This window comes from Vidua macroura, chromosome 4 (assembly GCF_024509145.1).
Source record: "Vidua macroura isolate BioBank_ID:100142 chromosome 4, ASM2450914v1, whole genome shotgun sequence".
Taxonomy (NCBI): Eukaryota; Metazoa; Chordata; class Aves; order Passeriformes; family Viduidae; genus Vidua; species Vidua macroura.
In genome coordinates, this window is record NC_071574.1 from 48,408,298 (window position 1) to 48,629,602 (window position 221,305).

Here is a 221,305-nt window from a genome sequence, read left to right on the forward strand (position 1 = left end):
AACAAAGGATCCTTTCTTTTTAAACCTAGTCTTTTTTAGATATTGTCATGTTGGATGTTGGCTCTTCTAAAACGTTCACTGCAGCTGTAAGGAGAGGTTGCAGTATCTCTTCACCACTGGATCAGCTGGGCTTAATTACTTACCTGAGGTCTGTCTGTGAATATTTTTGGGAAACCAGGTAATGCAAAACATGAATCACTGATGGTTGTTATATTTTACACTACAGCTCTTGGGAATGCATTACTTTCTTTGAATTATGTTCTTTGAATTAATTTTTGTCTAAGTACAAAGCAGCAAATTCAATGGCTCATGGACTTAGTCTGTTAAGTCTCATGCCAGTTCAAAGAATTCAAAACTACTTAATGGGATATGTGTCCTAAATCACCTCAAGTTGTACTTAGTGGCTGATTAATCTTGTAAGACTGTGCAACTCTGTAGTAGACTGGAGGTTAAAGGTTGTAACAGCAGAGAGAAGACATCTGAGAAGACCACCATGGTGTTCCGCTGAACTTGGGACGAGACTGGGGCCCACAGAAAAATGGATAATTTCAAAGACTCCCTTAGATTAGCAATGCCAAATGCCTGGTTTGCAGCCTTATAACTTTTGTAGAGAGTAAATTAAACCTATTCCCTTTCTTGTTTGGTGATTCTATGATTCTACCTCATTCTGCAGAAGCCCGCTGTGCAAACAAAGGGAAGGGGCTGCAGGCCCTGGTCTGTGAGAAGGTTCAATTTGCACAATGTGACAAACTGTAACATGTAGGAGGGTTTAATTTATTATTATGTTCTGATTAAAGAGATTGCAATGTCACTTGCCAATAAGCTGTCTTTACTGCCAGGCAACGAAGAACTACTGAAGAAGTTTTCCACATCGCTTTTTTATTTGTATCCTGACCAATGTTTCTTTCTGTACCAGCTTCCATTGATAATACCACTTCAGTACCTACATAGACTCTGTTGGCTTGTATATCTTGACTCTCCTAAAGTATGAAACACTTGCAATACAAAAAAAATGTAACCGATAATCGTTTCAATAAAATGCTATGTTAGGCAATGTAGTGTCAGTGCTGTTAGGAAACAATTGGAAATAGAGAAGGAAAATTGATTTAATATAGATAGAAGATGACTGACCTATTGCTTCTCAGTTGCATAGACGTTGCTAGCCCTTTGCCTGTGCCTCCTTGGCTGGAATTGTGTCAGGCATTAGGCAGCCAGGTAAGAAAAGGCAGCTCCTCAAGAGGAGTGCACCCAGCATTGCCAGTGTGCCATAAGACTCAGCTGCATCTCCTGGTTCTCAGTAGAATAGAGAAATCTGAAGGAAACTGTGTGCAGAAATTTCCTCAGATCTCTTCCCAGAGATCTACCAACTTTTGGGAGAATGTTGCAATTACCAGCCACACAAAACCTGGGCATTAAGAAAAATCTTGGCCTGGGGTATCCCACAGAGTTGCTTCAAGGAAACAACATTTGTTTGTTTTCTACTTTTTAATACAAAATTACGTATGGCACAACTGTTCTCATAAATATCAACTTTGCTACTTTGTGGAAATAACAGAATTCCATTGAGATGAAATCAGCTGATTCCTTGCTTGGATACTCAGTGGGATTTCCCTCTGCTACCCTTTCTTTCTTTTGAAGATGTCTGTCTATGAAAATATTATTTGACCTCTCCTTGAGTGATACTTCTCAAACACACTATGGAAATACTTCCCAGTAAAGCTATTAGGTTTGAAGGGAAGCATGGTGCAATAGTTATAATCCTTTAAACTGTAATTTCTTCAGATTTCTCTACACACTAAATGGTGAAAGACAGTGACATAGATACTACTAGTAGTTTGACTGTGTTGTTTGGAAGCATGCTGCTGTGAGCTGCCAATATGTGATAAGAAATACAGTGGGACAAATTTCCACTTAAAAAAAAATTTGTCATAGAAATGTCATGGGTGATGCATAAACTTCGTAAAAAGCAAGGTAGAACAATTTTTCTCAAGATGCTCCTTAAGAGCTGATCTGTACTGTTTTCATCTAAATGTTGCGACCCTGGATTTGTGTTGGGTTGTTTGTTTTTAAAAGCTTAAATCTAGAAGTGTTCCATGGCGGAGTATCTTATGTTGAACATGGAACATTATAGCTACTGCAGTTCCTCAGAATTAATGAAATTGAGAAGGAAAAGAAACAAGTCTTATTATGTTAGTCTGTGGTAACATTATTGCATAACTTAGTGGACATAATACAGCCAGTAAACAACATTAAAAAGAATAAACATGATGGGAAAGACCATTCTGGACCACTTGTCTATTAGGTTAACATCAGTCAAATCAGGGATTTTGACTTTGATCTGGGATGCCCTCCTGCGTAAGCGTCCTTTTTGATGGAGCCTGTGCCTGTCCAGAGCGCTCCTGTTGTAGAGATCTCTGCTGGAAATGGCTCTTCTGCACTGCAGGTTGGCACTGTCGTACGTGTACGTGGTGGCTTGGGGGTCATGGAGGCTCGTGAGCACCTCTGAGCCGCAAATGTTATTTCGTAGTTCAAGTGGTCCCAGAAGCACGTTTCCATGGGCATCCACCTGTGTCAAGGAAGGAATGGGGATTAGACAAGCTCCTCAGTCAGCCCAAGGTGTTTCCCAGATGGCCCTTTTGGCTCTAGTGCTGGGCTGCTGCAGTGACAGTCCTGTCTGGTACAGCATTCACAAAAGTGAAAAGATACTGAATACGCTTTCCTGACTAGTGTGAAATTTGCTATTCAACATGTAAGCACCTTCCATCCTTACTTGGCTCCTTGGTCTTATAATTCAGTTAATTGTCTCATCCTCTGTGAAGTAAGACTTTTGTAATTTTATCTTTTACTTGGACCATGGCCTTTATGAAATACTGATTTTTTAAAGTCTGGTGACTGGCACCTGAAGCTTTCACATACTCAAGATGAAAAGAAAATGTTGCTGTCACTGCCCATTTTAAACAGTTTTCGACTGTTTTAGTGCTGCAGGTTATTTTCTAAAAGTTTTGTAACAATGGGTTCATCATATGAAGAGCATGTAGATACACATGTATTTTATCAGTTATTCTAAAATACTCGTGGTGAGAATTGAATTTGGGCAATTACTATATTACAGGGATGAAATCATAGTACATGAACTTGTTCATATGCAGATAGAATAATCCATTTTATTCAATGAAAACTTGCATTCAGTTGCCTTTTTATGTGTTAGTACCAGAAGCAGCTGTTTCAAATATGTTTGTCCCTTTATTTGTGCTATTAGTCAGAGCACTCTTTTAAATAATTAAGCAAAGAACTGGAAACTGCGACCAGTATGTACATGTCTGGCACAAACAATTATATATATATAAATAATAAATATTTTTGTATCGTCTTCTCATGTATGAGTGTAATTAACCATTAATTGCTGCATTGCTGTGAAGTGTTCTCCTTTTCAAAAATCTTTAGTTTTCTATACGTTTGTAGTAAAACCTCTTTTGAAAAGTTTTTGTGGTAATTCCAGGTTAACTTCTGATTTCTCCCCAAATACTTAATAGATGTTTCAAATTCACAGATATTTAAACATCCACTGTAGCTCATATTAGAGAAATATCCATCTGAAGACTGGCCTCTTAAATGAAACTGCAAGGTCTTCACATCAAGGCTTGAATATTAATGTTGTTTTTGGTAAACTGTGATATTGGACCTATCCCAAATTTGTAACAAACTTGATCATGCCTGTGGATGCCTTTGTATCAGTGAATAATGCATTAATTATAGACAATATCTAGTTTTGTGAAGCACCATTGATATGCAGTGCTTTATTTGTACTCTCAGCTTTACATTTTTAGTAAGACATAGCCGAGCTAGGAAATGATATAATCTACAGCAGATTTGAAGTATGTTCAAGAAAAAAAATTCAAACAAAACACACAGGGAAACCTAGTTTTTGTGGGTTGCTGCAAAGGAAAGATGGGACCAAATAAAGTTTCAGTTCCACCTGGCAATGGGGAAGCTGTTCCTTCCCATCATCAAGAGAAATCTTTACATCATTAATCACAGCATATTTGCACTGTGCCAGACTAAGCACTTACTAAGTGAAAGAAAAGCGATGAAGGGACTATTTGCACAAAAGCCACACAAGAGAACTGTGGGGTAAAAAAGCTTTCTAAGTGAAGTAATAAGTCATCACAGATAGAAAATGCCCTATTCTGGTTTAGGAATTGATTCTGTATGTGCTGAAATGAGCATTCAGTGGTAACACCCCAATTGCCACCACTGTTTTGGTGGGAAAAGCTCACATGTTCTGGGTTAGAAAGGTCAGCTTGTCACAAATCAGCATGGTGTTTCAAATGTTTGCTTGAGATATGGGTTAGCCAGTTCATACTTTTTAGGTCAGTTCTTCAAATTTAAGAAGAAGGAAGATTTAAACTAGGGTCTCCTACTCTCCGGAGGACTGCCATAACTATGGGACTATTCATTTACTCTGAAGATCTGACATGCTTTCTGTGGAAAAAACCCAGTAATCTCAGAGTTGTCTCTGTGTAAAAAGAGATTTTTTTTTTAATTCTCAGAAGTTTTGATAGGTCAATATTTTCTTTTCAGTTTTATGAAATAGCTCTTTGAGCTGTCTTTGATTACATAATCTAATGTGGAAGTTAATTGACTTCAGTGTTATAATAATAGTAACAATAATGCAAGCATTATTAAGCAGTTATTATGACTTTTCTTTTGGTAAGAAAGCTTGTAGCTGCCTACATCTGAAGTAATTCAGAGGGATCGTTCTTAAACTAATATATCCTGACAATTTGTTATGAGCCAAGCAGTGCCTGAATTCGTGCTCTAAGTTCTGAATGAACCTGTTATTTTTTAAATGAATTTAATTTAAACCATTTTAGGCAAGATGATTTGTATGTCATGAAGCAAGTTGGTCTTTGAATTGCAATCTTTGCAATTCAGAGCCAAGAGCCTTACACTGATCTTGACTAAATTAACTCCTGGAAGTATAAAAGATTTTCTTATGTACCTGGTCAAAAGCTCTGTGCAATTTCCCACATCATTATAAACCCTTTCAGTATATTTTGAAGCTTGTGATCTCCTGCTGCTGAGCCAACAACTGTGCTGAAATCGTTCTCCTCTGATGAACTTGGTTCATTTTAATCTAACTGTAATACTGACTTCTTACCTTTACTAATTCCCACACTAACTCACAGCTCCAGCCAAGGTACGACCACCCCTCACTGGGCATGGGCTCCATATTTTATTGACTCTGAGAGTGAAGTGAGAGAATTCTACACCAATCAGTAACAAAGGTGTGTATGACTAGAGTCACTCAAGTTCCACGTAAATGTAAAGGAACAGGATACAAATAAGTTGAGAATGGGGAGAAGTCAGGGAAGACTCCATTGTAACTACTGGCATCGGTTGATGGGCTGAACCTGTCTTCTACCCCATAGGGATGCCTATTGGGTAAGAATCTCTCTGTGTGGGCTGAATACTTTCACTAGGGATTAGAGTTTGTCTGTGTATTGCCTTAAATGTGGTCTTGCAGTCAGATACTATCACGGACAATCCTTGAACCTTAACCTGTCACCATTTTTTATTAATAAATAGTGATATTCCATAAGCTGTTAGTGTGAGTCCTTCCCAGGTGCTGGCTGTTGCTGGCAGTGGGTAACATCAATAAAGACAAAGACCCACTAAGGGGTCATAAACCTGCTGAGGGGTCTTCCTTAGGCTGTCCCTGACTAAGTCAGTCAAATCAGCCTGACCAGCAGGCAGCTCAGTGAAGGATCCCCCTAACAGGACACTGACAGACTGAGCTCAGCTTTCCCGAGCCACTGACAAACAATAAGGGTTGAATGAATGTCCCCAAACGAAGGGGGATGAAACCTCCTTTTTTCATGTGACACTTAGAAAATGAGTTTCCTGCTTAGGATGATCCAACGATATTGTAACTCTAAAATAGTTAAAGTAATAAAAACAACCCAAAGCAACAGGTCTGTATTGGCTGCATAAAATGTAGTCAGACAGTTCTAGGAGAAGTGCATATTAGCCTTCCTTGGCAGAGAATGGGTCTCAAATGCTGTCTGACTCAAATGCTGCTGCTCAATGGCTGGCTGGCTGGAACGAATTTTTTTTTTTTTTTTTTTTTTTTTTTTTTTTTTTTTTTTTTGTTTTGTTTTGTTTTGTTTTTCTTTTCTTTTTTTATTTTTTTTTACCTTAACTGTTGGGAAATAAAAGGTAAGGATGTCTGTTTTATCTCAATACAAACCCATTGTTTCTTCCTCTTAAGGTGAAAGACTCGGCCATGTTACCCACACAGGTTGTCTTATTGGAACAAATGCTGTAGTGTTACTACAAGCTGATCTGCAAAAAACCAGCTTATGCTCACCAGGGCTATACTAATTCACAAGGAGATTTATTTGAAGGTTAAGATATTTGTGTGGTTATGTGCTTCCCTTCTTTTTCTTTTTCCAGTAGCCACTGTGTTGGAAAATCGTAAGTTTTCCTTGAAGCCTGTGTCTGGTCTCTGGCTTTCTATCTCAAGTGTTTAGCATTTCACAGGATATTTAGAAGGAAAGTGTGATGCTGTGCAGAACTGGGGAGACAATCTATCACTTGACTTGTGTTGATAAACCTTTATAAACCTTTTGATGGTGTAACCCTTTCCCACTCACATTATGATTGCATCCTACCTTTTCTTCATACTTAAGAGATAGCTTCTGTGTAATTACTATTCATGCTATAATTGTCTGGGGAAAGAGAAGCAGTAGCATGCATGGACTATCTAAATATTTTCTTGCTGTGTGGTTTTTCCTATTTATCCATAATTACGGTGATGTCAGTGACATCTAGCTTTAACAAATGAACAAGGAGATATAAACAGTCTTTATACTTTATTCAGAGAAACAGAAATATTGTTTGCTACAAATTAATTGTCTTTGTATATTAAAAATAAAAATGGCATAAATTGTGAAGCTGGAGAGACTTTATTTCTATCTTCTTCAGTCTGTGGAGCATGGAACAGCCACCTATGAAATAGCAGTTCTGTTTCATTTTTCATCTGGTCTTCTCTATACTGTTAATATCGTAGTCAGTTTGCTGAGTGTTGCTCACACATTTAAAGCTTGTGTTATCTGGTGGAGGAATTTGAACTCTTTTAGTCTTTGGAGTTGTATGTCACATGGGAATGATCGATCTCTTCACCTGGCACAAAGAGATGAAGCACTGTCACATATCTTCTAATAGTTACAGGTCCCTATATGGACAAGTGGTGTGGGTCAAGAGTAAAAGGGAAAAAATGTCCTATAGCTATACATACTTACAACTGTACTTCTTTTATGCTCAAAAAATGACTTTCCCCTGCTCTGGTGCAGGCATCATAATACCAGTGAAAAATCTCAAAAAATGATGGAGAGGGGCTGGGAGCTGTTTCACTGGAGGTCACATAACCTTGCTGTGTCCCACTGCTCTGGTCATGTGTACTCTTCCTGCCAAAGACAGAAATACAACTGTTGGAAATCAGCATTTCTATGCTGAGTAAAATTAATGTTCACAATCTCTCACATCAGTGTGTGGAACACAAAATTCACCGATATCCATTCACATGTATGTTTATGTATACGTGTGCATATATATGTATTTACAATCACAAACCTGCACTGTACAGGCAGAAAGCAGTCTGTTCACTTAAAGCACTCTCAGTCTCAGAATGGGATTGCTGTCTGAAGTGTGAGCACCTAGAAATCCTGGTACAAAGCATGTATGACTTCCTTTTTCTATCATAAAAATTATGGTGTATGCAATGTAGTGCTTTAAAAACTTTCTGTCCCATTCTGATTACTAATCTCAGTATAATCTTTGCTGCATAACATTTAGACAAAAGCTTTTAGTTATGAGTTACAGCATTTTGTTAGTTAAACAAACTCTCCAAATATGTAGGAGAAGAACTTACCTGCACTCTTATCCTTTACTCAGTTCACTGCACTGGGGCACATGTAGCCAAGGCTGACCTCTGAAGAAGTCTTGATTTCCTCTTTGTCATGAATCCTTGCTGTGCTGCTTCTCACCTAGGCTGGGTTATCTCAGGAGCTGTTGAGGTAGCTGGTCAGAATTTGTGAGTTATGTTGATTTTTCCCTTCCTTATTTTCCATAGAAATGGATAGACAATGTCTGTGCATGACAATCCATACTGGGGTGGCTTATCTCCTCTGCTCTGTGGAAGACAGTACTTTGCGGGGTCTTGGAGACTGCTGATTGCCTGAACTGAATTTGTGCCCTCGCTGTAATAAAGCATCTCCTACACAATGGATCAGAAGGCAAATGTAAGTAAAAACTTTTAATGGGCTCATGAATTTACTGAGACTGAGGATATGATGGCTTTGTTAATGATGCATAGCTGTAGTGGTGGGACCAAACACACAGCTCTAGAATTAATAAGATATTACAGAGTTTCTGAAATGCACTTCCTGATGTGTATGTGACACTGTAGCCATCTCTCAGGATGAAGTCTTCTTAGAGTTTTATGTGTTGGTCTTGAATACAGTTTTGTCCAAATGTTGTCACCTCAGGCCACAACAGTAAAGAAGTTTATAGGACAGCCTGGGCAAGATCTCATTAATACTTGGATGTAATATATTATAAGTAAAGCACAGGAAGGAAGAAAATTTTTGGCTTGTTAGGATATATATTTTCCTCTGAGTCAGACTGGGCCAAATACACCTGAGGCTTCAAAGGATTTGTTTCTGAAAAACTGGGAAAAAGTGCAATAGGTTTATACATGTTTGCAAGTGCTCAGTGATGTATTGCAAAATTAAACTCACCCTCATTAAAAATATGTCCACAGTATTACTTCCTGAAAGTTTTCTGCTTGTTTTTGAAAGAGGGGATAGTGGTGTGTGCCTGAATTTAGCTGAGGGAAAAATCCCGACATCTATGAAAGCTGTTATAACCTAGCAGCAGCATCCTTGTGTCCCTCGAAGGTCAGTGCTACAGGCTTCATTCAGGGCTCACTGAAGCAACAGAGCTTGTCTATGCTTTTTATTTTTGGTGAAGTTTCTGTATGTAAAGAGGAACTTTATTATAAACATTTCTTCCATACCACCTTCTAAAGCAAAAACAAAAATACAGTTGAAGTGGTAAATATTTAACTTCCTTGTACACCTTGTATTTCTTCTGCAAGAAATACAAAGAAGAAAGAAATATGTGTCCTGAATATTCCATGTGCATTTTCTGTATTTTCTTACTCTGTTTTCAGTTGAAGATGGGACAGACCATACATTGCTGTAATCTCCTTAAAATACACTTTTTCTCTAGGCAATCTTAAATGCTTTTGCACATGTGTTCCACCTGTATTTATCTCTATCATCATATAAATGAACATTTTCACAGTAAAAGTAATGTTTGAAAAGATAGCTTGAACATTTTACCTGGACTCTGTTTGTTTCCAGTCTGCTTTTCTCTCCTGTAACATGTCCTGCTCTGCCTGCTGTCTTTTTTTGACGTTGAGGTCCTTTCCCAAAGAATATGTAGTTTACAAAGGCATATTCCAGCAAGGCCAGGAACACAAACACAAAGCATCCCATCAGGTAAATATCTATTGCCTTGACATAGGGAATCTTTGGCAAGGTCTCCCTGAGGTGGGTGCTGATGGTGGTCATGGTCAGCACTGTTGTGATTCCTGCAAAGGGAAAAAACAGATATTGACTAATAAGACAAGGAAGGAGATTTGAGCACAAAAGGCATAATGGCAGCATTGCACTTCTCATGCAGATGGTGTAATTATGTGATCAGGTTCTTAGCAGCCAAAGGAATGTGTTTTGCAGAATTGGAAGGGAACATATCCTTGCAAGCCTGCTGATAGCACCTTCCTTGGCTTTTTATACAGTGGTGGGTGAATGAAATAACCTCCAGTAGAAGTTCGTGTTGGAACTTCTTGCCTTAATTTTTGCAATAACTGTGCTAGAGAATGTGGTGTTGGCTGACCTGGATAGCAAAAGTTGATTGCTGTTCTTTCTATGTGAGAAAATGCTTCTTATTTCATTTACAGCAGTAGCTCTGCTTGACCCTATAGGTGACTTGCATTGTGGGGATCTGCAGTAAGTATCTAGCTTTTGATTTAAAATGGAGGATTGAAAGGAGAAAGGGAAGCCTTTTGATAAAGTGATGGTCTTTGATGAAGAGAAGGTCATATATACATGCTTGTACCAAAACAACTTCTCCTGTTAACTAGGTGCTTGCAAGTAAAACATTTCATCTCATTATGTTGTCCACCACTGAATGTGTGTTTTTTCCTCATCTGTGTTTTTTCTTTTAGCTGGCTGAAATTGCTTTTTAGTCTGCTTTAATCACAGGTCATTAGTGCATGTAGATAATAGCTCTAGGCACAGGTGTAACAAGTTTAATTTGCAGGGAGATGGGACAAAATGGCTTTTTGGCAATTGAGTTGAACAACATATATGCCTTAAAGCACAGACAATGCAGAAGAGCTTCATTCTTATGGTAAGTTGTAGGAAGGAATGTGGTATGGGAAAGAACCGACTATAGGTAAACCAGATTTATTTGGTGTAAGCTGGTATATCTCCACTGAGGTCAGTAGGATCTTGTGTATTCCTTCCAGTCACAGATCTGGCCTGAGAGAAAACTTTTTAACATCAACAGGGATTGTTCATGCAGCACACTGTAGATACCTTAGACACCTGAATTAGACTTTTACGCTCCAGTTTGGAAGCAAGATGCTTTTGGCCTGATCCAAAGACCATTATGACAACAGGAAGTCAGTCAGAATCCCAGCCCAAGTGCAGAGCAAGAGCTTCAGATGTAGGCAAGGTCACACCTGCCTGCCTTCCTGACAACCAAGGCCCTGTGCTGCCTGTGTAAGATCACAGTTAATGATGCTACAACCAGCAGAATGGATTGGGTGCCACTGTTTTCAAAGGCAGCAAGTGTCCACATAGTTCAGTCTTTTTTTTTTTTTTGAGAAGAACTTACCTAGAGCAACTCTGGCTGCAGAGGCATCGTAATTGATCCAAAAAGACACCCATGACAGAATTGTGATCAGTGTGGAAGGCATATAGGTTTGCAATATGAAGTATCCAATATTTCTTTTAAGCCGGAAGCTAAGTGATAGTCGAGGATATGCCCCTGAAAGAAAGAAGTCATATAATGACAGATGCCTCACAAAAGGTAGGCACTGATATTTCTGGGTTGGAAAAAGAGGGGACAACTTTTTTTAACTTGTCAGTGCTTACCTGTTGTAAATTCCACTCTCTTTGATACCATCTTGTAATCCACAATAGAAAATTGTGGGAGCTCGATGTTACTCACTCCTGTTACTGCTGACTCTCCTCCATTCCAGTAAAATTCAATATCATCAGTAGTGTATCCATCTGAAACACAGGCACAATTTGATTATTGACTTTTCTTTTCATTTTATTACTTTGTTTAAATAGTTGCAGTTCAAGGGGAAGGAGCTGCTGTTAATCAGGCATTCAGCCTTCTGTTGTGTGACATTCCTGTTACAGAGAAACCTTCTCTATGCCCCGAGGAAACTTCTAGATGTAGAAGAGAAGACAGAAAACAAGGACAGAATTCATTATTAAAGTTTGTTTTTAGCTAGCTCTAATGCAACTACTTTTCAGTCAGGCTGGAGCTTCTCAGTTTGCCAAAAGACAGATACATCATCTGCAAAACTTTTAAACTCTCTTTGGAGGAGCTCTGACAGTAAAACCAGGTTCCATTCCCACATTTTAATCTGATTTCCTATGCAGGATGTGACAAAATACAGAGTTGGGAGCCAGTGGAGACAAAGATGATTCTAGAAGAATTAAGGTGCCTGTAGTATCACCTGACTATGTCTGTCAGAGCTGTAGGTAACCCTTTGATATTCATGAAGCATTTTATATTTTAATTAGACCATGCCATCTTTGATCTTCTGTTATCACAGAACTATTTCTTTTTTACTCCAAAACTAGCACCTTTCTTCTGTTTCCTTTTAACAGTGATGTTGATTATTTATAACATAATCAAAAATTAATTTGCTATTATATCACTGGAAATGTTAACATTATTGTTACCATTTTCAGAAATATTTTGATTGAACTCAGAAGTGACTGAGTTTCAAAAAAATCTCACAATTGACAACATTTTTGAACTAATATTTAAACTGGTTCCACTTTATTGCATTTTTCTACTTTCTCCGGATAGCTACCAGAGGAGAGAACATCTCATGTATTTTAAAATTTTTCCTTCAGGTGTTAGATTTAATCAGGTTTAAATCATATAACATGGATCAAATAAAAACATGTGTTTGAACTCAAAGCTTTAGAAAACTTGACAGTACTTTTGCCAATTGAACCAACTGTAGCCTTAGAATCCTCCACAGAGTTAGGAACCTATCCTTTCATATGCACAAGTAATGCAATATCAAGCTAAGGAAATTATTCTTGAGATGTCTTTTCCTACGATGGTGCTGGGTAATAGCCTCATCCCTGGAAGGCTGACCACATGCAGAACAGATCCATGGTTTCCCTGGTGACAGTCAGAGAAGCTCTTATGCCTTTCTGCCGGGCTCCAGAGTTTGCTTGGGAAGTCTGCAGCTATTGAACAGCTGTCTTTTGATGCAAACACACAGTGATGGGCTGAACAAGTTTAAATGTTCACAAATTTTATTTCTGAACTGCTCAGTGCCATGGTGCTTGCCCTTTCAAACCAGAACAGTGTTCTAACTATCAGAATTGCTCTGAAAATCACACTAACCTATGTAATTTGGATTGCTGCTGCAAGCTTAAAACTGGGTTTCCTATTACTTATGCTATTTTCTTCTTTCTTTTTTTTTTTTTTCAAATGAACCATCCCAGGGCTGTGACACTGTCGGGATCTGTGATATTTAAATGATCCTGAGACTGTAGAAAGTTTCTGTCTTCCAGCCCCACTGCCAAAGAAGAAGTTGTAATTCGTCTGTGCTGGTTTTCAAGGTTGTTTATTTCTTCTTATCTAAAATATTTTCTCTCTGACCTGCAGCAGGTCTGTCTTGCAGGACAGCGTGCGGGGCTCTGCCCCTCAGTGGGATGTTACAGACATTCTATACTAGAAACTACGTGTGCTATATTTACAATAACGTGCCAATATCCATCACCCATGTTGAACAGTGTGTCCCCAGCCTAAACCAACAGAAAAATGCCAACACCACAGTGAAACATGGAGGGCATGAAGAAGAAGAAAAAGGACAAGGCACACCCAATTTCCTCCATGTTGCCCCCTTTGAACCCCTTATCTAGAATCCTAAAATTCTACTTTTGCACCCATGCCACACTAATTACTACTTATATCAAACACTCAGAGCTTGTAATTCATCCTGTAAGATTGAAAACTCTTTTCCATGGACAGAGATCAGAGACAGTGTCTCTCAGGGCTCTGTACAGGGAGGCTCCTGACCCCCTGCCAGGGTCCCAGACCTTCCAGGACAGCCAGAGGAATGCCCTGGATTCACACATGACACAGAGCTCTGCAAGACTGGTTTTCATTCCTTTTCACTACAAAAGGTCATTCTAGCTGCTTGGTAGTGAGACTTCAGCAGCTGCTTTAAAGGCTTTGCACACAAACCCCAGGGCTGACATGAGCTACATGTAGGGTGTGATACAGAATGGTTGAAAGTGAATGAAGACTGCTAAGACTGTTTAAAAGACCAAGACTGAGACTGGCAGGGAAGTGCCAACTTCACTTTCTTGCAAATCTGTTTTATAAAAACCTTCTCTTGAAGGATTTCTCTTCTCAGAAAAGGTGGTGCAAAACAAATGGCATTGGAACTGTCATCTCATACTGAAAGGGCATTGATTATGTGTAGACTTTGTACCACACAGATAACCTCTACATGAGGTAATACCCATCCTTTGTCTTTAGGGGACAGAATAAAACCAAAAGGGCCATCACTACCTAGATGTTGAGCAGCTACCTGCTGCAAAGTCACAGGTGAAGGTTTAGATGTAAGAATCCTGAACTCTGCCTCAGAGTTTGGAAAAAAACATGACAATGATTCTTCTGTTCTGTGCTGTCATCATCTGTTGCCCTTTTCACATCCTGACCTCCAATTTTGCTCTGATTGTTCCGTTTGCTTGGACAGCACAGGCTGGGACCCAGGGCAGTGAGAGGAGCTACCTCCAGTCCTCAGGAGCCCCTGACTTTACTTGCAGCTTCTTAAGGCAGCCACAGCCAGCCTCTCTGCAGCTTCTCTGATGTTTTGAGAAAAGAAGCAATCATTTGGCACCATAGCATGGCTGAAGTTCCCTTCCCTGAAGGTGAATTATTAGTGATTTAGTTGTTAAAATCCACAAAGGTGCCAAATAAACACCTGGGATATCAGAAGGCAGATGTCAAAAAGAAAACAGGGACAACCTCCTACAAAAAGATTGCACCATGTTATTGATACACTGTGTGGTCATGTTGGATTTTTGCAAAAGGAAATTATGTGAGTTTTGTAATGTAGACAATGTGCTCTCCCCTAGTCTTGCTTTCTATGACTTTGGCTACTAAGCAAAAAGTAGAACTAGTAGGTTATAAAGTCAACTAACCAAAAGCAAGAATCTTGCATGTAAGGTATCAGCTGGTGACAAGCTGTCACTGCTGACAGGCCATGTTTTTAATCCCTACAAACTTCCAAATACAACAAAAAGTTGAATGTGAGCGACTACTTTTTCTGAATGTATAGATTTTTTTTTTCTTGAATTAAAGCTTCCCTAAAGTTGAAGTTATGAGAAAGGGATAGTGATGTTTTTCATTCAGGAGCATTCACATTTTTTAGGTCCCTTCAGTAGTTGAGCTCCCTTTAGTAGTTGTGGTTTTAGGTACAGTGAACTTCAGTACATTCATTATTTCCCTGGCAGTCATTGTAATATCTCTGCTAGACACTAACAAGGTGTAAATTCTGCCTGGGCAGTCCATTCCCTGACAGGATTGTCACTGTGTGATGCCCTTTCCTTATGTGCTTTGCACATTGTTCTAGGTGTATGAGAGGCATTGTTTTTCCCAGGTGCAGGAATGTCACAGGTGCTCGTGTTTCATTGCAGTGGCCAGTGTTAATGCTGGTTTGTTCACTGAACTTATCAGTACTGCCCAGGTATTCCCTCGGCAGCTCTTTTGCCATGTAATCCTTTTCCCTCTGCGTACGTATCCGTGACACCAATTTAAATGCACACCTCTGCTTTTGTGACAGGGAGAGCAGCACTCGCAGCTGGACCGTGATGTGCGAACACGAATTTCATAAAAGCCAGCGACACCGCGGGCCCGCAGTGTTTCAGCGGTGCTGACGGGCGCTGTCACGGGAGAACGAACGGGAGAACGCCGGAGTCCCCGGCGGGCGGCTGCGGCAGCGCGCCCCGGCACCGCGCGGGGGCGCCCGCGCTCCGCCTTGCGGCCGGGATGCCGCGGCCGGGCGGGACCGCGCGGGGATTGCGCGGGCATTGCGCCGGGATTGCGCGGGGGTTGCGCGGGGATTGCGCGGGGATTGCGCGGGGACCCGCACGCGTTTGCTCCCACCTGCTGCAGCGAGCATGGCCTCATTGCTGTGCTGGCATCCCTAGCAGTCTAGCTCGCTTAATCTAGCAGTTTTCCCAGGAATTCTCCGTGTGGTTTTGTTGACCTAAATAATAAGTGACCGCTAAAATTTTATTTATTTGTTGTATAATTAATAATGGTCCCTGCAAAATATTTGTTCTACTTAAGCCTTTTTTTTTTTGCTTGCTAGATTCTTTTCCATCTTCAAAACCACTAAAAAACACATTCAATTGCCCAGCTCAAGATTTAAAACTTCTACTTCCTAGAAAATATTGTCTAGAAATTAAAATACAGCACTTAATCGCTTTTTTTTTTTTTTTTTTTTTTTTTTTTTTTTTTTTTTTTTTTATTCTCAGCATCTGAGTGTTTAAGAAGTACCACAGATCTAAAAAGTAACTATATATACACATGGCAAGAAATAGGTTATGTATAAATCTCCCTGTTCACAGAAAAAAATACTTTAGAAATGTTGCTGACATTGTGATATAGCCAAGTTTAACAGTGTATGGGATGTCACCAGGCTGTTCTATTTTACACTGCAGCACTTCTCAAATATCTCTGGGATAATTGAGTATGTGTGTTATACATTCACAAATGCAAGTAATGGTGAATCCCTTTTCCGGGGATTCTGATTCTCTGGGGCAGGTAGCTCTGAAACCCGCAGCAGCCGGGTGTCTTCCTTCGGATCTAAACAGGGCTTTTCAAAAGGCTACAGCAATTCCATGTGCACAAGTTAGTTGGCCCTGGGTAAGGACAGGGTCCTTAGGCTGAGGCTGTATCCCAATGACCTCAATCCTCTTCCATTCCTCTTGGGTTGTGTCTTTTGTAACAACTTAGTCTTTGTTGCTAAATGTCATCTTTTTTTTTTTTCTTTTTTTTTTGTTATTGTTCCTATTCAAACAGGAAGATAATGCATTTCTTCCACAGGCCACCAAGGTGGTCCATACAGTGGTAAGTATATTGTACTATTTAATCTTAAATCTGACATGAATGGGGCACCACACATCTGAAGATGTGTTTTGGAAATCAGTGTAACTAGTTAACATTAAGGTAATAGAAAAGATTTTCCTGCCACTTGTGTTTGAGTGTGTATTTGCATGTATAAGGTATTTTTTTTTTCACTGAGAAATACTTTTGGTTTTCCTTGGGGATATGGGTTAGCCTTAGCAACACTGGCTCAAATGAAAACTTGGTTGGACTGCTGGAGTACTAAACATTGTCAGTTATTTAAAAAGATTTTTCAAATAAAAATGAATTTTATGTATGCAGCAAACTGTTCCGTCCCAGTTGGAGACATAACTTCCTATCCATTAGAAGAGGAAAATAAACATTATTACAGCATAAAGTCACTCTTGCAAGATCCTAATCTAGTTCAAAAATGAATTATAACCTTGCCTTAATTCGCAGGTACATTTAATGTTGGTTCAGTTTTACTTGTTATCATTTTTTGCCAGTGAGACTTGACACAAACCTGAAAGAGCTGTGGGAGAGACATTATTTGGTTTTGCTTAATATCTGCTTAATGGCTAACACAGCAGGACTTGTCTGTATCACTGCATCTCAACAGAGGGAAATGAAGGATTCTGGATAAGTAGTCAAACTTGAATTAAAAATGCCTTCCAGTTAATTTGGCTCCTTCTACTGGATTATGCCAGTGATGGCAAAGGCTAAAATAAATATAATGCAAGGAACAATCAGAAACACACATCAGTATGTTTTAGCACATGGTTTTCATGTGCAAGAGTACTTCCTGTAAGGCATACTGGTATTTTTTTGTCCTGCTCACTAGTAAGAATTTAATTCTCATTCTCAATTCTCAACTATTAAAAAAAAAAAAACAAACTAAGGAATTATTAGGAAAGGGAAGCAAATGCACAATTCTTTGTTTGCATTTCCATATTCGTGCCATTCACGTTGTGCTATTTCATGGAGTTTCCTTTCTTTGCCCAAAATAGCAATCCTAAATTGACTAGAATGAAGGACACATTTGAGTCCAGTGAAGAAAGGACCTGCCTGAGTCATGATTCTTTAGCCTGGAGGCAAGGTGGCTGATAAAAAAAAGTCTGTAAGATCCTAAGTTAGCATGGTGAGCTTGAAGAGCACATGATTATTCACAGACCAACAGACTTTCAGACCAAGAAAGTAACAAATCATGTCTCGTGGCTAGTTTGAAAGAAATAAAGGGAAATTCAGCATATAGATAAACTGGAGAAATCACACATTGACATGAGCGTCCTTAGTTTCTGCTTGTTCAAAAGCTGCTGTAGAATCACAGAATAAAAATCTATCCAGGTTGTTAAGTATGATACTATTTCCGACTGGATGCAGCGAAGTGCAGAACACTTACTGGAGGTGTTTGGTGAGGAAATATCAGCACATGTGTCCTAGGCTCTGTTCTACCTTCATTGATATGTTCTGCTGGCCACTCTCCAAGACAAGATGATGGGCAAGACGGACATTTGATCTAAGACAGTACAATTAGGGGTCTGACATGTTCCAATGCAGCCTAATTTACCCATCGCACTTCTTTCACCTTTACAACACATTCGTTTCATCACTGGAGTGATGACTTTTAACCTGATGTCAAGAGCCTTTGACTCTACATGTCTCTGTGTAATTCCTGTAAATATAACTGTGATTAAAAAGTCTTGTTCATGCCCACACATTTTGTGTAGTAATAAGCAGCGTGCCCATAGTAGCTTAGAGGCTGTCATTGAAAGTTCCTTATATGCAAATGTTTAGTGAGCAGTGCCAGTGATTCAAATTTGGACTTGAATAATTTTGATGACCTATTGTCTAAAAAATTCCCATCAATAATATATTGATTTTTAAATTTTTTTTCAGAAAGCAGGCAAGCAGTATGTGTTCATGACTGGTGTTCTCTTGTGCAGCCCAGACATTTGTGTAATGTAATATGTACAAAGTGCACAACTGCTGTCAACAGGTCAGCCCTGATACACACATCATACATCAGTTTCTACAGACTTTTAGCAAGTTTCTCATCTTACAAGTTACTTTGAATGGCTCTGAAGCATGAAGTTTTAAGATGGCACTTTAGTTACTTTGGTAGTTACATATGCTGAGGAACACCTGGATCCTCTTCTCTTGTGGGGTTGAAACCACCAAAGTTCTCGAGTCACACTGTCATGTTCTTGTCTAAAGACTAGTCAGCAATGACTAGTGCAGCAACTATGCATGAGGAGATTAACCCAAACAGTCTCCTTGCCTTGCATGCCATTTCACTTGCTGGTGATACCAGAGCATCCTTGAGAGCTTGGAGCTGGAAAGAGAATATTTGTTTATTTCCAGTAGCAAGTGTCAGAAATCCCAGCCATCTTCTCTTCCTTCCATTCCGAGATGCCTTTTTCCTGAATCTGTTTTGATATTTCTGCTCCTCCCTTTCTTAATCTTCTTTTAAATGGACATACTGCTGGTTACCAGCTGTATCTCAACTGGCAGAAAGGTGAGCCAGAGCTCCTGACCTCTTCTGGAGAGGTTTGCTTGCTTTTATTCCCCCTCTTTCTTTTTTCTTCTAACTTTTGTTCCCCTCTGGTTTGATGAGGAGGAAGTAAATATCCATTTTCAGGAGCAGCAAAATGCAGACCACACATTGTTTTACTCTAGTCCTGGCAGCACAGGCTGGGAGTGCTGGACTCAGGATGAAAGACCTTGACATGTTGAGAGAGATCTGCCCACTCCTGAAAGCCTCGTGCAATCCTTCATCTTGTTTGCTAACTCAAAGGACCTCCACACCTTCACACGAACCTGATGAAGGCAACTTGCTTGCAGTGATGTCAGGAGCACATTTTATGTAGAATTTGTAAGTCCTATGCAAATCTTTTTTCAGCCCCACCAGTTTCTTCCTTACTCTTTTTTTTCTCATTTGAGCTGCTGTACAATAGATGACTCTCACAGTCTGAGCCATAATCCTGGAAGTTTTTTCCTGACTTGAGTTGCTTTACAAAGTTAAAAAGGGAACAACACTATTTATAAGCACATTATGTAAACATTAGCAACAGAGGTTCAGCTGCTTAGCATTCAATTAATTTAGTTCAGTCAATATTGCATGGTACATAGTTTTGTCTGCTCATATTGTAAACACATCTTGCCCTTGAGCACTTACTTCATTTGACTAATTAAGATCTACTTCTAAGCGCTCTCATTTTGTTGCCAGGCAGACTTGCCCAACTATGGATACAGCTGTTGTACTTGGTGAAAAAGGCATTTGAAATCCAGGTCCATCTGGTTGGTGCTCTAGTGTGTCACGCCAAAACCTGCTCTTCTTTAAGGCAGTAGGGTCTCTGCTTTCCACAGGACTCAGACTGGAGATGAATCAGGACATTGTATGTTTCTTACCTATGCCAGCGTGTCTTATACAAGTACACACATTTCTTTGCAATATTGTATTCTCACCTGAGACAGTAAAAACCCTTTTAAAATTGTAATTATTTAATGCAGGTGCATAAAGTTTTTCAGAGAGGTAAATGTGGAAATGTGGGAAATGGATTTGTAGAAAGAAATTGTTGTCTCACCCTTCTCATGAGACTAAAAGTGAAGTAAGTTTTTAAAACACCTCTCAGTTGCCCCATCTCTAAGTAAAAAAAAAAAAGTATTGTCCAACATGGAACCAAGTACAAGTCCACTGTACTTGGACGTTTTATATAAATAGTGAGAATGAAGTTTTCATGGTGGTCTGTCCTTTCTTTTCTGATTCTTCTCCCCCCTTGGGGGAAGAGGGGAGTGAGTGAGTGGCTGTTTGGTATTTAGCTGCCAGCACAGCCCTACAGGTGGGGTCTCACAAGAGCAGACTAGAGGGACACAACCACATCCCTTTGGTTCAGCCCAGGAAGTGGTTAGCTTCCTGGGCTGGGAGTGCACATGGCCAGCTCATGTTGAGCTTCCCATCAACCAAAGCCCCCAGGTCCTTCTCCTAAGGACTGCTCCCCATCCATTCCTTAACCAGCCTGTAATTGTGCCTATAGGCACTTACAGAATATAAATGAGTAAGAATGGAAATAGATTACTCAGAAGATTGGCCACATATTCTGAGCTAAGTCACTGAGAGTATTAGTCAGAATTGCACCTCACCAGGAAGTTGCAGGAAGAGATAGCAGTACTGGGTAGCATTCTGGTAACCTTTAAGTGCTGCTTCAATCAAACAGATCGCAGCTCAGATCTGTAATTAGAGTTACAATGCAGCCTTTCCATTTCCCTGGACATCAGCACTATGGCTATGTAGCCCTGATCCTGGGGTCCAATTGCTCATGTGAAATGAGTCATTGTCTAACTCAGTTTCCATCTACATGCTGATGGTCCCTTTTAAAAACCAGGCTTGCACTCCAATGGTAACAGATATTTGAAAGACTGAGGGAGACAAATGGGCACCTCTCTGCACAGATGTTTCCTTCATGGCTAGGGAGATGTGAGCTAGAAGTCTGGGAAACTTGATGCTGTTGTTTTCATGGAAGCCTGATGAATTGAGAGCTGCCAATCACCAGAAAATATAAATGAAATGAAAAATTGTATCAGTAAGAATGATGTCTTCAAACAAAACTGAAATGCTCAGCATTTTCTTCTTGGAGTTTTCCACACACACTGTGGTTTCCCCGTAACAACCTATGCCTCTTTGCATAGTTGCAGTCTACTCTAGCACTTAATGCTTGTTGGTATGGTTTATGAGAAAGGTGAATTAATAAATAAAGCTGTTAGAAGTGGTAGCTGAAAGCTAATGGAGGAAGCATTAAGAGTTTTATCTGAAGGGCTCAATTCTGTTCTCTGTTCTGCAGAGAAGTTTCCTGAGGGCTGGAGGACTTGCATTATATATACTTGTGAGTATACTGTTCACTTAATAAAACTACTTCATACTAATATTGTCCCAGGTTAGGTAAGCCATCTTCCCACACTGAGATTTGAGGCATTGTGTTTTGTTATTTGTATTACTGCAGTGTCAAGAAGCCACACATAAAGATCAAGACAGAGAAGGGATAGGCACTGAGTAGATGATTTCTCAAGATTTACAATAGCTGTAAATATAGATGAATTGGGGGGAAGGCTTCATTTTCACAAACTGAAGCAAATCTATGAATACCAGAATCTTCCAGTTTCTTCTGGGTTTTTTCTTTTATACAGCAATTCACACCTCGGCAGAAGACACGTTGCCTTGAAATATATAAATGATACTTATGGCTGTGACATTCTAGAACAACTGTATTGTCTCAAAGCACAGTATACCAGCTCTTCCAAGATTGTTATAGTACCAGGTGCAGAGATTATTTTTCCTTCAGCTCTGACTGCAGAAATACAGACTCATCTAAGAGCACAGCGGCTTCTGGAGAAGTCAGACCCTCCTCCAAATGAATGCTTAATTTTTTTTTAAAGCAAGCTAATCTTTTTCCTTTTGCTGTTCCCCTGGCCGGACAGGTCTCAGAGGCTGAAGACTGAGACTTGATGAGGCTTTGCTGGGAAGTGATTCAGCTCCAGATTTCCTGTCCTATGTGGTCACCAGGGGACACCCTGGGCCACATATTGGTACCTCTGAGATTACTGAGATGACACTAAACAAGAAGAACAGTTGGTGAAAATAACTCTGCATTCCTCTGTGTGTAATAGAAAAGTGCTTAAGACATACCAAGCTTTGCTAATTTCATATGTTCATGTCCTGGAATTGTTGAATGTCAAATATTTGCTATTAAAATCTATGCATGCATATAAAGACAATCTATCAATCCTTTTGAAAATAAAACGTGAAAGTCATATAGACTAAACTATCTGCATCTGAGTAACTTGTAAATTTGTGTGCAGTGTAGAAATACATTCTGAAAGTAAAATAACTGATTTATAGTCCTCTGGGGAAAGAAATATTCTCAAAGTGTGGAAACAGAGCAGTCACTGTGGCTTAACACTAGTGTGCTGTGAAGAATGAATTATTTTAGCTCAGTGGCTGACTTAAAAGATGAGTGTTAAGGAATGACATAAACTGAGCCAAAAATACATTTTAACTTTTGATGTGAAAAAAAAGAGGAAGCATGCAGTCCTACTTGGCTAATTTCTCAGTTGCAATATCAACATGCTATTTGTGAATCTGCCTCTCAAAGTATCTAAAAAACAACTTGCTTAGCTTCACAGCTCTGTGCTAGTCTTTCTGTTCCTGTGATGTTTAAATCGACTGCTGTGGATGCTCATGCTGTAATTTTAAAACCTCTCATGTTTTGCTGCCAACATGTTCTCTGCAGCTCAGAAGGATGGCATGTCAGAAGTTAATGTGGATCCACAGATTGTTGTGTGTGTGCAGAGTCTCCACGGGCGATCCTTCTGAGAGTGTATTTGCAATGATACAAGCTCAGTATGTATATTCTGCATAGGGTATATGGGGTAACCTAGGCCCTATTATCTAAATGCCTTAATAAATTATAAAGTGAGTTTCAAATTGCAAAATGTGTTGCCCAGAGAGCAGTCACTTTGCTATCCCAGTGGGCAGTATATGGGATAACTTTGGCAGCCTTTTGTGCTGATCTCCATTCCTGCTCTTGCTGGGGAGTTTTTTGTTTTATGAGTATGCTGTGATAAAATGTGCTTTTCTGTGTCCTGCTGTTGCCTATTCTTTTGTTAGGCTTTGTGGGAGCTTGAATATGGCATTTGATCCAGGGGCAGAGTGTTTGTGAAATAAGGTGATTTGTGCATGTCATAGTGCAGGCAGCACTGGGAGTACAGCAGGCATGGATAGCTCACATGCACACTGGTGAGTTGGGAAAGCTGTCAATAGGATGACATGCTAAGAACATCCTGTCACTTATGGCTGCCACATTAAGTGAAGATGGGCAGGCAGGAACCTTTCCGACTTTTTCATTCAAACAGTTTGCATTGCATCCCATCTCAGAAAGATGCACTGTTTGAATTATCTGAGTTTTGGAACCTCTCTCTCTTCTTAGTCCACCAAGTTTGGAAGAAATTTAAAGCTGAGTATGTATTTTAGAACATTTAAAGGAATTTGCCAGAAGCAGAAGAGAGTTTTTTTTTTCCCCAGTGTTATTCTGTAACAACCAGAGACAAGTCAAAGTGGAGAAAATGAGGGTTTTTTTTTACCCAGCGTTCACAGGACCCATGGGAAGCAACACATTCCAGAGAACAGGTTTACGGCTGACAGGTCTCATGGGAGAGCAAGGGCAGTCTGGCAGGAGAGCGAGTGAGAGAAGCTCTTCATTTACAGATGTGGCAAAATCTAAGCAACTGGTATTGGGGGGCTGCCCTCTTTAGGAACATCAGAATTAGATGGAATTAGAATTAGAATGCCTTAAAAAAGGCATTGTGTTCATCATCCTTCCAGACTTTTTTTTTTTTTTAATTGGGAAGGGGCTTTGCAACTGGCTTTTAGAATACTCTGAGCAGCAAACTACTTTGAGAAAGGAGAAATTATGCTTTCTGTGGAACCAGTTTGATATGCTTGGTGAGAAGCAGGATGAGACCAGATGCCCTTTTAGTGGTTTTGGATACTTTAGGAACAATATATAAGTGGATCCAGCTCAAAGGTCTTGCTGCCTCAGGTACGAGAATAGCAATATTCATTAGTGAATTTTTATTGCTAGGCATGAATAAATTACTAGATATCTGGTGCCTGCAGACAGGCAAAAGAAAAACTGTATGAGAAAGCTTGGATTTATGACAGGTTTTTCATCTCTAAAAAAAAAACCCTATTTGTTTGAGGTGTAGGTTCTTACATCCTTGGTAGTTCAAATGCAGTCATATGCTGGATCAATGCAATCTTGTCTCAAGCAGAGAGCTGTGATAAATCTGTTCAAATCTCATTCCCTCAGATGGCTCTGTGCCAACAAAGGTGATAATGAATGTTTAGGTATGAACTCAGTTGTTTTTTTTTCTGGCAACAAACTATGTAGAGGTTCAAGTGGAGCATTTTATTGATTTAGTTTAATATCACTCTAAGTTGGTTGCGCTTTCATCGAAGCATTAAATATATTTAGGGTTAGATCTATTTCTATATGAAGAAGGGACAGCCATAAAAACAATGGCAACTGTAGGCAACTGAATAAATCTTCCTCTTTTCCCCAAGTATCTCTGTTCAGGTTTCTGTGGGCTTGTTCAGTTCACCCATTCAAGTGGTTTCTAAGGGTGCTGCTGACAAGGCTAATGCATGGTTCAGTGTTGCAGTGTTGATCCCTGAATCATGCTGCAGCATTAACTGTTGTCATAGAGACAGAGATTTTTGAGTCCAAAGGGACAGTTTTGATAGTCAGCTCAGACCTGTTGTAAAACACATAGCAGCTTGCCAATAAGTAAATAACTTTGCCAAACTGGAGCACAGCTGGGCCCTCCCTCTCCCGTGACAGTGAAACACATTTCACTGAAGTTTGTGAGATGCTGTAAGTAAAACACCAAATGGGGATTTAATTTATTGTAAGAGTGATGCTGTCAGCACACATTTTTTTTCTGATGAGTGAAAGCCAGGTGCAAGCTTATTCCACGCGATCCCGCTGTTACTGTGATACTGGCAACCTCAGAGAGACAAAGAGTATAAAAACAGTAACACTCTAGGTAGTGCAGTGAGGTTAGCACTTGTAATTCTAAAGAAGGATGCTAGAGTGGGGCAGCTGTATGCAGTCAGAAGTCTCTGACAGACAATCTCTGGGTGATATTATTGTAGCATTTTGATGCTGCTGACCCTGGTTGTTTGCCTCCTCCTTCTGCTTGCTCCTTTATCAGCTGTGTGTCTGCACCCATGCCAGTCCAGAGCCTGTCGTGGCTGCTGCCAGGAACAATGGACTTGTGCCAAGGCACTGGGTTCTGAGCTGCCACAGCAGTTGTAGCCCTTGCCAAAGGCTACCTGATACAGCAGAACTAACAGCTGGGGGATTTAACATCTTAAATTGCCAAGCTGACATCCATCAGAGCTCATGTGAGAGTGCCAAGCAGTCTGTGTAACCTCCAGCCAAGTACTAAGTCTCTTCTTTCCCAGTATATGCTAATCTGTGAGAAATGGATTGTTACAGATCCCAGCTCCACTGATGAAGCAGTTTCAGTTATAAAATCCCTTGATTCTGTACACAGAAGTTTGTAGTGGCCATCATGGTATTAGACACTGGAACAGGTGTAAAATGTCTGATATGGTCTCCCCATCTTCCAGTGCAGAATTTGGAATAAGGTGAACTGGTTGGGTAAAGCTGTGAAAAATGTGTTTGAAGGAACATGTGCAGCCAAAATGCTCCCCTCCTAAATGTATACATTTCTCTCATTATCAGCCATGCATACATAGCTCCTGCAGTTCTGTAAGATGGCTTTAGAAAAGCTGGAAATGCAATTTTTAAATGAAAATAATCTGCTGGCTCAATACAGGCATGCATTATCCATGCCTTTGCTGTGCTGCTGGAGAGGTTTGATAATAGTGCAGCGTTTGGTTCCTTGTGCTCTTTTCCATTCCTGTGTCACACAGCTGTTTTGCTGCTATTTGCAATGCCTGAAATTATTCACTGTTAGGTATTATTAAGGAACAATTCTTATCTATTTCGGTTTTCAGGGACTGTCTGGCTAATTACCACAGCATCCCTATGAGGTGAAATGACTCAGTGCCTTTCTGCTCACAAGTAGTGCAATGTTCATCTATTCTTTGATAAATTACTCTGTGGGACTTCCTGGTTCCTCTGGAACATACTCCTTCTGTGGCAGGAGTAAGTCACCTTTAAAGACTCATGGGAACCCAAAAGAGAGCCAGGGTGTGTGTGCTTCAGCATTGGTGCTCTGTGGCAGTGCTGCACAGCTATTGTGGATGCATTGGGGAGCATTCAGATTTTGGAGGGGAAAATGTGTCTCCAGATTGCTTGTTTTAGAAATGGGGAAGCACCCTGGGACTCTCTGAGAAGCCACTTGCCACAGAACCTTTGTGAATGAAGGAAATCCAGTAGCTCTCACAGTACAAAGTACTGCTCTGGAAGCTGGTGCCATGGGTTAAGCCACAAAACTGTGCACAGTATAAAACTGAACAAGCCCACTTTCCAGTGCTTTGAAAATGGTTTGACAGTGCACACACTGCACAGTATCTGTCTAGTGGTGAGAAATGCTGCTCGCTATTGCAGACTTGCTTAGTGATTTAGAGACTTGCTTAGTGACTACAGCACCACCTTCCCTGGGCCTTTTACTTAAGGATTAGTTCTGTCCTGGGGTTTATTGAATTCCCATTTGTCCCAAAATTGCGGTGGATAAGCCTTTCTATCAAAGAGACTTTTTTTTTAACCAAAAAAAAAATTTAACAGTTGCATTTTCAACCTAGCTCTGTGAACATTTGTATACTGGCATGATAGAAACAGAACAGAAGCCCAATACCTGAAGGGTGATGCAGGAGCTGGAAGGAGAGCTTGAGGGTGGGAGTCTTATAAACTGGCTCTGTCATGGAGGCAAATGGCACATGCATAAGACACATGGCATGAGCAGAGAAGCCTTGGTGCACTAGAAGGTATGTTTTAGGTGGACAATTGTCAAAGACACCAATGCCCCTGATACATCTACTGCTTGTGGGCTTCCAGTAGAAGGTAAGCACATCTGTGCTTTGGGAAAATCATTCAGTTGTTAGTAGAACTGACCTAAATACTCATGAGAAGAAATTGACTCTCCAATTTTCACCTGTTGCAAATTGTGATCAGCTCAACAAGTCTTAACATATCAACATATGTATCTCTGGAGACATGAATTATTTATACAAGCGTTCAAAAGGTCTGAAAAGCAATTTTCTTTTGGGCATGTGTGACTGGCCACATGAATGACATGGTATTCTGTCATCCCTGATTGTGTTAGCATTTTAATTGCTTATTCCATCTGATGCTGATTTTGATTCTTGATGAGGTCTCAGTGGTAGTACTAAATCCATTCTCACCGAACATTTATCCCTACAAAGCTTCATTTATGTGAAAGCTTGTGAAAAGAGGGGTATAAACCAGTAAAGTGTCACTCTGATTTCATTATTTGGGCTGATATATGCTAGCTGATAAATGCTTACCTACTTTCATCATCCTCAGTCATGACTGAGCTGGGGACTTCAACTACCTCCCAACAAATAAACTAGGTATGTGTTCAATATGAAGGCAACTTCACTATTGTCACCCATTTTGGTTGCTGTGGTATTGTATAGTTATCTGTTTCCTCTGCTAATCAGGTGGAAAAGCGACCGAGGAGATGTGTTATGCACCATATTTTGAAAATCAAGATTTGACTCATTCTCCAAAGCATCCATTACATGCCTTAATAAGTTTAAGCCAGAAGATGAGCCAAGCAGCAGCAAGCAAGAAAACTGTTTTGTGACAAAAATAGGCAGGGACATCTTAACAAGCAACTTCTTAGGTCCTGTGAAGTGGTAGATTGTGACCCTCTGACTGAGTTTTGAACTAGCAGAAAGTGACTGGGGAGATTAGGAGCATGATGGGAAACACTGGAAAGGGAAGCTACATGGCCAACATAATAAAGATTCTTTTCCAAAACCTTCACAGGCACTTCTCTAGCAGCCACCATCATAAAATAAAGAGATGATAAAAATTTGTAAATGCATGCTGTGTTCCTATATTCATGGAAGACAATGATAAAGCTCTCATTAATCTTGGTGCTGAAGGATCAAGTTATTTCCTTTTATAACCTCCAAATGATTTGGTAACAGCAATTGATCAATCCTGCCACCACCACATGGGACGGATATCAATCTTGATTTTAGAGATGAATGTGCTAAGGTGAAGTAACTAATCCAGGTTAGGCACTGAAGATGGACAGTGCTTGATTGCTGTCCCCTGAGCTAAACTTCAAAATATACCCTCCTCCCTTCCTTGACAAGAGATTTTGAAAGACATCTTACAGGCTTGGATCAACCAGTATTGTGGTTGATACACATTTTGGCTTGTGTATCACAGAAATACATTTAGTATGTTCAGTGTGCAAGCTCACTGAACCCATAGTATTTGAACAACTTGCTCCTGTTTTGCCTGACCTGTGAATGTGGTTCAATTCTCAGCTGTCATTTGGCCAACCCTTTCCCTCCAGTAACTTACAACTTTCAATTTCTAGTGTGCAGTTTTGTTCGTCCAGAGGATATCTGCGTAGATCCATCATGCAAGCTGCTGTTGTTGTGATCCTGTAAAAGGAAAGTGAAAAAAAACCAATGAGACTTGAAACCACATTTTACTTGTTTGAGATGGCAAGATTTTCTATAATGAGTTTTCTGTTTGTTTAAATACAGAATGGTATGCACTTGGACTCCTGGCATGCAGTCTTTATAGAGCTTGTAAAATATGATTAATTTATACAGCACTGTATACTGGCTACAGCATAAAGCATAAAACTATATGCTGAATATTGTAGAGAAGGATTTGAGTCAAAAGTTTCTGTGTAAAAGTTACAGTGTTTTGAAGAACATTCAGTGAGATTTCTACTTGGACATCTTTTCTTAAATGTTCTTAATTGAGCCATCTTCAAATTGTTCAGCAAATTGTTTTATTTCTAACTCATATTGCTGACATTTTTCTTTTTCCATTTCATTGTCATTTATTGCTGTTTTAATATTGTCTGATAGGTAGATGTATTTTTATCCATGCTGTGGAATACCTGATAATACCTTACTCATTATCTTTATGCTTTCATGATCAGTTTATCATTAACTATGATAATTGTACATCACATCTCAAAAATGGTGTGAGGCAATCAGACACTAGTGAAATATAACATTGTACAGTGGTTACTTCATGAACATTGAGATTAACTATGATTGCAGGCTGGATGTTTCAGATCCTTACTTCTTCTAGAGGGCAAGTGAGTTGATATTTGGTCTCTAAAGGTCTCCATGGCCTAAGACTTTTTGCAAGGCAGTTCCTCTCCTTTGTTAGACAATAAATCACAAGAACATCTAAGAAAATATTTGCTGATAAGTCTGTGACTGTGAGGGAGGAAGGTTAAATGACTTCATGAGGATGGGGATCAAATTTTAAAACTCACTTTGAGAAAGACAATTAGATCAGTATTTTCAAACTCACAAAAGTGAGTTATTGCCTTCATTTGCTTTTTTTTTTTTGGGTGATAGATGGGTTCTTAAATGCTTATAAAACTTTTGAAGTTGTGAATGGGCAAACTTGGCTTCTAGTTTTATTGGTCTCTCTTCTTCTCTCTCCAAAGATTTATACCAGATAAAGGCAGATAACCTCTTTTCTTGATCTGGATTTCCTCCTGTTGTTCCAGTTCCATGTTAATGAATACCAGAGGAACACATCTTGAGATTTTACTTTTGATGTGCTGAAAGTCAAGAACACTTACATGCTGTATTGGGGTGATAATCCTTGCTGTCACTGAACTGTCAGAATTTAAAAGGGAAAAAAATGCCACATGCTTTATTACTGTGACATGCTTCAAAATTTCCTAAGTCTACAAAATCCATCTGTCATATCTGGTATGAGGAGCATCTAGCAAGGGCTGTTCTACTCTAGAATACTGTGTAAAGTACCATGCAAATGGTACATTTATACCTTTTTCCAGGCTGATTTTGTCACATTAAATAGAAATGCATGCATCTTAACACGCATTTGCCATAGAAATGCATTTGCCATAAAAAAGGTCTTCAGCTGCGGTAGGATCTCATTTAGATTAGCCATGTACAATTATACCTTACTGAGAGGCACCGAGAAGACACTCATTTGTCAGACACCTGCTTAATAATGTTTAAGATCACACACAACAATATACTAACATTAGTCACAGTCAAATGCTTTTTAATAAAGGTTTCATAGGTAAATGTTTTGTTCCCAATTAATAAATTGGCCTTTATGGTAATTTAGTTCACCTGTATCAACCAGAGTGTTTTCTAAACCACTGTGGAGAGGTTACACTCCCCCTGCTACCTCCTCAGGCTGCTCTATGATCTCAGGGACTCCCACTAGGCCTTGGCTTTTGGGCAATGAGTTGAGTGGTGAAGCATACCTTGACCGTGCCAGAAATTCTTGCATGGCTAAGGTGGGGGTGGCACTCTCTGTACCAGGGACTTCTGCTGCCTCCCCAAGGTGGGGAATAAGAGATAATCAGTCATCCTCTGACAGCCCTGGAACGTTATTTACCTGAATTGTAGCCTGAGTGGAACCGTACTGTCGTTTTTAAGAACTACAGTAATTGCCAGCTTGGATTGCAGCCAGGATAGAAACTCACTATTGACTAAAGCCAAGCATTTTGTGACTCTAAGCAGCTGTTCTAAGACATGTCCTTTGAGCTCTTCTGGACTGCAGTGGATGCACCTCTCTCTTAGAGTGACACCTCTCAGAGCTTTGCAATACTTGCTGCACCGTCACTGAAAACTCAGAGTGGGACCCACACTGATACCCCAACTCCCTCCTCAAGGTTCAAGTCTCACCCAAATAGAAATGATAAGGTATTTAACATTAGTATTTCATTTTATTTGAGGGTAATTTTTAACAGGCATACATTTGTAAATTTATTTAGACAGAGACATTGTGTCTGTAGATGTTTGTGTGTGTGAAGTGATTGAAGCACACTATAGCAAGTATAGCATGAATGTTGCCATCTTGGATCTATAATAAGTCATGCACTCTCTTCTGCACCATTACACTTTTCTAAACTGTTTCTAATCTGATTTTCATTTGTGTGCTTCATCTTTGTAGTAAGTAACAGAGTAAACCTTTCCATAGCACTTTGTGAAGTTGTACAAATTTATATTAAACTTGCTTTTGCTAATATATTTAACAATGATTTTTGAGTCATTCTAACCACTCATTTGTGATAACCAGAGTTTGAATGACCAGTTATTCCTAATGGCAGGGTATCTGTACTACTGACTTCTGCAGTTTTGCATATTTTACATAAGTTACATAAACAACAACAATTAAGTATTCTTTACATCATCAATGCAAATTGATAGCGAAGTAGTAATTAATGCAATTGTTTATATCTGAAACTGAAATATTCTGCATAATCTTTTGGCCTGACATTGTAATTCTGACAACTGTATTGTCTTCTCCACCAGCTTGCCAACACAATATGGTCCCCTCCTAAAGCTGGAGGTGCTTAAACTTTATTTGGAATCTTAGGTTTCTATGCAAATAGCTATGTGTAATTGCAGGAGTGCTTCGGGATTCAGCAAACTTCATTACCTGTAGTTCATAAATCTGCCTTTCAAGCACGTTTCTCACTCTTGACAGAGCTCAGCTGTGTAAAATTGTTAATGGCATTGTGCTCTGGATAACTGCAAAACTTATTTAAGCAGATAAATTGAACCCAGATGAAATCACAGTAATTGTTATCTTGCTGAAAAAAAAACCCAAGTATTTTATTATAAACAGAGTAAATAAATCCCAGACCTGTTAGTGGTTGCACTCTCTCTGGGTGGAGAGAGTAACTTGCAAATGCACCAGAAGCTTAAAAATAAACACATTCAAATGCAGAATGCAGGGGTGTAATGGCAGGAAGGAGATTGCAATATTCTGAAGATAGGGCAAAACTCCAATAAATCTGTGTTCAAGAGGATTAGACCTGAAAGGCCCTTGGCACAAGCAGTTTGTGGCAATGGCAGAATATCATGAGGCTCTGTAAATGTTTAAGTGGAGGATTAATCCTACACTTGAAGCAGAACTATTTATATCTCAAAGTAGGATGTGTTTCTTCTGGGCTTTCCATTCTTAATATACATTTTAAGTTCAGGTGTTGGAGCTAATTTATTTTGTTTGTACAGTGTCTTTTATTGTACTGTCCTTACATTCTTTAGAATCATTTGACTACAAATGCTAAAAATGGGATTATGCAAAGAGGACAAGCAGTTAGGTGGAGATATTTCATTATGCTACTTAATTTCACTCATGTCAGTACTCAGACATTCTGAGATGGAATGAAGTCTGAACTGCCAACAGGCAAGATAAATAGTATTTGCATAAAAGCAAAATAAACTGATTTAATTTTTTGAAATTGTGGCTTGGGGTTCAAGTTATTTGATCCACTGCTTAGCTTTTTCTCTGATGCCTTATTCTCTGAATATCATATTCTTACTCTATAGTCAAGTTGTTTTTTGCTAAATATAAAATTAAATTTTAAAAACCCCACTGATGTCCAGTATTTGCAAAACTGACTTCCTTAAGTAATACTGTCAGAGATTTCCCTGCAGAGCAGCAGGATTTGTAGGAACAAATATTAAAGCTCAGTATTTTGAGTTAAATCATCAATGAGCAGTTAAAGTAAATTCAGAATGAATACAGGAAGATTTATGGTTCAGTACTTAGATAATTTCCTCAATATGCTGTCAAAAAGCTGATCCTCAATTCTTGGACAAGAAATAGATGCAATATTTAAGACAGCAATAATAATTAAATGTGAAGATGATAAGAGCTAAACAATGCAAATTCTATTGTGAAATGTTTCCTTCATTTGGAGGTCACATATCAAATTTTAATATGTTTGTTCTTTTTCAGTCAGTCAACAGAGCATAAATTATAAATGTACATGAGAATATGAACTAGGATGGATTATTTTTTTTTCCTTAAAAGCTAAATGAAATATTCAAATCAAATAAAGAAGAACCATGCTTTTCTTAACAACTGCAGGTGCTAGGGCTCTAGTATATGCTGGAAGTAGACTTTCATATTCCAGGTAAAAATTTGCCTTTATTAAATCAGTGTTAATTTAACTTCACTGGTACCAGGGAACTTAGTTTCCATGGAACATCAGAACCCAGATCGGTATCCCTGGTGTAACTGGTTTAATTTTTCTGGAACCGGAAGGATCTTGTCATTTGAGTGGGGATGTCTTGTAAGAAGAGTTACTGAAGGAATATAGGAAGGCAGAAAAAAAGTACATTTAATCTGCAATTTTTTCTCTGTCCAGGCCATGTACAAGGTTTACAGTTATCATACCTGCTGACACCATAAATTTCCAAGCACAGCCTGAGTGCTTGACCCGGGGAGAAATGTCACCTCTGCACATGCAAACATGCCCAACTTCTACTGCCTGGAGCAGCCTACTTGTAGGGTGTACACTGAGCATCAGCATTATTGGTTTGGTATTGGGTATTTTAGATAACGTTGTGTGCTCATGGGAAATCTGTATTCAACAGCCTGTGTGTTGCTTGACTGGTCAAATTCCATTAAAGTCTATTAAATTCTATTAAAAAAGGAGTTATGAGTATTAGTAAAATTGGTAAGGACCAAAAGGTGATTAAATAATAATGCTTTCACAGATCTCATTAGGAACTAAGAGAAAATTTGCAATATTGGATCTTTAGTTTTAGATATGAGTACATTAGCATGTGAAAGTTTTTCTATTTTTTTAATTGGAAAACGATTATATTTTAGCTAATTTTCCCAGTAGGACATGTATTTGTGACTCTAGGGTGACAAGCTGTCAACTGCTAGGTCACTTAGAGATAACACTGAAGTTTATAAGGAAAGCTTTTCTATGATTTAGCTTAAAATGTACAATACACATTTCCTTTTGATCTCGCTCAGAGAAATAGTAGAATTGAATAATCATGCCAAAATAAAAAGGACCTTGAGGAAGATGTATAAAGAGAAATACACAGCTCAAAGACCTTTATAATAGTGGCTAAAGTGACCTATTATGCTTAAGTTGCACAAAGATAAGGCATGGAAAAATGGGTAAGACTATGGGCTTTCTATTGTATTTTATCAATACCCTGAACTTGTCAGTGTTTGCTTGATTTGCCCCTCCTTCATCTTTGTCCCTTTAGTTGCCCACATTGAACCTTGAATGAAATGTGAGCAGCTCAGCAAGAACGTCAGTTGCCTATGGTATCAAGGTCTTGAGCTAGTACTGCTGCATGGGAAAATTTTGCAATATTTTTCAAGGGCTGAAATATTGCTTTTAAGATAAAAAGAGCTGCACTGGTCAGCGACAGCACCCCCCAACAAAACCACAACAAACTATTGAAAAAAACTAGAAGAAATAACTAATTCTAGCACTGACTAGTGCTGCAGCATAGTAATGGTCATGGATTTGCCCTGAGACCTGGAGGAATCATTCTGGGTTTGTCTTTCCCTGTGTAGCTAGTAACATTCCTGAGAGTGAATAGACTTATCAAACGTAGAGGAGGAATACTGGGTTTTCTCTGAGGTGTAAATACAAATGTCTGTTTTCAAGCAAAAGACAGGCATGAAAAGTTAATCTGCAGGGTGTCAAATCAATCAACTGCACTGGCTTGAAATAAGAATGCTAAAAAAATAACAACTTAATGAAAACATGACTGCTCCTATTGCCCTTTCCATTCTCATATGTTCTCCCCAAAAGCTACTGAGCTGTCTGCCTGGGCTGTCATGTTGTCCTGTAGGTCCTCTGAGACACTCCTTATCCCATTCTTATTTCCCGCTGGTTATATCAACTTAACATCTGCCCAGACAAATGAGGCAGAATTTGCCTGAATTGATTATAGCTCTTGAATCAGTTCATCAGCTGGGCTCCATGCCGGGCCCTAATATAATTAAATAGCACCATATCAGAAGAGAGGTGAAGGCAGTGCTCCCACACAATGAATTTTGTCAAGTTATTCCCATGTCAGTGGCAATATTCACCACCAGTGAATTGCCATGGTCAGCTCATTGCTGGTAAGCTGCCTAAGCCTTGTCTGAGACCGAAGTCCTGGAAGAGTCAAAACTCTATTCTTAAAGAATGTTCCCTGATTGTCTCAGCAGCAGAGCCCAATCCTGAGGTATATATTCAGTCTCAGGCAGGGGCAAGCCACTGATCACAGTGTGACATTCACCGAGGAGAGAAAGAATGGTTTGTGACTGTCTTTATATGCCCAAACAGTTACTGGGTCTGATGTGGGATGTAGATTGGAGTAAGCATGTGCCTGGTCTTGCTGTTGTGGTCACTTCAGTTTGCTTCAATTAGTATTCTTTAACATGACCCAGGCACTAGTTTATCACATCTGTTTTGTGCCTACAAAGCTATGCAATGGTCAAATGCTCTTCTGCTAGACTGAACTGACTGTGAATTTGAAATCTGTTATCCATTTGCTGTTTATTCTTCCTTGTATTTTCTTCCTTGTTGTTGTTGCTGTTTTATTTGTTTGAATGATGAAGGGTTGTTTACTGGAAAAGGTCACTGCTGATCTTCCTTTAAGTATTCCAGGTTCAGAAATCTCTTGCAGAACTTGGAGCATATGGGTTTTGTGATGAAGGCTTTCAGATGCAGCACCCTGCGATAATGGTGCTGTGATCTACAGGACAATACTGCCTAAGAACTGCCTGCAGCAAGTGATGACTTCAAGCAGAATTCTCTGTTCCTTATTCTGGTTTTTGTTGTAAAATGTAAGCTGGTGGTATCATTCCCACCTTTAACCTCACTTCTGAATGCAAATAGATGTTATCAGATGTGTTAGGCAAGTGCTACTGAATGCTTATGGGAACACTGTGCTTTTGTATTTTATGTCCTGCTTGGCAGTTTAAAAAAATTTTGCTGCCGGAGCTGTAGATCAATTTTTTTCCCCCTGTGTTTTTTTTTCCACAGAAAACATTGACTTCAGTCAGTGCAAAGTAGGAGTGTATCAAAGGTTACATAATTTTCAATTAGAGTGTTGTGGGTATGAAAATATTTTGGGGAAGGGGACGTCACATTTCAAGTTGTCTTGGGAGATTTACCTTGGCAGTCCAAGTAATTGTCAGTAAATTCATCATTTTTTGCTTAAACCCTTAATGAATTTCAGCTGCCAGAACTCTGCTTCAGCTACATAGTTACACAGTTAAATTGCTACTTAGTACTATCATGAAGTAGGGATGGGGTGGGGAAATTACCCAAAATGCAGACAAGCCGACTTGCTGGCTTCTGCCTTTTCCAAGGGGAGAATCTGAAGCTCCAGCAGAGCGGTGGCAATAGGAGGTAATGGGAAAGGGAGAGCTCATACATGGAGGACATGAGGAGAGAGGTGGTGAGACAAAAGGTCTGTGAGAAAACATGTTGCTGTGACTGAATTAGAACCTTCTAAAATCAAAACCTTAAGCCAGATATGTACTTCTTAAAGATAATCTAAGACCTTTATTCTGTTCAATGTAGTGCATCAGAAATAGTTCAGAGTAGAGTAAAGATGAATGGTGGAAGAATGAAGATGCTTGTAAATATCAAGAATAATAATAATAAAAATCACTACAATTTTACAGTGTAACCCTTTTAAATATTAAAAAAAAAAGCTGTGCATTTGATGCTTCTAAGCCAAATTTCAGTGCAATGAGAATTTCTACTGCACAGCTATAAACCCATGAAAATAAATTTTACAGTATAAATCCCAAGAGGCCTATAACCATACCCGGGCAACTAAGATACTTCAATAAAAAGTGCCTTAGATTTGGAGCTCAAATTTACTGCAAATAGTAATTTAGTTTGACAGTGCAAGTATGTTGCAAGATAAAACGAAAAAGAGCGAGCCAGATGGGAAGTGTTTAGCATAAAGGAAGGTCCAAGAGAGAAATAAAGTCAGATAACTGGTTTTCAATCCGGTTTGAATAAAAAAAAAAAAAAACCAAAAACAAAAAAAAAAGACGTGATAAATCTGTAACTTTTTCAATGTCTCTATCCAAACTTCCTAAAAGTGACTAAATGCTAGAAAGTTGCAGATAATATCCACTGACCGAAACACCCTGCTCAGGAGAGACTATAAGTCTGCTAGATGGCAGCAGTGATGTTAGTGTCATCTGGTATGGTCACCTTTTGGGTTGTTCATTTTGTTGTTGCTTATTTCAAAATCAAACAAAATTAGACACCAGCATACTTAGACACGCTGCTTTGGCAGAAGCACAAACAAGGCAATATCTTCCATATGCAGACTGGTTTGGAAGGCTTCAGCATGTGCTTGATCAAAACAACTGGTGGTTTCTGGTTTTGTTTGTTTGTTTGTTTGTTTGTTTGGGTTTTTTGTTTTGTTTTGTTTTGGTTCATGTTTGGTTTTTATCTGTGTTTGATTTTGGTTTCCTAGGGTTTTTTCTTTTGTTTTGGATTTTTTTTTGGGGGGGGATGGGGGGGAACAGATGCTTTTTTCCTCCTGTCTTGAGTAATCTCAGAGCAGCAAGCCTGATAGAATTCAAAGCATTTGGACAGTGCTCTCAGTCACAGGGTGTGATGTTTGGGGCTCTCCTGTGCAGGGCCAGGAGTTGGACTTTGATGATCATTGTGGGTCCCTTCCAACTCAGAATATTCTGTGATTCTGTGATCTTTCTTTAATATTCTGCAGGCTCAGACTCTGCAGGCTTTTGTTCTCTCCTAGCAACACATCTGCATTTGATGTTACAAGTAGCTGACATGTAATTCCTCACAGTCAGTATCTTGTTGTGCCTGTTTCTTCTATCTTTAGCTTTAAGAGCACAGTACAATAGACTCTTTCTAATGCTATTGTGCCTTTATTTATGCAATGTTTATAAGGAAAGAACAAGTTAAAAATCTCCTTATTGACAGAGATGCTCTTTACCATAAGGTTAAAATACTGAATTAAGACTGAAGCTTATAAAACAGACCAACTTTTCTGCTTATGTTGTCTGAGTAGTTAAGGAGAATTTTTAGATAAAAACCAGGTTGTTTATGGTGTTAAATTCTCATTTTGTGTCATTTCATCATAACCTTTCTGTGCTGCATGGCTTCTTGAGTCCCAAGAGGTAGTTGGGTAATTTTACCTTTTTTTTTTTTTTTTTTTTTTTTAATCCTTCTCACAGGACAAGAGAAAAATACAGTATGGCATTGCTATGTGATTACAGTGTCATATTTTCTGTTGAAGTTCATAGTTCAGAAGTTCTTCCCTGAACTGTTTAGATTATGTAAGTCACAATAAATTACATGGGCATTCTTTCATTAAGATAAACTAATAAAAATGTAGAAAAGTATGAAAGGCATTGTGTCAACCTGTTGAAACTCTCATCCCTATATTTTCCATCCTGTATATTTTTTGCTATTATTCTCAACTCTAGTAGCTAAATAACCTATTACTGCTAAGGTTTAGTGTCCAGTGATTCCACACAATGATTTCTTTTCCTTCAATGAACACCTTATTTTTGTATCGAAGGATGGAGTTTGAAACCTTTATAGGAGAATGGTTTAAAAATGGGTTTGGAAATGTCACATTTTAAAGTTCATATATTGCATCTTCTACTACTTTCATATATTCTTCCTGCATGTAATTTACAGATGCTTTGGAAGGGAAAATATTTACACATACGTTTTACTTACTGTTACCCTTACATAAAGTAAGTGCATACCTGGCATACTCAGAAGAACTGTGATAAGTTTTTTCCTTTGATCTTTAAACTCCTCTTGCTATGGCCAGGACTTTCTCTTTGACTATGCTAAAAGCTCTTCAATTTAGCAAATAATTTGCTTATACTGATAAAATTTCCTACAGGTGACTGAGTATAGCAGAAGATTGAGTTATTCCCTGTGAAAGCGAAAAGTCCTGAACAGCACTGTGCAGTATTCAGGCAGATTTACTTATAATCTTGTGAGCATGCAGGCCTTTGATTTTTTTTCGTAAGAAAATGCTTTGATATTTTCACTGGCATCTTAAACATAAGCCTGACATTTTGCCATTAGGAAATAAGGAAAATAGAAAAAAGGAATTAAAAATGGAATAAAAGATCACTAGTAGTGAAAGCTCATACATATATATCAAACAGCCATCACCTCAATGCTCACAAAAGATAGAAACTTCCATTGCCATTGAGAAAACTTTTTCAGCTTATAGGCAGACCTACAAAATATCCTCCAAGACTGATCTGGAAACTAAGCCTTATGTCTGTATCATTCCCAACCACAAGAGTGAAATTATATGGGTACAAAATACTTGTGGAAGAGGCTGCTGTTCATAACCCAGGCAGTTTAATTACACAGAGCTCTGAATGGCTGTAGCTGCAGAATGGAGGAGGTAGGGACTACAGTATGAACTATACAGGTTGAAATATTTTAGATGAGTTTTTTTGGAAAGAAAATACTGATGATCTGTGGGTTACAGCAATTGTTCTAACATGTACTTAGCCTGAAATTTGTTGGTTTGGTTAGACAACGATTATTTTTGGTATTTTACTCTTGCAGTCCTGAAATGTCTGAGTTTTTTTGATTTTTTTTTTTTTTTTTTTTTTTTTTTTTTTTTTTGGTGTGTATATGTTAATAAAATGGAATAAACCTACTGCTGTTTATATGTTCTTTAATGATAACCACACAGACCACCCATCAGTTTGAATTCCTTATATTTAGCAGATAGGCTGTCCATTGAATCATCATCATGAATTCTGAGAATAAGGGATATTTTAAAGTACTTTGAGTATTTAACTAATACTAAGCATATGTGTTTGCTCTGCAGAGTTCTCCTTTTTAGTGATTTGCTTATGAGACATTAAATAAGGTTGCATTAACATACTATATATAGCACAATTAAATATTACTGAAACATCTGTGGCACACCTTCAAAACAAAACACTTCTCTTTTCTTGTTTTCTCTCAACAGAGTCCCAGCAGGGGGCTCCCAGGTAACAAACATCTGTAGCAGCCTTAATACACACTTGGTGCCCACACTTGGATATCAGCATGTATTTTAAAACTTTGTAGAATTTGAGTTAAATTACTCCTTAGAGTAGTCTTTTTTTTTTTAAGCCTTTTACTTAAAGCAGGTTTTACTTGCTGAAGTCTTTTGGCTCATCTTGAAGTGTTTCAGTGGGAATTGCTTTTCCTTGCATCCAAAGGTAGATAGATGGTGCAAAGTTGAAATTGTTGCCTTAGGTGTTTTAAAAATCTGGCTGATACAGGTCTTGTTCCAGTTTAGGCTTAACTCTAATATCCCTGAGATACATCTTGGAATCCTTATGTACTTTAGTAATTCTCTGTAGATGGGTTAAATGTATACTCTGTGTTATCAAATTATATAAAGAGCAGAATTATCAGTCTCAGGTAAAGAAATAATTTTAAAAATGAAATATTGCTATACCTTTCTAGAATCCTGCCAAAAATTTAAAAATCCTAATTTTATAGCTTTTCCATGTGCTTCTTCCAGTGAATGACTCAACAGCTGGAGACATTGTAACAAGACAAGTATGCCAGTACCCAAATGTATTTGAAATTATGCCAGCTGGGGTCAATGGAATATTTCTTAGGAAATGGTCTGACAATATTTTATTCTCAACCTTCTTTCCATATGAAAATCTGATTAGAGATTTGTGAAAAGTATTCTTTTCTTCAGAAAAATTTCTCCAGAAATATTCAGGTACGGAAATATTTCTTGCAGAATAGTTCAGGGCTAATAAAATATAAATAGAGATTTTTTAAAAAAATTGAACTCCAAAGGTGTATTTCACAGATGGCTTCTGAGAGAAGAAAAGAACAGGAAATGGGTTAGACATTATTTGAATTAAATCCTTAACAATAAAAACTGTGCAATTTTTCTTTGTGTCCCTTGGCCAGGAGATATTAAAATTGATAAATGCAGCACTGAAGATACATGGGTAATTTAACTTTAGGCCTTTAAAAATCTGCTAAATATTACCTCTCATTTTATTAAAAAATAGCTAGCCTTAAGATATTGGGTCTTTTGTTTGTAAAAAGGATTATCAACAAACCTGAAAACAAGTTTGAAACACCTCATATCTGCTACTAAACCTCAAAATATTAAGTTTTCCACACCAGATTTATTTTCCGGGTTCTTGATTTACACAAATGCAATAGGAACAGGACTGGAAGTAGATTTATACTTCCAATATAGCCATTTGATCACACTGTCTCACATAGTTTACAAATCCATCTATCTAAAGACTATGAAAAATGCTGCATTTGCAGTTTGTTTTGATTATACTCTCTGAGGTTGCTGGAGAGGCTCTGCTAAAAGAGACATCAGCAGCATGCATCAGAGCATCAGATAGTTCAACTTCCCAGGCCTGAGAAGTTGCAAGTTTTTAAAGTTCCCCAGGTTTCTTCTGCTTGTTCCATAAACCATGGGAGATGACAGATTACCCTTTGTACATAATTTATCTTCTCAGACTATAAACTCCTCTGTCTGATGTATAGAACTGATGGTACTATAAGAGGGCACATATATTTCTTCTTGGATGACTGGTGTCTGGTTGAACCAAGCCTATTGTTATGCACGTGGCTTGGAAAAAATTTGCCTTTGGCATTTTCTTGTGAATTTTAAGAACTGCACACTTTGCATATGTGGAAAACATTTAGTTTTGCAATAAGTAAGCATAAGTAATTTGTATGTGTTTTTGTTTGGTTTGAACTATTTTTTTTCAAAGAGAAGCTAGGTGTAATGAGTGTATATTCTTACTGACTTGACTCTAGAAAGGACCTGTGTGTGTTTTTTCCATTTGTGTGCTTGTGTTTTATTTAGTAATTTGGGTTATATTTTGTGTAGGTGTTTTCTGTTGTTGCTGTATCTGGGATTTTGTTGTTTGCTTTTCTAATGGAATTTCAAAAATTGGAGCCAGTGTTTCTGTCAGTGGGACATGTTGCTGGTATTGAGGTTGGAGACTGACTGCTGTGTTACCCTGACCTGTGGGCAGGTACCTCAGCTGAGGTGAAACCAGCCACTCCGGTGCAGGCAGCGCTGCACCCAGGCTGGGGGAGCTGCAGCTCCTGCCCAATGCTGCTGCCTGATGATTCACCCAGAGATTGAAGAATAATTCACTCTCAACTCAGACTCCTGTGTAGGTCACTTCCATATACATTTACCTACTATGGGTTTAATTGCTGAATGATTTTCAAGTTGCTTTGTCCACACTTTGACTCCTGCTTTAGGCTCGGAGTAACTCCAGGACTTCTGATATTTCTAAATTCTTCCCTGGAAGATCACATCTAATTAGATTTGTAATCCAAAACTACATGAATTATATTTGAAGTACCTACCTCCTGTCTGCTCAGCTTGATTTCCTTATTAATGGTTTTATAAATGAAAGCTTTTTATTTCTCACATATTTTGCCTCTTAAAATGAGGCCTGGCAATTATAACACCATGCATGTTGATGCTACAGAAGTGTCAAATACAGGAATGTACTACTGTATTTTATGGAGTAATTAATTTTATATTTTACATTTTATTATACTCAAGAGCTTGGCTGTTATCTAGATTGTGAATTCTCTTGCAGTTACTTTTAAGCCAAGCCAACGATATTTGAGAAGAAAGGCTAAGCCTCTTTTTAAGTGGAGATATTTATAGAAGAGCGAGAGTTAAAATATATTGCCTGACAATATTTTGAATGCATTATTATTTGCATCTTTGCACTGTCCTCAAGAAATGGATTTTAATTTCTCATAAAATTACTTATAAACACTCCATTTGATTGCTGTAGTGAATTAAATCAGTGCAGGGTTGTTTTTCACACTAATACCCTTAAACAATTCATATGGCACCAGCCAACTTTCTGCTTGCTGCAGTCAGAGCAGGCATGGCCTGACTGCTCTGGGCTTTTGAGCAAAGGAATGTCTCTGAGAACAGCAGCCCCCACAACCTGGCATCACTTACTAATTTTCCTTTTTCCCTTTTATGTCACTAGCAAATAGGCTGTACCTGCATTTGTTCAGGATTTCAGCAGCTTTCCAGGTAGTGTTTATTAGGAAAGTGCTTGTCTCTTTGAAAGAACACCTAAATTAAGACTCTTCCCTCTTTTCTATCTAAGTTCATTTATCAGTTTGGAGCAGGTCTAGTAAAATACTTGCTGTCTCCCCTAGGACCTTAATTTACCTGCCTGATACATTTATTGCACAGAAATGGCACAGATTTCCTCATCCTATGCCCCTCTGATTTTTGGTTGAACAACTGTTTCACTGATGTCATGAATCAACGTCAATATAAATGAAATGAGAGTTAAGTTAGTTTTAAGCAGCTAAAACTTGTATTTTGTCCTTCAGTATTAACTGTTCTCAGCATGCTTAAAATAAATAGTAAGTAAATTGGACATCTGCAGCAAAGTACAGATTTAATTATTATCCTTTTAAATTTTTATAATTAGAAATTTTATAATTTCTTTTTAATTAATGGCTTTTTAATGAAGGTCAGGACCTGAAAAACACACATAATAATACCAAATATATGGTGACGTGAAATATACTAAAATATGTTAACATATTAGGACTCAGCATAGATCTATTTTATGTGCCTGTATATAGCCTTATGTAAAAACATACACTAAATAATCTGTATTGCTGAAATATATTCCAGCTATATAAGTTAAATTGCAATGGTTTTAAAAATGTTTTTCACCCTTTTCATTCAAATATTTTATATTATGTATAATATATAATATAATATATATAATATAATATATATTATATTATTAATATTATAAGTGTTGCAACTGTATATGTCCATTTGGTGTTCCTTGCAAAGTATAAGTGGCAAGAAATGTATTAAAAATCTAGTATTTCAGGGAAAAAGCAATTATGGCATTATGCAAACTAGAGCACTAACTTCCAGAGTATGCAGATTAAGAATATGCTGCTTTACTGGAGTGTATCTAACAGGCTACGCCGAAACATCAGGAGTTACATGGCTCAGTTGTGAAAAGCTTGTGAGGATTTTCTTTCTGGTTACTCACTTGCAGGATATCTCTGTATCTGAGCTTTTACAGTGTGTAGAGGAGAAAGCTGAGCTAGTAAATACACAAAAATTCCTTTCTCATTTAATGCCTACCCCCTAAAACCAACCAAAGAAGGAAATACTAGTTAAAACTTGCCTATAATATTGGATAAAGTGATTCTTAGAGTGTGTATATAAATTTATTTGAAATACCTCTTGGTCAAAAGTACTTCAGTGCTACTCTCTGTCATTAAATTCTTTTTTCACTTGATTTTTCTCTCCCAATATGTTTCAGCCAACTATAATAGTGTTACTTATACACATCAGAGATAAGCTTTGGTAGGACTGGAGTTCTTTTAAAAGTAAGACAGTAAAAGAATTGAAGACCATTTTATTTAGAAGTGCAGTTTTGATGCAGATGAGGTTGACAGTGAAAGAGTAATAATTTCAAAGTACTGGAAGATATCTGCACTTCTGATATGGGAGAAAAGGAGGACTTAGTCAGATTTAGTAGGCAGAACACAGCCTGTGAAATAGAAGATAAGAAAATAATCCAAAATCTATTTATACCAAGATGGTAAGAGATGGTGTGCTGCCTAGAAAGTATGTAACCCATACACTGCAGTGCCTTTCAGCTTTAAAATTAAACATTTGTTAAATATTGTCTAATCATTTTTATTTGTTCTTTTGATACTATTAATGAGATTAAATAGTTATTAAAAATAGTAATATACTTAAATAGTTGACATATAATTTCAGTAATCTGAATTTGATCTAGACCCTGCTTGAATTAAGTAGTCTTTGAAAAAAGCTTAGTGGGCTTTGCACTACAAAATGCTTATTTAGTTCTTCAAAGTGCTGTACTTGATAGCTGCAATCAATTACAGCATCTAAAGCTTGTGTTGAAATTCAGGCCTGTGAAGCCAGTTGTGACTCCAGCAGACTGTTTATGTACTTCAACTACTGATTACAGGAGCCAATGCTCATATATTTAAAGCTGAGTTCATGTTCAGTTCTTGTGTGTTTCTGCTTTTTTTTTTTTAAAACTCTCTACAGAGATCAGTTCAACCTGAAGTATGTCCTCCTCTTCCCTCCGTATTAAATGAAAGAAATGATGAATAATTGCTTGATTTATTTTTGCAAAGTTCTTGTATATTTTTAGGGTCTAAAAATATAAAGGGAGTCCCAAATTGGTTCTTGTGAGTCTTAAAATACTCACTTCTAAATCTTTTGCCATTGATGTGTGGAAGAAATATTTTTCTAGGATTTTCAAAATTATCACCTAATAAAATACTACTTTATAATTTGCTCTGTATTTTTTCTGTAGTGAAATAAAGTGTAGCTTTTTATTTCACTATATAGATGACATTGATTTTTCTCATTTAGAAGAACTGCAGTCTGTTTTTTTTTGGCTGAACCTGCTTAGTAACACAAGTAGGACAATCTATTCAGCACCAGTGTAAACTGGCTACTTGTTGCCATGATGGGTTGTCCTCAAAAGGACTCAATAACTGATTCTTTAAGGAAATCCATGAAGGTGTTTAGAGGAAAGCCAAAACCCTATAATTCCAAATCACGGCAATGCAAAAGCAATCCACAAACTATTAAAATTTCACTGCAATAAAAGATATAAACAACTGTATAGCAAATTCCTTTAATAGCACTCTCAGCTATATTGCCAAAATTGAGGTAGTAAAAAGGTAAGTCTTCACTTAAAGTTACTTTCAAGATCATACTAAAACCTAAACATTCTGCATTGAAATACAGCTTTTCTTGCATTCTACCTCAAGGATATGCTTCCATGGATATTGCATGAATAAATGGTTAGTAAATCCAGTGTTAAATGGATCAGTTCTCATTTGTGAATTGACTGGAGGTAAGTGAATTCGTCTGCCAGTGTTTGCCTCACAGAAAACCTTCTTTGTGTAAGAAGTGGTGAAATAAATCCTTATGTTGAAGACAAAGGTTATTCTTCCCCTTGTCCTCTTGCAGTTGTAGCAGTGCCTAGCAAAGTGGCATCTTCTGCTGTAGCAGTATAAAAATGTGTGGTCTCACTGAAACCAAAAGTTCTAGATGCTCCAAACTCTTCACACCTTGTCATGATATGCTCAGTCCCCCTGCCTTGAAATAAAGAATTGCTCTAATCAAAGGTGGGTTTGTGTCTGAACATAAGAAGAGAGAGAAATCTGTGTAAAGGTGTCACTGAAGGTATGTTACACTTCCTAACACCTAGCTCTGCTGAAGGATATGCTCCTTCCAACACACATGAAATTCTGCTGTTGTTTATTGTGAGGCGGTGTCATGACACAAGAACAGATGTCTCCAAAGCAACACAGTGTCATTTTTCTGCTAGGGAAAATCTGAGAAGAATTAAGAAGTGGCATAAAATACTAGCAAAGGATGATTTAAATCAGAGCTTCCATTCCTGACATCACGACATAAGAATCTGAATACAGAATTCAGTACAATAAATTATTAATGGTTCCTTAAATATCTCAAAGACACATTACCTGTCTAGCATCTTACTTGAGAAAGGCAGAGAAAGGAGAAGCAAAAGAAGCAACAGTATGTATTGGTTTAAGATTCTGGAGCTTTGGGAGAGATTTCCAGAGAATCTTGCCTGAACAGGGAATAAAAGTAATGAGAGACACTGCTAGTGCCAGAGTGTTAGAGCTAATGGCATCCAATCACTTGTTAAAAATGGGTAAGGGAAAAAAAAAAAAAAAGAATAATCCAATATTTTACCAGCTGTACTGGCACCAGGCTGGCACTGTCTCATACACCAGCCTCACAGTGCTGCAGGTTTGCACATTGACCCAAAGGGATTTTTTTCTTTGTCTTAGGAAGCAGATGCTATACCACAGAGAATGATAATAGCCGCTGGTGGGAGTACTTGACAGAAACTGAAGAAACATGATCTTCAGGTAGATAATAATTAACAGTGACACTCAACTTCCCTGGGATATTTGAAGTGAGATTCAGTGGAAATATTACCATGGAGTTAAATATGTTTGTGTGTGTAGTTCTTGGGTGAAAGAGTTATTTGGTTTGTAATATTACATGTTTTTTCTATTGTGAACAACTAACAGAACTGCCATTTGAAGCAGGAGACATAAGAACAATGTACAATTTTAGAGGTCAGAAGGTTTAGGAGTATTCTCTGTCTGCACAAGTTCATAGCACACATTGTTCTTTAAACTGTGGGGACATAGCAGCTGAAAGTTACTGGACAAAAATAGCTAAAGGGATTGTTGAGTTTATCATAGAAATAATAAATAATGGAGACATAGTGAAGTGATAATGCTTTGTTACATGATCTAAAACCACTCCAGTGTATTATGTGCATGTTCTCCTTGTTTATTCATCTGTAAAACCAAATGGTTAACCTTGGCTTATTTCTCCTCAGCTCTGTTGAGGCTGAACATTGCATCAATGATAAACTGCACTGTACATGGGTGCAAGCAAACAGGTTATTTAGAGCTGTTATGATTGTTCCAATTTCTGTTTAAAGAGGCCAGTAAAATTTCATAACTGAGCCTGAATGGAAATATTAACTCTGGACTGAAAACAGAAAAGCTGTTTGGGGAACAGGAGGCATGAGGGAAAGGAAGCATTTAAATCATCCTTGAGATATGGTTAAAGACCCTGACTAATTTGTGAGGAACTCAGACTCTGGTTTTAGCATAATTGGTGTTGTTTTTCTTGTTCAAGTCATGCTAGGCCAACACTCTGTCTTCAGCAAAGAAAATGAAACTCACAGGTCACAACCCATGTGAGAGGTTTGGTGATACTGTCTTCATGCTCTCTACTGCACAGATGCAAAATCAAGGTAATATGCTGCACAGTTTCTTTTCTTCTTGAGAGACTAGACTGGAACTGTGTTCAAATTTCTGAATGCTGAATTTTACCTAAAAGTATTTTCTGCAGTGTTTTGTCACATTTTGTTTCTTACAAGGCATATATGTCACCTGGAATATGAAAAAAACCTGAAGCTTACATGAATTAAAGGTAACCTATAGGCTGACAGAAGCATATTTATTACTGTGAGGAAAGTGACCACTCATTAACAGATGCAAGTTTAGTGCAATAACTGCCATCTGTTGCATGAAAAAAAAAATAACATATCTTAATCTTATTTTTTTCTTCTGCTCATTCGTTATTTTTGTCTTTTGTTAAAGCTTTCTTGTGGGATGGGGACACTACATGTGTTTTTACTCACAACTACAGGTGGAAGTCTGTTCACCAGATGTGTCTAAACAGCTGCCTTTTCTTGAAGAAAACATGGTGCATCAGCTTGAGCTGTGAAAAAGACCTGACAGCTCAGCATCTCTTCCTGCATGCATGGTGATGGCAATGCTGTCAGTGTGTATGGGCCCATCTGGCAAGACTTGGCCTTGCTGCACCCTTAGACCCTGCTGCCTTCTCTGGGGTGAGAAGGTGGGAAACCCAGCAATGCGGGAGAGTTGGAGGTTGCTCCTGTGGCAGTGTGCATTAAGGGCATGAGGCAGGGTGAGGGAGGAGAAGGAAATTGCACAGACTGCAAGTGAGTGGAATACAGAGCACTTTCTATATTAGTGTGGGGCTTTCTGCCTTGTTTTGTTTTGTTGTTTGTTTTTTTTTTTCTACACAAGCAGTGAGTTTGAACAGGGAATTAACTTGCAGGGCTGCAGCTGTCGCAGAGTTGCAGAACTGCTGCTTTACATTCAAATGGAAATGGTTATTCAATCATATTCAAACTAACAACATTGTTATGAGAAGGAGACCATCTTTGCTGCTGCAATGGAGGTTTGCCTGAGCACCTGTGAGAGAAAGAGCATGGGCATTATGCTCAGGCAAGGTCGCAGCTTCCCAGCCGTGCTGCTGTTCTGTGGATGAAACATGTGATAGGGCTTGCAGCAGGTTCACCAGACTTCTTTTGCTATTTCTGCAGAAGGCTGTTATTGATACCTGATGCATGGCATGTGTGTGGGAGCACATCCATGGCATGCATTTCAAGGTGTAGTTTGTATTGCATACAACTGCTTGTGAGGAAGAGCTTGGCTCTAACTCACGTTCTTGCCACTGTGCAAATTCTGGTACATAAATAAATTTAGTTCCTGGCCTTAAAAACAAAAAAATAAACAATCAATCAAAAAAACCAACCAACCAAAAAAAAAATAATAAAAGGAGAAATATTTTGAAAATTTGCCAGACTGGACCAAACAGTCCTCTCTTAAAAACTGTCCCACAGGAGTCGGTTTGATTGAAAGGAACTGTAGGAGGTCTGAAGGCAATGAGGAACATGTACTCTTCAAATGCTCAAGTTTAGCAGATAATAATGTCAGCCTTTGTCTAACAACTAATTCCTCATGGGTCCTTTATTTTCTTTTTCACAACTGAAGTAGCAGTTTTGCTGTACCAGAACAAATCTGGCTGTATTAATATTAAAGTTGGTAGCAACTGATGCAGTGCCTGGGAATCTGACAAGTTCAAAAGCAAACTCACAACCAGCCAAAAGAATACTTTTAAAATAATTTTTTGTTTCTTGAGAAGCTTGACCTGATGGGTGGAAGGCTGCTTTTGCATGGTTAGTGTTGTGTTTTAAAAGGTTATGTTTTTAGAGGCTAAGAGGTAATTTTAAAATTCTGTTTTCACTAAGCTGTAAGTTATACTTTCCCAAATATTGTTCTCATTTTCAATTGCTGAAGAAATTTGGTTTTTTCACTAGTTCTATCTTACGTACAATTCTGAGGTATTTCAGTTAGGTTTTATGCTTTATGACTTCTTTTCTGATTAACTGAACTATGCTTTCAGGTTTATATTCTCTAAACATTATTTTCACTGTTGAATGATAACAATGATCAAAGTTTGTTTCAGGCAGGCAATATTATTTCCAAGCAAAGCTACCTTAACTTCAAAAATAATATCATAAAGGCCTAGCCAGGCTCTGTAGCAATCTCAACGTAAAAAATAGCATCGTTTAGTTTTAATTTTACAGTTGTGTACCTTATCATTAGATCATGCCTGTTCAAACTTTAGGATATATTTTTACCTACAGGGGTGAATATGGTTTGCACTGTATGAAGAAACCTTTGTAGAGTGAAGAAGCAGTCATAAACCAAGGCAGATTAAGGAAAACCTATACTCAGGCATATAGATAATATTTAAATAATTTATGCAAATCTACAAATATCTCCTTTGTATTTTCTACCAAATATCACATTTCTTAAATGACTTCAAATTTTAAATTCCCGTAGTCCTAAAGAACTGCTAGAGAAATTTTAGAAGGAAGTTTTTGTGTAAGCTGTGATTGATTACCAGGTGAGAACCATAATGAAGAACTCTTTAATAGTTTTAACACACTCAGAAGAGCTGAAAGAAAGAGGCATTAGGCTTCATTAGCTATGGCTGTAGCTGTTAAAGGTAGCGTTGCTATTCTGTAGAAAATCCTTGGGTGTGTTGTGGTCAACTAAATGGAGTATGTGCTGACTCACACGTGAGAAACCAGGAAAAAAGCATAGGAAAGCAGCATTGATTCTACCTGCACTTCTGCCAGCACAGACAGATTAAAATGCCCAACATACCGTAGGCCATAAAGGACTGTCCCATCTGGATGGAGTCGAATCATTCGGTTTTTCACCGTCACCCCATGGACAAATGATTTCTTGTCATTTTGGAAATATGTGTCCGGCACCCAGAGCTGGTCAGCCACTCTGTTGTCCAGAGTTAAGTTCAAAGGTATTCCAGAATAAGAGAGCCTTTTATCCCTCCAGGACTGCTGAAAGTACATGGTCAAGGTGTAGTCCTAGGGAAGAAACAAGAAGGGCTTTTTGTATTTTCATACTGATTGACTGACCAGAGATTTATATTTGGATGAATCTCTGTAACTGAGTATCAGTAGCAATTGGAAATTTAAGGATCATCAAGGCATTGTTACCATTAGGCATGATCATGAGTCTTGGCTTGTTCATATTAGCATCAAACTTGACACTTAACCAGTGGCAGAGACGACACCAGGCCTTCACAATCTCTTGACCCAGAGGGAATAGATGGCACAACTGGGTCTCCAGTCTGTGGATCAAACTTGATTTCTAATTTTTTTTTTTTTAATGTGAAAATAGTAGTGTTTAGGTGAGCTCAGCTAAATAGCATTGCATAGCATTTAGGATATTTTTCTGATATTTCCTCCTTCTAATGTTCCCTCCCTTCACTCTGAAAGATTCCCCCCACAATCCAGAAAGGCCTAGCCCTCCTCAGAAAGACCAAATACAACCTCAGAACATAATGGATAACTTCCCATTCCGCCTCTGCTGGAGTTGCCAGATGTAATGACTCTAGATAGCCAAGCATATCTCATCTCAGCCCGGGAAATGTGGTGCTTTCTGTCCTTGCCAATTGGATTTTACTGTACAGAAAATCAACAACTTGGCTATCATGTTATAACTCCAGTGAAATACCATTTATGCAGCCTTTCAGCTTTCACTTTGTCTGAAAAGAAATTGCTCTAAAGGCTTGTAGTCTGATTTCCTCTCTTGTATATGTCTTTCTGGGAAATTGATGATTTTAAAGGTAGGCAATTTTTTAAGTGGAAAAACCCATGTACTTTGTAGCTCATGGAGTTCTTAAAAGATGAGCAGAACAGCAGTATGTGGACTATTAGTTTTCTCTTCCTCATCTCCTCCCCCAGCCTTGTTTTCAAGTGACAGGTCACTTTGTCACACATTTTTATGGTAGAAGTGCATCAAAATCATAGCTATTACTGAAAAAATTGGTCTGGTCAGGAGTAAGATTTTCTTTTATGTGATAGAAAACCTTACCTCTGTCATTGTCACAAATCCTAGCCTGGACTCTAATTCTTGAAGAAACAGTATAAAAGCTGTCTGACACAATTTGTGCTCTTCATCTACAGTGGCTTCTTAAGACGGTATCATTGCCATGAAATCAAAGCAGAGTTACCTTCCAAAAAGAATTTCTACCTGAAATTTCACATTCAACAGAGCTATAATACAGACTGGCCAGTGAAAGTCCTTAATAAAAATACTGTTCTTCCTTGCCCTGGGCCAGTAGTTTTCTTTGGGTTTTTTCTTTCATAGATGACTGATAAAATTCGAATTCTCAGTGCTGCACCTGCTATCCTCTACATCTTCTGCCTGATCCAGCAGAGCCTATGTAGCCTGCAGCACAGATGGAAGAGAAATTCCAATTATACATAATTATCTTTTCTCCTTCTTGCTTTTCTTTATATTTTCACTAGGCATTAAGGCTGCTTTTGAGGAATTTTTATGCTGTTATACAGAATACCAAACAAATGAGAGTGGTGTCTATGTAATAGTTCTCAAAGCTCAACCAAGAGAAGAATAGCCATGGTAAGCTACAAGAGATCTTAAAGGATTTGATCAAGTGAAACATAAAGAAATTCTGTCTCTTCACTATGACTACTAGAAGCTGAGTTGCTATTTTTAGCATCATAGTCTGTTAAAAAGAATTGTTTCATCCAGCTATGCTTTACACAAAATGCTGCTGTTGGCAACACCACAGTAGAGAAAGTGATCCTCTGGTCTGCAAGTGTGTTGTACTATGGAGAAGTACATGACAAGCCAGCAAGTATTAATGAAGAAAAAAATCTGAGCTTCATCCTAAAGGAATCTGTGTTTCCTAACCAATCAAATTTTCTATTTTTTTCCTTTCCTCAGTACCTGGGCGTATTACTCATTCAGTATTTAAATAAGAAAAATAGTCTGATGTCACGATTGTGAGAGTCCCTGTTGCAGTAAATTGGTAATTTAAAAAGCATAGTCAAAGGCTGTTTTAATGAAAAGCAAATTATAGCTGCACTATAATAACCCAAGTTTTATAGCTATCAAATTTCTAAGTGTTTCTTTACTGGAATACAGCCTTACCCTTCTTATCTCTCATTGGCAAAATATTAAATGCTGGCAAGCCATATGGCTAGCCGCATCTTGGAGGTTCTTGTATTATTTTTCGTATTGTACAGTGGTGCGAGTGAAGTGAGGATTTAACGACTACTTGTCTTCTACCACGTAAAATTTGCTAAGGATTTTGTGGTTTCAAGCTCTAGACTCTATGAATAATTTCTGAATCTGTCACATCTGTAGTGGTAATTCGCTGCAGAATTTTTTTAGCTTCTTATGAAAGCTTCCCAAGATCTCAAGCATAAGTCTAGATATGAAAATAAATCACACTGTATTTAACTTTCATATTTTAAAAATTCTATTCATGAGTTTAAGAAGCAGGGCCCAATGTAAAATTAAAAAAGAGAATCTGTTTTTGCAGCTAACTGTTCTTTCAAATGATTTATTTTTAAAAACAATTCATGTTTTATAGAAACACACCAAACATTTTTTTTTTCTGAACTGTACTTTCCATCATTTAAAAAATCTGTAATTCCCCTGAAAAATCGTGATATTTCAGTAGATTTAATAGTGCCGTTTAGGTATCTGATCTAGTTTCCATTTTCTCTGTGACAAATTTTGATTTACTAGTACGAGATTTTTTTCTCTTTCTTAGTAATTGTGCAATTTTCTTATTTCTTTGTATCAAACCAGAAATTTGTAAATCTGTGTAGGTAGATGGGTACTATAACTTACAAGTAAATCTGTATCAGTGCTTTAATAAGGTGCATTAGGTTGCTAAGACAAATACTTACATGCTAGTCCTAGGTAAGAGAGGTTCTGTGAAAATGTGAGTAAGAGAAACAAATCTATTTAACTCAAAATTGAAAGCTATTTTGTAATCTGAATTTAAGGAGCCTCATAGACCACAGACCAAGATACGTTAATAAAAGCCTACATGCATCTTTTAAGAGCACATGTAGACAGCAGTAAGAGAAAAACATGTTTTCTCTCAGATATTTCTCTCTGTGACACAGCTAAAACCAAGTTTTTGCTAAAACCCTTCAAACAAACCCAACTTGTCCAGGTGGCCCATAGCTGTCTATCTGTGTCTGAGGACTCCAGTTAATGCTCAAGACCAAGTATTGACAACTACAGTGGAAAGTTTTTCTAGTATTATATACTGCTTTGTGCTGAAGTCCAGAATATTTTAGCATCCTTCTCATCTGAGTTTTACAAGAACTTGTCTGTTCATATGCTGGCATGAAAAGAAATGGTGGAATGACATTTGAGGACTGTGACCTTGTGCTCAGGAAGTGCTGTCCTCATCCTCTCTGCAAACAGGTGGAGAAAGTACTCCAAGGAAAGAAATTTTAAGCATTAACTGACATCCTAAAGTATTTCGTTCAGCTGGGAGATGAAGCATCAATACAAAGGAGTAGGACTGGGCATTTGGGGGAAAACTGTACTTCCCATCTTCTTGTGTGGACTATATGGACGTGGCTCTCTACTGATGGGAGGACTGACTCATGACTCATAGACGAGTCAGAGCTCATAGATGAGCTCTGAGGGTTTAGCACATGGAATGTGATGTAAGGACTAAAGCAAACTAAGCCAAAGACAGTTGGGAGGGTGCAGCACTTTCAAGTTCCCATTAAGGAAAAAGATTGTAGAAGAGTGAATAATTAATTAAGCTCCACTTCCCTTGCTACCTATAAGCAAGATAATTGGAAAGCAGCCTGTTTTCTATCAATGGCTACTGCTGAAGCACTTGATTATTTTTTTCCTTTGTAATTTCCATCTAGCTCAGCAGGGGTGAACTATGAGACCATTACGGAGTGTGTTGACGCAGTGCTAAGAGCTCAGTAGAATTCCTTGTGGTGTCAGTGCACAGTGCTGCAGGTGAAGCTGAACTGATTGCAATCTTAGGAGAAGATGGGAGAGGTTTGTTGACTTTTGTCTTGACCCCTATTGCATAAGCACTGACAGTACCAGAAATCTCACAGGAACTGGATAGAAAGTTAAAGAAAACATAAGAAAGTGAGTATCAGCAATGTAAAAATGAATTAGAGTCACAGGATGAACTAGCTCATCATGTGAAGTAAAAGAAAATCCCCACAAACCTTAATTCTGTGTTAAGCAGGGCCTTATCTTAAGCCAAACTTTAAAGTAAGAAATCAGAAATAAAGACAGCCAACCATAGCTAGACTCTTTGGCTCCAGAAGATGCTTTACTATGAAGGAGGGATGATACATATATCTTAGTATGAGGTTGGGATAACTTTATAAAAAACAGCAACTGATTTTTTTAATGCCTTTATATATTTATAAAATTTATTTTTTTACCCATTTAGGAGCAGGAGTTATTTCTACTTCTATGGGTCTGGTGATTGAAATCTATTTGATTCCTCCTGCCTGGTTCTCAGCTGTCATTCTACTATATCAAGTCTCTTTTAATTTTGAGCGAAGCAGATGGAGGTCAAAGTGACATGTGATGAGTCAGTGGCTCTACCTGGAATAGAAACAGTAATTACATAGCTGCTGCCAGATCTTTAAACTAGTGTGTACCTTACTGGGGTTTTTTTGGTGTGCGTGGGTATTTTTGGTGGTGTTTTTTTTTAATTGGTTGGTTACTTTGTAGCTTTGTATGTGACTACTAATTCTTTTTTTTTCTTCTTAATTGCTCAGGACAACTTTGTTTCATTATTCATTAGGCTTATGATTGAATAGTATTCTATAAAATGGTCATGATTATAATGACTTATGTGGCCAGAGATATTCTTCCTGTGTATTTTTGGCACCCTGACTGCTTTACAGGATTCTAACCCCTAAATCATAGGTCAGGCTGATACTCACATTTTGAGCTGTATTTGGAAACCAGGGATAGAGGAACATTATGACATTTCTCCTTTATAATGACAGTCAAAGCGGGGGTATTTTGTGCTTAGAGTGGATAACACTAAGGGTATTAGTGACACTGTCATTGTACTAGAAGACTACTGCCATGCTGGTTGCAAAATCCTCTGGGAATTTCTAGTCCAATCTCCTGTCAGAAGCAGGACTGTCACCAACCCTGTCTCAGGTTGAGATATTAGTTTCTCTAGCAAATCTTGAAGACCCTCATGGATGGGAATTCCACAACATCTGTGGGCAGACTCTTCCAGTGCTGCACTACCTTTTTGGTAAGAAATATTTCCTGACATCTACTCTGACCCTCCCTATGTGCAGTTAGTAGTTGCTGCCCTTCATTATTTTGTCTGCCACTACTGAGAGTGGTTTCACTGCAGTCTTCCCTTCAGGACATTGAAGGCTGCCATGAAGTTTTCCTTTGGCTTTTCTCCTTGCCAACTGAAGCGAGGCAAGTTCCCATGTCTCTCCTGATAGGTTATGTGCTCAAGGCCCTGGCCACATTGATAGCTCTTCACTAGATCCTTTTCAGTTTCTCAGTATCAGGAAAGAAATGGGAGACACTTTTGAAAGCACACCATTACAGAATATGGGAGGGTAATAATTTCCCTCTGTGCTGCCCATATCCCTGCCAGTGTCGCTTAGTATACAGTCTACATGATGAAAGTGTACTTTGTGGCTTGTATTCAGCTGCTGCTTAATCCATGAGTTTCCCACCCGCTGAATTCTGAGTTTCCTGGCTGGACCTAGAGATGGGTATGTTTGTTGTTTTTCATATCAGCAGATATGAACATGACACATGTTTTTTCACCAGGGCAGGCAGCAGTTTTGAAATTATTATCAGTGAACTCCTCATTACCTTTTGACCCATGTTGTATGCATCTTCATTTTACAATTAATGTAACTAGAGAAGCCTTTATTGTTGCCCTGTCTCTTTTTACAGTCAGATCCAACTAGGATTCAAAGCAATATTTTATGCTTCACAGAATCAAAGACTCATTTAGGTTGGAAGGGTCTCATTGAGATTGGAAGAGAATTTGAGACATGAAAGTCAGAGGCAGCCTTAGCTGCTTTCCTGAAATTCAGGGCTGTGATCCTGCTTTTTGTTGTTTTTCTTTCCTTTCAGATTCCTGAATTCTACCGTTTCATAGTCATTGCAACTAAGGCTGCCTCTGACTTTCTTATCTCAGACAAATTTTTTATTCTTGTAACTACAAGGTCTAGCAGATTATGTTTTCTTGTTAGCTTCTCAGTTACCAGGAAGTTGTCATCAGTGTGTTCAAGAAGTCTTCTAGATTTCCTCAGCCCTCCTGTATCATCTGTCTGGCAGATACAGCAGTGGTTAGTCTCCCATGAGGAACAGGACCTGTTCACATGAAACTTCTTCCAGTTGTTGGAAACCAAACAACATTGGTTTGGCTGCTAATCTTGATCCATAAGCTGTTGTTTGGCTTCTGATCCATCACAAAGCAGAGTTCCAAGTATTCCACCCGTTTTCTCACATAGAGGCAGCTCCATTTCCTCTCCTTTCCAGCCAGTTGACCAATAATTCTTCTTGCTGGTTTCCTTGCAAGTTCTGTTGCCTTGTTTCTCCCTCCTGTATGCTCCCTTCTGTATTTTAGTTCATGGAGAGGCTTCTGTCTTAGCCTGGCAGTTCTGCTGGTGAAATTCTGGCCTTCTTGCATGACACAGTGGATTGTTCCTGGTTTTCTTAAAAATTCAGCCTCATCTCTTTCTGCTTGATGACTGCTTGCTGGGGAATGTTACTTAGCAATTACCCAAATAAGCCAAATTCTACCATCCTGATGTGCTGAGTCCTAACTCCACTGCTCACTGTCTCAGCTATCCTCCAGATCCTGAATTCTGTCATCTTGGCATCACTGCAAACCAAATGTGCCGTAAATTCTAGCTTTTCATCCGGGATGTTTCAACAAAAGGCTTGAGGAAAAACCCTTCATGTGATTTCTCATGAGCTGCATAATTTAAATATTATTAAGCTGCTTACATGATAATCTAACATCACAGTCGGTGAGTATACAACACTGATGTAGACTCTATGGAAAATTTGCTTTTGGTTTTTGCAGGGAATCAGATTGCCTTTAAATGCATGTATTGTTGACACTAAATCCTCAGAGCAGAATGCAGAGTGTTGATAGTAAAGGAATTAGTTTTATTTTAATTTTAACAGCATAATCAATTGGGTAACTAATGGCACTGGCCAATTTAATATGATTAATCTGATTAAAACCCTACAAATGCAGTGCTGTTGCCAGTCTCATGGGAACCAACATTTCAAAATACCATATATTATGTGTAGACATTTTAGGAGAAGAAAAAAAAAACCAAGAAAGAGCAAATAACTCATCAGTCAGTTGGAAAGCATCTGATTAATACTCTTGAGTACTGATTAGGATATGGAGGTGCAGGCTCTCTTTTCTGCAAAATATGTAACTAAGAAGAACATGGAATTACTAATTATCTGAGGAATTGAGTAGCTTAGTGCAGAAAATTGGGATTGGTGCCAATATACTGAAAATCTGGGAGAGTGTCTGCATGTAAATGACTTTATAAATAAAGCAAACCTCAAAATCAGTTTTATTTAATGCTAAGGGCAGTAAAACCTCTCTCTGAGACTGAAGTGTCAGAAGACTTTCACCTCAGTGAAGTCCAAGACAACTGCTACTTCCATCCCTTCCTGTGTGACCACACACATTTCAATAACTTAGGAAGTGGAAGGAATCCAGGTTAGAGATGAACTTTGTCATTACTATTTTTGCATGATGTTTTTTTACGTAGGTATATTCCTTGATCCTGTCTCCACCTCCAATGGCTATCCAAGCATTGGCTCTGTGGCAGGAAAGGACAACTAAGAGTGAAGGACAAAGCCAAAGCAGCTTTGCAGAGCAGCTTGGAGCAGCTGTGAAGCAATAGTTCTGGAGTGGGATTTACAGTCCCAAGAATGAGGCAGGAAAAATGAAAGGATCTCATGAAAGATCACAGGATAAACATACCACTGCCCTCAGTCAAGGCATTTTCATGTCTTCTAGTCAGAGGAGGCCAGGGTGAACCAGAATGAGTTTGCAGTGTGCTGCCAGGCATGGGGCTACAGCTGAGACCAGGTTTAGTAGCTGTGTACAACTGTTCTACAGTGTCAAGTCAGAGTGACAGAAGCAGCTTAGATCTATTGCCAAGGTTGCACCAACCCTTCTCAAATGACTGTGACACCCAAGCATCTCGTGGGTTGGCATCTAGTAGCATATCTACTCTCTTATATTTGCTATGTAAGTTTATTAGTGTTTTCACAGTACTAAAATACTGCAGGAGCTCAGCAGCCAGTCAACTGTTTCAGTATTACCTTGCCTCTGTTTGCTCGTTTATTAACTTGGGAAAAAAAAAAAAAGAGATTATACAGAATGCTGTTGTGAAGTTTGTCCAGCATGGTGACCTCTGAGAGGGGCAGATGGAACATTGCTGGCAGAAGTATGGAGCTGGTTTGTTGAGTTTGTTGTCTGGGGTTTTTTTTTCACATGTCTCTGTGCTTCTGAAACAATAATTTTTGGTCCATCTTGAAAGATCAGAAGTACATGTAGTAGTTCTTTTGTACACAGCTTGACTTCCCTTGGTGCTTTCTAGAGACAGCTGTGTCACACTACAAAGGATAAAGTTAAAACAGGTATGTGACCCATATTTGATGATCACTGATGCAGATGGCATGTCTGGTGTGTCCTGAATTTATTGCAACTGATATGATATATACTAGAGGGACTATTGAGGGCTGAGGGGTCCTAAATCCATGGGTTGTTGTCCAAGAAATATTTTCTTCTGAAGCTTTAATTTCTGGAGTCATTGTAAAGCCTTAACTGTGTCAACAAAAAGTCCTCATGAATATTTTTCCATTTAGAAACAAGCAAACTGCTGTTCGTTACTGGTAAGTTTTCACTGTTTCGCTAATTAGACAATTTCAGTCCAAGAGAGGAATGGAAATTCAGTGTGTTTTTGTAGTGAAACAGGCGTTGTTCCTATGCATTTATTCCTCCTTCTACAAATATGACTGTTTTTCTGTTTCTTAATGCCTCTACTGTGTATTAAGACTAATTTTCCACTAAAATAGACTTGTATTTAGCCAGAGAAGCTCTACATGCAGTTGGCCAAACTGTGAAGCTTAGGTCTGTGACACTATTGTTAAAATCTGGTGTGGTATTTTCTCACCTACAGCTTTTTGTAGGACTGGTTTAACTTCCTGCAGAGCTAATCACAGGTGCTGTTATCAGAGCAGTATGAAATATAGTGGTCCAGAAAGCTTGGCTTTTCTGAAGACAGTGTTCATAAATGAGGTGTTTTTGGACACAAATGGAAACCAGTGTCAGTGAAGCAGCACTCCTACAGAGGAGTAAACTAAGAGAGAGATGTTACTCTTTTCCTCTTGCCACCTACAAAGAGTCTGTGGTAAGAAGGGGATGACAGTGAGAAACTGACCAGGGGGAACTCCAGGAGATCAGTTGTTTGGATGTTTTGGTGCACGGCAGAGGTAACCAAGTCGTGCCATTGTTCCTGGTATGAACAACAATGCAGATGATGGGATGGATTTCTTCTTTGTGGTAATGGCGGTGAATCTTGCTAATCTTCAGTATGATAAAAGAGCTCTGGCTGGTGGCTTCTAATCAGAATTAAGGCCCTCACAGGTAATGAGACAAGTGAAGCTACAGCACAAAGTAGGATGCAGCACCATGCCATGCAGCAAGAAAATCTTTGAAGCAATATGGCAAGTGCCTTCAGTTAAGGATCCTGATGGTATGGTGTAGGTGAAGTCAAGTATGGATTTAGTAAAATGAACCTTTTCCATATTTTTGTTGTTACTTGCCTTACTTAATTGCACGAACTTTGATTAAATAGTTACAGAACCAGTGCGTTTGCATCAGTAGACACTGAATGCTAAGAGATAAACAGTCATAGGACTCTCCAGATGGATATGTTTTATCTGAATGGCTTTGTAGTTTCTCACTTATTTATAGCAGGAGTGGCTTTTAGATCTGTTAGGGTATAGTAATAAATTTACTGAACTACAAAAATAATTTATCCTCCTTCTTGCTTTCAGCTAATTATAACATCTTAAGGTATCTCAGGATAGTATGAACATCTGTTCCCTGAAGATCGACTCTTCTCAGACAATAATTATAGAGCTAATGAGTGGAGTGGAGAATGGAGTATAGGAAACAAAAAGGGACAGCTCTGCCTTTCTTTGCTCTCAGCTTAGTACATTCCTTTCACTAGACTGACTTCCTAACATACCTTATAACAAAATTTCCAGATGCAATTGTCCATTTTCTTTGGAAAAGGATAGAAAATCAGATAGTGGCCCTGGGACTTGAACACCTTGCTCTAACAATTGGTGTTAGCAGATCATCAGAAGCAGATAGTCCGGCCTCCTTTTCCAACCACTCTGAACCCTAGAGCATCATACCAGAAACAGATCCCCCAGCATTCACCAGTGTTGTCACAGAGAGATTGTCTATAATTTCTCATAATTTGAGTGATATAAATTACTCTTCTGGTATGCTTTTCTGTTTGCTATTTTTAGTGATAGAAGTGACACCTAATTTGCACTTGTTAAAACAGGCTTATGAAAGTATGTTGTAAATAAATCTTGGCAGGAATATAAATTAGCATAGTTCAGGGTAAAATAACTTCCCTTTTGTGGTTCAGAATGAAAATAATGTCGGGAGGGGGAGATTGTTCCACTTCTCTGTGTTGGAGGAATCTTGTACCTTTTTATATAGTATTGGATGCTGGCTACAGTGGAGACAGGACTTTAAATGGACACCAAGTCTTAGCATGACAGCCCTCTTGTTCTTAGACAGCCAGATGAATGTTAACTCTTGGGTCTCTCCTAGATTGCAGATGTGATAAAACAGACAAAAAATGTTGGCATATTGAGCAGTGGAATAACTGCAGAAGAATTAGACCTTTGTGGCTTCTGCAAGAAATGTGTATATAGGTAATGTAATCCTACTAAGAATACGTAGGGGACAGGATGGGAGAACACTTGGTTTTAGCTACAGCAAAATGAAGTTCAGTAGGCTTCATAGGTATCATTTGTGGTCTGCTGCAATGGTAGCTGCCAGTTTTATGACACAGATAGTGCTTTTATGTCTCAAGTCCAGGGGAGCAACTAAGACAGCTTAGTCCCTGCCCAGCACTTGTTTTTTATCATATATCCTCTCCTATATCACCAACCTGACGTTTGGGAAAAAGCTTTTCTGTGATGGGGATATCTGTTACATTAAAGATTAATGTTCTGTGTGAAAACAGTGTTTTTATTTCTCCCTTTTTGTATTTAAAGGAAGAATTATTGTTCTTTAATCCTGATTTCAGTAAGTTTTTAATTGTATTCTGTCTTCAAATTCTGTCTGCAAAGATTGCTTGTCATAAAGATACCTATTTTCTACAATATCAATGTACATTCAGCAGTAGGTGTCAGTTCAATATTGGGTGAACTGTTTAAATCTCTCCCCAAGCCTTTTCCTTCTTCATTTCATGGAGAGTCAAAGTCTAACAACTGAAAGGTAATCACTATGGTTACAGCATCCAGTTCTAGCAACAAATCCAAGATTTAAATCTTAAAGCTTGTAGCAAAATATATATATTTGAGACACCCCCAGACATTTGGGATCATGTTTCCAAGTGTTAAAACAGGTATTGACAATTTGAGGTGATTCCATTGCAATGCTTTGCTTGCACGACAGTGGTCTGCTATTATAAGTGGATTGCTTACATAAGAGTTGAAAGAATACTTACTAGTTTAAAATGCAGCTCAAAGCAATACTGGGTTTTCAAACTCAGAAATCTAAGACTTAATCACTGCCTGGTTTGAAGCCTGTGTCAACACTGTCAGCCAAAAGAGAGATTGAAACTTGGATCCTTCCCAGCTGTAAATATTATGAAGACATCATTCTGAGCCATTTTTAGGCATTACAAGAGCCATGGACATTATGAAGCACCAGGGTTTTGCAATCCTACAGCAGATGACTTTATGGCCCAGGTGTTGGATATTTCATATATTGAGGTCCCTCACCCCAATTAGTAACTAATTTCAATCCATCTGTTCACAGATGGCAGAAAATTGCAGATCTACAACAGTTCTCTCTAACAGATAGGTATCCATTCATAAGCCAAATTAACAGCCCAAGACCAGAACCACCCAGGGATATTTCTTGAGATGATATCAGTGCCTGAGCACTGTTAGTGCAGGATTAGTGGCTCTTTTCAGAGACAAGTCTAGTGGGAAAATCTAGACAAATGCTTTTAAACTGGCAAATGTGTCTTCTGACTGCCGCTCAGGCATAGGAATGAATCCGGATAGAGAACATCTAATCTGGACCATTCTATAGCTCAGGGTAGGATACAGGATTATGCTTTATGCTTAATGGATGGGGAAAAAAGGTGTAGAGTTCTGAGAGAATGGCATTTCTAACATGACTGCTAACTAGTGTAGGGCAAGAGATTCTACATCCCAAATCACGACAGTGTGTGTTTTGTTACTGAATTCTCAAAATGTCACTACCTGCTAATCTCAAAGGGCTCATCCTACCACTTTTCATAACATTTTACAGTATCTTTGTTCATTCTAGAGAAAAGAAGACTTTGAGATGATGTGATTGCAGCCTTCAGTATCTGGAGGGAACCTACAAGGAAGATGGAGAGAGGCTTTTTACAAAAACATGTAGTGACAGGACAAGGGAGAATGGGTTCAAACTGAAAGAAAGTTTAGATTAGATATTATCAAAAAATTCTTTACTGTGAGGCTGGTGAAGTACTTGAACAGGCTGCCCAGAGAAGTTGTGGATGCCCCATCCCTGGCAGTGCTCAAAGCAAAGTTGGCTGGGGCTTTTAGGAACCTCCCCTAGTGAGAGGTGTTCTTACCCAATTCAGAGGTTGGAACTAGATGGTCTTTGAGGCCTCTTCCAACTCAAACCATTCTATGGTTTTATGACTTATCCTCTAGATACTTTTTCATAATGAAGTGCAAAACTAATTAGATTTTTTAATCAAATCTTTAAGCAAGGCCCATTCAGTTGTAAATAGCACTCAGTATTTTTTTATTTGATATATGACTTTTTCAACTTTATGATACTGGTTTTTGAGTCTTTGAGGAAATTGAAATCTTATATAATGTTTAACTGCAAGTAACTTTTCTATTCAGTGACTCATCTTAATTGTGGTTTATTTTTGTCCTGAATCTATTAAATATAATATTAGATGTAGAATATTCTCTGCCAAGTCTTTGAACTGTACACCTAAGTCAACTGTATCACAACTAGCTAGTACATATTTACCATGGGAGTTGTTTGTTTGTTTGTTTTGGTATATAAATTAGGATGTGGCAGCTGCTGCTGCTGCTCTCACTTGATTTTTAGATTGAGGATGTTTAAAAAGATGCATTGTTTCAGATTAAGTTTCATTTGTATATAAGGTCTGAGATTAACTGATAACTCCTTTTACCCTGGAGTTTGTTTTGTTTTGCTTAGAGGAATCTTAAGAATGATGTAAATTGTGTGGTGGTGTTTTTTTTGTTTGTTTGTTTGTTTGCTGTTTTAATACTATAAGGGACAAAATTAGAAACAGCTGGTGATGAAATAAAATGCAACATATGCTTAGCAACTGTAGATCAATATCACTTATTTATTCTGTGACTGATTCCCTAGATAAAAGAAATCTCGTGGACCTCAGCTATCTAATGTTAGTAAAACATCCTTGATGGCATGATATAAATGGAAGAATATGGGTTTGGAACAAAAGAAGTGTCACGGTTTAACCCTAGCTGGCAACTAAGCATCATACAGCCACTTGTTTACTCTACCTCTCCCAGCAGGATGGGTACAACAGAATTGAAAGGGTAAAAGTGAGAAAACTCATGGGTTGAGATAAGAACAGTTTAATAACAGAAATAAAACAACATTAGTAATAAATTGTAGTGAAAATATAAATCACAAAGAGAGAGAGAGATAAAACCCAAGGAAGACAGGTGATGAAAATCAAAGCAATTGCTCAGCACGAGCTGACCACTGCTCAGCCAGGGCCTCAGCAGTGGCACCCTGGCCACTTCTGCCCTGGTTCAGTGCTGAGCTTGGCACCATGTGGAATGGAATATCCCTTGGGTCAGGTGGGGTCAGCTGTCCTGGCTGTGCCCCCTCCCAACTCCTTGTGCATCCCCAGCCTCCTCACCAGTGGTGTGGTGTGAGGAGCTGAGGTGGCCTTGCCTCTCTGGAAGCACTGCTCAGCAATAACCAGAACATCCCTGTCTGATCAGCACTGCACAAACCCAAACCACAGCCCCATACTGGGCAACTGTGAAGAGAATTAACTCTACTCCAGCCAAACCCAGAATGGGTAGAATGTAGAAGAATGTAGTATGTAGAATGTAGTAGAAGGGTTAAGATTCTAATGGTTTAAAGGGGCTGTGCCAGTAGTGTGTGGTGAGCACAGAAGTAACATGACAAGGGAGATTACAGGCAGAAATACACAAAGGATGAGATTTGGGACTAATTTTTATTTTCTCTTATATTTTTTCTGCCACTAGAAAAATCAAAATGTAACAATGAAATTTGCAGCTGATATTAAAGTAAGGAGTCACTCTTACCATCAGAGAGTATCAGAATATCACAATGATCATCTTGAGTGCTGGGGTAATAAAAGTGGAATTTTATTCAATACTGAAAAGTCATAGACTAGGAGACAAATTATAAGGAAATATTTTGTAAGATGAGACCTTGTTGGAGAATGGGATGAGAAAAAAGATGAAAGAGCTGAATATTTACCTATCCGATATGTCACTTGAGCATCAGGAAATAGCAGCATCAGAAGGAAGCATGAGGTATTTGGGGTTTGCTGTTTGGCGGGAGGGAGGGTTGGCTGGCTGTTTTTTTTTTTTAGGTCAGCAGACAAATGGAAAATGAAAAGAATTTTAGATCACCCAAAAGTAAATACTTAATGAAAGTTCCTTGAAAATATTTTTAATCAGATGACACCTAATATTTGCTTTTTTCTTCCTTTTTTAAACTACTTTATTAAATAATTAAATAGACATGAATATACTATAAATTACAATCTTAAAAGTTAATATATCACGCTGTTGACACAGTGTTTTTTTAATACTGGAGTGGTCAAAATTCATAAATTGTGAAAAGAAATAATAATTTAAAAAATTATTTCTGTTGTGAAGGCCCTCCCCAAAGTTCCCCTTAAATGACTCAAAGTGTGTGGGTGTTCAGCCTCTTTCTAAGGTATACCTACCAGTTTTTATATGAATTACAGAATCATGGAAGTTGGAAGGAAGCTCCAGAAATCCACCTCCAGCTCACAGCATATCCAATGAGATCAGGCTTCTTGGGGCCTAATGCACCTGAGTTTTGAATATCTCCAAGGATGGAAACTCCACAACCTCCCTGGCCAACCTGTTCTGGTGTTTCATTGTGCTAACAGGGGAAATCTTCATCCTTATGTTCAGTCAGAATTTCTCACATTCCAACTTTTTCCCCTTGTCTCTCATCTAATCCCTATGTGTGTAAGTTAAATACAAAAAAGCTCATGTACTGAGCAAAAAACTTCATTAGAACTGATTATGATTATTAATGATGCTACATGATGATACTGACTTTCACATTCTTCTTATATATTCCTGCATGATGTTTTAACATTTGCTTTTGAACAGGAAATGTCTAGCTGTTTAAAAGCATGTTAAAGTAGCATTATGTTTAACAACATAGGATAGCATATGGTTAAAAGTTTCAACTGTACTGTAAAATAATTTTTTCTCCACTGAGTTTATATTTGAAATTTTTGGTTGAAATGCTTAAACATATACACAAGAAAATCAAGTAGATCAAAGGGCTTCTGTAATTTGCAAAATCTTCTTCACTAACACATGAGGGAAAATTTCTCACGGGCATGTGCTGAGTTGGTGATTTTAAACCCTGACCTGGTGGGGAAAATGTGTCTCCAATTCAGGTGCAGGAAATACTTTCATTCACATATGATATTTTCTGAGGAAATCTCCTGCATTATTTTACCCTGTAATATTCTAGTAATAGCACCTGTGTGTGTCTATGCTGTTTTTCTTTTTAACTTAAAGTGTTTTGGAAAAATACTGAGAAATAATTTTTTTGAGCCATGAAATGCTGTCATGTCTCAGCAGAAAAATGACAGAAATGGAACTCATGAAGAATTAATCTAGAACATTTTACTGTGATTGAATTCTTATTAATAAAGAAGAAAATAATAGTGAGAGCTTTGAGTCACTTTGAGTAACAGCTATTAAAAGTCAGATGTGTTTTACTTTGTTTTAGACTTTTGTCGAATTCCCAAGTGTGAAGAAAACTGAGGGATGAGGAGGAAAGGACAGAAAAGCAACATTTGTAGTATACTTCTACCAAAGAAATGTTGGGAATCAAATATTGTATTTGCATGCTTATAAAGATGCACAGGTAATTTGCAAATATATCAAGCATTTTCTTTAGCTGGTGTTTGCAAGTAATATTTCTTTCTGACCAATGTACAGTGTATAAAGGAATAATAGTGCAACTCAAATAATAAGTCTATAGGAATGCTTCAGTGTGTATCTTGGCATAAGAATTGGCTTCCAGCTAAGCCTTTTGTAATCATGTGAAAGCTTAGATAGAGGAGGATCTGACATTTGATTTTAGAATACCAGTTAATTTCCCTTTCTTTTCTCTAAGTTATATCATATTTCTTTAATAAAAAAAGAAATATTTCCCTAAAAGAACACACTGATATTACGATAAAGGAGCATAATAGAAGCCATAGGGACTAAGACAGTGTTTGCATTGATTTCTCATTTGTTTGCAAATATTTTTAATATCAATTTTTACTTTGACGTGGCTGTTTTGTATGGCTATGACAAATAAGATACTTCCTATTCAAGCCATGGTGTTTCTGGCTCTCTTCATCTCCTGAGCATATGCTATAAAGCCGCTGAGGAATCAAAATAAAACTGGAGTCTGTACAAGTTTTGAACATAGTGCATCCTGCCTCTTGAATTTTTCTGTAAACACTGCTTTGGTTAGGTCAACAGACAGCCTGGCTTTTGCCCAGGCTTACAGAGCTTCTTCAATCAGACTGCAAAGAAAGGCTACAGCAGGGTGTGGTGGTTAAGGCAATACAACATTTGTATGGGGGCAAAAAGAAAGTAAAATTGCCAGTGGAGATGCTGAGAAATAGGAAGACAGTATTGCAGGAGAAAAAATAAAGATCTTATTTCAGTCCTGGGAAGACCTGGAAGAAGAAATTACAGGAGAAAATCAGAAGCTCTATTGTAAATTTATCAAGGTGTTAATGTCATACAAGAATTGTTTCTGAGCCTCTTGATTTTTATACTTGGTTAGTTTAAAATACTGAATTACTCTCTCAGAACTTCACAAGCTCATACATATACTTCAGATATGTATGAACATACAATTTGATCATCTGAACTTTGACACTAGTTTTCTCAGGTACTTTCTGTAACTTTTTGATTGCAGTGTCCTCTCAGGAAGAATATTCAGCTTGATTTAGAACAAAACTTTTTTCTGCCATTCAATCCTGTGTTATTACTGAGCACACCATTCCTTTGTTTCCTTGACTGAATTTAGATGCAGTGGGATGGGGGTCCAGGTCCTTTTCTTGAAAGGAGTTAGTAGAGTAAGATCTTTATGATCTTAGCCAAGCCTAGCACAATGGGGCTAGAGCTCTAACACACTCCATGAAGGTTTGTTACATACATTCTAAAGTGGAAAGATGTAGGCAATATAGCCAGCAGCAAACCCAGGAAATTCTAAGAAAGTAACGTGGGATTCACAGAGCTCCTTAAGCAATGAAAAGCAGCACACCACCTTTCCACAGAAAAACTGGTAAGGGCGGGTGTTGACCGCCTTTGGAAATCAATCTTTTCTGACAAATGCATTAATTTGTAATGGCTGGTAGTATCAGCTGTAGGCAATCTCCCTGATCTCATAAAGACAACTCCTACATTTCACAGATGGCAAAATCTGAATCTGCTTTTGATGCTAGTCTGGATCAATGCTTTCATGAAAGAAATCTAAAATCCTAAAATCTAAAACCCTTCCCTTAGCTGCTGCATTCTGCTGTGAGTGGCCACATGTAATTTTTTTTTTCCTACAATGATGAGGTAATTTTGAAAATACTTGTTAAGAGATACAAAATAGGTAGACTATTCGGGGGACATTAATGAAGAATTCAGCACTAAATTCTGTGATTATACATGCTAGCCACTTGACCATTCTTCTGAGTTTTCTTTTTGTGCTTCTATTTCTCTAGCAAGTTAAGTAAATTTAGCATTTAATTGCTATTTCAGTTCTGAAACTTTCAACCTTCTACTTTGCAACTGAAGCAGGGTTAATTAGCCCACCCTAAAGTTCAAATACCCTCATTAGTGTGAGGTTCACTAGCCATCAAGTATTACTGAATAATGATCCCATCAAGAAAATGTATAATATTACAAAGTGAAAGCAGCAGAATTTTCTGAATGTTTTGTTCACAAGAACTTACATGTTAACGAGCACCGACTTATGTCTGACAAGGACCTTTAAAGGAAATAGGAGAATCATATTAAATTCAGAGATATGCTTTTGATGTCTGTTTTGCTGTATTTCAGGTAAATTAAAAAGTCTGTGCATGCCACTTTGACTATTCCGACAATCTGAATTTTGAAGCAATTGGCCTGAATTTCTGCAATTGTTTCCGTTTTTGTTATTTGCTTCTTGTGTACCACATAATTGGTTTTCCTTTCTTCGTAAAACTGATGTCTTTTATGTAATGAAGTTCACTTGTAAACTGACTAGTTTTGAACACACTAGAGGAATATGCCCATTATCTTACAGAGGAAAGTTTCATATTACTTTCAATCATGGGAATGTGTTTACAAAGACAGTATTTGGAGAGGCTTTGGAGTAAAATGATGTTTCACTCCCTGCAAGAGCCAACCGTATCAGTTCCAGCATGGTTTAGGATTTTAACATAAAACATGCCTCAAATAGCAAAAATATGCCTTTTTATGAGTGTATCACATATGACAAAAAAGAAAATTCTCAACATTTGCTCAGTACTTTAAAGACACACTTGCCAGAGATACTCATGCAATGATGAATATCAGAATACCAAGATAAAGATTTTTAAATTTTTTTTCTGAACCTAAGAATTTAATTTTGTCTGAAATCCTTTTCTTTCATTTTTGCTTCCAAATTTCTCTCTTATAGGATAGCCTATTTTTCCATTGTAGCCTTTTACTATGTGAATATAAAAAAATTTATTTATCATAGGAATAACTGTCTTTTGATTACAGAAATGACTAGTATGAAAGGCTGTGTCAAATTCATTTATATAATTTGTTTTTTAATGGACTTGATATAAGGTGTTTTAGAAGATGAAGGGAAAAGTAACCCTACAGAGAAATGATGGGTCAAGCTTAACTAATTTTGAAATGAATCCATAAGAAACATGATCTCTTTCCATAAAGAAGAAAGGCAAGTTATCTGCTACTCAGTTAATCCTTTCCTGTTGAAAGCATCACTGATCATGAAAACTCACAGATCACCTTGCCAAGGTATCTCTCCTCCCCAACAATGACACAAAGCTGGACCTTTAAAGCATGACGGTTACTTCAACGTATTTTTTCATAGTTTCCTAACATTATGATATACTTTTCAGCTTATTCTAGCTAGCATGTCTGCTTTGGTTTTTTTTCTCTTTCTAAGGCAAGTCTGTTAGATGTTTTAAAGCTCAGCTTTCTTATACAAGTCTTGTACTTTTCACAGAAGCTGGAAGATGCTACAAAGAAATGCCCTGTAGCACTTATTTTCCATTTGCACAAGAATCTACATCAGAATATGGAATTCAAGAGAATGAGGTTTCTGTCATATGTTCCTAACTCACTTTTCTTCACTGTATTCAACGTATTTGAGCAGCCATTGTTAGCTGTAGTGGATAATTAGTTTATTTAGTGATATTTCATGTAATTTCTCTTGACTATGAAAGTAGAAAAAATTTCTCTTAGTTTTGCCGTAAGTCAAGTGTATGTGATGCATGCTCAGACACCCAGTCCTTCCTGCTTATGTCTTCCTAATTCCAGCATCATCTTAATGGAAAACATTATTATGTGTACATATAATGGAGCCCATAACCTGGCCTACAACTGACTTCCAGGTGACACTGAACAAACAAGTACTAATCTCCAGAGCTCTAATGGGCAGGAGCCTTAAGTTTTGCCTTCTTGTGTCCTACTGTCACTGGTTCAACTATGTTGAGCAGATGTTCTCTGCTGTACCCTCTCTAGACCTGGTATATCAGGCATCCCAGCCAGAGGACCTATTCAAACAGCTAGTGGCTTTCATTTACCCAAATCATTATGTTTTCTTTGGGAGGAAGACAAGATGAACAGTGGAAATAATGGATCAGCACAACCTTTTTGCAGCATAAGCTGGTGATGAAGTCCACCTGTGGTCTGGAAAGCACGGTGAGCAACAGGGTGCCCATGATCCTCAGGCAGGTCTGTGCAGCTCTGCTCTTACAGCAGATACACCAGGACACCTGTGATCTGTTGGAAGGCTGCAGTAAAGTTACTTTGTGAATAGTCCTTGGTACAAGGGCATGACCCCAGGGGTATGTTTTTGTAGCCTTCTAGATCACCTCACCTAATCATGTGAGGGCAGTGGATTCAGGCTTGGAGCTCATTTTTGTGAATAGACTTGAGTATTTACATGATTAGATCAGCAGAAGAGAGGAAAACATATTTATATTTGATGAACACCATAAATAATGGAAGCAGATTATTTGAACTGAACAGTTTTGTGGTTTTCTTAGAGAAAGTGAATCACTGTTTTCATGTTTTTAGGTCCTCATATGGCATCTGAGGATTCCCAATGACATCTTTGTTTTACAATATTTCAGAGCTTTTGTAAGGGTTCTAACTTTTCTTCGGCAGCACACAAATTACTTGGTGAATAACATTTTCTTCTGGCTTATGACTGGACTTTGTCTTAAACAATAACGTTTAAAATAAAGTAGCAAATGTTGGCCTTTTGTTTTCTCTTCTAGTGTTTTTTCTGCTTTGGCATCTCCCACAATTATTCTTCCTCTTCTGTCATTTCTAGCTGGATTCAATAAATAAAAACATGCCCAAGATATCTATCTCTACATCATGGTTTTTTTTACCTTTCTGAATTTATATCAAGCTATTTCTTGGTGTACTTCTTCAGGGATTTCTTAGTCAGCTGTCTGAGTCACAGAAATCATATGGGAATTTCTCCTTCCCTTTGATCCTAACAAATGCTAGGGTGGTGCTGGGTGAGAAATGCTTTCTGAAACTCAGGGACAGGAATATACATGTCTCCTAGAAGTTCAGAACATTAAAACCATCTTGTGTTGACACTAGTCAATACAGAAGTAGCTGTTATTTAAATTTTTTTTATGGTAAAGTCTAAGAGTATAATTACACTTGCCATGGTGAACTGTTCCTTCGTGTTCAGTACTTACCAGCTTGCTTTCCCATTTTTAGTTTGCATTTAATTATCATCAGCCTCTGATACTGGTAGGACAAATTGTCTCTCCAACTACATTGCAGAAGAGTTCTGTGTTTTTATGTTTTCCTGTCTCATGTATCTTTGGCAACCCACCAAGGATAGACCATTTTTGTTCACTTGCTTGTCTACTGCAAGTAGACCACAAATAGTCTGATTAAAATCCTGTGTCTGTGTAGGTGGGGGAAGGAGGCTTGAATTAGAAAAGAGTTATGTAGCCACCTGAGATGAAGCATCTATGAATCTCTGTTGGTGAAGCATCAACAGACAAATAAGTAAAAAGAAGCTCTACTATGTCTGTTTCAGAATAATAGTTACTGCATCTGATAATACTTACTTGCATCTGTATGAGATTCAGCAAATTAGCACTACATGTAGGTTCTGATCCAGGGATTGGTATGGAAAGACCAGATTATAAAGAAACTTATAATATGGACAAGAACTGGAAAGATGTTTTGTGCCTTCTTCCCTGACACATGCCTGTAGTAGTGACATGTACTATCTGGTCCTTCATGAGAAACCAAGATGTAGATGCATCAGAACCTTGTGTTGGCACATGGTTCACTTCATCATGAGCACACATCACTTCATGAACACATGTCTACCAGAAGGAAAACTAGACATGCCAAGCACTTCATTAGTGAGGTTTCAATGAGCATTAATTGATTTAGGGCATGTCTCTCTTAACTAAATGTTGGGTTTATACTTGTGCTGACTGAACTCTTAGTAGTTTACTTGAAAGTATAAACTTCAAGCCTTGAATAAACAAGTACACAACAAAGAAGGAGTTTAGAAAGGATGAACTTTAGAACCAGTTCACCATGTCTAAAGGACCACATGGCACTGTAAGACTTTTACAAAAGCCAAAATATAAAATAGGTCACCTGTCCTGCTGAGTGGTGGCAGATGTTAAAACAACATTTCTGTAAATGAACTCTGTTCTGTGCTAAAGAGCCACCTATGGAGATTTGAGTCAAAACCCTGTGATAAAACACTTTTGAAATGGACTCATAAATATTGTGCCACACAAATGGGAAAATAATTTTAAAAGAAAAAGAAAAATATGCTCAAAAATTAAGTTGGAACAAACATGAACTAATGCTATTAATTTGTTTGTTTTACAGAATATGACATTGCTAATCCTTTGATTACCATTTTTAGTTTAGACTGCCAGCCCAGTTGTACTGAGGATATTATTTCTTTCTCCAGAGGACAGTTTTATGAGAAAAACCTCCTGGGCAATCACTTTGGAAATCTGACATGTGATGCCAACAGTCTTTTCTGGGACATACTCTTCAAGGCTTCTGTTGTTTGGAAAGGGAAAAGTCTAAAAACAATCCCTGAAAAATGTCCTGATAGAGTTTTGTTTTGTTTAAATGTCTTTTCTTTGACACACTATGGAGTGTCATGCAGACTTTTAACAAGTTCTCAACTATTTCTGCCTTAATTCCCATGACCTCAATTAACAGGTCTACAGTCTACAACTACACCCAGGACTTTAAGAGCCAGGCACAAACCCCAGATATGTGCCACATGCTGAAACACTCCCAAAGAGCAGGTGTGTGGGTTCTAGCAGTTTTTAAAAAATCAGGCCACTTATCCAAAGATGTAACTAAGAAGAATTTGGAAACAAGGAGAAATGAAAACCATTCTAGCCCTAGAATGCTGTCAGAATTTTTAAAACATGGTTTATTGGTGGCTTTATCCACTATGTCATGCTTTACTGTTCGAATTTTTATGTGCTATTTCGCCAATACTTACTATTTTACCTATTTACAACATTCAGTGGCATGTTTTATAAACCACAGTAAGACTAGACATAGTATAGATTTTTTGTTGCTAAAATATGTCATGATAATGGTCCAATCTACTGTACAAGTGACAGGTAAGGCTGATGAATCCACTATCCTCTACTATAACCACTTTCAGAAATTTATTATTTTTATTTCTTTAATGACCTTCATAAGTCATCTATGTGTGGCATCTTCAGATGCTGAAAATACAGACTTTCAAGCTATATGCTAAACTCAGAAGGAAGGAGAAAAATAAGGTTGGGGGTTATGGGGAGAGCTTAACAGACTATTCAAAACCAGTTCCAATTCACAATTAACAAACAATTCTGAAAGTCTTCTTGCAAATTAATAAGCTGCTAGTATCAAGAAATGTAAACCTAACAGCATTTGTGTAAAAATGATTGTGATGAGTTCACACTGAGCATTTTTCCTGTTTTTCCTTGGTCCTAACTTCTCTGTGCCTCAGCTCATTCACCTGTAAAACAATAAATCTTGGCTATTTCACAGAGATTTTCCGATCTTAATTAATTACGCTCATTAAAGGACTGTGAGTAAGACTGTGAGTAAGGACTGTTGGTAAGAAATGTCAAAATAGGTACACATGGGAAGCAATATGTTTCTTGAAAGCTCTTTAAACTTTTAAATTTGAAAATCAGAAAGGAAGAGAAATTAAAAATAAATCAGTATAATGCTCCCTTTGCTGCTAATTTTGCAAGACTTGTTCAGAAAAAGAATGTATAGACTTTTGGAACTGGAGACAAAACAAGAGACAGCATAACGTCTTCAGCCTAGAAAGAGGGTCTGGAACTCCATTACTGAAGGCATCCTTTTAACCTACCACCTACTATGATATAGCAGCTAGATCCTTTGGAAAGCTATAGCTCTGGCGCTAGAAATAGTGTCTTTGTACTGAGTAAATTTTTGAGACCTTTTTCTTTGATTCAGAACCAAGGCAAAGTGTATTTGTCATTGCCTGGGGAATTGCAAGCATGTGGCTTCTCTGAAGGCTTTTAATACATTTCTGCTTGAAATTTTGGTAGACTTGCAATCCCAAGCGATTTTTGGATTCCTTAGGAGGGAAATTGCCTTTCATCCTTTCAAGTAGTTTGGATATAGCAGCTACTCTCAACTCAATTAGTATTTATTGCTTAAAACACTCCCTGCAGCTACCCCACAGGAGAAAATTAACATTTGGTTAAGAAATTTGCAATTCCTTGATGCAAATCACAGAGGGAAATATATATATACCTATACACACATGCACACACACACACATATATATATATATATATATATATATATACACACATATATTTGAGGAAATGTAAATTCCTGCCTCTGGGTAGGAACACCACCATTCACTGGTATATACTGGAGGATACTCACCTGGAAAGTAGCCTGAAAATGAGCCAGAAATGTGCCCTTGTTGCAGAGAAGGTTAATGGTACCTTGGGCTGTGCTTGTCAGATGACATGTTGCCAGCAGGTTGGTGAAGGTGATCATTTCTCTACTCAGTCTTGGCAAGACCAAAGCAGGATATTGTGTCCAGTTCTGGGCTCCTCAGAACAAAACACACATGGAACTACTGGAGAGACTTTAGTTAAAGGGCCACAAAAGTGTTTAAGGGACAGGAGCACCTTTCCTATGAGGGAAGGCTGTGAGAGCTGGGACTGTTTAGCCTGGAGAAGAGAAAGCTCAGGGGAAATGTCATTCATGTCTGTAAATGCCTGAAGGGATTGTGGAAAGAGGACAGAACCAGGCTTCTTCCAGTGGTGCCCAGTGACAGGACAATAGTGAACATGCGCAAACTGAAACACCGTAAGTTTCTCCTGAATGTCATAAAACATGCTTTTCACTGTGAGGCGTGACTGAGTGTTGTATTGTGTTTGTTTATACCAATGTTATTGCCTATGTTTGTTAAATGGTTTGTCCCTGTAACTCCCCCATACCCCTGTGGTCCAACCATGTCCCTAAGCCTGCCCCTTGACTCAGCATAAATGCTGAGTCATTCCTGTGTCTCCTCCCTGGTGCCTTGTCCATCACTCGGCATCCTGTCCCCATCATCTGGAAGCTTCCATCAAGGGTGTTGAGTGATTGGATTAGGACCAGGGACCCTTCCCCTAACCTTCCCTGATACGTTGGTATCCCAATCAATTGCCCCAAGAGCCACTCCCTAGTTCTTCCCCATTGGTTGTTAGCCCTTTCCACTCCCCCGTTTATAAGCAGTTGTCAAGTCCCTCTCAGGGCTCTTGTTGGCTGGTGCTGTTGGAGATTGTTAGGGCTCTCGAGAGCTACTAATAAATCTTTCGACGTTTACCCCCAAGAAGAGTCAGCCTCTTCTTTTCAGTGGGTTTGCTGTTTGGTCGCTCCTCCGAAGACACTCCTGGAAAACTGCAAGGAACCAAAGGGAGTGCCCTCCGCCGTCGTCGTGCCATCTAGCCGGGTCACTCAGGTGGACGCCGAGTGGACACAACGGCAACTGAGCACTGGTACACGTTACCAAGAGGTCACGGAGCCTCAATTCTTGTAGATATTCAAAAGCTGTCTGGGAATGGTGCTGTACAACACACAGTGGCTCTGCTGGAGCAGAGGGGTTGGACCAAGCTACCTCTAGGGGTGCCTCCCAACCTCAACAATTCTGTGATTTTTACCAAGGTAGAGTTTATGAAAAGTTTGCAGTTTTTAGGTGGTTTAAATCCTGGATGTTTATGCAGCCACAATGCTGACTGAGGAGAATTTGGCTTTTCTGACTTAGGCAATCACCCTTCACCAATACACATTTATTCAGTAGATTGAAATGTTTACTGAGATCATGCAAAAGGTAAATTAGACTCAAATGGGTTTATCTAAGCTGTAGTGCTTCACAAATTCTGCTAGTACATTGCATGCTGCATTAGCTGCTTTCTGCCTTATTACTCTATAAAGTTCTAAATGCTTTGTGAGAGAATTGGCTTTCCACATCTGATAGCTCTGCTGCTGCAGTTAGTGTTAATGGGTGAACTAACAACCAGTTTTACAGAGAGGGGATAAAGTAGAAACATCTCATGAACAGTAATATACCTTTTCCCTTACAGTCACAGCAAGCTAGAAAGTGAGAAATGCAGGCAAATGAACAAGTATGTCATGTGCTTTGGGGACTTTGAGCTGACATACAGTATTAAAAGGTATCTATTATAAGCAAGGGAAATTTTCAGGCATCCATTCATTAGAAAAAAATGCAAAATCTTGTAAACTTTTTTTTGCAAGTGTTTTGTTTGTTTAACTTCTCAGTAAAATTTCTGGGTACCTGAATTTTCTCCTGCTTCCCACTTTTGCACTTCATGAACACTTTTGTTCAAAAGTTCTATGGCAGAGACATTCACTGAAGGGACAGCTGGGCATGTGGTGAGCTCAACTAGCTAAAACACTTCCTGGAGTCCCAGATGTTTAGCTTTGACCTCTATATATAATTTCTGTGGCTGAGGTAGAATGATGGTAATCTGCATTGTCATTTTGTTTCTGATGCTGATGTTTGTTGAAAATGATGTTGTGCCATACAACACAGGCAGTTAAAAACAAGCATTCCTGTGTCTAGGAAGCATTTGGATGATCCATTCTGAAGTGGATCTGATATAGAGACAAGCAGCTCCAAACAGAAGTATATGAACTAAACTCACTCCTCATACTGAAAGGCAGCTCAATTATATTATTCTATTTACTGTAAAATTGTAGACATCATATTTATTTCAAACTGGTTTAAAAATAGGAAATTACTGGATTTTTTTTTCACGTGGAATAGATTCATACACACAGCACCTGGTTTATATTGTGAAGTGTGCTTTCTAGCCAGGTTAATGGGTAAAGATCTGTGGCAATGAAGAACTGTACTGACTAGTTTGGCACTGAGATGACTACAAGGAAGAATAAATCTAGTGCTAATCAGGTAGCAAATATCAAAATGATTGTTCTTAATCATTTGTTGTGTTATGAAGAGGGAAGTTTTGAGAAGCCAGTAGTCACTGAAGAAGACTTTAATGCATAACATTTAGCCACCAGTAGCAAATTAGGGATTTAGGATTTGAAATGTCTGCAAAATTATTTACAAAAGAGAAATGAGGAGTTGCATAGTACAGCCTGCAGCTGTGCTAAGTGAAATCTCTGGTTACAACCAGTGTTCCAAACAACTCACAGCTGAACCTAACCCAAGACTGGCAGCTGATGGCAGCCCATGTAATACAACAATGAAGAAAGAGCACTATGGCAGCAGAGAGAATCAGAGGAAATCCACAGCTGTGATATGCGTATGAAAAGTCTCAGTTTTCTTTGAATTCTTTTTGTGTCGAGTATCACTCCTACTAATGCTTCAGATTAAAAAAAAAGTCTGTTGAATATATCTTTCAGTTGCAACAGAAGCTTTTGTAGGAAGGAACATGATTCAAACATATACATGGTACAGGATATTTCTAAACTATAGAACAACAGCTTCTAGAAAATACTGTGTTTCCTTGAGGAGGAAAAGATACAGTTGCTGTGCCTGTAGGCAGCTGGCCAAGGTGCTGAACACTGGAATGGGAGAATGTGTTGTAGTGGCACAGTAATGGGGTTAAGGCATACCCCAGTATGTCCTGAAAGCCTGACTGTGCCTGGTTATAAAAGATGCAACATCGAAGGAAGCAACATTTGGTAAGTTGCAAACTCAGGTGTACTCTGAAGAACTGGAAAGATACCAGGGCAAAAAGACTATTTCTGCAAATATTATGTGCTAGTAAAGATGCTAAAATTAGTTGCATTGTGGACTAAAAAAGGAATTTGGAAAGGGTAAGGGGCTGAAGTAAGTGCCAAAATCAATTTTGTGCCTGAAAAAGTTGAACTTAACAAAAATTTCAAGGAAAATTTTATGGTTTAGTAGTGGTCAGTGCCATTGCCTTTTATTTCATATACTAAGTGCCTTCGTTATGAAGACATTTTAATGAACTAGGTCCCCAAACAGCAAACACTATTGGCAGTAGGATATGATGAATTATTCAAGTAGGATAATCCTGGCAGAGTGGTGAGGCTCTGCCTTCGGAGGCACACTGTGTGTCCTGGATGGAGGAGGAGGGCTTCTGTCAAGGGCGTACTATACAGCCTAGCTCAAAGTCATGGCACCTAATGAGTGTGCAGCTTTAACCTTGGTGAAAAAGCAAGTCTCTGGCCTACTTGGGAAGAGTGTCTATAACATGAGTGAGGGGGGGTTTCAGATGCACCTGAATTGTGGCACTTGTTGGAAAGGGTGTAAGGCAACCTTAAAAACTCTTGTTTACCTTTAGAGAGTCTCTAACATGAAGCCATTACTTCTAAATAGTACAAAGAATGCTTAGGGCAATACACTGAAAAATAAGAAGCCCAGCAGAAGAATATGATGATTACTTCCAAAAAGCTGTTTTTGAGAATATTTGGCTTCTGGCTGAACAGAATTTATGAAGCTAATAACTTTTCTCCTGGCTGGAACTGATCGAAACTGCCAGAAGCAGGACACCACTGTTGGGCAGTTTGGGATTACTTGAAGTATCGATTGAAGTTACAGCTCCTGTTATAATGGATCTGACCGAAGATACATGGACTTTGAGAACTTCTGCATAGTAAAGTAAATTTCTTTCTTTTCCTTGGGGCCTTGCAGCCAGGTTTTCATGGCTTTTGCCTGCACTGCTGGGGGGTAAAGCATCACAGTGGATAGACGGGCAGCTAAGCTGCTCCTTTAGAGGTCTTGTGCTCACCTCAGACCTGAGGCCCCAGGGAGCTGCTGTACCAGCTCACTCCTCAGAGAGTGACTTCTTAGCTTTGAATTGCTAACTCTGGATGACAGTGATCTATAATGCATTGTTCACTCTGCTTTAAAAGAAAAACAGGAAGGACAAAATACCACAGTGAAATGAAGCAAGGGATTGGCTAAGCCGTGTTAACATGCTTGGAAAAAAACAAAGCCCAAGCAAAACCATTGTTAGTGTCAGAGTTCCTTGGCTGTCACATTCAATCATACAAATCCCAGTGATGTTATGTCTGCAGCAGATGTGTTTTATTATTTATGATGGGTTGTGGGGAACTTGCCTTTTAGTTGGATTTTTTTTTTTTTGGTGCTACCATCTTTGTTCCCCTAGGCTGTTTCAGGTCCTCTGAGAGTCCTGGTGCAGAGCTAGTTTTTTCTCAGATATCCTTAAAGTTACTTTCCTATATGTGTTGCTGGAACACTTTTTTTTTTTTTTTATTATTGAGTTGACACCATACTGAATGCAATATTGTAGGTCATGTATTTTCTTAATAAAATCAGGCAGAGGGGTGAGCTTTCTGCTGTAAAATTTCCTTATTGGTCTGTCAGAAAGAGTGAGCATTGAGGACCAGGCAGTAATTTCCCAGAAATATGGTGTGGTGTAAGTGTGATGCATTAGGCAGACTTTCAAAAGGTTGGCAAAGGAAACATTTTGTAAATTAGAGAGATCATCTCAGATCTACTTTTATTTAAAAATCTGTATCCACACTAGCTTTGAGCAAGGAGAAGAGGATGCAGCAGAGCATCATGGCAACAGATGATCAGCACCCAGCAGTTTTGAGGACAAGACACTGTTACCTAGCAACTTCTCAGAGCTGTCTTTTATAAATCCATCCTGTCATGGATGTCATGTACACACCACAGTTGGTCTTCACAGATTTTGCAGTACTTAGTACTATAAAATGTATCTTCTGAGCAGTAGCATCCTTGGCAGGTATTAAATCATGCCAGTCCAGGTTTTTCTTGCCCTACCTGTTCCCACAGCAAGGTGACAGTTGTGGAATGTTTTTTTTGCATAAGTTGCTTGAGTTCAGAGATGGGGCAGTGTTTGTGGGAGCTGCTGTTTCTCAGATTGAGAAAGAATGGAGAATTATCTATGTTGATTAACATGCCTATAAGCTGCTCTCCATCTTTTGCAGCAGAAGGTGACTATGATCTGTAATTTTTTCTTTCTGAGGTGAAGAACCCTTATTCTGATTCAGCATTAAAATATGATATGAATAAGTGGAGATAGTCTCAATTTTGACAAGTGCCACTTTACTATACCTCTATAGATTTCTCAGACAGATTATTTGATTCTGCATAGACATTTTGGGTGTTATAGGATTACAGATATTCAGCAAGACTGATTTAAGGCCTTAACTTTTCTTTCTAATCTTTGCCAAATAATCACATTTATTTTGAGATAATGCAAGTACACCATTGTTTCCAATGGCATTTGGAGCTGGAATTTAGAAATTGCAATCTTTCTTTAATGTTTTACTCCTTGCAGTATTTTGATGTGTACGCTGTAATTCTGTAAAAAGGGAGTTGCACACATTATCCTAAATACTACACAGAAAAAATACTGTGCTGATTTCTGCATTACCCTTTTAAATTACTTTCCATCCTTTGTTATAAGCAGAGGGAGTGCAGCTTCTCTTGCTTCAATAATTATCTGCAATTTGAGGTGTTATGAACTGGACTATTTCTCTTGGATTCTATTGCAGTACAAGAAATTCAACAAGCTGAGCTTTTTCTATGGCTCCTAGAAGCTGATAGACATCACATCTCAGGAAAAAAAAAAAACAAACCCCCCCCCCCCAAAAAAAAGAAAATAAAAAAGAAGATGATATTAAAAAAGAATGTCATGTTTTGAAGTGACCAAATGCAGTAGTAAAATATTGTGGCTTGTGACTTCCTCATGGTTACTTTAAGGGACTTGATATTAACTTGTACACTATCAGAGATACTGAGAGGACCGAGTTCCCATTCTGGCTTTATTTTGTTGGTTTTCAGCATTCTTTCCATGGGAGAAAACGTCACTGGAAATTCTCACTATCTATAAGAATGTTGTAAAGAAATTTTAGGATAGAAGCTTGTCACAATACTGGTGAATTCAACATTAAACAATGTTTAATTTAGTGACAGAATTGATGTTCTGTTTAGTTTTTCTTTGTATGTTTTTTTTTTTTTTGTTGTTTTTTTTTTGGTTTTTTTTGGGACAGGATTTGTTTAAATTTCTGTCTGTAATAGAAAAAGCAACAATTGCAAGGACAGAAAAGATTCTGCAATGTTTTTTCCTTTACCTATCTTGTATTTATGTCAATATCTTGATAAATTCAGAAAACAGCCTGAAAAAAAGTGATGTCATTCAGTTAATGACACATTCAAGTTCTATACTCAACAGTAATACTGTGTACAGCATCCCCATCCTGTGTAAACATATATATAGAATGTGTATATATACCAGACTAAGAAGCAGCTCTGAACAAAATGTAGCTTACAAAATGAATATGGACTACTGTCAAGCTGTTGCAGGAGGAAAAGTGGCATATGCTCTAGTGGGATGTGTAAAGAGAATGAGAATCTGCAACAGCTTGTATTTAACACAGTACAGAGAAGACATATAGGGGATAAGATATATCAGTCTTCAGATACCTGAAAGACTATTGCTGACTTGACTTGCTGCTGCCTTTTTGATCTGTGAAGTTAAGACAGGATGGGCTTAGAACACAACAAAGTAGATGTCAGTTAGCAAGGGGAAAACTTTCTAATACGAGGATACATTTTGCATCAGTTACTTCAGGGCGTTACAGGGGATCAGTCACTGTCAGTTTCTAAGTCCCTATTAACCACAGGTGTTGTGCAGGTACTATAGCACCAGTAACTCACAACATTCAAAGAAATGGACTGTGGGACTTTCTCAGCTTCTCTGGAATTATGCCAATATGTCTAACTGCATTATTTTGTTATCAGTATTTGGTAAGATGCAGGATGAAAGGTAACATAGTTTTGAAGTACATTAATTGTACAATTAACTTTACAATTATTTTACAATTACTCAAATACCTATTCATGCCAATTCCCAACACTACAGTAGCAAATGTTAATAGCATCTAAAGAAAGTGTCCTAAATACACACAGAGTGATCTCTATAATACAAATTATCCTGTTACCAGAGCCGCAGGTCATCCTCAGCTGCAGTCTTGTTTTTGAGGTTCCCTACACCCCCAAAACCTTTATTGTCTTCTATTACTACTCCTAACTGTGGAAAACTTCCTACAGACAACTTTTTCAACCCCCTTTACCAGGCATAGTCTTTCAATCTGATGATGACAGGCGGTAAATTGTAATCAGGACCACCCTTTCTAATTTGTGAACTCAGGACAATGGGCACTGAAGAAGAAAAAAATTGTTTTTTCACACCAGCTGGATTCCTACATGCTTTTGTTTTGGCTCAGTTGTTTCCTTTATCAATGTATTAAGACTTGTAACTTAGATGATGAAGTGTTTTGAGTCAGAGCTACCACCTACTGTTTGATTAACATCTTGCACATGGGTTTTCCCTCTATGTAAAGATGTCTGTGTCTCTCTTTGGTACTTGCTCTCTTGCCCTTCACTGGCTCAGAGTGCCTAAGGCAGTGGATCAACTTAATAACTGGAACGATTTCAGGTTAAACCCTTGGCAGGACATGTGAGTAGAGCACTCATTCTGCAAATGGCTCTAAACAGCAGAGCTTGATTATTTGATTAGTGCCTGATTTCCAGTTAAACACTTAATAAATCTTATCTATTATGGTATGCTGTGCACAATATGTGGCATATGAAAGTGGACAGCTGTTAAGATGCCCACTGTGCTGTTCAGCATATTGGCCAGCCAGACAGAGTGCAAATGAAGAAAGCTGCCAAGCCCTGTGTGAGGATTGGGCATCACAGGGAGAAAAAAAGAGGGCATGGTAAAAAAAAAACGTAGATGGGTAGTAGCAATGATGGAAGATAAAGGAAGTGTTTTAGGACCGAGGGGAGGGGGCTGCATACACTGCTTATGAGGTGAAGCATAGGTATTGAACCTACTTGTTTCAAGTTGATTACTCATCATTTACCATCTGATTTTTTTTTTTTATTGCATCATATTGCTCAACATGAAAACACAGGCTGGAGCCAAGATAAAAATTTTGCAACGTCAGTTGCTGAGCAAAGTGAACTGAGCACAAGCTAAGGGTTAGACCACAACATTCCCACCTCAGGGAAGCTGCTCTCATTCACAGATTAATTAACTGGAAATGCTACTTTTGGCCCTGTGAACTATACTGGAAGGTGGCAAAAAATTTAAAAAGTCTTTCAGAAACACTAGTCATTGAGCAACCAGAGAATCTTAACAGAAAAAGGAACAAAACCTGTCAGAAGTGTGGACTTAAGGATTTTTGGGATATTCTTATTCCTAGGAAAATCCATGATGAAGTACTTGGTAACATAAAAGAAGACAAGTTTAGAAAAAATGGTATGTTTCTAACATGGAACTTTTCCTATTGCTCTTTTCTAGCAAAAAACTTCATTCATTATCAAACAATTTCAAAGAAACTCCTTGTGGTAACACATCTGCACACAGTCTATTTGGTCCAGATAGGAACCGAACTCAGCGAACCTGGCTTTTTCAAGCAAAAATTAACATACCTCCCTGTTTTGAAGGTTTATCAAAAAAAAAAAAAAAAAAAAAAACAAACCTAAGTGCTGTTGATTGCAACATTATCACTTAAATTGGTACAGAGGGCAGTAAGATGCAGCATTTTTTCCTATAAAACGTAACTTGATTACTATAGTTCTTTTTATGTTTTTATGTTTATTTGACATACCTTTATTTTTAAAGGAAGTTACATAGTTTCTGCCTTTTCATAATTTGTTATTGTGAGTCTCTTAACTGCCACCATGCCTTCAAATTTTAGCCCCATAAGCCTTGAATGATGAAGTTTTCTTCAGCTGAAAGTAATTTTAATTTGAAATGCACACAGAAAACCAGTACCTTATTTTTTTAACTCAGCAGTGCAAGTCTGATGGCATCAGATGCCCCTAAGACCTAGTGCTTCTATGACTTAATTACACAAATTAAGTCTACAAATTAAGCCTGACAACATCTGAAATTACTGTGATTTGTTCTATCTTCCCAACTCCATTCCCATGCTTGAGAAATCAAGTGCATAGGCAGGAGAAGCATTAGTGTGCTCCTGTTCATTCTCTGGCTGCAGCACTGGGACCAAAGGGACTTGAAGCCATGGCATGAAATGCCTCCTCCCAGCACAGGGATGGGGCACACCAAGGCTGTGGTTTTAAGAAGCACTGCATGTAAGAAGGAGGCATGAAATCAGCTGCAATAAATAACATTATTTCTTTCCAGGAGCCTTTAATTGCTTTATACTCTTATGTAACTCTGGGACCTCTGAGAGAGTGGATGTGTGTTTAAATGCACATCAGTGTGTTTCTACCACGCCATTTCCAGATGGCAAATATGGAACTGGAGAGTATCTCCAAATAGAGCTTTGCTACAGCCACTCACTCTGCTTCAGACTCGGAGTGGAGAAAAATGTCTAACAACATTTGCAAATGATTCAATTACCCTGGCTTATTGATGTATTCTATTGCTGATTCTTGATTTTTCCTCTTGCTCACTATCTCACATAAATTGTTCCCTTCATTTAATAAATAATTTTTCTCGTTATATGAAGTGTTATTTCACTTAAGAATATACGAATTTTTTATCATACCTTTGGCAGACATTTTATGCATCTTAAAATTACAATAAATTGATTGATAACTTGCTGGGCAGACATTTCTTTCTCTATGACAGTAAAAATGAGCTTAGATTATTATTTGGACCAGATTCCTAACACCTATGAGGCTGTGCTTTGACCTGAAAATTTCTACATTGGTAGAACACAAACAAGGCTCACAGTACGCGAGCAGTTTAGTTTATACATTTTAAGCCTTCATAATTGCCCTTCAATAATCTGAAAAGGTTTTGTCAGATAGCAGAAAAAATGAGAGAGCTAATGTAAAAAATAATTCTTACATCATTAATAACTGCAGCCAATTCTCCATTTGAATCCAAGCCTAACCCTCTAGACAGATCCCCATCCTGGGATGGCAGATGGAAGGATCAGTTCAGGCTCTAGATTCTTTTGCAAATTTCTCTTTTGGGAACCGAAGTAACTCTTCTAGGATGAATTTGAGAGTATTCTTGTTCCTTCAGAGTTAACCCTTATACTAGCCAAAAACAGTATGAGAAGACCTCTGGAGTTAAAAGGTACACTGTATGGAAATTCAAGTGTAGAAAACTTAAGCTTATTTCATATGTAAGTGCTCCTTGGTCCTTATGGATTCAGCACAGTGAAATCACATCTTGCAAATTGTGCAGGACATGTGCAATGATAGCAAAAGATTCTCCTTGTGGCAAAGCATGCTGTGTCAGGATCTGTAACCTTCTGTTGTGAAAAGTACATGGAAGATGCAGCATGAGCTGCTTCGCATCCACCCATATATTCAGTGCGCTGCAGGTTTTGTATCAGTACAAATAAATTTACTGCCTTGACGATAAGACAATATAACTCACTAATTTTGACAAAAGTTCAGTTTCACAGCCACAAGAGCGTGGCTCTCAGACACCATCTACCTGTGTGGTTTGGAAGCAAAGGCCAAATGAGCTCCACTTCCTGACACTTGTGTCTGTTTGTGTATTCAGTTACATCTAAAGCACCTCCTTTCCCTGCCAGTACCAAGCTCATGTACCCACACCGTGCCCTGCTGTCTGGAGGAATGTAAAGAGAAAGTTGCCAGCTGCCTCTCCCTCCCACCAAAGCAACTTTAACTGCACAGCCTTTTCCTTCAGTGTCAGCCCTGGCAAGCACAGCAGAACCAGGGGTGCATTGTAAGAGGAAATTGCCTTCAGGGATGCATGGGGAGAGGGCATTTGAGTGAACTGTTTCAGGGAGAGGCTTGAACCTGGAGTAGAGTTGGGGTCACTGCTGGGAGAACTACAGGATTTCCCTCCTGTGTTTACCCCTACAAATTTTCTGTGTCCAGCACTTGCTTAGTTTAGGTAACTGCTTATTTTACTTAAGCCTTTGTCTTTACTAATCACAGCTTTCAGAGCTCTGTTTTAACCTGTTCTGTCTGGGAACCACAAGCCAGTAAGGAAAAACAGTTATGTTCCCATACATTGCACTGGCAGTTGGGAATCATGCGGTGATGCAGTGGGAGCTACTGACTTCCTGCCTTACACCCTTTTTTAGCACATGCAGTCACAAAGGAGCAGGATGCTGCATGTGCTCCAGATTGTAATTCCCAGTAAAACCACTCATGCAGAGCTGCTGAGTGTGTATTTCAGTTAGAATTACACACACCATGTATTCTGATGATGAATTTGCTATAAGACTAGAGAAAGCTAATAAATTATTTATGACTTGACAGATTCCTGTTTATAATCCTTGTGGCTACTGCTGTATTTCTGCTAGATTTTAGCACCTTTGAGAAGGGACTTCATATTAAGAAATTTGTCATCTGAAAAATAAAGCCTGTCTGCACATTTGGTACAGAGGGACTTCAAATATCCAAATAATCTTCTAAGCAGGCTTCTTTTATCTTTCTAGGGAGGTTTTACAACTTCACTGTAGAAAATCCAGAAAAATATATTGTCTTTATTAATAAAATTATCTGTATGATTTAGCTTCTTTGTTATTCTTACCTCTGCTGAAAATGTAGTCATGTAAATGTTGTGAACTAAGAATTTGTAATACAGGTTCTTGCACAGACCTACCTACATAGATTTCTAGACAGTTGAAGAAGCCCCCCTTGACAGGGGAATATGTCCAGTCCTTACTCCTTGCCAAGGCAATGAAAGAAGATTTTAATTGTGAGTTTTCATACATTCCTACTTTGTAAGTTTGCTAGATTTCTGCTCAACTCCTAGGAAAAGGGATTCCCACCAGAACTACATATGCAAACATTTTAATCTGGTATTAGTGTGGTTTTAATATTAGGCATTTATGGAGGTAGGGCAGGACCTCAGATATGTTACACCTCATGTTTTCTTACTTAAAAATATGCAATTACTTCTATAGAAGCAACTTAGCACTGCACCAGGATAACTTTGTTCAGCCCATTCCTTAAGGAAGTGTCGTGGTTTAACGTAGTTTGTTTTTTAGTTGGGGAGGGAGTCCACGAGCTATGGAAGCGATTCCCTGTAAGGACCTTGGCAGCTTCCTTCAGACCTGACAGAACCAATCAGCTGGCTAGCTGGAATATTGACACTGTTAAACCACTCAAGAAAGCTGAACATGCCTCTGTGAAATCACATTTAGAAACAAACAAACCCTGGGAAAAGCTCTCCTTTCTGGCCTTTGGACAGGTAACTGGATGCTGGCAAGACCAGGACACCGGGCCAGGCCCTGCTCTGCTGCATGTCCAGGTCAGCTCCGCCCGCGGCACGGCTCAGCCGAGATTCTGCTGCAGCTGAGTTCCAACCATGGCCAGTGGGCCAGGACAGCCCTGCTCAGATTTGAGCGGAACTGAGCTGGGCTCCGTGAGCCGCTAGCCATCCTGCCGGGGCCGTGGAAAATCATGTGGCTAAGAACAGAGGCGGCCCTGCAGCCCCACGCAGAAAGCGGCCCTGTGACTGGAATTGAACGTGGCAGGGGCCAGAAAGCAGCCATGCAGCCAGAGCAGCTCCTGCCTGGCAGAGATCACATAACCATCCACAGGACCAGGTGAGATATTAACTCTTTCAGTGATGAAAGATGACACTTGCAGACATCAATCCTCTCTCAAGTGAGAAAAAAAGGAAAGGGTGAAGACACGTAAAGAAAATAACATGGAGACACCAAGGTCAGTGAAGAAGGAGTCAAATCCCAGATGGGAGGAGAATGAGGAAATGCCTTAGTTTTGGGCTGAAATTCTCTTGTAAGGCTATGGGGAACATATAATTGATACATCAGACTTTTTTTTCCCTGTAACTCATGTAATGCATTGAGGGCACATAGTGTTCTAACTAAAGCCGTGAACAGAGGCACCCGCAAGCAGATGTTGAAGTAGCTGTGATCCATTGAAAAGCTTGAACAGAGAGAAATGAGAGACATGAAAACCTTGCCCCAGGAATGGAAGAAGAAAACCTTTGTTCCCAGAGATAAAAGAAGAGAACTTTTGTTTCTATACTAGAACATCTTACCCTTAAAACTGTACTCCTATAAGCTGAAATTACTTGGTGGTAGTTGTGGGAAAATTACCAAAACCATGGGAGGGACCTCACAATTGCAGATTTATGGGTGGCTGATATTTGTGAAAACTGAAACTATGAGAGAACTGTTTCTTGTGGAAAAGTCTCCATGGCATGGCAAGAGAGACTCCTCTCTCCATGAGGACTGAAAAAAGATTAAGAGTGGTAAACTGACTGAAAATACCAAATTTGTCTCTTTACGTTGTCAGTGGGAAAAACAAAGTTGGGAAGAGGAGAAGTGTTCTGAAAGTTTATTCTGATTTCTTACTGATTTTCTTCTAATTCTGTTAATAAAATTTTCTTATACCCTTTAAAATCTTGAGCCTGCTTTGCTCACCTCCTAATCCTTATCTCACAGCAGAAAATGAGTAAATAATTCTAGTGGGTACACTGGTGTTTGGCCAGCACTAAACCCACTACAGAAGGCATGAAATCAGTTACTCTAGAACACGGAAACTGTGTTTTGCACAACTGCTCAAGCCCAAAGGCAGCCAAGTGAAAAGACAACAGTACTGTACCTTTCTCCTGTGATGAACACTGGTTTTCATTGCTACACCATGAGCAATCAGTTAGGAAGACAGCTTCTGTCTGGCTAGGTTAGGTTGCGTGACCTGACCCCATGCTCTAGTTTCATGCATATGACTCTTTTGCTCCAAGTCTTGGTACAGACAACCTAAATGGCTTCTGACCCATGTCTGCACCAAAAGAGAAATGGTTCAGCTGTATTTCTGGATGCCAAGGCAAAATTAATCATCCCTGCTGAATCTGGACTAATTATTTTGGGCACAGTGCTGCAAGATCTGGCTTTCCTACTTCTAGACTAAAACTAGTATCTTCATGTTATCCTGCATAAAATGGAATCTCTGGAAAAGGATTAGCTTGATGATTATCTTACACTCCATCACAGGGTGGCCAATCATTGTCTTGGATACCTCACATTCTCCAGGTATGCTGTAGAGTCTGGTCTAATTCAAGGTGCCATTCCACCTACTCTATCACAGCACTGCAGGCCTGAGACAAAGTGCTGCTATTCAGATTTGGTCTCATGAAACAGAGTGGAAAGAGCAGGGAACAGGGCTCTAAATTTAGTCTGTTTAGAATGCCACACCACTCAGTATTCCCATCTATCTTCAAAGCTGCAATAAAGCAGCATGGCAATACTAGTAAATGCCATTAGTTCTTTGAATTGAAATAATTACTTCCAGCCAACAGTAATACATTAGAGCAATTCTCATCTACTACATTAGAGTAATTCTTGGCAGTGTGAACATAATGAATCTGAGGAGTTTACAATACAACCATCCAACTAAAACTTGGAATATAAATTCTCAGCCAGTAATCACTTCCTTTTTTGCCTCTTTTCTTTTTAGTCAAGGCAGTATGACTTTTTTTTTTCCAGTCAGAGAATCATAAAGTTTCTGTTTGAAGTTTTTTTTGGTCTTCAAAAATGTAGTTGATTGGTTAATGTGATTTTGTTTTAAATAATCTCTCCCTTTTCAACAAATATAATTTTCAAGCTTTAAGATATTTACCTTATTTACATGACATTACCTTTTTTTTTCCAGTTAATAGATTATAAATTTTCATTACCCAAATATATTGATATATTGTCATACATCTTGACTGGGCTATGAATATTAAAGTACTGACCTTGTCCCATTTTCTTTAGAAACTTTCCAGGAAAAGAGTATCTCAAGAATACCAAGTGCGTATTCTTTTTTCTCCTTAGTGTTTCATAGCTGTATTAATAAAAACAGCATCATCAAAGAGCATCAGCATTATGTGAGCCTTTGAAATGCTACAGAAGGCAGTATTTTGTTACTGTAGTTCTTAAACCTGATACTGATTTCTCTGATGTTGGTATAACCCCCTGGTATAAATGGAGTTATTGTTGATTTATGTTGGAGAATTAAGTCCTGCTGAGGCTGTTGCCACTAGAATGGGCTTGGGAATGGGACTGGGAACTTGATTACAGCTCCTTCTATTTGTGAACTGGTCTTAGCTGTTCCTACTCTCTGTCTGAACTACAGTCCAAACTCTACATTCGTGACAGCTAAATCTGAAGAGATTTAGAGACTTCAAACTGGTTGAGAAAACAGTGTGCTTTGATTCTTCAACTATTTGTGCTAAATTTTGAATTATTTTTGAACACTCATACTGAAAAGAGAGAGCAACTCCTACTTGCTCCAAAGAGATGTTGGTTAGACAGTGAGCAAATACTCTCTGACACCTTTTAAGAAATTATTTCAAATGCTCTCTGAGACCTTTAATAAATAGCTTCAATACCTTTAAAAGGTACCTTTTAATAATCACATCTGTGGTTATCAATGGTATAGAAACATGTTGATGGTTCTAATGTAGAAAAGCTTGCTAGAAGACTTGATCTATGTCACAGGTTATGAGAAGATCTGTACAGATATTGAATAATACCATTGGTGCTTTTTACCCCATGGCAGATTTATAGACAGCTAGAAAATCCCTCAAATTTGAACACAGAGGAAACGTTGAACTTAATGGCTGCACTCTGGAATGATTACTGATAGACAATATCCTGCACAGCAAAGGGGTACCACCAGTCATAGTATTTTATTTATTTATTGGATTTTCCTTTATGAGCTATTTGTGTTTATTTGTATGATACTTCGCCTTGCTGGCAATCACTAAAGGAACGCCCCTGAAAACATGAAGTTTTATATATTCCTTCTGATTCTTCTTCACAACTAACCTTCTAATACCACTGTAATGGAGAGGCAGAGTTTTATGCAAGCTGAGCAAAAAGAGTGGATGAACCTACAGTTTGACCAAGAACAACGTAATGGGGAATGAAACAAAAAAATTTACAGCAATGTGGAGATAGGGAAGCCCAGTTTTTCTGAAATGCCAATATTTACAAAAATGATAAGCAATTCTGAATCTCCTTCATGCCCTTCCCTCCAGTCTTCATCATTATACTATCTTCTATATTTTCAGATATTCTGAACCAAATAGTAGTCTACACTGGGAGAACTTCCCAAAAAAACTAAAAGTAAATGCAAACACGGTGACCAAGTGCTGTACCAACAGATTTGCCCTGATCTGTCCATGTTGGCCAGCAACCACGTGGTTTAATTTTTACTTGATTTTTCTTCTAGTTGTTTTCATTCCAAAACAGATGAATTATGGAAAGGAAAGTAAAAAGCCAGTTGTCTCTCTGCAGCCCAGCATGGAAACAAATTGTATCCCTGGTTTGACAAACAAGTCAGACTCAGTGAAAACAAAAATGCTTTTTATCTTACTGTTCTATAATCAGTTTATAGATTACAGAAAAGACAAAATAGTCAAAGACTTGGAGACTCCATAAAACCACTTTTTTTTTTTTTTTGCTAATGTGTGCAAGTACAATAGATATTGTTAGTTTAAGTCTCAGGCTTATGATCAACAGGTTGGAAGAAAATTTTAAAGGAAAATGCATATTTGTAGGTATCTTCTTTCATAAAATAATCCTCTTAACCACTTTTTTCCCCAGCTGAGTGAGCAAAAATTAATTCTCGAATGATTAGCATTCAAAGAAAATTCAAATTAATTCTCAATTTATGAGCATTCAAAGAAAACTCCTCCATGATCTGAAAATGCTGGAAGCAAATCATAGTCACCTATAAATATATCATAGAGAGAAATAAATCCTTCTTTGTGACTCTATTTCTTATGCTGTGAAATTAATTTAGGTATTTCTTCTTTTAAAATTAAATCAGAAGTACCATAAAATATCATCCAGTCCTTTAGTAATAAATCTGATGGATGTTTCTATAACTGGTCATGTTGAAAAGCTCAGAGCTCAGACCTTCAGCAAAAGAAAATAATATTGCTACTTAAAATGCAACTGCAACTCTACAGCTGACTTAGGAACTGAATTAGGCTATCTAGAATCATGGCCTAAGGCTCTAAAACTAGCCTTTTTAGTCCTGGTTCAGGGAAGAACACCACTGCCTTTTACATGATCCCTAACAACTTCATAAATGATGTCCTTGTTCATTGTCCTGTGCAGTTTTTTGTTACCAGATAGCATTTCTTTGCCTGATTCATACTTTTGACTAAGAAAATGTTTAATAACTGTGGCCAGGCATTCATACCTCTTTTGGAAGTTACTTTTTTTTCAAGTATCTTATTTTTAAAGGTTTATTTTTGCTTGGAGAGTGCAATATACACACAGTTCTTCTGCTGCTGGTCAACTATTGTATTCCAACAGATGCAGATACTTGTAGTGGAAAGCAAGGGACAGATTAATGGGTTCTGAAGTATTTTTTGCAAAAGATTTTTGAACACTGACAATTTGTTAGCAGCAAATGTCAAGTGAAGTAGACTCCAGAGGATCCTACAAGAAAACCAGTAATACCCATTTGAAAACATGGGAAACATAAAGAAACAATGGTTGCCACAGGTACAGGAAGAATGGTTTATAAAATCTGCAGGATAAAATTTGGATTTCTGCATTGCACTGTGTTTTAATTTACTATTTATTTCATCAAGGGAATCCACTGATATTTTTCATGGACACCCTAAAGGGAGACAGAAACTGAGTCATAGTATTTTGATTCTATATAAACTGAATCACAGTATTTTGATTATATTTTTTAAAAAAATTATCTTTGTGTAGAAGTAGCAAGAAAGCTAAAAGTAAATTTCACAACACTGTTGAATATCATGCTGAGTTGTTGGTAGTGTCTGGTTTACAAAATATTTTCTGGAGCAAGAAGGCTATAGAGTAGAGTTGGAAATTTGTTTCAGTTCCAAAGATGATAATATCTGTACACAATCATGGTAGAGCACTACAGGACTGGTTCTCATCTTTGAGAAGATTTCTGTGAATTTTGCTTTTGCTTTGTTTGTTTAGCAATGAAGAGTAAAGTGATGCTTTAGATTATTCCATTTCATTTTCCAGTGTTAATCCCAAGTCCCTGGCATAACCTATGCCTTTTGTGGACCTTTTTGTTAATGATAATCACTAAAAAAATACAGGAATTTAGGAAGTATTTTTCAAGACAGTGTTTCCCCCACCATACTTCTGCCAAAATCCTCCTACCCAAGTCCCTAGTTATGCAGCTACCTGAGCAAACACATCTAACACTAGTTATTGAAACACCAGTTCTGGCTTTTTATCATTTGAGATACAGCAAAAGATGAGGACAAGAGATAGAAGCTATGGGACAACAGAATGCAGAGAGCTCTTTTTTGAAAGGAAATTTTCTTGGCCATCTTTTCCCATCCAGCTAAATACAGACAATAAAACATGGTATAAAATTAAATTAAATTTTAAAAATTAAACTACATTTTGTATTTCTCTTTATATTATGCTCACAAGTATGTAGATAGTAGAGATTTAATCTGTTAACAGACAGACAAAAAAGCAATTGTTTTGTATTTAATTTTTAATGTTTAATCTCTTCTGAGAGATTTTTTTGCTCAGACAGCATCTTTTACTTTAATGAAAAATGTAGTTATTTTTAAATTTTGATTGTACTATGACAGATTATATACAATACACCATCTAGTATTTATATTTCAGTCTGACATGCTCTAGGTACATTATCATATTATTTACATACTTTTTCCTGCTGATCCCTTCTGAAATACATTTCATTGATCCTCTGGTACACTTTTATCACTTGACTCTGAAATCAAATTTTCAGTAAGACTGTCTGGGTGTCACAACTACAAAAAACCAAGAAATTGCCCATGTCTGCTATCAAGGTATTATATTATTCCCTGCTAAGCTGAAAAATATATTCTAGCTTGATGCTTAGAATCCACTTCAGGGAAACATACTGCCCACCCTCACCAAACTCAGAAACATGCTGGAGAGAAGATGACTGGTTTGTTTTGGTTTCTTTTTAAGCGCTGTTCTTGCCTGGGTCTATGGCATGCCTCACTGTCTGCACTGAAGGCTCATACACTATTTGCTTTTCTTGCTTCCAGTACTATTTCAAATTGTCAGTGTTCTCTCTGGAACCAGACAAAAACCATCAAATGCCATCTCAATGACTCTCAAAGTGCAGGCTAATTTCAGCAGGTCCATAAGTAAACTCCAGCTGGGTATCTTCCTAAAAGATACCAGAAATCCCCCTTCACATCTGCCATGCAGGTGTTCTGTTGCTCACCTCTTTGACAATGAATCAGACACACTGTGAGCTTTCAGCTTTGTTGACCCTTTTTGCATATCTCATGTCAGAAGATATTGACTATGAAAAGAAAAAAGATCTGGTGACAGCCTACTGTTGCATATTCAATGGAAAACCCAATGCTGAGAAAATGAGCTGGATTGATGACACTAAAAAATGTGTTTACTTATCTTATTGTAAAATATTTTCACTCAGCCTTGCACATTCTTGGCACTGATGTGGAAAGCAGTATAGAAGTTGCCTATCTACTAGAATTCATGCTGTGGAAAATACACTATCTCCAGGAATTTGATTGTTTCAGGTCTGTAATAATGCCCAGGCTGAGTGGTCAAAGCCTTTTATCTACATCCTTATCTCAAAGGTGTTGGTTCCAAACTTACTTCAGTCAGAGTACCTAAGAATTCGTTGAGAAATAATTTATGCCTGCAAAGTATCTTGAACCTGTTTACTCCTAGTTCTTTTCACAAACAAATTTAATATATATCATTTTCCAGGATGACAACCAGAAAGTTGAGTGAATGCAGGAAGTCATGTATTAAAATAAACAGGTTGCAGGTACATTTAGGAAAGATTGCTTAGATGCAAGAACAGGCATGAAAACAAAATTAATAAAATATTATTTATAGTATTAAAAAATCAGTAGGCTGTGCTGTAAGGAACAAAATTACAGGGAAATGAGGAGCTTTGGGAATGATATACTGAATTGCAATTACTTTCCATCCAACATCTGAAAGATGCTTTGTTCTGGAATACATGCATATGCAGAAGTTGGCTTTTGAAAATATACTTTGTCTGCTTGTCCTCCTTTCATCTGAATATGACTCATTCAATACAGACTAGTTACTGCCAACTTATAATAGTGTTGGTGAGCAAGGGTCCTGATCCAATGTCAATGTGTAGTGAAAAGTACGACTCCAAAATGGACTACTCCCATGATGTGTAATGGCTTTACACATCAGTAGTTACATTTTCTCAGCAACACCTGAAAATACACCTAGGAAGCAGGAACATAGCCAAGCATGCACTTCCAGACTGCCTAAGGCAGATCCTTACACAGGCTGGTACTTGCAATGGCTTATGATGTGCTGTTTTATTAACTTGAAAGTAAGTAAAATGACCATTGATTTTAAAGATACCATATCAGAGAAAAAACTTGAGGGGAAAAAAAGCACTAATGAATGTAAAACAAAGGAGAAAAAATGACTGCTTTCATTTCGTGAAAGGAGCAGATGCTTATATGTGATACCAAAGTCATAAAATGAATAGATGAGAAATAATGTCTTGGAGTCAAGGAGAACACCCTGACTGAGATAGGGAAGGACTGCTCAACAATGTTCTGATTTTAGCTCCTGGAGTCTTTCAGACTGGCTTGGAGTAAGAACAGTAAATACACAATGAAGGGTAGGATTCTCCTCACTTAGTGGATGGACTAGGTTAGATAACTTCTCTCATTTCACACTTTACTCTTAACAAATGTATCAGGTTTTGACGTGGATCTAAATGTCTTGTCATTCTTAGGTCATGTCATTCATTCAGTATCTTTAAGCAGCTATAACACCAGTTCACTCAGTTATAGGGACCTCTTGTCAAGTGCATGAAAATTTCCAGCTGGCACACACCAGCCATATTATCTTGCGTTGCCTTTGACTGGTCTTTCTCATAAAGACATGGCCAAAAGAATGAATCCAAGAAGCAATTTTATGCACCAAACCACAGTATCCATACAGTTTTCAGATGCCTTTACATTAGTTGTACAACTGGTCTGGTAATGTGATAATGCTTGAATCCTGAGATTAAGAATTGCTAAGTGAAAAAAGTGCTCCTTGCTTTGAATTTAAGGAGTAACATAAAGCAGGGAAAAACAATCTTTGTCAAGGTCTCATACTGCCTAACTTTAGCCTCCTAACCTTGAAGAAATATCAGCATAGACTTTGTATGATAGGATTAATAAAGAAAGAGATAAGGATATGTCAAACAAATTATTTAGAGGAGGGAGGAAAACTTTCCTCTTTGTCAGTCAAGGAACCTGCATTACCTCTCTGGTGAGTAGACTGATAACAACTGAAGATATTTGGCACTATTGCACTCAATTCTCATTCCAGCACATCAGCAGCAGCATTTCAGAATTCAAGTACTCAACCTCCTCCTTATCTACTCAGGAACTAAAACTAGGTACCCACATTCTTTTACTCCAGGGATGGCTGACTTTAAAAGTGCTACTCCCAGCATAAGATACAACTTACCAAGAGGCCAAAAGGCTGAAAGTGCAGTGCAGAGTTGTCTAAGAGCACATTGGGCCTGGCACTGACAGAGCACCCAGTGAATTAAGTGTCCACTCTAGAAATAAGAATAGTAAACCTGGGAAGAGTATTTTCAGTTACCACACACTTTGCATGAAGGCTATTGTTTGTTAGGGTGCACTAAAACTCTTTCACAATTACCTAAAGAAAAATGGCCTTTCCGCAGAGGGGAATTTCTGCTTGTGCTAACTGCCCTGGTAAGTGTGTGAGACAAAAAGCAGAATTTATGCCAGTCTTTATTGTTTCTTCCTTCCCACATGCCAGCCTTGCAGTATCTTACAAAAGACAATATGAGGACTGAGGGATAAATGTGAAAATCTGCCACCTCTCTAATGATTACCAAAACCTTCTGCTTTTACACATTGTTATCATGTTCCAAAACCTGGGAAAATAATGTTCTGAAATTAAGTAAGGTTACAGAGCCTTCCTAACAGAATAATCATGCAAGTTGCTTACCTGTTCTTGTTAATCACAAGAAATAGGCATTTAGTGGCATCAAACACTAAACAGAAAGAAAGAGAAAGCTTCATGCTTTGATGTCTGATTCTTCTGACAAATGACTATCATTATTGTCTTCTCCTGTGAAACCACGTGCAATCAATATATCATTAAATATTAGAGTGAATATGTAAGCTAAATAAATAATGAATACATGAAGATTTCCCAAGCCAGCGGAGAATCGTATGTGCTCTGAAAGCTAATGCTGACAAAATGCGCACAATGCTGTGTGGTATTCAGAAACTTCTCTTTATTCTTATATTCACTATGTTCATCTGGAAACCTACTGTACTGGGCAAAGTACTGTGATGAGTGAAGTTAAATTCACAGTTGCCTCTTGATATATCACAATTTGTCATTCAGCAATACCACTGAGGAAAACGTAATTACTATGCAACATCTTGTGCTTTCTTGGGATTTCTCACTGGGTAAGTAAGAAATAAATTCCTGTCAGGACTGCAGGAGTATTGTTGTAGAGATGTAGGAACAGACCAGCTGGGTCATAAGCCACGATGCTGTGCTGAAATAACTGGTCGCAGGGGATATATTCTTTTTTAGCTGCAGGCTGTATGCCTTTTCTTTCCACCTGAGTGTGCAGAAACTTGCTCACTGTCCAAATGAATGCTCATACAATGCATTTAATTCACATACTATCCTGCAAGGTAGAAATCTTAACAGAGAAGCAACTGAGGGCCAGAGAAATTAAAACAAACCAACCAATCGAAAAAATCCATATAAGGACAGAAATTTACACTTTGGTTCCACTTGGTATCTCTCCCCTGAGACTCCTTCCTTCCATAAAGCAAACGACATATAACCCCTGTAGGCACTGATCTCCTGCTGAACACAAAAGTGAAATCTAAGACACTGGCCTCCAAAAGACTTTCTGAGCATGACCCAAGCCACCTGAATCACTGCCTTCTTCTTTGGAATAAGGACCTCCACTCACAGCTTTGTTCTGCTGCTACAATGACTGTTGTGATTTCCAGGAGGAAGAGGCATTAACACCCATACACTTTCCCAGTTTCAGTACAAAATTCAAAGCTCCTATTATGGATCTATTTTGATTTCTTTATTTTAAAGTCAAATATACAAATAAAATCAAAGGTACATACAAAGAACAGAAGACATTCTCACTTTAAAACTTTTAAAACTTGCATGCCATTCTGATAATGTGGTTGTGGATGTGAATAATAAACAAGAATATGCATAGGTAGTTGTTCATGTTCATTTTGTTTTCACTGGATCTGCCTCAGCATAGACTAAGGAGACTGAGGTCTCAGATTACTCTCGGAAAAACTTGACAGATTCTTATAGCAATGTTTAAATTGCACCATCACAGAATGGTTATGGCTGGAAGGGACATATGGCACCTAGCTCCAACCTCCCTGCCACGGACAGGGACAGCCTTCACTAGACCAGGATGCTTAGAGCCCTATCCAACCTGGCCTTGGACACTTGAGGGAAGGGGTATCCACAACTTCTGGGCCACCTGTTCCAGTGCCTCACCACCCTCACAATAAAGAAACTCTTCCTAATATCTAATCTAAACCTATTCTCTTCATTAACCAGTGTCCTGTCACTACATGCCCTTGTAAAAATGCCCCTCCATCTTTCTTGTAGGCTGCTTTAGGGACTGGAAGGCTGCAATTATGTTACCCCTGGTGTCTTCTCTTCTCCAGGCTGAGCAATCCCAATTCTTCATATGAGAGCTGCTCCATCCCTCTAACCATCTTGGTGGCCTACTCTGGACTTGCTTCCACAAGTCCATGTCCTTCCTGTGCTGGGACCCCAGAGCTGGACACAGCACACCAGGTGGGGTCTCACCAGAGTGGAGCAAAGGGGCAGAATCCCCTCCCTCCCCTGCTGCCCACGCTTCTTTGGATGCAGCCCAGGACACGTTTGGCTTTCTGGGCTGAGTACACATGGCTGGGTCATGTCCAGCCTCTCATTCCACCAGCACCCCAAATCCTTCTCAACAGGGCTGCTCTTGATCTGTTCATCCTCCAGTCTGTGTTGATACTGGGGATTGCTCCAACTCTTAATTTAAACACTAGGCTAGGATGCATGAATACAGCAGCCAGAAAATAGTAAAAATGCTTCAAGGAAAACCAAGCTGTCTGCAAGCCAAGACTCCACAATGACAGAGAATATATTTCCATGAGGGTAACAGACTTCTTGTTTTTTCTCACTTGCTCATTTTCATTTTTTTTACATTTTGCTTCTCAGAGGCATTATCATAACAATTAAGCATTTTAAAAAGTTTTTTTCTTGACGTCTGTGTGTGTTCAGAACAGTTTATTTTGTCTTGAGTTTACATATGTTACTGGCAGAATTTTTCCAAGAAAATGCAGGTATTGCAGGAAAGTATAATTGCCTTGAATACGGATGGTTTGACTCATTACTGATGGAACTTCACTGATTTTCAGAGGAACCTAACCAAAGAACAAGGTGAGCTGGGCACGTCAATGCTCCAAGTACTCCAGAGAAGCCCTTTGGAGCTGATATTCGGAAGTGGAAGAACAGCTAATAAATGGAAACAATCTTTTCTCCTACCAAGATGTCAAATATATTTTTCCTTCTATAGCATTTCTATAAAAGATGACTCACGAGCACATGGATATATATATAAATCTTAGCTAATAAAGTATTTCAACCAAACTGTATTGGTTCAAAATTACATTTGGCTTGCTGTTGCATAAAGTTTGTCCAGCTTTTTGCTCCCAAGTTCTTGAATATTGCAACATGTTGTACTGACCATTTCTGTTAACTGGAAGTTACATGAAATACCAACTTTCCATTTTGTTGGAATAAAAATTGAAAAATTATGCATACTAATGACTTTAATAGATTCATAATGTTTTAAGTACAGAGCTCCATATTTTTAAATTCCTTTCCATAATACTGTGCTGAATTCTTCATTATTGTAATCACTTGGATGAGAAAAAAACAGCACAACAATTGCTTTATTTCAAGCTCCTTCTAGCCCCACAAACATCCTTGGAAAAAAACAACTATGCAATTAATAAAAAATGTTGCCCGCATTGTAAAAGTTTCTATATAGAAAAATTATAAAACTATAAAAAATAATCTTCCACAGTATTACTGTTCCAAATCTGTTGAAAAGAAATAGCCATCTGTCATGGCAGCAGCTTGACCTGATGGGCCCTGCAGAGCAGCAGTGAGATCAGCAGGGCCCCTCCTGAGCCAGCAGTCCTTTCCTGCCGAGTCAGGCCCTGATGCTATTCCTTGGCACAACAGGTTGTCCTCAGCAGTGCTTCTTCCACTTACTTGTTCTCTATGATCTGGAGCACCACTGTCGCCTGGATTTCCAAATAGAAACTGTGCAAAAGTAATTGAAAACATGAGGTTCCACAATAAACCCAGGTAATATGCTTGCCTGAGTAATATGTCAGAATCATTTGCAGATTAATATTTAATTTCTGAATTTACAGGTGGCTGTCAATCCCATGTTTCATTCCCTTCATAGGAAACCAGTGAAAAAGCTGCACTGCCTGTGAAATGTGCTAATGTGAATGAAGCCTCTGAACCTCATCCATTTCTCTCCTTGACCAGTGTATTATTTTGATCAGTTAACTGTTTACAGAAAAAACAATGATTAAAGAAAGGATTAATCATAACGGAAGAACACAGGAGGGGAGGGTATCATTCCACACTTGGTTATTCTCCCATGCTGTTAAAGACCAACACCACAGAAAATTACAAAGAAACAAAGGTTTAAAAATTATGTAAACTGGAGAGCTGAACTGCTCCTGCAAGCTGCTGAGTAAACTGTTGAGCTGGTGGAGCTAATATGGACTTCCATTTTAGTAGTGCAAGAAATTTTATCAGTGAGCATATTAATTGAAAACATGGGACTATCAGCACCTAGTCCACTTGAATGGGACAGGAGTCCTCTGTGCACTGCAATTATTAGTGCTGACAGAAGCTCCTGAGATACACAAACATGAGCACATCTACATGCCATTGACTTCTACTCATGTTTCTTCAGTTACACTTATAAGGCTCTTCAGGCTAAAATTATGCTACGAAATTAACTTCATTCCTCTTTTAATATGATTAAGATCCTGCATAATATTTAGACACCGTTTATCTGTTCCAACAGTTTTCACTTTGCTAACTCTTCAGTTCTTTCTATAGGCAATCAGAAAAGGCATGACTGAAATTCTTCCATCTCAGTCAAATGGATTGATGAGTTTTAATGGAGAACATTTATTCCAACCAAGTTTGGCAGTCTGAAATCATGAAACTATGCTTTGAAACTATGTGAGCATTTAAAACCATACAAGTCAATCTTATTAGAAGGTGGATGTCTGAGTGATAATGCAGCCTTCTAGAAGCTGCCTTTGAATCTTTGAAATTACCTTTCCTTAGTTCATGACATAAACCATTAAGGATTTGCCCCAGCAGAGGATGAAACCAATCTCAGTGTGACACTGCTTTGGCCAAAAGCAACCACTTAATCTTGAAAGGTTATTGTAAAAGTTGATAGGCAAGAAATCGAATCTACATTTTCTATCCCACGTAAAGCTTAACCACAGTTATTGCCTAAAGAAAGAATCAACTGCATTATCTGGTGTTATTCTGCTAGGTTATTCAGTGACTCCTACGATCAATTTTGTTGTGAGCATATTTGCAGTAGTTTAGCCTTTAATTTCATTTTAATATATTTTTTGGAGCACTGCCAGAGTTACAGGCATTTTTTATGTGAGAGAATTCTACAAGCATGAAAGTGCATACCTTGAGATTCTGTGTTCTCTTTCTAGAAGACAATAAGGAGTCTCAAAGAGCATTAAAGTATAAAATCTTTCCAGCAGCCATCTTGGCTACTTTTCAACACCTGACAGAAGACCTTATAGTTATTTTTTCGGCCTTTACTGATGCTTTAAAGTCCAGCACACTCAAGATGGATGGGAGATAAAAAATTGCGGAGAATTCTCCCAAGCAGCTGCTGTTTGGAATACAGTGACCAACAAAACACATCAGTTGGGGATACCTCTGAATGAAGGCAATCTCTGGGTTTGATTTAACAGTTTCAGCTGTTGTCACAGAATACCTGACATCCTGTGAACAGGAACAGGTCTTTCTGGTAATAGCTTTTGAGGTTGTTACTGTTCCTCCACCGAGGTTCCTCCCTCTTTTCCCACCTCAGGGTGAACTCGTGGTGCGAGCATTCCTTCTCTTGGTTGCGCAGCTTCAGCTCCAGGTCTGTACTGAGCTGCAGGTGGTAGATAACTTATTATTACAGCCTAGAGGAGGTATGGAACTTTTCAGGCAGTAGAGTACAAAGTAAAGCTGATTAAAGAAAAAAAAGGACTAAGTTTTGCAGGCATTTGAAATGCATGCCTTGAATTTCCTTATGAAGAAAAATTCTTAGTTTGGAAGATTCTGATACTTTCTTTCAGAAGTCAGATGTAAAATCCAAAATCAGAAGTAAAAAGGAAATGCAATTGTGGAAAATGTGAAAGCTTTTAAATAAGCACTTGCCCTGTCCTGCACACAAGAAAAGAAATATAAAATTTAATTTTATGGATTTATTTTTCTTTTTTTTGGAAAGTAGTTAATTTAGGAGAATGGGTCTTTTTGTGTTAATCATTTGTATTCCATTATTATACAACTACTTGGCATTGAGAATGGGTCAAAAGGTTTGTACAACAGAACTGTAAGATTTGTGCAAATCAACAGATCACCAGCTGGATGCTTCCAGTGGTCACAGCACAATGATATTGTCTGATGCATGTACACTAAACAGGCAGTGCTGGGGGAATCCTTTCATTTTCCCTTCCACACAACTAAAAAGCCTATCTCTTTAGAGGCATACCCCCTATTTAATGAAATCCTACACACCTCAAACTGGGTGCTAAAGCTTCCACTACTAAAGGGGAGGGTGTCACCCCTTTAATTTCATAGCCATCATTATGATATGATTGATTAACTCTCAATTGTGGGAGTCAGGAGAGTTGCATTTGTGGGGAACTGTGAGTTTAACATTAGACAAAATAAATACATATTTTCTAAAGGGCATTCACAGCTAGTTTGTCTAAGCCTTGAAATCAAAAAAGTATTGTGCCTGTCAGCCTAAGAAGAAAATGTGGACTACAGCTTATGTCAACCCTGAAGCTGGTCTCAATTTTATTCAACGTTTGAAAAATTAAGATATATCAGATTTCTGGATCATATGAAACAACATTCACATTATTGCTTTATAAGTTTTGCCTGTTTATCAATTTTGTTGAAGAAATGCTTATTCTTGTCAAATCAAAAACAATCCAACATCCACTAACAGTGACCCAGTCATTTAACCTCAAACTGCCCATTTCTACATTCATTCCACATTCCACTCTCTAATATAATTACTCCTGTTTGGAATAGACAGTGATGAAATGATCCGGCCTTTATGTATTGTATGTACTTGATTAGTTTTTTCATATTTGTTGGAAAAAAAATCAGTTACTGAACATTCTTATTAATATTAAAGTGCCTCTGCATGTCCTTCCTGTTCTTTAGGACAGTTGCTATATAACAAAAAAGTATTTCTCCTTTCTTCTTCTGCACTACAGCTAAGTAAATTTTCATAAATAATTATTAAGCTTTATGACTTTTCAGAAAAAGAATTAGTTTAATCTAATTAGTTTATTATGAACATCTTCAGGTAAATATATTTAGACCAAGGACCATTTATTACCATTTGTGTTTCCACACTGGCTGAGGCTAAAGGAGTTTTTGACATTTTAGTTTTATATAAACCAGGCTTACGATTACAAAAAATGAGGCTTGCCTGCTGTAATGCACAGAGGCATGAGATGGGGTTCATAATGCCAGTTTGGTTCCCTAGGATTTATTTCCTCTGTTGAGATTCACAACAGCCACCATGCTAAATGCTCAGATACTTAATTAAGACAGGAAGGGGAAATAAGATGTGTGAAATTCTGGCTACTCCAGTAAACACAGCTTAAATCTTTCTCAATCTGCAAAACGTATCTTAAGATAACTTGCATCCAGACACAGAAGTCCTTCTACCATTTCTGGAGCTGGGGTCTAATGCATGAGCAGTGGCCTGCCAGGATTAATGGTCAAACTTTCAGTGCCTTGGTTCTAAGCATTACCCAGCTCAAGTGTTTAAGCCCTCAGATTCTCTTTGCTAAACATCTACTACTGTAGGATGCCACAGCCACCTGGGCAAACAGCCCAAAAGTAAGGGGAAGGCCTTTGATCTTCTAGGCCCTGGATGCTTCTGCAGCAAACTGGAAAACTTCTGTTTGTCTGTGTCTATATATATATATTAATATATATATATATTTATATACATACATAATAAATACATATATGTTTATGCAGTTGGCATATTTAATTATCAACTTTACAAAAAGGATACAAAAAGTGAGTTGTTTAAGCTAACATAAATTATTTCTGGGGCAAAAAGATGTTACCCAACAGGTTGGGATGTTAAATAAACTAATCTCTGCAAGATTTGTGGCTTTTTTGGTCGATCAGATAAAGGTAAGAGCCTTGAATACAAGTTTAGAGAAGCTAAAGAACTTTAGATTCTTTCCATGACTTCATTTATCTCTTTTTGCTGGGACATGAAACATCATAGTCAGTGTAAAATCAGTATCAGGAACAGTGATCCCAATATAAAATAAAGGGCTTTTCTCCTTTTTTTTTTTTTTTTCCCTTTCCTCTTTGGTGTCTTTTTTAACTACTCTATAAAAGGTTCTTTATTTTTCATTTTCTTTAAACTTTAGGACATTTACATGACATCTTTTGCCCATTACTTTAGTAAGGAACACATTTTAGAGAAAATTACAACATGAACTGAATATGAATTTTTTCAAGTCCAGTTACTTCTCTCGACTGTTTCTTAGTAGATAAATACATTATTAGTTTGCTTGCCCTGAAGTATGACACTAATTACTGTTAATCATTCCACCCATGATTATTCTTGATGTACAAGCAGCACCTTCTGCCAACCACATAAAAGGCATCAGAGTAAACCAGACACCACAGCAGCTTAATAGATCTAGTCATAACATGGTTCTTAATGAACTCTATATTCATGTAAATGTCTATTATACTTATGGAGCTCTGTCATGAATGAAAATTAGCTGAACAGTCATTAACTGAGACAAGGAGAAAGGTCACCTATTGCCTTTGGAAGGTAATGCTTGCACTTACCATAGCAAGGCTGCGAAAATCAGATGGAAAACTAAACTAAAACCTATCACATGCTACATTAGGGAGAAAGCATGGTTAGAACCAGGCAATGGTCACTAGGATATTTACATTCTACTTATCCTGCTTGTTTGCTGTATGACAAGCTCTTCAGATTATTACCTGCAAAAATCAACATAAGACAATGTATCTGATGTCAAATGTGAGAGTCAAAAAAATGAGCATTTCAGTTAATCATTCTGTAAAAGCTGATATGGCAGCTCACCACAGTATTATTGAACTACCAAGCAGGTATAAAACAATGCGATTTAATGAGCTGAGAAGATAGGGACTGAGTAGTAAGGGAGAAAAACCAGAACAGTTGTGCAAGTCTTGGTTCATTAATTAAATAAAGTATTTCACATTAGTCTCGTAGATTAGAACAAGCCACTTCAACCAGCCAAGCTGCTTGAACACACAGTTACTACTACTGGTGCTCACAGAATTCAAAATAATTTTGTTGCCTATATCTCAACTTTTTACCCAAGGACTGGATGTACTTGGCCATACAAATCAGCCTGTTGACATGGCAGAAAGTCTACAGCCATGACCATGTCTCACCCAACACACCAAAGGAGAGTACATCCTTCATAGCCTCTCTCTCTCCCCCCCGCCCCCAAATATATAATCTTTACTCATATTTATGCATTGAGACTGAAGACAAAATTTAACTCTGTGGGCACCATGACTGGGATTATGTGTCTCTGTCACTCTGGATACAAGGTTTCATGTTCCTGAGAAAGCCAAGGGATAAGACAAGACAACTCCCTCCAATACTGCTAGGGTGAGACTGACTGAACTCTGGCGGATCCAACCAGACTTTTGTCAGGAGGACTTCACATGATGAGGGTATTGCTCTCTCGGCTCCTATTACGGTTTCCTTCAGCAACAAAACTGCCCTATTGCCAGAAGACATTAAAAATTTAGATCTGAAAAACATTTCTGGCTCTGAAGCCACAGAACAGTAGCTCTTACCAAATAAAAATTTTAAAAAAATCTATAACACACAGTTTAAAGGAAAAGAAGATGAATGACTTATGTGACTGCAGCATTAAGCATCTCAAGGCTGTGATTTCTCAGAAATAATGAAAAAAAAAAGTATTAGAACAAAGCCTATTTTCCTAGGTAGAAATCCTTTTTTTCTTATACCAAGATATCAATCGCCTTGTTTTTGCAATTCAGAACATTAGATATGGGTATGTACAGGTAGCACTTGTGATATCAAAACCCTTTTAAACTGATTCAGAATGGAGACCCCATATTTTGCCTTCAGGAATGGCAACAGCTACAGCTGGGACCAGTTGCTTCCTTCCACTGTGAGATGTGGTGTTTTATGAAATGAAAACATTTTCTTACTTTTTGACCAGTTTTAGTCAAGCTGCCCCTTACACACAGATATTACTCAAAGAATCCATTTAGCATATAACTTCTCCTTCCCAGAGGCTGTGCAAGTGTTAGAATGGAGAAGAAAGCTTTGACAGGTACAGGATGCAACTAAGAAATGCTGTGAGCTGGTGCAGCGCAATTAATGCCCTGTGAGATTGCCATTGGAAACTGTCACATCTACTCCCCTACAGATTAACAGTATTCCAGGTGTTGAGACTTTACAAGATAAGTTCTGGACTTTTCATAACAGGTGTTTTTGTGTTTTGCTTTGTTTGGCTTTTTCCAGGTGTGAAAGCAGCAATCCCACTACAGTGCTGTAGAAATAGCTTGGAGTTGGAGTAGTTCTTTGACTATTTTGGTAAGCTCTAAGTTCTGTTTTCTCTGCCTTATCCGTGTGGTCTGCACCACATTCCTCCCTGAAAGTACAATACAGCAAAAGGAAGACCAGGAGCTGAAACTTGCAAAATGTTGTCTTTGTGTGGCACTAGCAGTCTGCAATACTTGGTATGCTCTGTTTCCTCCTCACTCTACCACACACATTCATAAGCAAACAAAACAGTTCCACACAAATGGAACCTGTGATACCTATAAAAAACAACAGAAAAAAAACTAAATAAAAAAACAAAAAAAAAAATCTATGAAGAAATATTGTTTTAATGACAGCTATTAACTAATATACCATGGAAAAAATCCCCAGCATTGGGTAAATTACTTAAAATGGGCAAATATCAACCAGTGAAATAAACAGCTGATCAGGATGGAAATGTAAGGTTTCTAAGCTTCTTTTCACTAAGTAGGTGTTCCCTTATGTACAGAAAGCAACTGAGATTTTCAAGTGAGATCAAACATAAGAAAAGAGAGAGCAAAATGCCCATGATGCTGATTAATTCAACATGATTTTGTACAACGTTCAAACTTGCAACTGATTCATTGTTTTCTTCTGGAAAAAGGCTGTCAAATGAGGCAGGCACTAAAGTCATATTTTTGCTCTTTAAACCTGCTTGTCTATTAGCATTCCTTCCTGCAGGAGAATTGAAATCAAATGCAGTATGTTTCACACCTGTAGCTATGAGACTTCTGATTTTGATAGCTGGAAGCATCCTTATGTACTTATTCTGCAGTGTCATTATTTTTTTCCCTTCTACAAGAAAGAGGGTGTTTTCTAGAAGTCCTTATTTTCTCTTTGCACCTTCTACTCAAGTTTACTAGCATGAAAAGTGAACTGTCTAACTCTTTAAATAATTTAACAAGAAAACACGCACATCTGGCCATCTGCTGCTACAGTTCACGAAACTCCAGCATTTCTGACGGCAGCTGCTGACTACGCAAAGGGCAAACCAGGGCAAGAGGGACCCATAACCTCAAACCTGCAGCTGGTATTCTGACCAGAGCAGGGAGCTCCTCTGAAGTGCCACCCGCAGTCATGGCAACATCATCTCAAAAACGCAAATTACTTTTCCTAGGAACTGCGACGTGCTCAGTTATTTTGTGGCAATCGCTGTGGCTCGGTACGCGCATCCCCGCGCAGCCAGGCTCCCGGCCGGTTGCATCGCGGGTCCCGGGGCTGAGGCAGCCCCCGTACGGACGGGGCGGAGTGGGGTCCGGCCCGAGGGTCACTCACCATGTTGACTTCCGAGACCACGTCGATGCTGGCGATCTCTATCCGCATGCCCACATCCACGGGCGGACCTGCGGGGGGAGCGGGAGGCGGCGTTAGCGCGCCTGGGGAGGGCCGGGGCGCGGGTCGGGGGGCCGCGGGCGCCTCACCTCCGAAGTCAGGGCGGAGGCGGATGTCGTAGCCTTGGAGCAGCCTGTCCACAGTCTCCTTCACGTAGGACATGTTGCTGGGCCCGTCGGCGCTGCGGGAAGAAGCACAAGTGGGTTAGGGAGGCGGCCGGGCGGCCCCGCGCCCGCCGCCCTCCCTCCGTCCGCAGCCCGGCGGCGCTCACCTGCGCGCCGCGCACGCCACGGCCAGCGCCAGCGGCAGCAGCAGCGCCCGCGGGCCGGCCCGCCTCGCAGCCGCCCCCATCCCGGCCGCCGCCTCACGGGGGGACGAGCCGCGGACTGGAACTTGGTGCGGACTGGCGAGGAGAACCAATTCCCGGGAGCGGGACGCATGCGCGGAGCGGAGCGCCGCGGCCGCGGGGCGCCCCTCTGCCCGCCCCGGCTGCCCGGGCCCGGCCAGGCTCTCCCCCCCCGGGCTGCTGAGGGCGCGGCGCCGCCACAGGTACCGCGGCAGCGCTGAGGGCGGTACAGCGGGGCACAGCGGGACCGGGACCCCCGAGCTGCCGTGGGGAAGGGGCTGCCGCCGCCGGGCGCGCCGCCCCCGCTGGAGCGCCGGCTTCTCGTCAAGGGACAGTGAATAATTGTTGAGGGCGCTTCGGCGTGAAAATTCCCCTCGATGTTATGTTAGCCATAAAGTGAAAGGGACGTGGCCAATTCGAGAGAAATGGCACGTTTTGGTGCAGGTAGCGTTTTGCCGACCGGCGGAGGCTTGAGGACGCGCCCGCCCCGCGGAGCGCTCGGCGCTCCCGCGGCGGGCCGGTGGCGGGGCTGCCCCGCAGCGGTACCCGCGGTGCCCCGGCTAACTGAGCTGTAGTTCCAATGTTTTAACCAATGCAATTGATCTTGCGTTTAGAACTTCTTCTTTTTTAAGGCTCTCGGAATGGATGCTCTAATGTAACCTGACCTCTCTTGTGCATCATTGCACAGTGACTGATCGGAGCCCTGTGAACAGTTTATGGCTTTGCCGGTGCCGCTCGCTTTCACTGCACCGTAGCGCAGCAGAAATAACATTTATTCCTTTCAGGTTCAACCCATCTCCTCTGTGCGCTTCACAGTCCTGCGTGCGGTGCCCTTGGAATACGTATTGGATTCTTTTGAGTCGGCTACAGCGTCATGCAGACTTGTTTCTGGGAAATGGCAGACTTGGTGATTTTTTTTTGTAGCTGAAATATGTCAAGATATTTAAAAAATGCTGGAATATTGATATAGTTTGTGACACATATTCACAAATGTGATAGTTTTGAGTAGCTTTTGGAACAAATTTTTGAACAATGCATTTTTCTATGAAAATCTGTCCCTTTTGGAGAAGGAGCCCAACATGTTTCCTGAGCGATTACTATGGGAGTCCTTCATCTCACATCTGCTTTCTCCAACCATAAGTGTACAAATTTATGAAAACAATTATTTTATCAGTTCTTTGTAATAGAATATAATAAATATTTTCAATTTTCATTGAGGCATTTTATATTTTATTCTTTTCCTCCTGGTTCAGTAATTAGCTGCTGAAAAATGTGATCTCTGAGCTCAACTTGAGTGTACTTTAGGATTGCTGTTTGGAAAGAGTTTTGTTCAATTGTAATTGGTGTAGCTTGGGTAGAGCGCTTTTTCACAACAACAACAACAGCAACAACAAAAAGAATCCTACCTATTGCTGTCTACCAAATAGTATCTTTTTAATTAGAGATGTGTCCCACACAGCTGTCATAAAGTTACCTGGTTCTTCTGAAGCACTGAATTAGGATTTACCATAGAGCCATATGTTTTACTTCTTGATGGTATGCAGCATTACATTTAGCTTTGTCATAAGCCATGTGAAAGTCAGATATGCCTGTATTTAAGGGAGAGCACTGCTCTCCGTGACTTGCCAAAATCTGTCATAAGGCATAAGCACAGAGGTTTATTCTATTAGAATTCTTAATCTGCTGCAGATTTCAGGGCAGCTTTAGTTCAGATGAGCTGTAGTCTGGCCCCTGGACTGAATGCCCATTAGTGTTTGAACTGTTTTAGGTGAATTACTGATCTTTCCATCTGTTTTAGAAGGCATGAGCAAAGCCTGTCCTGTGGGTCTCCTGCAATCAGGGATGTTTCAGCCCAGCAAATACACTTCCAGGAGGGATGAGGATGTTCTTATTGGCAAGCTGGTTCCTCTGAGAGCTCTCCCAACCAAGTTGTCCTGGCTTCTGGAGACCAGCCTCGAGCTTAGTCCAGTGAGCATCCCAAAAATAAGACCCAAACTGTTGAAATTCAACTCCATTTTGTATAGCTTGATTACTGGGGACATCCGGGCTCTAAACTTGGGATTTGAAACAACTGCAAATATCCTGCAGTGTAGAGACAATACTGAAAAGATCCCTCAATAGTGGGGGCTTGGGAACAAAGAGATTTATATGGTATTTTTAATAACTATACAAAGGAGGAACTGCATGGCATTACACTGCCAGAGAAGAGGGTGTGAGAAGGATTTCTCTTGCTCTGTGTGGGGGGATGATGGAAACATGTCTTAATCCTGTTTTCCTTTGTTTTCAGGACTGAAAAAGGTAAATTATTATCAGCAGGACTTCCACTCTCACACATGTTGCTAGCTGAAGTAGTCAATGAATTAAAAATTTGGAAGTTCTGCTCTCTTTGCAGATCATAATTTTCTAGGAGCATATAGTATGCTTTTCCAGGCCACCAATGTGGAAGAATTTTGATGTAATTTTGATAAAACACATTTAATATTTGTTAGACATATGTAAGCACTAATAAACGAAGCCAGTTGAAATCCATATTAACCATGACTTTTTTTTTCATGTTCTAAGGCATGTCAAATGCTTACTAGAAGCAAGACAAATAATATAATCATAAAGCATGATGCAGAAACTATCCCGGGCCAAATGCATGTTCATTTTTTACTTCATTATGTTTAAACTTGTTTTTTCTTACAGAAATTAATGTTTCCACTTTACTAAATACCTTTTTTGCACTGCTCATTTTAATTTGGCACCAGAAAGTGCATATCATACAAATATAATGTCCTGCTCAGATAATGTTGTCTAGTTTAGAAAAAAAACAAGAACTCTGAAAAAGAGGGAAATTTTGAAATGCTTTCTGTGTTCTTCTAGATAAGCTCTGTAGGCAGGAAGACTACAAGTTTTAAAAAATAAAGGGGGGAAAAAAGCAAAAATGATGACTATGCAATCTCTCTCTAGTGATATTTTGTGCCTTCTTAAAAGTAGAATGAAAGTAGGTGTCTCTGTGCTTCTGCTCCAAACAAATGGGGAGCTGTGCCCCTCATACTGTAGACTTTGTATGTGGAGGTGGTGACTGAAAATGTTAATATTTGTGATACTGACAGGTTTTGAGAAATTGCAAATAGGGACTTGCAGACTCAGGATACTCCTAATCTGTGTCCAGTTGGAACTGCTGTGTGGATTTTTCATACTACATATACAGCTGAAAGAAAAATGAGAATTAGGATGGGTACACATTTTATTTTTTTACTTGGCACTGAGCAGGCAACGTTTTGCAGTAATTATATCAATAATATTAATTTCAAATTTTAAATCAATTTTTTTAACAATTAAGATGAATGGTTGGGTTTGAAAACTAATAATTGAAACCTTGGAATTGTGAAATGACTACCTGTGCAGGTAAAAAATAAATCTCGTTCATATTTATACATAAAGAGGCAGGTCACTTATTTCATCTGCTTAGTGATAGCGCTATTGTTGTTTTGTACCTACAGCAATCCCTTGAGTCAAATAAAGCGTGTGAGCCATCTTCTCAAATGACAGAAAACTGCAAGCTGGAAGTACTTTTTGTGTGCCTTGGGGATTTCAGTGCAGCAGCAAAGCTGTGCAGACAGTCAACAAGAGCTGAGGACTGCCATGCTGAACTTGTGCTTTATCCTGGGATCTGTAGGCAGTGTGATACTGCTACACACTGAGGAGATCACCTCACTCTCACACCTATTTCCCTTTCCTTTGGGTCTCTCAGCAAGCCCTCACTCTTATCTCAGGAAAGGAAAAGTTTCCTCTTTGTGCTCCATTTTCCTCCCTCTTTTTATGCCCTGTAAAGATCAATTAAGTTCTTTCTAGTGGACGTTCTACTTTGTTTTAATGGACTGTAAAATGCTTAGGACAGTTCTTTTACGGAATTAATAGTAAATATCAAAACTGTGAATCAAAGTTACTCACTTTCAATAGTCAAAATGAGAAGACAACATATGAGCGATAGGATTTTGTCCTGTAATAACTATCGCCAGTGAGGCGCCAGTAATTTAGTGAGTCTTTAATCATGTCAGCTAAACATCTGTACTACTCATTTGAAACCCCTTTTTAGACTTCCAGCTTTTTGTCTAGACCCCCATTCAACATCCATTCTTAACATTACAGAATTTGCTTCCTCTCAAGATGCATGCCCAGCACTGCATCCCTAATGACAGAAAATCCTATAGCAGTACATTTCCTTTGCCCTCCCTCCTCACCACCTATGGGAAGCAACCTTGCTTCCAAGTCCTTCATCCCATGTGTGAAAGATTCAGAAGCTCCTTCAGCCTCTGATTCTGGCTCAAGAGAAATAGTAGGGGCTAAAGATTAAGGTCTTTGTGTCAGTTGCTATAGAGATTATCAAAAAAGACAATTTTAGTTTCAGAGAACAAACCATTCAGGGTAAGTAAGGAAGACAAACCACAAGTGTTCAGACAGACATGAAGAAGGTGAAGGCAGTCTATATGCATTTATATAGTTTTAATGGACATATTAACTATGAGGAGCCATTCATCTCAAGTGTTGTTGGAAAAAGGAAGGCAGTTGATGGCAGCACTGCAGAAGCTGGTTTTAAGGAGGTATTTAGAGAACAGAGACATACAAAGTATGATATTTTTTTGATTTCTCTTTAAAGGTACTTCAGATGCTTCCTTTTATACAGCTCCTAAAAGCTGAGTTTTTTCAGTAGTGGCAGTCTGTCAGAAGCAGGACAGAAAGAGTTAACACCTGATGTTTTATCCTGGAGAAATTGAGCACATGTATAGTATACCTTTTGATTACAAGCAGCTCCCTTGGTTTTAAGATGCTGATGTATACTGTGGCAAGGTGCTTATACCTTTGTAGGATTGAGAACTTTGCTTCTATGCTATTTAGGCCTGCTCCTGTCTTGATTTGTTCAGGGTTTTTATTTTTTTTTTAATTATTTTTTTAGCCTAATAATCAAAACACTATTAGTTGAATGGCTCAAAACTTATTTTTCTGATAAATGGATTAATTTTACCCAGTTTTGCCTTTTCATTGTTTTCTGAAGCAACTCACTGCCAATCCCTACTAAAATTATCAGGTTATGAATAGTATTCTCATACTCACAAGCATTTTACCACACAGAGCCACTAGAATGCAATGTGTCTCTTTCTCCTATTTCAGTGATGTGATGCACTCACTACAAACACTTGTGAATGTGAGTCATGTAAATAAAAGCCTAGCTTGTTTTCTTCTAGCAACAAGGAGATAGAATGGCTGAATTTAGTCACATATGCAATTTCTCTGGAGATATCTCCATACTTGTGTAGCTCAGAGAGTTATTTTCTCAGGAAGAACTAAGTAAAAACTGGATTAAAATTAAACTTTCTTCACGAAAATTCAAAACATTTTTGCATTTTATACTCTCAAGAAGTTTTGAATTAAAAAATACTCCTAAGCAACCTGATCTATCTTTGAGGTTAATGCATCTCAGAGAAGAAAGTGAGCTTGGCTCTGCAGTTGAGCAGGAGATAGGCTACTCAGCTTCCCCTTTCAATTTCAAGTATTTTGTGATCTTGTGGACTTAAAGGGTGGTAACATTGCTTTCTGTCTCTACTTCTGGTTTATAATTCTTCCATAGAAATGGTAGTTCCAGTTCCTTTTTAATCTCCAGTAGCCTCTGCTTATTTGTTGTATTATGTTGCTGAGAAGATTGAAGATCCTGGCTAGTTGTTCCTCAAAACTAGTTTTACATTAGAAGTTTTGGGGTTTTGACTTAAATTTTTGATTTGTGATGAAAACTGGTGCTGAACGCAGACCTTTTCTATCGGCCATCACTTCCAGTTTTAAAATGAATCTACCAAAAGTATTCTTAGAGCACGGAAGACCCAGACTCCAAATCACATACTCTTCAAGCAGCCAAGTTCAGTAAGAAGGGAAACAGACATTTTGGTTGAGATTTTATAGTACTTGTTTTTTAACAATATATAGGTTTTGCCTGTATATGTTAAAACCCTAAAAAGGAAAAGCTAGAGCAGAGCCAAGAATGGGCATCACAAACAGAAACAGTTCTTTATCTTGCTGTTGCTCCTGCCTCATGAAAGGTAGGCATTTTATATTTCCACTCATTATCAAGGTTGTCTGCTGCTTCCAAAGATGGAGGTCACAATATGAAAAATTTGCATTGTATTTCAATAATATGTTTACAAATATGTCACCTCTCACATTTAAGAGTGAGTTTCATGGAAAGAGCAAAATATAAAAATAAAACCTGCCAGACTGAAAACTTGCAAGCTGTTTTCTTTGATGATGGAAAATTCCCCTGGAATTCTGTTGTCAATTTACAGCCATGAAAATGACAGCATTAGGTACCACCACGCATAGTCATACCTACGCTAGGAGAAAACAAAGTGGGCATGACTTTAACAAATGCAATAGTCCTACACACCAGCTGCTTGCACACTCCTTTCTTGTCTCAGGAGCACATTTGAAGAGTGAGACAGATGCTTCTGGCTTGCTGAAATAAAGAGCACGTGTGAATCTCTTCTGCTGGGAGTCACTGTCATCAGGAAAGTGTAAGACAACAAGTAATTTTACTTATCTCTATAAGTGATGTAGGGGTGCAGGTCTAAAATCCATGATTTATATATGTCATGTGGGCTGGCAGCAGTCACTGGAAGTAGTCCATATACTGAGAAATGGATTACACCCTGTCATTTTAGCTGCTTTTAGCTAGTTGAAAGAGATCCTTAAAATAAAGGCTAAAATAAGTGCGAAGTTAAGAATTTGAAGAAAAAAAGAAATTGAACACAAAGACAGAACTGGTAAAGATGTTCTTCAGCCAGATCACAGAATTGGGATGCTTTAGGTTTTTTTAGCCCCTGTTGGTATCTCTTCCCACTGCAGTGGTGGGCACAAGGGCACAAGGATGCTCCCATGGATAACTGCTCTGAGAAGAGGTGTTCAGGAGGGATGGTTCAAGAGCACAGGGTATTGCTTTATTCACTGTTCATACACTTTGGAACAGACTGAACTTTTTATGGCTGCCTTCAAACCCAGCTCAGAGGGTAAAACCATTGTGACTTCTCTTTTAGAGCAATCAGCAGCATGTTAAAGCTCAGGAAGCAGTAAAAAGTGAGATAAGGGATGCAGGGACATCCCCTTGTTCCCTTGAGCTTCTCTTGAGCAGCATCAAGCATTTGTGTGATGTCAATATTAGCTTCAGACAGTTTTTAGTACCGTTTTGGGGCAGAAGTGAATAGAGGCTGAAAAATTTGGTTTTGTGTGCAGAAGAGGCCAAAAGAACAAATATCAATATATTAATATTTTGGAAACCTTTCTCATCTTTTCCTACTGTAAGGTTTGGTTTTGAAATCCTTCACATGAGTTGACTTCTCATATTCTCAACCTCTTTGTTGTGTCTTCCTTTGTCTTACTAAGTGTCTCCTTAAGTGACTTGTTCTTTAATTCAGTGTTTCTCTCCCTTCACCTGGTGTATTAAGGCTCAATTTTTACTTCAGCTCTGGACATTGTCAATGTTTTAATTTCAGAAAATCTGCAAAATATGTTTCAGTGAGAGGTGCTAGGCCATGTGAGTGGCAGACAAGCCAAATTCCTCCCCCCCCCTTTTAAAAAGCAAAATGTTGCCTGCCTGTAGTCAGAAAGGGAACTGAAGAATTATAAAATTTTTATAAGAGGATTAAACTGCATTAATGAGGCTATAAGAAAACAAAGCATTTTAAATATAGAGAAAAACCCAACACTATAGTAAATAAGGAACTCAGAATGAAAAACGCTATCTTGTTCTGATCCAGAATCACCCGCATGAGTGACAGGGTTTTTGTTTACTTCAGTGAGTTTTGGAGCAGGACTTAAATGACCCTAGAATCTAAACCATATATAAGTGAGGGTAGATTTTTACTTCTTGGGTAAGGAAAATATCATGTATAGCTTTGGGTTAATAAGACAGCAAGGGCACCTTATCCATCCTCTTAAAAATATTCATCTTGTGAAGTCTGCCTCCTGGAATTGTATCTGTTAAATATTCAGCTTCCTTTTTGTCCCTTGGATTTTTCACCATCAACAGTGGAAGTCTTAATTTCTCATGTCTGCATGGGCTAAGAGGTGAGGGAGGTGATGGTGGAAGCCTGCTCACGAAGACAGGGTATTTCTCAGATATGATTAATTTTATGTACTCTCATATCTGTGTCCAGCAGAGAAATATTTAGAAAGCTGATTATGTATTAAACATCTGAAATGAGACACAAAGTTGACAAAATGTATAAACTACTAAGGACATGGGTATTGGTTAAATACTGACCTATTTGGTAATAATACTGAGTATTTCTATAAGTTTTTAATTCCCTGTGTGCATTTGAACTTATTAATGCCTTCAAATATCCCTACAATATATGGGAGTCTTTGCTAAAATTTGAAGAACAGGAAATTCAGATATGGAGGTGTGGGGATTAAAATTTTAAATGCTGATTTGGGTATTCACCTCCACAAGGTCTGTGTCAGTCTTATGTATAAATTGATGCACATAAACTGAGCTACACTTGTTAGAAGATTTGGCCTAAATGACTTATCCAAGGTCACATAATTCAATAGCAGAGCTGAGAAAGGATCTGAAGAGTGCATCTTTAAAGGTAAAAAGCAACTGAGGTATGATACTATTTCTGTTTTTAAGTGCATTATGCCCTGTGAATTTTATAATTATAATAATGATCTTATTTCATGCTGTTCTTGAAAAATTCAATTTAGTACCTAAGACATGAAATGCTGCAGCTGCACTGGATCAACCCCATGGTGTACACAAACTAGCACACCCTGTGACTGTGTCCAGGAGTTTATATTGGTACTGTTGCAAACTACTTAGAGCAGACTTGTCACTGCACATCAATAACCTATTGATTCATACACTTAGCAAAAGGGTGTTGCACTTTGTCAATTATTGTACTTCTTTCACTCTCTATAGGAGCAGACTACCCTCCCTTCATAAGAAATACTCAAAGAATAAGAAATACTCCAGGAAGATTGAAAAGGGGGAGGAACTTCTCAGAGGCCCTGGACCTACCTGGTCTAACTTCGAGGCTGACTGTGCTTTGAGAAGTTTGGACCAATGACTTCTAAAAGTAATTTCCAAGCTGAATTACACTGCAATTTCCCTTTGTGTGGGAATCATTGTGTGGGAAGAGGTAGAGACTATACAATGGATAGATACAGAGACTATTGACTCTGCAAGAGGTGAGCTAGCTCCTGTAGAATGGGATTAGAACCCTCTTGCTTACCACTGAGGACATGGCCCCCTGCTAAGCTACCACTGTAAAATACCTCTCTGGGTGAGTAGTGAAGATCTGAGAACTAGTTATGGAAAGTGGCTAACAAATATCTTGTCAAATGGGCTTAGCTGCCACTGCTGTAAGCAGGAGGGAACAGCACACTGTGCTTCCCAAACAGTTCTCAGCTCCTTGCAAAAGATACTCAGGTACACCTCAAAATACTTGAGAGAAGTACTTCTTAACTTTTTCTCTTTCCTACCTGCTCATCTTTACCGTGTTTTCTTTGCCTGATGCCTTTGTATTGAAGCCTATAAGACAGAACGACCCCTCCTGTGCTGCCCACTGCTGCTACTTTCCTTTCCTTTCTGAGGATATGAAATTTTTCCTCAGTAACTTTGAGCTGTGAGTAATGCCACTCCATGCAACAACCACCAGATGGTAATGAAGAGCAGACTAGTGTGTCTTTTGTAGATTTAGTGTATTGCCACAATGGCAAATTTTGCTTTTACTAGCAGAACTTACAAGTCTAAACACCAATTTGATCAGCTGTTTACCTCTGGGCCAGTCTGCTTGGCAGCTCTATTTGTATTATCCCCCCAATCATTCTGTTTGCTTTTATATTAAAATATGTGAAAGGGGATATTCTCTACCTAATGCTGATATTATTATTTAGTAAAAAAATGCTCTCATTATAAGGAGGGTTGACTATGTATGGTGTACCACTATAAAAGCTATCTCTTGTAAAAAGGTAGATGCAGAACACCTTTCAGTGACTGTATTCCTTACTTCTTCTGCTGCCATTATATTTCTCTAAATGTTATGAAGGACAAACCTCTTTCAAGAAAAAGGAAAGTCTGTTACTGTGCATGTTTGACGTCAGCAAAGTGTTGAGAGATGAACCAAACCAAAGTTATTAGGTGAAAATCATTGTCAGTGAAGAGGTGGTGTTTAGCACAGCTCTCCAACCCCCCAGCATCGCAACATGAGGGAAGAGCAGCATCAAAAGAGCCTCTTAAGTACTGCTAGTACTTTTGAGAACCAGAAGTCAGCCCCATAGGGCTCATGAGATTCAGAAACTTCAGTTTTACTTACCTGCCTGCAGGATTTTGGGTTCTTTATGCAGTACTTGTGGATACAAGTAGTCAAATTTTCATGTAGGTTAAATTTTCATGTTTTTCCTGGCAGAGACTTTGCAACTCTTTCCTTTCCTCCTTTTAAAGATAAATGAGTCTCCTCCTCCTTTGGTACAAGCCAGGCACCAGGAAGGCAGGAAGAAAATCACTAAAGCTGTTGCCAATGGCTTCTCTGTGAGTCAAGGACCAGGCCTGTGGCTTCCATGGAATATTTAAGTCATTCCCTAGGTATCTGCCCATGACTCATATACTTCTGGGATTAGTAGACGTGTAATGACTGGGAACAATGAAATCTTCCAGGAAGGCAGTTTGTTGGTGCATCTTCTCTCTTGTTCCTTCTGGGAGCAGTTGCCAGCAGCAGGATGCAGCTGTCTTGAAACCAGTAGGCAGAGCAGCAGGCTCTGCCTGAAAGCAAGAATCCAGCCTTCCTCCCCTCTTCTTCTGAGCTATGGCAGCTCCCACAAACTTCCCCTGCCTCAGCCCCCTGCCCCTCTCTGCCCTGCCTGTTGCTTCTGAGTGCTGCAGAAAGTATGCAACTGCTGCTCGTGGCAACCAAAATTTTTTGGCACATTTTGTATTAAACATGGGGACCCTGACAGGGAAAGGCAGGATACAGGGCAGTGGCTTCCCAGATTCCTCCACAACCTTGGCTGCCATGTTCTTCACCTCAATGAAAGAGAGACAGATATGTATTGCTTTTAGGAAAATCTGCATTTCCTCCTGTATGAAGAGGGTTTTCTTATCTTGTTTTTCTGGGGATGCCCATTTTAGAGACAGAAATCAGGAGATCTCCTTGATTCCCCACTTTGCCACTGAGGACATGACTACAACTTGTCCTGATGGCCCTGGCTGCAGATATGACATGGGTCAGTGACGTGCCAAATTATATGAGTGTGTGTGCCAGGAAAGTATTGGGGTCAGATGAGAAAGAAGAGATGAAGGCACATGAATCCTCTAGTGCTTTCTTGGTGACAACACTTTTTGCCCCAAATTGCAGTTCCTGCAGTGAATGCTTCCACAAACACATTTCCATTGCAGTGTGCAGAGTAGAGGTCCCCTTAAATATGACGCTCACAGTTTACCTCCTTAAACATCCATGTGTCAATCACTATAATCCATATAAATCTTCCTGCAATCAGTAATAGCAATATATGCATATATATATATACATACATATATATATATATATATATATATGTATATATTTGGTACACAAAGGATTTTCTAGTCTTATTCCAAGCAATCAAGGACATATGTGTTAAAATAACCATGGTACTGTAGAGCAGTCTTGTAAATACCATATGTCAGAGGAAAAAATACACAGCTAAATGCATGTCGGCATCAGCTCCTGCAGTTTCGTAGGAGTTCTGGCCATGGAAGTGAAGCAAAGCTGGACCAGCTGGAGGTTCAGTTTTACATAGAGCTTATGCTGTGCTCTGAAAAGACAAGAAAACTGACCTGGGACACAGCAGACTGAATTAAGCTCCTGTTCTGCTGCAAATTTCTTATATTGGAAGCAGTTACATTTCATACATTGTGTTGCATTGCCACTTAAGCTTTCTGTAGCTCTATTCCCAGCAAAACAGAAATAACAGTACTTTCTTGTATCCAGTCTTTACTCAGTCCTGTTTATCTAGACTGTAAGTTCTTTAGAGAGGTAAGTGCATAGGTAAAAACTTTGTGATCAGAGATGGAAGTAGGAACCTGGAAAGAAAACTTCTAGAACTACATCAGGAAAGGGAACTACAGGGATAGCTGGAACTGGGAGAAGAGCCAGAAAGAGATTATTCATCTATCTTACTGTTCCCAGAGCAGAACTTAAGTTCAATCAATAGACCCAAAATCTACATTTCTTAAACATAAGTACATCACTAGAGGTGCAGTCAAGGCCCACAGTGTCCTAGTATCTCCCCTGACTGAAAACTATTCGCTGAACAGGTAGTAGAGACTTTCCCTGAACTCCAGATAAAAGTTTTGATAAAGCCAAGGTATGTAGGTTTCCATGATCTCTTTAATCAGTGTGGATGTTGGAGAAGAAGGGAATGAAAGACACTTTAGTTAGTACAGTAAAGGTATCCATGTCTTTTCTTGCCAAAAAGGGAATCAGGGTATGCATTTTCCAAAGAATGGATACTCAACCCCTGATTTTTTAAAAAGGATATATGTGAAGAGAAGTTGCTTGTTCAAGACTGTAAGAAACTCTACTGATATGGATAGAAACTTAAAAACCCAAGAAATCAATTACTTACCTATTTAGGTAAAGAAACATTGAGATACTTGGCTGTGATCCCAGTTTTATCTTCTTTGACTTAGAGGTTTTTAACTATGCAACTTATAGCTGGGCATTAAAGATTTTCACAGCCTTTTTAATCTTAGCTTGTCTGTCTTCATGGATTTGATACCAATACTAAATCAGGTAAAAATCAGCTGAATAATTAAATCTGCTGGGGGAAAGGATGGAACCTATGATTTACCTACATAACCTGTAGTGTTGATAGAGCCTGTGGTTTACAAAGGTGGGGGTGGGGGGAAGCAAAACCAAAAAGTATGAACCCTGTAAAGGTTAGATAATGACTAACAAGAAAATAACTGACTTACCTTTTCTTTCCACTTAATCTGATGGTAAAGTAGAAATGGGAAGAGTGATGAGAAAATCTGCTTTGTGTTTTAACAAATAAAAAATGGTTAAGCTATACTTGATATCCATAGCTTTGGATAAACCTGCTTTTGAGGCTTAGCCAGAATGTCTGTTTCATCAAAAATCATTAGTAGGATACATCAGTAGAGGGACAGAAAAAAAAATTCTATTTAAAAAATTCAAGTGCTTTCTGAGCATATGGAGACTGGCAAAAATAGTCCCCTTCTTACAATAGTCCCCGATGGGTGAGATTTCTTCAGAGAAATCTTGGAAGAATTGGTGGTAAAAGCTGGAGAAGCTAGGAAAATGCTGAATTCAGCAAACACTTTTGGTGACCATCAATTCAGCCTGTGACCATTAAATCCTTCTTGGAGTCATCAAGTTATTTTAGAGAGATGATATAACCCAGATATTCTGTGAAGAGATCAAAGACCATTTGAAGCAGTACTTTTCAAAACAGCATGCATCTGCTGATGACAAAGAAGAACCTCTGGAGTTTCTGTGTGTCTATGCTACAAATACATTACCAAAAAATCCCCTAGAATAGCTCTTAAGTCGTAATTCAGAAAACACTGAAATTTAGCAGGGCAATGCATGTATCAGAAGCAATAAACAAATACTCAGAGGTGCTATGTGGCTTACAAAACTGTTTACTGTTATTTTGAACTACTTTAAGTTTACTTCAAGTCTAGTTTTGTAAACTCTTCATCAATCTGATGATACAGTTGATACCAAAATGATACAGTTTTTCAGATATCAAGGACAACAGTCTGGTTTTGGTATTAATCTTACGGATTTCTTGATAATCATTCCTGTATTTAAGGGAGATATTAGCAACTCATAAATTTGAGATGTGATATAATTAATTTTCTAGGTTTAGAGAAAGTGAATTTTCATTTTGTTTTAGCACTTGTAGGGAGTGAATGCGCTCATGTGGCACCCAGATACTGCATCAATACAACCCGGGCAGGCTTGGTGTGACAGGAGGGTACTATGTCGACATTTTCTTAGAGAAAACAACATGGCCATCTTTTTAGAAGTCATGAGTATTTCTTGTCCTCGCATGGCATGTCCACAAATCTTGTAACCTTGTTACTTTTACTGAATGTTACTTCAGTTACCTCACTGAAGTACCTGTACTGAAGAGACAAAAGGTATCAATAATATTGTTCTTTGTTCTGAAGCACTTGGAAATCATTGAAAGACCAGCTCAGTTCCTAGAATTGATGAAATTTCTTTGATTTCTAGCTGTAGCAGAACTACTGACTCCAGGCATGGATTTGAGAGGGGGTTGTGTGATAGCATTTCCCACGATGTTCATGTGGTGAGAGCATTACTGGTGAATACCACTCGACTTTTCTGTTTCAGCTCATGCAGGTGTCTATACATATCCAGAAGGTATTAAAACAATCTAAACCCCAAGGGTATCCCTAGCTCTGCCTGGGTGTTTGTTTTCTTCCTCAGCAGCTGCAGTAAGTGACAGTGCCATAGAGCCACGTTTTGCTCCAAGTTTATGACTAGCCAGCAGGATTCTGCCCAGTTCTCAATTACCCTCCATTGCCCTCACTTTAATTTTTTGAGTTTCACTTCTGTCAGCAAAATTTAACTGAGGTATCCCTATGTAAGATAATCTCACTAGGAAATATTTTTAATATTCTGTAATAAGGGTCTACTTTTTATTTCAGGGGAGAAAAACTCGACACTCTCTTTACTGGAGGCGAGTTCTCAGTATCCCCTGGCATAGTCCATGCTAGGGCAGAAGATTGATCCAGAGAAACAAATCACAACACTTTACAGAGGATCCTAAGTGGCTGATTAACCCAGAGAAATCTATCTGACTCTGGTGAAATTAGACTTCTGAAGAGCTGTGCATCCATCCCTCTGTTGTTCCTGATCAGATTGCTAATGGAGACAGAGCAGTGGACTCTGTCTGTTGTGCTGGTTTTCACCTGTGTGTGGAGTTAAATAGAGCCTCATCACAAGAGCTGAAGTGACCTTGGTGTGACATCCTACCGTCTGTGTTGTCCAGGTTTGTAAGTACTGCACAGAGCGTGCATGCCATCCATAGGCAGGCTGCCCCACTCAGTGACGTTTTGGCAGCACATTTGTCATTCCACTAAGGCAGTCAGATCAGGATCTTATAAAGCAGTCAGGAGATGAGGATTCTTGTCAAAATCTCAGGAAGCAGACTAGTAATCTGCAGAGGCCTAAATAGGGCTTTTAAAATTGGAAGCAGAACTGACTGCCTAGACAGAGTTTTTTTGAAAGATAAACAGCGTCAGCAGGCTAAATGGATTTCAAGCACAGCTTTAATTGTTTTTCAAACGAATCAGCAAAGGGCACCCTAGCTGGAGCAAGCTCTGAAGTATAATCAGGAAGATTTCAAGTGTACAGTGGTTTTGAAGATAATCAGGCATTTCAGTGCTAAAAGATACTGCAGTAAGTAATGAAGAAAGACTTTTTACTGTCGGCATTGACAATACTGTAGTCTTTGAGTCAATTACAATACCTGCCCTATGTGCATGATGAATTTCACCACCCTCATTAAAACTGACATGCACACTGATTTTCAAACCTCAACGATTGTCTCTGCAGCACGCTCGATCAGAAGAACAAGTTGTTTATTGCCAATACTTACTGTGTGTGGAACACCCCCATTCTCTTCCTTTCCCCCAGTCTTTCCCCTCCACCCAACCATTCCAATAGCTTGTGACAGACTAACAACACTTCTGAGTGGATTTTACTGTAATTCTTCAGAATCCCTTGGACCTTGCATAATGGAATTTTTTTGGGTCACCAAATCATGTTTCCTAATTATAGGAATGATAAGAAAAGAAAAAAGAAAAAACCCCACCAGATATCATGTGAAACGATTCCCTTATACTGGCTTTTTTTTTTTTTTGCTTTTAGAAACCTGGGATAACCCACTAGCTTCCATCTGTTTTGGGCGCGCTCTGTTTTAACCTTGAAGTCAAAGCTTTCCTTCACCTCCTCTTCCTACCTCTCTCCTGCCAGCCCCTCTCCTACGGGAGCGGAGAGACCCTCCTGCTCCCAAGCCCTCCTCGCTGGGGAATTAATCGCCCCCGCCCGCCCACGCTCTGGGTTTTGTTCCCCTCGCGGGGAGCAGAGGCGATCGGGACGAGCGAAGGCTCCGCCACCGCGGTCACCCCCGCGACGCCCCCGGCCTCCCTTCTCGCACTGTCACCCCGCCACCGCACCGCCACCGGCGGCAGCGGCGGCCGCCGGCCGGGCCGGGAGGGGAGCGCGGGGCGGAGCGCGGGGCCGCGGGCGGGGCGGGGCGGGGGCGGGAGCGGGGGGAGCGGCGGGGACCGCCGCCTGTTGCCCCGAGAGAGTTAACCGTGCGGGGAAACTCGCTCGCCGCTCCTCCGCCCGTGCCGGGCGCTTGGCAACCGGGGCGCCGCGCATGTGGGACCGCCGGGGGCCGCCGCCCCCTCGCCGGGCCCCGCGTCCCCCTCCCCGCCCCGGACAAGGCGTTTAACGTGCCCAGGCGTGAAGTATGGCATGCAAAGATGGTTTCTGCCAAGGAGCCAGCCATCGCCATGTCCTCGGGTCTCTCCATCGCCCTCCTGCACTGCCTGTGCCTGGCGACCTGGTGAGTAGCCCGGCGGCGGCGCCGGGGGACCCGGGCGGCCGGTCCGCTGCCGCTGCTCGCCGCGGGCTCCCGGCGGCTCCGCTCACCCGCTCCCTCTTTGCCTCGCAGTCTCACTGGGCCGCCGGGGCAGATCAAAAAAGAGGAGAAATTGTGGCCGGAGAATTTTACCAGCATCCTGAACAGCCTCCTGGATGGCTATGACAACCGGCTGCGACCGGGATTTGGGGGTACGGTGGCGGCGCGGTGCCGGCGACGGGCGGGGGGTCGTTGGGCTGGGGAGGGGGAGGCAGCGCTCACCGCTCGGACCGACCTGTTCCTGACAGAAAATGTAGAAGTGTGCCCCCACTCTATGCTCCGGGGTCCGAACTCTCCGGGAGGGGCCGGCAGCGAGGCAGCGGCTGGCCCGAAAGCCCGGGGGGTGCTGCGCAGTCCCGGCCGTGGGGGCCCCGCTGGGGCGGTCCCGGGCTCAGCCCCCGCTTTGCTGCTCTGCCCACATCCCGGGCTCGGGCTGCTGCTGCTCCGCTGGAGGAAAAATAAGCACTGAAGCCGGTGTGCGTTGGCTTGGTGGGGATGGAGTGACCTGTCTAACACCCAGATGCTTCTCATTCTTGGCAGGTTTTGACCCGTAAATGCCGCGATGGGGTCCTAATAGAAACAAGTGCACTTTTACCAGCCTAGGAGATTGGGTCTGATGGATTCTGTTCCCCTAGTTAGGGAAAATCAGAGCTCAGGTGCCAGTTCTTTACCACAGTTGCTGAAATTCCAGCTCTGATTTAGAAGTAGTAGACTTAATTGCTGTATAGGAATTAGACGTGGAGGGGCTTCAAATTTGCCTTCACCTGTGTTCTGTTTGTGGGGGTTTTCCTTTCTTTCTCTCTTCCTTTCCCCAGGCTGTTAAGATGCAGTTTTGTGATGCTGAAGAAGTAGCCAAGCTTGCTGTTCTCTATGATTTTGATGTTTTTGTGTAGGGACTTGGAACAAAAAATCATTAAGATCCAGGCAAAATAAAAGTTTATTTTGGAATCTGGAATGAAGATATTAAAAATGCAAATTTGAAAGTAAAAATAATATAAAAATATTTATAAATAAATGCTATAGACCTTTTTATGATGCTCAAAGCTGTAACAAGGTTTTTATAGGCTGCTTCCAATACAGGATTGAATGAGATCCTTGCGTAGGTTTATGTTGCAAAATACTTTCTTCCTCCTCTGAAAGTACCTTCTCCATACATGTGATCCATCCACACTGACATGTATGCCAGCACATTCCCCACATGCCATATGCAGTGCTCTCACACGCATGATCGTGATTGTTAAAGGACAGCACCTGGCGCCCATGGACCACTCTTATTGTTTTGAGTGTGTGGAATAAATGAGGCCTTCTTAAGTTAGCTTACACATTAAGTGAGAAGGAAGCTAAATTTATTAACACCCGGAGGAGTCATTGGGAACTGATAGTCTTTTGCAATTTAGTCTTTGTGGAGAGGTTACAGACACTTCTGCACGCGTACAAGAGATGTGCTAAGCTTGGCATCATTTTAGGTTGAATGCCAACTAATTAGTCATCCAGCAAAGATGCTTTATGAGCATTATCAGATTTCTAAAATTAAACAACTACTAAATGTGTAATATATGGTGATTTTTATTTTAATACAGTTGTCCTTTGCAGGATGTTTTGCAAGAGTAGGTATTTTTCCCCTGTAAGACTTTCAGCAAAACGCAATCAAGGAGAAAAAGTTCATTGTATCTTCTTGAACTTTCACATTGGCAATATTGAAGTAAAGGAGAGAAGGAGGAAAAAACTCCGATTTCAGCCTGGCGAAAACACCTCTGGGTCAATATTTCACAAAATGGATGTTATTTTGCTTCTTCCTTCCTCATAACCATCTCTGTGGTTAACATTTAACCACTCATCTTTGAGTTTTGAACTTTTAAGTAAAACATGGGGGAAAAATGCTTTGGTTTTAAAAGTGATGCTTGCCTCCTCCCTAGCTCCTTACAGTGAAAATTATCTACACTTCATTTGAGAAGAACAACTTTGGATTAAAAAAAATCAAACAACAAAACCAACCAAAGAAAGAAATTTCTGTAATTGATCAGATTTCACGTTTTGACATTGCTCAGAGTAATAACTACAGACTATTTATTGAAATAGAGAATATCAAAATCAACTTTTACCTATATTTCGGGGCTTTTTCCTGATAAGATTTATCAGAAGTGGGATTTGTAGCTGGAAAGTGGGTCACTCACTAGTTTATAGCATTGGAAACATTATGTCAGAGGGGATGAGAATATTTAGAGATGGAAAGTATAGTGTGTTTTAGTAATGTTAAAGTTACATCACTTTATGATGAACAGCAGAATACTTATTTTTATTTTCTTCTTGAAGCTTATTCACCATCTAGTTTTCACAGGCCTGAAAGGAAACGAAGGTTTTATTTTAAGAACAAAAGGCCTCACAGAGGACTAACTGATGCTCATTTTAAACTTCAAATTGATGAAAATATTTCTAATTCTGGCACAAATTATGTTTAAAATCAGACTCGGGGAGGTAGCCAAATTCTGAATTTTGCTGGCATGTTAGAGCATTACCACAAATAAAAATACATGAAGATAATTCACATGCAGAGCAAAGTAGAAAATGTTTGATTTTGGAAATTTCCTACAACTGGATCAATATTCTCCATACTATCATTAATTTGCACAATTTTTGGTAATTATGGAGGAGAAGTTAAATTGCCTCAGCATGCTTACAAATGTGGATGTGGTCTCCTAGGAGAGTTGTGAACCCCAGTGGAGTATGTGGAAACTTCTCTTGGTGGTACTTATGCATTGACACCTTGCATTATAAGTTCTCTTTATTAAGTTAATTTAATAAACTTAAAAAGTTGCTGTCACCTTACTAGGCACTGTGAGGTTTGGTAGTGTAAAAAACAAAACCAGAAGGGTTTATGTAAATGGTTACTGAAGACCATTTAAGTGAAAGTTCCCATTAAGTTGAGGCAGGGGGAGAATCTAAAGAGAGAAGCAAAGAAATGTCACCTAGAAATTGAATTAAATAAAGCAGAATAGGCAGTTTCATGTAGGAAAGAAAAAAAACCCTGCAACTGCTGTCAGGAAGACTTTAAATGCGTAAGAGTTTTGAATTTGAGTAGATGGAAGGTATTTAGGGACTAATGAGTAAAGTAATGCTGTATGATGTTTGAAAATAGTGTGATGGAAGTGAAGTTAGTTCATTCCCTACCCTGTATGCTCTGTTAGATCATTATCCTGAATTTCAGCATGCAGTTTATAATCCAAGTAGGTTTCCTGGTCAAAAGAACTCTATAAAAACAGTGTTTTTACAGAATCTGCTTGTAGTGTCATTAATTAAAATCATCATCTGCTGGAAAACTTTGAGTGTACTACCAAGGTACTATTTTGATTCAACCATAAAAGTTTGAAGTAGAAGCATTTCTAGCTAAAGCCTGTTTTCAGTTTTCATTTGCTTTTAAAATTTTGTGTATTACATGAAAGTTACACAAGTTGTATTTTCTCTGAAAATCACCTTATTACTTTTCTGGTCATTAGTTTCAAAGTGACAGTAGAAGTCCAAAGTCTTTGAAAGGAGCATTATTCACTTGAGGTAAAAGGCCTGGGTCTGATTTGCCATTTTAAACCCTTGCATGGTGTCAGACTTTACTTGAGTTACTCTTGATATTAGCAAGGGCCTGCAAGATCTGATTCAAACCTGTATTGGATGGTAACTTAAAAAAATGTAATCGTGTCCTTGAAATTTTTATGATACAGTAACTAATCACACTTAAACCTGGACTTAGGGATGTAGGAAGGAATAAGGAGACTGAAAATGATGAGGGTGACAAGACTGTGTGCTGCCACACATCTGCTAATTTTAATGAATTATGCCTTTCAGACAACATCTGATCTCTGGCACCTTGCTTTTAATGGCCAGTTATATGGCCACAAAGAAAGACAGTGGTGTGTGACCTGCCTCCTGCCCAAGGCTCTCAGGTTGGCTGTGGAACCTGTTGCCCACAGCCTGTTGCTGATGTGTTGTGGTGTGGTTGCCCATCAGCTGGTGAAAGCTGGAGCCCTGTCCCTTCCTGAGTTCTGTTCATTTGTGTGAGGTAGAACCTGGCATAAGTTTTGTATCTCACTATCAACTACTGGTGTTAGCTCTGTGGTTTTCTCTTTGGAAATTGCCACATTTGCTGCTGACTCCTGAAGAAAAGGAATAGGACTGTGTTCATCTATTTCCCTTTTTCTTTTCTTCCTTCTTTTGTGTTCTTTCTCATGATCTTGTAACTGTGGAAGTGCAGCTGAGTACTTTGGAGAATTAAATATATTGGCCATTGTCTCCCCGAGGAAGGGTAGGAGAAGGATTCTGTGCCCCTTCAGTCTGTGTTTTGTTCAGCTGATGAACAGCATTTCTGAAGAGTTTCATTTCCTGTCTATGCAGGACTTTAGTCAGAAAATAAACACAGAATATATTTGAAGTGCAAAGGCAATTTTCTCTTTTTAGAGAAAATAAAAATATCTGCATAATTACTTGCTCTTACTAGGAACTCAAGCATACCTTAAAGGTTTCATTGCTCAGCATAATAGATATTATAATTTTTTTTACTATTTTTTTACTATTTAGATTGCAAGTGGACTTGAAGTGAGCATTGAAAAGGGAAGTGGGTCATTTTTTTTTTCCGGCAGTTGTCCATTCTTTCTCAGCTGGTGAAAGTTGATGACTCAAAGCTTAACAGGATATGGTGTTAGATACCTGTAGGTGACAGATTTGAGTTTGGCCTCGGTTAGTAATGCTTGAAGTCATTACCATCTGTCTGTTGTTCAGTGATCTGTATAAAATTAGCTGATATTCTTAGTCCAGTTCTTAGTAGACAGGTGTCCACATCATGAAAACTGGCACCAGTATGAAGCTTATTGGCTGTCTCAGCAGAGATGTTTTGCTGATAAATAGGCAAAGAAACAGTAATCCCCTAATTTCTGGAGGTACACTTTTCCCTTTTCAGGTTCAGACATGCTGATGGATGAACACACATAGAGACAAAGGTTATTGTGTGCTGCTGTGTTTGTTGTATTGTCTTTTGGTAGAGAATGTAGCCCATGTCTTTGAATTCAGCATTAATTTTTTAAAAATGCCCTACCTAGTTCTGGCTTCTGAGCAGAATTCTTACATATAGCTGGTGACCTTAGCTGTTCTTTCTGATGGAATGAAACAAGAGAACATATTTCATTTGATGGGTTTTTTTCCTTTTTTTTTCTCACTTAAAAAATGTCAACCCTATTCAGGCAGCAAGAATTTGGAAAGAGAAAACACCAAATCTTTCACATGTAGTTATATTTTAAAAAAATCTGTAGCAATGACTTTTTTTTTTTTTTTAATGTAGCTGTAGGAACTGATATAATATGATTTTATGTGGTTTGTATATCCTGAGATTGATCTCATAATAGCACCAATAACTGCACAGCATAACTGCACTTTGCACAGACTTGTTTGTTAATGTTTCCGATTAGTTGTGGGACCCTTGATGGCAAAATTTGCAATATACAGAAAGCTTGTGCAGGATTTGAGTGTTTACATACAGCAGGGATCTCTGCAGTGACAGTTGCCTATGGAGACGCAGGGATAATGGAGCCCGAAGTCTTTCACTGGGAGCTGTGCTGCAGTTCAACCCATATGTTGGCATAAAATGCATGGGAGAACTCTCTTGCATTCCTCTTCCCAGGGTTAGGGCCTGGCATCACTTCTTCAGCCCACATGCAACATCTATAACACTGAACTATTCTGGCTTTTTGCAGGGGTTGCTTTTAATCCTGCCTGAGCTTCTTTAAAGTATATTATCTTGCAAGCAGTGATTCAGACGTAACTGTTCCCACTGCAGTGTGTAGGACTCTCCTCCTATTTCATTGACATAAAAATACACACCAGTATGATATAAATAGTTCTTCAGCATTCCTGAAGATTTATGGTGGATAGATACTTTGTGAAGATCCTTTGAGGGGTAAACCCAAATGGTCATATTTAAAGTTAATTTGCCTTCTTACAACTCACTGCATTTTATTGCCAGTAATAGAGTGTTAAGGATTCTAATAGGATCTTCTGCTTGCAGAGCCTGAGTTGATTAAGTGGTGCAACACATTCGTTTTGGAGGGCTGCTTAAATCACCAGTAAAAGTAGGTTAGGTGACTGCAGATCACCTCCTCGTTGACAGGAATTCCCACGATTAATAATAGTTTAAAAAAGAAGCAGCAGCATGACTCACTATTTATACCCCCACTATTGTTACCAGCTATGTTTTCTTCTAGAACAAGAAGAATAAGAGATAAGTATTGGTGTCGCCATAGATACTCCTGGGTTGGCATTAAGTACTGGGATGTGCTAGAAAATCCAAGATTTGTCATTTCACAACTGTTAAGGCCAGTGTAGGTGGAAGATGTGGAGCATGAAAGGGCTGCAATTGGAGAGAAAGCATTAAGGAGATAATCAGCTTCACTGTCTTTGCTCCTACCAGACACTGAACTGTTTGACCAAGGTTTTGGCTGCAAATCAAGGATTTGTATGTCTGTACTAGCTGGATAACTGTTATGATGTTTAAAGTATCTCTAGATCCACATTCATCTGCCATTTTCTAGTGGAATAAAATGTGATTTTCACATCTGTTTTGTCACTCTTCTGCCATCATGTTGGACAAGCAACCAGAAGTATTATGGGGCCACTTTTGTGGCCTCATAATTGTCTGAGAGTTCCTGCTTCCTTCTTTCTCATGGGTCATACTAATGAATATTTGAGAGCAGAATAGCCGTTGCTGAAGAATGAACTCAAACATAGTTTTAGTCTTGTGCTGCTGCTATAATGTTTCTAGTAGCATTATGTCGTAGGCTTGCTGATTTGGAGATTAGCTTCATGATTTTAGCTTTCCCCATCTTTCTGAGAAACTCCAAAAAACAAAGTCGCAAAAGCCTTTCAATGCCTATTGCCCATGAAGCTGTAGTCATCGAATAAAATAAAAGAAATCGGTGTTTGAGGAAAAGCAGCTCATGCCTGTAGGAAAATCTGTCCCTTTGCTCATTTGGTATGTTTGTAAAATTACAGTGTTCTGTGAGCTAAAGAAAAGAGCATACCATCAGAGGAAAAACACTTAAAGGTCTGGAGTTTATTTAAGGGCTATTCCTATTTAGTTTCTTAGAACTAACAAGTAAAGCAGTTTCTGAAAGGAATTCAGGCACTTGTTTCTCTTACTCAGTAAAACGGGATTACTGAATATTGAGCTCAGTTCCTGAAAGGGATTCTTTCAGGAACTGAGTTCAGTATTCAGTATTCTCTTATTATTAAGTAACAAAGACTAATTCCTGTATTTTCTTAGTAAAGCTATGTGGGAAAATGATTTTTTTTTTCACTTCTGTAGAACTGATTGCAGAAATATTTCAAGATCAAATGAAATAGATATTTATGTATTTAAGTCAACCCTGGATAAATTTTAATAGTGTGCTTATGGGAGATCAGTGGTAATTGAATCTCTTCTATTTCTACATGCAAGTATGACTGGGCTATTCTCTCCTGTTTTCTAGCACTGTAGATAAAGGTCTTCACTTCTCATCTCTTGGAGATCTTCTGCTCTCCAGAAATCAATATATTTAGGAAATGTCATTGGACTATGATAGTAAAATGAGTGAGCTAAACACTCATGGATTTCCCTGAATGATGAATGCCTTGGTATTTGTAGAAAAGGGAGCAGCTTCCATTTGGGTAACTTCCATGTCTAGGGAGCAACCCATTGCAAAGCAAATGGCATGGGATGAAACTGGAACTTGGAGGTTGCTTCTTAAAAACCTCTTTGAGGCCTACATGCCAAACTATACAACTTTCCAGGGACCTCTGATCTACCAGCTGTGGTACAGTGGAATTTCTTTAGTTATTTTGAAAAAATGCCCTTCTGTGAAAATTAGCTTCCAGCAAAGTAATCTTTTTGACGCTTAGATGAAAAATTCTTAGCTTTTCTTCTCTAAATAATTGGCAAATTCTGTAGTAAAACAATTTTACATGGTTTTCTTTTTCTTTTTGTTCACAGCTTGAGACTTGTTCTAGGTGCAAGAACTTCAATTTCCCTATTTTCCCATTGCTTACTTCTTTTTTTATCTTTTACCATTTGATTCGAAGTGACATCTGTGAAGACTGATTTTTTAAAAATTTTTTTTTCCTTTCAAGTGGGACATATTCTTTTGCTGCTAACTCTGTTGAGTCTTTTCTCCTTTCATTTTTAGATTGCAAATATTATGATAAAACCAGAATCATCAGACTTGAGCCACTTATCCTTTTTAGTAATTTGAGTTTAGAAACTGGTTGTGAATTTGTAGATCATGCACATTTTTTTCAAACAGAAACTGTTTAGCAAGACCTTCAGTAAATTTCTTTTTTATACTTAGGATGTGAGTTAATTACCTGAATTAAACTGTTAGCTAATGCTTTGATCACAAAATCATCATAATGGCTGATAATGATTAGCAGCTTTCTAGACTATTAAATTGGGAAGAGACCTAAATTTCAGTGAAATTAGTGTGTGTTTTCTTTGCTTTAAGGGGAAATGTACTGAAGAGCGAACACCCATTTAAGATTTCAAGGTAGTAAAGGCAATAATACATTAAAGTGAAACTGCTTTCTCTGGTGGTTGATTTGCCATAGGCAGCTGTGAGAGTGCAAAACCTCTGTTCAGTGCACTGTTTCTGACAGTGTCCTAAGTATCATTGGTTCTTTCAAGACAGACATTGTAGCAGAATGTGGGTCTTGGTTCAAACCCTCAAAGGTACTCAGACCTCCAACTTTTATTTTGGATATTAGTATTAAAGCACTTAAGTACATCTTGGGAAATGGATGCTGTTCTTGATGCTGCAATACTAAATTGCTCAGCACATAGCATGCTAATGTCTGTAGTCCAGTTGTTACGAGTAGGTCCAAATATTAGTAATAAATGCTTTGAGGAATGTGGATTTCCGGGATTCAGTGCTTGTTGTAAAGTAGAATGGTGTTTTTAGTGAGCCTTTTAATTTTTTGGCATCAGTTTTCTTAGCCCTTGAGTCAACATTGGTTTTCTGAATGGGGATTTGCATGGAAATGCTGCTTTTGATTTACTTATGTGGTAAAGGTAATTGAGCAGTGCTTCTTATTTGAGACTTATCTGAATTGACCTCTGTTTGCATTTTGCTCTTGCTCGTCCACAGAACCCTGAAAGCGGTAACTGTTCACACACCAGGATCATTTATGGGAATTATTGACCTGCAAAATTCAAATTTTCTTGCTCACTTCCTTTTCATACATTAGGTCCTGTTACTGAAGTCAAAACAGATATATATGTCACCAGTTTTGGACCTGTTTCTGATGTAGAAATGGTATGTATTTCTGGGATTAAAATGCCATTTCCTTGTTCTGAGAAACCATTAGCTGCAGTAGGAGTGGTTGCTTCATCTGTACTGTTCTGTCAATCATGCAAATTAGGCAAGATTAGTAACAGCTTAATTTACAGGTTATAATTAGATACATAAGGCCTGATTCTGGTCACACTTTCAGTGGGTTTTGGCTGGCTTAAGAAATTCACTTCATAGGATTTAAAACAGATTTTCACAGCACAGAGGCAGAATCCAGCCTTGCAGGGAGTGTATAAGTAAGTCTACGGTGGAGAAACTGTGTAATATTTTTGAAATTGCTTTTCGTTTCTGAAACTTGTGTTATTCTCAGGTGAATAATAATGACATCACTTCAAGAATATTGTTGACATTTTCATTTCTGATGAATGCCCTTTGCTGATCTTTGTGCTCCTTTAAGCATCACTTTCAGCAAATGTTTGTCTGATAATAGTTTTCATAAGTATATACAGAAATTAAATGTCCAAATGACATGCATGAAATAGTAACAGAGGAGAAATATCACATTTGCATGTTCTGTTACTTGTTCCTGAACAACTTTTGCTTTCAAGGTCAAATCCAGCAAAACTCTCATCAACTTCTAAAATACAGTGATGTACCCTTAAATCATACAGCAGTTGATCTTTTTATAGCATACTCAAGAAATCCCATGGAAATAACACAGCCATGTGTGCTGAACTGAACTTCTTCATGGAAAATGCAGTTTCAGGGTAGTAATTTTCTTCCAATATAGTGCTGTTGTTCACTTTGTGTTGCTCCTGACTTAATTCTGTTATGTGGAAAGGTATGTGATAGCAAGGTATTTTTTCAAGAGCTACAGTCGTGACAGCAGCCTCATGGTGAAATGCCTCTTACCTCTTCCTTGGTTATCATGTGCAGGATGATACTTATCAGAGTGACAAGGGGTACAAGAATGTGGTCCCAAGGAAATCTAGTAATATGTGCCTCAAATCTGCAGTGAGGGCTGCATGGCATCTCTCAAGTTTCATTTTCAAGGGAAGTTATTAGTTATATTGGAGCATATATCTAGGCAGAAGTGAAAACATAGACTGAAGATGGGTGAGGAACTTGCAAAAGGAGAGTTTACAGCCATTATTTCCCCTTTCTTCACTGGGGATGATTTAGGAGGCTTTTTAGGGATGCAGGAATTGTTTCTGGAATACTCTTTAGTTAATATATCCATTAGTGACCCCATGTAATTTGAATGTGGCTGCACTCATAACACTTGCTGCAACAGTGACATGTGCTATAGTCTCGGTACAGGGGATGGTCAGAATGTCTTTTTAGTTTCTTTTGTACCCATTTTCATTTTTTAATGAAAATGGTTGAAATCTTATATTACAAAATCTGTGAAGTAGAAGCTAATAACAGAAACAGCTACTTATGAGCTATGAAGTTGCCAGCAAGAATTGACACTAGAGGAGACACTTTTCATGGATTAACTGTAAATCACAGTGGAGGATACAGTTATGGAAAAGAAGACATATAATCCTAAAATCCTAAGATGCATTACACTAGTAGACCTGCCTCCTTGCCAATGCAAATAGATATGGCCTTACAAGTAATTGCAATAGAAATATTATGCAGAAGAATTTGAAATCAAGTCAGAAAACATTGTTTGGCTTAACAACAAAATCAAAACTCTAAGTTAGAAAGTACTTAAAGCCTTCCATGTGACCTTCCATGGTAGCTTTTTTTGTGAAATACTTTAGCTTCCTGAGATGAGAAATGCATTCTTTCATCCATTCATTCACATGTGATTTCTCATGATGTGCCTGTGTCTGCAATTCTGCAGTTTTTTACATGTTTTCTTTGGAGCATCTGAGTGGCTTTTCTGAGGAAGTTAATGGGATAGTTACATACTTCTAAAAAAAATGTAGATATATATGCAAATCTCTATGTAATTTGTGATCTCTGTTTTCTGGGCATGGCAAAAGACGTAGCTTTTCTCAGTTAAAAGCTTACTTTCAATGAGCTGAAGTTAGGTTTTCTTTCCTAACTTTAAAGCGGAACTAATAAGTTGTCCTCGTATTTTCAATTTAGCCAGCAGCAGCTTAACTATGGATATATTTTCTTTAAAAATCTGCTGACAATTCTTGTCAGAGATCATTTTGTTTCCAGTTGTATGCTTGAATTCAAATTCAGTTGCCTGCTTCCTGCAACCTAATTAGGTTAATTATTCCTTAATGATTGAATGTGTAGCAGTTTATTGATATGACTAATGTAAGAAATTAAGCTGCTAAGAAGTACGCAAGACACTTTAATTGGTGGAAAGATGTTTTTGTAGTGGACTTAGGATTTTCTTTTCTAATGGTTTCTTTGCTCCTGAGGGATTTCTTCTTCTACAGGAAACACATATGCAAATGTGATCTTTGTTTTTCTGCAATTTAATACAGGAATATACAATGGATGTCTTCTTTCGTCAGACATGGGTAGATAAAAGATTAAAATATGATGGCCCTATTGAAATTTTAAGACTTAACAACTTGATGGTTTCGAAGGTATGGACTCCTGATACTTTCTTCAGGAATGGGAAAAAGTCTGTTGCACATAATATGACAGCCCCAAATAAACTCTTCAGAATAATGAGAAATGGCACCATCCTGTACACAATGAGGTATCTAATGTGTTTGTTTGACTTCTTACAATTACTGTATGCAAAAGTTGTACTGCCTAGACAAAATGGCAACCAGAGACTATTTAATTTGTTCCATTATAGGCTTACAATAAGTGCAGAGTGTCCCATGAGATTAGTGGATTTTCCCATGGATGGTCATGCTTGTCCTCTCAAATTTGGGAGTTGTAAGTTGCAATTATCAAATTTCTTGTAACTACAGAATTTAAATAGTAGAATTAAATTTTGAGCAGTTACTAGACTTTCTGAATTTATACAGTTATGTCTTGATATGCAATCTCTATGCAGACCAAACTCCTGTTAAGTTCCTCAGAACTTCAATTTAGGATGTCAAAAATTAAACCCAGAGAACTAAAAAGCAGGTGGTGGTTCAGTATTATGTTAAAGCCCACTATTCTGGATACACAGTTGCTTGAAATATGTAGTTTTTCTTGGTTCTTGGGGAGGAATTGGCTACTCAGTGAAATGAGAGGTCCTCTGGAGAAGACAATCTTAACTTAAAACAGCCAGGTAAAAGACACCTAGGGAAGCAGGTTAGCTGATTTTCTCTACAGGTAGTGGAAGCACATTGGCATCTTAAGAAAGGGGTGAAGGTTATGTGCAGAGATTTGATGTCTAGTTGTAATTGTCTCTCTGCTGGCCTGTAAGAGGAGTCTGCATGGCAAGTTTAGACTAAATAAATAACTTTTTAACTGATGAGAAAAATCTTAGTGCAGATGACTTTTCTGCTTTGAAGTCAGATGTAAGTTTTGGAAAAATATCCAAATTTTGGATAGAGGAACAGTTTGGGATTTCTGCATAACAAACCAGAGAGGATAGCTGTGGTTCCCTAATGTGAATCCAAAGCAGAGACCTCTGAGACCCCCTGGAAATGGTTGCTGCACTCCATTAACTATCTTGTTATTCTTTTAAGCCTTCTTGGTCATTGAATTCTCTGCTTTAGACCCTCCAATGGCTGGACATTAATCTGTTTTCCTTGACCCTAGAGCTCTGAAGTGAGAAATTGCTGCAGAACCTACAGAGATTTTATTTTCCATTGCATAAATTTAGCTTATACAGCTGGATAGTCAGCCTGAACGGGGGTATGGAAGACACAGCTCTAATATGATTTTCATCAGTGGAGACCAGGTGCTGCAAGATTTGTCTTTGGTATCAGCTGTATGATAGGGATTCTTTGATAGTGGGAGCTCATTCACAATAACAGGTCTTGAGACAGAATCACCACTCAGAAGGAATTGATGAACACTAGTCTGATACTTCCCAGAGTGAAACTTGAAATAACCTGTGGCCATTTCAAATGTAAGACTGATTTGATTCAATTTTAACAGGAGTTTGGACTGTGTAGGGATTGAATGCTAGCCCTAAGAAATGTCTTTTGCATTAAATGTAAAATGTTTCTTTGTATGTGCTTATTTTGGGGCCATTGTGAATTTTTTTACTGACCTACGGTTTCTGGCAAATACTTTAAACAGAACTTTAAAATGTTGCTATTTTTAGTACAATCATCCTTTTCTGTAAAGTAATGTATACCTAATCTTTAAAATATATCCTCCTTGTAAAAACTCTTTTCTTTTTTTTAGATTAGCATATTTTAATAGTAAAATTTTAGTTAGAAATTGCTAAAATAAAGATAAACTTTGCATGCCCAGTAAAGGCTGATTCAGAGGGGATTTGTGTTTAGTCTTCACATTCATATGTGAAGTGAATTTATGTGTGGCACTTGACATATAACCTCAGCTCTTATTTATTGTACTCTAAGGGTGGCTTTTTGTGGGTAACTTAACATGAAGGGTATCTTCTGAAGTCGTTCATGTGTGTTTTACTGTTTGGTTTCAGTAGGTTTGGCTTTGGTTCTTAGTAAGGCATGAGAAAAATTTCCTATTTATGCAAACTGATGCTGTGTTGTAGATGCTTATCCAAAGAGTGAAATGATTTATACCTGGACAAAAGGACCTGAGAAGTCAGTGGAAGTTCCTGAGGAGTCTTCCAGTTTAGTTCAGTATGACCTGCTTGGGCATACAGTATCCTCTGAAACTATAAAATCTATTACAGGTAGGAATCTTGTCAGTAAAAATCAACTTGAGGTAAAACTAACCTGTAATGTTGCCCAAAGCTTTTTTTCTTTTTCTTCCTGTAAGTTTTACTCTACTGAATGTCATAGGGTGTGTATTAAGGACTGAGAGTGTAAATCTGAATTAGGTTTCTGTCCTTGAGATTTACATTTGCAGATTCATTACAGTAGATTGCGACAGTCTTTCGGAAAGCTAGAATGAGATCATTACTCCAAGGGACAAAATGAGCATTTAATCACTGCTTAAAATGCAGTTTGAAGAGTCAAGAGGATGCCTGGGTGAGGAAGTAATTTCTCAGCGCTGTATCCACATTATGTGCAAAAGACTTCCTTTGTTTGGTGGTGCAAACAGCTCAGGATAGAAGTACAGCATACAGAATGGGTTATTAAAACCATAAAAACCCTCTAGTCAGATAAGGGTAGGCACAAATATGTTAGTCACAATAGATACTTCTGCTGATTTGTGCTGTAAGAAATAAGGCAAATGGCAACTACAGGCATCCAAAATGAGTGAAGTATCACTGATGAGCAGTGTAGTGATAAACAAGCATATTCCCAAAATATTTTTAAAATTTGGAATAATTTTCTAAGCATCAGCAGATTTGGGTGTTGTGAGATAGTCAAAATGAAACCAATAAAGCAAATATATTTGATGTATTGCTCTACGGGTGCTTTACTCAAAGATAAAATGGCATTTTGCAATTCCCTAGGAATTTACTTCTCGGCATATAGATTATTATGAGTTAACAAAATTAAAAAAAAAAATCCTTGCTGTCCCAAAAGGCTCATTCTGTAGTGCTTTATTTAGACAGTTTATAGAATTTATGGTAAAACTGCTTTTTTTGTCTGTTTGCTTAATATTAATTATAACATTTTAGATAAATTTAGAGTATTTTTAATTCTTCTCAATGATTTTTGCATTTGTTTTATTACTGTAGTGGGGCTGACTTATAAACCTAGCAAAATGTTGAGATGCTTGCATAACATTTGATGTGTATCGTTGTTATTGTTTTATTCAGCAGGTAGGTACCATAATGTGATGGATACTGTGGTAGGTAGATAAATTACGTCTTGGGATTCTCTTCTCCAACAGCTGTCAAAAGGATTTTTAAAATCATGCTTATACTGTAAAACATAATCCAGTATTAGTTGTATTATAGCATTTTTGATATCAACTTTCTGTGTACTGTTTCTGGGATTTTTTAAAAAACTTTCATTCATTCTTGTTCTAAAGAAGATATCTTTCTGTACATGTTAAGTTATATGTATAGCATCACTTTAAACAATCCTACTTGAGCATCTGAAACACAAATTTTATTCACAGAGAAATATTTTTTTTTTTTTTTAGGTGAATATATTGTTATGACAGTTTATTTCCATCTCAGACGGAAAATGGGTTATTTTATGATTCAGACCTACATCCCATGCATTATGACCGTGATCCTCTCTCAAGTTTCATTTTGGATAAATAAGGAATCAGTTCCTGCTAGAACTGTATTTGGTAATTATTTCCTTTTTTTAAACTTTTTCTTGTACTTGCTCTTTTAATAACTCTCACTAGAATAGGCCTTTTCAGGGACTTGGGGCACTCCATGCTATTGCAGAAACAAGGGGATAATTTAAATTCAGAGGGAATCTATCTATTGATGTATGAAGAATGTTGTTGAGTGAATCCTTGGAATCTGAAGGGAAACTTGGAATATATAGCCAGAAGGGTGGCATGGTAACCTGTGGCAAATGGCTGCTCAGCTCTAGGGATTCTACCTGCTTAAGGGAGCAAACTGGAAAGACTTGTCTCTGGGAAATGCACTCAGGCCTTAGTCTACATCCAAATCAGGTTTATCCTTCAGTAGACAGTAGTGTAAGCACTCGAACTCAAGGTTTATAGAATACTTGTAAAATAAATTGATTTGGAGTGTGTGAGATGTTCCAATGTCTTGTTATGAGGTATCTGTGTCATCAGTGGAAGCTTGCTATGAATAAGGCTTAGATTCTGTTACTGTAATTTCATATTTAGTGCTTTTTATTCCTTTCTACCACTGCCATCATGAAAATGAATTACAAAAGCAAAATAATCACAAGATATTAAAATTGATCTTTTCAAAATACAGCTTGAATGAGATGGCACAGTGAAAATAACAGAAAATCTTCAGTGGAAGACAAATGCATGAATCTAAAAGGGAATATGTTTCCTAACAAAGAAATAGGATAGAAACATTTTTAAAGCTGCCTAAAGCAGGAAGAGAATGTTCTACTACAAGCCTCTCTACAGACTGCTAGATGCTGGCAAGAGTGAAAGGGGCAGTTGTACTGGCAGCTCCAAGTCTTGCAGAAGAATGATTTAATAGAGAAAAATCTGATAAAGACTGTCAGTAAACTACTATTGTCACAGACTAACATCTCCTCTTTGGTTTTGGTTAATGTTTAGTAATTTATTTCACTTGACCCTATTTTTACATCTATTAATCAAATGTTTTTAGAAAAAAATTGGACAAAGTTTTTGCTTGAAGTGGACAAAGGTCCACTCAGGTCCTTAGAAAGGATAGGGCTAAATGGAGATGGGCCCCCTCCAGGGAAAGAAACAAAACCCAAACAACCAACTTTCCATATTTTTTTTTCTCAGACTTAAACATTTTCAGTGGTGTGTTTTCAACACCTTCCTACTGAAGAAGGTTTTGTGAGCTTGCATCTGTATTTTTTATGCTCCTGAAAACTCTGAGAAATCCTTTGAGCTGTCATGACCTGGCTATTACTCTTTTTTCATTTTTATTCTTTAGAAGGAAGAAGTGTTTTCATTGCGAGCATTTCTCTGTATGGCAGTGTGTAGGTGAAGCTTTTAAAAAATTATATTGCCTTGATGGAATACCATCATTTAGCAAATAAGGATGTGAGAAATCTGTTGAAAAACATAATGGGTTTAAATTCTTCTGAGCATAATAATTGCATCTTGAATTAGAATGGGTACGGTGTTTTTTTCATAAGAGTAAGGACATCTCTATTTGTAGTCACTCATCATTGAGATTATCATGCTAGGATTTATGCAGTGTTCACTACATACTTGGGGTTTTACATTTCTATGATATGGGATATTTTGGATGAAAAAAGAGAAAAAGACCCCGTTAATTTGTTTTTGTACTGCATGTATTTGCATTTGAAGGACTACCATGAAGTGGCCATCTTTTGAGTTCACTGTTCATGCTTGCACACTTTTTAATTAAAGTTGTTCTTTCAGAAGATTAAACTCTAATTAAATTTCATTGGCTGACTAGTAGCAGAAGGTTGTAAAAAACCCTGATGGTTTCTTAACTAACAGAGTTTTTAGCATAATATTCTTCCTTAGCACCAAAATAATTTGTCATGATTTAGTGTTTCCTGGATTACAAGTGTGATCAGAGGCACAGATGCAGAATAATAGGTGGCATTCAGAACCATTTACAGGAGAAGTCATGTTTTTGTTGTAGTCTGAGGAGTACTCCCCCATTTAACAACTTAAATCTTATTCAAATGTTTAGAAAATAACTTGTAAAAAAATTATACTGAACTTAACGTGAAAAACATATGAAATGAAGGCTTCTGTGTTTTCTTCATGTGATCATGTAGATGATCTGCTGAAGTCATGGTTTTCTGTGCCTCCTTTAAAGAGAGGTAAACTGTTTTTGGACTTAGCTGCTCATGGATATGTGATGCTTGCCATGGTTTTAATCTAATGAAGTATTCACAAGCAGCAGAGAAAGACTCACATGCAATTTAAAATTCTTTGTTTGAAGGAGCTTGCCAGTTCTTGCTTTGTTTTACTTTGATTCAACAGTTCTTTTGCTTTATTTTTTTGAAGGGATTACCACAGTGTTAACAATGACGACACTGAGCATCAGTGCAAGACATTCACTGCCAAAAGTATCCTATGCTACTGCCATGGACTGGTTCATAGCGGTTTGCTTTGCCTTTGTGTTCTCTGCTCTGATTGAGTTTGCTGCTGTCAACTATTTTACTAACATTCAAATGGAAAAAGCCAAAAGGAAGACAGTCAAGTCCCTTCTTGAATTTCCAGTTGCTCCAGTACAAAGGAAAAGAAGTACAGAAGAGACATTCACGGTATGTTTCCAGCTCACGCAAACATTTTCTGTATTTTTGGTAGTGTTTCTCAGTAAAAATTGGCCTTTAGCTTCCTCCCAGGCTCCCTTTGAGCTAATGATGTGTTGTACATCAGATTAATGGAAGGGTAATAGTATGCTATATTCAGTTATAAAAACCTGTAAAGCATGATTTAATTCTTATTTGTGTTATTGAACAAACTCAGGGGCAGGGTGACAATTATGTCCATCCATATGTGCAGTCTCTTCTATGTTTGTGTTTTGGAGGTCAGTTAGAATCGGAATCTTGAGGAAACTAGGTTTCCTTTTCCACATTGATTCCATATGGCTGATTATAAAGGCCAAGATATTGCAGATTATAAGGGCAGCATGTTATCTTATGTGGCTAATGTAATTTTAATTTTAATGAATTAAAATGTGCTAAAGCATTGCAGCTGTACCTTGGAGCACTTCCCTAAACATCACAGTTCTCATGCATTGCATGTGTTGCCTATCAAGAGTTTTCTTTCTTTATCTGTTACAACTTCAGGAATTTTTAAAGAATATTGGATGGAAACCTTTTGTCCACCATAGATATAATTTTAATGCAATTTCTGTATCTTTGCACAGTAGTTCACCTCAGTTGCTGATAAGGTTTTGTGACTCTGTTTAACAGAACGCTTGTCTGCTTTCCTAATGCTTTGGATTAAGTGTGACTTGTGGGGGAGTTGTTTTAGTGTGCGGACTAGCTAATAAAGGCTCGATCTCGAGTTTTCCAGTAGAGCTCACTGGTGATTACCCTTTCCTCTCTTTTCCCATTCCCAATAAATGTTGCTTACTCTCTGAAACAGCTGTTCATGAGACATGTAGCTAACAAAGGCATTGCAGCACCTGTCCCGGCCATGCGGTGGGCCAGTACTTCCCAGCCATGACTGGCTCTTGGCAACACCACTCGAGAAGTGAGACGCTGACAGCAGCATTGTGATTTACTTACTCTTCCTGTCAGGCTGACTTTATTATTTCCTTTGGCTGAGCCAGGATTTAAGAAGTGCTGTTTTAGACTAACTCTTGTTAATTTTGTCTTCTGTCTCTTTTCACATCTCGTTTGTCTCCTTCCCTATTCATCTTCTCATTTTTGCCTTCCCACCCCTTCCATTTTCTATTGCTGCGCAGCTGCTGTCCACCCACTTCCATTTTTCTTCCTCTTCTTTGCTCTCCTACTGTAGATACTGTTTTCAATCTCCTGGCTGTGTTGTTATGTTAGCTCCCATTTCTGCTTAAAAGGATAGATATGTTCCTGAAGAGTTTGTTATTTGTCACTCCACTGGCTGCTGGTAGGAGACAGGAACCAAGAAATGTGTTTATAGTAGCACATAGTTCACCTTGTACACAGAGGTATTAGTGCTATGAGCTTATGCTAAGCTTCTTGACTTGCTTCTTGTGCAGCATGAAGTTTAGTAGAGTATCTTGGCTGCTCCTGAGGAGTGAAAATAAATACTGCTTTGGTGATAGGTTTTATTTGCATACCTAGGAAAATAAATCATTTAAGAACAGTTTAATCCTAGGTTTATTTATTAGATTTCATTTTAAACAATAGGGAAAACAGTCACTTAATCAGGTAGCTTAATAAAACTTATTCTCATGGAGGCTTCAAAGAAGTCTTTTGATTCATGAACAGAATTGCTTTAAGTTAGTCGTGTGTAATGCTTAACCATTTATACACCTTTTGGAGAAATTCCTGTTTCTTTCTTTTTTTTTTTCTATTGTTCTTATTATTATTACTATTGCTATTATTATTATTTTCTTAAAACAGCAGCAACAGAACACACTACTGAAAGACAGACAAAATGAGATGTGAAGAGTTCTATTCCACTGCTTAATTAATACTGCTGGGATAAATGTGGGAGCATTCTCACAGATTGGGAGATTTTTGAAAGCACTCAAGGGAACAATCTACTCAAGGGGTTACACATTAATATTATGAGTATGTAAGTGAGTGATAGTGTTGATTGTACCTTGAACTGTTTTTTTTTTTCTAAGGCTTTCTTCTTAATTCTGCCTATACTAAGATTTTAGACTTTGCTCTTCCAAGACAGGTGTACGAGGTGAGCCCATAGCTACTGTTAATAAAGGCTTAACTATTGTGCAATCCTTTCTATGACTGGAGGATTACTTCTGGTCTCCCACTGTGCAGAACAGAAGCTATGATCACTGCTCTAATTCTCTAGAACCTAACATGGATGCTACATCCTGCTTTCGAACCTGACATGTAAAATATTCCCTGCTATATTTTGCTTATAAGGACTAATCTGGAATTTTTTTATTCCTTATTATTATTGATTTTATGATTTTATCTTTTATAATTATTATTATTATTATTATATTTTGTTATAATTATTATTATAATTATATTAAAGTATTTATTTATTCCTTATAATGAATCTGACTTTTTGTTCTGCACAAATACTGTCTAGTCAGTGCTGATAATGAAATCTCAGTTTCCTTGGTACTGAGATTGGTGGTGAGTTTGTGGTGCACAAAGAATGCAGGACAATAACCAGACTGTAGCATGTAATTTGTAAGCAATGTTTCTTAATGTAAATCTACACATTTTTTCTCAATAGATAGGCTTGATTTCTTGACCCAGTAAGTATTTAAAAATCTGTACTGTGCTGGTACTATTGTGGTAGAAATTCTGTTGGTAGCAGTACAAGTGCCAGAGCTCAAGGAAAAGTTGTATTTTAAACTTGAACTTTTTTTCAAACAGACTTTGCCTATAATACTAAATTTTCCAGTCTCCCAAAATTAAACATTTTCTCTCAGCCCAAGGAGGAAGTGTATGCTTATTGGGAAAGAAGATGCCTGAATACCTAAACCTTACAGTTCTCTCTGTTGAATATCTCACCATTTGCAATGTGCTTTGGATCTTCTGCTAACTGTGGGGGGAGATCCCTGTCTCAAGCCTATTAGCCCTGTGCTTTAACCTTCCTTGAAATGGCATACTGGTGTCTCTGCCCACTGTTTTTGCATTTGAGATGCCATCTGTATAGGTCCCCTGCAATTGAGGTTGTTAAAGAAAACAAACATGGTGACATTATACTTTTAAATTAGGGGTTTGTTTTATGAGCTGTTGATTCTGTATTATTAACTGGTTGGATAATAATGGTTTCACGCTTTTGATGTTTTTTTTTTTTCTCAAGTAATATGGTGGGATTGTCCTTGAAGGATTCTATGAGGAAGCAAGTTGGGCTATGAACCTGGATTAGCTATAGAATATGAAGATTTTTCTATCTGATTATATTAGAAATTAGGCATATTAATAGTAAACTTTGATAAAGTAAAGATAAATTGCACATTATTAGAAGTCCTTTTTTGACAGGTGTATTTTTGACCAATTTCTTACCACAGAATTAAACTGTGTTTTCTGTATTGAATCAGTTCATATATTACTCATGCTAATTAGAATTTTTAATGGTGGGTTATTTTTCTCTTTTCAGTCAAAACAACTTTTATAGTTGTCTTGGATCAAAGGAAACTCCTATCATTTATCATTATGACAAATGATTTGGATATATTACTTCATGTTATATATTTCTTCACTAGAACCAATAAATCTTTACTGTAGAAAATGTGGGCTATCTGTTTTTCCAAGTTATTCTCTTATGTAATTATATTTACTTTTTTGGAGTCACATGATGGGTGTTTCTGATTAATACATTGATTAAAGTAAGCATTAAATGCTTACTTTAGTCCAGAGGCTACCTAAGTAGTCTGAACTGTGTTAATTCCAATAAAAAAATCCCAGCATCAAGCTAATTTACTGGGCTGAGGTAGCAGGAGCAATCCTGCAATAGCTGCAGATGCAGTTTGTGTTCCTGTATTACTTGATTTGATTTTAGCCATAGTAATCTTCAAAATTTTTTTTATACTCCTTCCCCTGCCTATCCTATTTCAACTCTTCTTGTCTTTAACTTCTTGATACAGACTTAATGTATTTCAATAAGGAGGAGTGCAGGTCTGCAGAAGACATCCCCGGAGTAGGACCCAAGCTTTTTTGAGGTCTGCTTTGAGTTCACAAGGGACTGGGACAGACTTTCTGTCAGGCACAGCAGGATAGCTCTGAAATATGTCTAACCCAAGAGAGGTAACTTAAACCTTGGTTACCTGTGATTTCTTTGTTTTGGGGGCAAGTTAAAATGCTTTCTTTTAGAAGGAAAGAACCTGTCCCTAAATGTTCTGAACTGCTTTCGTTGGTATAAGCAGAAATGTTGCTGCAAGTCAATGTGTGATGGAAATGAATGATTTATAGTTTGTTATTGGACTCCTGAGTCTATTTTTATGCTTCTGTACTATTTCCTTTTCACTGTATTCCTATGAAGTTTATTTTTAAAGACCTACCCAGTTTTTGAGATGAAGAATGCTACTGAAAAGTAGTCTTCAAAAAATAGACTCCTAAACACTGGTAACATAAGCTTCAACCTCAGCTGTTTGTTAAAAGAGTGTGAAACTCAGGAAAAATCGGGTCAGACTCAAAAAAATCTTTTTGAATGGAATTATTTCTTCAAACTCAGTCACAAGTAGGTTGTAACTCAATTTTTTTTCCTTTTTTTCTGAAGACAATTAAATATCATCTTGTCCTTAGCAAGTCCTGTAGCATCTAAAGGGGGAACTTGGGGGTTAAGCTCTTCACTGCCATGTAGGCACACACTCCTGTCCTTGCTTGGGTGCTGTGTGACTGAAATCCACCTCGCAAGTTTACGAGAAATGTTGTCATGTGGACAAGCTGCATACTGCTTCTGTGTGATTCAGATGTATTTGCTCTGGTATGAAATACTTATCTTTTAGTCATTTATGGGCACAGCTCAAGTTACTTGGTGGGGTGGGAGAAAAGTAGAAATCCTTTGGCAGCCCTTGGTGAACAGACATCTAGAGCAATTAATCTGGCTGATGGCCAGCTCTTTTCCCCAAACTCCTGACTTACAGAACAAAGATTGGGCCTGATAAATTGTTCTGATGGGCTGCATGCAATCTTGAGGCTATAGGTAGGATACTTCTTTTTTCAGTGTGCCATTTTGTTGTTGTTCTTAATCCCTGAAGCTTGAGATGTCAGCAGATACACTCTTGTGTCTAAGGTCTAGACTTTAAGTGAAACTGAAAATTTTAGCATCTGGACCAAAACTTCTGTTTGAATATACAGACATAATGGAGAGGTACAAAAAACATACCAGACCTAGAGTAGTACCACTTACTTACTTTGCTCCTTCTTTGGAGTAGTAGAATGACAGCTTCCTTTGCCCCAGCAATAGTGAAGTGGAGCTAAACCCTCCTGCCTCATACATGAATGGAAGTATCTGAAGAGCAACTTGGTCTTGATGGCAACACTTGGGCCACAGGTCTGGTTACTGGACTCCTTATGTGGATGCACAGCCTATCTCCTTTGTGTGACTTAAACAGTCCTGCAGTTAGGACACCATTTCAGGTTTTAAATACAATGATCCTTCTTTTCTGCTTCACTGTTTCTCCAATGCCTAGGATTTGGGCTTTTTAGGGCAGTGGCATTTAAAACTCGGATCCTAATGAAGGAAGTCAGGCTCGAGAAATGCATAGAGTTCATCTAAATATAAGGATAGGACCACACAAATGGAGGCTGCTGTGCCATTGAACAATTTCTTTACATGTCAACAATTTTCTGCTGCTCTAATTTCATTAGTCAACATTTTTGGTGTTGATGATTTACACTCAAGATATGCTAGCATCAGGTTTAAAGAGGATGAGAGTGGGTGCAGGTCATAAACAACTGGTACATTTTGTACTAAATGCTACTTGAGAGATTAATCACCTGGGAGAAGGTTGCAGTAACTTAGTGGGAAGTTTCAATTTTTGGATACCTGAAGATAGATCCAAAATGGTTCATGAAATATTTTGTTTGTTGTGATGCTCAGGTACAATGTTTTGTGGGTCTTTTTACACTTCCTTGATTTTATTTGCCCTTTGTTGTTTTGCTGCTTTGTTTTTTGGTGCAGTTTTTAGGTGTTTTTTTTTAATTTTTTTTTTTTGAGGGGGGGTGTTGTGTACTCATTTGGGGCTTTTTTGCCATTGGGTTTGGTTTTATGGTTTTTTGGGGTTTGTTTGGTTTGTTTAGGTTTTTTGTTTGGTTCTTTTTTTGGATTTTGGTTTGTTTTGGGTTTTTTTCTGTTTGTTTGTTTTTTATTTTTTTACTTGGTTCACTAGACTTAGACAGTTCCACTGATCAACTGGCACTTTTAATAATGTATAAAGCTAAATATGGGCTCAAACAATATGACTTGGGCATAAATGAGAGACACAAAATTTTTAAAATTTGTTTAATATTTCACATCGTATTTCTTCTTAAAATCACAAATTAAAGTGCTATATTCAAAACTTTTGTCTTTCTTCAACAACCTGATATTACTCTACCTTTAATGTGGTTGGGTTGTGAATGAATTTAAACAGTAAGTAGAAACATTACTGCAAAATGATCAGAGTAATTAATGGAAGTAGGCAATGTAGTATGGGATTTGTTCCTAGATTCTGACCCAACTGTGATGTAAACTCCACTGAATTCCAGAATTCAGTTATAGTAAAGATAGACAATGGTGGTGTGCTTGATCAAAACTGTTGGGATTTAAAGGTAGACAATGGGGTTTTTCTTATTGTAGTGGAAATGGTTTTTTGGGGGTGAGGTTGGGTTTGTTGTGAGTGGGTTTTTTTTTTTTTCCAATATGTACAAAAAGAAGCAGGAGTTTAGTTGCAGCCCCTGGTGGATGACAAAAAAATCCTTCTGGAGTGCTATGTTCTCTAAGCCTTATTAGAAAATGTTATAATTGATCATTCTTCAATTTGTTTTCAGTATTAGAATGAACTGTCACAAAGAAGACAAGGAAATATGAGGGATATACTTGGCTGTTACTCATCTGATGCTAAAATACCTGACAGTGTTTACTCTAAGTAGTGGAAGACTATATTTAAATAGTATTAGGATAAGGCTTCTTTTTGGAAACTAAAGCAAAATGCGGTTATTTTTAAAAACAGTACATCCCAACATCCCAACATTTAAATAGTTGTTTTAAATTCCAAAAATATGTGTGAATGTCTTTCTCTGACATTGTAGTGATCTACTAGAAGAACAAAAAGACTGCCATGCACCAAAAAAATATTCCTTATGTTTTTTTCATTAGAATATACAGTGCATGTTTCTATTTAATAATAAGTTAATTTCCTGCCAATACCAGTTGTGGGCATTCAGCTATGTCTTCTATTGATTTCATGTCAATTCCCTCCCTTTTAAAAATCTTTTTTTTGTAGAGGGAAATGTTACATAGTCAAAAAATATGTGGTAGCATTTCAGAAACATCAAGTCAAAGGCAATCCTTTATGGTGACAGGGGAAAAATTTTCAGATTGTCCAGCATCAACCCTTATACTGAAAATTGTTGGGAAGTTTATAATTTCCCCTGTGATGGTTAGTATGAAATGATGTCTCTGAACACAAGAATCTTCATATTTTCTGCTTAAACCTTTTAATGTATTTATATTTAAATATTAGTTTTGTTTTTCCTCCATAAAGTTTTCAATACTGGTGCATCCAGTGACACCAAATACATTTGAATTTCCCAGCTGTGTGTGAGATTTCTGGCTGACTTCATTTTTACACTGGGAAAATTGGAATCAGAAGAAATAAGCATTGAGAGGCTTGGGAAAATCTACAAGGCAATGAGTGTTTGAAGCACTTTCAGGAAACTATTAAAGCAAATTTAACTACAGCTTTAAGGTCAATGAAATTTGAAAGATACAGAAGATAACTAAAGGTCCTTGCTTCCTCTTCAGCTATTCTTCTTCCTTTCAGAGATGTCACACAAATCACCTCCACAGTTCATTAGGACATGACTTAGGCTAACAGGTTTGTTCCTCACCACAGTTATGTTTTCAGTTCTTTCGTTTTGTCATAAATAAAATCTTTATTTTGTGTACACCAGTGCTTAAGAATTGTATACATGCTTACTTACATTTAAATACATATACATACATACATATATATATATATATATATATATACACTTTTGCATGTGTAAGGCTTTTAGGCAGCACACAGGTGGATGGGTTTATTTGGCATATTTTTGGCATCCATTTATTTTAAAAAAGTTTTTGTAATTTATGTTTTGTGGTAGAATATAGAATGCCTGTCTAGTGGTAGAATATAGAATGAAGTGCTCTTCTTGCCTCTTTTCCCCTCCCATCACATGATTCAGATTGCAAAATGAGCACAGTGGATAGTCCACTGGCTAACTTATCTCCCCTTTGTTTTTTCTTTCCAAATAATTTGCACTCTTCTCTGCAGTGGTAGAGCTAGGGACTAGAATTCATTGTATTTTGTGGCAGGTGGAGCTTTTTCTGGGCTGTATTCCAGGGCACTATAAGGCAGCCCAAATTCTCTAGTATTATTCCAGTAAAATTCTGATTGACTGGCTCTGCAACATAGTAGTAAACCAGGGTAGATTTCTCCTCCAAGTTTTGCTTTTGCTCGCAGCAGGTCAATATGGTGACTCAGTGGGATTTGGGACAAGCAGCATTATTTACACTGATGACAACATGCTGTTTCCCTGATAAATGTCAAATAGTGTGAATTTGGCAGGCTATACAATGTCCTCCCAGAAGAACAGACTGTTTCCTTAGGAAGGATTGGTTAGGATAATAGTATGGTAGATTTTAATAGTAAAATATTACTAAATTGCCCTACAAACAATTTTGTTTCTGCAGCTAAACAGTAAGTGATGTCAGACTTTGGTTGTTCTAAGCCTTCCAATTTTTGAATGAATTTTTGCTTGGATTAATTGAGTTCTCCCAGTTTGGGAAGCCCATGCTCTCATATAATACATTACTGGCTCTCCTATATATTTATCTGTATCTCATTGAAATTGTAGTAGTGCCATCATGAAAGATGCTAATTGTATCCTTGGAAAATTACCAGAAAAGCATAAAGGTGTTTATTGGTCATTCAGTTTTGATTTCATTCTATTAACATCTCATTGTTACATGCCTGATTATTCTAATAAACAATTAAAATTCTTTGCAATTTTAAATCTGCTTTGATTGTGGTGCCCTTTTCAGGAATTTTTTTTTGACTGGTTGGTTTTGTGTTTGGGTTTTGTTTTTTACTTAGGGAGATGAGGTGTGCAAAATTGTGATTAGACACCTGAAAGGCTTAATTACTAAATTTCCCTGGGTAGGCATGTACAGAACTGACTTGCTGCTTCTTAAGTGTTTGCCATGCATCTTAGGTGGGTACCTACCCTGTTTCAACTCGGTGGCCAGCATGCCTATTACATCCAAACCTCCCACAAATCCCACGTGGGAGTCTGAGCAGACTTGAGTCCTGCCTTTTCAATATGGAGAATTAGATTACTAGCCAGACTGCTAGGTAGTCCTTGGCATGTGAAGTTCTATTGAAGCTGCTCTCATTATGTTAAATAATTTATATGAGGCCATGAAGAAGGAAAGGAATTGATTCTGGGGCCAGCTTGTCTGTGCATGCACTGCAATGGGAGGGCAAGATTGAAGTGTGCAGAAAGCAACATCTCTAGCAAGGAAGAATGATCACTTGTCCTAGAATATCCAGTGGCCTGGTGGGGAAATGCTTGAGATGTGAAAAGCCTGGGTTGATATCCCTGTGACAGTCAGGGCAGATTCGAGAAGTGGTCTCCTATCACCAAACCCATGCTCCCTTCCTGGTTGCTGGGTTACAGTAGAGGAGGACTGAGTCTTTTCATGGGTGTCTTCTTGCAGTGTGACTTAGCTGTCTTGCCTCAGGAAAGAGCTCAGAGCTGGAAGTGCTGGATACAGTTGGGTGGCTCCTCCTGCAAAGGAATGTAATTTAGGCTGTGATCCTACCTAGGGCATTTCTCTCCAGCTTTGACAGCTGCTTGCTGGATGTCGAAGTGTTAGCTCTCTCTCTCACTAGAACTGGTACCAGATGGTGGTAGTGTGACTTGTAAAGTCTGCTGTGCATTTATCCCTAGGAAAAGAGAATTTACTTCTTTAAGTACTGTACTACCTCAGAAAGAGATACCATTTTAGTGATAAACTGTGGCAAAGATCTGTTGTGAACTATAAAATGTATTGACCTGCAGCAGTAAGCTCTCCACTTGAGTAAACAAACAGTGCAAAAGCAGCCCTGGGATCTTGCACAGTGATGCTGTGAAGCTCTGTCACAGGGTGAGTCTGACACAGGTCTTCAGAAGTGTCTGTATATCCAACTCCACAACTGCTAAGCTATTTTCCAAGGAGTCCTGAGGAAGATTAGAAGAATGCATCTGAATTATATTGCCAATACATGGCTCTAGTTTTAATGTGCACCTGTTTTTCAGGAGTTGGTGATGGCTGTGCTTCCTGGTGATCAGAGAGCCTAAGAAGGGGATTTTCCATGCTGAGTACTACTTTGTTAGCTCAGGCAGTAAGAGCTGCTTATTTTGGATTCACATCTCAAAAGGATGTGCCCATCATAAAAACTGTGAAGAAATTTAAAATTACAGAGAGTGATTTAAAGTTGCTATGTAGAGCACTAACAGGCTACAGAAAGATGCTCTTGAGTAGCAATGAAACAGCTGACTGTACAATGTTGTACCAACACAGTTTCTCACAGCTTGCAGTGTTCTCACTGCTTTTGTTTTTAAATACAGTCCTAAGGACTAACTTCCCTGGTGTCCTGGTAATCACTTTCATCGTTGCTGCATTCTCCCCAGGACATGGCTTGTGACTTTTAAATTATGTTCTTGTTTGTTTTACAGATTCTAGGTTGGCCTTATCATGGGAAATATGCAGTGTGGTTGTTACCACACTCTTTGTTCTGTAACAAGATGACTAAGTTTGTCACTTCAGTACTGCATATTGCTGTGCTGATGATCCCCTTCCCTTGAACCTCAGCTCAGCTGCTGCACACCACTTCATGCTAAATTTGCAATCTTGACTTCATTGTAGTGCAAAATTGCCTTGCTTGTCAAAAACTGGTAATACATAAAAAACAATCCAGTACTTTATTTTTTTGGCTCAAGTTGAGGCTTACATAGACTTAGAAAGAGTTTCAGAATTTCCACATTATGTGAGCAGCTGTTTATGGTGTACAAACCATGTTAAATATTGAAGAATTTAGATTGACTCGTATTTGTGCATCATTTTAGTGCTGTAGTAAACAGCAGCATCCATCAGAGTTGAGCTTAAATGGAAAAGCAAATGATGTGTGAGTTGATTTTTGGCAATAGATTTGTTGTAGGTTTTTTTTGTTTGTTCTATACATTCTGTCATAGAAGCTGACCATCAAACTTACTCCACAAATCTGCCACAGTATTTAACAATAAATTGTATAGATTTATCCTGAACTATGTTGAAAGCATCTTTCATTGTATTATTCATGGTTAATTGCATGTGAATCCACTGGTAAAGGGAAGGATACAGCATTAATTACCACATTTTACACACACTTGTAAGGAGGTTGGTACTGAGATGAGAGATGTCCTATCTTCATGCCAGATGAAATGGACTTTCTGTTCTAGTACTAGCAAAAGGGCATCTTGCATCAGGACATTACACATAGGAAGAATTTGTATTCAATGATAATTTCCCTAATTTAGTTCTTTTAAAGATAAAACGCATGAGAAATAGCATGGGGTACTTACAAGCAAAATCTCTATGCCTTTTAAAGCAGTAAATACTTCCAAAATCTTCTTGCATATTGTGTGCTATGTGACAAAATTTGTGTCACATAATTTGAATGTCCTCTCCTAACCTACAGCCTCCTTCCTCCTCATTGAAGTATGCTTATGCATTGGATGGGAGCTTTCTAAACCTGTTTTACTGAGCATGTTTTTTGTTTTGTTTTCTTTTTAAAGTTGTATTTACTAAGGAAATATTCATTTAGATAGAAAGGAGGAGTGATTATCAATCTCTTCTGAAAAAGACTGTAGTCCACATTTCCCCATATTTGGTCGATTTCTTGGCTTTACTACCCTCACCTATCTACCTCTGGCATGATCAAAGTTTTGGTGATAAATGTTTGAACTCCCATCAAGGCTGGAATTTAGTTTTCACTGTTGCTGATCATGGCTGTTAAAAATAAAATAGGCATTATGTATCCCAGCCAACCACAGAGCTTTAGCCAATGAATATGTCTTACAATTAAGACAATATATGTATTCTCAAAGCTCTTAAGAAATTTGTTTATGCACAGACAGGAACTGTACTCTCAAATCACCCAAAATTTTGAAATTCATCCATACTCTTTCTGCCAGTAAAGGTTCAGAGGCTGAATTCTTCTGATAGGATCTATAGCAAGAAGGTTTCCTCTTGAAGGAGGATACATCAGAGCAAAGTACTTACAACTTCTGATGTGGTGGTGGTTATGATCAGAGTTTCTGGTGTGTGTGGAATTGGTTGGACCAATTGGTTGGACCTATCAGATGGATAGACTGTTTCAAAGAAAAGGTGAGGTGTCATTTACCTAAGCAGAATTTGTTGTTTTATAGACAGGCAATCTTTATCAGATCTATTAAGCCTGGCATTGCACAGTGTAATAGACTGGATGTTATGGTAGTTTCCAGGCTCCCATTTTGCATTCCTGAGCTACACAATTTTAAATGTCTCCCAAAAGTCTTACTGAAATGCCTCCAGAAAATCAGAACCTTTCTTAATCTAGAGTGAGAATGTGAAAAATGTGCACTCGGTGTTTCCTGTGGAGCCCCGTCTGGCCTAGCACGGCAGTCCTGTTGGCTCAGGACAATTGAGTGCTTTCCTGACTTGCCCTCATAAAAGATTCCTTACTTGGATAATCCCTTCCTATCTTGGCTTGCATTTTCATTTGGCTCCTATTTGAGTTTCATGTTACATTTCTTGGTTTTGTGCCTGTAATGGGTTGACCCTGGCTGAACACCAGGTACCCACCAAAGATGCTCTATTCCTCCTCTCCTAAACTGCACAAGGTAGAGAAAATACAACAAGAGGCTTGTGGGTCAAGATAAGGACAGGGAGAGATCACTCACCAATTACTATCACAGGCAAAACAGACTTGACTTGGGGAAAATTAGTTTAATTTATTACTAGTCAAAGCGGAGTAGGGTAATGGGAAAAAAAACCCTAAATCTTAAAACATCTTCCCTGCAGCCTTCTTCCTATGCTTAATTTTACTCCTGAATTAATCTCCTGCCATACAATGGTTCAGGGGGATGGAAAATGGTAGTTACAGTCCATTCATAACAAGTTATCTCTGCCACTCCTTCTTCCTCAGGGGGGAAGAATCTTCACACTCTTGTCTTGCTCCAGTGTGAGGTCCCTCCTGGGGCAGACAGTCCTCCATGAACTTTCCCAATGTGAGTCCTTCCCAGGCTCTGCAGTCATGAACTGCTGCAGTGTGAGTCCCTTCCATGGGGTGCAGTCCTCCAAAACCAGGCTGTTCCACACTCTGGCGTGGGGACCTCTATGGGCTGCAGGTGTATGTTTGTCAGACACAGGGGAAGTTTCTGGCAGCTTTTCACAGAAGCCACCCCTCCCCCTGTGTCACACAAACCTTGCCATGCAAACGTAGTCAGTGCTTCCAAACTAAAAGGCGGTAGTTTTGTGGTTCTTGCTGTTGTTTAAAAAAAGATAAAGTGAAGTAATTTTGGGAGGTAGCAAGCACTTTGCATAGGTTTATAATTTTGTTGGTCAGATTGTCATTATCCTTTTACTAGGGGTTTATACCATAACTGAAGTGACTGTGGAATGTTTTCCTAACACAAACTGAGCATTGTATTTTACTATGTTTTACAACAGAATTTGAGTCATTAAGGCTTGCCACAGAATCAGGCTTATTTGATATTTTTATTAGTGACCTTGTCACTAATCTTCAGATGATGTAGAGTTGTGAGATACCTTCTGTCTGAAGGGAGGAAGCTTCTGATAGCTTTCCAGAGGAGAAGTAAACTAATGTAGAAAGAACTGAGTTATCTTTGCAGTGTTGAATAGAGAGATATATAAGAGCCCTATGTATAAAACCAGTTCTTAAAAAATAAGAATTTTTGCTAGAAATTTTTTAACTGGACAACTCAGCAAGGAGGGATACTGGAGTGCTTTAAATGAGGAGAAAAACAAGTGCAAGGAAAGGATAAATGAGGAGATGTGATGGTCCATGTGCTGGTGAGGCTATCCTGGCAAGGAGCGTGCATTCTCAGCTTTGACAAGGCATGGAGCTGGGTGCTCCATGAAGCATGCTTGTTTCAGTACCTTTCAAGAGCAAGATTCTACTCAAGAACACAAATACAAACTATTACAATGACATTATGCAAGAACAACCAGGTGTCTGTGATACATTGTCTGTGGAGCATGTTAAAAATGCAATTTCTGATTTCCATGCTCTGAGTGACTTGAAGGTGGTTTCCAGAGAATTAACAAAAATGTGCCCATATCTTTGGTGCTTGTTATGCTGTGTTATTTTTCGATCTTACGATGTTATGTATTCGGGCTTTATGTGTACATTTATGTGTACATTATGAGAAAATTGTGTTTCTCTCTAAACTTAAGGTTTCTGAAGTATTAGAAGTTTTCTTTGTCAGTAACAGGAAAGCAAAAACCCAGTAGGCTTTTTACACAGATACACATTTTGATGATTTGAAATAGTATAGATAATTTTATTCTAGAATAGAGACTGTAATGGAAAATAAGTAGTGAATCCAATAGCAACAGGTCTGATTTGGCCATTTAGATGACAGTTGAACTGGGGAGGAAGATGAGATATTATGCAAATATATTGATGAAAGCAAGTTCCTACAAAAGAAATGGAGATGACTGGAATGTGAAGAGCCTGTTACCTGTTTTACCTGTGTCTGTAGATGATGGTGCACAAAAGAGAAATATACTGAGATAGTCATTGAAAACAGGTGACAGTATAAGTGAACAAGAACATAAAATGGTGCCTCTGTAAATTAATTGCGCCTAATTTATTGGTTTGTTCTTTGGACTATTTTTTATGGTAGCATGTGGGGTGACTGAAGACATGGTAATTCTGTTCTCCAGCAGCAGCACTTCTAAGATACTTGTCTAATGTCGGCAGAGAACAGGAAGGAATTGAGACATGTCTTGGTTCCAGTGCAAGATCTACTTCTCAACCCCTGTCCCAGCCCATGGATTTTTGCTTCCCAGGCACTGCTTGAGAGCTTTATAATGGGTAACACATACTTGAACAAAGCCAGGTTGTCCAAGAATCTGCATGTAGGAGATAAAACTCACCTCCTCTCATTGACTAGTGCCAGCTTCTCCATGCCACAGAGATGTTTTGGGCAGTGAACATTGATGACTTCCATCTGCTTAGCTTTGCAAGCCTTCAAGTAACATGCAGCACTCCATCAGGTACTACCAAGTCTCTAGTAAATGTATCCCTGTCCTGATTGTACTTTTTCATTTCAATTTAACAGTCTTGAAAATGATTTTATTATTCCTGGGTCATTGACAACCCTAGTATGAAATTATCCAATTTTCACACCTGTGTATATTTCTGCACATCCCAAAGAGTGACTCAGGCTTCTCTATCAAACAGTAAAACTAGTGTTTCTTTAAGGAAATACCAGCTTCTTCTGGTATTTCCTTCTTCTAGTCCTGTGCTTCTTTGGATTGCAGATGCAGAATAATAAATAAAAGGGACTGACATGCTTCTATGCAGGAAGGAAACTGAAATTTAAGAGGGATTCTTTGATATATCAACTGTGAGCTGGCAAATACATAAGCCATGAACAGGCATAAAGCTGTGACAGTTTCAGATAAATTCAGGCCAATAATATTGCCAGTGACAGATTTGTACTGCAATTAACAGGATTAGGAACCAGCATTCTGGTCATGATTGGAATACTATCAAGTGACTTTATTTTTTTTTTTTTTTAATTTGTTTTCAGATTTCCTTTCAGCTTCAATTTCTCTGTTTCCTTGAGCAGAACAGTGAAGCACAACTGATGTGGCAGACAGACACAGTGTCACTCTTGTCGTTACTCAAGGTACTGCTAGTACCTTGAATAACACCTAACCTACTCTCTGTTACTGCTCTGTCACTTGGTTGGAGAGAACTGCTGTTGGATGATGGAGGAAAGACATCACTGCCTGCTTTCTCTCCCTTTGATTTCTGCTGTGAGCTTTGGCAGGGTTCTCTGGGAAGGCTGGAGGGAAGGGGAGCCAAAGGCACAGTCGGTATGGTGCAGGGCAATGCTTGGGAATGGTATCATCAGAGAGGCATAAAACAGAGGATTTTTTTATATATAACAAGTGGTTGTTTCATCGTGTCTGTATTTAGACCTGTGTATCCTATCTGTCCTCAAGTCTTTGTCTTCTGGAAAGCAGTTTGTATCTTAATTAGAAGATATTCCCATATCATATCTAAAGTATTACATGTTTTACATCATATTTAGGTGCAGCACTGAAGGTGAGAATTCTTTAGATACCTTTCCAGAAGGAAGTTCAGGAGATGTTAAGTGCAGAGAAGAAAGGCAGAGGCCAAGTGTTACTCCCAAAAGTCAGTAGAATGTTAAACTCTGATGGATTTCCTATTCCTGTACTTCCTTATCTGTATTTCAGTTTCTCATGCAGCCTAATAAGTACTATTTGGTTGAAGAATATCTTTCAGAAGGACATCCAGACTTGCCTGAAGACACCAAGTGATGGATAATTCACCACTTCTCTTACTTAATGAACGGACAGTAGTTGATGAAAGACTAATTTATTCTCTGGTTCAGTTGTGCCTGGTGAATTTATTGCCTGTGGTTGATGTGAAAAAGCACTGGCTTTATTTCTAAAAGAGCAGCAATGTGGCAACTTGGTTTGCTGAATACTTGCATTTTAAGAGCCTCTTCTGTAGAAGACTAGAGTTCCTAGTATATAGTAGTTATTTTTCTGGAGATATAAAGAATAAATAAACCTTCATGGCTGGTAAGTTACATCTAGAATGTTTTTATATCTTCAGAGAAATAGGTAGACATTGGAGAATCTTGTTTTGAGCTTGAACCTGGAAAAAGCTATGACTCTAACCTGAGAATCCTTAGCTTCATGGTGTTCAGTTCGTATAGGTACTGTACCACATGGAGTGTGATGCATTTAGATGTCTTCACACTGCTATTCCAGCCACAGGTAAAAGGACTTCTTGTTTCTCACTTTATATGCTATTAAATCTATTTTCATCAGTTTTGTTATTTTTGTTCTTCAGGATCAAGCTGTGGTTATATTTGTGAGTATTACTCGGATAGTGCTTGATTATAGTTTCCATTGCTTATTATAGTTTCCATTGCTTTTGTTTGAGTGTTTATTTTAAGAATGACAGGTATTTTTTTGTAACTTTGCAGAGTACAGATGCCAACTCAAATGTGAGGAAAAGAATGAATGCCACAGTACAGTCTGAAGCTGATGGTGGGAGCCGAATTGACACAAGGCACAGTTCTGTCCAGCCTCCCTCTGTAGCTCAGGGGTCTTCTGACATTACACCCCACTCCCTTTCTGCATCAAGTCCCAACCCTTTCACACGAATCAACGCATCGGAGACATTATCTTCTGCAAGAGCTACCCCTCCAGCTCCTCCTTCTACCCCAATTTTAACTGGATTTGTATCCCAGCATGCCACAGCTGGATCCCCTTCCATTCAGCACTTGCTTGGGTCTAGACTGGAGCAGATTCAGACCACCACACCTAATACATTAGGAGCATCTGCAAAGCCATCTGCTGTCATACCACCTCCTCCCCCCGCCTCCCACTCTGGCACGAGTAAGATAGACAAATATGCACGCATTTTATTTCCTGTTACCTTCGGAGCATTTAACATGGTCTACTGGGTGGTGTATCTATCCAAGGATACCATGGAAAAATCAGAAAGTCTAATGTAGTTTTGCTGCTATGTAGTAGTTCCTAAATTATACTCACATTTGATGCAGAGTTTCTTCTTTTGAAACTATTTAAAAAGGTCAGTAATTCTTATTTATAAAAGCTGTGTGGTACTTTCCCATTCTAAAGGCTGGAGTTATTGGGGATAATTAGTTAACTCTTAACAGAGTAATGGGTAACAGTAATGGGTCTTCCTCCCTTCAGCCAGCAATGAACCAACTACTCTGGCTGCACAGAACTTGCATCTGGGGGGAACATGCACCTGAAAAAAATCAGAGGCAGAGGCGCACAGCTGTGCAGTGGAACACATCTGTCTGCTAGGAATGTGCATGTTGGCTATTACAAATGCCTGAGGCACCTAGCACTGCTGTCTGGACACAGCATTGCATTCTCTGAGTGTGAGGTCTATGTCCTGTATATTTTGACAGTGCTTGCTAGAAAAAGACTTTCCCTGCCCGATTAAAATTGACAGAATAGGGGGAAGAAAATCAAGAGCGGCAAAAGGGAAGAGAGTCCAGCCTGGGAGAGTGCAACTCCAGGAAAGTTATGCAAAGGAGTTGTAGAGCTCCATATATTTTTACTAAGCATTATTTTGCATTGTAACCTGGGAAATTCTCACACCAAACTAAGAATGAGCGAACCTTGTAAAATCTGAAATCTGATGTAATTCTTGAAATTGGATTTTCTTGTTTGGTAAGGTGATCTTAAGAGGGCAATTCTTCTTTGACCTTGCTGACCAGCTTGAGTGGATTTATTCCTAAATTACATCAATTGTAGTACATGAGGACCAGACCACAATGTTCAACTTTTTATTTGAATTCTTTGCTTTTTCTTTGGATGCTTTAGGGTTTGGGTTTTTGTTTGGTTTTGTTTTTTTCCCACATACTTTTCAGTTACACTCCTGATTTCCTTTAAATACGTATTCCATTCCCCTCCCCAAACACCTCCTTATTAATGTTTGTGTCAAGTTAAATTTTCAACACAGTTTTAAAAGTGACTTGAAAATTAAGCAAAGAAAGCCCCATTTCCTGTGCATAGATAAGTGTGGCATGTCACTGAATGAATAAAAGACACCCTTTTTGAGAAGGACTGCTGTGATATAAATAAGAAAGTAAACTTTCTAGGTGGATCCCAGGCTAAAAATGTTAATTTTTGATCCATTTGTTTACTTTAAACTGTGGCATAAATAGGTGCTTTTCTTTCTAAATTGCAGTATGCAAGCAGGCAACACTATTAAAGAATGGAATAGTTAAACCTGATAGAAATCCTGATCGTAAATGTTATTTTCACTAGAAGAGGTAGAAAACAAATTGCCAATAAATAAAAGAAATATTTGTACAGAGCTGTCTGGCTTGGCAAATGGTTAGTGTTTCTGTGCAGGTGACAAGCGAGAATCAAAGGCCAAATTCTCAGCTATGATCTGGCTGTGCCTTTAAAGAGTCTGGACTAATCCTTAGCTTCAGTTTACTGAATAGCAGATTGGTAGCCTATTGTCAAAGTCTTATGCAGATCAGGTGAGTGTTGAGTCGTTCTGTGTCCAGATAATGGTCAAGGGATTTATGGAGACCACAAGCTGCTGGCAAAAAAAGGCCTGCATAAGACTGCCCTAGACTATGCTGGGACAAGAGTCAGGGTAAAAAGACCCCATAATGGTGAAACTGTCTCTCCAAGCCTTTTAGCCAGCTCATGGCTGAGAATCTGACCTTTAACTTGTGGGATCTGGTAGATACCTGGCAAGAGATACTACTGTGTGTAGTATGGATCCCAGACAGTTCTTTCATGTGTAATAATGAACTGTAGATGATAGAATGCAATGGGAATGTCTTATGTAACTTTATTATAATGGAGTGATATAATCAGTTCTTTAAGTCTTTCTTTTACTTATGGGATGCTCTCAAAAGGCCAGGTATGGCTCTTTCCTTTTTCATCTTTTACATCTGGAAGATGGCTGAGACTACAGCACTCGTTAGAAAAACATTATGTAGCATATTGCAGAACTGGAAATGGAGCACCCGTGCAAGATGCCTAACTGCAGTAGTTTGTATCTTTGGATGTACTGCTAGTTGCTGTAGCTGTTTCCTCTCTAATTAGGCCACATTGTTACAAAATGTTAGAATAGAAGATGGTATGCAAGGGATTATTTATTTGGTTAAACCAGAATAAACAAAGCTAAACCTCTGGCAATTATTGATTATAATTGTGCCAATGATAAAATACTTCTAGTATGAAGAATGGTGACCTGCTGTTTGGAGAACCTAGTATTTGCACCAGAAGTTAATGAAATTACTCTTTGCTTTCCTCTGTGATGAAAACCTAAGATGTTTTCTCAGAGGCAGAACTTTAAACAATTCATTAGAAACAGTTGTCTGTTCTTTCCACCCATCCCTGTATACTGATTTTATAATCAGCTTTTTCAAGTGCATTGTTCAGTGGGATCAACACTAGTTCAGGCTATGATTGATAAAATGTGCTGCTTGAATTCACTTGTAGTTTCTGTTTAAAGGCTTATAAGGAGGGAAAAGGGCTGCAAAAACAATAAATCACAGATATTTATTTCTGTGCTTCTATTTTGGGCGAAAGTTTTAATGATATCACAGAAAAAGTTACGTATTTTAAATATCTAGTGTATTTCTGAAATATCTTCCAACACTTCCATGCCTAAATTCAAAATGAAGTAGATTTAAAAAATCATTATGAGTCTAGGACTAATTTATTGAGCTGTACTACATTTTTATGTTGCAGCAAATGAAGAAATTGCCATTATTACCTTTCCCAAGTACATGTGGACAATGTAAATAGGAAATTATTGTTAATAGTTGTTCCTCATTATTTTTAATCTCCCTGGGTGATCAGAAACAGTAAAACAAAAAAGAGCCTGCAATATACTCAATGATACCGTAACTTGAAAGCACAAAAGGAGGAATATACTAAATATAGCAGCCCAAATGTTCAAAACTGCTAACTGAAATCCTAAGGGAGAGCATTGCAGGCATCATTTTAGTGACCAAACAGCTTATTAGAGATGAGTTTCAGTGAGGTGAACTCTACAGGAGTTATATTTTTAGGTTTTTGTTCTTTTTTTCTATTGGCTTTGTTGAACAATCTTTTTTTTTTTTTTTTTTTTTGACAGTATCATAGTGGTTTAAAACTAAACAAACACTTCAGATAAATTCACATCTATCAACAGGAAAGGAAACTAGAGGGAAAGACAAAAATCTTTACAAGGAAACAGAGATAGTTCTCCACTGATATTTCCTCAGAGACATTGTTACCAGCAGAAAAACTCCCACAGATTGCAGTGATGCAGCCCTGACCACTAATGCAGAGAAAAAAATGCACTTGAGAAAAACAGTTAAAAACTTGGTTCAGGAAGATTACCTTCACAGGAACTGAAGTGTAGTTTGTAGTCAATTGTGAGCCCACAATTAACAGGTTTCACTGCAACTGTGAAAATAATGAAGATGAGAAAGTTGGCAAACTTAGACCCCAGCCCTTCAAGGTGACCTGAACTCTTGGAGCTCACCAGCAGTACTGGAATCTGATTTTCCTCCTATTAAAATGGATTTGTCTCCATCAAATGGGTGTTGGTAGTGCATTTCTTCTCCCATGTGTCGTTGAAGGGGAAAAAGGACTTTAAACTGTTTAGCTATCCACTCTACATTACCCTTTGATCGGGCAAGTAAACTGGACGATAATTGAATGAAAGAGGTAAATAGTTTAATAAGGAATGTGATTAGAGCTCTTCTGTTAACAGGAGATGAGAGTTATTGACCACAGGTGTTCAAGTGTAGCCTTTGGCATCTCGTCATCTTCATTATTCAGAATGGACCTTACCAAAAAATGGGGAAACCAAGTAAATGTATTTAATAGGATTAACCAGTATTTGTACAAAGAATTGAATGAACTCAGCTTTTTGATATGCCCAGAATTCCATCTTCTTCCACTTACTGTGCACCTCATGTATGTCTTTTGGCCTCAGTGTCCCTCATTGTCTGTATGCCGTGTGAGAACGTCGGGGTATGCAGTATCTATTTAACCAATTTACCCAAAGCCTAACTTCCCATGTTCCTTGTGCTGTTAGAAGTGTAGGCAAGGCCAGAATGGGAGGAATGACACACAGGATTTGTAAGAGACACACATTGGCCATCTGGGACATTTCCCATAGATATTACAGATTCCTTAGGAGATTCTTTTTCAGTGTGCTATAGCACACTATACATATACACCCCAAAAGCTGCCAAGAGGTCTGTTTGGATAGCAGAGTAGATCATGGACTTGGCACACTTCCTATAACTTTTGCTTGACTTAAAAGATTGAGGAGGAAAGAAATTTTAGTGAGTTGTACCTTGTCTTCCTGAGACTTGCCAATAGGGCTTGATCTCACTAAAATAGAAAGGGTTTGTGTGGCTAGCACTGGTTATGAATTGCAATACAGACAGCTGGCAAAAACTCACCCTTGGTTTTAATTAATCCTAGGATTGAATAATAGATTAGGAAAAAAGCAGCTGTAGTGTTGAAAAGCCTAGCTTTACTATAACATCTGCTGATGATATCGATCAAGCCAAGGATGATCAAAGTTGTACAAGTCTTACAGAACTTCACGGCCATACAGCAGTAGGTTTGCAGCAGGTCAGTGCTAAGTGGGGAGAAAAGAAGGCGCTTCCCTTCATACTCTGACAGGAGTAAAGCAATAAAGCATAAACAGTACAGCTCCTCTATTTATATGTGGCAGAGCAAAACTGCATAAACAAAATTTCACACTCAAAGAAAATCTGAGGGGCAAATAGCATTATGGAGATCAGTATTAACTACCAGACACCAACCCCAAAAAAACAGGGGAAAAAAAATCCAGGAAAAGAAATTAAATTAAGTTAAATGACAGTAGCATATTTTTAAATTATTTAGATTTTTTTTTTCCCAAGACTTTGTATTTCTTTCACTGTGGACTTCCAAGGTGAGTTTACATTTTTTTAAGAATTTCTACTGGTATCCACTGACACCAATATGTGTTTTTCATTTACTTCAGTGCACTTTAAATGGGAAGTTTACTGGAAGGAAAAATGTGCCATTTTGAAAGAGTCTGATATGCATTAATTTGTACAATCTTCATTTTTAGGCCTCCCCTTGGAGTCAAGATATCTATTTTGTAGAATGTGAGTGTGGGGAGAGTTTCAGTGTGTTCTGAGTAAATCAGATTCTGAAAGTCAATTTTTGCCACATCCCAGGCAAGTGAGAGTAGTGTGAAGTACAGAGCACCCTGTAAAGATTTCTTTTGCTAATGTTATATTCTGTGTTAACTGGAGGGAATGAAAAATGCAATTACTATAAAATTGATAGAATTTGCAAAGCATAATTTGTTTTTACATTACTTAGAAATGTGTTAGGAATTTATTTCAGAATTGAATAGCATTGTCTTCTAGTCCATAACTTAATGCATCTAACAGTATCTCTTAGACTTTCTTATGCTTTTTGTATTATTCCACTGGAAGGGATTTCAAAGAAAACCAGTTAATATCCATTGCAGTTCACTATTTTTTGGTCATGATTCTATTTTAATTTTCTTGTGCAAGAGGAACTGAGAGCATGATGGCTTTTTCAAAATAAAAATAACATTGGCAAAATAAAAGCCTTGAAGATTCCCTTTTTTAGAAAACCTTCCAAACTCCCATCAATTTTTAATGGTTTTTTTTTTTTTTAATAGTGTAGTTTAAGCATTTAAAAATACTATTGCTGTTGCAACCTGGGTACATATATACATATATCCCTTCAAATAATATCATTTCCCTGGATTTTAAGGATGCAAACTCAAGGTGCACTTGCTAATAATTCTGTATTGAAACAGTACCTTTCTGGATGGAAACGCCATGTGAGGTAGGTATTTTTTTTATCACTATCTTCTTATACCTGTTTTCAAGAAAAAGATCTGGAGGAAGAGTGTGATATTACTGAATTAATCTTCAAATAACATGAAGATCTAGGTTATTTCCTGCTGGTCATCTTGCTGTTGTGTCAACATTTGCTTAGTGGTTTTGTGAATGCTGTATCCAGGTTGCTGTTAACTGACAGCAGTCTGTGGGTGATCTGATGACATAAAGAAGCACTAAAGGAAATCATTGTTTGTGAATATGCTTTCATCCTTGGAAAATACTTAACTGGAGTTTGGTAGAAGAAGCAGATGACAGTATGAAGTGCTCAGCTGTACTTCTGAGCTCAATACTTTGAAAAATTTAATTGAGTACTGCTTTGTCTTGCATCATCATCTTGTGCTGGTGGCTCATCTCCATGGTAAGTAAAACTGCTAGGAGGATGGAAGTCTCAGAAGTAAAGAATGTCTACAAGTATTTCTTCAAAGTTATTTTGAAATGTGAGATAGCTAACCTTATTACTAAGAGTAATGTCACAGTATGCTTTATATTTGCAAGCTTGAAAATCTCCTTTTCTGTTAGGATGTGCCAGGTTGTCAAACGAACTTTTCATAAATAGATGATTCTGTATGTACATGTTTTTCATTTTTTTGTTAATTTGTGGCAACATTCTCTATCACCAGACGAGTGGTGGAGATTTGAGGTGTTTCAGATAGCCAGAGCTCTTGAGTAATTACTTTAAAATATTTGTTTCAGAGATACATGCCTCTGCAAAGCAATACCAGCAGTGCTTTTGTGGTAAAAAATAATCCACCTGTGAAAAATCCTGGTCTTGAATACTCAACCCATGTTTGAAGGGCTGATGGAGGACTCAGGCATTTTTATTCTGAGAGGCTTCTGAATTGGAGCTGGCTTATGTTCTGCCATCTTCTGGAGCAGTCTGCACCAGAGGGACTACAAGCAGAATCCATGGGCTTTTTGCAAACTTTTTTTAAGACTCCACCATAAAACTATATTACTGCTGAATGTAGCACTCTCACCTTCTTTATTGCCTTGCTTTGTGTGTGGGGAAGTATTTCAGTGCTTGTGGGGAAGCAGGCTGAAATAACTAAACCCCCAGTTTTGTCTTGTTTCCTTTTGGCTGGTTAGTAGTAGTGGGATCTGTCTGATATGGCTCCCATCTTAGTCCTGGTGCAAAGGAGGATGTGAGGAGCCTGGATTGATGCTTTGAGCTGGGTTAATGCTGGTGTGAAACCACAGTCTGAGGATTCTCCTCTTACCTCCACTGTCATTAAAGCAGAGGCTCTCTCAGGCTTTTCTCAAACCTCCTGTACCCCCTGTGGTCATTTTTTTCTCCACAAAGGTGATTCTGTGAATTATACCAATGACAAGTCATGGACTAAAAAAAAAAAAACAAACCCAAAAAAAGAGGCCAGAATTTTGGAAAGACCCAAAATCAATGAAGTTATCTGAAGAGAGAAAAAAGAAGGGAAAACTTAAGTATGGATGAAAAATTTAGTTTCTTGCTATGAAGCAGTTATTTTAAGATATGTCCTAATAGAGGTACTAGAACTGCATCTGGTAGGAAACAACCTAGAAATAATTATTTCTTCATTATAAATATAATGAGAAAGTATTAAGGAAAAATAATATCCTATTATAAACATTTGTGTTACATTGAAGCTGTTTTCGAAAATGATATTTTTCTTTGTCAGACAGGAAAAATTAGGTGACAGAATGGGAAGGGAAAAAGAATGAGTTTTATTAAGTTTTACTGTTTCTCTTTGTTTTAGAACATTTCTCAACCAAAAATGTAAACAGTAATATATTTTTTAAATCTTTCTGGCACTCTATATATTTAATTTTCTGTAATGAGGCACTTTGGAATGTTTAACATTTAACTTGCTTTATGTTTAAGAGACTAAATAGAGAGAATGCTGATTCTGATTTAATTCAGTTATCAGAGTGGCTGTGGGTGAAGAGAACAGCTTTCATTACAGTAACAACCAGTTTTTTTTAAGTATCACGCTTTCCTACTAAATCTGAAGACTTCATTCTTGTACCTGAATTCATGGGAGCTGTTTAGTGCTGAACATTTCTGATAATCCAGTCAGTGCTACAGTGTGTGGGCTGCACCTGCATTTAGAGTTGCCATGTCTGAAAATATACATCCACAAGTTGGCACTTGCACAGCATGGATCCCACAAAAGGCAAAGGTGTGTGTGTGTAGCCCACTGTGGGTGCATTAGAGCTGTTGTGTTGCTCATGTGGGAGAAGATGGGAGTCTGTGGTCAGAAACAGAGGGTAAAGAGAGTGTGACTGCATCTCTCAGAGGCTGAGCAGAGCTTATATTGGATTAAGCCACTTATGAAAATGCCCCCTAAACCCTTTTCCAAATAGGCAGCGTAGGAGCAAGCTGAGTGCAATGTGGAATTCAACTCCAACTGCAAATCCTGCACGAGGATCAGCACAGTTAATCTCCCCTAAGGGTTCTGATGCTGTGGCTAGAAGACTGAAAAGATGTGAGGTAGCTCCTGCTGCCAGCTGGAATGCCTTCATGTTGCTGTGCATCCAAGCTGTCCTGTAGTGCAACAGGGTCTTTGGAGTAGTAGGGGTGGGATGGAAAATACTTTTTTGGAGTACAAAATAGGGCAGAATGAAAACTTCCTTCAGCTCAGCACTGCTCATATGCACTGTAACAGCACAGGAGGTCCCAGAGGAGCACCGAGGTGTATTGCAGTCTTGTCTGCTCCTTGCCTATCTGCTAAGTGTTTTGAAATGGAGAGTGGTGGGAATGACAAATGCAGGTGTGGTAATGAAACAAAAGATGATTAGTGCTGCTGCCTGGTAAGTACCCACAGTCTCCTGCCAGCAGTTTCTGGGCCTTCCCAGAGACAGAACTGCATCGCTGGCTTCTTTATGCCCCTACCATCTTCCCTGTACCTTAAACATTGGAAAAAGGGGGTTTCTCTTTGATGCCCTATTTTGTTGCATAATTATGCACATTTCTCCATTTTGCTGCATAATTATTAAGAAGAAAATCAAACTGAATTCTTCTCATTTTTTAAACTTTTTTTTTTTTTTAAGAGGCTTCCTCACCTGCAGACATGGAAATCATAAGCTCCATTGCAAACTTCAGGAAGGTAGGAAATACTTCTATGCAAACTTCTGTCTATGATTATCTCACAAAGATAACTTTTGTTTTCAAAGAAATCTCTAATTTGGAGGTTATTTAGTTAAAACTTTAAAAATTATATATACAAAAATATTTTCTCTGTACTGAAAATGTGAATTTTATTTGTAGACATTTCACTTAGGAAGATAAGGTGAAATGTATGTGGGTTTTCTCTTAAGCTAAACCAGATGCTTAGCTGTGGGATATTCAGTAGCCATTTCATAAATACATGGATTGTATTTTTTCCTCTTTGGGGAATGTGGAGATGATATATAAACAGAAGGTGGGAAAATTCTGTGGAGAGGTTTTAAAATGCTGCTTTTCACTTCTTCTCTGGCTATCATATGCATAAATATAGTGAAATCAGGTAAGAAAAGATATGTAAGTGAAAAAAAGACATTCTTTCATCTTCAAATTCTCAGTTGATCTTACTAAGTATGCAATTAACCAGCTTCCCTGTACACTTCCAAGATTTCTTTCTGCCACGCCATGGGTGAACTGTGAGACCTAGGAATTTTTAGGTTCAGTACATCAGTCCAGTTAGGAGGGCACTCAGTGCTGGCCTTGCTGAGTTAGGAGCATGTTTTTGTAAGTGATGGAGCAATGTGTTCAGCAGGAGAAGGTATCCCAGTTCTGGATAAGAACAGCTGAGGCATTTTGCTGAGGTAAGATGTAAGAGTTGAATTAGGTTTAAGGGCTGCTCATTAGCTGTTTTAAACTTCCCAAATGAACAATCTAAACCCACTCTTTGGCATGTTCTGCTACTTTTGCGCTGTTTTGGTTTGTTCAAGTTCTGTCCCTGACTTTGCTCCCTTGTTGCATGGCAGCTGTTTCTGGGATGCTGTGGGATTCCCATGCCTTCCCTTAGCCACAGGCTCTCTATGCATCACATCTCCATCACCAGGTGGACAGCAGAATCTGGGCAGGGAGAGGGCGTGCATCCATGCCAGGGGCAGATAAACCCTGGCAGTCAAGCAGCAAGGCACACTGTAGGGTTGGAGTCCTAAAGTATGGTGTGTAAGGATTTAGGGATGGGCTTCAAGATCCAGTGCTGGTGCAGTGGCATAAACCAGGTTTGTCTGCTTGAGATACAGGTCAGTTGTAGAACAGAGAAAAGTTTTCAGGTTTCTAAATTTTCTGTATGACTGCTAGCACTGCCAACCCACTTGTGCTCTGTGCTGCATCTCTAGCAAGCATACAGAGCAGAGACAGTATGTAAAAAGTCCATCTGCAGACACACACTTGCTGGTAGTAAGTAAATAAGGTGCCTAGAAATTGCCCTGGGTAACTTTTTCTCCTCACCTTTACCTACCACCCTTGCACTCTGCCAGTCCTGATATTCCAAAGTGCTGAGGCACTTTAGTGAGCTGTTAAAATCAGTCCATCTAACAAATGATGGAGAGCATCCTTTCTCTCACTCTTTCTACTCACAAATTCTCACAGCTGAGAGGCAGACTGGGAGATATCAACTTCTGTGCTACTTCGAAGTTTAAGACCTGTTTGCCAACTGAGAAACCAAAAAAAAAAAAAAAAAAAAGAATTTATCTTGTGTCATTTTAAGCTGAAAATGAAAATAAGTTAAAAAAAAAAAAAAAAGATGGTATTTACTGATATTTTGTTTTACTGTAAACCTTTTCCTGAGAAGCCCTGTCCATTGCAACCAAAATATCTGGGTTTAGGCTTAGACATTGCAAGGAAGACTCCCAGTGAAAAATATGAAGTTTTTGGAAGTACTTTTATATTTTTTTTCTGTAAAAGTAGTGGCATGCAGAAAATATACCTAAAGCAAGCATAGTAAAAATGCTTTTTAAACACCCCCTGTAGGAAAGTCCTATCTTCTCTGTCAATAACTTACTACTTCTGCAATATGTGGCTGTCTTAGATGCATGTTGCAAGAATTCCTGTGCCATTCTAAATTCTGATGTTTATCCCTTTGTATTGGCTCACACATGGGGAAAAACTGAAAGGAAATCAAAGCAAGGGAAGCCTTTGGTTGAATTCTTTTTACACTATTCTTGGTGCACATTTTAGTTGCATGGAACAATGTGGCTGGGAAGATTGTAAGAATCAGACATTAACTAAATTATTTGAATGATATGTTCAATGCTGGTCACCTGACTATACTAAGAAACTTAAGAGGTGGTTTGATAGCTGTCAACTTGTTTTGCTATTGTGCAGCTTAACTGTTACCTTCCTGTATTATGAACATCTATGTATTTGGAAAATAAATCCATCTTGCAAGAAAGATTGTGCAAAAAAAATTGTTCCTATTATACTCCAGTGTATTGCTGATGTCAAATAAAATACAATTGTGAGAGTTCTTAAACAGTTGTCTTTCTAATTGTGGCCTGAAGCAGAAAGAGGAAGGAATACAGTAAACCTCTTTAATATGGATTCTCCTGAAATTATTGCTGTAATATTGATGCTAGCTAAATGACTCCATCAACCTGATGTTTTAGATATGAACAGATAAAGGGATGGGTTTCATGAGCAATATGATGAATGTTAATCTGCTTTATTATTTATTAAGATGGCAGACCAGTGTACTGATGTATCATTGTCATGATGTATCTCACTATGTCAACAAGCTAAAAACTAAATGAATTACCTTGCCTCTCTCACAGCAGCAGAAACAAATAATACACAGATTATCAATGCTCACTTTATTATCAAATTTATTTATTTTTTATTCCTGTGAGGTAATCTAAGACCACTTCCTTCTTGCCTTACCTGCCAACAGACCATTCATCAGCTTCTCTACTTTACATAACCTAAAGTGATTTTCTATTACTCTTTTCTTAGGAATGGCAAAGCTTTTGTACATTAGAAGCCACAGATTTGTAAAAACTGTGTTTCAGCAAAAATGAACTATAGCTTGCAACAAATACATGTATAGAGGCATGTATGGAGAAATCATTTTGGTATGAGTAGTGGCCCATGCAAAGCAGGGAGTGGGGAATCCTAATTTCTTTTGCTAAGCGTGGCCAGGACCATCAAATCTCTTTGCAGGCTGAGCTGAAAGCTGTCAGAATGGCTTGCAGTGCTGCAAAGTGCTGTAATTGCTGCTTGCTTCAGGGACAGATGTTGATGCCAAGAAATCTGCTATGTTTGACAACCACAGCTAGAGCATAGGTTTGGGAGATTACAGCCCTTTCTCCTAGCTTCTGTGGCTGCCATTTTTAAGCCAGTAGCAGAAATTAGTCATACATGCTGCTGCTGACACTTAATGCTACATGGCATGATACTACCTACCCCACATCTCGCATTTTACTCATGTCTCTTCATTGGTTAGATGGGAATTGCTGCTGTTAGGTTATAGACAGGGCCTGTTTAGCATCTAAGGAGAGTTTCAGTGGATTCTGGGGTCAGGTTTTATGTGATTTAGAGCTATGGCTGCTGGTAGTATAAGAGAAATTCAGCCTGCAGGCTGAAAATTATTAGGAACTTTACCTGGGCTGGTGAAAAACACCTCCTAAATTAGTTTTTAACACCTCTTTGTGTACTGGGTGTGATTAGTGGTTCTTGAGAACACTAGATCCATTTATGGTAGTTAGGACCATGAGACTTCTGTTTTATATATTTTCAGTCTGAGTTTAAGGGAATTGATCCTGTGTTTTCTGTCTGAGTGGTCTTACTGTGGGCCCATGAAATATTTGAGATTGAGCTGGGAATAGGTGCTTTCAATTCACATTAAAATATATTTACTTTTATATGTAGTACTTAGTACTTCTACTAAGAGAAAAGCACAGCTGAGGAGGACTCAGTTGTGGAAGTCAGGTTCTGGCTTTTTGTCTACCACTGCCTTCTGCTCTTTTTCCTCCTTCCTTTCTTCAGGGATCAGTCTGAAGTTTGTATTCTCAAATTTGTATTTGGATGCACTTTTGGAATGGCCCTGGAGAAGACATAATTAAGTATGCTGTTCCTTGAATAAAAACCTTGGTCTCAAATGCTGAATATTAGTGTTCATCTACTGAACAGCCTCTGACCTGGTATGCATATAAAGGTAAAACCTGCTCAGCCTGTTCGGTGGTCTGAGATGGTAACACTAAAATGTCCTAGTGTTAGGACACTAGGATACTAGTGTCCTAGGAAACCAGCAAAATGACAGCTCCAGATATAAGTGAAGAAGCATCTGGGAAAAGGCTGGCTGTAGCTCGTGACATTTCCTAGCTTGTGCTAGCAGTTGTCATGTCAGGAGGGCAGCCAGCACAGGCACAGAGAGACAGAAGTTGTGTCCACTTCAGCACAGGCAAGTGAGCCTGGAGGAGGAATTCAAAATACCAGGTGAAGGGTACCCCCAGTCTGAGTGCAGGAAGGAACTGGTAGCACCCTTATGCTATTAGGGGAGGGAAGATGAAGGTGTGAGTTGATGTGATTAAGCCAGCAAAATTTAGAGATATTATAGATCAAAGACTTGGTTTTCAGATTTGCAGGAGGGTCTTTAAGAGGAATTGAGAACTTACCTGTATTGCTGAACTGCTTTAATGCTGATGAAAGACTTTGGATGGAAATTATGTGTCAGCCCTGATGGATAGTGTGAAAGGAAGCTTGCTGGAGACCTAGGAGGTGTGAAGCTGTTGGGACAAATTGCCAAAGGCATTCTGGGATGGGCAAAGTGTCCAGATGTACTCACTGTATTGATTGCAATTTTGGCTATTTTTCTTAAATGACCTTATCTGTTTGTTCTGTGCAGATTTTTACTTTCTCGACTGAGAAAATTTCATTTCAAATACAGGAAATTCATTAAAAATGCATTGAAGTATTTTCTTTTCCAGATAACAAGAAGCTGAATAAAAAGCTACTCTGAAGTGTCATTCACAGCATGGGAGAGCCTGCCAAAATGACACAAACAACTCGGGGCTCCCTGGTGTTTCATCTTCTGGGATTTTTTTTTGGTGTTTGGTGGTTTTTTTTTTTTTTTTTTTTTTTTTTTTTTTTGTTTTGTTTTGTTTTGTTTGTTTTTGTTGTTTTTTTCTTTTAATGATTGCAGATGGAGGTGTTGTTACATCCTTCCTTTACAAGGCTAATGATTAGAGCACTTGCCCATAAAAGACATTGCAAGTCTTCTGCCTGTTTTACAACATATGTATAGGTGTTAGCTCCCAGCTGACATATAAAATCTGTGTGTGCAATAGGAAGTAACCACAACCAGTGAGCCATTATAGCAAAGGAAAAGACCCTGTGGGGTCCCTTGAAGCATAGTGGAAGGTATTTTGCTTCAGGAGTCTGTCTAGGATCTGAAGATGAAAGAGATGTATGATTCCATTGCTGGTTCAGGAGATAATTTCATCCATGTTTTTCACAGTGTTTCCGGACCCCGTGTTGGAGGAACCTATACATGCAGGAAGTCTTAGCACCAGGTAATGTACATGGAGATGGAATAGATGTGTTAAAATGCCTGCAGATTTGGGAGATTTGAACTCAGCTGAAGAGGCCCAAATGCTGTGTGGGCTGTATTGACACAATTCCAGCCACAGGAAGGCTATTTTTTCCCAGGGACACAACCATCCTTGAAGTTCCACAGCAGCTTTATGACTAGGTGTTATAGTGGTGTTAATATGGGGCTCAAAGAGAGAATTTGTAAGGATAGAGGTGCCCAGTTGGAAGTTAAAGAGGCCTGATTATTTGCACAAGTCTGGGCCTATCTGAATTATTTTTGCTACTGCAATATACCAGCCTCTTTTTTTTACCATGCATTTGACTTTGATTCCTCTATTTATCCTCCTTAATAACAGTCTTTGCTTTTATGGAAATGGATTACATCTGTCAGTTCAGACTGGAAGTTGTGCTTGTGTTTTTTCTGAATTTCCAGCTCCTCTAAACAGCATTGCATCTGTGCTATGTGATTCATTGTGAGCTATAAAGCACAGCAATGCTTTGGAGACAGTGTGTGTAAGCTCTGCTTTGTACGTTGACAGCTGAAGGTCGAGAAGATGGGATGCCTTAGGATTGCAGAAGCAGACCCCTGCCAGATTCCCTGGCCATCACAGGGAAAGAGGTGTTTGTGATGTGTTTCCATTCTCTCTGTGTGGCTCCAAGCCATGTCTGAGAACTGGCACAGCTGGCATTACTTTAAGGCCCTTTTACTATGTTTTACATTTATCATGTAAGATTACAATAAATGCCACCTTTGGAGAGCAAATGTAGTAAATTCTATCCCAGAATTTGAGAAAATACTATAACTGTTTATGAATGTAACAACACAAGTAGGGAAATTGTTAAATCTGCATAATTTCTCTAACTGGAAGCATCTTTTTCTGTAATTTTAAGAGCCTAGGATCCTAACAACATCTTGGGTTTTGATAATTTTCACATTCACCTAGATTTGTTAAGATGTCAATACTGTTGCTTTTGAATATATTTAGTTATCAAACTTGTGACCACTTAGATATCATGGCATCTGTCAGGTCTTTTTCAATCAGTTTCTACGTAATGCATGTTTTATTTTGCCTTTATTTCCATATGTTGTCAATAAGCTGCATTCTAAAATACAAGCAATGAGTCTTCTCTGGGATATGAATAGAATCACATGAAAACAAATGGCCATCAGCTTGATATTGCAAATGGTGAGGGGAGGGAAGTTGCTTTAGAATATTCTGAAATTTGTTAAAAATGCATGCGTCTGCATGCTGAGAAAGGTCTGGAAAGAGCTTATCTCTAATGGATGGCTCAGTTCTCTATCCAAGGTGTCTGTGGGCAAAGCCGGGTAAGTAGGCATATCAAAACCTACATATGAAAAGTTTTGTTCCTGTGCTGGATGTGCCTTTTAAGTGCTTAGGCATTGAGTGCTCTCTCTGTTGGAATGTAAAACCAGTGCATATAAATGCTACCAGTAAGGAAGAAATATGCTCTCATCAGAGGGAAAAATTTAGAAGGTGTGCTAGAAACATGAGACCTGCAGAGTTTCCTGGGGAAAAAAAAAATGCTGTTAGCAGCAGCTCACCCAGAGTTTTTAGCCTGGAGAAAACATACCTCACTGTAAGCCTGAGTGAAGCCCAAAGAAGTGGTTGAGGAAAGATTAGGATAAACTGTCTTCTCAGTTTTCCTTTGAGCCACCTCCAGACATTTCCTCTTTAGCATCCTAATCTTTGAAATCCCTTTCTGAGACACCCTAACTCTCAGATAAACATAAGGAGTTAGGGATCCCAGAGGAGGAAAACCAGCCTCTTTGATTCTCTGGATTGCAAACTCTGGGCTAAAATCAGCACAACACTTTAGGTGCTGGTTCCTCCCACTGAAATCCAACATCCACACCTATGGTAAAGTTTGAACTTAAACCCAAGCAGATGCCATGTCATACTGACACCATAGCAAAGGCCATTCTTCCTGTATTTTTTTCCTAGGAATGGGGAGGTGGAGAGAAAGACAGGTAACAGGGAAGTAAAGCTGGACAATGGATGGGAGAAAAAGATAACTCTATTCTCAGGTAATATTGGAATAATTTGAACAATATAAACATTTGTTCTCAATGGGGTCACTATTTTTATGTCTTTTTCTTGAACAAGTATGCCATGCAAGTCTTGAAAAAACATTTAAGTTTGGTCATGTAGGAACATGTGCTGAACTCCAAATTAGATTTTGGTTAGATATCTGGCATCTATCCCTGCACATGCTCTGGTCTGGTTGTTCAATCATATGGGAAGAAATGACCTGTGGCAGGGACAGGTTATAGGTGCTTAAAGTGAGAGCCTGAGCATTTTTTTGTGTCACGCGGCTTGATTTATTGTTTCTTTATTCACATGAAAATCAAATTCATTAAGTAAATTATATAGTGTAAGCATCTCTTCTGTTATCATGGTGGCAGGGTGTGCTAAATGGAGCAAATCAACCAAATCATTACTTAATCATGTGCTTAATTCATTGTCATGGATTTTTCCCCATGAGTATTCATTATGTCCTTGCAAATGCATTGCTGTTGCATTTGTTTGTAACCATTATTTAGGTTTTTTCCACTAATTATTACATTAATGTTTTTAAATTTGGATGAAATCACAAATACTTAATTCAGGTTACAAATATCTTTGTGCTATGTTACTAATATGCTTATTTAAAGAATTTTGTAGGGAAAGTTGTATAAAATAAAGAATTTTGCAAGAGTCATGAAGAAACTCACAAGAGAAGTAAAGAAGACATTTTCTACTCTGTGTGTGCTAAAACTACAAGAGAGTGAGGTACAGATTCCAACAACAGCTGAAGTACAGTGGAACAAGGCCACCAGATTTAATCTCAAGTCCTGGGTTTTTGGCCCTTTTCTTTGTTTGGTTTTGCTTTGTTTTGTTTTTCTTTAGGCTTTGTCCCATATTCTGTTTTTGTCCTTCTTGTCTATTTAGTTCCTGCTTTTCTTTGTCCAGTCTGCTACCCCAATCTCTCTTTGTAACTGATTCCCTCAACTAACCTAATAATTGAATTCAGTGGAACTTGAGGACACGCTCAAGTGCTCTCCTGAAGAAGGATGCTCTAGTTAATCAGACTAAAATTGTCTGTGAAGTAAATAACATTTATGAAGAGTTTTCTGAGTTATGAATAAATGCAAGAACAATTTGTTTATGTTAATTTTGTCACAAAGCACTTTGTTAATAAATTGTTCAGGCAACTAGATAAACCTCTCAGATACCTGCTGTAAAAGAGAAAAATCCCCACTTACATATTAATTTAGAAGCCTTTGCTGGCATCCCCAGTGCAGTAGCTATACTGTGCAGTCCCAAGCTTGGATGGTAAAACTCCTCACTGTGTGAAAAACTGGCTGGATTGCTGGGCCCAGAGATGGTGGTTACATCCAGCCGGCAGCTGGTTGCTAGCAGCGCTCCTCAGGGATCAGTTTTGGCCAGTTCTGTTGGATATCTTTAGTGATGATTTGGATGAGGGGATAGAGAGCATTCTCACTAAGTTCACCAACAACACCAGGTTGGGTGGAGGTGTTGATCTGCTGGAGGGCATGAAGGCTCTGCAGAGGGATCTGGAAAGACTGGCTGGATCGATGGGCCAAGGCCAACTGTATGAGGTTGGCCAAGTGCTGGATCCAGCACTTGGGTTACACCAACCCCAGGCAGTGCTACAGGCTGGGGGAAGAGTGGCTGGAAAGCTGAAAATGCTGAAAATGCTGGTTGACAGCGGCTGAACATGAGCCAGTGTGTGCCCAGGTGGCCAAGAAGGCCAATGGCACCCTGGCCTGTATCAGAAGTAGTTTGGCCATGGGAGTGATTGTCCCCAAGTACCTGGCCCTGGTGAGGCCACACCTCAAATGCTGTGTTCAGTTCTGGGCTCTTCCCTTCAAAAAAGACATTGAGGTGCTGGAGTGAGTCTGAAGATGGGCAGTGGAGCTGGTGAAAGGTCTGGAGCACAAGTCCTCTGAGGAGTGGCTGAAGGAGCTACGTGACAGGAGGTTGTAGCGAGGGTTGTAGTGGGGATTGGTCTTTTTTTGCCATGTCTCAAATGAAAAGATAAGATGAAATGATGTTAAGTTGTTCGAGGGGAGGTTCAGATTAGATATTAAAACATTTTTGAATTGAAAGAGTGGCTGGATATTGAAGTAAGTTCCCCGGGTAGGTGGCAGAGTCACTGTAACTGGAGCTGCTCAAGAGGCATCTGAATGTGATACTTGGATTGTGGTTTAGTGTTGATTATGGGTTGAGGGTTGGACTAGAATATCTTGAAGGTCTCTTCCAAACTTGATGATTCTGTGAAAGACATAATTTTATTTAATTTTTGATTTTGTTTCTTCTTGACTATGTCCATGCTAGAAGGTAAGCACTTACCTTGTCTTTGGGGTGGTTTTGGTCTGCATCAGCTAGTCAAGTGGTTTCTGGACACAAGTGGGAGCTCCTGATGGGACTTTTCTCAATACATAATTGCCCTCACTGGAGGGCAAGAGGAGTAAATGACATCACTCTGTTCAGTGCCAGCTGGCCTAAGCAGCAGGCATAGTCCTGGGCAGGTTTAACCTCGTAGCATAGGTGCACCAAGCTGCAGAAGGGTAGAGAAGAGTCCTTGTGCTCCTTAAAGGACTATGGAAGGATGCAGCAAACTTTTTTTGTTGGAAGTAAAATTTTTAAAAGCAGTTGCAGAGGAATACCCCACAGGATTATAATAATCCTTGCTGGAGGTCAAATTTAACTACCATTACTGGCATTGTGTGCCATTAATCCCTATATTTCAAAATGAAATTGCATTGGCTCTTTACAAAGCTTTTCATTGCCTAGGAAATAAGCCTAACACAGTCCTTCAGTTTGAGATAAAGCTATTTAATGTTTCAGACATCTCAGATGATCTTGCTGATGCTGTCACATATGAACTTCACAGCCTCTGACCGCATCCAAGCAGTGCTATACGAACATTTCACTTGAGACATCCCACAGCATATTCCACCAAGACTAAGATATGGTGATAGCCTCGTGAATCATTAGCCACATGGCTGATGTGCACATAATCTAGATAAACTCTGCACTCTTTGTAGTCTTTCAGGTCTGACAATAAACAGTCTTGACTCTTGCATCAGCTGGTGGCTGATTTTGCTGCCTTCTTGCAGATCTTGCAGATCACTTGAGTCCATGTCATAATCATTAAACATAAAGGAAACACTGGAGTTCTTTGAAGCTGAAATGTGCCATAGAGCTTACTTTGACCAAGAGAGATGTCATAAAAGATGACATTATCATAGATTTTTGTTTTCTTTGGTGTTAAAATTAAGCTGGAAAACAAGAATGATTGAAAAAGAAATCCTTAAAACACCTAAGTTTTCAAGTCAACAAAACAAAGATTTTCAAATTTTCAATGAAAAACTTGGAAATTTTTTCCAGTTCTGATGGAAAAAGGCAGATTAATATAGCAACCAAGCAGGGATATGCATGCCCCATTTTAATACTCTTGATCTAATGAAAGAATTTCAAGTGAGGGGTTGCATCAGCTTGCAGACTTGCAAGTGATAGAGAAATAGAGAAATATAGCATTCTAATTGTAAGAAAAAGAAGATGATCGGATCAAGGACAAATCTCGTTTTACTTTGCTGCCTATCTGCACAGGCCTATGACTCTGTACTGCAGATGCAATAAGGATATGTACCCTGCTTGCCTTGAAGTGCAAAGGGAGAATGGGAGAGTTCAGGTACATAGGAATGATTCCTGACTCAGGTGAAGAGCTTGAGGCTAACTCTGTTTTTTTTTTTCTCTCTGGCAGGCACTGGGTCTATTTTGCAGTCTTAAGTAACAGGATTGTTTAAGTCACCATGATCTATATGTTCTTTATCACTTAAAAAGGAATGATTTTTTTTTTAAATTTAATTTTATTTAAATAGTTGAATGTCTGCGCTGGTATTGCCACACTGAACCAAAGTTCAGGAGTGTAAGTAGTGACTTTACAGAGGTATAAGACTCATATGCTTGGCTGAGTCAAAAGCTCAGGTGAATGTGGGGCTAAACCTGTACAAACAAAACATATTTATAGATGAATTTCCAGATTTTGACCTGCACAGAACTATTCAATATAATGACATTGATATTTCCAGCAACACTATATTTAATTCCAGATAAGTATCAGGTATGAAACTTAGGAAGTTTTATGTTTTGAGGATTTCAACCTATGGGTATATCTGAGGTGTAGGGTACTGCATGTATCAATTCTTGTTATTAATAGTAGAATAGAATTGAAGTTAGGAGAAGTTACTGATAAATGTAGAATGGCATTTTGGCTAAATTATGGCATTCTTAGGTAAGGCTGTAGAAAAGAATTAATCAGATTTAATAGCAAAGAAATTAGCAGTGGAGAAATAGAGTACCTTGGTAGGTAAAACTTGTAGTGAATTTTTTATATACGAGAAAATGTTTAGAACTATGGAACTAATAAATCAGGAAATTATCAAGGAATGTAATGCAATAGGAAAACGTGGGGCCAAAAGACCTACCTCAACTGGAGAAAATGTTTCCTAGCTTGAACTGAATAGCAAGCATATCTATAACATACTATTGCAGCAGACTGAAAAATATGTTAGATGCCATCTGGAAAGTTGCAGTGATTGCACTTTTTAAAAATTTCCTTCTAACAAGAAGCAATTTTGCAATCTCAGCTGTGGCAGAAATTATCAAGATGAAATGCTTCTTTACCTTTACTTAAATGATACATTATGCAAATTGAAAACAGCAATTTAAGGAAACAATTACATAAAGTGAATAGCTTCTATGATCCTCAAACAGGAAATTGTAAGGGATAAAAAAAGCAAACCCTAAATGCTCTTGACTTCAAGCTAGTACAGAAAAAGAATCTCTATACCTTTCTTCATCTCAGGAATGGCAATTGCTGGTATAGGCTGTCCTTGTAAAACATCCCTTTTGGAGGCCTTTAAACAGCTAAGAACAAATAAGTGAAGCAATACACCTGACGAAAACTTGAAATGTGAACGTAGTATCACTGGAGACATACAGGGGTAATAAACAATTTACTTGCAGGGCAGAACCGAAAACTGATTCTTACTCTGACCTAAATTCCTGTACCCCTTCAAATTTATCAGCTTTTATGGGATTCATGGCTCTTTGCTGGTGGTGTCAAATAGCCCACTGCTTGCTGACCCATGCCTGCCGGTGAGTGGTTTTTACTAGAAATTTATTTATGTCAGGCTTTAAAACGGAGAAGATGGTCAGTGTCTCTGTGTCTGGGGAAAAAGAGACATTCATGTGATAACAGTACTGTGTCCTACTTCACTAATTCAACTCTGTATTTCAGTGATTTTAATTATATTTCTATCTTGTTGACTTCATGTGCTCTCTTGTTTATAGGTACGCAGAAGATTATCCTTTAGTCTTCTGCATTTTGCCCAGCAGCTCAAACTCATGGGTTGACACTCAAGCCAGGAGGGATACCTTTGGCATTGGGAAAAATCTTTGGCATTGGGGAAAAGCTGCTATTGTATTCAAGCACAGGAATGTCTATAGGGTTTTTTGAGTCTTTGTTACTGCTTTTTCTTTTTAAAAAACCTGTATCAGAAATGTTTCAATACTGTTGGTCTTGCCTTGAATATGTGTCTAGATTAGCTGATCTCTTATGGTCCATATTTCAAGAAAAATAAGGTGCATTTCCTTTATTCATGAAAAAAAGTTAAACGTGGGTTTTAAAAATTATTATTTGGATATTTATTATTTATTATTTTTATTATTGTGAATATAACTCCTTGTGTTTCTTAAGAGTTTGCGTCCTTGTTATAAGCTCTCCTGCAACAGCCTTTTTCACATAGAGTAATTTGGTGACTGACAGTTTATCTGCCTCGTTTCCTTCTAATCCCATTCAAAGTCCCAGTCTATATATTAATTTTTCTTGGGTAAAAATAAAGAGGCTACATTTGTGTGTAAAATTATCAAAATATTAATTAGAAACAAATGTAGTTTTTACAAAAGTTTCTCTTAGACTATGACGTTCTCAATATTGCTTTTAGTTTTTAACTGTGCTGCAGCTCAGCTTTACTTTGTTGAATTAGTATACAGAATGTAGAGGCAAGTGGTGAGATCCAAACTGTGTTTCACCTAGGCACTTCCAGTTATGTCCTATCTTCTGTTCTGATAGTACAGCTAAAAGGTCTTGCTCTTCTCTTTTTGCCAGCCCTCCACCTGCACAATTTTCTGAATAAATATTTCAGCAGTACATTGATGGAATGGACTGTGGTGCATAGCAGTTGTGATGTTGAAGAAGCAAAAGTTGCAGATTAATTAATTGAAGCCATGTGTGACAGTATAAAGCAGAATATCAATAAAATGAATGCTTCAGAATGAGGAACAAACCTGAACCCTGTTAGCTTAAAGGAGGGTAGCTGTGATGTACTGGAGTCACAGCTGTTAATTACTATTGATTACTACTGCTGTCATCACTACTGGTATCACTGTGTATTGGGATAAGGTGTTGCAATAAGGGACAAGAAGAGGTTGGGTGCATTAGTATCTTATATTCTTGGAAATATATTTAATTGGTGCAAAAATGTTGTATACTTTTAGTTACGATTTATTTATTATTTTAATCTGTTATTATTTAGGGTGTGTTCATGTTTTCTTTATTTAGGGTTAGGTGTTAGAACTTAATTGCCAATGAAAGTGGAGTTTACTAGATAGATAGTTGTTTGTAGTCACATGTTCTTCTGTTCAGGCTTCCCTCTGTTTCCTAATATTTTAATTCACTGTAGAACATATGGTTGAACATAAATTTGTGTCAAGAGATAGTGTGGTAAGCACTGTGAATGTGAAAAAAGCTCTGATAATACAAAACATCCTGAGATTAAACTGACATGTGTCAGTTCTCTTCAAATTTTGTGAAAACAAAAGTAGGTCTATAATTAAGATGTCCAATTCTCAGACTAAACTGTGAGATACAATGAATGAAGGAAACTGAGCTGAAGACAAATGGAAATAAGAAGCTCAGAAACTGATTTGAAGGCAATGTATGGGATTTACTTAAGGAAAGAAAGAAAAGATCAGGAAATTTGTGATTCAAATATTGTACAAAATAGCTCTGTATCTTTCTAAATTAGTAAACTTCTCAGGTTTCTGGGAAGAATTTAGATTGCCTTCAAGCAGTCAAAGAAAGACTGAAGATTTAAGTTAAATGCCTTAGAGATCAGAAAATGAGTAGGGTGAAGAAAATTACTGTCAACCTCAAACACAGAGTTAAAACAAAGGGCTCAGTAAATAAAGAGGAGATAATGGCATTTATTATACAAAAATAGTATTAGGATGGAGAAATATTACAAGAAACAATATAACAATAATTGTAGAAGGTTGTACTGCAATAATATACAAATGCATGAGTAAAGTCATGAGAATGAAGTATCTACCCATCCGGGATTGAAATAGCAGTCTATTTAATAGAAGATCTTTGATTTCTGAGTCAAAACTTGTGGGTGATGATAATGGAGAAAGCATGATTAAGGATGATGTGACAGCTTAGTGAAAAAAGAAGCAAGCAAAGTAGCTTCATGTAAAACTAGAGGCAGGTAAAAAATAAAGGAGGCATTTGCAAGAATATTGAAGAAACCATTAAAATCAACATATAAATTATAAGAAGAATAATGAATTGGTTTGGCTGAAACTAATCAGGTGTTAGATTAACTAAGTGGACAAGAGTAAGAAGGTAAGGAAATGAGAAAATAGGTCCATTAAGTTTTAAGAAGCTAATGGGTCAGAAAAAAATAGCTAAGAATTCAGAATCTCTTAAAAAGAAAATAAAGATATTGAACTCCAAAAAAACCCAGCTCTCAGTTAAAATCAGTTTTTCTCATTTCTTTCCTTCCAAGAAAAAAAAGCCACATAGGATTAAAAAAAATCAACAAATGAGAACATGATATTTTTAATTTTTAAGTTAGTTTAGAGGCTGTATTCAATAAAACATTAGAGACATACACACTTAGAACTGAATGTCCAGGAATTTTTGCTTGTATATTCACCACTTCTGAGTGAGAAGCTGTGTAATTGCACTTATTCAATGCAAGTAGCATTCACAGAGTGTCTGGTCCTGAGTGAATTATGGGCATTATGAAACCTGTTTAAACAGTCTCTGTTTAAGACTTTGGTGGATGAATGAGTAATTTGGCATCCTCTTGAGACTTGGGTGGGAACTAGATGCTGAATTAGGCAGGCTGAAGCAGACATGCAGAAGAGTAGAAGGCTGTCAGTGAGGATTTTGGGTGTTTTCAAAGGGATTTGAGTACTCTCACAGTTTGAAGGTTGCTGAATGCAATTATATGGAAAAAATCTGGGTTGGATAAGTCCTGCTGTGGAGCCTGCCTACCTCTTCTATTTAACATGTAGCAGTTAGCTCAGATAATTTTCAACACATAAAGACCTGCTAACCTGAGCTCCTATCATTCACATAAAAACAACCAACCAAACTGATTGTAATCTTTTTCAGCACACTTTGTTTCATTATTGAGGGATATCTGGCAAGAGATTTGACAGATCCTGGGGCCCTGAGGAGCACAACAGCTTTAACACCCATGTCTGCCTTGTAGCTGTAGCCCCAGGACCCTGTCTCAGTCATATTTGGTAAGGTACACAGGAAGAGATAGACTTTGACCCAAAGACCTTACGAGTTTTCAATGTTTTTTTTTTTTTTTTTTAATACTATTTAGTTTTTCTAGATTTTCTATAATCTATTCCTCATCCTTTCTTTTCAGTACTGTGCAGAGATTTTCCCCTCTGCAGTGCCAGTCCTTTATCGTTCAGTGCGTGTCTCTAGTGCTCTCATCAGTCTGTTCATTCACTCACCCCTGTGCCTTTCCCCCTCTTATAGTCTAGTGACATGTAAGCTGATCACAGAAATCTTTACGTTCCTTTGTTTGAAGCACCTCGGCACAGTTCTTCATTTCTTCTTTCTGCCTGACAATTGTGCTCATGGCTTTGTCATCCCAGCAAGTGGGAGTACAAGAACTGGCAACATCCTGGCATCCTCTTTGAGCGCACGCACTGGATGGTTTTGTTGAATGCCGTTCTGTCACGATGTTCAAAGCAAACATCTACTGCAATGCAGCTGTTTGAGCTGTGCCTGCACTTGGTACTATTTTTGTTTGCAGTTCAACATATTTTCTTAAACCTCTTTTAGTAAACTCAGATACATGCTGCAGGCTGATAGCTTTTCAGAGAAAAGCATAATCCCTAGGAGCTGCCTGCCTTGGCAAACATGTACATGCTTTTCAATATGTCAACAGACAATTATTCTAGCAGTGTTTATTCCCTCAGTTCCCTGAACCCAACCCAAAAATTGAGTATTTTTTTCACATGCCCTCACTTAAAATCAGATAAGTGCCCAGAATTGTGAATTTGTCATGTGGATTGATGCAGTCACTTCTCTGATGATTTTGTTATTCAACCTTTTCCACTCTTTTGGAATTATATTAGAATACATATATTTCAGAACCAGGATCATTAAATTTATATCACTTATATGATAATGACTATGAATGTGAGTCCTATATTTTCAAAACCCAGATATTGACATTCCGAAGAGAGTCTTCACTAGGTTTTTTTCCCAATTTCCCTGCTACAATGCTGCTGTAGTAATTTCCTGCTTCAGTAAAACAGCTTACCTCCACATCAGGAGAAAAGCTACTTCTCTGCTGCTTTTCCCAATCAAGATAATTTCAGATTATAGGACCTTGCTCTGTGCATGCCCAGGGCCTCAGTTGCAATAATCCTTCAAAGCCACAGTTTATTCAATAATTAACTTGTTACTGTATGGCTCATGCAGTGTACAAGTAGTTCAGATCTTTCTGTAGAATGGTCTGCTGATTTGAGAATGGCTTAAAATATTTTTCTTTGGGAATATATTTTTTTTTCATTAAAATAGTTAAAAAAGTGGAAGCTGCTTTTTATGTCTTAGGCAATTTAGAAACATTATAGTCCCCCACCTCCTTCAAAGAATGAAATCTGCTAAAATGGATTTTTTTTCACATCATGTCTGGAACTCTTTTTCTGAAGAAAAGTAACTATTACAGTGCTCAGAATACTTTGATAGTGTGATAAAAAATATATACTGCTGTCTGGCATGGAATGATTGCATGTTTGAGATCTGGATTTATTCCCTTCAGTTGTCTGTTAGTGATGGGGATTGTAGTTTGAATCTTTGACAGCATTTATATTGCATATATAGGTAACTAACTATAACATCTATATTGAAATTTTCATCTAACATTTGTACTAACATTTCATTGCTATTTAACCAAGTATTATAATAGTAGTATAGCTTTCTTAAGAAAGGGGAGGCTTTAGGACAGTGTGAGTCCCTCCCTCCCTCGTATTATAGGAACATCTCATCTGCAGCTGGTGAGAAATTGTGGGAGCTAAGATTCATCTCAAGATGCAGTGCCAAGGCCCTGACATGCTTCATCTTTTTCCTCCACAATAAGTTCTATTTTCTGCTTATTACAGCTGTTTCCTCACTCGGTCCCTTTTGTACGAGGTGCTTTGTTGTGTGTGTTCCTGGGGACTGTGTGGGCAGATGCAGATCATGAGACGGGATGATGTGAGCAAGGCACAAAGTCCTTTGACATACAATACAGGCAGAACATATTACTGGCCAACACGAGGAAGCACAGGTGATGGGAAACAGCTCTCAGGTTCAAAAAGTTCTTCTTCAAGAAGAGGAAAATATTGAAGAAGAGTCGGTGGTTTTATTTTACAAAATCACAGAATCATAGAATATTCTGAGTTGGAAGGGACTCACAAGGATCACTGAGTTCAACCCCTGGCCCTGCACAGGAAAGCCCCAAGAATTACACTATGTGCCCAAGAACATTGTCCAAAAGCTTCTTCCAACAAGCCTCCGGGTGAAAAACCTTTTCCTGATATCCAATGTAAACCTCTCCTGACACACCTTCAGTCCATTCCCTCGGGTGCTGTCACTGGTCATCAGAGAGAAGACATTGGTACCTTCCCCTCCACTTCCCCTTGTGAGAATGTTGAAGAACACAGTGAGGTGTCCTCCTCAGTCTTCTCTTCTCCAGGCGAAACAAGCCAAGCGAACACACTCTCCTCATACAGCTTTCCCTTCAGACCCTTCACCATCTTTGTAGGCCTTCTTTGGACACTCCCTAATAACTTTCCATCTTTCTCAAATGATGGTGCCCAAAACCACACAGGACTTGAGGTGAGGCAGCCCCAGCTCAGAGCAGAGCAGGACAATCCCCTCCCTTGCCTGGCTGGTGATGCTGTGCCTGATGCCCCCCAGGACAGGGTTGGCCCTCCTGGATGCCGGGGCACTGCTGATTTATCTTCTCATCAATGAGGACCCCCTGTAAGTGGTCCTGCTCTCCAGCATCTCATTCCCCAGTCTGTCCATACATCCAGGCTTGCCCCATCCAAGGAACAGAATCGAGCACTTGTCTTTGTTAAACTTCATATGGTTGGTTATTTCCCATCTCTCTAACTTCAGGGGAGATTTTTTTTTTTTTTTTGAGGGGGGAAAGAGGGAAGAATAAAAGCAAAGAGGAATGTTTCTGTTTCAGAGTCTGGAGTGCCCTGTGCTCTCACCTAAGGAAGAGCAAATTATTTTCTTGTGGTGACTTTAACTAAATGGAATTGATCTGATCCTTTCCTTTTGATGTAAAGTGAGACAATTGAGGATTTTAAAATTAAAGGAGTTGTGGTATTTACTGAGCAGACTGGAAGGAGGCCTGGACAACACATCCCTATTGCCACATCCATTCTTTCGTAGCCGCTACCACAGGCAATACAGTGGCATTATCCACTTGCTGGGAAGAAATGTTGAAGAAGGAACAGTGGAGGTAGGACCTGGGCCAGGAGCCTTACATAATCCAAGCCTGAGCACATGGGAAGTCTCTTTGCCAGAAGAATTTCTGCTTAACAACTTTGAAGTAACACTAGTGCAACAGAAGCATGCCACTTTTGAACGTGGCTATTTCGATAGATTTGACTGTATTGGTAAAGTTCTTGTATCTCATGTATAAGAACACAAACATCTAGTTTGTCTCTTTGTTTTTCCCTTAGTATTCACAGTTTGCTCTGGGCACTTGCAGCATTTAGGAAGAATATCAGTCTGATTTGTTGCCTGCAAGAGAGTCTAATTAAAACAAGAGAGCAGGATGGGAACTGATGACACATAGTGCAGCTGAGCTGCTCTGCTCCCAGAGCTGAACATGGCAGCTGTGGTTTTCGTCATTTGCAAAGCCTCAGCCAACACGTTGGCCCACAGAGTTAAAATAAATGTCTAATTTTGTTGTTTAATTATTTCGGTTCCAAATTCCTGCTTGAAAAGTATTGCAAAAGATGTGAGAAAAGCACTGAGAGTGCCATTATCACGTCTGTGGCTTGCCAGTAAATCAGAAAATAGGATGCTTTCTCTTAGTCAGGTCCCTCCCTTCCCTGTGCCTGTGGTCAGGCTGCAGAGGAAGCAGTGTGTGTACTTGAGCCAGTCTCCAGCCCTCTCCCCTCCCCTGTCACTTGGCACTGACTCACAGCACTGTTTTTCAACATGATGCTAATTAGCTGCTGAGTAGTGAGATACTGTGAACTCTGAGAGAAAAGACAGAAAAAGACTTCAAAGATGTTTACAATTTTTTCCTTTTTTTTTTTTTTTTTAATTGTGACAGTAATAAAAAAATTTCTTATCACTGCTGTCTGGATCCAGCAATTTCTTATGTGCAGGAAGACATTGCTCTAGGTTATTCTGGGGTGAGGAGGTTGTGACTTTGTTCTTTGCTTTCCATGGAGTGGGCGAAAGAGAGGGAACAAATATGGATCGCTGTGCTAAATTTGGCGGCTATAATTCGACAGGGTGGTACTAGTGTGCCAAGCGGAGGAAAACTGATGCAGGAAGAGAGATTGAGATTCCTGCATCACAGCAACCTCTTGGGAGTTCTTGTTAGGTCTAAGTCCAGTTTGGGGCACTGACACCTTTTCATGCACAGATTAAGCAAATGCTCTTGGTTAAAGTGATGAGGACCATTGGGTCCTTCAGAATCTCTGTTGTTTTAGCCCATATTCACAAAATCACTTGCCAGTAAATCAATTGATAATGTCTCGATTAATGGGTCCACGGTCTTTGGACACAGGCTGTCTATCAGTTAAGCTGTTTGTGAACCAAATGTTCATCAAAATGGTCTTTATCCAGAACCCTGGAAATAAAGTGACTTTTTACACACAAATGGCTCCCACTGGTCATGCATCTTTAATTAAGTGGTGGCCCACTTCTGCCATACTGTGTTATTCTTAATTTGTCAGTCTTCAAATGGCTTAATAAGAGATGAATGTTGAATACATTGTAAAAATGTAGGGGGAAAAGTCTTTGAGAAAGACTTTTGTTTTTCATCTGAGTCCATTTGTCTTTTATTTTCCTGATCTTAAAGGTTTTCCCTTGCCCAGTTTTGAAAATTCTGCACAGCATATAACCAATACAGTCAGTGGCCTACTTGCTATTAATTTGTGTGATCAAGGAGACTTCTGAACTCCTCAGGGAACACTTTGAGTCAACAGTTTGCATTCATCAGGCTCATAATTCACATACAAATAAACTGTGACTGTAGCTGATGTGCTTGCTTAGTTATCTTGAGATCATTGTTTTGTTCTCCCACAAACTGAGTTTCACATTTCTCAGAATTATTCTGAGACCTCTTTGTTTTGACATGGAACAAATAAGAGAGGAAAATGAAAGCTAGAGGTCCAAGAAGTCAAGTCTTTTCAGTATCCAGTATTTTGGCCTTTTTTGATTGATGAACATTTTGAATTCCAAAGGGATTTACTGTAATAACAGTTGTTAATTATTGCAAAGCGAAACTGGCTGAAGAGAAAAAATATTTGTCTCCATAGTTAGGTGCCGGTTTGCTGCAGATCCCTCTTCAGCTAAGGGAATACTGATACTATGAACAATGACTGCACACCACAGTCAACTGAAAAGCCAGTTGATTTATTAGTACTTTTTTTTGGAGCATGTGGTCAGTCGGTGATATTCTCCTTTTCCAGTCCAGGTATTCTTATTTTAATTCTCAGTTTCCTCTCCAAACAGGTGCTTTTTTGTTATTAGAAAATTACAAAAAGACTTTCTGAAAAGTCTATATAGAAGGAAAAGCACATTTAACTCATTTTGTTCTAGTATGATATTGTGAGGAGTTCAAATGTGATGACTGCATACAAATCTTTGTGCCCTGTGGTAGGAATTTAAATTAAAGATTTTTATTTCTCTTAAACTGGAGATAGTATAACTTACAATTTGACAAAATGCATATCTGGAGGAAAATTAAATTGAATATTTTCAGCTGCCCTTGGATCTCTAAACCTCGTCAGTCCCTTTCCTTGTTTCACTTTTTGCATGTGCACATCTGAGTAGTATTTTATTCTCATATGTATTTCAGAATTTATTCATGTCTATTTGTTTAAACTGTGTGATCTGTAAATGTGTAGATTGTTGTTAGCCTTTATCCAGATACCAGCCATAATTCCTTTTTATCTTGGCCATTATTTTCATATAATTCAAAGTCAATCTAAAATAGCATTTTATTTTCTGTGCCTTTTAGCATTACTCTTCTACAAAAGAACTGAAAATTGCTCTTATATTTTTTTAGTGAGGGAGAATTATTTAATGGATATTAAAATATACTCTGATTACTCCTGCATACTAAAATCCCTGATCTGATCCCAGGTCATAAGAAGCTGAAGGGGACAGAAATCTGTTAAGTGTACTGACCCAAATGTGAATTTTCTCCTGACTATGCAAAGAAAGGTCATTAATCAACACACCCCATGCTGGACCTCTGCTGGTGTGACCACTTCACATCTTGGCTGGTGAGGATGCACTTTGCTCCTTTTGAAGGCTTACACTTTCCACTGCCAACTGTAAAGCAGAAGGACTTTACAGCCAGCATGAGGCCAGTGTGGTAGGATGTGCTGCTGCTGTCTTTTGCAGCTCATCTCTCTGCTCTGTGAAGGTGCTTTACTTACCAGACACAAAGAGCATGAGGCCTCCAGACCTGAGATTTCATTGTGCCGCAGGGCCCAGAAGGGCAACCATGCTTCCCAGGGACAGCAATCTTCCTTCAGCTGCAAATGTGTGTGCAAGAGGGGACTACAATTAATATTGCACAGTGCATGCTTTGAAAAAATACTTCAGCTTTGAATTTTTAAGTTGAATATTATCCCGGATTTTCAAACAGTTTGTTAAGTAATGGATACATACAGGTTCTTGCAATTCTAGAGGAGTAAAACTTTCACAGCATGTCAATGGCACATCCTGTCACTGTCAAAAGAGCAACAGGTGAGATTTCCAAGGCAAGTATTAATTAAGCTAGCAAAAGAGATATTGAAAATTGTTATGTTAAGGATAGCTTTCCATATCACAATCCATGCTTGGAAAAGGTTGTGAATAATGTTTTCTTTTGAAAAGGTTGCAGTAAAATGGGAATGGAGGAAGGAAGGAAAAACCAGAATGTAGTATATTCAGACTTCTTTTCTGCCAGCTTGTTAATGCTTGTTACCTTTATACAGCTTTTCTGCTGTTTAAATAAAATTGAAAGAAAATCCCTTTCTTACATTTCAATGAAAAATTTAAAAGACTGAAATGGACACATTCCTGCAATATCTTCTTATTCAGAACATCTCTGGAATCTTCTGGTACTTCAGTGAAACATTTAGGTGTCCCACATTGTCTTTTTTCCAGTTTTCAGTATTTCCCTCATGGGGATGGTCACTGGCTCCCTGACTCATCATGCCATCCAGTTGCTGTATCTCTTTTAAGTGTATGTTTACATAGTTAAATTAAGTGTTCTGTAAATTAAATGCTCTACTAAAATCCAGGCAGGAGGCTGCCGTTGGTGGATGCAGACCTTTTCCTTCAAGTCCATTGCCCTCTCCAATGAGAAATTGCCACAGATCCCCCTTCTTCTAGGTTTCTTATCCATCCACAGAGGTAGTGTAGGCCAATATCAACTTTAATTTTCAACTCTCACATGAGAGCAGCTTTAGATATTTCTGTTGTAAGTTTCTGAGCTACACTGCAAAATTTTTGAGTGCTAGTATGGCAGCTGCAAGGCATGAGTTGTATCACTGTGAAGGCCGGGCAACTTCACAGTGGGGATACCAGTACCTGCTTGGGTCTAGATCCAAAAGGGGCTTACTTGCCTTTTGGGCTTTGCAGCACCTAACTTGAATTTAGAAATTAGGAAGAATTCTTCAAGAGATCAACCCTCTTGGATAAAGAATAATCTGGGTATAGCAGCAAACTTTGGAAGTGTTACTACCCAGACTTTTACCTTATTGTAACGGTGGCATGAATTAAATGCATGAAATTTGGGCAAAATTTGAACATAATTAGTAATACTCTCAATATATTTTCTAAATACATGACTGAGTGAAATTCTAGCTCATTATTTTCATTTTTGGTCTCATAACTAAATGCTTTTGGATATTTTATACTTAGGAACAGTTTTTATTCTTTAATACTCATTAAAAAACATGACCAAGGTGCACAGTGTAGCTTTAAAACTTCTCACAAGTTTTCTCTTTCAAGATTCAGAGCATCAAAGTTATGATCTGTCTGAAATTATAAATGAGCCTTCTTCAGAATGTTTGCCTTTATGATCTCCTAGTTTGCATTTCTCCAATATTATTTGTTATTTAAAATACAGCTTGCCTTGTTTTGTTTTGATGCTTGAATTTCATGTTACAGTAGCAATAACACACTCCAGGTAATTCATTTCCAGTTGAGCTTCACTCTGCTTGAGTGCTTAAAAAACCATTTGGCTTTCTATCTTGTACCTTTTAATGCCTCCTGCAGTCTGCAATAACCATTCAAGAAATTCACTGCTTGTCATGGCCTATTGGTTTAAATTAAAAAACTAAATTTGGAAACTCCACATGCTCTGCTATCAGTTTTTCTAGTGTAAAGCTGTCCTACCATGGGAAATTGCCAATGGACTTCACCATCCTTGAAAAAAATCAGCATTAATAGAGCAGAAACAGAGTAGAAGAATATTTTGGCTGTGTCATCTTGGTGAAATATAGTGTAGATATAAATGTGAAACCTGTTAAAAAAAAAATCCAAATTATTTTAAAGCAACCTCTGCTTTGGGGGATTGAATGCACCATGGAGACCCTGAGGTGGCATGTGACATGGCAGCATCAGGCAGAGATACTCACACAGGTCAGGAGGCACTACAGGAATATCAGCAAAGCAGCATGCCTGTGCCAGCCTGTGCTGCATGATAATCGTGCCTCTCGGTGACAGCTTTTGTGGAGACATGTCTATTGGCTGTGATGTAAACACAGCAGTTCAAGAGCATCCTAAGTCACCACAGCGTTTTGCCTTCAGGATAGCCCCCAAATCCCTTTTTGCTTGACTAGGCCTACTCATGTGGTACCTAAAATCCTGGGGAGACTGACAGTCAACAGAGCAGGTTTGCACCCTCAGAAGGGATGCCATCCAGAGGAACCTTGACAAATTTTAGAAGTAGGTCTGTGTTCAAGACCAAGTGCAAGGTCCTACACCTGGGTCAGGGCAATCCCAAACACAAGTACAGACTGGATGGAGAATGGATCAAGAGCAGTGCTATGGAGAAATATTTGGGGTGTTGGACAAGAAACTTGACATGAGCCAGCAATGTGTGCTTGGATCCCAGAGGTTAACCATGTCCTGGGCTACAGCCAAAGCAGCGTGGCCAGCAGGCTAAGAGCAGTCATTTTGTTCCTCTAGTCCACTCTCGTGAGACCCCACCTGGAGTTCTGCATTCAACTCTGGAGCGCCTAACATAAGAAAGTCATGGACCTAGTGGAATGAGTCCCCAGGAGGGCCATGAAGATGCCCAGTGGACTGGAATACTTCTTGCCCATGAGGACAGGCTGATAGAGTTGGGGCTGTTTAGCCCAGTTAAGAGAAGTCTCTAGGGAGATGCTATAGCAGCCTTCCAGTACCTACAATGGCTACAAGTGAGCTGGAGAGGGACTTTTTGCAAGGCCATGTAGTGATGGAACAAGAGGGGACAGTTTCAAACTATAGGAGGGAATATTTATATTAGTGTTAGAAAGAAGTTCCTTACCCAGAGGGTAGTGAGGCACTGGAAAAGGTTTCCTAGAGTTGTGGATGAGCCACCCCTGGAAGCATCCAAAGCAGGCTGGCTGACACTTTGAGCAACCTGGTCTAGAGGAAGGTGTTCCTTCCCACGGCAGGGTGGTTGGAGCTAGGTGATCTTTAAGGTCCCTTCCAACCCAAACCTTGCTATGTTTCTATGAAAGTGTCACACCCAGCAGTGGGCATTAAAGGTCCCATTTCTCCTAAGAGTATTGTATCTCCCATTGGAAAGGAGTATGACCTGCTCTGTACTACAGAGGAAAGCTGATCAGTTAAAGCACATAACCAAGGGTAAACACAGTTGTTACGTAAAGGGCGGCAAGCAAGTCTGTAAGAATTCCTGCTGCCACTCCAGCACTGCAAATCTGACTCTAGATAGCTCAGATCAGTGAGGTGCTCAATCTTGATTATTACACTTGCATATCTGCCTGGTTTATCAATGTTTAGACTTGGCAGATCAGCTTCTGATCAGTCGGAAGGGCAATTTCCCTTACAGCATCCTACCAAATACCATCTAGGGATAACTTTACATACAAAACTGAAAATCCAGGCATTTTTAGTGTTTACTTAGTGGATAGGATGGGGTCCCTTGCAATAATGTGGTAGAAGCCTGTATTGGGAAAAGAAGTTGGTTTACATGTAAAGGTTCAGTCACACCGTTGGGATGAGGGAAGTCTAGATTAAATACTTTCAGTAGATCTGTCCTGTCCCAGGGGAATGCCCTCAAAGTGGCACAGAACATTGGGTAAGTTGTGACCTGTGTTAAAGCTGTGCCCTTGTGCAGGTACACAATGTTAAAGTTTTTTGGAGCCAGAGAGAAGAGTATAGCTGGGCCCTTGGAATATCTACCTAGTGTTTTCAAGCAGATGCCAGCTTTGTATCTTCAGGTGTCAAGCTGGCTGAATGTGAGCCAGCTCTCAGCTGAAGCTGTGCAACTCTAGGTAATGCATTGCTGGCTCTAGGATAATCAGAATCAGGATGTTGCATCCCGGGCTGGGTCAGTTAGGGGTTCTGATAAATGTTAGTTAGCCGGTTCTATGTACCCCCATTTCCCCTCAAAGTGGTTCGCTCCAGGTTGTCTGCCATAGGAGCATCCCCATGTCAGTCTTGTGGCCACCTCCCTGTTCATTCCTGAGAGTTCTGTGTCAGTTACCACATCCTCGCATCCCCACTCGTCCTGGAGCCCTGTATCCACCCCTGTTGTGTTCCCGTTGGATGCCGTGGTCCACGTCACTCCCCCGTTGCCTGTCCCCATTGGGCAAGGGGGGCTTCTGCCCTTGTCTGCCTGCCCCCTATAAAACCCCAAGCGTCCTTTGTCTCGTCGCCATCTTTTCCACGCGGGTGCTAGGAGTGGACGCCGCTCCCCACCACGGCGGCAACGCGGGAATAAAAGTTCTCCAGCCAACCGCAAGGCAAGGTGTGCCATTCCTTCGCCCCTTTACCTCTCAGTGTCAGTTACAGAACGTGGCCAGCCCACGCCGGTGCGCTCAGCGCTAGAGCACCTGGACACGCAGCAACCCCGGTCCGGCCAAGAAGCAGCGCCTTTAGCTGGGCTCCCGAGCTGCCCGGACCGGGGCGAGAAGAACGCAACGCCGCATCAGGATTTCTTTAGGCTGGATCCACTGCCACTCCAAAGCAACTAGAGAATATTCAACCTGCTGATAGAACAGGCACTTTTTAAATAAGGGCGCCCAGCTTTGAGGTGCCTGGAGAAGGCCTTGGACTCCAGTCAGCAACCTCCAACTGTTTCTGGGCTTGTAGCTGTTCTCCTTCATCTATGCCATAGAAATCATGCCGAATTTGGATTGATCAAAGCATGATCAAAGCCATGCTGTGACAATAAGCAAATTGAGCTTCCCTTTTTTCTGTTCCTGACTAGACCACTATAGAGCTTTTCAGTGTTTATAGCTTTATAACTTAGTTATTTATCTCCAGGTCTCATCATGTGCTGTGTATTGACTGCAAATTGATTTTTGTTCAATGTGTAGCTCTAACTTTTAAAAATAAAGTCATTGTGGAATTGTGTTTGAAAGCCTTGTCTCTTCACTTAGTGTTAGCTCATATGCTGTATCACTTTTTTTCTCTTTTGTGATCAGTTTAGCATGAAAAGCTGTTACATATTTAGTAGGCATTTTTGTATCCTAATACATTTTTTGTAAAACAGCGTAAATCTTAATATGTAAAGGAATAATATGTGCTTTTCTTTTCAGATGGTCTGCGCATTAACATTCTATAAATAGCCCAATTTTCCCTGAGTTGATAAGTAGTCAAATACTTCCACTAAGGACATTTTTACTTTATCATCCAGAATGTGAACAAATTTAAATTTAACTGGCAATTATTGGTGATGAATGGAAGTAAAATATATGAGTGTTTTTCTAATTTAGTTTCCTTAATATCATCTTCAATGCTGCTAAGTAATTGCTTGAGAAACCACCAAGACAAAAGGCTCATAAGAGGCTCATAGACTCCTATTGCTGTGGCGCCAACCAATTTATGTTGCATCAGCATAATCCACCAAGAGATTCTAGCCTCTGATCCCAGGAACTTTAAAATTCTTTTTATTTGCATTGAGGCTCTCTGAAGAATATAAAAATTCAAATTCAACCTCACTGTGGAATTTCTGTGCTCAGCAGCTGAACTGTCACTATGGGACAGCTCCTAAAATCATGCTTAATTCCAGACATACACATTCCCTAAGAGATTTTATCTCATTTATGTTAGTTACATACTCTGAAGGCTCAGTATCTATGCAATCGTTAAAATCATCTCCTGATCTTCAGTTCATTTGTTCATGTTGCTCTTTTATTCTGATGTCAAATATAGCAAGTTCTTCCATGGTGCAGGGGACCTGTTTCTTCAGTTCCAAGAAAGCTACTTGTGGAGCCAAAGCTCAAAATTCAAAAAGTCACAATAGATAAGAGTGGAGTGTCTACCACCTGGTATTCTAGGTATGGTACAGATAATTGCAAATAAAACCAGGAGTGGTAAACATTTGTACCAGCCTGGAGTGACTGTATGTTGTGCCAAGCTGTACTGTACTAACTGGGTAAAGAGACAACATCTGGGGGTCCAGCTGATATAACAACTTTTCAGAGCTTTAATAAGCAAATAAAGCAAATATTTGGCTCCCCTAATTCCATTACATTCTAAAATGCGTCTAGGTATGGTCAGACTTTCTCTTGGGGAATGATCATCTAATTTTGGTTGCCTACACTGAGGAAAGATGAACTTCAAACATAGCTGATGCAGAGTAAGACCACTAATGTAGTAAGGGTGGTTAGTACCTTTTTTAGAAGCTCTGCTTGTGTGGCTCCATCAGATTAAGGCTGAAAGATGACAGCTGACTGATAATCTAATTAGTATCTAATATATTGGAGATTCAATACTTTATTCGCTTTATCCTGAGTTTGATAACTTTTCATTCTTTTTTTCATAATTCTAATTCAATTACTGTTCTTAAGATCACTTATGAGGAAGCTAAAAGGTACATTTGCTTTCTTTAAACTTATCTGAATTCAACAGAAGTAAACAAATAGCCTGTATTATATTATTTATTTCCTTTTTCCTTGAAATACACAGAGTTGGTTTCTTTCTCCATTGCATATGAAAAAAAGTCAAATAGATTTCAAACACTATTACATTACAGCTTGAAGCTTGTTATCACATTGAGCAGATGTAAATGGTACAGGAGACTACTTGTGTAAAGCCAGATGTTCATACTTTTCTTGTTCCAGAGAAGCAACACTGATCTCCTTTTGATTATTTTATACCTTGGAAATCAACATTCCTCTAAACATCAGACTATGAATAATAATCTGTTGTTTTCTGTACTTTGTAAATATGTTTTTCAGACTTGAGATAATAAGACTACCATGAAATTGGTCACTTATTGCTTCTGCAATTCCCGGCTAATTAAAATTAGGCAAAAAAGCTGCAATGGACAGTCTTAGGATTCCTTCTAAAATGGTATTTTTCTAATGTGCACTGCTCTCAATCTCTTTTCATACCATTTGATGGTGGTATATAATTAATATTCATGTCTTTAATTTGGCATCATAGTTCAGGAATTATACTCTCCAATTTAGTGCTTCCACTGAGACTTTTTAACCCATACATGTCTCATTCACTCTCCTCCTCTCCCGTAACAGGATGGAGTGGAGAATTGAAAGCACAAAAATGAAAATCACAGGTTAAGATAAGAACAATTTACTGGAAACAGCAATGAGATAAGAAAGTGAACTATAGGAGCAACAATATTGATAAGAAAATGTACAAGACAGGCCAATGATTCCCATGTAGTTGCTCAGAGCCAGTGTTACCCACCAGGCTTATTGGATCAGATGGGACACCTTCTCCCCAGCAGAGACTCCTTTCCCCCATGCCCAGCAATGACATGAGGTGGTATAGAACAACCTTTGGCTCCTGGCCATGCCTCCTCCTGGATGCTGCAAAGATTAACCCTGTCCTGGCTGAAACCAAGACATTTGGTTAAAATATACAGTCATGTTTAATGGATAGGATTATCCTGATGGATAGATACACATCTACATTCCCAGCTACATGTGTTTCTTTTCTAAGGTTTGCTGGTGCATCTCCATTCTGAGCACATGGCTTTCTTCCTGAGATTACACCATTCATGACTTCTTGAGAATCTGGATGAAATTAGTCAGGATTTTTCAGGAGGATTGAGATAATAAGGCAGCCACATTAAAACAGCAATGAAGAATATCCCTTCTCTGGCAATCACCTAAGCCAGGAAGGCTACAAAATTCCTGCAGCAGCTGTAATTAGATCACAAAATTTTCCTTTGTTTTCCTTTGTAGGTAAATTAGAGGCTCCATGGTTTAAACAAAAGCTATGCCACTGATTTGAGCTTCACCATTGTCTGCATGTGAGGTGGAACAAAGTTTAACCTCTGCACTCTCTAGAGGTGACCACAACTGTTGTTTAAACACTTCTGCCTTCTAGAGAAGGCAAAGATTTTCTAACCTAAAGCTCTTTCTAGTCTAGAACCTCCACATTTTAAGAAAATCACACAACTGGAAGATGATGGAATTTTCATCCCAGATACTCTCCTTAATGCAGAGAAGTTAATCTCTAAATCCTTTAGCCAAATCTCCTGGGATGTATACATGCAAACGTTATTTGTCTTAACATAAACCACAAAAAACTCACTTTCAACATTGTGTTTTAACAGTGAGATGGTGTATAAATAGTGTATTGGTTTAAGCAACACTCCATCTGTGTTCTGATATAAAAAGTGATCTGAAGAGAGAATATCTATGGTCACTTGGACTGACAGTCCAGTAGTGACCAAGCAATTTCCTTACAGCAGGAGCTGTCTTTCAAAAGACTGCTAATGGTAAAGAAAAAAATACCTTTTTATTTACTAGATAGGTGCTAGGACTCTTTAAATTAATTAATTAAAAGGCACTTTGGAGACTTGATAGACCTCTGTGTAGAAGGTAAAGTTGTTAGTACTTATTTGAAACAGAGCTTTAATTGCTATTAAACCCTGATGAAAGTGAAAGGATGTTTCAGAAAAGGGCCAATGAAGGAAAAAATATTCTTTGAAGATACTGTAAAACTTTTTCTGCTATAAAGTCATTTAGTAAAATAGTGCATATGTATGAAGTCAACTATGTATTCACAAGCTGAGACTTAACCAAGAGCATTGTGTGAAGGTGTTGAGTCAATATGGGAATGACAGTAGCTAATTTTGAGTCCAGTCAAGCATGAATGGACTTCATGGCTTTTTTTGTTAGTCTTTTTCTCATCCTTTCGGAGCTGTTGAAAAGGTAGAGTTATGAAGCCATCTTTATTATACTAGCAGCTCTGTACTACACCTGCCTAAGTTCTATAATATTGTGCATAGCCTCTTCTATATTCTACTAGCTTTGTATAAAGATGCATATGTCTATGCAAAAAACACAAACCCAAAACCAAAAAGCAAAACAAAAAAAATCCACAACCCCAAACAACCCCATAGTAAGTTTTAAATCTAAACACTTTCTCAATGACTTTTCTTTTTTTTTTTTTTTTTCTCCTGAGGTTGGAGTAGTTAACCTTATACTGTGGTATTTAATGAAATTAGGCTAATATTAGTATAGCATTTTCTAGCAAAAATAGATACTGCAGGAAATATTAGTGCTAGCTAGGATTTAAGTTCTAAATAGGAAACAAAATTCTGTATCTCAGACTTCTCATTTAGCAAATAATGGCTATATTCAATTGTATACTCAGTATAAATTCCATTTTTATAACTTTATCTAGCACATTACAGGAGTGGAGCTGCTATAGCACTTTTCTGTTTCTATCCTTCTGTACCTCAAATGGTAAAAGTCAGTGTCAGGGTCTCAGTTTTTAGCTGCTCTCCATGTTTGAAATCTCTAGTGAGAAGATGATAAATTGAGAAGGATCATGAGATGCTTGTTTCTGTGCTGAGGTCTGCTTGCAGTGCAGCTGCTGCTCTGTGGTACAGTCACTTTTGGTAGATGCTCACCTGTCTTACAGCTTCAGAGACATTACCCTTCTGTTTATAAGGGAAGTGAATATACCCAGAGGGCATGTTCTAATCAAATCCACTTTCACTCCATTTTATTGTTACTAGCATTTGATTACTTGCATATTTTAGCTGGTTTGTTTTTTCAATTTGAATATAGAGAGTGTTCAATTTCTCTGTGGAGTCTTGCAGAGAAAACTTTTTGTTCTTTATTGGTATTGTTGAGATGATAGATTTTCAAATATCATTGTCATGATCTCCTGGTAAACTGTCCTACCCTGAAGCTGGATGTCCCTTCCTCCTGGCCCTTGTTTACGGGAATAAGCTGAGAAGATTCATCTGATTTTATTGAGGATGGCCTTAAGTGGAGCAAAACCCATTCCTGTTGATTTTTGCTCTCTGAGGTTTTAGGGTGGTATCTCTTCCCACTTTTCCCCTCAAGATATTTGCTGATGAAAAAGCATATGAGGAGAAAGTGGATCTGCAGCTTGATTCACCATTACTTCAGACTTCACAAGTGCCACACTGAGAATTTGCAGATGTGGAAGTTACCTAATTTTTCAAAAATTACTGGTTTTATTGTGAGCTAACTATGATGTTACCTGCCTTTGTTACTGCCCCACAGAAGAAGTCACTGTCTCAGTGGGCAGGAGTGGCATAGAGGAGGAGGTCAGCCCATCTCTCAACAACTCTGACCCTCAACCCACTGGCAGAAGAGTGTGAAGATTGCTGCTGTTTGAAATGGGTGACCTTAGCCGTGGTGATTAGCTGTGCTAACAGTCCTTTCACCAGGGTGGGCAGGAGGGAAAAAGGTCTGCATGTGGCTCTGATTTGTGTCACTCTGCCAGCCAATCCATGGTGCCATTCGAGGTGTGAGCAGTTTTTGCTGTCCCCAGCTGCCTGCTATGAAGTGCTGTTGCCTGTTTGCTGGCCCCTGTAATTAAACAGCAATGTTTGATTTAGTAGGATCTAATGCTCATCTTGATAACAAGACATACAGGACAATGGAGAATTAAATTAAATTATCTGCAAACCCAGTGACCCACTTTCTATTTCAAACAGAACAGAAGGGTTTAAAATATGCAATTTGTTCATTTGCCTCGCAGAAGAATGTGTTGGGAAGAAATGGGTATGCGTTGCATAATACTCTGACAAGAAAAAGCTAATGTGATATGACAAATTATATGTAGAACTGCAATGATAAAATAAATTGGTCTTCTGGAGATTATTTTAATTGTTGCTTTTTGTCTTTCATATGCAAATATACAAGTGCTGGTCTTCTCATTTTACAGCTAAGAGGGTGACTTATTAGCTGCCTTGATAGTAACATTCACAAAGTGTTGTCTTCCCAATGCAGAGAATATGTATAGGAAGGATCAAGCCAAGATGACTCTGTTCATTGCCATTTAGACTTCATGTTCTTAGGTACTTGAAATTAAGAGAAAGAGGTATAATAGCAGCTAAAATTTTGATCTTTCTGTAGAAGAAAATGTATTTCTAATTTACCAGGTAGAGAATGCTGAAACCTACGATAGAATGATGCCACCTACTCAATCAACAGATTCACTATCTGTGACAATTTGTATGGAACATAATTACTCTTGTTTTAAATAATTGCAGCTATCAGTGCAGACCTTTGAACAACAGGGAGCGTGTTCAAAACCAATAACCTTTTCATGAATTAATAGTGCTATAATTTTCTTAAAAGTTCTTTTCTTTTTCTGCTTATGCAACTGTCTATCACAGTTGATTTAATAAAATGAAAGGTGCTAGCAACAAGGCAAAATTATAATTGAAGAAAGGCTTCTACAAAGAGGCAAGTGTTGCTTTAGTTGTCTCCTGCTTGTACAGTGTTTCTTTCTCATCAGCTACTTTCTTACTTCCCACTGTTATGTAAGTAGACTGTTAACAAATGAAGAAATAATAGGGAAAAACCCTAAAGGGTCTCCTTGACTCCTATCAGCATTTATGATGTATTTAATATATGTTTAGTGTATGCATCTTCCAGGCCCAAGGTGAACATCTCAGCAGTTAGACTGCAAACCCCCAAACTGAGCTGAATAACCTTAAGTTTACCTGCAACAATATTTATTTATATACTAGTTGTGCATGATACTGAGCCAGTGGGTTTTTTAAAAAAAAAAAACAGGGAGACTGAAAGTAGATAGAAAAGAAAGGCTATTTTGTCTGTGTCCTGTTCTGAAAATGTTCTGTGATGCTGTTCCCAAAGGATGTAAAAATCCCTTTAGACTGCAGTGACTTTCTGCAATGACAGTTGAGTCATATATTTGTCAGGTTTTACGGTGTCATTTCTTATGTCCAAGAACTAGCATGCTAAATTTAAATTTATTTTTCCAAATAATAAAGGAATTGTTAAGAACAGTCAGAAACCTTTGCTAAACGAATAATCATACTTTTCCTGTCTCAAATATAAAATAATAAACCTATTTTATTTTAGCTTGATTTTTAGAATGTCAATGAAATGTTGCCCATTGTTGAAAACAATGAAACCCATTTTTTATGTCTTGTATCTGGATTCTCTGGTGCAGATGGATTGAAATTACAACACAGTCTTTACCTTCACACTTCCACATCTTTGCTTCTCTCTCTGGCCACCTATATTAACAGGACTTAGTATCTTCATGAAACTAGGAAAAAAAAAAAAGACAGTGTAATTAAGAATATAAACGTAGGATATAAAGTAGGGATAAAAATGTTTAAGGTGGTAAAGACATTTCTTAACATCTTTATGGTATCTACAACAGCACATTCAATTTTGTCATATTCATCTGATAAATGGCAATAACTGTAAAAGAGGAAGAGCTCGCAGGGATACAGACAAACATAAATGTTCACAGAGAGATGTGAATCCTTGGTGACTTTAAACCTTATGTCCTTGAGGCAAAGACCAAGTAGGGGAAATTTCATCTTGTCAGTTAAACTGAGGAAAATCTATGATGAATCTTCAACACTAAGTCTGCCTATAACTTAACCTGAAAATGCTGAAAGTTGTAGCTTAAAGTAGTAATAGATGTACCTGGTATTCAGGGCATTAACAGAGATTTTTCTTTAATGGTTATTTTTTAGCTCGAGCTTATGCTCAGTAAAACATGCTGTCAAATCTGACTATGCCACTGATGTTTATCATTTATAGTGCAGAAGGATAGAAACAGAATAAGATAAAATATTGCATTTACTTAGTGGTATTAAATGGTCCGTAGCTGATTATTGCAATAATCATTCTTCAGATAACTCTTATCCATGAGTTAGGGTATTTGATAACAGACTCCTCAACCTCCTGGGCGAGTGTCCCACCCATTGGAGATATAAAATATACTGTGAAACTGACAGTTCTAAGTTTCCTTCGGTCCTTGTGTAGAACAGCACTTGCTCTGGGTACTGAGATGTTTGTACCTATCAGAGCAGCAGGTGAGATTTTGACATGGTAAGACTTGGTTTCAGAAACCCAGCTGTGCCTAAAAAGGGATTTTGGCAACTATGTTTATGGCCCTGAGTCTTGTCCTTTTTGCCTGAAGGAAAGACCTAAATAGATCTGGGAAGGGAGGTACTGAAGGCAGCTGGCAGATATTTTGAGAAGCAGAGCATCCTAACTGTTGGATGTGAGCCCTTCAATCCCTTCCCACAATTCATCTCCTACTGCTATAAAACATAATTTCAGAGGGAGGAAAAGTTACTATGTCTGCATATAGAGCCTGTGGGTTTCTTTAATCTTAGGAGCTACTAAGTTTTGGGGCCTTGTAGCAAGCTGTTAATTAAATACTTGAAAATTTGAGTTCTTTTTTCCCCATCTCTGATATTCAATCTACTGACAGGTGGAAATAGAAATGTTGAGATATGTAACTGCTTAGAAGCCCTTTAGGGTTTCTGCTAGCTGTGGGGATGTGGGTAGTGGTTTCTGCTGCCATGGTGTGGCAGATCCCTGCCCATTATTAGACTCAGCAGGGTTTGGAATTAGCTAGTTAAGGAGTCTTTTGCTCCTAAGGGTTAATATTGCTATATCTGCCTTCCCCTGGGGAAGAAATGCTGCCTGGTGTGGGTGAAGAAGAAAATGAGCAAAATATGGATGTCTTGGTCAAAGAACAGTGATTAGTTCCTCATTAAAGAGACAGAGAGAGACACAGTGTAACTATAGTAACTGCTGCATATATGATCCTCTACCCACCTCATTGGAACCCACATGGTTGCAACAAAGATTTCAAGCTATTGTTACTAGTTTGTACAGCCATTCTTCCAACTGAAGAGTCACATAATAAATGCTTTTCAAATATGCTTATATACATATATATATATGTATTTTTATATTCTCACACGCACACAGACTCAGAGAAACTGAGTTTCCTTATGATTAGCTAAACAGATGGAGAAAACCATTAGTATAAATACCTATCAGTGGTATTTGTAATATTTTTTTTCTTGCTGACTAATGGAAAAGAAATGCCAAAATGACTCAGGAACCATGTCATCATTTAAGAATAGTTGTATTTGTGCATATATTTCTATGCTCTGAGCTATTACATGTTTAATTTCAACTGTTTTTTTTCTAATGAAATACCATTAACATTTAAAATTTGAATTAATGAAGTATGTCTCAGAAATCCTGCTGCCTATATCAAAGCATGTTTCTGATCTCTCTCAAGCTGACAATGCCATTAACCTGTTCCACTGCACTCTGCACCTAACTGCATTAATGCATGGTACTGCTCACCTACTTGGAATAAAATTACTAACATTTATCCCACTGATATGATCAAGCATAAATCTGAAAAAGGCAAATTGCTGGCAAATGTTCTCCCTTCAAAGGAGGTTGTGGCAAGGTTTACAATGTTCATCCTCCTCTATCTGGCCAAAATATCCTGTTCTGTACTAAAATTAAAGGGCAAATGTGAGTTAAAACTAATGCCTTAGCAGCTACTTCCAAATCCTGCATTTAATGGACTTTTAGCTAGAAATTCTGAGAGCTTCCAGTCAGCAGAACTGAACATCTTTCTTTGGTTTGAAACTGATATTGCCAAATAGCAAGTCCTTCCACTTCTGATAATGAACCCACTTAGCAGTAATAGTTCTATCAGCATTAGGGGGACCAAATTTCAATCAAAGCCTACCAAGAAAGTCTTTGCTCATGTGAGGGGATACTATAGCATCTGAAATGCCAGAGACGATCAAATAGATTTCTAAACTATTTGTTTTTACAACAGAGGAGTCTAAGTCCAGCCTCCTAGTCTTACAATCATGAGCATACTTCCAGTCACTGAAATGTGGGGGGTTTATGGATAACAAGACATATTCTGATGGCTGTTTTTTAACTTTTAGAGTGGTTAAGTGAAAAGTGTTAATTTTTTACTGTTCTCAAACAAGCTATTGCATGTTTTCTGCCCGTCTTTATCTTTTACAGTGAAACAAATCCTTTCACCTCAGTGAAATATCTCCATTAGCCTGCATACCAAGGCAGAATTTCACTGAAGTGTGAGCTCCACTGAAATTCCTTCTGTTTCCAATAAGGTACAGATTTCCTTCTTTCTTGAAGAAAAACCAGGCTTTTCAGGGCCAGGACCTTCTTGACACAGTTCCTGGGCATGGGTTGCAACTCACCTTTTGTAGCTATAGGGCCATGCAATGATTTATCCTGGCCCTCACAGCGAACACTGGCTACAGTGACTCCTGGGACATTCAGTTTGCTTTTCTTGCATGTCTCCTGAACTGGGAGCATGTGGAGGCTGAACTTGCTGAGTTATCCAGAATGTTCAGCATATCCAGACATTTGCAGACCATAGTAGAGAACTGATACAGTTATCACAGAGAAAAACCTGTATGTGTGAAATCTGCCTCATCACATCAGGGCTCTGTTAGGTTTAGACTAAGGTGCTTTTGGTTTCCTAGAGTCTCCTCCTGGTCACACTGCATAACTTCTTCCCCAGAGATGCTTCTTGCCTAGGTGTGCAAGAAACAGCAGCAACTCTGACCAGGAAGGCGCTGACAGAAGAAAAACAAGGAGCCCTGTATTATCTATCTTTAAAAGCTATTTCAGAAAAGGTTGTGAAAGAATGTATGTGGCCTGTAATTACTTCTTGTCAGAGTATGTCAGAAACAACCAAAGAAGCTCTTGAGATATATTGCCTTAGGTTCTTGCTGCCAGTAACATAGAAAAAAAGCAATTTGTGACACAGTTCTAATTTGTTGTTTAGAATACAGTTAATTTTAAACCTGTCAAAATGAAAAAAAAAAACCTTACAAACCCATTGCATGTTTCTATTATATTTGAAGCACAGGATGTCAGCCTGGGCATCTTGGGAGAGCTTTAAAGTTTTTGTCATTCTATAAATGCTGTGGTATTTTCACTGCAGGTGTACCATGATGTAGTAGCAGGTACACCTTTTTCTCTTTTACCTTTGAAATGGAACAATACTTTCTGGGATATTTCAGAACACAGAACAAGCATTCCTTAATTCCTGCAATACATTTGTAATTAATGATATTTTCTTTTTCATCCTGCGTGAATTTTCCCATTCATTTCTTCCCCTTTCAGATCAGTCAATGGACAAGTAAACACATAGAATGTCTTTTTGTCTTTGCATGTGAAGTAGTAGGGTGAATTACCTTTTCTCTACATTATTGTGGCAGGACTTTAAATTATGCATATCCCACCTGATGTCAAAAACTGTTTTATATTTGTGCAACTTCAGTCTCTGAAACAGGGAATCAAAGTAGTGTTCATTATGATTATGTGCATGTACAAAATGAACATTTGGAGCAAAGCTGTGGCATCAGCTAGTTGAGCCTGGCATTTAGTTATGTCTCTAGAGCTGATTTACTTTTTTTTTTTTCCATTAAAGATGAAAATCTGCTGAATTTCAAACCTAGTTTTATTGTCTGTATTCCACAATGTAATTAGACTTAAAGATCGTAATATGACTTTTCCTGCCATTTGCAGGGAATGATCAGGCAAGGAATGGAAAAAACATGCAGATGAAGAGATGCTTTGAGATTGATGTTAGCAGCAGAATTTTGGGTTTTTTTTGATCATGGGTTGGTTTATATGCCACTGAGCCTCCTGGGAACATATGGGTTCTACCTGTCTCAAAATGGTAAAAGGATCTTACCTTAAGGGTTAGCAGGGCTTGTGGAGAGAGCTTTAAACTAGATTTGAATTAGGCTGGAGAAAAGGAGGCTTAGGGAAGAACTTTATCACTCTCTACGACTGCCTGAAAGGAGGAGGTAGTGAGGTGGGGGTTGGTCTCCCCTACCAGATAGTAAGTGACAGGATGAAAGCAAATGGCCTAAAGATGTGACCAGGAGTAGTTTGAGTTAGGCATTAGGAAAATTTTTTTCAATTTTTTTTCATGCTACAAAGCATTGGAATAGGCTGCCCAGGGAAGTGCTGCAGTCACCATCCCTGTAAGTATTAAAAAAATGTGTGGGTATGGCACTTGAGGACATTAGTGGCAAACATGGTGGTGTGATTAGGCTGATAGTTGGGCTTGATGACCTTAAGGTCTTTCCCAACCTTGTTGATTCTACAATTCTATAGTTCTGACTTGTTAATTACATCAAATTATCTTCAGAAATAAAGTTGTTAAGTTTTGTTTCCCAGTCCCTTGAATTTCCTTTTTTTGTTTTAGTTTGTTTTGGTATTTTATTTTATTATAGTGAATGTTGTTTTGTTTGGGGTTTTTTTTGTTTGTTTTGTTTGTTGTGGCTAGCCACGGTCACCAGTTACATGTTCACACTGCATACTCTTCTGTTCATTGTCAGAGTAAACATAGGGTCTGCTTGCTGGGATAGGTATGAGCTGTGAGCTTGCCCTTGGCCCTGGTACAGTCAGCCTCTTGAGCTAAAAGCCACTCAATATAAACTTAACTCAATGATTTACAGAGTGACAAACTTCAGTGAAACAATTCTCACTGCTGTGTGCAATATCTCGAGACCTGTAAATGTCTGGCTGGAGGAGTATTTGGAAAATGGATGGGTGGATGAAATGATGGATTAACTGGAAATAGGCAGAGAAATCATCCATGAACTGAGTGAAGGAGAGCTAACACTATGCTGACTGGATGAATTCTGATTGGCACCTGAACACCAGTGGGAAGGGGGGGGTTTGACATTGGTGCCCCACAAACCAAATGTAAATGCTGGAGATTCCACCTCTGACCTCTCCTAAAGAAAAGTAAGTTTGGAAAGGCATTCATGATTTTAAAATTTAAGAGTATTTTAAACCATCTACATAGTGCCACCATATTTCTGAGAGGTACACAATCTCTGACTAATGAAAAACATGGACTGTTGACTGCCATTTTTGTAGAGGATTATTCATGTGCAGAGATGATGTTACCTTTTGGGGGGTGTATTGTATTTGGTTCAGGTCAATAATCACTACAAGTAATTAGTTTTGGTAGCTTATGTAAAACAAACTGGTTGTCTCAATTTCCAAAGTATATATGGCACAATAAAAGAGAAAATAGGAAACTAATGCTTTTTATAGTTGTAACTTTAAACCTTGATCCAGGTTTCCTTAGCTTAAATGCTTCATCCAGCAGGATGTATAAAGAAGACTTATCCTTAGTTTCACTTGAGCCAAGCACAATTCAGCCTCTAGTCCTTTATTTTTTTCACCTCCAACCTCTTCTTTCAATACTCTTTCAAAAAGCAGTTAGTCAACCCTTACTCTAAATAACCATCATATTCAGATGGGAGCAAGAACCTAATAGTGTCTAGTGTTTAAAATGCTATTCAGGAGTCCCATTTACATTTACCTCTAGTATTTAACTGTCTAGGTCTTGAGGTGAATCTTGGCAATTAGTCTTTACCCAAGTTACATTATTTCTTCAGACCTGTTGTCAAGCATATTTTATGCTAGTTTGGGATTCTTGGTGACTACTCCTCAACTCAGAACATCTTGTTATTGCTTTACTTTCCTTATGCTTCAGTGTGGTCAGAGAACTTGAGCAGCTATGAAATACTCCAATTTTGGTCAGGGCCCTGGAAGCTATTTTCAGCCTCAGATGATATTTCTGGTCCATTTACCCTACTGGGGTGTCCCGTTTGCCATGGCTGCAGTTGGGCTGCATTTCATAACTGCAAGTGACCTCTGCCACACTGGCCACTTTGCCAAGTGGGACGTAGCACCATTCACAAGGCAGACACTCAAATGCTGAGCTGTGCATTTCCATAATGCTTTCAGTATCAGCTCTTTCCTCTCCCTTCCCAAAAAGTGGCGTAACTTTCTGGCACACCCAGCATTTTCAGCCAGACATGAAAAAAGGGTAGATATCTCAAAGACATTAAATTGGTCTTAGTTTTGTGGGTGGCTGGTGAGAGGGGAGAGATTTAGTTTTCTCTCTGACAGAAAGTCTGGGCCTTCCTGGCTCCTACCTTCTCTTTGGTTCACTTATTACCCAGTACAATGTGGGATAGAAATCATACAAACATGGTCTGCTTCTTTATCCATACACAGAAGAATAGATTTCATGAGTTTTCCTGCTCAGAAATGATTTGTTCTCCATGTATAGCTTTTTGTATTAAACTAGTAACTTCTTGGCAAGGTGTAATCCAGAGTGAATTTTCTGATAACTTTTTTTCTGAAGTCATGGAAATGTTCAGCCTAGATTGGTATAACAGTGAACAACTGCTAGCACCAATGAAGCAATGTCACGGGGACCCTTGGAAAATACAGATTGCACAGCATGAAATCAGAATATACTAGGAGAACAGAAAACATTCATGTCTGAAAAGAGGCTAAAATGGAACAAAAATTGACTTTAAATAGAAAATATGAAGACTCAGAACTGGGATGGGCCTATTTTAGAGGAGCAAATAAAATGAAGAAGTTTCATATGAAGCACTGTAAAGGTGGCAGAGAAAGATTTTAGTAGTGTAACTACTGAGGCTGCAGGCAATGAGGCTACAGTAATGACAGAAAACCTGAAAATATACAGTAAAATTCACAGATGCACCATTCCTAACAGAATAGCAGTAAATGTTGCCCTAATCAAAGTAGAAGCATATGTACTGTTTACCTGCATATACTCTAAAAAAAAAAAATTATGTCTATTTTTCATGTTTTTGTTATAAATACACCTTTATAACAAAGTTGAAGACAAAGAGGAATAATAGTAAAATATCATGTAACAGGGTAAACTATAAATTGAGTGAACAACTGGAAGATGACAAAAATCTATATAAAATATAGTATGAACGGCAACATTCCTGTATGTTCCAGATTAGCTTTATTAACATTCAAATTTTCATGCTGTAAGGGATGTACTAATAGAAAATAGTCATGATGGGAAGAAGAAAACCTAGAAAGTTTATTTATTATTTAAAAAAAAATTAATAATACTAAATAAGAATGCAAAACCTATGCAACAGTTCAATGTGAATCATCATAGCCTTTCAGGCCTGTAACAGATTAATGACAGTGCACAGTAACATTATGTCTTAACATTAGCCCTCTGTTTAAAATGTTTATAAATTAGGTAGTAAAGTCATTTGAGCATAAAATATTCTAAGGTTTTAGTAAAGTTAGGTCCTGCATTCCAAGATGCTTCTAAATACTGTTTTTCCAGGTGGGGTTCCTGGCAATATCAGCCTAAGCTTTAAGGCATGTAACAGTGAACATTTTCAATAGCAATGAAAATGCTATTGTAGTACAGTAGTTATAGTAATTATAGTTTGCAGAAAGTATAGTAGTAGTACAGTAGTTATAGTTTGCAAAAAATAATATATGTGTGTATGAAAACGAAATAATTTTACAGACTAAATGATTAAATTGTAAAAAAATCCCAACTTGTGTCAGAATTTATATGGAGGGATAAGTGAACTCATTCAGATAAATGTTAAACATGTTTTAGTGAAGTTTTACATAAACACATACTTTAAATTATCTGATACTTTTAATGTGGAAATGTATGTCCTAAAGAAAGCCAGGGGGTCCCTTGGATACCTGCGAGTGCTGCAGTCTCTTACCTTTGCGTACACTGTCATGGTGTACTATAAGAAGCATGAATTGCATTCAAACTGTTTATTTCATTCCTTTGTTTACAGCTAGCTCAGGATCCTCTTTTTCTATGGAAATACAGGCATACCAAGCCTATTTAATTCCCCTGAACTCTGCTAAAATGGTCACGATTTTTCTTTATATAATTGCACCATAGTACAGGTTAAATCTGTTTAACTAAATCACTTAAATTCTTAGTAATAGCCCCATTTAAAGTGATAATAGAGTATAATAATACTCTAATCACAACTTCATAATCACAACTTCATAATCAAAGTCATAACTTTGAAACTTTCAAAGTAAGTGTGGTCAGTAATGCAGAGATGAAGCACAGTATTTTTTCCCTATCATCTATAGCTGCAAATTTTACCTACAACTGATGCCTATGACTAGACTACAGCTGCTGCATCCACACCTGGCGGAAACAGCTTCTCTCAATAGATTTCTTCTTCCACAGCCCTTAACCATTCACCATACCATGCACTCATATGGCCTTCATTTGTATTTGTTAGAGTAGCAAATGGCTTAATCTTATCTGATTTAAAGCGTGGCACATACAGTGAGCCATGTCAGGAGTGGCAAGTATTTCCAATAGAAGAGAAATTAATATATTAGTGCTTCAGAATTTTACTGTTATTTAAAGTAAAGGAAAGTAAAAGCCCTACCAAAATTCTAAATAACCAGCAACACTAAAAACAGTGGTTAAATGGTGCTTGCAGTTCTTGTTTTGACATGTTCTGTATTCCACTTCCTTGTACAAGCAACAGGCTTAGATGCCCTTAAAAAGATTATCTAGAAAGCATCACTAATTTTCTCTTTTGCATATGGATATTGTCTAGTACTGCAACAATCACAGGACCTGAGAAATGTGTATTTGTTAATAACAGCTTAATGAGCTACTCTCTCAGAAAATTAATTAGTCAGTCTCTGGGTTACAGTCATTATTTTTTTTTAGAAAAGAAACCCATCAATAAATCTTTTTTTGTGGTGTTTCTTTCGGTAGATAGTAGATGATGATGTCAGATTCAGTGCTGCACTCTTTTGCTAATGATTGCATTGGATCAAGGAGGACACTAACAATTGCAAACTTGTCAGAAGCAAGAAAGTAAGTAGCTGAACCAATGCTTGAACTGTAATTAAAAAGAGCCCTGTAGCTAACAAGAAAATTGTGATAAATGAAGCAAGAAATTGCTTGCTATCTGTTGTGCCAACTACTCTTTGACATTAATATTTTTAGAATAAAAGAGTAATGAAAATCTTCTGTCATGTTTACAGTAGCAAAACTTAACAGCCATTATCCTTATGAGCAAGGCTGAGGCTTGGGATGGGCAAACTGACTAGGGGAAAAAAAAGGGACAGTTTTTAATTATGCTTATCTGTCTCTGATATAAAATCTGCCTCAAAATAAAATAATCTTTTACTGCTAATCTATGAATGACTTGGCTTTTACCTGCTTCCCAGTAGCTTTTGATTTCTCCTGTTGCAATCTGACCAGCAAGCGATTGTGCAGGTTAGTCCTGTGCATTGCTTTAAATCTTTACTTAATATGTTTTAGCTTAAAAACAGGTTTAAGCTGGGAGCTGTTCCTCTCTTAATACAGCAGGTTTTTGATAACTGCAGACTACCCAGGTTAAAACTTTTGCTTACGTTTGTCTTTTTGAAGTCTTATGAAAGCTAATCAAGAAATTATAGTCCTAGTAATTCTTAGCTTGATTGTTAGGTGGTGTATTTGAATTATACCATGGCTATATGATGAAATTCATCTCAGTAATATGTTGAATAATGCAGCTCTGACCTTAGGCTTGTTGGTATTGCCAGCAGTGAGCTATAGAGATGAGCTATAGAGGTGAGTGAATGTTCACTCAGGCTTTGTGAAAGCAAAGATGCTTCAGCAGTGAGCTCTGACTGAAAAAACACTGGGATGATTTTTAGGCTTGCTGTGTCAGCAGCCTACTTGTGGTGCTGTTTCCCCTGTCCTTAACAAAGACAACTGCTTAACGCCAGTCCCTGTGCCTCCTGCTCTGCCCTGGCCAGGTCTGAGCCCAGGACCTGCCCCCAAGCCCATGGACCACTGTGGGCATGGTTCCCTCCTCCCATCCATCAAGGGTGGTGATGATATCTGGCTGCCCAGGCTGGGCACTCTGAAAGCATGCTCCCATCTGCAGACTTCTCTTGTCATTCCTACTTTGGTGTGCTGAGCTAGTCCTCTTATCTCAGAGCTTCTCTCAAGTGTATGGTACTCCTGCACAAGGTAGCTCCAAAATCTCTGCAAGTCTCTCTCGTGTATGTGTGTGTGTTCAGTATGCTGAACATCTGAATACAATATTTTACCTTATTAGAAGTGAGCCTTGATCTATTATCAGACACTGAAAATCTGTGTGGTCTTGATATTACAATTTTCTGACAAAACAGAAAAGAATTTTCATCTCCTTTGTTCTTTGCCGAAAGCATTTAAGTACATTTTATCTGAAAATATTCTAGTGTATAGCTACCAAGACAATCAATTGCCACGAGAAAGCTCTTAGATATGAGTGATTAGTGACTAGAGGCACTGATGAGCTTTTAATTATTTATTTTGTAAGTAATAGGATTTACTTGTAGAAGAGGTAAGAGTAACATAGCATTTATTATAAACCTCAAGGCACTATTAATAAGGCAAATTTCCTTAATGGACTCAGAGATAAAGATTTTTATTCATCTATTTGTTTTATACATATGACAAAATAAATGATTATAAATGCATGAGAATCTCTATGTTTAGCTTAGATCACTTGTATCATCATACTAACAGATATTCCTAGTGATGGATGATGCATATAGCATAATACATCCCTAACCACATTTTTTAGCACAGCTCTCTACAATGATCTTGCTGAAAAAGGATGTAAAAAAACCCCCAAAAAAACCCACCAAAAAACCCCAACAAAAACAAACAAAAAACAAACAAACAAAAAAAAAGAAACCCCAAAACCCCAAAAAACAACTATTTAAGAAGATGATCTCTGCCACTATCAACTGGCCTGGCAAGACATCTTCATCATCAAGTTTGCATTAAAAAAGTTAAAGCTGTTATTTCTTGCTAGACTTCCCTTTTCCTCCGGAATTCCTCTGGAAATGTACATGAGAAATTCCTGAGAAGCTGCAGTGAATATTCTACAGCCACCATATAATTCCTGTTAGTCTTTACTACACTTTAGAGTTTTGTAAAGTCAATGACGTGTTGTTACTGATTTAGTTCACTCCTCTACCCTGGCTGACAGTTTCTTACTTTGCCCCTTTCTCTCCTTGAAAAAAAAAAATCTGCTGAGTGAAACATTTAGAGGATATGGAAAAAAAAACCTGCCTAGAAATAAAAAGTAAGAGGCCATGATTTTTAGTGTTGTGTTTTGAATGATCATTTGATCATAGCTGATGCATACCTGTGTTGGGAAGAGATACCAGTCAGCAGAAAAACTCATATGAGAAGTCAGTAGTTTAAATTTGAAACTGAGCAAAATTTAAATTTGAAATGAAATCAATGAGGCCATTTGTGGCCCAAGGGTTGCAGTTCAAAAAGATATTATAGTCTTCACAGCAATTACAAGGTGACATACAGTGGCCTATTTATGCTACTGTATGTCACTACAAAGACTTAAAACATTCTGAGTGTGAAATTCTATTGAAATTAAGAAATAATACCAAGGGTTCCTGAATTGAACACTTAAGGTTGTTTTATGCTGTGCTTGTGCTGTTCCATGAATAAACAAATGCTCAAATTATGCTATATTTTGGCATATAACAATTCCTGAACTCTTTCAAAATAGAGCAATCTGTAAAATAAAACCATTTCTGTCATAATTGTGCTTTGTTTTCCTTAAACATTTTGACAGAGCAATTAATCTCCTAAGTGCCAATGTCCAGGAAAAAAAAATTGTTTTCTAATCTCTTTAGTTCTAGGGTTTAATGTGATGTTAATAATCATGCCCACAACTTGCATAGATTTAGCAAAGGCATGAATCACAGCACAATTATATCTCAGTGAATTGAGGAATTTGTAAGCAAGCCAAAGTACTTAGCAGTTCCTGCTGTAAAAGTAGTATAAGAATATGGTACAGTGTTTCCAGATGCAGTTCTATAACAAGCTGCAACAAGAAAAGTCAAGGGGAAAATTTCATAATTTTTGTGTGAAAGAAAAGAAGTTCTTCATGCTAGGGTGATCTTAGTAGCCACAAAATAGTTTCAATTGAGGCAAGAACAATAGAAGTGTAATTATTAAATATAGAAACCCAGGAAATTCTAGACTAAAACTACTTTGTAGTGATGCACATTTGAAGGATGCTTTATCCAGATTGCAAAGTAATTATTGGTTGCCCTATCTCACTATTGCCTGGCTTTTTATTGCTGAAAGAAGATTTACTGCCTTCAAAGGCTGGCAATGTCCTGGGAGTTTGTGCAGGCTTCTGTCCCACTGGAGGGAAAGGCCTGGCAGAGGAGGGTGGGGAGATGCTGTTAAGGCCTTTCTTTTTCCTACAAAAAAGTAACTTATAGGCAACAAGGTCTAAGGGCCTGGGGAGGCTGTCTAGTCTGGAACAGCTGAAATAACTTGGCCAGTGCTTTATAACTAAATGATGAGGTCCCCTTTGGCTTACAGGAATGGGAGTTTGCCCTGTGCCTCATTTGCCATGGAAGGGGCCTGTGGCTCTGGCCTCCAGAGTAAAGCAGGGAAACTCTGATGTATCCAGTTCTTCTGGCCCAAGAAGTACCAATTATGTATAAATAGTTCCTGACAGATGTTTGTGTGATGTGGTCTCAAAAACTGCTAGTGATGGAAATTTCTCTATTTCTAGGAAGACTATCTTAGGAAAATTATTACAATATTTAGGGCCAGAAATACCTCTCTCTTGATCTCTAGACCAAATTCCCCAGGTGGAGTAGAAGTCTGTTGTTCCTTAACCTTCCTGCAATGGATACAGAAACAGATTGATCTACTCTCCCTACAAGATGATTCTGCATATCAGAAGTATGCTCAGGCTCCCTCTAGCTTTTTTCTCTTCAAACTAAGTAGCTGCAATTAATTCAGTCATTCCTTATAGGATATTTTTTAGCCCCCTGATTATTTTTCTTGTCTTCCTCTAGGTTCTCTCCAGCTGATCCATGGATTTCTTGAAACTGATACTCTGTGGGAAGAAGCAGTGCTGAACAGAACAAGTTGGATGCCTTACCTATAGCCCCCTTTTTTATATACATGCATCAAGACACAAAGGCAGCTTTTAGATTGATGATGTTGGGCACTTAATTACTCGGTCAATAGACTTTCTTCTTGTGTTTGGGCAGCTAATCCCATCTAAGAACAAATACAAAGTACTTTCTTCCCCCCCCCTCCCAAATTAATAATTTCAAGAAATTCTCAAGATTGATATTGAATTTCAAGAATTGATTAAAAATGTCACCCAAACTTCAGTGGCATCAAGCTGGAAAATGTCAGTCTGCACATACTTGTGCAGTTAAAATATACATCCTGCCTTCCCATATATTTACAGATCAAATCTGTAACTCTACAGAACTGACATATCCATACCATAATTATGGGCAGCGAAAGCAATAACTATACCACTGTTAACTACCTTTATCATAAAATCATTTAGGTTAGAAAAGAGCTTTAAGATCATTGAGCAAACCTAACCTAAATCCTGTACAGTTTGCTGTTTTATTATATTCTGTTATTATATTTGCTGTTTTATTATATTCTGTGTTATTATATTCTGATATTAAAGGGGTTTTAATACAAAGGACATCTTCTGACTAATCTTCTAACTGTTGAACTGCACAGAGAAACCAGATGTGGTCAAAATATTTAGAATACTTCTTAAGCAGATTTGAATATTCTGGACCAAACTCTGTCATCTTTTTCATACAAATCTTCATCTGTATGTTAGTAAAGTACCTTCTAACTGAGTAGATGTGACCTTTTTTCTTGCTCCTGTCTCTGGACTATTATTCTACTTTGAATGTTTGATAAAACATTCAGCAAAGCCATATTTTGCCTGTCACTTTCTCTTTGTGAATGTTCTTTCATTACTTCCTTGAGTTTCCTGCTCTCTTTACTTCTGTCTCTATAATTCATTGCAGTCTTTTTGATAGTCTTTCAAATTTTAGGAAGCATCAGCATATTTTCTCTCTTTTGTTCAGTGACAGTTTGTCTTCATCTGAAGTCAGATGATGTCTCTTCATTGCTGGCAATATTTCTGTTACATGAATTTCTGTTGTCACTATTTCTTAGCAGGTAGGCCACTGCTAGGAGCACTGTAATAAACTGCCACCATGAGGCTAAGTCATAATGCAATAATCTGATATTGGAAAAAATATTCATTGTATGATGAATCAGAGATATCTAGAGGCTTTTCTAAGACTGTAAGTCATATCCCATATGCATTGTAGTTTGTTGAGCTGTATACAATTATAAACAGAATCATTCTTTAATAGTGTTAGGGTGACTGTGGATTATTTTCTTTTTTCTGTTTAAGGTAAGATGGTATCAGTATTTTTCCTTCTTTTGTTGTCTAAGAGCTTTCTGGTAGTGGAGCTTCTGTGTGTATTTAAGGTAGCAGAAACATTTACCCTCTTCTCACCTATGCTATGTGCACTACCAGTAAAAGAAGCAAATAAAAATTTAGAGGAGTAGAATGGTTGCAGCAGTAACTTGGAACTGCCT

The 221,305-nt window shown here is 38.5% G+C and overlaps 2 protein-coding genes across 13 annotated transcripts; one reads left to right on the forward strand and one right to left on the reverse strand.

Moving 5' to 3' along the window:
* Positions 1-2,217: 2,217 nt before the first annotated feature.
* GABRB1 (gamma-aminobutyric acid type A receptor subunit beta1) lies at positions 2,218-109,792 on the reverse strand. Of its 7 annotated transcripts, none has more exons than XR_008436923.1 (11): positions 109,713-109,778; positions 109,531-109,622; positions 109,385-109,452; positions 50,611-50,831; positions 28,563-28,645; positions 11,229-11,366; positions 10,969-11,121; positions 9,408-9,658; positions 7,934-8,082; positions 7,305-7,469; positions 6,859-7,185 (listed from the first exon to the last, which is right to left on the reverse strand). XR_008436923.1 is itself a non-coding variant. In XM_053976530.1 (9 exons), exons 1-9 carry the CDS (start codon positions 109,790-109,792, stop codon positions 2,219-2,221), a joined length of 1,434 nt encoding a protein of 477 aa, XP_053832505.1. In that variant the 3' UTR covers position 2,218. The 7 variants fall into 7 exon arrangements, 1 of the variants encoding a protein (XP_053832505.1); XR_008436924.1 differs by having other exon boundaries at positions 7,301-7,469; XR_008436925.1 differs by lacking the exons at positions 6,859-7,185; positions 7,305-7,469 and adding an exon at positions 2,483-2,566.
* Positions 109,793-126,181: 16,389 nt separating this feature from the next.
* Positions 126,182-168,149, forward strand: GABRA4 (gamma-aminobutyric acid type A receptor subunit alpha4). Of its 6 annotated transcripts, none has more exons than XR_008436832.1 (10): positions 126,182-126,425; positions 126,534-126,652; positions 135,753-135,820; positions 138,250-138,470; positions 138,573-138,655; positions 140,397-140,540; positions 141,908-142,060; positions 144,392-144,651; positions 161,992-162,602; positions 165,654-168,149. XR_008436832.1 is itself a non-coding variant. In XM_053976042.1 (10 exons), exons 1-10 carry the CDS (start codon positions 126,343-126,345, stop codon positions 165,659-165,661), a joined length of 1,554 nt encoding a protein of 517 aa, XP_053832017.1. In that variant the 5' UTR covers positions 126,182-126,342; the 3' UTR covers positions 165,662-168,149. The 6 variants fall into 6 exon arrangements, 5 of the variants coding, with proteins under 5 accessions (XP_053832017.1, XP_053832019.1, XP_053832020.1 ...); XM_053976042.1 differs by having other exon boundaries at positions 161,992-162,406; XM_053976044.1 differs by lacking the exon at positions 165,654-168,149 and adding an exon at positions 146,670-146,734 and having other exon boundaries at positions 161,992-162,024.
* Positions 168,150-221,305: the final 53,156 nt, after the last annotated feature.

Excerpts from the sequence above, each read along its gene's own strand:
- GABRB1 (XM_053976530.1), bottom strand. The coding sequence starts at position 109,792 with ATGGGGGCGGCTGCGAGGCGGGCCGGCCCGCGGGCGCTGCTGCTGCCG. Across the intron at positions 109,623-109,712 it reads GTGGCGTGCGCGGCGCGCAG|CGCCGACGGGCCCAGCAACA; the intron begins GTGAGCGCCGCC and ends TTCTTCCCGCAG. Across the intron at positions 109,453-109,530 it reads CCTCCGCCCTGACTTCGGAG|GTCCGCCCGTGGATGTGGGC; the intron begins GTGAGGCGCCCG and ends CTCCCCCCGCAG.
- GABRA4 (XM_053976041.1), top strand. The coding sequence starts at position 126,343 with ATGGTTTCTGCCAAGGAGCCAGCCATCGCCATGTCCTCGGGTCTCTCC. Across the intron at positions 138,471-138,572 it reads ACCATCCTGTACACAATGAG|GCTTACAATAAGTGCAGAGT; the intron begins GTATCTAATGTG and ends GTTCCATTATAG. Across the intron at positions 142,061-144,391 it reads TCCTGCTAGAACTGTATTTG|GGATTACCACAGTGTTAACA; the intron begins GTAATTATTTCC and ends ATTTTTTTGAAG.